Below are 206,252 nucleotides of genomic sequence, written 5' to 3'. Positions count from 1 at the left end.
CGGGGGCAGCTGAGTGAGGAACCCAGGCTCTGCTCAGTGGGGCTTCCCGCTGAGAAGAAGAAAAGAGCCGCTCGTATGACACCGTAGTATGTACGCATTTGGAGCCAAGAATTTGTAGTAGAATCATGCACCATTTCTACACTTCTTTTAACGCTTCCAGGCATGGCCTTAACCACTTTCCTGGGCAGCCTGTTCCAATGCCTGACCACGCTTATGGTAGAAGAATGTTTTGTAATATCCGGTATAAACTTCCCTTGGCATAGCCTGAGGTCAGTTCCTGTTACCTGGGAGAAGAGGCCGATCCCTACTTGAGTACACCCTCCTTTCAGGCAGCTGTAGAGAGTGATACCGTCACCCTTTCAGCCTCCTTTTCTCCAGGTGAAACAACCCCAGCTCCCTCAGTCACTCCTCATAAGACTTGTGCTCCAGACCCTTCACCAGTTCCACTGCCCTTCTCTGAACACACTCCGGTGCCTCAATGTCCTTGGTAGGGCCCAGAGCAGGACACAGAACTTGAGGTGTGGTCTTACCAGCGCCAAGTACAGGGGGACGATCCCTGGTCCTGCTGACCACACTGTTGCTGATACAGGCCAGGATGCCATCAGCCTTCTTGGCCACCTGGGCATGCTGCTGGATCATGTTCAGGCACTGTTCATGTTCAGCATTCCTAGGGCCTCTTCTACCACACAGCTTTCAGCCACTCTTCCCCCAGCCTGCAGCAACTGCATGGGGACCCAAGGGCAGGACCTGGCACTTGGCCTTACTGAACCTCTTACCACTGGTCTTGGCCCATCAATCCAGCATGTCCAGATTCTTCTGCAGAACCTCCCTACCCACAGCATGTCAACATTCCCACTCAACTTGGTGTCATCTGCACAGTGACTAAAGGGGCACTCAATCCCCTCATCCAGGTCATTGAAAAAAACTGATAATTATTATAAATATATGTAAGTACATATTACACAGGCCCCAATACTGAGCCCTGGGGAACACCACTAGTGACCAGTTGCCAAGTGGGTGTAGCACTATTCACCACCACTCTTTGGGCTCAGCCATCCAGACGGTTTTTTATCCAGCAAACAGCACATATATCCAAGCCATGAGCAGCCAGGTTCCCTAGGAGAATACTATGGGAGACAGAGTCAAAGGCTTTGCTCAGGTCCGCATAGACAACACCCACAGCCTTTCCCTCAAGCACTAAGGGGATCACTCTGTCATAGAAGGAGATCATGTTGGTCAATGAAGACCTGGCTTTCCTAACACCATGCTGGCTGGTCCTGATCCCCTGATCGTCCTGTACATACCGTGTGATCGCACTCAAGGTGATCAAAGTCCATAACCTTCCTGGGCACTGAGGTCCTGCTGACATGGCCTGTAGTTTCCTAGATCCTCTGTCATGTCCTTCTTGTAGTTGAGCATCACATTGGCTAACATTAGTCCCCTTTAAGGTATGCTTACTGGCCCAGCAGTTGTGTTTGAACATGGCCTAAACATATGAAGCAATACTCTGTTAATTTTTTTTTTGCCGAATCTTAACTCAGTAGCGGAATTATCTACTATTCTATCAATATAGTAGAATATCCAGGATTAGAAATAGTATCGCAATGACTTAAGCATAAAATGATCCTTTGACAGGCAGAATGAGAAAAAGGAGACCTTGTGACTAGAGAAGGAGTTTTGTTAGGCTTCCAAAAAAAACCCAGAAACTGACATGTGGGTGAGTTGTGAATCACACTGGGTTTTTTAGCTCTTGTCAGTTTAATGGCAAGTAGAATCATGGAATTGTTTCAGTTGGAAAAGACCTCTAAGATCATTGCATCCAACTATAACCCAGCACTGCCGAGTCCCCTGCTAAACCATGTCCCTAAGAGCCACATCTACATATCTTTTAAATACCTCCAAAGTTGATGACTCATCGGTAACATCACAATTTTCACATTTTATAATACCTAGTTAAAATACCGATTTACCATTTAAATGTACATTGCTATTATTTTTATTGTTCCATCTTGTTCTATCCAAATATTTCTGTGGTGTTCAAAGACGTGGCCATCAAAGAACTGTTTTGCAGGAGCACTGTCTAGAAGGAATTGTTATTTTGTGATTGACACGGGAATTGATAACAAGAAGTTTGTAGCAAATTCTTGTGTACCTTTGGAGCCATCAGTATCTCTGTTCCTCCGTTTTGCCATTTATAGAATTGACTTTTGTATCTCTCTTCCTCCGTTTTGCCATTTATAGAATTGACTTTTGTCCCAGTGTTTCTCTTTTGTGTCTGCCTGGGTATCAAAAGCATTAGGTCTGTGCCATAGATGTTATTTAGTCAGTCTGTTAAACAGACTAAATTCAATTTTTTAAAATAGTCTATTCATTTAGGACTTTTGCTTCATTTAGGACCTCAAAGTGTTGTCATGGAAATTTAATTCTACCTCCTACTTTTTTGCACATAGACTAAACATATTCAGCATGATTACCAGAAGAGAGTAATGAGTTAAAACACAGTGTCTGTCCCCAAATTTGTGGACTCTTAAAAAAAAAAATATTCTAGCCAAAAATGAAAAGCCTTGTGCAGCTGCAGAGAGGTGGTAATGGTAACTTCACAGTGATTAAAAAATGCTTGTCCTTCATTGGCTAGGGGAGCCTTTATGGAAAAGCTTGTAAAGACATACCAGCTGTAGCATAGGTAACTGGGATTTAGTGCAGGTATGTTACAATTGTAGAAATTATTTGAACAGATACCAGTGTTAGAAATAATCACCAGAATCTCTGCCTCTGGACCAATGAGATTAGTTACGTTTTTGGTAGGGATGCAGTCATAGCAGTAGCAGTAGTTGCCTGGCTCTCACTAGTTTTACTGTGCTTTGTCTGGTCAGTCACGCAAAGGAGAGGAAAACTTAAAATTTGATTCTGGCTTATTCATAATTATATGTGCTTTTATATTTATTTAGATTAGCATTTCATGAAGGAACTGAAATGAGACTTGCTGAATCTTAGTTCAGTAATACAGAAGTTGAACTTTAAGCATATGTTCATCTTTTGACTTGTGCTTTTTGGATACATTTCTGAAGCTGAATGTAATGGGCTCTAAGGCATGGTTACATCACAAGCTGCTAAAGAGCAAATCTGACTGCCCAAATTTACTGTTATTTTCCTTAAGAGATTTGAGTCTGCCCTTCTGCCCTAGCCAAGAGCTTCATCTGTATTTTCATTTCATTGCTAGAATGAAAATGACAGGTAAGAGTTTTTCAAGTATTGTCTGATACTGAGAAAGAGAGACAACAACAGAGAGAAAGCCCTAGAATGACACAAATGCCTTTAGTACTTGAGAAAATTGTAGGTTATGTCCAAACTGCTTCTATTCTGAGAAGAAAGCATTAATTGTATGGTAATATTTACCTTTTCTTTTCTCACCAGGTGCAACATCTTGACCTTATCCACCCATATTTAAAACCTTAAGGATTTTACAGAGTACAATATAATCTCTATCTTTTGTTTCATGTTAATGAGAAATACCTTTAAAATAGTATTAGATAAAATTCAGTACTTTTTGATATGTTTTTAAGTGTGAATTTTGAGATGGAATTTTTGAACAGGCTCAATTCTGAATGAAGTGCACAACTAAGAGGTAGTCAAAACTTGGCCTTGCCATTAATGAAATGGGAAGCAATGCGTTTTGCAAACTAAAAATTGAATATTGTTGCAGTCAGTCTGTTTGCCTTCTTCTTCTAATTGACAAACTTTGCTTTTTATCATTCTGCTGACTTCTCCTACCTACCAATAAATCTGCATCTATGTGTGCTTGGCAACCACTCTGAATTTTTAAAAATCCCATCCTGTGTGCTCAGCTTCCATATTCTTGGGGTTGTTTTTATTTGATTTTGGCTTTTTTGGTTGTTCTGGTGTAGCGGGTTGGTTTTGTAACCAGGCGGAAACACCAATTTAGTGTAGTGGTTTGGTCCAAAATACTCATTACTGTTTATCTTCTGTGAGATAAGAATTAGGAGAAATGCAAAGCAGGCACCAAACTTGAAAGAATATAAAGAAGTTTATTAACAGACCTAAAAGAAGGGGGAAAAAATCATACCATATCTTCAGAACTCTCCTCCTCCCCCCACCTTCCTCCCTTCTCCCACTGACAATGTAAAAAGACAACCCTTGAGATGTTCAGTCTGTTTACCACTTTCATAATAACCTTGTTCAGTCCATTTAGAAAGAGAAGTCTCTTCTTGCTTGTGCTATGAAAACATTATCACAACGAGCCAGTTTTTTGGGGTACAATTTTAAGGTTGAGCCGTTCAGAAACAAAACACAGAGGCCATTCTCCTTCCCTGGGAGCAAAGGGTCTTCCTCATCTTCATCATTAGGACTGTCTCTGGGAGCATCTCTAGGAACTGAGGTTTTCTCCTTTCCCATTTGGAGCAAAAGTCCTCATCTGGTCCATCTCTCCCTGTCCAAACTTCTCATGAAATTACAGCTGCGTCAGCATCTCAGCGCAGGTGCTTTTGCTCACAAGTTGAACACTCCACCCCCCGTATCTTCATGAAATTACAACGGGATACTCTGATATATCATAGCTTCACAACAGAATTTCAGCTTTAAGCATCTTCTCTTTCTCTTCCCTCAGGTTTTCAGCTCTTCACAGCAGTAAAAGGGTTAATCTCACCTCGGCCTTGCAGCTGTGTGTCTTATCGCTGTTGGTCACCTGGCCTCTGCCGGACAGCGGTGCCACTTTCGCTGAAATCTTGGCCGAAGTGGAGGTGGGGGGGTGGTTCTGAGCCGCTCTGGCTGCCCACAGCCCTGCTGGGGGGGTCATCCTGGAGCCGTGGCCCGGCCCGGCCTGGCCCGAGCAGGGGCCGGGACCGCTGGCCCCCACACGGGGCCCTGCAGCCACCTGTCCCAACGCCGGAAACGAGAGAGAGCTTGGAGGGGGAGTTTGCCTATTCTTAAGTGTGGATCACAGAGGCGGTCACAACTTTAAGTGGCTTAAAGAATTGTCCATATTCAGACTGCCCAGCTGATAGGTTCTATCAAGTCCCAGTGGAAGCTGTAAGCACCCCTTAGCAAGGTCATCCCTTCCGGGACTATGCTTGCTAACCTATGACATCTGGTTTTATGGGGTTTTGAATTTATTTAAATACAGAACCACATGTATTCGCTCCATAATGTGCCCAGTGAATGGACTTCATTTTCGTATACTCATGTATTGATGCAGTTTTAGGAGTGATTCTGCTATTTCAGCCAAATACTAATGGAAGAACATCCTGAGAAGGAATTGCAGCAAACACATGGCAAATAGGATGTCAGCCTGTCTCTATGAGCAATAAGGGAATAAAACCCACTGACCTGCTCAGACCCCTGTGGTCCTATATATCTCAGAACCCATGTGAAACAGATCATCTTTCTGAAAAGTTAAACCATGCCATTGTACATTTTTTAGTGCTGTGGAATGACAGCATAGAGGCTTGTGTCAAATCATACAGGACACCAATAACAAAGCAGAGAACTGAAACTGTATATTACAAACTCCAGCTTGTATACTAAAAATCCTGTCAGTTGTGATTTTTTGTCAGTCAAGGTAAAAACATTCAAGGCATCCTTCTTTGGAATTAGAATAGTAGGATTCTTGCAGACTTTTTCATTGCTGACTAAGAAAAGATGCACAGTGCTCAGTAAGTCTGAGTTCTCACCAGTTAAAGCTAGTATTTTCTTCTTGCTGCATGTCTGACCACAGAAGAACAGGTCAATTCAGTAAACCCTCTGAGAAAGTCAGAAAACCTAATGTGATCCTACTTTGTACTGCAATACATATATATATACATACAATGAGTCATATTAGGTCTGTTTCAATGTAAACACTGAAGACTCCAAGGAAAGAGAAAGAGTATAGAGCTTTTTGAATGAATCAGGAAGGTGAAATTTTCTTTCTCCAGTCCTAAATCAAAATTTTGGTCCATTATACTCTTAGAGACGTAACTTTCTGGTGAGAGGATAGAGGTGTACAGTAGAGATCCTGTCTGTAGAAGGCTATCAAAAATATTCAGGACTCATTAGAAGATTATAATTTTGGTGTGTTAAGAAAATGGCTTTCTAAGCATTTTGTTTAGGTACTGCTTTGTACCTAGGGTAGTACATTCATGCCATACTGAAAGTAAAATGGATATTCTTTGTATATTAAAGTGTGGGGGTTTGCCCTATTTAATACCTATTAGACTTCATTCTAATGTCAGATCACCTGTGCATGAAGAACTGTATGAATAGACCATTTCATGCAAGAGGAACACCTGTTGCACTTTTACATCGTTACCAGCCTGAGCCAGAATCACGCTAGCAATTTGCAGCTGAAATGTTCCATATCTGGTATCCAAGCCCCCCAAAAAATCCACTTTTCAGAAAATGTTCTTTAAAATACCTAGGATGGTGCTGTTGTGTGTGCATGGAGGTGGGGATGGGGTGTGCAATGATGGCACGGTAGCAATCAAAACAGAAGAATTTATTTCAGCCTTTTGAGAAAGTTCTGTGTTACCCAAAGGAGACATACAAAGCCAAGTACAAGCCTTCCTGTAGAGACTGTACCATCATAATACGTGATGAGCTATTACAATCTCGTGTCATTTCACTCCAGGAGAATTATGGCTCCCATAATGAGGATGTAAGACTACAGATGAAGGACTGCCTGCTACAAATCTCTTACAAGGCTGCTGCTGTAAATCTCTTGGAGAAAAGTCATTGCCTAAAAAAGCTAAGCGAGAGGGACCTGCCATTTGTTTTCTTAGGGAAGATAGGAAGAGGGGCTATAGAGGGAGGTACTGTTCCATTCTACACTCTTTAATGTTATGCAAGGAATCACTCATCAAGGAAGGTTCAGCTCTTTCTCATAGTAAGAGGAGAAAGGAGACATGGCTATATTCAAAGTGTTGTATTGCTCTGGCCTTCTGCATAGTATTCTGTGTGAGAGAGGAGTAGAATCATCCCTCTCCAGAGGCTGAATTTAATAGCGTGGTTGTAGTAATAGCCAGCTAATGATTGATAGATTGGCACAGGTCTGGACTATTGGTTATGCTGAATATTTGCAGTGGGCTCAAAAGTGGCATTCAATTCAGGTGCAGGCTTAAGACCAAGGACTGCTTTACCATGGACACAAACACATTCATATACTCAATGTAAGTGAATAGACACTGATGGAGCTCAAAATATTGTTCTGTATCCTGTGTGTGAGTCCTTGAAAGTAGTCTTTTGAAACTTTCAGGCTGAGTTAAATCAGAAAGGTAGATAGAGATATTGAACTGTCAGGGGGGTCAGCATAATTCAGCTCCGTACCACAGCTGACAGTATACATACAGCCAATACAGCTGGTAGTGACAGTTAACAAAAGAAGATAATAGGGCCTTCATGTTGAATTTCACTGGATTTTTTTCCTTCTGGGTTGGGTTCTAAAGGTCCCAGCTGCAATGCTTGGTTGTTCTTTGAGTCACTCATATTTACCTTCAAAATTAGGGTAATAAAAATTTGAAAAGCAATTTCTTTTAATACAATGGCCAGCACTCCAATTACAAAAAGAAGTACATAAATATGTATAAACAGGCATCAAGATCTATTTGAAACTGATGATCTCAGCCTGTTTGTTTCCTCCATATATAGACATGCTTATCTTTAAATTCATAACAAGTACTTTGCTTAGTGAAAGCCTGTAATTGATCGAAAGAATGTTTGAAAATCTGGTGTTATGTTACTTTTTCTGGCTTACAGAAAATATGAGGACTTTCAGAAGTTCTACACATCCATCAGCTCCTGTTAATATTGAGTTTCTGTTGGAATAAAAAAGCACACTGCTTATTTAAGAAAATAATTGCAAGTGGTAGAACTTGTGTGACCTTATTGGCCTAGTTGGAGGGTTTCCATCCTTGTTGGTCCTGGAGACCAGGATGGTACCGTCAATGGCTCTCCAGTGGATGTAGGTTTCATCTGCTTAGCAGTATCAGCTATCAGGCTGCCCATGTCCTTTGAACCAGGCATGTGTTAGTTGACACAATCTCATACTACTAGGTCTGGGGTCTAAGGCCACAAAAAGATTGGATGGAGGAAAAAAATACTTGCCCATCTGCAATAATCACTGTAGTATAAACACCAAAGAAAAAACACTGGCTGACAGTATTCTTGAGAAGAGCAGTTCTAATAACTTCTTCAAGCATTTTTTCTTGTCAGCACTTTATCTTTGATTAGCAGGTCTTTGATTATCTAGAGGCTATGGCTCACCTGGAGAATTTGCAGAGGTACAGTTGCTTCTGATTGTTCATTCAAACTCAAAAGTATTTTACAGGAACACAATCAGCCAATTTTTTTATTGTTTATTTTGTTTTGGCCACACTGTTTCATTTGACAAAATATTCCCCTAAATACTGGAATAATATCCACCAAGTAAGTTGTTTTGTAACATGTAGGATTTGTCAGCAGGAAATATATTTCTCTGCCTTTCCCAAAAATATTAATTCAGTAGTATTCCAGAATGTTCTTGTTGCTCTTCGCCTCTACCTGACACCATTCTAACTCCAGCCTCTAGTCACCTGCACCAGGTTTTCCTGTTATTAATGCTTCTGTTGACAGTTGGTGTAAGCTCCTAAGTGAAAGAATACCTCCAAAATATAAGCAGAAACACTCTGCTTGTAGAGATAATAGTCTGAAAAGCCAAACTTGTTGTTTCACTTGAAGATACATCACTCTTGAACAGGTGACATTGAGAAATAGCTCTTTTGCTGTGGCATCTTCACAGTTGTGGCAGACAAGCAAAAGTGTTTAACTTCTGCTGCAGGACTAATGAGCAAGTGATTAATAACACAGAACTCAGACATTGAGGTGAAGGGACACAGGCAACAGGCTCAAGAGATGGACGAATGTGGAAAGAGTGCTAGTAACTGACTCAAGAGGTTTTTGTTATTTGTCCTGTCACTGTCCCTGTTATCTCACTGACTGGTTCCAGAAACCTGACCAAAGCAGCTAGCTAGGCATAGACCACAGAGTCTCTGACAGACCCTGGGTACAAAAGTGCAGTTTTATCCATTTTCATGGCACACCGGAAAAATTCTGGGGCAGGATGCAGTGTGTGATATGGACACTTTTGTTCCTGGTAGGAGGGATTGCAGAAGACTGAGAAGTGTGTCGCTTTGAAATTCAAAAGATTTCATGAGACAGTTTTCAAGCTGAAAGATGGAAAAAATTTAAATGTGGAAAACCAGTTTTTAGCAGTGCTACGGGAACATGGTACATTTTAGAGAGGTGTCATCTATCCACCAAGTGTATTGACGTGGATGCTTGTGATAGCTCATTACCAGAAAGCCTCTTGTTTTAGAGGTAGTTGAGGACATCTTTCCCTTCTTGCTTCAGATCCTCAGTAGGTAGGGTCCAGCACACATCCACATTCCAGACGTTTACTTGGCTGAGTTAAGTTTAGCTGTCTGAGCCCAAGGTCAGCTACTTCCCTAGTAAGAACTGTTGTAGAGAAGGCCAGAGGTGAGGGCCTGCCCCTTGTCTCCCTTGGGAGCTACTCTGTTCAACCTGATCACTGTTTCTGTCCCTGATTCTGAGTAAAACTTGCCATTCTGCATCTCAGCTCCTTGTTGGTGAGGTCCTCACTCACAGGAGCCATAACAAAGCTCCTGGCTACAAGCCCACCTCCCTCACTGCTTCCTAATGTGCTGTGCATTTGAGAGAGCTGGAGGGTATGGCCAGTCTGTGCTTGCAAAACAGGAAAAGCAGATGAATGAAAACAGTGAAAGGCAGGAAGATTTATGAATAGAGAGAGAAAACACAGGTTCTCAGACAATTTACATTAGACATTGTACTTTGCAGAACAAAACCTCAACAGTGGTAAAGGTTGCCACACCACAAAGACAGATTTCAGTAGCTGTTTGTTTTGCAGCAGGAAAAAAGAATTCCCTATTTTTTCTTTTAAAAAGATAAACTCCCCTGCTTTTTTAGATAATAATCTAATTACTGAGATAATGCAAATGCTGTTGGACGTAGTGCACTGCTGTTCACTTGTTTTTCAAATTAGTGCCTCCCTCTGTGAACAGTTGGTTCTGTTTGGATTAATGACCAAGGACAGAGTCTGGTATAGATCAGACATTGTACTTCAGATATCAAAATTAATTTCTGACAGATTTAGGGAAAGATTTCTGCATTGCTAAGAAGTTTCAATTTCAAGGAACTTGCATTTTTCAATGAGAAACGATTTAGTCAAAATATTTCTTAAAACAAGAGAACTCAATTGCAATGAAAGTGATGGTAAACTAATAGTCTCAAATAGCTTCAGTTGGGATTGAGATACCTGTCCTCTTTTTCAGGTGTTATCCCATCACATTTTCCTCTGAGGTCAACCTCAGAGGCTTTCCTAAAATAAACGTCTTCCTACTGTAAAGCTTTTCTTTCATCAGAGACACCACTTCCACAAAATCTCCAAAGGACATATTCTGCTGCTTAGCACTGGTGGCAGGGTACAGGGAAGGTGGGGGACTTCTTCTACCTCTCTAATGAGTGGAGCTGCCTTTATCAGGGAGTTAGGCTAACTTACGGAAGAATTAGGAGAGCTGACTGCATTTCATCCTTCTTTAGAGCAAGCCTTCTGTGGGAGTAGATTTAGGACACTGTATTTTCCTGTGAAATTTCTTGGAGAAATAGATAATCTCCATCTCAGGTACTGAGCTTGCAGGAAGAATCATGTTTGGTTTATAGTGCAGACCCATTATGTTGTGAGGAGGGTTTGTTCTGTAAGTCATCATGGAAGTCATTAAGCAGGTGTCAAACAGTGTGTGTAACACACCGGTAAAGAAGAGGCAGATGAGCTACCCTCACTCTAAGTAGAGAGGATACTGGCTCCTGCTATATCTCACTGAATATCTCTTGCAGCATTTATTCCTCCCTGTGAGTTTCTAGATGTGCACTATTTCATTAGGATTATGGTTGTTTTGTATTGTTACCATGTCTGTGTCTGCCTGTTCTAGTGTGCCTCACTGCTCTGGAGTAGGAAAGTTGTACCCAGTCGTGAGTTGTGGCCTAGTGACTCTTACATGTGAGGGACTACAAATGTTTTAACTGTGGTACTGATGTACAGTCAAGTCATCAAATTGTCAAGTTGATTGTCTGTGTCAGGGACAAAGGGTTTTCAAGTCATTAGAACAAGGAAGACGGAGACAGCAAGCCTGGATTCTATTGCAGTCTGCCCTTGCCAAGGTTTTAATGATTAATAGCAGACTTTATTAATTAGTAACACATCCTTTAAGCAGCTTAGCTTTTTGCCTTTTTGTTATTTCAACTGTAGTTTTCTATGCATTTGCCACCCCCTTTACCCTGAAGGGCAGTTTTGCTGAAGGTAAGCACTGAGAAATGTGGCAGGTAGCAATGAGTTTATACCTATCTAGCTTAGGAATGCTTCCAGGGCAGATATGTAGAAGCTAATGTTTTTAACCCATGTGATTTTGCTCTGAAATCATGTTTCTAAACACCACACAATTTGCTGTTTCCCTTCGTAACAGCAGGCACAGCAACCTTTACCTAATGCTTTGTCTCCTCCTAGAACCTGTGCACAAGACAGAGGACAATGAAAATAATGTGAGGAGATTTTGGGCAGTGATGAGTACATGCATTTTCACTGGATGCAGGTGATGTCTTTTTTGTGTATGGCTCAGTTCAGAGCCATCTGACATTTTAGCAAATTGCAAAATTGTATCGACTCACTGTGTGGCTGACACACTTTAAAGATGGAGAATCCTGATTGCTGTCCAGTAAGCAAAAGGACTGTGAAAGAACATCAGTGTCTGCTGCCTTCCCCTCTTCCCATATTGTATTTCTGTGCAGCCAATAACTGAATCTGCTTATTGAGCTCCCTGAAGACAAGATCCAGAGGCAGCAGCAGTTCCAGTGTGTGCTGATGAATTAATTGGGTTTGTACATACTTGCTTGGTCATCCTTCTCATGCACTGCTGCGCTGCATACACTCATCTTCTTTTATGCTCTGAGCATGCAGGCAGAGTGCCTGGGTGAACCAAGGGTGCCAGTGGACTTTCAGCAGTGCCCACCCGCCAGCACTTGTGTGAGCCAGGCCTTTCTCAGCCTGTTCATAAACTGCAGGTTCATTTTCGCCGTCAGTAGGTGGCAGAATTTACGTTGTTAAACCATGCAGCATTCTCTTTTTTTTCAATGCTTACGAACTTCTTAAGCTCTGTTCCTGTAAATCAGTTTCTAAATCCTTATAGGGGGAGCTATGTGAAGGAACAAGCAGGACTCCCTCTCAGGGACATGCTCTGTCCTGCAGCTGATGGATCACTTGCGTTTATGCTGGATTCAAGACATGGGCAAATTTGACACATTCTCCTGTTAATGCAATCTTTCAGGCTTTGATTTGCCAGTCTCAACAGCGGTTTAAGCCTGATTCCAGGCGAGTTTTGTATTTGCTGAATAATATTGGCACGTTTTTATCAATAGGAATCTGCCTCTGAGACATGTCACCTAGGGTTTTTGGTTAACACTGGTGGAAATCAAAGCTCAGACTACATCACAAGGGATCATAAGGGACGTATTTTTTGAGCTAACCAAAAACTTTTGGAAAATTCAGGTTTGGTGAACTTTTTTAGTTGTAACCTCTTTCTGTCAAAGTGCTTCAGGTTGGTTTGAATATTTAGGTCACAAAAAACAAGAGAGAATGTTTGAATAATGTTTCTTATTCCAAGCACCCTTCTGATAAATGAAGAATGTCCAGGGAATATGTTAACATGACTATGATTTTACAGAGAGAATTTAAACTTAGAAAACTGCAGAAATATGAAACACCTCCAGATCAAATCAGTTTCTAGTTTGATAAATTAATGTTCAAGTTGCTGTATTTTCTGCACTTGACTATAGAATGGGTTAGTCAAAAGAAGGAGCAAATGGGGAGAACAAGGTCTCTGCAATAAGACTGCTGTTTCCTGTCTTGGTAGATCTGGAAATACTGAAATGTCTGAAGGATAGGGTAAATAACTTCTCTGCACCAGGGCTTTCATGCAGCATAGAGAAAAAATCATTCCTGCCACTTTCTTTAATCCTGTAATTGGCATATTTTGTTGTCCTACATACTTCGGAGACAGAGTCTTGCGTAATTCTCCACATAGAATGAAATAGGAAGGAGCACATTCACCCATTCACTGAAGGTTCTGCTTGTCCACAAAAAAGCATAACATTCCAATACATGGATCTGTATAACATTCCAGTATATGGATATGAAGGAATGTGTTTCCCCTTGCAATTTTTTTCCAAATATGCAGAGATCAAATTAGTAGAAGCATTTGAGGAGAACCTGCTAGTATGAAAACTCTTTTCAAGTGTTCTCAGAGGTGAGTGAGATTTCAAGACTTTGAAACAATATCTTTGGCTTCTGGAAGGGAATTCAACTGCAATAAAAAGTTATGGTATTACCTAGCTCTATTTTTCTTTTATTACACAGGCTTCATAATCTTCTGCTCCATGTTCCCAGATTTCAGTGTCTTCAGACTTGAAACCTGATTCCAACTCAGTGCCTTGAGCCCACAGAAAATTATTCTGCATGCACAATTCAATGCCCTTAACCTTTCTCAAGTCTATTCCCCCTATCTAAGAGTACTGAAGGCCCTGAAGGAAAATGATTTGCTCTGGTGATTAAAGTTATTTTATATTTGCTTCCTCCTTCCTTTGGGTGTTTGTACTCAAATGTGTTGTTACCATCCTTCTCTTAGTTTTTTTCTCATTTGTCATAGCAAAAAGAAAAGGGATTTCTTATATGTTAAAGTATATTATTGAGGTACTTAATGTCTTCATTGCTGCAGTCTTTAATACTAAGATCACTTATTCCTGGGGGTCACTTTCAATCATTTACCATCAGTTCTGGCTAACCTGGGAGGTCCCAGGTGACTGGAGGTTACCCAATGTGATGCCCGTCTACAAGAAGGGCAGGAAGAACAATCCAGGGAATCTCTGGCCTGTCTGACCTCAGTGCTGGGGATGATTATGGAGCAGTGACAGCACTCATCTTGAGATGGTAATCAATTTGTGTGCCACCATGTGACATGTACAGAACAAGCAGGTGATAAGGCCCAACCAGCAGAGGTTTAGGGAAGTCAGGTCCTGCTTGACCAACCTGATCATCTTCTCCAACAGGGTGACCCACTTAGTGGAGAAGAGAATGTGGATATTGTTTACTTGGTGTTAGTAAAGCCTTTGACACTGTCTGAATTCTCCTGGAGAAGCTGTCTGCTCATGGCTTGGATATGTGCACTCTTTTCTGGGCTGAAAACTGACTGGATGGCCAAGCCGTGATGGTGAATGCAGTTAAATGCAGTTGGTAGCCAGTCACAAGTAACAAGGAATATGATGAGAGGAAATTGCATCAGGTTGCACCAGGGGATGTTTAGATCTGATATTAGGAAAATTTTCTTCACAGAAGGGGTTGTGAAGCATTGGAACAGACTGCCCAGTACAGGAGTTGTGTCTCCATTCCCTGAGATATCTAAAAGGCATTTAGAATGGGGGGTTTAGGGACATAGTTTAGTGGTGGACTTAGCAGTGTTAGGTTTATGGTTGGACTTCATGACATTAAGGGTCTTTGTCAACTTAAATCCTCCTATCATTCATGAAAGTGTCATCTTTGATATATATTAAGAAAATTCACATGCAAACTCGACATTGTCCCTCCCTCAAATTCAAAACATACATAGCAAAAGGTGAAATCCAAACTCTAGTCACATCAGACACCAGCTTTTCTTGACTTCAATAGCCTGATGCTTGCATTGTGTCCCTACAGTCAGACTTCTGCTTGTTTTAATCAAGGAGCCCAAGGGAAAGCTTCTGTGTTATGTTCCTAGCTATCACTCAGGTTATTGAAGGTAGGCAGGTAGGCAGGCAGGAAGGCGGGAAGGCAGGAATCAGGAACAGCATCTCCCTCTACATTTGAAATGAGAGCAAGGCTTATTTTTGGCTGTGACATATATGGAAGCTGCTGGAGAGAATTTGACTGAAATACTGGAGAAGTAATTTGTTCCATTTCTGCTGGCTAGGCGAATAAGTGCCTTTTATAAGCATTGCTGCTTAATATGAGAGAATACTTTAAGTTTCATTTCACTGTTCAAATTTTATGATCCTTTTTTCCGCATTAAGATGGAAGGGTACCTTAAAACATTGTGATCAATGTATATACACAGGTTGTAAAAATATTATTTACCCTCATTCAGAATTTGCAATGGCATGGCCATCTTGCCATTTTGTACATTCAAAGACCTGATTTGCCACACAACTGCAGTAATAGTGTATCTAATTTAGTATAAAAGAGTAAGCTCACAACCCTGGGACTCTGCTTTTTTCCACTGTCTAGCCTTAGAAGTCAGACCTGTTCTGTGTTTGAAGAAGACAGCAGCTATTTATGCATACAAAATTCTGCTCTGGAATAAAGACAGAAAGTATTTTTAGTATCCAGTATTTGGATGTCAGCAGAAATGTTGCCAGCTACTGGACTAAAAATAGTTTTTCATGGCAAAGTTTTAACATCCCAATATTATGTCTGTTCTTGCAGGATAGGAGGCTTTTCAGCTTAGAATAGAGTGACACAAGATTTGGTTTGTTTGATTTATGGGTTTTGAAGACCATGCTTCAAAACTTTTGATGACTTCTCAGAGATGGTTGTCAAAAATTATTGCCCACAAGTTTTTGGGTTATTTTGCTCTCCTTAAGTTGTGACTTTATCTAGTAAGTAATGAAATAACTATAGGAGAAGGTCTCCCCACTATACATTCCTGCAGACCTGTCCTAGAAGGACAACTCAGTCTCAGATCTTGATGGATGGAAGGCTGTGATCTAGCAAAGCACTTTACACAGGCAGTTGATTTCAACCATGTGCTTGAATGCTTGGTTGAATGATGATGCACTTCAAGCACATGTATAATTCTTGGTACACTGTTAACCTGGTGCTTCAAGGGCCAGCAAAGAGGCCTGAGCTCTCACTTCAGGCTTCTGGGGCCACTGGTTGTTTTTTTGTTCCTATCAAATAGATAATCTCAGAATACATGAGTAGTGTGGATACCTTTTGGGACATTTTGAGTATCCGTGAAAAAGACAACTCAAGGCTCTCTTCTCTGAGGAGGGGATTTGCCTTTGGACGTTCTGTATTGCAGTACCACTGAACTCTGTCAGAACTCCTGCTTCCTGCTAGTTGCCATTATTTTATCTGAAAATAATGACAGGACTTGAAGAGCAGTTCAGTACATGCAGTTTTACTGCTCTGCAAATATTCAGTAGCATTGCATATTGGTGTAGCTCTCACAGACAGGACTGATGGCTCTGTCTTCTGTCCAGTCAGCAAAATGGCATTGCCTTTCCTCTCTTTCCTGTGTTTTGCAATGCTTTTGCAAGTCAGCACATAGAAAGCCTTTGCATGTGTTTAGTTAAGTGAGTAGTGCTTGATGGGCAAGCTCACATGAGGCTAGTAATGAAGAGAATCTTCTCCTCTCCAAGCACTCATCTGCAGTGGTGGCATTGCTGAGCTACAGACTGAAGGATATAAACAGATTATGGAGTGCTAAAGAAAGGAGACATGCCTGCAAGACATTAAGGCAGAAGGAAGCAGCTCTTCATACCCTTGTATGAATACATCAGTGTGTGCAAGCGGGTCAAGAAGTGGGTATTTTAAACCAGTAACAGGTCTGCCCTTTTCCAAAGATGGATCACAGCATTTCTCTCCTCCCTGCCTTATTCTGTAAGAACAGAAGAAGGGACGTATTTGGTCAGACCCTAGGTTTATGTTTTCAACAGAAGCCAAAACACAGGGTTTAAGGAGAACTTTAGGAACAAGCGAGGATGTACTAACCTTTAAATACTCCCCCAGATTCTACTGAGAGAAGTTGATGTGGCCACTAGGATTTTTCTCCTACAGATCTTTAACTACTCTGTGTTTTCTCTGTTGCCTAAGTTATTTCTGCTGCTAGACAGAGCCAGCGTACAGTTTTTGTTTCATCCCACCAGAGAGGAGAAAAAGATGAAGTTATGACTATCTATCTGTGTTTCAAGAAAAGACAGGAGACTACTGCTCTTGGGACTGAATACACCCCACATACACTCCTTCAAATTGGTACGTAGTCCCCGTAGGTGCTGAGAAAGGACTTCCTGGAGTGAATACCTTTGTTTTGGAAGTAAAAGTACTGACCCTAATTGGAGAACAAGAAAACACCTAAAAACTTAAAACTACAAGGCAGTAGTAGAACCAACATTTCAAACTGTCATAATATTTGAAGAAAATTAATTTTTCAATATTTGAAAATGGAAATACAGAGTATTTGTGAAGGCTTCCCATTATGTGACAAATACTGTAAAAGAAGTTCCTTAGAATATAATAGAGAAAGAGTAAACTCTTTGGCTTAAAACTTGCAACCCATTTCCTTTACTAAGATCTGTCTTTCTGTCTTGGAGCATAATTTGGTGTGGAAGTTTTTCCATTTGAAAGCAAATGTGTATACATTGAAAAAGCCTGAATAATATTCAAGCAGTAAGAGCTGGTGAAATGTAAAAGAAAGGTCATATTTCAAAGGAAAATCAACCTTTCAAGGATAAGTTTGCTAAATTTTTCCATTTATACAGACATACTCTTGAATTATTATAGGATAACAGATGAGATGCTGCCCATAAAAAATTGGCTGAATTATTGTCAACAGACAACACACAGTGATGAAGAAGTACGTTGTTAATTCACAACAAATTCTCCTTGTTTTTACTTTTGAGGTGGGACAAAGCCACTCTGGAAACAAGCTATCTCCACTGATGCCAGGAGATACTTGTGTAGAGAACTTGCAGATATTTTTTAGGCCAAATTCTCCTGTTTCACAATACATGTAACCTTTACCTCTTCCAGAAATGGTCAGATGTATTGAGGACAGACTGTGTAAAAAAGGGGAATCCCAAGATACCTCATTTTTCACTGTCTCCTTCTGCAGGAAATGCTTTGGGTAGGGTGTGCTCTTCTCAAAGCATCACTGCTTCTATGCAGAGCATAAATGCATACTTGCGGTGCTCCTGTTAGACTATGGCCGCAGGTCACCGAGGTTCCTGAAACAGAGGCTTGGGGGAATTCCTCTTCTCCCTCTTTTCATCACTTGTCCACCAATAGTGCAGGCCTTTGCTAGTGTATTCAGCTGGTACAGTTCCTATGCCAGTGAAAGCACTTGGTGATAGCTCCCAGCTCTGAAGTAGTGTTGGAAGGATTCCAAAAGAGGGAAAGGGTTCCCCATCTTCTTGATTAAATACTGGCTGCAAGCTGAAGAGTCTTGCAGCTTCTCAGAGGCCTACCTACAACCTGTCATCATGTGATAGGTCTTTCTCAGCACTAAGGAATTTATCCAGCACAACATTGCATTTAGTTTCTTATTTGGGGGATTTGTTTTGTGGATCAGAATGCAGGGACCGTTTGCATAGGAAAGATACAACTTAAATTGCCTAAGCTGACCCAATTGTAATAAATTCAATTGTGCTTTCTCTCAGTTTATTAGATGCAATTATTCATGGCAGGCTGTGTCAGAGATTATTTCATCAGTAGAAGCTGAGGACTGGGTATATGATTCTTTCAGCCAACATTCTGGCTTTTCATGTAGTGCTGTTCAGACTGAAGATGATCTGTTACCAGATTTTTTATCTCCCAATATTCTAACCACACAACAATCCACAAAGAAGACAATACTGCATAGTGTCTGTGAAGAAGATTGGGAGTTCAGAAATGTGTTCTTTCTCTGTTATTTTTTCTTTAATTTTGACTGTTAACTCTACAGTAAAGAATTTTTTTTTACATAATGCACTGAGAGCATCAGACAAGGTCTCCAGAGGCAGTTACAGTAGTAAGATACATATGTCAGCAGTTCTGACACTGAGATTTTTTGCATACATTAATCTCTTGTCTCCACTGATTAAAGTTGAGAGCTAAGATTAAACTCTGTAGGTCAAGTTTGACTTTGTTATTATTACACTGATTTCAAAGAGTCATCAATCAGTTTTACTAATTCAAAAGGTGACTGTGTAGAGTTACGAAAGATTTTCACATTCAACTGCTTTCCTTACAATTACATATGTGTTATTTCAATTAATGGTAAATGTTTTCTCTTTCTCTAAACAACTTTCCTTGAGTGCTTTGCTCAATATTTTTGTCTGTTTGATTCAGATGAAGAAGCACTGGTTTTCAGCATTATTAATATTAATGTTGGTTTTATTATTATTATGATCATCATCATTATCATCAAATAGTCCAGATTTTTTTCCTCTGTTTTCATAGCTACATGCATCCAACTCATCTCTACAGTGAGAAAAAAGATCTTAACAGCTCTCCTGCCTGGCAGTGAAATACTATTTGCATAATATTCACCCAAGATTAAATCTGTGTCATTCCAGAAAGATTTGCTCAGTATCAAACAATGTCTTTAGCTGCATAAATGCATTTCAGATCAAATCAAGGACCTCTCTAACAGTTGGCTTGATAAACAGTTTTAGTTGTTCACTGATAAACTAAGGAGCAAATAAAATACTGTTGAGAGGCCATTTCACGATAGGCAATGAAGAGCTCCAGTGAGAACAAAATAGCAATGTCTCTGTTAATTGTCACGATAGCTATTCTGACCCACTCTGTAATTTCTTGGAAGATGGTATTTTTATAGCTAGTCTATCGTAGCTAGCTGTCAGCATATAATAACAATGTAAAATGATCTGTTGCCCGCAACAGTGAAACTGATGAGGATTTAGTGGGATCATTGTATATACTGAATTCCTTGACCTTTTGCAAAGTGCTTTGTGGGCCCTAGATGAATAAAATCCCAAAAGTGTCAACAGTGCTTTTTTATTTGTGTAAACATGAGAAAGAATTAAGCAGAATGTTGAGTGCCAGATGACAGTGCCACTCAGGATCTTAACAGACCAGTATGTGAGCTACACCCTTGTTGGTAGGCCTCTGTATTCTCAACAGCACAAGTCACTGCTCTTTCTGTTTTGAAGCAGCAGAAAACTTCAAATAATATCAAAGCTGTATTGCCAAGCATAATAATATTTACTTTTCCATCCAGAATGAGTTCATTCATCAGTGTCATGAAAATAATGGTAGACTCATCCTCTACCCTGCTATAGATGCCTGAGTCAAAGGTCTTGATGAAGAGGAGAATGCAACAAAGACCTGAATGTGACAGCCTACTTTTAACTTTATTATCTCTGGGTGTTTTGGCTTCTTGTTCTCCTTCCTTGTTCACTTTGCTGGCATTTAGACCAAGACTGAACATTCACTTAATAGTAACTGAAGCATGTCCTGCTCACTGCACAGTCTCAAAAACAATGAGAGAGGAAGGCCAGTAAAGCATTCATAACTTTGTACTGAAAAGTCTGACATGAAATTGGCGGTGGAGAGCTGAACGAGGAAATTAACAAGAAAATATATAAAGAAAGAACTGCACTGCAAAAGAAAGAACTGTAAACTATTCACAGGGAGATAAGAGAGACATTTGCCTTGCCTTGGGATTGCAGTGTAAAACTAAAGTCAGGCTTGCTTTTGGGTGTATAATTCTGGCTTTTCATCTGCAACATGGAGGTAGCAATTACTCATGCCCTTTTTATACTTTTATATTTTTATATACTTCTATATATTTATATTTTTATATGCTTTTATACTTTTATACAAGGGACAGAGTATGAGCAACAAGCTAGTTTTGACTGGCCAATATCAAATGAGCACTGTGGAGAAAATGTGAATTGCTTCAGAGCTGTTGATCAGCTCTGTAAATTCAGATAGCAGGAAGAAAAGAACTGCAAAAAGAAGAAAAGTGACTTTTCCTTGAGTCATGGCTGACTGCTTTGCTCTTGTTCATAATCTCTTCATAGATTAATGTGGCATAACAAAGCTGAAGGCCTCCTGTGTTCTGCCCAGTGCCTTCATGAAAGTGAAGAAACCAGGTATACGGGTTCTTTTTTAAGTTTTGCATTAGATAATGGGTATCTAGGAACAGAAGGCACCCACTAGTGCCTTAGTGGTTTAGAGTGGATTAGAGCATCCATCTAGGCATTTAATTTTTAAAATCAACCACCTCCAGTTGCTTTCCCAAAGTGACATATGCTTGTCTGACTAATTACTTGATGGACATACTTACTGGCTGAGTATAGTGGGACAGCAACATTTCTTCCAAATGGCCAAAGAGGACATGTCCATCCCTGGGATGGCTGTGTCCATGTTTCTATTTTGCAGCTATTTGTATTTGTTTATACCTGTTTCTACCACAGTCTTTGACAGTACCAAGAATGTTACTATGAATTTAGTAGGAAAATCCATGAATAAAAGAATGGATAAAGAAAAGGATGTTAAAAACCTTAAACCTTAAAAAGAATTAATCTCATTGTTTGTACCTTATGATGCTCAAACACCTGGATTTTCGTATAATAGCATTACACTTTAACCTCTTCAAAAACCCTGAAAATGGCAGTTATTTCACATTCATTTATGCCCAGTCCTGGCTGTAGACATAAAACGCTACTTCATAACTAACTCTGATGAACACTTGCAAGCTTCTGCCAGTGCCAGTTTTGTCCACTTGCCCACTGAGTCAACATGCTCTTGCAGCAAATAGCTTCTCTTTTGAAGTATTTAAAGGTGGAATCCATTTGCTGAACTGTTGGTTGCTCTGAATCCCACTTTTTCTGCACTGCTTAATGGTAGCAGTGTTTGGGAAAAAAGGTTTGGCTTTCCAGCTATTAACTGGAATGCAGTCAAAGCAGAAGATCATTCTCAGAAGCTTCCTGTGCAAATTGACTAAGCAACATATCTTTGTAATGGCAGTTACCAGTTTATCATGCAAATACGTGTCTGCCACTGAATGCCTTACAGTTTGTCCGCCATTTCTTGCCAATCCCAGTCAGGGCAGTGTGAGTGCTCACCTGAATTTTTCATCCTCTCTCCCATGTGCATGTCTATGGGTTTCTGCCAAGCTGACTTACCAGTAATCAGTCCAATGTTATTTTGTGCAGAATATGCGTTAGTGTTTTTCTCTCATCCCACCTCGTCAGAAATGAACATGAACTTCTTTTCTTCAAATTCAAAATGTTGAGTTTTCATTAAATATTCAACTGGAGCAAATAATGTAGTACATTAAGTACTCTGAAATTTTGGAAGAATGAGCCTTTGAGAAACACACAGAGTAGAAATTAGCTCTATGTTCAGGACTAGAGCACCAAATTAAGAGAGGAAGACTGTAACAGAAACAACAACTGTCATCTCTTGCTATAGCAAACATAGAGGTTGGTTTAGCAGAGAAGGAGCAATGGGAACTGTCTCTTCTTTAAAGAATACAAAGGTGTTGGGTCATTACACCTCACTGCTTTTGTTTAGGTCATTAGTCTGAGAAATAACAGAAGAACAAGTTTAGTCTGAAGTTGGAGACTCAACTTATAGTCTTGTCCCATTCTTGTCTGTTTCTCTTAGGACCACAATGTTTCCTATAGTACCATGTTAACAGTCTCTACTCATTTCCCAAATAACTTTTTGTTCAAAATAATATACATTTTGAGACAAGGAGACAGCAAAAGAAAACCTCTTCAGATCTTACTGGGAAAAACAAAAGCATCCTTGACCTCTTTTCAGTTTTATTTTTAAGAAAGAACAACTCCTGATTATAGGAATTCTCTATAAAATAAATTCTTCTTAGACTACAGGGAGGATTGCCATTGACAGCCAGCAGTTTATCTGTTCAGGGGTCTTCTTGCACTGGACAAGATTCATACATGTAATGCTGGCTGGTACAGCATGACATCACCGTTCTAGAAGTTCTTGCCTCAACAGGAGCAGTTAAAAGGCCCAAAGCAAAGACACTTGCAGCTGAAGATCTCATTTACTCTTCTCCTTGTTTCCAACACACTGTTACAATGTCAATTTCATTAGATCAGAGAATTTAATGGGAGAGTGTTTCATACTTCACCTGTGTACAGAAAACCACTATATAGTGCTACTTGAAAGTTGGTCTACAATTCACAGGTATGATTTTTCTTCTCGTTGTTCTAGTGCTGATTCCTTTCCTAGTCATTCTCCTATTTATTTGGACACTGACCTTGATTATATGGGGCAAATCTAGACAAGCTCCATGGCAAAAGAGTAAGCAGTTTTGGGCTTCAATACCACAGGTTTTTGACTTACAATTTTGATTTTGCTGTCTTTGCCTGTTTCACATTCCACTCTTTTTTTTTTTTTCCATGAAAGAATAAAGCAACATCAATAAGGATGGCATGTGTGGTAAGTGCAGAATGAGTGATGAGATCTTTGCTGTCCATTAGAGAGGGAGATAACTTCCTAGTCTGTCTCACTGTGTCTGAGTCGTATGACCTTCTGCTCTGATGCTGTGTGTATTGCTTGAGAATGAAGGGACATATACCAGCATCTCAGAAACAGACAAAGAAATGAGAGACGTGATCAGTCAAAGCATGAAGGTGATACAAATGATTTTAAAGCTTCAAAATACCTGTGTTCCAAGAAAATTCTCAATTTCCAGAACCCATGCTCACATCCTAAGGAGTGGGATGGATGCATGTGTTCAAGTACAGTATCAAAAATAAGCAGATACCTTCTAGAGTTCTAGATTGAGGATTTTGTCACCCACTTCTCAAGGAACTTCTGATCTTGACTGAATAAAAGCCAATGGGACAAGCTATTTTTGGCTTTTCCAGGTGGGCTCTTGTTGCTCTAGAAAAAAGTTTGCAGTCAGAACGATACTCTCTCTGGGTATGCTTTGAAGAACACTTTCTACTCATCAATCACCTGCAGTGTTGCTTTGGCTTTGAATTAAGACTTGGCTTGCAACAGCTGAGGTCAGAAGCTGACAATGATCTGTGGAAAATTAAAATTCATTTAGAGTAAACTGAGGACACTTGTGAAGATGTGCAAAACACAGAGGGAGCTGAGAATAAACACTGAAAACTCCAAATTCACCTGAATGGAATGAGAGAGCATATTCTTTTGAAAGTATTGGCAAACTCTCACTCTCCAGCTCATAAACCTGCCTCATGCTGAGGTTTAGGAAAGCAAAGTCAGAGAGTGGATGTCAAGGTTACTCAGCTCTAGTAAGTGGATGCATTTTTTTAAGCATACAATAAGGTCATTAATTTCTGGTAGGTCATGTTGCTATACCCATTTAAGTGAAATGACAGTAGAACTAACTGAAGTCATTTTTATAGGAATAGAGTTCATATAAAGATGAGCAATATTCTGAGAGCTGCTTGCTATTTACAGCAGGAACTGGGAACATGGTTCAGTGTGTCTACCCTTCCTGTTCCATTCAAATTACCATTCATGTAGTTTTAGCTCAGTTCATCTACAGCTCTGGGGAAATCTTTAAGACCCAGGCATAAGTCACACACCAGGTTTTTAAATAAGGATCATTTTTTTTGTGTCCTACTTGAATTTTCAGTCTTTATAGGATCTCAGTAAACCTCATACATCAATAGGAGAAAATTCAGCAAAGAGTACACTTTTGTCTGCAATTATCTCACAGCAAAAATTAGGTTATTTCAAATGAGAATTCTAAAGATTTAGTATATATGTAATTGTTTTTTTTCTAGCCACAGAACAGCTATCATGAATTTACTCTAGGTATCAGCACAGGCTGGGGGATGATTGATAGCAGCCCTGCTGAGAAGCATTTAGGGGTGCTGATGGATAGGAAGTTGGACATGACCCAGCCATGGAAAGACTGATATAATTGGGATTATTCAGCCTGGAAAAGAGAAGGCTTTGGGGTGATCTAATTGCAGCCTTGCAGTAGGGGAAGGGCTGCTATAGCAGAGGGAGGTGGGAAACCTACTGGAAAGAGTGGGAGCCTACAAGAGACATGTAAAAATGCTATTTAAAATGATATGTAGTGACAGGACAAAGGGGAATGTATTTAAACTGGAAGAGCATAGGTTTAGATTAGATATTGGCACGAAATTCTTTGCTGTGAGCAGATTGTTTCTGTATGTGTGCATGTGCTTAGACGAGCAGTCCGATCTGGATACCTTGTTCTCCTCTGGGAGAATGTCCAAGGTAGATGGGACAGTCCTCTACATAATTCTACAGCTGCTCTACCTGTTTGTACTGACTGTGACACTATCCTACATGTTGCAGAAGCCTTCCTCTGTCACAGGTCATGTCTCTGATAATATGAAGATCAAAACCCTCATTTTATTTTGACCTGAAGACAGGGAAAAGAGCAAAGCCCTGAGTTGCTCTGTTCTTAGCCATCTGTGTTGCCTGAACAGATGGTCTGTTGTGTATAAAACCAGCTGTGACTGTTTCAAGGGGCATCTGTTCCGTACTGAGGCATAGCAGTTGATGGTATTTAGACTTGGCAGTCAAAGGTGCCAGGTCAGTCTAGCTTAGTCTGGATCTGACAGGATGGGTGTGGCTTCTTGCTAATCATCAAGGAACAGCCGTTTGAGTAAGGAAACACAAAAACCTGCACAACTGTCAGCCTTGAAACAAAGGGGAGAGCACATCATAGGAGCACCCTGCTATAGATAGGAAGAGGAAGGATTCAGTTAGTTAAGTATCAGCTTAATTGTGTGACTTCGGCAAATAATTTGTTTCTTGATATTTGATAGATCAACTGATAAATTGAGCTCAGTTTTTGGCCACTGTTCACTGGAAGAGGCAAACTGCATGAAGGAAAATGGTGAATGGTGAATTATTCAAAGTGCTTCCTTATGCAGTCTGCCTTAGTCTTCCCCAAGATTAGCCATCTGCTCTTTCAAGTTAGCTAGACTTTCAGAGATGGTAGATTTAGCTGCATAGGAGGCAGCATTGATGGGAGGAGGCTGCTGCCAGCTTATGAAAGTGACCAACACTTTCATAATCTGCTACTGTAATTGTAATGTAAATCATGAACAGGCTGAGTGGAGCTCACCAAAGTAGAACCTCAACATGGGAAGTTGAGGATCCCCATTCTTCATGAAATACCTACTTTTGTACTTTGGACTGCTTGTTTGTTGGGGAATTTTTTTCTTTTAATTTGTTTTAAAATTACTCTAATTTCTAGCAGCTACTGTTGGTGAGAATTTATTGAGTGGTTTAATCACTTCTGAATGACGATGTAAATAGCCGCTGTTTAATGACGTGATGGCTTCTCTGAGGGATTAGACAAGGAATTTCCTCTCTCTCTCTCAACATTTTGTACTATATAGCCAGTCTCCATACTACATGATTGTTTAAGTCTCACATGCTTACCCACTAAGTGTAGCTGAGTAGTATCTTAGGTTGTTTTACACAGCTGGCCTCACTAGAACTAGTAACCTGGTAAATCAATAGTCCCAGTCTTGTCTGGTTTAATTTCCATTTTGTAGATATGTCTTCTGCATGTCTACACAGCAGAGCATAGGAAGAACTATAAACTCACTCTCTAGCATGTCCCAGGTCTTTTGTTTCTCCTTAATGTTTTCAGAAAATAAAAGCCTCACTGGGAATTTAGGTGAAGCTGTCTTCTCTCTGTGGTTACAGCTTTGGACATCTAACCCCAACCTGATCCTTCACTGTGACAATAAAACAGAAACAACTTGAGATGACCCATGACACAAAACAGCATTACTCGCTATTCCAAATTATTCCCGGTGTTTGTAATACAGTAATTCCTGCACATCTAGATAAGTGTTCTGTTGTGTTTGGCATTGTAGAGACTAGTAATAAAAACTGATTGCCATCTCAAAGATCTTACAGTGGACTGGAAAGAATTGTTATTTCCCATTACAATGTCATAGACAGATTTGGTGACTTCCCATGAAAACAGAGGAAACTAGTGTCAAAGTTTGGGGCTGAAACCTTTCAATATGTGGGAACACCCAAATCCTAGTCATATACTGAATACCAAAGAGCACTGCTCCCAGTCTCTGAGACTCAGCTTCTGATACACAAGGCCTGCAGTAAGTAAAACAGCTGAGGTAGTGTTCATCTCTAGTGATCCGGTGCTGTGACCTGACATGATTGTGGGTCTCTTGAATGCATAAACATTAAAATTCATCATGTCCAAAAAACAGAAAAGTAAAGCAAAAAAAATGAGGTTGAAAAAAATGAGGTTGCTTGATTTGTGTGTGTACTCATTACAGTCACCTCAGAAACAGATATTGCAAGATAAATTGGAAATATGTAGGTCATTCAAAATGTGTTCTTCCCTAGTATGGAGGAGGTTGTTGGCTTTTTTTTTCTGCAGTTAGGAGATAGGGTAAAGACTGACAGAGTGGGAGTGGAAGTGACAGGTGATAAAAGAGAAAGAGAATGAAAGTGACTATACTAACAAAGCCTTTGAATTTACAACAGATGAGAAAACCTTGAACTAATTCAAGGCTAAAATATATGAGGATGTTTGTCTATAATAACACAAAAGCTATAGCACTATGGAATTAAAGCTGAACATTATTTCTACAGGCTGGACTGCTCATTTGTTTTGGAAAACAGGATGATAATGAAAGATGCACAGAAAGTATCCCAGGTCAAACCTGCTGCTTAAACAGTTTGTCTTCTGCAATACTGCAAGCTTCGTCTATGACATAATGAATTCACTTCTTTTCCTGAGTCCAGTCCACAGTACTAACAATACTTCTTAGAGAACTAGGCCCAAATTTGCGCTTGGATATCAAAGGCTAACAAATGAAAAAGGAGGACTTTTAATAGCTAAGAAATGAATCAGAAATAATCAGGGCAGCATAACTTTCTACACCTATCTTAACATCGTAAGGGCAACCTAACCAGATATAATAAAACCATAGAACTTTTACTAAATCAGGCTTACAAACAGAGGGTCAAAACCCAATACCTGAGCATGTTTCTAATTTGCATTTCCTAGCACTGTGCCATTTCAGCTTTCAGCAGACTGGTAGCAGCCCTAGCAGCAGCACCATGCTGCTGGTCCCTTCCAAGCACATTAGCTCATTGAAGGGCTGGCTCACTAGCCCTTCTACTTGTACCTTGTATTGTCCTTCACACCTGGGTGAATAGGGCATAAAATGCTTCCGTTTCATCTTCAAACAATAGCAAACCTACTTGTAATCTCTTTACACAATTGAGAATTGGTAGCAAAAGAAGGCAAAGAACAATAAAAATTTCTTAGCTGAATTTTTAATGGCAATTTTGTTTCAATTCAACAAAGCCAGAAACATTTAACCAATGATACAGGGAGAAAGACATGAAATGTTTGGGGGGTTAGGTGATGGAAGAACCTTTCTTTTAATTTTTTGACCTACAGAGGGTAGAAACAAACCCAGGGAGACTGTGAGGAATTACCATCCAAGCAGCCAAGGATCAGGTTAGGAGATCTAATCTGGCCAGGGATCTCAGAGGACTAGTGGAAAATCTTCTACAGGTACGTTGGTGATAAAAGGAAGACTAGGGAAAATGTGGGCCTTCTCTGGAAGAAAACAGGAGACCTGTTTATGTGGGATGTGGAAAAGGCTGAAATACTCAACAACTTTTTTTGCCTTGGTCTGCACTGGCAAGTGCTCCAGCCAGACCACCCAAGTCACAGAAGGCAAAGGCAGGGACTGGGGGAATGAAGAACCACCTGCTGTAAGAAAATGTCAGATTTGAGACAATGTCAGGAAAGGTGCACAAGTCCTGATGAGTTGCAGCTGTGAGTAATAAGGGAACGGGTGGATGAAGATCATACTTGAGAAGTTGTGGCAGCCTGGTGAAGGTTCCACTGACTGGAAAAGGGGAAACATGACCCCCATTTCTAAAAAGGAGAAAAAAGGAACACCCAGGGAACTGCAGGGTGGTCAGTCTCACCTCTGTGCCTGGCAGATCCTGCTGGAAACTGTGCTGAGGCATGTGGAAAACTGAGAGGTGATTTGTGACAACCAACATGGCTTCACTAAGGGCAAATTGTGCCTGACAAATTTGGTGGCCTTCTATGATGGTGTTACAGAGGTGGTGGGTGACTGACATTATTCTACCTGGAACTGTGCAAAAACTGAAGAGACAGATTTGATGGATGGACCACTCAATGGATGAGGAATTGGCTGAACGGTCACAGTCAAAGAGCTGTGGTCAACAGCTCAATGAACAAGTGGAGACCAGTGACAAGTGGTGTCCCTCAGGAGTCAGTACTGGGGCTGGTACTCTAGAATATCTTTGTTGATGTTAATGGATAGTGGGATCGAGGGCACCCTCAGCAAGTTCACTGACAACACCAAGCTGTATGGGGCAGTCAAGCTGAAAGGAAGGGATGCCATCCTGAGGGACCTGGACAGGCTTAAGAGGTGGGCCTGTGCAAACTTCATTAAGTTCAACAAGGCCAAATGCAAGGTCCTATACCTGGATCAGGGCAATCCCAAGCTCAAATACAGACTGGCAGAGAATGGATTGACAGCAGTGCTGAAGGGAAGGACTTATGAGTGTTGGTGTACTAGAAGGTCAACATGAGCTCACAAAGTGCACTTGCAGCCCAGAAAGCCAATGGAATCCTGGGCTACATCCAGAGCAGCATGAACAGAAGGTTAAAGGAGTGATTCTCCCCTCGTACTCTGCTTGAGTACTGCATCCAGCTCTGGGGCCAACAGCATGACAGAGAAGGCCACTAAGATGGTTATAGGGCCGAAGCATCTCTCCTATGAAGGGAGGCTGAGGGAGTTGGGGCTGTTCAGCCTGCAGAAGGGTCCAGGGAGACCTTAGAGCAGCCTTTCATACCTAAAGTGTTCTAAAAAACAGCTGGAGAGGGACTTTTACAAGGGCATGTAATGATAAGATAAGGGGAAGTGGATTTAAACTGCAAAATGGTAGGTTTAAATTGGAAATGAGGAACTCATTCTTTACTGTGAAGGTGGTGGGGCACTGGAACAGGTGCCCAGAGAAGCTGTGGATGCCTCATCCCTGGAAGTGTTCAGGGCCAGGTTGGATTGGGCTCAGAGCAAGCTTGTCTAGTGGAAGGTGTCCCCACCCATGGCACGGGGGTTGAACTGGGTGATCTTTATGGTCCCTTCCAACACAAACCGTTTTGTGAGTCTGTAGTCCTATGACTAAATACTCTTTGAGGTGTTATGCCATGCCATGCTGCAACATGTAATGTCAGGCAACCAAGATAAAACAGATCACTTCAACCTAGTCAGATACATGTAATTCCAGAAGGATTTTTTTCCAGATTTTTTTCCAGAAAATAATTTATTAATACTGCTGCTATTTGACAAGAAAAAAATTCTAAAATATCAGAATTTTCTGTACATGGTACTGCATTTCTGCATTTCAAGTGCTTTTAATGGTGTAGAATCTTGTATACTGAGACTTAGACTAGAATATCACAAATGCTACTAGACTGGTGCCAGCAAAAACCCAAGACAGTTTGACATCTGTGTTATATGGTTCTCTTCCCTTCTCAGGGGATATACCAATTCTGGTATTTTCTCTTCCCGTTTCCTATTTCCTGATTAATCCTTTCTTGTGCTGGCATAAATGTCTTACACAGATCGGAGATCTGGGCTGGGTAATAGTTAAGGAAAAATAAGGTATAAAAATCACATATACATACACATATTTCAAGAGATCATGAACATTTGTTAAATTATAAACATGTAAAATATGTTTATAATGATGGCTTATCATTCTTCATTTTCTAAATTATCTCAGGTTTCCAGAGAGCATAAATCTTGATTGAGGCTGTCTAAGCTACAGCCATCATTGCACATAAAGCAGAAGAAAACTAATAGCAAGTAAAAGCTAAATAACTGTACCAAGATAGCATCTTGTGGCTGAAGTATTAATAGCTTTTCCAGTACTCCTTGCTCTGTAAGACATGGGGTAGGTCTTATACCGCAAATGGAATGGTAAAGCCAGAAATTTTCTAAGAACTCTTAGTTACTACTCTTACTAGTGGTTGCCCTTAGCAGCATAGTGGGCACACATGGGTCCAAGTACCACTGTTGTTAGACTCATACAAGTAGAGGACAAGGTGATCTTTACTGCTGTAAGACCTTTTGGGGTGTCTGTTAAAACTGAGATTACTCCCCCTTTTGTAGAAACTTGCACCAATCCTTTGTAGTTATTGTTGCCATGCAGATTTACACCACTTGAAGGTTTTCCTCCTGTATTTATAGATACAACAAGGTGTCATAGCCTCCAAAAGTGGCTGAGGACAGTCTGTTCTTTTGCTAAGTTGTAGATCCTCTCTTTGCAACTCCAGCTGTTATCTGGAAGCTTGCTGGGCAGTTCCTTCACTGGGAGCTAGCTTTCCCATGTGCTCATGGTCTTCACACACAGTAAGACAGAAATTTTAATTCCCAAAAGCAGAAATGTTTAAATTTTTCCTCTTGTTACCCTGCATGTAAATCAGCATTGTACTGGTACAGCTTTCCAGCTATTGCTCTGTGGTTTGTTACTGTGCTCTCAGGCAAGACGCATTGCTTGGTTATTGAAAATTAAAACTGGGTGTCTGAAGGTATGCAGGTGGGCTGGTTGAGCCTTGGGCATGTAGTTCTGAGACTCTTGAAGAGACATTTCCATTTCAAGCTGGAATACTTGGACACTCTTAGAAGGTCAAGTCATCCATATATGACAAGTCCTGAAATGATACCACTCTTCTCCCACTGGTATATTGGTATGTTTCAGGTCCAGTGCAATTGTATGTGTGGCCTGAACTTTAGACTGCCTTCAAGCTCAGATTTAGTGGCTGTTCATTCCACTAAGTCCTTAGCTTGACTCCCAGCAGCTGCCTAGCTCTTCTGCAGGCTTTGCTTGATGGTACATGGCATTAACCCTGTCTACTTCCCTCTTTCCCTCACCTCTTGGCAGGTCATGTTTGAAACTTGCTGCTGTCATTTGTAGTCAAGCAAAGAAAGTCTCCCATGTAGTACTCTAGCTCCCAGCTCGTCAGTGGGCTCTCTTGTGTTCATCTAGAGCCAAGCCCCATTGTGGGGCTGGTGTCTAGTGAGCTCTGCTCAAGAGCCCAACACAGAAAGTTGTATGGTGAGAGTTAGGTGTGGGAGAAAGATACACACAGTTCATATGGCTCAGGCAGAGAGAAGGAATCCGTAGTGTAGTGCCAAAGAGATGATTTGAAATGCTGATGGCCTTTTTTTCTTGGTTCTATTTTGAAACAAAAAATCCTTTCAGACTGGAGGAAGAATACCAGCTCTGAGTTAGGCCTGGGGGCTTTTAGCTTTTGCCTAACTGTGAAGGGAAATACAGAAGCAGATTGTGGCTTTAGGTCATAGGTACTACGACAAGTTCTCTAAATACCCCAAATCTCAATTAAAAAAATATTTTAAGAATGCGACAAGCTTTGAATTAACAACCATGCAGAAAATGCCTCCCTGCAGAAAGTTTTAAGTATGTTTTCATCTACTTTCAGAGAAAGTATTTTTTGCAGATGTCAAATCTGCAGTCATGACAATCTCATGTCGTTATATCAGTAGGTAGACTACCCTGCTGGAGGATCATGTGCATTTTGTTTAACTTCGCTAGTTCGTCAAGTTATTTAACAAAAGCAGTTTAGAGAGACAGATATGTGATGTCATAAATGACTGCCAAATGGGAAGAGAACTGTACTGGTCAGCCTGCAAGCTCCATTCACCTAATTGCTTCATAGGCAGTGGGGTGAGTGATACCTGAAGCAGGTCAGATGGGTTATAGCTTGCATAAAGAAAAAAACAGTGAAGAGAAGTAAAGTAGGATTTAATAAAGAACAATTGACACTGCTCTATTTTACTTTAGTAACATCAGAAGCTATAAATTCTCTGCTTCTTTGGATACCACATGCTATGAAAGCAATATGAAAAACTTGAATTTTTGGTAAGTCTTGATAAACAAGCTAGCAACAGGAGAAGCAAAATAAGCATCTTTTGATGCCTGAAACATTGTTATTTTTTTCAGATAATAAACTGTGTGGAAGACTTGCTAGGCCTGAAAGTTGGTCAAGGGCACAATAGTCTCCCAGGCCAAATGCAGACCAGATGAAAAGAGGCATGTCAAGGTTGCCTGGCTGCAGTTTTTAGTTATCAGGCCCGCTCAGCTACATCTACCGGAACAAAGTTCCTTCTGTGTAGATGCTTCTTTGCCATATCATGCCCCTTCATGGTGCAATTTAGATGTGTTCTAAATCTGTGTAAGCATTAGTACTTACTGTAAGTCAGGGTTCATATAGATAAAAGGCTGAACTCTGTTGGTCTGTGTTCCCTCCTGTACCTATAAACTGCTTCTGCCTGACCTTAATCGTCAAAGTAGACTGTTTATTCTGTGAAAATTCCTGTATCAGGGGTGGGGGGGGGGGGGGGGGGGGGGGGAAGTGAAGAAAACTGGGCTATTTGTTTACCCCTTTGTTGGAGATAAGGGACATTCCTTTTTCTTATTTGTGTTCAATTATGTATGTTCATGCTTTCCTAAAAGTAACCATTTCCTACAACTTAGATTTCTATTTGCCACATAACAGCAAGACGATTAAGATGAAGAGAAGTTAAAAGGGTGTCATTCTTTTAGTGACTCAGGAGTCTTCTCTGCCTCTCCTGGCCAATTCCTCTTTTTAATGGTCAGTAATGAAAATACATACAGAGGTCCACACACAGAAGAATTAACAGGAGCTTAACCTTCTTTTGAGTCTAACTCCTGTTGGTTATAGTTTTTAATTTGATATATCTGCAACTCTGCTTGTTTGTCGAAGAGCTTTTGTTAAGCCCTTGTTGTCATAAATGTTTCATGAGTGTAAGCACCAGCTATACTAAAAATGTGGGGTTTTCTGTTCCTTTGTATTCCTCATAATCAGTAGTGATTACTGTTTATGACAACTGAGAAAAGAGCAGGGTGGCTAAAGTATATTATCTATATCTCTGTCATGACTTCATTAGGTTTAGCATCAACTTGGCTTTTCCCTTTTTATTCTCTATATACATATACATTTCTTGCATTTCTCACCAGATTAGTTTCACATATATCTTAAGGCCCTATAACTGTTTTATATTTTTTAGTTTTGGAGAGACAGAGTTTATAAGAGATGGCACAGGTTCATCACTTAAAGCAAGATTCTAATACTTTTCTCTAAATATTTTCTCTAAGCATTTTTTTCTTCCAGTACTGGTTTCCTCAAAAAGACCCCCAACATTTCACAACCCAAATCTAATCACAGTGGAACTGGAATACTTCAGCTGAAGCCAGAACTGTAATGCTCCTAAATAGTGTAATATTATGAACGGTTATGATTGAAATCTAAAATGAGTTGGAAGTAAAGCTAATAAAAAAAACGACTGCTTCCACTTTTTTTAAAGAGCTGAAGTTTTTCTGAGCCTGGATTCTGCTTGAAAGAGAACAATTTTGGGAAGTTTGAGCAGAAACAACTTGATGCAATGGAATTACTTTCTTTCTAGATTTCATATTTATAAACAAAGGTGTATTTTTTAATGTGTAGACTAAAACATCCCAAGATGAGGAACTGGAAACCTGAAACAGATATAATCCATTAGACCCAGTGGAAAAAAAATCCAGCTTGGTTTAGCCAAATCATACAGAATTAAATTGCATAGCTTGACTGTGTGTGTTTTAGCTGATACATTGCTAAGAATCCTGGGTCTCATTTGGTGTCCAGCAGATGGATTAGATGTTGAACTAATGAATGAGGAAAAGTTACACCAGGAGCAGTAGCACAACACTAATTGTAAGTCCTCCTTTTTCATTTGCTATGCAGAGAATGTGTGAATAAGTATTATTGTGTTGAAGACTGTATTGCAACTGTACCTCATTGGCATGAAGTGGCAGAGATAAGAGCTGGGGCAGTGGCCCTCTGCACTCCTCACTTTGCCGTCCTATTGTTCTGCCAGTAAATCTGAGCACTTGCCTATCAGCATTGTTTTGTCAGCTTTGCCAGCACTATGTCAGATTTACATCAGTGAATAATCCACCTAATAGCCTCATTAAGGATCAATACTGTGTGAAGCATCTTGTGTCATGCTTCTATTTAGCCCTTGTGCCTTACCTGTCCTGGGATGGGGTATTGCACCAGGGGCCAGTCTGAATTACTTGTATCTGTGAGAATCTTTACTTACTTTGATTTAGGAATTAATCAAGCCTTGCCATGATTAAGATAGACACTCAATCAAGCCTGTGTCTTAACTTGGAAGCATGTGAGTGATCCTGTTGAAGTGAGATTTTAACATGTACTTAAATAACTGCCTAGACAGGGGTTGTAATTAAAGATCTAGAACGGTATCATGGAGTGACTTCTGAGTTCATGACTGGTACTAGAATTGCATCAGATTGCAGATTCAGCTAGACTTAGAATGCAATTATGCACTGCCACACCCCCAGGAGAGCTCTTATTTTAAACCTGAATGTGATCCTTCCACTTCTTCCTTCCATTCTACAGAGAAATAAGAGCTGTTTAATGTAGCGCTCATTCAATCTCACTAAACAGTGTCACAAGTAGACTGCCTGTGCTCCTTCTAGCATGCTACATACTTTTTGACAGAACTGTTTGTCCTTGTAATGACTTTTTCACCTTTGATTTGTGCCAAAGAAGGAAAAATTATTGAAGATTATTTGCTCAAACAGAAGGAAAGCATCAAAAGGAGTTTGAGCCATTCTGTAGGGATGTTGGATTTGCCACATGATCTAAATGAATGCCTAATGTATATAAAACTTAATATTCTGAGTTCACTCTATTTTGGAGCAGCAGAAGCACATCATTAAAAAAATTTCTGACATGTCAGTGAGCAATGAATTACCATGCAGTGCAGTACTGTATCGACATAACAAGCAACTCCCTGCTGGTGTATGATGTGTGGCACATGGAAGATGATACATAGAATGAGACAAGAAATAGCTCCTTAGGGGATAGGATACTTCAAGCCTAATCCTGAGGTGGTGTAAGAGTCATAGATCTCCACTGAAAGAACTGGTGCTCAACTGATTGACAGCAGTTTGGGTGCCAGCTCTTTCTAAATTAGTGAACAGAGATTATGTTCTCTCTATTGTACCTTTTTCTCTCCAGCTTAATAAATTTACTTCATTTGCAATGTTAAGATTTCTTCACGGCTAGACATCTGGTCCTAAGGATCATCTTTCCAATTAAACTGGTGCTCTGCCATTCTGCTCCCCAGTCTTCTGTGCTGAAACTCAACAAGCCTTTAACTGGGAATGTATTTTCACAGTGTTTTCCAGCTGGTGGTCCTCAACAACTGTGAGAGGACTGCAGAAAATCACTACTTGTTCAGAAAGTTTAAATTTGCACTAGAGGGACCTGTACTTTCAATGGAAAAATAGAGATACTGCAAATTGATAAGGGTTTAATGCCAGAGTCCTAGTGATTGACATTTGCAACTTGAATGAGATGACAGAAATGCATGGCAGGAGGGTGGGAAACAAGCATGATCCGACATAGGAGCGGTCCAGATTGGTGTAATGAGAAGCTGTACCACCATGAACACAGCCAGCCAGTGGAGCAAACTGCTGAGAGAAGTTATGTCATCTCCATCCTTGAGAATTTCAGAATGTAACTGGACAACATGCTGAGCACCCTGGTCTGATCCCATGGAGACCCTGTATGAGTAGGAGTTTGGACTAGAAATCTCCTGTGGTCCATTCCAATCCAGATTATCCCATGTTCCCATGACCCTTACCAGGATTCCTTGCATGCTGTTTTTAATATTTTGATGATATTTCTATGTTCAAAAATGCAGTTAAGTAAACAGATACATAGATAGATATACATACGTATTTTATTAATTTCTGTTAACAAGGGCATGCTAGCACAGACCTTTCAGCTCCTTGGTGTGTTGGCTGCTCTGACCTCAACAGTAGATCTTACTGAACCATTTCTTATCGTATTTTTATTAATGTTGTGTTGCCTAACTGCTAGAGGCATTGGAGCTGAATCTGAGTTACACTGTTGGTGTGCCTGCTGCCTCTTATTGTGCCCAATTTGCATATTTGACCAAAAAAGATATAGACACTATTTAATGTAAATTTTATTTGAATAATTAAAAAAATTAAAACCCATAAATGGAAATCACTGATTTGATATGTCCCAAGACCCCCTACAGTAAATCAGCTGTTAGCAAGCATGAGATTAGTAGGTACAATTTTCAGTAGATGTTCTTTTTTTAACAAAGACTCCTACATTGCCTGTGCATGCATCTACAGTTATTGCTTAGCTGATGTGTTTACAACCAATGCAATGTTTGCAAAATCATAATTAAATGCAGAACATATGCTATTGTTGTGTATGTGCCTTCTCTGAGTTGTGTATGTGCCATTCTCTCAATGGGTGTTTTTGTCCCAGTCATGGGGTTATTCTAGTGCAATGGAAGACACCCAGATAAACAACTGTTTGCAAAATTGTGGCTCTAGGCAGTGCCAGCCCACAAGAGAATTTTTGAACCTGCCTGTATAGTCCATGACAAGGGAGTAGTGGCAGGCAGAAGGGTTACCAGAGTTCACCAAAGGCCTGCAGAAAGCATGGATTACTCAATTCTTACAGAGCTTTGACTGCCAAATGAACAGGAGCACATTGTAGGATAAATAGCTGTTATCTGCATTTAGGGAATGCCTTCCAAGTGAGATGGAAGGTGCTCTGCCTTAAAGGATTATCTGGCTGTTCATCCTGTCATGTGAAACAGCCATCCCCTGGTTGTTATAAAACATGGGCTGTCAACATAGGGGCCCAGGATGGTTCCATAAAGTCACAGGCACCATTTCTATGGTTTTATAGAAGGAGGCACAGGTCTTACTCAAAACATTTATTCATTTAGGTCAAATAGCATTTGGGTTCACAGATACAGGAGTTGTTTGGAAGAAATTAAAGGTTTCTGTTTCTAACCAAATCCAATTTGCAAGGGTGTACACAAAATTTCTGTTGCTCTCTACTCTGAAAATTTCTTGCTATTTATGGCTAGAATGATCACAGAGATTGAGATTCTGACATGGTTTCTCTCCACTTCTTGACCCTATCCTAATACAAACTATACATGGTGGGTGTTCCTGGGTATAAACAACACTAAATTGAACCTGATGGGAAGTAACAGTTTACCAAAGTTGATGACAAATATTTGACTTTTGGCTCAAATATTCAGTTAGTGTATACTTGAATAGCTTCTTTGGTTCTGCATGTTTTCATTACTAATTTTTGTGGGGGTGGAGCATGATGGATGGTAGCAGAGCAGATAATGATGAAACTATGGCATCCACAAAATGATCAACATGACTTACCTACATATCTTTATCTATAGTTATTATACATGTTTGTTGCTTTAGAACATACCTTCCTCAGCCTTTACTTTTATTCCCCATGTTGCCCTATCATATTGCTATTTTTGTAAACCTTTCTTTGAGACAAGTCTAGGAGAAAATAAGAATTTAGATGTCGTCTTGAGTTTAACTTTTCAGCTGGATGAAAAACATCTCACAGATGAGTTTTTAGGTAACTCCTGGCAGTTTGACTCTCTTCAGTGAATGCTTCTTACTGACTTAATCTGAGATAGGAAAGGCACAAACCTTCGCCACTTTCCTGTAATTTAGCACTTCAGTAACCAAAGCTCAGCAGATTTTACCTCTTCCTCTTTTACTGGGCCACCACATGTCTTTCCATAGGTCACACCATGCAACCCAGCAAGCTCTCTTGCTTTCCATCAAGCAAGATGGAATTGTTCTCCCATTTCCACTTCCTAATGCTTTCCACGTGTAACCCACTGCAAAAAGACTCTTGCTTCATACTCTTGTTGCAGCTAAAGAAAGCCCTCTGCCTAAGCACCCATTACTCCAGCATAACGTTTGTACTGCTGTTGATTTAAAAGGCAGATTAACTCTAGAGTGACTTGGGCCACTTTTCCTACTCATTCATTCTGGTGTTTTCTTGGTTGACCATGCTCTGAACAGGACATTTGACTCAAGAACTCCAGAGGTCCTTTCCAACATGAGTTATTCCATTATTCTATGATTAAGAGATGTCACTGAAAGATGTCATCACATTTCAACAGACAATCTTCTTTTTATGCTTCCACTGTGTAGTGGTATATAATCACTAACATAAGAAAAAGAGTGTGATGGCAAGCACAGAAAGCAGAATGCTTTGTCCTGAATAATAGTGTTATGGGTGGGTTGGCTGTTATTTTTTTTAATGTCGATTATTCTGTGTTTTCAATGATATTATGTCTACTGTGGAAAATCATTTCTTGGGGAAGTATTTAGGGGTTCCTGACAGTTCCAATTCTGATATCACTTGAGCTTAGAAGGTTGATAGGCTCTTACTGCCTTTGAAGATTTGCATTTGCCAAGGGAGAATATTTCTTTTTCTTCTACCTTTTGCTGATGGTGTAATCACAGGGAGCTGAAGCACATTTTATCTCATGGCACAGCTGGTTGTTATTTTTAGACATGAAATCACTTATTTGGAGTTATATTCCCCCTTAATTAAAGGCAATAATGACACAACTGACATTTTTAAAAGGGCAAGATCCCAAGTCTAATCAAGGGTGTTGGTGAGGATTTACATGAGATCACTAATGTCCTCTACAAGTGCCTTAACTCCCATTGTTTCTGCTACAAAGGGAAACCTAGGATCAATTTTATGCAAGTGATTAACCAGAAAGTCAAGAAAACGCTTTTCTCAAAGCTGTTCTCCTTTTGGTAATACTTATTTAAGATTAAAGTAATGCAAGTACCAAATCAAATTTATGTCAACAGGTTAACACCAGCACTGGCTGGGAATAAAAATTCTCTCCAGCATTAAGCTATTCCATGAACACAGCATATAAATCCCAGGAAGGAATTCAAGGAAGAATCTGGTGACTCCAAAATACTGACTACAGTATTTTACCAAAGGGAGTCAAATTACAGGGTCAAATAAGGAAACCAATATAAATTATGTGTCTGAACTGCTGCATTACAGTGGGTGTAAACTTCCTGGTAAGATGTCTGGTCTCCTACAAATTTCCTCACTAGTTTTTTCTGTAGGCCATCACTGATGCTCTGACAAATGAAGTTTGGCAGCTCTTAGATGGCAATTTATAGCTCAATGGTTTTTACGTTTTCAGAGCATGAGACTGTATGAGACTGTTTAGGGCTCTAGAGTTTCTCCTCTTTATGGATTTTTTATACTACTTAGATGTGCATAGAACAAGTTATATTTTTATACCTCTTATGTCTCCACTGGAAATTTAAAAACCAAAAGAGGTTGCGAAGGAAGTCACGCTCGAGATCCTCCATGGCAGCAGTTTGGTTCCAGTTATCATGAGGAGTTTTCAGTTTGTCTGTATCACCACCTCACCATAGAATAAAGCCCTCAATCCCTGCTCAGTCTGAATATAAAAAGTACAAAAGTTAGCTTTCTGATAAAGCTCTCTCCCTCTCCCCCTCTTCCAGCTTTCTGTGACTGCATCCTGCCTGACATGTTGTTGGCTTGGGGAAAGTTCACCCACAAACTGGCAAAAGTAGGAGGCAGCAAAGATCCAGCTGCTTGGCACTTTAGTTTCAAGATGCAAAAGCAGTATAAATATCTTATAGGCAGGTTGCACAACTCTCTTACAGAAAAGGAGTTGATTCTGCACTCGAGGGAGTCAGGAATTTGCTTAATATTACTTCTTGTCTGCAATCTCCCTATTCACTTTCCTCAGGTTTAAGAAGAGGCAGGCACATTTGTTTGTTGATGCTGCAGTTTCCAGTTTCTGAGGTAGTAAGTCTGAAGGTCTGGAAATGCCACTCAAGCCCTTGTCCTTGATCTTCAATATCTCTGCCCTGTGTACCTGTCCCATAACCCTCAGGCATCCTTCAGGCCTCCAGTGTAGCAGACTGGCTCATCACAAGCCATTTTCAACTTAGCAGAGTCAGCATGTGCACAACAAAAAAATCCACACCCTTCTCTCCTTCCTCACTGTGGATGTGTAAGTACTAAGTCAGTCTGCTTTTTTGAGAAAGCAGTGTGAACATATGGGCAGATGGCACTATTCTGCTTGCCGTCTAGACTACTTTACAGCCTTTATATTTAGGGACTTAGACCACAAATCAATCAGCTCATCTTTAGATATCCATCCCAGTAGAAATAAGCAGATGGGTAGCCAGTGGTTTAGTATTGGCTGGATTTTACTAGGAAATTAGATTTAAACTATGCAGAGTTTAATTAACAACTGCATTACTCTGCACATTTTTTTACCTCATGTCACACTACAGAGCTGTAGGATAGCAAAAACATCAGAGAAATAGGTGGAAATATATAGAAGTAGAAAAAATGTTTGTAAAATCACAAATCCCAGCCACTTCCTCTTTTTAACTGTCCCATAATAAACAGAAAACTGGCTAGTTCTATTTAGCCAAAGCACTCTGCGCTGGTATGGGGGAAACATTTGACTCACAGGGAGAATATCCTCCAAAAAGATTGAGCTGGTGGTACTGTAACCTTATCTGAGTCGTGTCATAACTTTGGACCATTGTAGAGACACAGGTAAGTAGTGTTCCTCCTTCCTGACTACCTCTGATGATCTGCATGGACACAGGGAATAAAATATCAGTGAAAGGCCTATGCAAAGGTTGAACAATTCCAACATAGTAATCTATAGGATTTGGGTTTCTTTTGACACAAAGAGGGTTTGAAAAATATTTTCTGGATTTGTTTTAACCTCCATTTATATATTTACAATACTGCACTAGGAAGAAATTTGTTTTAAAAATCTAACTCATTAAACATGTGAGATTTCAGAGATGGCCCTTCTTTCTCTCCATTTTGGGATTCAAACAGGGAAAAGCAGATCAAAACCAGAACAGACATCTCCTGAGTATACTTAATAAAACAAAAATGAAATTCAAGTAATAATAATGTGGAAAGTGAAAGATATAGTTGGGTTTTGCATTTGTAAGGTATAAAAGTACTAACAAATCAGAGAATCCATTGCAAGAGTGCATGTTGATTACCTGGATGGAGAATCCACATTCCAGATCATGATCTAGATCTTTTCGAAAACTTCTGGAAGTAATTGACATCCTACACAGTTCTGGCAGGAACCTAAAGATCAGTGGTACCACGGGAAATCCTCTTAGATGGGAAAGGAAATGGAAATGGAACTAGCAAGGCTGAACATATTGTCTCCTTAACTACTTTTTGAAAAGTTCATCAGAGACTCTGGAGTCCTGTTACATTCTTTAGATAACATTTTATCTGAGACCTTTCTTTTCCAAGACTCCATGCAAGGGGCACATTGTGGAGACCTTGTTGTGTTCATCTAAGTCTCAAACACTGTAAAAAATGCTCGTAGGTGTACTTGGGAAACCAAAAGATTTGAAAGTGCTGAAATCCAGGGCATTCCAGTAAATAATTTTTTTTAATTCTTGTGACTAAAAGTTGACCAAGACTGCCTGTGCTTGTTGAATTGAGTTGGTTTTCCAAACAGATATAAAATGCGATGCTGACCCCTTTAGAGTCTATTTCTTGAATCAAAATAATTAGTTCTAAAAGTAGCACAATTCATAAATCCTAATTTCTTGGGATTTATATCTTAAAATTGCTTGATTTTTTGTTATATCAAAGCTGTTTCGTCAACTCACTCCTTACTGGGCACCAGTAAACAGACTTCAGAGTGAGTTTTTCTAGTTAGTTAAGTACAGCTCTGACTAGAGCTCTCCAGAGGACAGGGAATCTCTGTCCCACGTGCATCTTTTGCTGGTATTTCGTGCAGCATTTTCATTAGTGAGCATGCTGATAACTCAGAGTCACTCTGCCAGCCATTCTCTTGTTTTCCTAAAACATGAAGCAAATCTCTATATTAATGATTTCATTCTTAGTCAAATTTGACTGTAACTGGACTATGGGTTCAGAAGTTTTTTAAAGAAAACACACACTTCTGCAGCAGAAGACTGTTGAAACTGTTTCCCATAGGACATCACCAGGATATATAAACAAATACAGACATACATGAGCAAAAGGGTTTTCTACTCTAAAGTGGGATACTTGGCACTTGGGCATACTTGCAGCTTCAGCCCAGGATTTCATTAACTTTCCAGGGCCTCCACGTCTATACCTTGATCTTGTAAACTCAGCAGTATGCTCTGGACTTGAGTGCTGTTAAAAATCACCTGTCCTGTCACTGCCACTTTTCACACCTGCCTGCAATCTCTTTGGTCAGAATTCTGCTCCTGCTTCCAAGAAGGGACACTCTTGGGAATTGTTGGTATCTGTGGGTATATAAAATATCTTCAAGCAGAACAGGCTCAGCAGACTCAGTCTGCAGGCAAGCCGCCTCATTAAGTTGTCATTGTGCTCACACAGCAGGTGTACTGTCAGAGATATTGCGCAAGAATACATGGGCAGGGAAGGGCATCTTGACAGTATTCAGTTGTAATGAGATTCCAGATAAATTTTAAGTGGATGATTCTTTTTAGCCCACATATGAATGAATATTTACACCCTCAAAAGGGTGTAAATTTGTTTCTCAGTTCAGGTGAAATAGATAATGTAAGCTGGGAGAAAGCCTATGTTGAGAGAAAAGCTAGTGGCCTCTTTTACAGTAGATGCGAGGAACTCCTCATCAGTATTTGTACAACTCACCATTCCTGTCTCCTGCTCCTCATAAACATGGATAATAATGGGTACAACACATATCTTATTGGAATTCTTATGGAGAGTAATTATAACTTTGAAGATGTAAATGTTTAACATTGTTTATAGTCTACTTGGAAACAGGAAATGCCAGAAATTACATAAGCTCTCTAGATATTAATAAATCCATGTAAGCATCTGCTTCTCTTCTTAATTGTTTGGCAGTACCTTGCACAGAGGTACTTATCAGAGCAGAAGGCTCTGATTCTGAGTGGTAATCAATGGGGACTGCCTGATTATAAATTACACTAAATGATAATCTGAACTGTTAGCATTTGTAGTGTAACCATTGCCAGGGCTGTAGCTCCCCATCTCCTTGGCATTTCTCTCATAGTATGGGAATAGGGAGGGGGACTTTTTCTCTGGACATTGTGTTTGTTATTTCCTTATTTTATCCTCTAAGGAAAAATAAATATAATCCAGAACAAGCATGCTTTTTCTATCAAGGGAGAACATCAAAAGGCAGCAGCAAAATGAGCATTTTGCTGTAGTTCTCACAACAAAGGAAAGGATATGCTGATGTTTGTCTGATGATGGGGCATTGTCATAGGGAGAAGTATTTAAAAAAATGTGAAACAAAAACTGTAGGAATTGGTGAATGCTTGTCGGGACTGGATGAAGTTTTCCTGGGAGTTCTTACAGAAACAGGGAATAAAATAGCTGTACTGCTAACAAAACTTGCGCTCTTTATTGTTCAGAACAGCGGCTTGGCTGGAGAGTCCCCCATGTTATACTGTTTTTCTGAGAAAAACTGTCTGAAGGAAATACTCTGAAGCAAACCATCACCACATAGCATTGTGATGTTAACAGTATAATAGGGGTTGAAATAGTCCTGCCTTTTTAAATCCTCTTGAAATTAAATTCTTAGGTAAACTAGTGGAACAGATTCTTGGCTGCTTTCTAACCAATATAAAAGAGCAGAGTCCCCTGACCTCAGTGGTGTGAGGCCAAGCTGCATAGACTAGAGGATGAAACAAACCATTCATGATAAAGAAGTTTTCTAAATATTTCTAAAATTTTAAGGACCTTGTTAGAAGCTATTAAGAAAGCCTGAAATCCACAAGCGGAGGAAGCTTTGAGAAAGATTAAAATTTGGTTACTAGTTAGAAAATAAAAGTCCCTTTCTCATTGAAGCAGCAAAACCTGCTAAAAACACATATTTAAGGTAACCTGTATTAGGGGAGACTAGGAAAAATCTAGGAAAGCTAGGATATGATATGGTATGATACAATATATGTAATATCATGTAATATATAAAATTGCTTCTCCTTCCTACTGCTGACTGCACACTCCTGCACTTTTATCTTCTGCTGTGCTGACACAAGCAGTGACACAGCCTTTATGAACTGACTTCGCTCATTATAAAAAGGGAAAACTACACCAGCAGCAAATCCTAAATATAAATGAAGCAGACAAGCTCTGACTAAGGCCAGAGGGAAAATGACCACATGCAGCAGAAAAGGCAACCTATGCATTACCACTAGCTTTGAGAAGAAATGGGATGGCTCTCAGAAGAAACTTGTGAAGGCACCTTTTGTTGGTACAAGGTGAGAGAGGAGTGATGTGGGGATTTTTCTTCAAGAGTCACATCTGCTGAGATTAATTATTTCACAAGATACCTGGCTGAGATCTACAAATCTGTAAAACATGGGTTAAGCTGTGGATGAGCACCAGAGGGGCCAATGGCCTCCAACCTTCTCCTTTGCTTTGAAAGAGCCTGGATTTCCCTGTTGGTTTGTATGTTCAAAGTTCAAGACTGCAGTTTATTATGTACCGTTTATTATGTACTTATGGGTTGTAGTATTAGCAATAATCAGAATATGGCCACAGTCAATTCCAACCAAATGGTAGGCCTATTTAACCATGGCAAGCAGGAACCATCACAGGTACACGTAGGGGGTTTGCACCCAGCATGCCAACAGAAAGGAGCCCGGAGGTCTAGGCTACAATCCCTCTGGAAGGCAGCACACACAGAAAGCAGGGGAAGAGCTCCTCACCCGAGGGAGCAATCTCCTCTGTCGCAGGTGTGAGGGAATGGAGGCGGAGAAGAAGAGAAGGGACCCTCCGTACGGATTCCACACTAAAACTTACTCACCAGAAGGGACAGGGAAAAAAGCCGAACTCTTGCCAGGGTCCAGGGATTTTATAGTGGGGATAGGGAAGGCAGGGAAAGGGATTATAGCCAATGAGATAAGGGCAGGTAGGCGGGGTTAGCAGTAAGGGAACCAATGGGAATAACACATAGGCGGGACTTGGGGAAGGAACCAATGGGGTGTCGCGTACTACAGAACTTTCTAAAACTTATATATAGTAACTAAGGGAAATGAATATACATAGACTTATACATAAAACAGGAAGGAGAAAACATGAACCCATCATAGGGAAACATGTAAATCATGGAACTGGGGGATTGTGGGTTCTCACCGTCACCACGGAGTGAGCTGCTTTAGACCTCGGTGCCTGACCACCACAGCTTGGTGTCGGGGATATTTGCAGTGGCTGGAGTGAGTGGAGCCACTTGCACCACCACAGTACACAGCTCTGATCATACACATTCCAAGTCTCATACACAACTAGCAAAAGTTATCACAGTTTAATTTTGAAAAAGCTTTCATAACACATATGTCCTGCAGGTCAACATGGAGCCCTGGACACTGGTTTTTGAACGTAAATTATTCAATGGCAAGTGGATGCTTATGATCAAAGTGAGGCTGACCCAGACCTGCTTGTTGATCAGCAGGCAGGCAAGAAAAAAATATCACTGCTGATCATTTTATTTCTGATGAGAATTTTGCAAGAGCTGAAAGAGTTACAGACAGTGCTGCCATTCTCCAAATACAACACTGGTAAAACCAGCAAATGTCACAGGTTGAAAGCTCCATCCTTTCCTAGGCACTAAAAATTAGCCCAGTAGCCAACAGAGATGTAGCACTGCCAGCTGCTATTGTGGCTCATGCCCTGAGTCATACTGTTTACAGCAAAATAATTAACCAACGGAAGAGATGCCTTCTTTCTGGTGTTGTCCTGTCCTTTCAGGATCACAAGCCAGTTCATTATAATGAATATGTTGTTCAAAATCTCAGTTCTCTCACCTTAAGTTCTTCCTGAGAACAGTGGGCACCTAACTTTTTGTGTTTTCCTGGAAAATTAAGAGTTGACAGCATTACTGAAGCTGAAGAAAAGGAAATGGACTCCATGCCCAATTAGAAATTACTTTAACTTTTAAATTAGTTTTAAAAAAACCTTGTGGGGATAGCTTAACCCTTTGATTTTTTTTTTTTTCTATTTCTTACCTTTATTATTCTGTGTTCATGATATATATAGAACAATGAGTAAAACTGTGGTGTCCAGGATCTGAACCTGAAAAAATTAACAAAAGCAGTCTGATTTCCAGATGTATGTACATTTCCAAAGGAGGCTAGTGACAGCTATATACAATCATCAGCTCTGGAAACCTGTCCTACTTACAGAGTTTTAAAAAAGGACTTTTTATTTTCACTGTATTTATGTCTTGATACTTAAACATACAAATGAGATATATTTATGCAATCTTCATTGTCTTTAAAAAGAATATTTTGATCATTAACTCCTCTCTGCCAACAAAGCATTGTCCAAATTTGCCAAGTTAGAAACATGAACAATTTGTTCAAAATGTTTGCTGGTTAAAATAAAATTATAATAATATATTAAAAAACCCCCAAACCCTAGCATTCAAAGACATTTAAAAGGTTTGAAAATTTGGTCAGTCATCTTATTTTATAACTGAGGTACAAAAAAGAGAGGGAAAGCATGGCAGCTGAGTTTGCTCTCCCTTTGCTTCTGTATTTTGTAAATTCAATGTGACTGGTATCAGCCACACCCTGGATTAAACAAGGAGTACAGATTAATCTTTTCTTCCAACATTTGCATAGCCCAAGGACAGGTGAGTGCTCCTGCTGTTGTAGATAGTGTTTCCCTGTCAAAGGACAGATTGCTGAAAGTTTGAAAGTGAATTTCTGAGCTGATAAGTATTTGTTTCTTCAAGGGTTTTGCCCTTTTGTTAGAAGCTGCATTGTAAAGAAATGGATTCAACACCAGAGATTACTAAGGCAGCATTCATATCAAAGTGCAGTGATAATTTCCTCCCAATTTAGCTGAGAAGATGACAGCTATTTTATGTTGGAACAAGGCTGGGGGAGAAGAAGCGTTCACAGCAAAGAGCTGTAGACACAGAACAGTAGCTTCCAACAACCCACAGGACAATACTCTTTCATTTCACTTCATGTGTTACTCAAAACATAGGTCACAAGGTAGCATTGTGTTGTGAGTTGTTCTGAAAACAAGAACAACCAGACAAGGCCCAGCTTTGGAACATTATCAGCAAAGTGGGTGATACCTTTATTTATAAAAGCGTGTCTTGTCCATTTTTACATGGGATTATAGCAGGATAAGCCCTTCTCCATTTTGTTCAACTAAGGTACTATGAAAAGGTTAAAAATTCACTGAAGCACAGTCCAAGATAAATAAAAAAGCTTATGAAAAATGAGGGAATAACCAAACCTTCAGGAACCATGACCTGAGAAGTAAGAACAAGAGAACACTAGAGATCAAACTACAAAGCCAAAGAAAGGAACTTTGTGTTAGCCTTAGTCACTAAATAACATAATACCCACCATATGATTGTCTCTTACTTGCCTAAGCCTCTTCCTTACAGAGCACATGCAATAAAATAAGTGTGCAGTGTACCTTTCAGCAGGGACTGCATGGAGAGACTGAAAGGAGAGAATGAAAGGTCAGTTACTATGGTTTCAGGTTGTTCTGCATATGGGAAATGCCAATGTTTCACTGTTTGAAGTGTATAAAACTGAAGGTGTGCCAGCTTTGTGGACTTACCACCCAGCACCCATCTTTGCACAGAGATGAAATAAATATCTTGGCTCTGTGTGTGGATCAGCTTCTAGCACACCATGTGAAAGAACCCACATTTGGGACAACACTATGAATATTTGGCAGTGCAGCATGTACACATGTCACGTGATGGTCATGCTGCATCACCCCTACATGCTGACAGCAATTTGTTTAAATTTCATTAGATGAATTAATGGAAGTCCATCATGGACTATTAAACACAAAGATGAGGATACAGGTTATTCAAACCACTGAAAGACAACATTATATCAGCAATAATTTTTTTATGAATGGCCTGGTTTTGCATTTTTTCTTTAAACCCATGTCTTTGGCTAGTGTCTGAGACAAGATTCTGAATTAATGGATATTGTCTGATATATTTGTAGCTGTACTTGAAAGTTAGTATATGACACAGTTGGATTGTCGTTGACATCTCACATTTTTTGTAGTGGTACAGTTTTGATTATGGTGTCTATAGACAACTTCTTTGAATACATTGTGCTCTTCTGCCACATTTCTTGTTCTTCTGCTCTTTCCAGAAAAGTTGCACATATGGAAGATCTAGTGCACTTTCTCTTTGTACCAAAGTATTTGAATATCTAGCAATTTTTACTGATTGTCCTTTGAAAGAGACAGAAGTTCAGGTTTCTCCTTTAGCATTTGTCTCTGTGATGTTATACTTTTACTGTGTTGGTGGCCAGGTAACACTCTGAACTGGAGCTCTCGCCTAGTGCTGGCAAAAATAATTATGGTCACCAAGTAGAAAATGGAAAACAGTTCCAAATCTGGGTTGAGTTTGAGGACATATTTTGGCTAGAATAACAACAGCAAATGTTGTAACGTGTACTTTGCATTTCAACATGAATTTGCTAACTTACCAACATGTCTTTTGCTTTGGATTGAACCAGTGTGATTATTTCCTCAGTTTTTGGTGTGATCCTTAAATAAAAAATTCACTACCTGTTTTCCCTGACTTGGAAGAGAGAGGTCTATCTTTACCAGTACTTTCAGTGTGACCTTGAACACTTCCTTCCATAGTCAAGCCTCTTTTTATAAAATGAAGGCAATGTTTACAGTCTCTTTTATAAAATGCTTTGAGATATGTGGATGAAGAACACGGTAGGAGATCTAGATTACATGTAGTCATCAAAGGGAGAACGGGATTCTTGTGAGTGGCAGTCAGTTTTCACTCATACTTTTTTTCTGAAGATATTTACAGCTCTTTTGATAGAGAAAGCTTTAGAGACCCATGAACCAAGTAGAATAGAAAATCACAGAAACCAAAAACACTGGTAAAGTGCACATCATTAGCTGCAGTCCTGCTGGGTATATCTCTGCTAGTATTGTTAATCACTACTTCATTAGTCATCCTTTAGAAAAGTAAAAATAAACCACAGAGTGATTGCAATTCTCTTTTTTTCTCTGATGTTTTGATGGAAATTCATTTTATGTAGAGTCAATAATGTGTTCTCCATTTCTCAGGGAATAACCCTGCACCTCAGATCAGGGTCTGTCTCTCTGCACTGACTCTTTCATTCAGACCAACTTCACACACCTTACTGCAGACCAACACATGAATTTGAGTCCTGGAAGGCAGCCATATATTAACCATCCTCCCACTCTGCAAAGAAGTTATCAGAGAGCTGATAAATGTGGCGATTTGTTTACCCATTGCTTTTCCTATCCCAGATTGCTCCCCCTTCCACCCCGTTCCTGGCGCTTCGCCCTGGCCACTCCCTCGGGCTCTCCCTATTGGTTCCTGTACCCCAACTCTGCCCATGTACTGCCCCTGCGATATGACAAAACCCCCCTGCGCCTGGATCACGAGGTCCCTCTGCCTCTGGGAGTCACTGGGATGAGATGTAACAATTAAAAGATCTTCTCAAACCCTCATGGGAGACCCTTCTCGCCTCCTTTGCCATCACTGTGTTGTAACGCTGACAGCTGCCAGAGCAAAAACTGCAGAGCCGTCCAAAATGGACTATGGGAGGGTGATAATGGTCGCACTGCCCTAAGCATCCCCGCTGAGCTCACAGGAAAGCTGCAGCTTGCTAAACTAAACCTAGCATTACAACAGATGAAGACCTTTTAATACAGCTCAGGTCTTTAGGTCAAACCAGGCCGGACATACTCTGTCACCTTCATGTACATAAGCTTTTTTTAACATTTTTTGTAACTCCACTGAAGGGCCAGCTTATTCTCCTTGATGTTACAGGTGTAGTCCATAAATCCCCACAATAAAACACTTCCTGTGTAAGGGCCATATATTGGTGGGAATTATTGCTGCAGTGTGTGCTGTCAGTAGTACAGGCCCAGGCAGTTTTCAAATTCAGCCATCAAGCCGGTGACGATCTTCTGGTTTTATGGTATTACCTTACAACCTTCTTTTTTGTTTCTTTTTTTTTTTTCTCCCCCAATCTTACAGAGACTCTGACATCCCTGAGTTTTAGGTCACTGGAGTCTGAGGGTTTATCCCAGGCAACTACCTCTGTATGCTTGCCCTCATTTTACATTTAATCTTGGGCCTGCCCTCCAGACACTGAGTGAGATGGAGCTCTGATCTTACTGGTGCCAACCATCTATATGTGCTTCTGTTAACACATAGACTTGTCTTATGTTGGAACATAAGTTCTGGTCTGAACTGACTGGCACAATGGCAAACTAAGAGTTACATTTTATTTACTTGTCACTGCAATAAACCATGTTCTGAACAGATGAATACACTATGTCATTCCACACTAAAGCTAAAGCTACCAGAACCAGGAGATTACAGACATCAAAACCTTGACAGTAGCAGCTGCAGTTTCACCTCAGTGTGTACCACCTCAATAAGTGCAGAAATACAATATCAAAAGAAAACTACTATTAAGAAATATGCTTTGAGTCTTACTGCTTCTACTTTGCTGCAGCAAACAAGTCCCAGAGTAAAACAGGAGACCAAGTTCCCTTTTTTTCCTGCAAAGAGTTGAGGTAAAACCTGATACTGTCTTATCCAGGATACATTTTAAACTCTGAGACTTCCGTTTCCTCTTCAAGCAGATTCTACAGCACAACACAAAGCTCAGGGTTCCACTGACTTTATTACAAAAATATTTGAGGTTATTGGTAAAGTTCAGTGGTAAGATAAGCTTGATGAAGTGTCCAGTCAGTTGATAATGGGAAGAGTTACTGGCGGTACATCCTCACTAGCTGCATCCAGCTCCTGGCCTTCAGTTCAAGTGGTGTGGAGTTATGTTCACAGTTGCTGAGGATTCTAGGCCAGGGGGGTTATATCCACACTGCACTGATGCAGTGCCCTGTGGGCATAAGGCAGATACTGCTTTCTGTGGTGGTCGATGTTTTTCCAGCCTGGCAGCATAGTATTTCCTTATGTGCCACTGAAATGGTATGTTGCATGCCTTAGGCTGTAGCACAAGTGCATGTACAGCTGTTTTGAATGTGCAAAATCTTCTCAGATGTAACAAAAAGATTACATGTGGCAGACCTGATGCTGCCTTATCCAGACTGGCTTTTGAACAGTGATCTACCTTCAAAGTTTCACTTAGGTCTTATATAAGAGGGAATTAATTTTCTGTCTTGAAGGGAAAAAAACCCAGAAATAAAAACCCAACAACAAAACCAAGCAATCAAAGGAAAAAACCCTGCACAAGACCAAAACAAAACAAATCCAAACCCCAAAGGATTACATAAATTTACATTTATTTAATTGTGATGTCAAGGAATCATGAAAAGGAACTGGCTGAGCAATTCAGCCTAAGTCTGTACCAACAGAGAATTATCTCAGATATCTTTCTGGAAAGAGGAAATAAGGGAACAGTTACTAGACGAATAGGCTTTTCCAGGGGATGATTTGTAAACAGAAAAATGTTGCAATCATTGACATTCATATAAGCTGAAAGCAAGGGGAACCCAGCCTCTTGGCAACATGCGGGACTTAACAGTTTTCTTGTGGTAGAGAAACAGAAGGAACACACCAGTAATCATGGAGGATCAAAGAGGCAGAGCTTTCCAGGGCTGTTCACAGGCAGAAGATAGTACTGATCACCAGCATCTGATTAGGCCATTATAGGTGGAGTTAGGATGGGTTAGCCTATGGATTAAATTCAAGGCAATTCAAAACTCACTGAAACACTTCTTGGCTCATTTCATGCATTGTGGGCCTGGATACCCAGCAGTCTCCACCTGTGCAATATATTACTATCTGTTGTGCAAGAACTGCACCTAGAATGCACAGTCTGTTCAAGGACTTAGGTAGGTCACCCCTTGCTTAAAGATTTTGTGGGTAGAGGGGACACAGGTTCTTTCCTTCTAATCAAGAAATCACAATAAAATCCACTCACCTTTTAAAATGGCATGTTTAGAAATGATTAAAATTACAGGCTTTATCAAAATGACCCTCTCAAGACAGACTTACCCTTTGAAAAGTTTGAGACAGGATAAAAGCTTGGATTTAATTGTAAAAGAGTAAGAAGACCCAATTAGAGTATGTCTTCAGAGGGAAGATTATTATTTTAATTTTTAATTCAGTAACCACTGTTATCTCATGGATGACTTGAAGAATGATTTATCTTTGACATGTAGACACAAAGTGAATATTCATCTGATCTTACTGTTCTCAGTCAAACAAATAAATAGGGTGATTAAAAATAATTGCTTGTTTCTGTTATTATATAATTGTCACTTAATAGAGGTGATCAAATAATTTAATGATAAGCTCTATGATGAAAAAATAGAATCAAAACAAAAAAATTCTCTCCAAATAGGTCAGCTTCTGTACTGTATTTTGTTTTTAAAAATCTCCATTTTTTTGTGGATAAATTCTTTATTCTCTCCACATGATATTATTTTTTACAAAACTGTGAGTTTACTATTTTTTGCAATTTTATTCAATACAAACTTTCAGTTTAGAGTTATAAAAGCAGTTTGAATATGCAGTACTTCTAAAACTGAAAAACTGAAATATTTGATAGGCACTATTACAGGCAAAGAATAAGGCAGTGTTTGCATTGATCTATGTCAAACAGAAGGCAGGTGTTAAAATTTTGGCATATGTTCAGACTAAATGTTTGCTTTTCAGAGACAGACCAAAATCTCCTTAGATCGTGAATTAAGGAATAAAAGTCATTATAGGAATATTAATGATTAACAGGTAAAAGACAAGGCTTAAAAGGAAAAAAAATTTCTAACTAAGCTTTGTCTCTATTTGTAACATGTTTTCCTCATATGAATCCATTTTATGAATCAAAAGAACCACCTCCAGTTTAGAACTTCACATAATACATCATGTCATGCATAATAATTCATGTAGGAATATTAATACTAAACCACCTTTATGGAAGATGCTGAATTTTGTGATGGTTGTGGTATTTTTTATTTCCTCTTTTTCCTAAAGAAGCTGTAAAAATCTTATCAACGTATATTGTTGCTTCAGAAATTCTGCAGAGCAGTATGACAAAGTGCTTACGTGCTGGGTGTTCATACCTTTAAAGTTTGGGGTTGAGTATGGCATGAAGCTGTGTCAGGAGAGCTTTAGGATGGGTATCAGGAAAAGGTTTTTCACTCAGAGTGTGGCCAGGCACTGGAACAGGCTCCCCATGGAAGTGGTCACAGCATCAGCCTGACAGAGTTCAAGAAGCATTTGGACAATGCTGTCAGGCACATGGTGTGACCCTTGAGGTGTCCTGTGCAGGGCCAGAAATTGGACTCCATGATCCTTGTAGGTGCCCTCCAACACAGGAGATTCTATGATCCTGTATGCTAGTCTCTCTTCAGCTTCGAGCATGGAATCCTGCACCAAAATTAGTGTAGAATCTCCTGGTATTTATGGTGTCAGCATGGGCTTCTAGTAATTTTGTTGTTGTAGTTCATCATTGTTACTCTGAAGTTTTCTTCTTCTGGGTTTCGCTATCAGTAGCACTATGAAATAGTTGTTCTGTGCTAGGCAAGATGTAACTTTAACACAGTGATGTCATATAGAGCAGTAACAGGCTGGCCTGGTATACGAGAAGAGGCCTTGTCACGGGGTTACATGGGATACAGTATGGAGGGGTATGGGCATGGAATGATAAGAGCTGAGACATAGGCTGGTTCTGAAGATCCCACCCCACCAATGATCAATTAAAGGAACAGAGACCTGGAGGCGGGCAAAGCTCTTTGCAGGAGTACAATAGTGAAAAAGTACAAGTATTTAATGCACATAAAACAAGTAAAGCATAGCAAATTCTGATTTAATATGGAGTTGTTGACCAGTGAGGAAAGAATGAAGTGTGAAAGCATTGTATAAAACATGTATGTGGGGGGAAAGAAAAAAGGAAGGGGATTAGGAAAGAGAAATCAAAATCAACATGGCAAAAGAATTTGAATGCTGATGGTTTACTCCCTCTGTTCTCCTCCAGGTAAGTGGAAACCATCTACATTAGGACACAGGGGAATGATAGAGAGCAAGTGTAATGCCAGGAAAAAGGATAGAAAGTAAGAACTGTATGTTCAACATTTTAAACTTTATTATTATGGAGAATTTTCTCCTTATTGCGTTCTTATTTTTCTTTTTTATGGTAATAATTAGACATGGATTGATAATAATTTTTTAATTAGCCTATTAAGATTTCATTTATACTATTGATAAATTCATATCTTTATGTATAAGGCATATTTACTTTTTTCATGTAAGATTTTGAGCGTAGCATGCGTTAGGCATGGCTGCTTAACAGAATTTCACACATTGTGCCTGGAGTTACTGGTTGGTAACCTCAACTACGTGGCAAGGAAAAGCTATGTTGAGACTCCCTGTGAACTCCTGGAGCTCCAAAATAAAGTCCTTAGATACAGGAAGAAGATCTTTAGTCTCTTGGTGGCTGACAAATGCAACTTTGCTTGCTGTGATAAAAAAGGAGGTAATTTTACATATGCTCAATGTTATAGCAATATCCTCTCATATGACTCTTCCTGATCTCTACTGCAGCTTTTTCTCCTATAAAGCATTATGAAGGAAGACTCCTTGGAACACATAAGATACAAATCAGAATGTAAATAGGTTATATGTATACTTCTCTTTGGTACTGGCTCTATCTCTCAGAGTTTCCTCAGTTTTCTATTTAGTTGCCAGTAAATTCTCTATTGTTTTCCAGGTACTGTGTTTGTACATGAGTTTTTTAAGCACTCTGCAGGGATCTAGTACTTCGATTTTCACTGATCAGTTTTGTGGCTAAAACACTGAATGAGAAATATCCCCAAAAATGAAAATATGTCTTCATCCTAAACATTCAGTTTATTAATTTTTCATAAAATGTTAGACACATACTCAGAAAAAGATTGAGTACCACTGCTTCTTTTATTATTTAGGGTTACTAGTAACACAGAGAGAAGCTTTTAATTCTTGTGGTCTATCTTAATGGCATCTGTTTCTGTGGAACATCAAAATAAAGTTAGTCTCTCTGGTATTTTCTGTCTGACACTGATCAAAACCAATAATAATACTGTTTCAACAGAATGTGGAAATAAATGTCTGTATGATTATATATATTCTCTGTATATAGGCCCATTAAATATGGCATATATAGAGAAGCCCATTAAATAAAACCCTCATGGTGCTAGCTGCTGTATAGAATAATAAGACAGCACCAATCCTGCTGAAAGGAGATAGGTTGGACAGCAAACACGTGTGAGGAAAGATAAGGAACTGAAGTGATATCCATGGAGCCTCTGGGTTCTCAAGACATGCAGTTCTGTGCTCTGTGTTTTGACTTACCTTAGAGAGCCCCTATGTTCCTAAATCTTTTCTCCTGAAACACCAGAGGTGAATTAATATCCAGGACAAAGGAGAAGTCCAGAAATGTATCTTCAGGGTCTAAGAAAAATTAATTTTTGACACATTCACAGCCTTTTTTTCCACACTTCCCAGAAACATTCCCACAGTTAGATTGTCATAATGTACGTACTTGGAAAATCTCTGGTTTGTTTATTCCTCACAATGGAAAATTAAAATCTTGATGATGCAAGTAATCTAACTGTTCTCACAGAATATTAGTGGGCCTGATTACTCCTGATAGACATGGATGAACTTACTTTAATGCCCTATATGTGTATAAAATCAGGAATCTGTTATAATATCTGTTACAATAAGCACGAAACTATGCTAGCCAAAAATCAGGTTTTCGACTCATGTAAGATCTGAGAAAAATGTTCTTGTTGCTTAATTGCAGAAGTTCTCCACTAGCACATGTGACTCCAATAGACATGCAAATACAAATTGCTTGTAAAACTAATCTATGGCATTCATGCCACTTGCTCCCTCAGCCTCACTCCCCTCACCCCTGCCCCCAGGTATTCTGGAGACTGTGAATAAAACTTTGAAAGATGAAAATGACTTCTGAGGGTTAAGGACAGAAAACGTGCAGAAGCTGAGCTCATGAGCCTATTATTTTTCACAGAATCAACACTGTTGGACTGCCAAAAGCGTCACGAGTTGTCCTCTAGTGCTCCCTCTTGCTGATGCCCCGAACTGTGGCTTCAGGGAAAGCACGTTTGCAACGGGAAGCGGAGGGATGACTGAAACTTACATGAAGTGAAGGGCAAAATGTGAAACATAATGAAACTTCCTGAAAAGCCTAAGGTGCTATTTTCCTCTGGAAAAAAATGATCCAAACGGGAGATGACATTCAAACCCGCTGAAGTAGAACTTGCTCCAGGATTAAACTTGACCACACCCACATGTCTTTCATGTATAATTAATGAACCATGATAGACATGCATCAGGTCAATGAGGCTGACACTAATGGAGCTTTTTCTAACAAACTCCCTGAATGTGATGTGCACATGGTAAGTGCTGCAGATATTATATTTCGATAAATGCAACCAGACATAAAAAGTGATAGGAATTTGCTTTAGGGGGCTGACTCATTTATTCAGGAGAAGAAAATAATTATAATCTATTCTTTTTATTTAGTATTCATAGACATTCCAAGAATTATATCTCTGTGTTGGGCAAACCTATATATGTGCTTGAGACTCGTGAAATAAGCTAAGCATATGGTGGGGAAGAAGAGAAAAAAAACACAAATCCATGGGAACTTGTTGCTCAAGGCAGCTCTGGAGTTTATGGTTAAGTGGCTCTTTTTCTGCCCACCTTGATATGTAGCTAGAGGCTCTGGCCCTGTCTTGGCATGCTTCTGTCCTGGCATCTGTGAAGGATTATTTTGAAGAAAGGAAGGTTATAGTGCATGCTGTAATCCCATAATGCATATATGTGAAATAGAAAAGTATCAAGGGACTGCAGCAAGGGCCAAACCTTCCCGTATCTCTGCTAGTAGTTACTTGGGTTTTGAATAAATTTGCTTTGTTTGGAATAAAGAAACTAACTACTTCTCTCAGCACCGGGACAGTATAAGAGATGTTTGCACCATTCTCCCTGTTCTGGCCTCCTGATTCTCTACTAGTGTTTCAAATACTTATTTAATTATAAAACCCAGCAGTAATGGTCAGATGTACCAAGGCAGCTCAGGCTGAAGGGTACAGGGGAGTCCTTCACAGCCAAGTTGCAACAGAATGCCATCACTACCCACCCCTGGTTGACAGGCACAGCTTTACAGCTATTTTCCACCATTCACCAGTGTGTAAAGGCACTCAGGGAAGCACTCAGATGTTTGGACTACTGGGTATTGTCCTTTCACTATTTAAACAAGGGGGTTTGGAACTCAAAGGAGAGTGTTTGGCTGAGGTGAAGGCAAGGATATAGGTCAAATGACTGTGGGATGCCACATATGAGTCCAGCAGGTTAAACCAGTCTCCTCTTCTGGAGACAGTGTGCCATGGTTGTTTGAATTCCACTCCTCTTTGCACTGTGATTTCAGAGTCTTTGAACTAAAGTTTAGCCTCAATCTCAAAGTAAGTAAGGCAATGCCTGTGATTGTTGCACTCTTGAACTTGCAGAAAACAACTTCTAGTTCCTAAGCAAGGATCAGGCAGCTGGCTGCAGGGTGCGTTCAGTCTTCAGAATCACTCTGCCCAGCAAAGCAACTGAGCTTTCTCTAAACAGTTCTCTCCACAAATCCTGTTTAGTTTTCAAAAGGCTGTCCTTCTAGTTTGTTTGCAAAATCACGCAGTGAGAAAAAAATCTCCAAAGGAAACAGCTGTTACTTTGATTTGGTAGGTCTCTGCCTTCATCAGATTGCTATTAGAAAATGCAGTCAGTACATTTAGGGCTAAAATTCTGCCTGAGGTGAGATTAGGTAAACATTCATATTTAAAAGCCCTTCTGTTTCTACCTGGTTTGTTGCTATTGCAAAGCAGGCACTTCAAAAGCCTTGGGCTCCTAAACTAGTTTTGGATTTCATTGTAGAGGAGAGCCTTTAAGATACATTTACAGGCAAATGAAAACCTACAAGCTGTTGTGTCAGTGAAGTCCTGTTGGTTCACTGACTGCAAAACTCCTGTCAAAATTTGCTGATAGCACTGTTAAGATGAGCATTATGAGATGATACTGCTAGTACACTAGGGAGAACTACAGAAACACATTTGCCAGAGTATCTCCATATCCAGGCTGGAGAAACATATGTGCCTCTGAGAGGAAGTACAGAGTGCTTAGGAGTCTGAAGAGGCCGATAAGCTCTTAGGGAGATTTTCCACAACATTGAAATAGCTTTTAAAATTTGGCTCTTCCATCCCTGGAAAATTCCTTACATTTGCATCTAACAACTAGATCATTAGTTCAAAAATGATGCCAGCATGTTTCAGAACCCAGCTGTCCCTTGCCCCCTCTAGCATGTATTACCTTACAAATCAGATGCCTTTTTTGGCTGCTTAATGCTGAAAATAGGATTTTGTATTTCCCTATTTTTGTGACACAAGGCAGGAAGATCTGGTTCTGCTGTGTGGCCTCTTCCAGCACTCATAATAATGAAAGAGTTCTCCATTGGGGTTACTTCAGTTCAGAGATATTACACAAATGCAGCATGCTGCTTTATCACCCAGCACGATTCAGCCACTTCTAGGCTGAAATGGAGGAAGTTCTTTAACAGCAGAGTACTGAGGATACGTAAGAGCAGAAGACAGCTGAGTTAAGAAAGAGAAATACCCTAAGTATGCATGAGAGCAGTGTGTGCCTTGTGCAACAACAGCCTGCCAACAGTGGCTATAGGCAGAACCAATAGAAGCTCAGTGTCTGTCTATGTAAAAGCAGCTAGTAGCTAGTACCTGGGAGTTTTGCTAAGGAAGGATGAGGAAAGGCTAAGGCCATTCAGTAAAAGCAAGCACTCTCAGTTGAAATGAGATCTCAGTCTTCTGGGAAGAACTTGGAAAGATCAGATATGTAAAACACAAGGACTGGTTCCAGCAGAGCAGATACTTGCATGCTAGATCAATGAGAAGCCTGAAAGTACAGCTGCTTCTAGTGCAGCAGGTATGCGAAGGTCAGGGAACTGAAGAATTCTGTGTGCAATGATCCTTTATACAACACATTTGGTGACTGATGACAGGACCCTCTGGTATAAACTGAAGATAATCTAACAGAGCAGCTGCAATTATGGTACAAATACTTCAGGGAAAAAGTAGAAACATGCTTCCTTGACTTGTTTCCTGAGTAATGCCAAAGTGAGCAGGCATCTGGAAGAAGCAAAGTCAGGGCAATAGAGACATTTTACTTAACACTGTCATCTCCTTTAGTTTGGTCACTTGCATTCCAGTCTCTTCCCTATCTAAAGTGTCATGGTAAATGTAGCCCATGTAGCTGCAGTACTAGGAACATCGTACATTAAAAAAAAAAAAAAAAAAAAAAAAAAGCAAAAAGCATATGCCTCCAAGAGGTATTTAGTAAATGGGTATAATAATCTCATTCTACACTGAACTCACTTGAGATGAGATGATACTCTCAGCAAGCACAGACTGGGGGTAGGCTGAAGAATATGAAGTGCATGTTCTCACCAGACTCCACCTATTTGTATCAGTCAGACTCCATCTATTCATAACAAACAACAAGATGACAGTTTTGCATCTCTCCAGAATGGAAGTACCTATCTTTCTTCTTTTATCAGCAAAGGGATCCCTTTCACTAGGGATATTCACCAATGATGGTGAAACTGATCCCCTGAGGTGACCAGGGTGTGGTTTTGGAATCTGGTTCTCATTTGTTGAAACTATAAAAGATAAGGAACCAATGTAAATCCTGGGATATGACATATGACCATTAAAGGAAAGAGATGGCTTGCTGAGCCACAGCAAACTTGTCACGATTTTGGAGATACAGCTCTCTAAACAAAAGGGAGCTGGGGTTAAGATAGCAGCAGTAGAGGGGAAAGTTATAGCTCCCCTAAGGTAAGATGGATGCTCAGTTTCATCTGTTAGTTCAATGGGGAGAAATGTTTGAAAGTAGATACTGCTACAGTAGTATTGTTATACACAAGCATGGTGTGAAAGCTTAGCCCCTTTCCTCATGTTTTTATATGTACAAGAGATACAGATCCACAAGAATTTAACCAAAACACATGTAGCAGATGCATGACTCACCCCTCTTTTGCTACAGAATTAGTTCTGCGCCTGTCATGTGTCAGCCTGTTCTGTGAAACCACTTCCTTAATTTACTTTGTCTCGATGTCACGGCTTAATCACTTGGTGTTGAAACCAATCTGGGGTTACAATAAGTCATTCACCTTATGTTTGAAAGCAGGCGGTGTGCTCAGAGCAAATTGGAGGCAAATTTTCAGCCTAGCATCCATATGACTTCATCAAGAATAATGTGCTGTGTTGCAGAATACATTTACATTATGTAGGACGGATTTTTTTAACAGCTCAGCACTAAAAAGCTCCAGAGAAATGAAATTGCCAGATATGCCATGCAGCTCAATCCCCACTGAGCAGTAGGCAGCTGCATGGTTGGGGGGATATGAAAAGAGCTGCACCCTCTCTTCTCATAATGCAATGAGCAGAGGTCAACAGGGCATGAGTTGGGCCTAAAATCTAGCACTTTTAAGTTGCCAGATGTGAACTGAGGCCTGTATTTCATTTCCATTCTGTGACTCTCTTGCACGCTTACCTTCCTTTCTCATGCTTTTCTAAATATTCTTCTGTGACTGCCTGGCTCAGCTGTCAACATAAAGGAGAGGCATGTGAGTAAATCACCCTTATGTTCCAGGGGCCTTCCAGAAGCCAAAACAGTGGGAAAAGCCATAGAAGGAAGAAGTAGGTTTGACAGAAGGCAAAATCAGCAGCACAACACTTAAGTAGCTGCAATGAGGCATGATCCATCTTAAGGTCAAGAAAACAAAGCTCTGCTTTAACTAAACACACTTAATGGAGGGTCTAATTTTAATGGGTGAGGTCAGGCCAAGCTTTTGCTGTGAAACAGTGCTAACAGGTCCTTAACAGTAAAGTCAGATTGCAACTTTACTGGTATCCAGCTTCAATTCCTAATAACTGAGATTTTCAGCAGTGAACTGGGCGAGATCAACTCCTCTCTCACTGGCTTTGGTAAAAATTTAACCATTCATTCAGGGAACAAAGCAAGCTGAACACTTGGAGAAGTTTTTTGTAAACCCAACTCTGAACCAGCATCCTGAAATGAAATGCTAAAATGTCTGCCATTTACCACTTTGAACTGAATTTAACATCACCTGCTCCAGTGTTAGAAAAATGGACTGTAAACACTTCAAGCCAGAACTTACTTTCAGATTGTCCTGTGAGGTATCTAGCACTTCTGAGGGTGCTGTAAAAGAGAACTGGTATGCTTTTAGGAATGTCATTGCCCAAATGCCTGGACAAACATGAAGGATTTTGAAATAATACATTTTTTCCTGAACAATTTGAAGCTTTATTTTTCTTCCTCTTCTGAAATATAATTGCAGCCCCTCTGTGCTGTCCTCTGGGGCAGCTGTGTTTTGTTTCAGCATGTTCAGGTTGCGGGAGAGCACTTTGTTCTGTGAGGTTAAACACATATAAATGTGTTTAGGACACATAGTGTTTAGGACTGGCATAGTACCTGGAACAATTGTTTCTGAGGCATCTGCAAAGAAGACTAGTAGACCCAGGAATGAGATAAGCCAAGTGTGCAGTGAATTTTCATTATAGAAGAAACATGGTCATGTCAGTCTTGGAAAAATGTAGATGATCTCTCTACACTTAAAACAAAAGATGGAAGAAATTCACATAGATGTAATTTATACACAGGTTTAGAAACCTACTGTATTGAGTAACGGCATAATGTTTTCTACATGTTGTTAGTGTCACCACACCTACTCAGTTTAAGACAGATAGTTAAATCAGGCAATGGCCTAATATGCAGTCAAATGCACATTTCGAGGTGAAATCTGCCCAACAGTCTCTTATACACTGTGTTTACAAACGGCAGAAGTGGTGATGTAGGATGACCCCACCAAGGTTTTCACTCATACAGCTTTACGCACAGCTGTAAAGCACCTGCAGAATTCCTGGCACTGTATTTTTGTTTGGTTATAATAATCACTATCTCCTATCTCTTGATTTTCTCAAAGCTCAAAAAATATTAAACACCAGGGCTCTATGTGCTCTGTGAACTATAGTACCATTTGAAGGTTGCAATAGCTGCAGTAAGTTATTCACAGTTTGTAGGAATTAAATTCCAGAGGAGGGAGAGGAGATGAAGACAGAGTGTGCGATGCTGCAAGCCTGTCTCTATTACAGCACCTGTGCCGTGCCATTATTGACAGTAGCAACTCTCCTCCTAATGTTTTACAAAACAAATGCCCCCTACAGCACTGCATGAAGGAAGAAAGCAAAAAAAGCTGGAGATTTATTAGCGTCCCTGTGGGATTTTAAGTTCCTTGTGTGGCTGTTTACAGAACAGGCAGCTGCCCAGCTGGAGCGCCCCGGCCCTGCCCCAGGCAGGATGCTTCGTAGCCCCAGTCACACCTCTGCTGGCTGGCCCTGCGACAGCACAGCAGCTGGCCGGGGACACCCCTCTCCCCAGCATGGTTTTCACTCCCTAACCACAGTCCACCGGGTACATGTTTAGGACTATGAAGTCTAGCACCTAAGATGCTAATTATATACATAATCATACATACACACACTATTATATGTATATGAGAGTTAATGACTGTTTTTCACACGCTGGAAACTAACATGGAGGTCAGAGCCTCTCTGGGTTAGCTGCAGCATGAACTACCCAAAGCTCCTCAAAGGAGATCATAAACAACTAAAAAATAAGTCTAAAGACACGCCGTTTGTCTTGTCTCTGTCACCTTAGAGATTAAAATCTGCTCAAATGCCAATAATTTATTAAAGATACTAAATACAGCCTTACAGCTAGTAATAAAGGTCTACACAGAGCGGCTCATAAAGCAAAGGCGGCCGCAGCTGCTGCCAGGTTCGGCGCAGTGCGCGGCCGCCCGGAGGCTGGGGCTGGGTTTGGGTTTGAGCGGCAGCAGCACATTGTGTCTGAGTGGGACACTTCTGCAGCCCGGACCAGCGGCAGGTCTCCCGAGAGGGGAGCGTTCGTTGGGAGTCGGTGGAAACAGACCACTGCTTCCTTTTGTCCGGAGGGCTCCCTTTGCACCCCTCACCCCCATCCCAGCAGCTCCGGGACGGCTCGGGGCAGGAAAGGGCAGGCACGGGCCTCCGGCCCGCCCATCTCCTTCTCCCCAGCAAACTCACGCACCAACCACTTTTTTTTTTCCCGTGAACGAGGCTTTTCGGGAGAGGAGGATCGGCAGAAGGCGGGGGCGCTGGCTCCTTTGTGCTACGATACCAGCACCCCCTGTTCCGTTGTTGCCCCATCCCCCGTCTCTACCGCTGTTCTGCCCCCCCGCATTTCCTGCCCCCACCCCGGGCAGCCCCCCCGTCCCCGCGGGCCAGGCGGGGCGGGGGAAGCGCTTCCCGCGGGCGATGACTCCGAGTAACTTTTCACCTACTTGGCGGCTGCGCGCCCCGCGGGGTTACTGCCGGTCAAGCTGCCCGAGTCCCGAGCACTGCCGCGCTCCCGCAGCCTGCTCCTCCGGCCACACACCCCGAGCCCATCTGCCACCCCAGTGCCCCCCAGGCCCTCAGCCTTTCCCCCGGGAAGCCACGCAGATGGCAGTGTCACTTAGCAGGGGCGCGGACTCTCCCGTGCAGCAGGAGCCCGTGCGTGTTACATTCGTCAGTTCGGCTCCCACGACCACCACCTATTTTGCAGCCGAAGGGTTATGTGCTCGCAGGACTCGCTCTGTGGATACCCTGGAGCTTGCTCATCCCAAGCGCTGGCAAGGGGAGCGCGTGCTTTTGCTGCTCGCCGAGGGCGGCTGAGAGCGGGGTTACTGCCGGTCAATGCCGCAGGGCGTGCGCCGCCTGCGCCGCTCGCTTTCCGCTCCTGCAGAGCGCCTCCGAGCCTGTAAGCCATACTTCTGCATTTCCTTTAAATGCTGCTAGCCAAATCGTAGCGCCAACCCGTCCTGCACCACAGTTACCTTGCAAAGTAATTTTCAGTAGTCCCAGCGGTAACGCTGCCTGAATGACTCTTCTGTTGGGCACAAAGCTTGCAGCAATACTGTATGGATTTTAGCATGAAAGGATTACTGCTACTGAGAATTTTGATCTTGGATCAACCATAAGTGCTCAAAAGAGACTTACAAAACCTCCAGGCCAACACCAAACCATTCTTTTCTGAGCTTGCAGTAAAAGATGGAGAAAACAGTAAAAAGAATACTTTTCTGAGGTTTTTCTATGAGCGAACTGAAATGTTTGCTCACTCTCTAAGAGCTGGATATCTCTACAGTGTTAAAACCACAGTGGTGAGCCATGCACCGCAATTTTTAAAAGAGCTAAAATAAGTACACTGTAATGTGTTTACTGAGACCAGACATGTGAATCCTGCAGCTGGGTTGCATTTTGTGCTTGAGGAGGCTTAAATACATGCTTCCTGTAGGTAAAATTTACCCAGTCTCAATTTGGCCTTTTGTATTAATTCCATAAATTTACCCTGTGCTCATTAGCCAGGAAAATCAGGTGAGGAGTTTGTTCTTTTTTATTGTATGTAGTTACAACATGGCTGTTCCTACCTATGTTTCAAGGACAATGCTGTAAAGAATGGTAAAGGTGACCCTAAGTGGCCTGTGAACTGAAGATAAGGATTATCCATGGGGACTTCTAGCTCAGTTTCAGGAGTGTTTGTAGATATTTCTGACACTGTAATTACTTTTTTCTTTTTGACTGTCTTAACAGAAGGATAAGCTCTCAAAGGACAACACAACAATTCTCCTTTGGTCTAGAAGAGACCAAATTGAAGGAAATTTAATGCTGTGAGTATTTGTAACATAATACATGTTCATGGTTTTTGTATAACGCTCCATAAAGGAAATGTAAGTACAGTTTGTCATTAAACACAAAATAAATGAACGAATATTTTTATCCTTTTATGAGGTACAGATTGCTCCTATTTAGCTATTTAAGCTGTGGCATACACTCACAGAAACCACTATATTGGACAGCAATGTAAAATTAAGCAATAAAGAGGAAGAATGTCTCCTCACTCTTAGAAGTGGCTTTGTGATTTGCTATAAACGCTTATGATGTTTTTCCCCCATTTTGTGGGGGGTTTTTATGTGTGTTTTTCACTGGAATCCCATCCATTGTCCCCTTACATACTTTCTTCTCTCCACTTCTAAAGCATTGATTGGCTTCTCTCTCTCTCCCTCTTTCTCTCTGTACTCTGTTGTTACCAGGTTGCTGATTAAGATGTTTACTGGTCATCCCTCTACTGCAAAAAGGCACAAATACAATGAGGAGAAATATTTTGATTTGCTATAGGAAGTGAAGGGAGGTGGTAGGAAAGTAACCATTCTATTAGGTTTATAGTCTTTGATGTTGTTTTCCCCTCCCCCTCCTCTTGCATTGCCCACAGCTGTTGATGTGGATTTTCCACCTGCATTTGTTTTCTTTCACTTCAGGGATATTTAAGGGAAACTGCACAATTGCTGTTTACTAAGTACTGAACTGTCTGGGGCCCGTTAAACATAAAAGTGAATCTTCTGACTTTCTAAAATACAAAGTTTACTAAAGCAGTAATTTTTGTGTCTCTAGCGGGATAATTAGATTGTCTGATTTACAATTATTCACACAATTTTATTGTCTCCTGAATTTTGTAGTAGCTGTGCACCAGCTTTGTAGATTTGTAGATTTGTGCACCAGTGACAAAACAGTTTTTATACCTTAAAAGAAGTGTCAGCATGGTTGGGAGGACAGAATTACAAGCTAAAATTGGTGTAGATAAAACAATCTTTTGAAGACTAGCATTCCAAAGCTAGTATTGCAGTCACTTTCAAAAGACCCTGCCTGTCATGGATTGTCTTCTGGGTCTGTGCTTGTGAGTGTTTGTATTTTCTGTGCTTCCTTTCCATTCTTTTCATCTGCCCTTACTCTTTGTCCCTCCTTGTGTCACTTCAGTGGTGACTCAGACTTGTAGCTAGCAATCCCAGACTGCAGCAGTGGAAAATGTTGTGCTTCAGGCAAGTGCATCTCCCAATCCGTCTCACAGTGATTGTGTTGAAAAGCAGGTAGATGCACAGCACTTTCAAACATCATTCCTGTCCTACTGTATTTTAAGATGGTTTTACATTTCTAATTTAGACAGCTTAAACTGCAAGAGAGCTGTTCTTCAGAAGGATGTTTTATACTGGATGGTAGAAAGCTGATGCCCCTATGATGTTTCTGACAAGACTGGACAGGTCTCTTCAGCTTGGAAACTAAGCCAGTTGAGCTGGAATTTTATTGTAAGCTGCATTGTCTTTAAAAATAGCACAGATTTCCAATTCAGTTTCCTTGCAAGTGTAATTGAAGTCCTGTTTAATGGAATATTCATTAGCTGGCCTACAAAGGCAAGAACTCCAATTATACCTCATGTCGAAGTCCTGTGCAGTAAACACAGCAGTTAGGCTCTTTAAGTGTTCATTTTCAGCTTCCTTTGGAGAATTAGGAATTTAGCGTTAGGAACTAGAATGACACATTCTTATCTCAAATGTGGGATTTTTTAGACAGATTTTTTTCCCCGTTAGCAAGAATATCGCCATTAGCCTCTCCAAGCTGAAATTAAGACTTCAGTCATGTAACTAGGATTTTATAAATAGATTTCTGAAATGATTTTATGAAATATATGAGGCTGGGTATGGAACTAAAGAGACTTAATTTTCTATAAAAGTTCACAGTCTGAAAATACAGTGCTTCAGGTATGTGAAAAATTCTTACATGCTGCAATAACTGTCTTCATATTTGGTGCTTACATGGTACATGACTACTAGCTGGAAGTCTTACGTGTTACTAAGTACAGACAATAAAATGTGTTGTGGCAACTATCACATGTAATAAATTAAATGATAATAAATGCTTTTGCATCAGAATGGAGGTAAAATAATAGAGCAAAATATGAAGAATTTGAAGTCAAAAACAAGATAAGTGGAAGTCAATTGTTGTAACATAAACTTTCCTCTCTCAGAAAAATGGAGTTCTCTGTTTCTTTGTTCTCAAATGGTTGTCCAATGTATGATTAAACTAAGTGGTGAACATTTCTCTGTAAGTGAGAGAAATCTGGGTACTTTTCTCAACTGAGCTCCCTTTAAATTTGCTTTAAATGCTCAGATATTCCCACAATGTGCACCCAGATGCTGTGGATTGAGAGACTGCAAGCACGCATGCACTTGCATTCAATTGCAAGAGCAGAGCGTTCAAAGAATGTCTTTTGGTCATGCCCATCTACTGTTTGGGGTTTGTCAGCACAATCATTGGCACTGTACAGGCCTGAAGTAGCAGTGAACTGCAGAAACTTGGCTGTGGATGTGTCTTACCTTGTAAATAATTCTTCTATTAATACTGTGCAGCTTTTCTTTTTTCATGCCAAAATAGTAACATACACTGATGAGCGCAATGAACAAGCTCATTTCTCTGGCACTAACTGTTCCTTACAACTTACAGATCTACACTGTCTAAACAGTCTTGTGCTCTGAACAAAAGCCCTCCTATTGGAGAAGTAACTCCTTTTGACTTCAAGAGCTGTGCTGAACTCAATAATCTCTTCCTGTTCTATGGCTGAGGAATTGAGAGGTTTAATACTGAAAGAAAACTAAACAAAACAAACCTCTGCAGCATAGCAATTTAAAAACACGTGGCTAGTTCAGTAGCAAAATGAATGTGGAGACAAGCCCTGTGCCTAGGGAAACAAGCACATTCATTTTTATTTCAGTAAGGGCAGGATTATTGCTTTACATCATATGTTCGTTATTTAACTTTCCCTTTGGAGCCTGTAGCATGCTCTGGGCACTATGTAAGTAACAATTCTTTCTGTGTAAAAGAAATGCTGTTCTCTTATTTTTTATATGGTTACCTGTTAGCAATAACTGAAAGCCTTTGCCTGGGTCTGGGACCAGCTTTACAATCCCAGCAGGTTGAGTAGTCTAAAGACAATAAATGCAGCTATCTAGGAGTTGGAAATGTGTGGGACATGCCTGGTAATTTTCTTTCTTCTGATTGCCATTAAAAAATATAAATTAGACATTTTAATGTTGAACTGAACAAAATTCTGAATCATATGTCTGAACCTCTTGTCTTTTAATTTATCCCAAAACCTGCAATGCAATACAGACCTTATCAAGCAGTTTCAAGCCTTCTTTTTGTTCCCCTGATTTCAGTGATCTTGACACTGGTGTGAAGCCATCACAGCTCATCATACCTTACCAGGAATTGTATTATTTCAGGTATTCCTAAAGGAAATACTGGATTGATTAAATGAAGGTAGAGTGCCCATGCCACCGAAACACCATTTGTAAGTTTAATGTATGCTCTTCCTTTTTCTATTCAATTGTTGTGGCAGGAGGGATACACATTGTTCCTGCCTTTACATTACCTCATTATATGACATAGGAATCTTAAATGTGGTGCTTGATATAGTTCAAATGCAGAACATGGGTAGGAGAATTGTCTTATGTGCTGATGTCAGTGGCATTAAAAGAAAGGTGAAGTATATACATTTTTCCAGGCTTGATATTAGTAACAAATATATGAATGCAAACAGATGCAAGAAGTCTGGATTTGACTGCTGAACTGCATACTGTGATCCTATTTAATAAACAATGTAGAGGTTCTCTATTCATGAGTGATTTTTGGCCTTCCTGTCTTGCTACTGAAGCAGTTCTCTGAATTGACCTCTAACATGCTAAGAAGAGTTACAGTAAAGTACACAAGCATCTTGTACAGCTGTGTCCCCCTTGGAGTCACCTGGAACTTTGCAGAATGTAGGGCAAAATCCACTTCCTGAAAAGAAAAGAAGGGAAGGGTTTTGTGGAGATGTTTTGGTACCAGTACAAATTGCCTCACCTGAACATGCCTGAAGGAAGAAACAGATGAAAGTTCCTCATGAGGGGAAGAGGAGGGGCAGATACTGATCTCTTCTCTCTGGTGCCCAGTGACAGAACCAGAGGGAACTGCCTGAAGTTGTGTCAGGGGAGGTTTAGGTCGGATATCAGGAAAAGGTTCTTCACCCAGAGCGTGGTTGGACACTGGAACAGGGAAGTGGTCACAGTACCAAGGCTGATGGAGCTTAAGAAATGCTTGGAAAATGCTCTCAGGCACATGGTGTGACTCTTGGGGATGATCCTGTGCAGGGCCAGGAGTTGCAATGATCCTTGAGGGTCCCTTCCAACTCTACTTATTCTGTTATTCTGTGAAGCTTTTTTCTGTCATTCCCGCATATAAAGAAGGATATTGACTTCTGGCTGAGGATATGGGTAATATTGATTACAAAGGTTGTCTGTCAGGATGATTCTTCACTGACAGAAAGCTACGTTTTTGTTGCAGTAGTAGCCATACACACTTTGTAAGAGAAGTTCTGTCCATTTCTAGGTCATAGGGCCATCTTAAATGGTGGCCAAACCTTTGGTGACAGTAATGTTTTGCATTTAACAGCATAACATTTTTTGTTTCATACATACACCAAACAGAAAAAATTAATTTGCTTTGCATGTCTTTGCCAATTCTAGGAAGCATTCAACATGTTTCTGCTCAGTCACTGTCAGAAAAACAACTAAAGAGGCTGTCAAAAATAATAAAAAAATCTCACCCAAGAACAGCAGCATTTTCAGCTTTGTCTGCTACAGTGGAGCCTTTGCTACCCTCTGAGTTCTGAAATGCATCGGTACCTGAAGTCCCTGTGAGAAGGGGAAAAAGACCTACAGTTCCAAACTCCAACTGCACCTCCTCTGCTTTTCAAAAACAGTGGCCTTGTCCAACGCTTTAAAGTGCATGTGCACTTTTGTTTTTTTAGAACAGAAGGGACATAATATCCTTTCATTTCTTCCGGTAAGTTATTTGGAACTTCCTCTTTGTATTATTTTTAAATTTCCCTTGTGTAGCCTGGGCAAAATGTTGGTTTTGGTTCTGGTTTCTTTTTATTTGTCAGGAGTAAGGTTGTAGGGGACTGAGGGTCTCTGTGAAGGATAGACCTAAACCCATCTTCTTTTACACACTGTTAAGGGATCTGCACTATGCCTAGGGCTCGCTTGTACCATGGCTTTCACAGCAGAAGAAATCAGATTATGTTCATTGTAATTTATATCAGACAGCTTCTTCTGTCTTTTTTGCGTCTAAATGTACATGCAAATCACAGAATCATAGGTGCTCTGTGTGGAACTCTAAGAATTTGTGCTAGTCACAGTCTAGTGTTGGCAAGAGAGCTCAAGCTTTATCTTTTATTACTTACAGATCACTCAGAAAGGCACCCCCATGTGCAAAGTGTTCATGAAATCTAAGTCTACATACTTTGAAGCTGTCAGACCATTACCCTCATGATTCCAGACCTCTATTTTAAAAAGCAATAATTAAGGCCCGTATCTATATGAAAATAAGATTATTCTAACTTGTTTTTTGTCTATTTCCTCAGCAGCTTAGCTAGGATTGGAACTAGACTTCACTTGTGATGCATATGCAATGACCAAAAAAGTGAAGTCAAAATTCATGCTAATTTAATGTTTCCATGTCTAAGTATTGTATGAGTTGCTCTGGGTAAGAATGAAAACTTCTCTGTAACTGATACAACTGGAAGAGAGGTATCTTCAGACCATGCTACCATGTCTTGAAATTATCCACTTCCCACTGAGTACTGGTCTTATTCTGTTATGTTTCAGGAAAGTTTAACTGCTTGCCTTAGTGCTAAGTCAGAAAGGATGGGACATCAAATTGGACAGAAAAGAGAAGAGCTGATGGGTAGAACAGTTAAGCTGAAAATAGAAGAGCCGGACCAGTAAGAAGAGTTCAGTTGACAAAGAAATCCTGAGGTAAGTTTTAGGAAAGGAATGGTAGAAGGCCAATGGATTTTGCAGCATAGCATGGAAAAGGAAATGAAGCACCAGGAAGGCTTCATTTTCCTTTGAAAATGTAACGGTTCTGTTAACAGCTGCCTGACTAACAGCAGAATGCACCTCGTATGTACCTGTGCACCTGTGATATAACAAGAGCCTTTGCCTAGGCTGCTTAGGAGTTACCTTTCAAGCAGTTAACCTGCCAACTGTTTGGCAAGCTGCAGAGGCATATCAAGAATAGATTACTATGGGTAACAAACATAACTTTGAAGGAATGCCATGGTTTTCTTCTAGCTTATTTCATCACTTTTTTAAAACTGCATATTTCAGTATGGTCAGCTGATTAGTCTTCACTAGGTCTCACAGGTCTGATCTACATTGAATTGGATAGTGTTCAGGGGTTGAATCCCGAGCAAATATTCACTTAAAGCTTGAATGAGCAGTAGCTTATTTCATGCACACTGAATGTGTCCACAGGAGAAGATTACCCAGCCGTAAATTAACTTTCGTCCTTACTAAGAAGTAACTTCCTTGTGTAGACAAGCTCTGAGTCAGTTTGTGTTTAAACCAGCAATATAATGGTCTATGGAGGTGGAGGAATGTCTTGCAGTAATTAAGACATATTTTCAGCCTGTCCCAGCAATTCAGTGATTTGCTGACTTCAAAAAGTAAACTCCCCGTGTATATAAGCCAGTCTTTCACACTGGTCTGGAATGATGTGATGTAGCTAAGGGCACACTGGTTTATCCTTTCACAGAGTCCAGCTTTATGTGCTTCTATTAACTGGTGAGGGATGTTTATACAAGCTGGGCATACGCAGAAAAGAAATTCATTTTGCGGGGAAGAAGGTAGGAGGAAAGTGTAAGGGAGGGTGAGGGCTGAACTGGCATAAACAATAAATCACATTAGTTATTCTCTCTCTGTTCACATGGAAGCTTGTTGATATTTGCTTTGGTACTACATTTTTCCTCAGGATAAATATTGATTTGATGGTTTAGAAACCAGTCTTGTCAAAGAGAAAAAACAGGGTGCTCCACATAATTTGAATAGTTGCAATAACACCAACAGATGAGGAGTCATCCATTTATTTAAAGCTCATTAAACATGTGAGTAATTAATTAAGCTCATGAAAAATTTAGAAGCACAAACTTTGCTATGAGAGATTAATTTTTAATCACAGCTAATATTGTCATGCAGCCATAGGCATGCAGGATTTGGACGCCATTTTTATGTGGCAGAAGGAAGTTTTTCACTTAGATTGGTTTGACAAATAGTTTTGAAAAGGTTTTTCCTTTAATATGCATGTGAGGCCCAGGTTCTCTAATGCAGATCCATATAAATCAGTAGTAATATTGGGGCAGATGAAACTGTTACTTCCAATTAGAAGAAAATACTGTCTTCTTGATGCATGAATATATGAAAGCCTGAAATGAAGTTCACCAGCAGTTTAGCAACTGAACTTAAACTTGGTTTTGTTGAAAGATAAAGGCTTATTTTTGTCCTCTCCTTTATTTTGTGTTTATATAGAGCTGAGCACAACTTGACTTTGTCTGTAGCTGGTGTCCACTGATATCACAGAATCACTTCTCTTCTCCAGAGCAGCAGGGAGGAACTTGACTCAGAGGTGAGTGACAGTGATGTGTGAAGTGTCAGAAGTGGGGTCATTTGTGTGTTGCTTTGCAGCCCCTCTCTCCTACACTGGTTGCATTCAGCCTCTGCCTCATGGCCATCCACAGCTCCAAGTCAGTCGGTGCATCTTAAAGAAAGGAGAAAAGCCTGCCATCTGCTCTGTACCACTGCTGCCAAAACGGCACAGAATACAAACAGCAAGTCAGAGCTTAGCTGCCGGCAGTTCACATCCTCCTTGGAGGTGCCAGGGACTGTAAGTGAAAAGATGCAAACACAAAAACTGGATGTCTGCAAATTAGTCCCAGGAACAAAAAGCTGGAAGAACCAGGGTTTTGAGATTCTTGTTAAAGTATAGGTAAAATAAGTGTATGCAGGATTTGTGATAACTCAGAGTGTAAGGGAACATGTCGTTTAGTGCAATGTATATTACTATTGATATTTGAAGACACAGGTTAAAAACTAGAGTTTACTTCACAGAAGATTCTGAGTTGGAAGTGAAGGGACCCAGAAGGATCATCAAGTCCAAGTCTTCTAAGTAAATGCCCCATATGAGGATTGGACTCACAAATCTTTTTGTTATTAGCACCATGCTCTAACAAACTGAACTAATCTTAGCGTGAGTTGCTGTTTTTTATAAAAACAGCCTTACTTTTTCTTCACCAGTTTTCCACAGCAAACAATTTAGGCATACAAGACCACATGTTCTCAAATCTTAGACACATGCCAGAAAATTGGTCAATGAGGATGTTCTCTAGAATTTTAAGTGGCCAAGAAATGCAGACTTGAAGTGACAAAGAGGTATGTTTAACTTCTATTACATGCTAATACCAAACAGATGAATTCCATATATCAAACTGGTTTTTTGTGCTGGTTAACTACCAAAACAGGGAGAGCACCTGCGTACAGCACTGTCTCCAGAATCAGTTCTAGTTGGTGGGGGAGCCAGTGACTCCTGTACTGCTGGAAAATCTTAACCTGAAATGCAGTGGCTTGCATAAAGCTTTGATAGCAGTGACAGCAAGCAGTAGATTTACTCTGACATTCCCAAGGTGGCAGATATGTGCAAAAGGAGGAGTGTTGCTGCCTGTTCTGAGCTTCCCCTCCCCCTCCCAAAGACACGTGCTCCTGCCCATGTGCTCTGAGCTCCTTTGTTCCAAGCGCTGGCAAAGCCAAATGTAACTCAGACTCTTCAGCAGTGTGTGACTGGCCGCTCACCAGGTCCGCCCCCAGTCCGCCCCTTTCCCCTTCTCCGAATAAAAGATGGTCGAGGGGAGGCTCCGCTCTCTCTCTCCGCTCAGCGACTTTCCTGTGAACATCTCTGGTTGTCTGTCTCATTTGAAAGCTTCTAACTGCAGGGAATTGAGCGAGCAGGGAGCTATATTTCTCCCTCTTTGCTTCTGCTGATGGTATTTGCTCTGCAGCTGATTCAGGTACCGATTTTAGAGCTACTAAAGTGCTAGATTGCCCTTGCTACCTCTCAAGGCTGCTCAAGGCTTTCTAAGGCATTGAAATACAAGCGCTAGCCGGTATAAAGCTGAAAAGATACCTTCCACAGAGGAGGTGACACAAAACTCCTGACTGCTGGTCCCCCTCCAAGTTACCACATGGTAGGATTTTTTTTACTGTATATTTTCCTGTGAGAACAGGGCATCCAGCCATCCAGTTGGCTTGACACCCCCTCCAGCTCCCTTGTGTGTGCAGCTGAGTGTGATGGTGATGTAGCAGTGTGCAGGTGTACTTAACAGTTATGCTCTGTTCCTTTGCAGGGATAGTAACATGGAAAGACAGAGTGGGAAGATCCCTTAAGAAGTAATTTTTTTCCACCATGTTTTTCCAAAGTAGGATCTACCAAACATAAACTTTTCCTAATAGCATAGTTAGCCAAATTTCCTCAGAGTACAGGGTGAAAAATTGCCATGGGTTGACACAGTGAGGGAATTAAAGATACACTAACATAAAGATAATAATCAAGATGGATTCCTGCTCTTACTGTCCTTCTGTGGTAGCTTGCAGTCCATTTCTAAGAGCAGCAGCCTATAGGAAGGGCTAGAATCCTGCTGTAGCCTTCAGGGACACACTTGCACTGGCGCAAAAGTAGCCAAGCTGCTCAACGCATAGAGGATGCTCACTTCTCCTTGAAAAATGCCCCAAAGAAACCCTTGGGGGGGAAAAAAAAAATCTTTTTTTTTTTCCCCTCTGGAAGGAGTTTGTTCTTGTGTAGGCAGGGTCACACTGCATCCACCAATCACTGCTGTTTCTATGTGTCCACAAGTAACAAGCTAACAAAGAACAAGCTAATTAGACAGAACTAATAAAAAACATTGGTAATTATTCTCTGAAAGCTCTGATCTGTGGCTGATGCAAAAATGAAGAATTTGTGCTTCTCAATGTGTTTCCCGTTTGCTGTCTCACATTCTTTCTAGCTCTACCTAGATTTTCTTATTTGTTTGTTTTAAATTCCATTGAAACCATGGCAGCAAGGGCAGTGGAAGGAAAGAACAAAGAAGGTGGAGAAGATGGAGTCCTTTTATACCTGAATTCAGGGTAAGACTTTTTTTTTTAATTCTGTAGACAGCAGATAATTTTTCATTCTTACTTTGCTGGAAAACCCATCTTCGATTTTTAGAGGCTAATTTGGGGGACAGCAAAACCTGACTGAATTTCCCAGTTATTTCTACAACCTTTGTTCTATCCACGCAGCCTGAGATTTCCCAGCTGTAGTACCCTACAACTCACATTGCTACATATGATCTTATATACAGGAATCTATTCAGGGCACAGTATTATCTATGCAGTGTTACATGTTTATATGTCTAAAGCATAATTGAACATGGAGGAATATTGCATAAGCTTTTTGCTATCAGAGATTTATTTATAATGCATACTGGAACATGTGTAAATAGATCATTAATATTGCCTTTAAACAGCATCCTAATCATTGTGTACAATGTGTGGAAGTAAAAGACAAAAGCAGGTGAGACATTGTGGCTCCAGACCTGTAACTCTAGAGTGTCCCAAAGAAATTCTAGTGATTGTTGGTAGCTTCAAAAGTACTCATCTGTGAGAGGGTTATAAAATCTTTAACTGGAACTGAAAACAACATAGGGAAATGGAACCCAAATGTCCAAACTCAACCATTTCCAAAGCAGTCTTGGAGATCAAGAGTGAAATTCTGAACCTTTAACTCTGAATGGATTTTTTGAAGTGGCAAAAATTGGGACAAGCACTTAATTGAGGACTAAATCACTCGGCAGCATTTAATATCCAGCCTTAGTTTACTTTTCAGAGTCAGTGAACTGCTTTACCTTTATGTGCTAAAGGGACTGCAGAGCATTCAGGTGAACTGCAGAGAATCTTTCTCTGTCCTGAGAGAAACACACTGAGCCCAATGAGTAGCGAGCAGGTTGAATCTGAAGAAGAGTCTGAACTTCTTCTGTAGAATAAGTTCGTGGATGATAAACACTTACTGCAAATGAGAACCCTTCTGTATTTTAACAGGAGTCCATGTCGTTTCTTGTCTTTTTCTGACCAAAAAGTGGTAATGGAATGGGGAAAAGAAAATGTATAATACCTAGATGGGCCTGGTTCAACATGAAAAATACTCTGTGAACAAACTCTGTATCTGAAGTTAAACTACTGAAGTAACACCCATTTAATCTGAACAGTGTATGCTTAGAGGGAATAGAATCCTGCAGGAATGGAAGAGACATACAAGTCCAACTAATTCATTTCTAAAAGCGATCACAACCATGTGTTAAATATGTGTGTGAACACTGAAGTTATATTGAGAGCTATACAAAGCTATATTAACTCCTACCTCTCTAAGATTGCCATAAGATATGACATAGAAAATATTAAGGACACTAATGGAAAAAGATGTTTTTACAGAAATGAGATAGTATAGGTTTCATATATAGTTTTCTTGATCATAGCTTCTTATGAGGTAACACTGTTACTGGCACTTGGATTCCAAAAATTTGTCAAGGTAATATTTAGTTGATTTTAATAAAGAAAGTAAAATATGCCAAACCCTAGAATGCATGTTTATCTTATGGCTAATCTTGGGAGAGCTTTATATGATAGCAGACAAATAAAAGTTGTCTTGCATCTTTCTGTATGGTCTGCATCCCCTCCTCTTAACACTATATATCCAGTTTCCTCGTGCCTTCCATTCCTTTATATATCTCTTTGGAAAACTGATTGCTAGGAATCATTTTCACTACAGATTTCTTCCTGGCAGGCTACAGTGACTCAGTAGATTACCCACTACTAAAGAGAAGTCCTGGAAATCTTAGTCAAAAAGGTTGTCCCTGATCATAACTGCTTTTAGAAAGATATAAATGTCAATACTGATGAGCAGTTTAGGGAGCAGCATGGACAGAGATCACAGAATACAGCAATTGTAATAAAATTCTTCCCTGAATATGCAATAAGAAAGTGAACAAGGTTTTACAGCTATCAAGAAAAACAAACAGGTATCTCATTGCTCTGTAATTCTGATGGGGCTGATGCTGAAGACATGGCTTTTCTCAAGAAGAAGAAAATATTTTACTGGCTGCCTGGGAAAGGCCTGATCTAGTAGATCCTGACTTGGAGGAAAAAATGACCAGAGTATTTTTTTTCCTTTTAAGGTAGTAGAGTCAGCAAAGATAGCTAAATCCTGTACAATTATGAGTGATACTCTGATGCTTACAAAATGGAGGAAATAGCTAATAGGAGAAATAAGAAGCCCCAGAATTACTATTTTTTATGGAAGGTCTGTCTAGCATGTCCAGCAGCATGTGCAACAGGAGAGAATGACTGTGTAAAGACATGAGGACAGAGAAATGGAGGTTGATTGTTTTGTCCTTCTCCAAACAGGGCCAGGTGGGAATATGCTGAAGCAGAAGCACCAAAGTGAGAAGAAGGTCTTCTAAGGTAGAGAGAAACAGAAAGAGCCTCTTTTGAGGGAGGGGCAGGATCTGGATACTGAAGTCAGTGAGTCTGGATGCTGGACAATCACAAGGCAATATTTCACTTGGGCATGTCATGGTGTAAAGAGGGAAACTGGCCAGGAATGAAAAGGGCATAGCTTAGGCACTGGAGCCTCTGTGGAAAGGCATGATAGATTGTTAGTCCATCAAATCCCCAGGAAGTTTGTTGATATCTTGACTAGGGGCTGCACAGACTCTGGCAACAACACTGGGGGCAGGTTAATGCAGCAACAGCATTAGGCTCTCCAACTACCTCATGAGATCCCACAGTAATGGATGGGAGGGTTGAAGGTGCACCAGGGAAGGTTAAATTTGACTTTGTCCTTTTGCTGCAGGTGCTAGAGTGACAATTAACAGACACAGAGAGAGATACGTGTTCTTCATATTATGACACAATGTGCAGAAGTAGGAATTGGCCCATCCTGAAGACAGGAACAGGATTGTGTCTGCAGAGCAAGCTGTCCGCACCCTAGATCCAGCCCCAGATGCCTGCAAGCAGCTAAAGAATGTAGAGGTCAAACTCTCTGCCTTGATAAAAGTGCTGGAAATAGTCAGAAAGTGCAGATATTTTAATGGGGCAAAATGTAACAGCTGTCAGAACTCAAAAGTTGCCTGATTGTTTAATGTGCAACAACAGCAAACCTCAATTTGAGCAATCAAGTGAGGGGAAAACAAGTTAGGCTCTACAGAGAAGACTGCAGGTCTCTAAGCATGGAAATCAACTGGCAGTTCTAAGCAGCTCTGGAAAGATTTGAGTTGGAATAGAAGTGCATCATTCTGCATTGAGTTTTTCTTGATGTCTGTGGAAAGGCAAGATTTGAAGAAGACACCTCTAAAGGCCACTTTCTGAATGTATTTCTGCAGATGTATAAAGAGAACAGAAGCAAAACCTGGTCTCAGTCCTTTCTCTGTGAGAAGGAAGTGTAAAAGAGGTGGTTCTTGCCTCCTGGAAAGCAGTCCCTTGCTTGTAAGCATGGACACAAAAAAGCTCAGTAATGCGGGGTACTCATGAGCTCAGTAGAGTCCAGGAGATGGGAGGAGGATATGGTTTTGACAACAGCAAAAAAGGGTGACTCTTCCTTTGAGGGCACTGTAATTTATGCTAGACAAGAGGACTTTATCCTCCCTTCTCATAAACATGGGCACAGGTTGCACAGAGAGGTTGCAGAGTCCTTTTGTGAAGGTATTCAGAAGTCATCTGGAGACATTTCTGAATGACATGCTCAAGGGGACCCTGCGGAGGGAAGGGATGGTGGACTAGATGACCTCCAGTGGTGCCTTCCAATCCAACCCATTCTGCAGTTGTATGGGATGCTGTCAGAAGGACTGAGGCACCCTTCCAGCTCCATGAGGGATACAGTGTGAGCTGGGGAAGCTGCTGGAGAGCCTGAAAACATAGCTTAGCTTGTGTGGAGGCCACAAGGCTCACTGACCTGTGTATTGCAGTGAGGCTAGGTAAATAAAACCTTCCAGGGCCTGAGGATAGCTTGCTCTGAGTGTCACTTTTAAGACTGGAGGTGAGGGACAGCACACTTTCCTCCACGGCCTCTGGTCATGCTGGCGCTGAAGCAAGCAGTACACTTACGGGCTAGTTCTGTCCTGTCTTTCCCTCTGGTTCACAGACTGGTTTTGAACACATGATGGTGCATTTTCTTCCTTTCTGGAATGTCATTATCTAGTGAAGGAAAAACATCACTTCCTAAAACTTATCCCCTTTGCCACTAATGTTGTTGTCTGCAGCTCCAAAGCTGTGGGTGAAAGAAGTTTTGTTAATCAGGGACTGACTTTATCTCCATTTAAATCTATAGCCAGCACATGCAGTCAAAATCCCAGGTGCATATCTCCACTGACTTAATTGGGCTGCTCAAATATACACTGTTTATATAAAAGGCTGAAGCTTTTGTAGTACAAACACAATGTAAGAGTCCTTATTCAGGAAAAAGTTGTATTGAGTTCCATGAGAATTGATTAAGGATCTTAAACAGGCAATTTTTGATCTTTAAAAAAAAAAAAAAGTTTAAGAAACTAAAGTAATGCAACTGATGTGGAATGACATTTGGCTGACCTCAAGGAAATTTGGGTAATTGACCATTTTAACTTATATCTCAAGGGCTTAATTTGGTGAAGTTTATAGCCTGGCTGATCCATGAAGATTCATCCATCAGTACTTAAACTGAGGTTGGATGAAAATATACTGCATCCTTTTATGGGGCTTTCTTTGCATTTGATCAGGATCTACATCTACTAGGCTTCATTTCTGTTTTGTGATGAATTTTTGCTTCCTTGTTCCATGCACTGGGGATATTATTAGCATATACATTTATAACAGGAGATGAAGTGCAGAATTTTTGAAGCAGTTCATATTGAACTTTAACATTCTGCATAGCTGTCCATCCAGTTCCATGGCTGGCACAGAAACCCTGGCTCATGCAGGCCAGCCTATCCCTGTATTCCTGTCTGGCAAGACACATGTAATGCTGTGCCGTTTTTTTTTTTCAACCCACTACAAATGCACACTGAAATATTTTCGCAGAATTTCTATTTTGGGCTAATTTTTAGAAGATAGACAATTGCACAGAGGAAGGGTGAAACATTAAAAAAACATTCCTGCTGCATGCCATTACAAAGTACACATCTGGGGAATCTGAGAAAAGAAAAACTTCATATCAAATTAAAATTGCTACCTTATATAAACTTCCAGTATTTTAATTGGCAACTCTACATATTTTCCTTGCTCTTCAAACTATAGGTTAGGTCCGTGGTTGGGAAAATCAGTTTATTTCTGTCAAAGTCAAAGAATTTTTAACACCTAAGTATTTGGCTGCATGTGTATTTTACATCTAAAAAATATTAATTTTGTTAACAATGAGCTTCACAGCACCCTAGTTTCTACAGCTAACTGCAGATGTAATTTTACTTACATTAATGTTAAGTGTTTGTGAGAAATTACAAGGCAATGCTTGTAGCGATGGTCTTTCTTCTTAAAACAATGTCAGTTATCTGGCAAATAACCCACATGAGAGATGGCTTTTAAATCACCCTTTTAAACACAAGATAACATTAAAAAGTGTCTCTCATAGCTGCTTAAACCGTAGCTTGCTCATATCTGAGCTACAGTATATTTTATTTAAAGGACATAGAACCACCTTATTAACGACTGCTGCCAGTTTGAAGACTATGTTTATGCTGAAAGATGGAGAGGATGAGCACAAGCTCTTTTGTCTTCGTCAGGCGCTGGGACAGGCCTGCAATATTCTTTGATTGGAAGGCAGAAACTTCCCAGATTCACTTCTTCTCATGGCACAGATAAGCACTTCAAAGCTTCCGCACTGCAGGGCTTAGTGGGGGATGTATTTAAACCTTCTGTTTCTTTGCAGGTGCAATAACTAAACAGCAACTCTATTACCTACTTTCTTCTGTAAATAGGATGGGAAGAAAAGTGTGTGTGGAAGGTTGCAGTAAACAGCATGATGTAGTCACTTGTACTCACTGGGCTGCAAACCAGGCTGGAGTGACTCACACTTCCATGTTAGGATGTTGAGTGAGAGCCTAGATTGCTATAAAGTAGTAACAATGCAATTGCTTCTTTCTAAAAGTTAGGAAGCTTTTTCTAAGAAGACCTTACAAAAGCTGTCACTATCCTCTGAATCAGGTATTTCAAATCAAAGGAAAGTAAACCAAGACAGAACAGATGCTTGAAATACAGAATAATCTTCAGTGTGTATCCCAAAGATAAGAGTGAGGAATCTCAAAGCTACGTTTCTGCAACAAGAATGCCAAGTAAAAAAAGAGGTGAGCCAAGTTCTCTGAAAAGTAGGGGTTTTTTAATGGAAGTATTGCTAACCTGCTGTCTTTCCTGCTTGAATTTAGTCCAAACTAGATCATCTAGGGCTAAAAAGGGCATGGATTTCCAGATGAAATCTCTTAAAAGCTGACAGCTAAAGGTGTATTAAACTGTGACTTTCTTTATTGCTGAAACATGTCATAGATACCTTTGGTTTATACCAAGACATTTCTTGGTGTGCTTGCCTAAGCCCACAGGATTCTGTAGTATCCTGACATTAGGAAACATCAACCTCATAGAATTAACAATGGTGTGTTTTGCCTTGTAGAAGCTACAAGTACAAAGAAACAACTTCCTCCTCACTTCCTCCTGTAAGAACACAGCGTGTTTTCCTATTTTCAGTTCCACCCCTTCATTCCACTACATAATGTCTTTTCCATGACCAGCAATTTACATGTCCTCTGACCTCTCAGTAATTGGTACAGCTAACCGTCCCTCTGTAGGTCTGTAGCCTTCCCTTCCACCCAGCCTTGGACCCTACTGTGGGCTGCTTGTTCAAAGTCAATGTAACGAGGGAATGGGTGGAAGGAGAAGACTGGCCTTTGGAAAAAGACAAAGGATCAGGTCTTATCTGAAAGTGCATGTCATGAAAACTGCATATTGGGCAGGTCTTTAGTATTGGAAGCTGCAAGGGAAGAGGGCATGAACTCCTTCCCCTGTGCCAGTTACGGCTGCTGTCAGCCAGTTTGAAAGAGATGAAAACAACCTACTGCATGCCAAAACCTCAGCTAGGTGAAAGCAGCACATGGCACTTCTGCTCAAACATATTTTAGAAAGAGCAGCCCCTAGGACAGGAGACACTGGAGAAAACATGAGGATATCTGTGAAATGGAGGAAGTGGAGGAGACAGATGGAAGGAAGGGAGACAGTCTTGGAAGGAGCCACTCCATGCCAAAGAAGGGACACCCTGTAGGAAACTGGCACATGGAGGACTCACTGTGAAGCAGTGGAATAGTAAGGCAAGAAGCAGTGGAGGAAAATGAGTAAGAAGTGAGGAAGAGCAGAAAGAACCATTACAAACTAACGCCAACTGTCCACATTGCCCAGTGCTTCACAGAATTGGGGCAAAGGGACTGATTGAAACAGCTATTGAAAGAAGGGGTAGGAGAGGTGCTTAACTGGAGCTTGGGAAGGAAGGAGAAAGGTCTTTCCCTAAGTGTTTGTTTATGTCTGCCTTTTTCCTCTCTGTATCTGAATCAGTAGCTGAAATTTTGTGTTAGTCATCAATAAATAAAATTAAGCAGGAAGTCCCATGTGAGACTGCTTTATCTGCAAAGATCTGTCATGCCTTCCACAGGACACATAAGCCAGCATATTTGCTGTGCATGAAGGAGTTGGGAGGCATAAATGTTTTTGAGAAATCCATAGGGTCTATCCTGAAATCTCAAACCACCCAAAAGTAAGAATAGTTATTCTTAGAAACTATTTGCAGTGTGGCTATTATCTTTGTGTTTGTACAGTCTACTCATTGGATCTAACTGTGCCCCCTTCCCCTGTCATCCTTCTTCTACCATTTGCCAGTGCTTGTCCCTCAGCGAGCTCACATCACTGCCATGCCACAAGGAGAAGCAAAACTGAAGAAATTATATCCCGTGGAGCACAAAGATTTCCCACCATCCTACAGGTATTTTAACAGAACAAACTCAATCAAATGCTCCATTCACTTCTTATGAACAGCTATATATTAGCTGTCTTGTTGGAAAATGTTGTTCAAATGTTTCAACTGTTGGCACCAATTTCCAGAATTTAAAAAATTCAGCCTTCTGATGATGTTGCAAAAGCTCACACTTTCCTTAGAGGAACCTAGGTTTAAATAGACATCAGTAACAGAGCAATTGTCAGCACTTAGGTATTGACATAGCTCTGTTTCCACTGAAGTTAGATCACTAATTCTTTTAAAAATTCCATCCAGTATAACCTCTCTTTCAAACTCCGTTTTATGCGGGATGAGGCATAACACTTTGTTGATTGTAAACTAAATGTGCTCTTTCTCCCTGTGTACTGACTAACCATGCAGAAATTCTTTGTTTTAGAATTTAAAATTACAATCCAGACTGTTTGGAAATGTGTAAAATGCAAAGCTCTAGCATATGGCGAAAAACACACAGCTGCATTTATACACTAAATAAAGATCTTGTTTTTACTTCAGTTTTACCACCAGACGCAGGTACAAACAGAATGAATCTGTTGAAGTCAGTGACATTATGTAGCAGTTACACTGGGGAATGGCCAGAATCAGGAGCTTTTTTATTTTGTCCAGCTCTTAGCCTGTTTGTGAGATGTTGAAACACAGGTACTAAGGGAAGGAGCTAGGATCACTGTGAAAATTAAAGTGTCATCTTTTATTCTGTGTGGAAGGGTCTGCATTATTAATTTGAATATTCACTGCTATCTGTGATACTCCAGTGCATTATTTTAGATCACAATCTGCCCGAGCTCTCTGGAATTTGCTTTCAGGTGTTTGTATTTCTGTGCCACTTGAAACAATACTATGGTGGTGGTGTGAGCATGGAAATAAAAGCCAGGAAACTCAAAGATAGGGTTCCCTCAGTAACTGTGTATCATCCAGATTGCTCACAATAAGGCAAAGCATTAACAGCATGAACGATAACATCAACTACTTCACTGCAGAAGGGAAATGGCAGTGCATTGTCTGTAGAAGGAACTACAATTTAGAGTTGCCTGCCTTTCGTGCATTACTTGTTTTCATTCATAGAGAATTTTATGCCTTGAAAATGCACTGCTATACTTTCAGAAATTGCACTGCATGATTTCACAGTACTCCTGACATGTAACAAGCAAAAAATTTGGAAGGCTTTGCATGATGCGTGGTTTCTAAGGGAGGACCCCACTTGGGAGGACACCTTCAGCCATCAGACAGTAATTGCTAGGACCAGGCCATTTCTCCAGTAGATAAAACACACTCCCATTTATGGATTTTGTATTTGAAGCAAATCAGCTTGCTGTGAACTATTAAAAATAAATTGAGATTTGTTTTCATAAAGTTTGTGACTAGTTGTAAATTTCTCCATAAACTGACACAACTGAATTCATCCTTATTTGAGGCTATGTATCCAAGTGTTACATTTCACAGTTCCTTGCCTTTTTATTGCCACAAGTGACATGGAGTACAGGACGTCTGGTCCTGTTGAAACTGTTATTGATTGATTTCTTTCAGGCCAACACTGTTGGTACACTCAGTACCTCAGCAGCTGTACAGCCGAGGACGGATCTGCGCCCAGTTTGTACCGGCTCAGCTCAGGAGATGCGAGGAGCGGTGCAGGCCTCGAGACGTGGGCGGCTGGAGCACAGTCACCTCGCAGGTAACTCCGTACCTGGGTTTCTGCTCTTCCTTCCCACAGTCTCCAGGAAGGGACGCCCGGGGGGTAGGGGCGGGAGGCAACGCGAGGGGCTGGGATGCTTCTCGACGCACCTGGGAGCGCGAAGTTTCATAAAAAGCAGCGACCGCGGGCAGCCCACAGAATGCCGTCCCGCCGTGCAAGGCCGGATCAAACATACCCATCCCCGCAGTTTGTTTTTGGCTGCACGGTGCACTCCCACATGCAAATCGCCGCACCCTCCCCCACCCCCAACAGCAGCCGCTGCCGAGGGAAAATAAAAAAAAAAAAGGGGCGCGGAGGACAGGAGAGGGGGGAAAAGAAGAAAGGAAAGAGCAAAGAGAAAAGGCGACAGAGCGAAGACCCCAGGGGGAGGGGAAAAGCAGTGTGGGGGGCGGCCCCGGCCGTGGAAGGGGCGGGCTGGCCCGCCAGGGGCAGCTCCGCGCCGCCCTATAAGAGGCGCTGCGGGGCGGGGGCGCCCGGTAGCGGCAGCGGGGCCGGCGTCGGGGCCGCGAGCGGAGCCGGACGGGATCGTGGCGCGGAGCCGGCGGCGGCTCCCCTCGGGACCGACGGCGGCTGCCGGCCGGGGAGGTAGGCGGGGGGACGCATCGCGGGCAGCTGTCGGGGAGGCTTCCCACTTGTCCCCGCTCCGCCTGGAACAGGCGGCACAAAGCGAGAGGAAAAACGCAAATGAGTGTGTGTGTGTGTGTGTGTTTCTGTTATTGTTTTGGTTTTTTAATTTGTTTGTTTTCTTACTGTTTTGGGGTTTTCGTCTTCCGGCGTGGTGCCACTCTCTCTCTGTGCCCAGCCTGGCGGGAGCGCGGCTCGGAGGATGGTTTACGGCGTAGCGGGGGATCGGAAAGGCGCTAAGAGTGTTTGTGTGTGTGGGAGGGGCGTGGTTGTGTGTGCTTATTTTTTAAAAATTTGTTTTTTTAATTTAGCTTAGCCTGAGCGAGGCGACTGTGACTTGGCAGCGCTCACGGAGGGTGGCTCACCTTACCGCTGCCTCTCCCAGCCCCGGTGGGTGCTAGAAGATAACGGGAGGGTTTTCGTCCCCTTCACTCCTACGTGACTCCTGTGAAGTCGCGGGCGTGGGATAAGGGGAGGGCCTTGGGATGGGGGGAGTGTAAAAATAAAAAATCGATCTGGCTGCCTTTGTGATGGGCAGGAGGCTCAGTTGCATGCAACAAACCATGCTGCTGCGTGCCAGACTGTTGTGAAGTCTGGAGTGCTACGCTGCAACCTATCATCAGGCTGTTACAAAAGACTGGAGCTGCACAGCAGCCCAGATGCTTAAAACGTGCCTGGAATGATACTCTGATTCTAAATTAAAAGTTGGTATTAAACCCTGTTTTTGCCTGGTTTTAACCAGAAGTGTCCCGTTTCCCCCAAGCTGTTTGCCTTGGAGATTTTAAAGTCTGTTCAAAAACATACTTAAAGGACCAAAGTTGATTTTAAGTGTGTTGGAATAGACCTCACTGAAGCCAGAGGGGTGTAAACATCTTCTAAATTAAATTTAAATGAGTTGAACTTTTTTGAAAATCACTGCAATGGGTTAATGCATTAAAATTTATTTTCACTTTTGGATATGAGTTGTACTGCAGAGAACAGCCATGTCTTGGGGATGTTCCATTAACAACAGATGGTCAAGCCTGCTGTCGAAAGGCTCTTGTAATGGAGCAGTCTTGCTCGGTTTTGAAAGGGGGTCATGGTAGTAAACATACAGTGCAAATGCTTTTTGTGCTTGGTGCTTGTGGCACAGCTTGATTCCCTAGCAAGTGGGAATGGCAACGTGTGCTGTCACTTTTCTGTCACTCAAATCAGTGTGTGATTCTGTGATGACACAGTAGGATATGAAGCTAAGTGGGTAGCACTTGGGACTTTGCAGTGTTTTACTGATATAACAGATAAAAATGGTGTTGGTGGGTCTTCATTGTGTGAATTTGAATTTTAATTTATGTAAGAGTTGTGTGATACAGTCCATATCTGGTATGGGCAGGAGTTTGATGCCTTCACTCATGACATGAAGCACCTTGTTTCCCATGATCATAATTTGGTAGGGCTGATTATGGTGTAAATTAAAAGTCAACCCTTAACAAAAAAGATGGGGATATAAGTTTGGTAGCATGGAACACAAGCATTGCATGGTAGAATTTAAGTTGAACCTGGTAAGTTGGGAATGCTTAGCATTAAATAATAAAAATCATGGGTTTTTTATGCTCATTATAGGTGTTCGGAGGGGGTTACGAGCTGGCCTCTGGGCCGAAGGAGATCTCAATTTGCTGTACTTTGACATTAGTGTAGGAATCCAGCAGCTAGCCCAAAACTGTTCACAGTAACTTTCCCCTGATAAGTTGTTTCTGAAGGACATGTAGCCATATGGTAGTTATGTGACATAAACACCTTGGGTGCAGCTATATGTAAGGTTTCCAGGAGTCATGGTAATCTTTTGGATATTAGTTCCAAATTTCCTCTGAATAGAGCTGCATAGCAGTGCAAGCAGGTATGTTGGAAGTTTCTTAATGGTCTCTTCATACAGTGATGTTGAGGCACATTTATAAATCAGTGTGCCACATGCAGCTGCTAGCAAACATTTTTGTAATACTAAATTTTTTTCAAACCCAGACATCACTCAGTGCTGTATTGGTGTGATCAGAGACTTGATCTGGCACCAGATTTGGTACATAACATCATTGTGTATAAAAAGAGTAGCTCCTGGTTAAATGCTGAACTACTGAAGATGAAATGCCATTAGCTTAAAAAAAGGTCAGTAAACTTACTTTGGCCTTTTTTCCAGGAGCGGCCTTTTCTGTAACACTCCTTAGGCTGAACTTCTCCCTCTCTATATGAGGGTAAACTAGTCTTCTGTGGATCAGGAGTAAGCCTTAGTGACTTAGAAGATCTGCTGTCACTTTGCTTATGCAGATTCTGGGTTGAAGCATTCTCACCTGTTAATCAAGTGTAATACACGTTTTAGAAGGCAAGTCTTCCCTTGCCTACATCTCTGCAAGCCTGTTCTCTCACCAGTGAGTTCACCTTGGCAGAGTTAGACTCACAAAGACAGAGCAGAAGGAGGATTTGTACTGAACTCATCCGTCTGTGGCCAAATATGATCAGCTCTGCTAGTGTTTTTTATGTGCATTGCGCTATGCAGGCACAGTATTTCTTAGGGTGTGGTTTCTCCAGAACTTTAATCCAGAGTAATTGAAGGTTGCTGGTAATGGACCTGCTTCATTTCCCCTGGTCTGCCTGTTTTTTTCTCTCCCTGTCTGTTTCATCCTTTGTGCTGGCACTGGAATTCACCAACCCAGGGTTAGTAATTGAGAGCAAAGTCTCTTCTTTTTGCCTGCTGTTTTTGTTTTTTCACCCCAGCATCCTGTGTTCAGAGTCTTCTCATGGCTTTGGGAGCACTGGTGCCGGCACAAAGATGATGACAGAAGGGAGCAGAGAGGGACCCAAATTACCGCTTTGTTTGAGTAACCTTGAAGCAGGCACCCTCAGTGTTTATATAGGTCTTCTAGGCTGGGCAACACACCAAATCCTGAAATAAGTCCAGGGGCTATGGTTAACCAAACATTGTTATGTTTCTCTTAGGCTGGTTATTCTTGATGACTCCTGTGAGAGGAGCTAGAGTCAGGGTTTACTATGTTTAGCAAAACACATTTTATACATAAGATATATTTTCCTTGATCATCTGAGGCTGCTGGGGACTCTGCCTGGCACAAATTCACTCTCTCTAAGATTATTTAATATTTATGACAGCTGAGGATTTGAATTCTGAATGCTTGAAACTTTTTTTTGTGTAGTTGATGAGCATGCACATCTGCAGTTACTGATAGTAAGAGTATAGATAAGAAATAACATGGCAAGACTCTGTTTATAGTGTTTAAAAGATGATCACCACAAAAAAAAGTTAAAATGTCTCATTCTCTAGCTACATGTCTTGCTTGTATTGACTGCACAAAGTCATACAGGTAATTCAGAAGAAATACCATGACTAAAACTACTGAATGGAGTACCTGAAGTACCCTGTTCCCTTTCTTTGAAATAGGTGGCAGCAAAGCTGGTCCTGTCTGTTTTAGCATTTGTGATGGGGAGAAAAAGTATTTTTGCTTGTTTCAAGGACTGAGAGAGACATAGAGTAGGATGGAAAACTGTTGATGCAGCTTTCCTGACACAAGAGGCTAACACTGTAGGAAAAATGGGAGCATTCAGATCGTTATTTGTTGGGTCATTAGCAAAAAAAGCCTGATCATACATAATAAAAATGGATGTCAGTTTGAATGGTATAAGTATCCACATACAAGCTGACCTTTTTTCTCTTCTGTTTTTTTTCTGGAGGAGTGTTGCTTAGCAGAGCTCTGTCTAAAGCAGTGAGCTTAGTTTGTGTTATGCTGACTTTGTTAGAGAACAATTGGAGTTGGACAGAAAAAGGAAAGCAAGAGAGCCTTTCCAAGACTGTTCTGGCTTGGGGTAGATAGCAAGGTTATTCTCTGTGAAGGAACAAAGTTAGAGCCTTTTACCACACAGTTCAGAGATCATTCTGGGGATCTGGTTTCCTTTTTAGCAAATAGCAGACAGGGCTGTGTGGAAAACAGAGGTGGCCAAAATCTGTTAGCGCTCTGCTTGCTTGACTCTCTGAAACAGTTTGCAGTTTCACTAGCTTGTTTCCAAATGAATGGTTGTTACTGGGAGCAAGCAAGCAAGCAAGCCATGCAGCTAATATTAATTAGCATAGTACTTGTTAGCCTAGTAAAGGTCAAAATTAGGCCATGTGGAAGGTCTTGGAGCAGCAGTTTTGGTGATGTAGGTAACAAGTGCAAGGTTAGGGACCAGGAAAACCTGGTTATCAACATGTCTGCCCTTCTTGTGGTGACTTGACTGTTTCCTCTCAGCTGCTTTCACCATTGTTATAATAATGGCATGACCAAAGTTTATATTCTTTATGGTAGAAGTCAAAGTATGTTTCTTCTCACATTCAGCAGGTAACACATCTTTTTTTAAAGACTTCAGGCTGTGTTGCTAGTGACAGCAACCTGGTTTTAAGTCCAATATTTTTAGAGATATGCCTGTTTTTACAGGTGAATTTTTGTGCCTTAAAAAGAAACAAGCAAGTTACCATAAATGTTCTTTTTCTCTGACAGCTGTATTCATGAGGAGTATATTGATATTCTGGGGATCTATTGGTGGCTTTTTTTCTCTTCCTATTATTTTAATTATACTCCTGCAACGAGAGTTTGGCTACGACTGCCAATAAAAACAGTTAGGACCAAACTTTAAGAAACTCCAGAACTTTCCTCATCCAAACAATAAAGCAGTACTGAGCTTTTCTGAGTGCAGATCCATGGACATTTCTTTCTGGTACTAGTACAGGAACCAAAGTTCAAAATCTACTCTTCCTCTGAATGCAGTATTCTTATTTAATAAACTGAATTAGTGGATCCTGCATTTGTATTTTTGTTCTGCCAATGGGAAAAGTGCTTTTTATTGAATTTTTTTGTTTTAAGGTATTTTAGATATTTTAATTATTCTTTACCCTATTAAATCAGAGTAGCAGTTCTTACTCCTTTGTTTCCATCTCTCTCAAACCTGTATTTAAATATTCATGCTAAAGTAAGCAATAGGAGTTTTTCTACTGTGTTTGGAGAGATCTGGACTTGCTTCTTTCTTCTAACAAACTGATGCAATCACCTGTACACCATCTGTTTTCAGATTTCTACAGATTTTATTTTTCCCAGATAATTTCTTTTTTTATTCTCCTGATTGCCAGCTGTGTCTCCCAGAGCTGCATTCCTTGTTCTTGTGACATACTCTTCTTATATTCACATCTCTACATCTATCCTCCCAATTATGTTCGTATATAAAACCAGACATAACTGCAAAATGGGGTTGTCTGTTGGAGTGTGCTTTGGCTTCAGTGGAACTTTCTCAGCACCATTAAGGATATTCTAAACTTAACATAAAAAAGGTATGTTTTGGATCCTATATCCGTAAAAAAAACTTGCAACATTTCTTTTTGCTGACCTTGCTCTCTTGTAAGCTTATTGCTTTTCCCATTTCATGCTACTTCTGCACTTGCCTGAAGTGTTTTCTGTTTGGAGTCATTTGGCTGAAATTCAGTCAAGCACAGCTCTTCAGTTCTGTGCTTGGTCCCTTGAAGCTTTAGGAGCAAACTGATGGAGCTCTGTCCTGAAAATACTTCTGCATTGTGAGATGTAGCTTAGGACTTGAACAATATCTTTCCTGGATATGTCTGTATATGATGTTGAATTAGGCATACATTAGCCTGCTTTGCATGGCTTTAACTGCCACACTCACCCTGAGGACTGAAGCTGCAGCAGCAGAGGTACAGCTGGAGCTGAAGAGTAGAATGTGTAACACCTGTTTGCTCTGTGGATCAGGCAAAATGGGAAGATTGGCACACACTTTCTGGCAGTGCTCCGAGCTAACTGCCCTGTGCCACACCTGACTCAGCAAGTATGCAGGCCACCTTATCCCATGTGCCAGCTATTTTCATATTCTTCTGTGAATAACTTTAGAGATGAAGTTATAACTTTAGGGATAAAGTGATTATTGAAGTCTCTATGGGTTGCCAAGACTGATCAGCAATTCATTCTTCTTCATAGCTGACACTCACTGATTTCGAAAGTATTTGGGTGTCTCTTTATCACTTTAGTGTATTACCATCTTCCGTATCAGCAGAGTTGGATGGTAGCCACATGGGAGCTGAGGTCTTGTAGCCGTATCTGTTGTTGGCTTTACAGACTCCACCTCTACTCAAGCTGACAATGGCTGCTAAATACTAACTTTGCCAGTTTGTTGCTTTCTTTCGTCAGTGTCATTTCCTTCCATTGTGCTAGAGGCTTTTTCTTGGCTGATGGTTTTCTGCATATTTCAGTGATATTTTTGTTTCATTTGCTGTTCCTTATAGCTGTGCCACAGATATCAGTGCAGTTGTGTAGATACCAAGCTTAACAGACAGCTTATTCTTTGTCTCTGAATCTCAAAGGCACCACTGTGAAATTTTCTACAGTGTAAGACATGTTGCGTTCTGCTCTGTTACTGGAAACATGCGCTGGTTTATGGCACGGTGTTCCCAAATGGCAAAGATGAAGAGGAAGATTACACTACAGTTTCTCTTGATGTTACAGGGCAGGCGTACATCTCAAACTGCAGTTTAATCTTGTTTTGGACACCATTGGTGTCCTCCTCTTGTTCCAAGATAAACAGCAAGTTACAAAAGCAAGATACAGAAGTCACTCCTTTCCAAAAAAGTCATTATGAATGTGATGACAAAGCTACAAGTCTTCATAACTTTGTGCAGTAGAAGATAGAAATATGCCAGTGATGCTTGAGTGGCTCTGCAGTAGGATCATGGAGCACCTGTCAGTGTTGCACTTTTAAAAACCAGTTACCTGGCTGATTAGTATAAATGATTCAGTGACCAGGATGTCCTGTGGAAGGGGTAGTGATTGAAAGTGTTTTGTGTCCTAACGCTGTATGAGCTTGTGGGTTTCTTCTGGGAAAAGCTGCTTTCTTGGAGGCTGTGTCTTCCTTCCCCCTGTTGTGGTTGCTGCCAAGCAGAAAGGTACCTTTTGCAATGTGAAATTCTTTCCCCTTTTTCCTAGTTGCAGATATATTGTCCTGAAACCGGATGTGTCAAAAGCTGGAAAAAGTGACTGGGGCTGTGTAGCACAGCTTTTTGCAGACTGTGTGCTGACAATACTATACTCGCTCAGAGATCAAAGCTTAATGGCATGAATTGAGCTCAGATGTCGCAATTATTATTTTAGCAGGATGTTCTATTATTTCTACATTCCTCTAGAAAAGGGCCATTCTTTGAGAGCCAAAAAACCAAAATCTGCTAATATGGACTATGGATTTTTGGACATTGGCCGTGATAAAGCAAATCACATTTTATGTTTGTTTTTGCTGAAGAATGGACTAGATTTTTGCCTTTTTTTTTTTTCTTCCATAGGGAAAGTAGGGGACACAGTGTAATGTTGAAAGTTGAAATGCTTCATGTATTTCACAACCTTCTAGTGGAAGCTATTTTTTTTGTAAAATAGATTACTGCATTTCATCTTGCGTATTAAACTTGACACTTAAGCAATCTTCTTGCCTAAGTGCATGCCACAGACCCTTGCATGTGCATTCTTTTGGGTCAGTCCAGCTATGGTGCATGCAAACTTGACATCTTGCATTGCATTGGAGTTGTGCTTGTTTTCATCAATGAGCCATGTAAGCACACTAAAGTCATGACAGACAGTTGTTGTGGTCGTTCTGGTAGGCAGATATTGCTGACTTGTGACAGGTTTTTCAAAATTACTTGGCATGTTGTATCACAAGGGAAGGTTGTAAAGCAGCAGCCATTTTTGAAAATGTGTGTCTGTGTATATGTTAAAAGGAGGCACTGAGGACTCTGAAAAATGTAGTCCAGTCTTTATTATGGAGTAGTTTGTAAGCTAGTGCTTTCCTCTGTGAGGAACTATCACATGTGGTTTATTTCTGCTTGGTAAGGGTAGGCCCACCAGCATCTCAGAAATACATCCTAGGAGTTTGGCTTTGACGGGAGAAGCAAGTTAGACACTCTGACGAGTTTAGGGCCAGGAATGTCAGTGCTCATGGTGTTAATTCTGGGCCGGGTCTTTCAAAATGATCTGCTCATCTGTTCACAGTGGAGCATTCAGAAGAGCTCTGCACATAATATTCTGACTTATGAAATATCCATTTGCTCAGTTCTCATGCCAAGGCTAAATAACTTTAGATGCCCCTTGCCATTTTGCCTAAAGAGTTGGGAAGCCAGATTTCCACTCCTAACATGACATGTTAAGCCTAAGTGTTGTCAGAGCAAGATCCAGGCTTGCTTCTCTGTGTAGTGCGTAGTGCAGCAAGCAGAACCTAGTATTTGGCTTGGGTTCTGTCTAGTTGTTTTCATAGCAGCAGTTTGAGCAGGTTGTGAATAAGTATTTTATTGTTGGCCTGTGCTGAAAGGAGTCCCTTTCCATTGGTTGTCTCTAGTCTTCTGTGAAGTTGGAGCCCCCTTACAAAATAATGTGAAATAATTTATTCTGTGTTTTGTAGCTGTGTGCATGCTGCCTTAAGGGTCCTGTGGATGAGTGAGAGGCTGCGTGTCTTGGACCAGAGGTGGCAGGTTGCTAGAGGTATTCCATGAGACTGTTTCCTCAGCTTCCTGATATTCTGGTATTATCCTTTAAATGGTGGTTTTTACCAAGTTTTACATGCTCCTCAAGGAGGAACAATGAGTTAAACTGCATGGCTGTGTTGAAAGCCATGTACTAGTTGCCTTCAGTATTAGTAAACACTGGAGAACAAGACCAGAACCTGTTTACTACCTAACTCTAGGCCAGGTACTCAGTGTGGGAAGTAAACCAGTAGGAGGATCTTTCCAATAACTGCCAGTAAAATATTGTTTGTCACCCTAATCAAATTCCTGCCTCTGACCCAGAAGCTCTCCAGTCACATTGCTAGGAACAAGGAGTCGACGTAAACTCTGTGACATGACCTGGGTGATTTTGAAGAGGAAAGCACTTCTCACTGAAGGACTCTTGAGAAGGAATAAGAAACTTTGTGTCCTGTATTCGTTTGGCTAAAAGGAAGAGAAATGTCCTCTGTGGGGAGGTTATGAAAGACCAGCTATTAGCGTCTGTGCACCTCCACTGATAACGATCCTGTGTCCCAGGCAGGAGCTGGTAGGTCCAAAGCTCACACCTCCACTGCTGATCCTGCACTGGTTGTGACTGCTACAGACTCTAGCAGGGCTTAAGCCAGGAGATAGACGTGTGGGATCTGATGGTTTCATTCTAATCTCTGCTTTTGCTTGCTTGTGGCCTTAGGTGAGTTGCCTGAACTCTGTCCTGTTAATGCTTTTTATGGCACCTTCTTGTAACCTATTTCAGGCTCTTTGGGTTAAAAGATTACTTCAAAAGTTCAGTACTGTTATTTATATGGAATTGTCATTGTTCGGGTGGCAGTTTCCCCTCTTTCCTAGAGCTCCAGCAGATGTCATGAGTCTTTTGACTGCTTGAAAGTTTTAGAGGTGAGAATGTCAGATTTGTTCCTTTGGGTTTTGAAAGCTCAGTGTGACTTTGTCACAGAATGGACATTACTTTTGGTTCTTTATGCACTGCCTGTTTCTGCTGGAGGTTTTATGTCCAATTAGATCTCTAGCAGCAGAACAAAAAAATTGCTTGTGTTTGCCCAAAGCTGCTCTTTATCTATCCTAATCTTAACATAATTGGGATCAATACTGTTTTTTTGTTCTGGTTACAGCTGCTCTGCTGGAAGAAGGGAAATCTTGGAGTTTGGCAGAGAAGTGGCCAAGGCACTAGACCTTGATTTAGGAGATGGGGATTTAGTTCTCAACTTTAGACTTAGTCTGTACCTCTGTTACACTAATGCCCATCCAGGCCACTAGTCCTCTGGTGGTTTGTCTTGTGTGGCTCAGAATGTCAGTTCATGAGTCAGGCACTTCTGTCCTGCCTTCATATGCACAATTGTTAGAGGGATCTGCTTTCCACTGATGGCATACCGATCGCTGGGGGACTCTAGATCTGGGCTTTGCAGAATTCACACGGCTCATGGTATTGTTTCCTTCGCAACATGCAGCTTGACACTACCTAACACAAGTTAAATGTCAAGATATTATCAGTGTTCATAAAGATGACTATATTTCTGCTGAAATCTGATATTTATGCTTTAGTTGCTCATTTTCTTCCAAAATGAGTCTCATTTGACTTGATACTTGTGTAGACAAGATCTATTGGAGTTAAGCAGATGTACAAATTTTTTGTCTAGGGCAGGAAGCATGAAGTGCTAGATCATGTCTGCTTGTGAGAAAGGAGAGTCTTGGCTCTTGTAGCTCATAACATGTAGCTGTTAGATTGGTGCTCTCCATCGCCACTTGATCTGTGGAGAGTTGCCAGTGGCGGTAACTCGCGTGATAAGGAAAATCTGACTGAGAGGACGGAGGCTGCTAGCTTATTTCATGGAGGCCACTGAGCCTTCCATCAACTGGTGAAAGCTTTTTTAGCTCTGCTGACAAGGACTTAGTTTAAATTGCCTATAGTGTCTTGCCATAGCCCTGAAGTGTTCCAGTTTCGTAAGGTTTGGTAAGTTCACTTTGTTCCCTCTTGAAATAGTGATTTAATTTTTTCTTCTCTAGGGGAAAGGTTTTTTTGCCTCCCAAAAAAAGCAAACAGCTGCATTGTTTGCAGAAAGCTGCTTTTGAAGGCTATTTTATGTTTACTTAGTACAGACACCAGGTGAGGGGGTGGGGAATGGATTTTATGCCACTTGAGCTTTTTATTCTCTAAATCTACAGCTGTAAAAATACATTTATTTAACAGGGATTAGGTCGGGAGACTGTTGGTATACCAGCTAATGGACTTTTCAACAGCCGTTCTAGTTTGAAATAGCGTCTAACACCCTCCTAGAAAGAAAGGGCTGGCCAAAGTATGTGTTTCATTGTCATCATTTTCAGAGGTTGCCCTGTAGCCTAACTTTCTCTTGAGTAATTTTCTGAATTGCAGAAAATGAGATGAAATTGCAGCCCTATTGGTCGGGAGGCTGTGCAGGATTTCTGCAGCAGGGCGAAATGTCATGTGCAAGGAGTCTTCTGCAAAGGCAGACCATGGGACAAGTGCGTGGAATCAGTGCTTTAATTGTGCAGGTGGGAGTTGTACTGTGGTACTTTATATCACAGGAAAACGAATGCTGTGGGGATGAATTCCTGAAGCTTTTCTTACTCTAGACAGAAAGCAGTATTACTGCTTCAGGGAGTTCTGGGTGAGTGTCAGGAGTGATCACTGATACCTGCTCTTGGCTCAATTTTACACAGGTGAGACGTAAAAGCCTGCATTGGAAACTTAACAGAGTTTTGGCACAGCAGTACTATAAATGTCAGGTTGTATTTCCCAGCTATGTTGAACTTACCAGACTGGTCCGAAGTGGTGATACAGTGGGACTTCAACTCTGAGCTAGAAGTGTTGGGTTGATCAGTTTTCTGCATCTCTGGCTTACAGTTCTTGCCTATTGTGAGCTGGAAGAACATCTGAAAGGATGCTAAGCTGTTTTCCTCTGATATTAGTTTGCTAAGTGCTTTCTGATGGATTAGTAATTCAAGTGAATTCAAGTAATTCAAGTTAACTTGTGTCAGCAGCAAACCAAATATGTCAGCCTCTGTGGATGAAAATCAGAGGTGACTACTAACAAACCTGTTCCACAGTCTGTAACAGATACTGGGGCATACAGTGTCATTGCAGCTGTCGCCCAGCATGGCTGGAAGAACTGGATACACTTCAGGCTCAGGTGTTGTGCTCTTGGGGATTAGTCCCCTGTTAGGCTCCATGCCCTACTTTGATGCAGGGACTTAGCTGGTGTGCCTGCATTTGGGTAGTCCTTAAAAGTTAGTATTTTTATGTATTTTGAAACTTTTGTTCAGGCAGAACAGGCCAGATAATTTGCTTTATTTCCAGTAAAGGTTAGCTAAACTCCAGAGAGCTAAAGTGCAAGCAGATGGCACAGCTGAGTCTTCCTGGCTGTGCATGCTTCTGCTGGTCAGCTGAGATGAGTTAAATGATAAAATATGGGCCCTTAGCTCACTACAGTTTGCTAATGTGATGTGAATGTTACAACTTCTATAAAGCAGTATTTCCATGTTCTGTATCCTGGGGACTGACTGCAGTTGCAAGGGATCAGTGTCTGAATTTTCACTGATGTGCGTTAAACCAGCTACCCTTTGATTTGCTCATTCCACAAACTGCTTGGACTTCTGTTTTGCATCTGTGCAGGGTATTAAGGTGCAGGAGTAGGGTCTAATTCCATTGATGAGAACACCAAAAGTCTCTTCAACTCTCCATGGGATCCTTTTTGTACTCTTCCTGTGGCACTTTATTCTTACAGATTTTGGTGTTTGGCTTTAATTGCTGGAAAGCACTGGAAATCAGTTTTTTTGAGAGTTAACAGTATTGGGGGCCTGAGCATGAGGTGTGGAGTGGGTACTCTGAACACCTGTCTGAAGATACAAACCACCTGTTGCATAACTACCAGTGACTGTAGAAGGCTATACAGTCCCTTCCAGTCCTCTACTTCTGTATGCCAAACTTGTACAGTGACTGCAGGATTAGACTTAGGCAGAAAATTTTCCGTTTTGTGGCATGGTGGACAGCGCAACAAATCAAATGGAGGTCTGTGACCTACAGAGCAGTACCAGTATCCTTGTGGAAAAATGCTTGAAAAGAGCAATTCTCTTAGTGTTCATCAAAAGATTTTTGTACCACAATTGTGGTCACTGAGTGCCTGTGTACTATTAAGTAGTAACTCTCTTCAGAGTGAATAAAAGTGTTGCCAAATCTCCCAAATCCTAAGCAGAAACTTCACAGCGGAGGTAGTACAGAGGAGACGTAACAATATTCCCTACCTAGTTTTGTTGCTAGGTTGATTGCAGCTTTAGGTATGTAACATTGACATGCAATGGAAGTGTTTCAAAGCCCATCCCCTCCCATATCCAAGCCTGTAAGCAGTGAGGTGCTTTGGGTCCATGAGCGTGGATGCAGTCATTAGCCAGGATTTGTCCTCTGACATTCCCCACAAAGGGCAGGTTTTTTCCCTACTGTGGATATGCCAATAGCCTGTCAACTGCCTTGCTCTAAGTACATCTGGGAATTCAGTCTACCAGCCAGATGTGCATGCATCTGGAATGTGTGAGTGTCAGGGTGCTCCAGCCAGTAGGATGCACTGGGCAGGGAAGGATGGCTCTCCTGTCAGACGAGTTGGGCGTTCCTCTGAGAAGGAGAATCTGTGGAGGTCCTGTCAGTGAGTTAGAGCAGCATCTGGCAGAAGTTAATGAGCCCACACTGACTGTATGCTCTGCTGCCCATGTGCTGGTATGAGGGTCAGTTTGTAAGGTTTCGTGGGCATCTATTACTGCTCTTTGGTTCTCTGTACTGGCATTAAGGAGCACTGTTGTCCTATTGTAATACTACAGTGTAATCACCTACAGAACTCAGTGTAATAGCTTTATTTTTGTTAGTCATGTTGGAGATTTTTTTTTGTAAAACAGATCTATATTATTAAGAGACAAGTTTTTAATCTGCAAGTCATTGCAATAATGGAATTTACTTTTGGTGAGACTTGAAGACCACAATTGTTCATCATCTCAAAGCTCACATCCAGAATTTTTCATTAGTCTTACTCCGGTGTAGGACTGGTCAGAGCATTTCCTGAGGAAGTCTTATGTTCCTAGCATGTTTGTGGATTTTTTGGAATCTTTTCAATGCAGTTTGCAATCAGACATGCAACTCTTAATCATAGGGCTAGGGTACTGTTATGTGGGACACCAGAATCAAAAGCGTGTGTGTTCCCAGTTTAACAGGTGTTGGAAAGAGTGGTTCTCTTGGTGTGTGTTTGAATCAACTGCTAGTTGTCTTCTTAATGCTGATTCTGCTAACAGAGTGTATTCAGGTACATAAATCAGAATCAATTTAATGTGGATTAACTAAGTTCCTGTGTGGACACTTATTCAGGATTTAAACTGCTCTTAATTTGAAGTGGCCTTAAAACTCAGAAGTAAATTAAGATATGCTGAATTAATTCTGGAAAATTAAATTTAACTAATGTAGTGTAAGCTCATCCTAGAGCTTAAAGATTGAGCTGTGCTGGAAGACTATGTGTACGAATCCTATACTATGCTCTTATTAATCGCCACCAAAGAGATTAATGTATTTTTTAATCCTTTAAGCTCTCATACTGTAGTGAGACGCACACTCAGTGCACCTAATTCACAACAGTGTTGGAGGCCAGGTGGTTGAAAGACCTGAGCACTGACTAAATAACAATTTTCCAGGTACTTCATCTAGATTTGAACAACTGTAGGGTCCTTCTTAGTCACTTACCTTCAAGGGAATGGACATTTCTCCCTTGCCTGTTAAATGCGCAGCACTTTCTCTTCCGAGTGGTTGTGTTGACTGGACTTCCGAACAAAGGCTTTCCTAATTTGGCAGCTGGCTTTTCACCATTATAAAAGTAAATATGGAAAGAGGCTTTAAGGAAAAGGATTGAATTTTACGGTTCAGTCTTATTCAGAGGGGTCTTTAAATCATTTTTCGAAGCCTGTTATTTTTTCTCATTTGGGGCTATCCTTGCTCTTGGAATTTCTGGGGCAGAAAATAGTGTTGTATTGCAAACCTCTTTTTGTGCTTTGGAGCTTTGAGGTAAGAAACAGTGAGCTGAATCTGAGTTTACTGAGACCCATGAGACTTGGCTGGAGTCCATGGGCTAAGAAAGAAGACGGTGGGGTGTTCCATGGGGGGGCTGCAAGGTCACAGAGTGCAGCCTCTTGTCTTTCCCTATCTTGTTGCCTTTTCTGTTTTGAATGACGCAACTTTTCCCTTCCAACTTTCTTCTTGTTTTTCTTTTCTTTCACTAGTTGATGCCTAGCCACAACATCTGTACTGTGTACTGCTGCTGCTACACAAAGAGAGCTTCTAGGCTTTGCTGAAGGAAGATGGCTTTCTGGACGCAGCTGGGGTTGCTGCTATGGAAGAACTTTACCTACAGAAGAAGACAGACTGTAAGTATTAGCCCAAGGGTGTTTTGGGATCTTAAGTTATAGTCTTGTAGCTTACTTTTCGAGAAAAACAGGGAAACATCCTCTATCTTACTTAGTGTTCCTCCTCTAGTGATTCCTGGCTGAGCAACTGGTCTGGCTTTGAAAAACCTGTTCAAATTGGAGAGAGTGGTGGGTGGACAGAAACCAGAGGGCTTGAAGGCACTCAAGACTTCTGTCCTGAATTCCAGTGTGAGAGTGTTGGAGTACTGAAACACTGATGTCAGATCAGGCAGAGAGGAGGGTGCATGACTGCTCTGTGCTGCAAGGAAGATGTGAAATGAAAACCTGTACTGAGACCTGCTCCACTCTGTGGGTGAGGCATTGCCAGGCTGCAGGGATGTGCCCGTGAGTCTAAAAGCTTTTGAATGCTGCAAGTTGCAACAACAGCAACAAAATCCTGCCATTTCCTAATGGCAGAAGTGGCAGAGGCAATAGCAGACATCTCCAGTCACTTAAATCATTGAGAGAATCCCAAACCTGCTATGTAACTTTACAGCAGAAGCTATAGATTAAATGGATGGCAGGAAGCATGTTCCTGTATCGGCATGAGGATAAACCCAGGCAACTGATGTTTTCCTGCCAAGGTGTCTTCTGAGTGGCTAAAATGCTGTCCTCACCATATGTTAACAGTGTGGAAATTTACCTGTTAAGAATACACAGTATGTAAGAAGAGTTTCTCCTTGTGATAACAAGGACACAAGAGTGTGGATCCAATGTGGTGTTCTTAAAATTCTTTTGCCTTTAGCTTAATGAGACCTCATAGGATGCTATAACTCTTGAAAACAGCTAAAAGCCTGAGAAAAGATGGTATTGGACCTCTAGAGATTTAGGAAATACCTGTGTTGGACAAGGCCATGATTTGTGCAACAGGCTTGTTCAGAGGATCTAGCCTGCTAGATCTGACCTTGAGGAGGTATCAGTAGGGAATGTGAAGGGAACACGGGTTACTGAAGTGGTGAGTGGAAAGTGGTCTCTGATAAGGTTTTTGAACCCTGCAAATGTCAGGATGCCTGCCAGCCAGCTGGGTTGTGTTGTTTTAGTAACTCAGTGTCACAAGGGAGGGGAGGCTGTCATATTCACCACTGGTAATGGTGACAGTCCCTGAAGTATTCACTCAGGTGTCTGAGGCTTGTTTTTATAAGACTTGGGTCCAGTGAATTCAGAACTGGAATTAGTCCATTCTTAAATAAAACAGGCAAAGGGGGCTTATGGCCTCTTTGACTTTTCCTGTATACATCTGTGGTTATAGAACTGCCAGTGATGACAAAGTTTTTGTTTTGTGTGTTTTTGCCTTTCATGAGTCTTGATCTCATGGACTGCCCACCAGAGAGGTCATGGACTGTGTCAACTGCAAGGAGTGAGGCTGTCTGCTCTCTGGATGTATGGGTCACATCCTGGCCTTGTGAACAGACTTATGGTTTAGAAAAATGTTACAAATGAAGCTGGGGAAGTAGTCTCAAGACTGGCTGTGGCTCCTTAAGATTGGCTCTTCTCAGCTATTGCCCGTGTAACCTAGGCTCTAAGAGCTAAAAGCACTCTTCCTACCTTGCTACTAGAGGTCTAACTTTTGCCTACTACCAAACTGCCTTTAGAAAGTAGGGCATTTCTAGGATGTTGTAGGATTTTCTGGAGTGATGTTAAACTGAGGAAACCAGGAGGGTGTTTCAGAGCAGCTGAATTTTATGCTGAGGATGATAGCTTGGTTTTCTTCAGTAGAATCTTCTGAAAATAATAGAATCATAGTCATTGTGGTTGGAAAAGACCTCCAAGATCATCAAATCCAGCCTTTGTCCAAACACCACCACACCAACTAAACTGTAGCACTAAGTGCCATATCCAGTCATTTTTTTGAACACTTCCAGGGACAGCAGCTCCACCTACTCCCTGGGCAGCCTGTTCCAATGCCTGACCACCCTTGCAGTGAAAAAACTGTTCCTGATGTCTGACCTGACCCCTGACACAGCTAGAGGCTATGTCCTCTGGTCCTGTCACTGTTTCCTGGGAGAAGAGAACAACCTCCCTCTTCCTACCACCTCCTTTCAGGTAGTTTTAGAGAGTGGATAAGGTCTCCCCTGAGCCTCTGTTTCTCCAGGCCAAACAACCCTAGTACTGCATCAGGTGTGGAGAGGTCTGAGTTTAGCAGACCTTGTGTCATGTCAAGGTAGCTGTGCTGGGTGCAGGGCTGTGACTGGGCAGCAGGGGTGCATTATATCCTTCGGTGGTGCCAGAGAAATGCAGCAGGCTAACCCTTTTGGATCTGCTCAGCTATTTCTTGGCGCCTTCTGGCAGTTTCTATACCGGTTTCCCATCAAGTACCCCAGAGGGCATGAAACTGCTCAGAATCTCTATTCCCCACTGACTGTTAGTCAGTTAATAATGAAAGCCTGAGACACGGCTTGTTTTTGTGGGGCTCCTCAATTGTGTAGGGGTTTTCTCATTAACAGTTCTCATTTGGGCTTTACCTGAAGATGTCAGGAGGGGAAGGCCACTTAACAGGAAATGGCAGAGAAGGAGCAGAACATCTCTTTTCACCATGCTGTTATCATGGCTGCACAGTTTTTCATCTCTTTGCTTTCCTGGTAGGAGATCATTGTCCTTGAGTTGGGTTGTGGTGATGAAGGCTCTCTCCCATTTGTACTTACTGAAGGTGTAGCCTAGAAATAGTTTGATCCTTACCCTTCTTCTCACGAGAAGTGTGGGCTAGCCTTGGCTTCCCACTGAACCCCCTTGTTGGCTGCTGCGAGTTTGGGCTGAATTGCGAAAGCTGGGTTCAAAGCTCGCCCTGACGTGTGCAGTTCAAGTGTTACTTTGTACTGGATAACTTCCAACAACACCGGAGTGGGGGGAAAGAGCTCACATGGGGAGAGAGGAAAGAAAAATCATGTTCAGGGGTCACTGTGTAAAAACATTTCTCTCCCTGCTTTCTTGCAAATGAGGAGACACCTCAAAGTTGCATGGAGAGACTGGTCAGCTGCTTGTAGCTCCCTGCACTGAAACTGGATCATAAAGGTGTGGAGGGGAGTTGACAGTGGGATGGGGTGATAGTCTTGCTCAATAGATTTCCTGTTGACACAATGTAGAGCTCAGTGTTTAATGGCATCCTGCATCGTGCAACTGGTGTAAATTTGGCATGCTTTAGGTATTAACCTTGGTAAAATTAGGACAAATTTGTTCTTAGCTGAACTCACCTGCTGTGTGCAAATGGGATGTTCCTACTTCAACTCCAGGTGGAGCAGGGATAGCTGAGGGGTTGGGTGCTTGAAGATTAATTTCATTATTTACCAGGCTGGTCTAGTAGTTGCAGCAGAAAAGTGGCTGAGAAGACTTGATCTTTCAGTATCCACTTAAAATGAAGCTCAGTGAGACGTGTTCCCTTTTTAGTATCTTTGTGTCCTTGTCTGGAAAGGCTGCAGTGGATGAAAAGTGCTGTCATGGCAGGGGAGGGAACCTGCTGGCCTTTAGGAGCAAAGGAAGGTAACTCAGTTTTTGTTGAGCAGCACAAGAGGCTTGCTGAGGAGTCTCTGCAGACATGCTGCTGACCCTCTGATCTTGTCCCTGTGTGAGCCGCTGGTGCAGCAGTTGCCAGCTGTCTCTCACTTGCAGCATTTTGCTGCCTGCTATGGTACCTGCCTTCAGCTGTAAAGGTGCAGCTTGGTCAGTATGAGCTGCCTCCCTCCTTTCTCTGTCCTCCCTGAGCTTGTCAATCTGCCAAGTTAGGTGTGTTGTGCATGTAGCCCACATGTGTTTACCTTAATGACAGTGTAGTTACCGGTAACTGGGTGTGCAGAAGAGGAGCTGTGTGTGCAAGTGGCCAGTTCCCCCTTCAGCAACAGGGCCGCTTGGGCACTGCTCTCCCCCCCAGTGTCATATGGCTGGGGCTGATATTTCTGTGAGCAAGCCAGGGCTTGAGCTCAAGGGCAGCATTTTCTCATTGGTTCTGTAGCAGTTGCAGGGCTGTGAGAGGCCATCTGTCCACACCGGTCCCCCCAGGAAGCCTCCACAAGCCTAGCTGACAGTGCTCTTCCCCAAACAGTGTAGCAGCAGTTGCTTGGGGTACATGCTGCTTGCCTACAGCCACAGTGGCAGAGGGCTGTGACATGTGCAAGAGCATGACCATTGACGCTGGAAGAGGGAATGGACTTGTCTTGGTTTCATAGCCACTTTTCTGTGAAGAGGAGGAAAAGTCCTGCTGTGTTATCCTGGCAGCCGCTATATGAGTATCCTGAAAACAGAAGGAGTAGACAAGTTGTCAGTGTCCTCGCTCTGAGCATCTTTGGTCTCTGGGAGCCATCTTTGATCTCTGGGAGCCAGAGCACTGTTTAATGCAGAAGGAAACAGGCTGTGAATGTTAATGGCTGAGTGTATGCTGCCACTACATTGTTTGTTGTAGTAAGAGACCAAAGATATGAGGCATCTTCCGGGCACCTTTGTTAGTGTGGTCTCAGTGGAGTTTCTTACCCGGTAATTGTACAGTGTGGGCATGAAAATAACAGATGACAGAATATTCTGAGTTGGAAGGGATCCATAAGGATCATCAAGCCCAACTCCTAAGTGAATGGCCCATACAGGGATTGAGTCAGCAACCCTGGTGTTATTAGCACCATAGCTGGTTCTAACCAGCTGAGCTAATCTCAGGATCCAATGGGTAACGATATCCCAAAATTATCTTGCAGAGACTGGCACTGTTACCAGGAGTGCCTGGGAGACTGATGCTCAATTTTTATGCCTTTTAGATAGAGCTCCTATTGGATGTTTAATGTCAGCTATTAAGGGTATCTGGGAAAAGCCATCCTGCATCATTTCCTCTGCTGGATCAAGTGACCTTTGTTTTAATGCCCTATTTTTACAGTGTGAGCTCATGTTGAGGTACCATAGTCACCTAGAAGTCTCTGACCTCAAAGTTTGCATGGAGTGCCTTGTGCTGAGTGTCAAGAGTCCAATTTTCGCTGTTAAGGATGGAACATGGAAAAACATGTTTGTGGGTGGGGATTCTGTCTCCCACTGGGTTGTAGGTCTTACACTTTGGATTTTAAGGAGAATGATGTAGACCTCTTATTAGAAAAGACTGAGTTTTTCAGGAAAGAAGTGGAAAAGATTTTTCTTCACTTGACCAGGGAAACACTCTGTTCTCTTACTCCTAATGGATGAAAAACATATGAAGTAGCAGCATAAAAAGCTTTCAGGTTTTCCTTGTCTCATAGCTCACTGAAAATAAATGTTTGGGCAGTCTTTCTGGAGTGGGAAAGTAGGGGTGTGGCTAGTGAAGCTCAAGTCTGGGAAGCTTCGCTTGTGTCTCAGAAGCTCTAGGCTGGAGAGCTGCTTTTCCCACGTGCTTCTGTGGGATGTGACACATCTCAGTGAATTTTTCTGCACTTCAATTCTCTGTCTAAGAAATGCTGTGTATTTAATAGCACGCTGTTTTTCTTCTTGTCTCATCCCTCTAAATAACAGAGTTCTTTCTTTATTTACCTGATACTCACTGCCTTTCTGTAGATGACCTGCACCAGTGGGTGCTGCCTACCTTCAGGAAAAAATATACGTTAGAACAGAAACTAGATATGAGCCTAATCTTAGTAGCTCTGCTTTCTAGATACCAATATATTTCTGCACCACTGAAAGAGTTGGCATAGCATGTATCAGCACAGTTTCCATGTCTGATGTGTTAGGGTAGACGCTTAATGGTCTACTGTGAGAATGGGATACATGTACCCCACTACTTGAAAAAATGGGATAAAAAATTCAGCTTATTGCTAGAAAGATTGATTGGGAGGTTTCTTTCAGTAAGGGGACAGAAAACTATAAAAAGAAGCCAAAAATAGCCCTTTAGCACATCCATTTTAGTTGAATAAGTGGCACATGTTAATGAGAAAAAACTAATTCTTTGCAGATTATCCTCTGAAGCTGGAGGAACAAACTTCTTGATCCTGGAATGCATAGGCAAAGCAAAGACAGTTCTAACCAGCAGAGACAGTGCTTACAAAACTGTTCTGGCTTACAAGTGGATTGTCCTAGAACTTCAATTCTGACCTTTATTTTGAATATAATGTCTTAATACTTTGTCTTTATTGTTTCCAGTTCCAGCTGCTGATTGAAGTTGCCTGGCCTCTGTTTATCTTCTTTATCCTGATCTCTGTAAGACTTTCATATCCGCCCTATGAGCAGCATGAATGTAAGTACCAAACACAGCAGCTGTACCCAGAATGCTTGTTGTTTCATGGTTAGAAGGTAATAATGCAGCTGGCAAGATGCAAAGAGCAGTGGTTCCATACTTCAGTCAGAAATCTGCAAGAGGATTTAATAACTCCTTTGCTTCCACCTCGGGAACTGCAGTTAACTGATGATGTTGCTCCAGGACTGTACATTGCTGCTCTTTTTCCTGCTGTTTCTCATTTTGTATTCATATTACCTGAGAATTTGCTGTACAGCTGTGACAAATCTATAAAACCTGCACAGAACCCGTATCTTATTTTTCATTTTTGATCTGTATGTGACTTAGCATAAAAGAATGCAGTGTTCTGATCGCTAAGAAAGCAATTTTGTTTCCAGGTAGTAAAGTGCATTAATGTATCACATTAAAGAGCACAAGAGCCATTCTGTTCCTTCTAGCCATTACAGTGTCAGCTCTGCCTTTAGTAGATTCAACAGTCATACATTGCTGAGAAAAAACAATTCTACTTTTCTCTTTGCACCCTAAATGGGCAAATTTCTGCTTTTCTTTCAAAGGAAGCTTGTTCTTTATAAATGGCTATAGGCCTCTTTGGTTGACATTTGATTTAGGAAGCATGACTTGTTTGTTAGCAACATGCTGTTGTTTTACTGTGTTTGGTGATAGCTTCATACTGCAATTAGCTGATTGTGGAAGAGCTCTTTGTTTATCTTTCCTTAGCCTGATTACTGCAAGGTACGGTTTAAGGGTCAGCAAAACATGTTTCTGAAGGGCCCTCTGAGGTGTTTCTTTCTTAAAATGAGGAAAGAACTTGCTTTTACAGCACTTATCCTGTCTTTGCAATGGCTGGGGCATTTTGTGCTGTTTGCTAGGTGTTCAAGCTGGTAAGTGTCTTTTAAAGCTGAGATGTCAGTGTTTGCAGTTTCCCGTTACACTTTGGACTCTGCTGGTCCTATGTGCTGCCTAACTTGCTTTTTTCAGCATTCAACAGCACACTTGAAGCTTCCTTAAATCTCATACTTTACATGGTATTTGAACTGCCTCTTCTGACTGAAAGTTACAGTGACATTAGGAGAGATACCTGTAATAAGACATGAAGCTGAAGAGAAGCAATAAGCACTCTACTCAGTTGTTATAAATAGCTAGCAGCCTCAATGGTAGTTTATTTCAGGTACGGCAGGGCTGCATATAAAATCAATCCTAGCAAGAGCTGTGATTTCATAAAACTACTTAGATTGATCTTGCTAGTCAGTAGCCTTCTCATAAAACATTTGCTCTGGCACCATGCTGTCATAAGCATGGTTTTGAGTCTTTTACCTGCAATCCTTTTTCCTTCCCATTTATGTTGACTGTTATTGCTTTGTCTTCCTTCTTACATTGTCCTCAGCAGTTATAGAGTGTAGGGCATCTGGTAATTTTTAATTCACATTTATGGCTAATTCCTCTTCATTTTTTGAAGAGTTTCTGCGAATAGGTTTCTAATTGTGTTGTCTGGATTGGTTTTACTGAACGTTCACTCATGCTGACAGATGTGGATGTGCTGTGAAGTGAAGCAGTTTTTGCTGCATTGTGAGCAGAGATAGAAAGGAAGAAGGCTTTTGGGTTCATGGCGAACTCTTTGGCAACCCTGTGGATGCCTTAAGGGAAGTAGGATTGCTCTCTGTAGTGGCAGTGTTCTATGCTGTTCTGAAATCACTTGTAGGTAATGCCTGGTGATAGCAGTAGCAGAGCTGTGTGCAAGTGCTTTGTAGCCTCCAGATAGCCTCAGTATTTTAGTGATAGTCTTTTTCAACAAAAAAGTAAAATTTTCAGTTTTCTTTCCCTGTTTGAGAAGAATCAAGAATTGGACTGTTGTCAGGGTTTCTTGTTTCTAATGGCTGGGCTTAGTGTGAGGAAGTTTCCTCCTAAAATATGGAGGAACAATTAACTTTGAAGTGATAGTTACGTGGCTTTCACCAGACCAGTCAGAGAAGATATCTTAGATTGCTATTGAGCTAGATTGTGTCTTGTAGAACTCTTCTTTTCTGTTCCTCTGACTCTTCAAGGTATTCAAAATGCACTTTATTGGGAGTGGGAGGGAGAGAATCTGACAAGAAGTGACTAATCTTTTCTGTTTTCTGTGTATCTCATCTGATTTACAACCAACAGATTCCCGCTTTACTCTTGGAGAAACTGCTGTTACATGCATCACTGTCTGTAAAAAGTTACTATAAACTCTTGTGTGCCATTCCTCTTTCTGTATTGGCTCTGAACATTTTCTTGGAGTTACTAACAATGTAAAATGAAAGGCATGGAGGACAGAGAAGGTGATTCTCTGGGAAATTTTACAAAAAGAATATGAAAGTCTTAGCATTTTTCTTCTTCCTCTACCCTCACCTCCTCCCCAAGCCTCTCAGCCAAGAAGGACAAAAAAAGGAAAATCAAACGAAAGTCAGACAGCTCAGGTAAAGAGCTCTTCTGTTTTAAACAGAGAACTAGGAACAAGGGTTCCCTGGGTACTGGAAACAATAAACCTTAGTTTCCTTCATCTTTCTCCTGCACAGAGTCCTTGGCTTTCTCCGGCTAATAAGATTCCCATCTTCCTTCAACCACGTACATTAACCATTCTTGCTGTAATTCAGCAGCTTTGATACCTCTTTCTTGGCCTTTGGTACTTCCTTTGGGGTAGTGGAGGAGCCAGCCCCCTGAGTGATAGCAGGCATGCTGGGAGGATGAGGTAGACACCAGAGGGAAGAGTGGGCATCTGATCCTCAAAGTCTTGAGCTTTGAGGTACCGAGGAGGGGACACAACCTTCTTCCAGGATTCCTTCCTAGTGCAGGGGTGAGGAAGTGAGCTCACTGCAAAAAGCAGCCTGACAGCTTATCTAACATGCAGGATTATACAAGGCAGGCCTTTCCTGCCCTGTCATTGGGGGTATGGGATTCAAAAGTACCCAAGTGGCATTACTGGTGGCTATCTGCCATGAGTAGTTTGTTACTGCTTTGTTCTTAAACAGGATGTAAACTCTCGCCTACAACTTCAGTAGTTCTTTAGCAGAAGGATTTAGACTTCAGCAAAAAGAGCAGTGTGGAGAGTCTAATATAAGCTCAGTCCTTCTTAGTGTTGGGTGTTCTGCTCTTTCGTGAGCACTTTGGGGCAATACCCAGTGCAGGGTTAGCAGTGCTCTTCAAATACAATGTTGTGTAGTAAAAGCTTGTATCATGTATTTGTCTCCTAACTCCTGTGTTTCTGTTCCAGGTCATTTTCCAAATAAAGCTATGCCTTCAGCAGGAACCTTGCCATGGATACAGGGGATCATCTGCAATGCCAACAACCCATGTTTCCGCTACCCAACTCCTGGGGAATCCCCTGGTATTGTTGGAAACTTCAATGCGTCCATGTGAGTCTGTCTGCTTTTGCCTCATCCCTATTCTGGGGAAAACGTGGGGAAATGGGGTATTTGGAAATCACCAGCTAGTTATGAAATCTTATGCTAGTGGGGGTTTGCAATTTCTACTACCTCTGAAGTACCAGATTCTTCAGTTACCAAGTTCATAGGGCCTAGCAGACAGGTGGTAGGTGTGCAGAATTCTCAAGTCCAAGCACCTGAAGCTCTTGGTGAATGAAAAGCGCTGCCTGGGTAAGGACTGAGTCCATTCTCTTACCTGAGCTCAGAATTTGACCCATAAAAAGGTAAGCCTTTTTAAGATGTTCTTTTTTCAGAGCATCTCTTTCCCTGTTTAATGAGCCTGTGAACAGTATAGAGTGTGAGGCAGTTGAACAGGTTTAGGGGATACTCTCTGACATTTATCATTTATTACTGGATAACATGATGCGGAAAGCACAGTTGATGGCCAGCTTTCCTATACCTTGCCTTACTTGCTACATTCATACTGTCAGGAAAGATAGGCTTAGTGCAGAGTATAATGTGTCTGCAACCTGGAGAAGCATTTGAAAGGAGCAAGGAGATTCTTAAATTATTGTTCTTCTAAGAAGCAGTAGATTATAGGCAGCAGTAAGCCCTCTCCATCCCAGTCCTAAAAATGCTTTCAAATGCATGATGTTCCCAATGTAACTTACATTGACCTTGCATTAGCAGATATCTTCTGTTGGGCTCCTTGGATTGTCCCAGGGTGTTCACTGAGCAAAGAGTTTTTTTGTGCTGGAGTGACATAACCAAAGGGGATTAAAGTTTGGAATTGGTATATAAAACTGTATCTGTGGATGTTGGCTCACAGAGCTGATGACTGCTAGTTGTTTTTCTGTTTTCCCCCAGTGTTTCCCGCCTGTTCTCGGATGCCAGGAGGTTACTGTTGTACAGCCAACAGGACACAAGTATAAAGGATGTCCAGAAGGTCCTGGGAAAACTACACAAGTTGGGAAATTCCTCTGCCTTAGGTAAGAGCCTAAAAGAAAGAGTCAGTATCTGGTATTTCTGGTCTGTTTAATTCCATGTGTGTGTGTAAATTTCAGGAATGTGCCATCATGTGAATATATGCAATTATAACTCAGAATTTATCGAACCTTTTCCAATCCTGCAGAAGTACCTTAAGCCTCTCCTGTGTCAGAGCTTTTTGTGCTCTTTGTTTGGTGGAAGAGAAGAGGGGTGGTGTGCAATGCCAAGAACAGCAGCTGTTTTGGATGTGAAACTATAATCCTGGGCGCACTGAAGTTAGTCAAAGTGCTCATTTTCTCAAAGGAGTCCAAGTAGTGTGTCTTTTTGGAGAGTGCTAGTTATTTTGGTGTTCTGTCAAGCAGTGAACACAATGTAGCTACAATTTAGTGTTCTAACGCCTGAGCTCCAGAGGGAAGTGTGCTGGAAGAACACAGATGGGGAAAAGCTGATGTTGGCCTCCAATTTACAGACTGAAAGCTGGTTATTATCTGACAATGAAGTATCCATTTCCCTTCTTGTGTTTGATTTTTGGAGGGTTTTTTTTGTTCCTATAAGACTGTTTGGTGTCGTGTACTTCACTCTCTGATACTGTCTGGCAGGATTTTGAATGGCAGGGTACGAAAGAAAACTGTCTAGGGGGCTTTCACAGCCTCATTTCCCATGAAAAATTAGAATCCTCCCATTTTTAGCTTGTGGGAAAAGATGATGTGCCTTCCTGTCCTGTGCAGATGAATGAGTGACTAGTGTGAGATCACATGGGAAGCTTGCAGCAAAGCTGGGACGTGAAAGAACTGTTCCGTCTCAGGAAATGTGGCAGATCTCTTGCTATTGCCAGGTCTCTCTGACATGATACCTTGTAAAAGGTTTTTGGGATATTCGTCCCAGAAAGATTATCTATCTTGGCTGCTGTTTTAGTGTGGCATGTGTCTAGTGGAAGTGATGGAAAGTAATGGTTTAGAAAGACATACAGCAGGGAAATAGGAAAGGGAGCACAGCCATTGAGGGTCTTCACCTGCCGCCTTTTGTGCAGCATGTGGAGCTCTTTGGACACAGGTGGTATTTTAGTGTTTTGTGAAAATTGTCCTTGGTTTCACAGCTGTAGTTCTTCTTAGCTCTCTTCATTTGAAGATGGCTCAGGCACACTGCAGGAAGAAAAATATCTGACCTGGTATGATGTGAATAGTGTCACATAGTGTCTGATGTGTGCTGAGCACACTTTAAGCAGAGATGGTGTTTTTACATTCTTTCCTGTGTTGCTCAGTACATTGCAAGTTGTCTTGGAATAATCTGTACTGTTAGTGACAGGTTGACAGGTATGTGCTGAATCCATGTTCAGACATGGACTGCGCAAGGTATTTGTCTTGAGTATTTAACCCTCCTCTCTCCCCTTCAGGGCTGCGCAGAATCCTGACGTGACCAGATCTGCACATAATACTGTGGTCTACTGACTCTGAGCATTAGTTGATACTTGTGTATAAAGGGCACCTCTCCTTGCTGAGGAGCTCAGTATCCATACCACCAGGCCTCCTCTCTTTTTACTCAGAGAACTGGTGAGCAGCAGCTTCAGAGGGGAGAGGATGCAGAGTGAACCCTTTGTGCAGAGATGGACGCATAAGGAACACAGCCAAAATGAGTTAAGATGACTATTTCCCAAGGAAAAGTTTAATATTGTTTTCTTGGATATCTTCAGTTGTTTGGTTTGATTTGCTGGGAACAAGCTCTCTCCATCAGAATGACAGATATTGTTGTTAATGGTTTTACACTTCTAGCTGTAGTATTTTACACTTTAGTAGTACTACTTTTACACTTATATTGGCAAGTTAACTCTTCCAAAGAGAGTAGATGCTGGTGTGATGTTTTTTGTTAGGACATGCAGTGAATGTCAGACATGGCCATTTATAAGAACACTATCCAAGCCATAAGCTGAAGCTCTTGCTGCTGGGAAGGTTTGAGGGGGAGGAGTGATTCCAAGAAGAGTTTTGCATATGGAGTACTGTACAAGTTGAAAGTCAGAAGGCTCATGTTTCTCTCCACTGTAAAGATTAGTGGACTGACTGCAAAAACAAGCCTCAGACCCAGTCATCAGACTATATTTCTACAATAAAATATTTCAAATGTGTAATCAAAAAATCAAGCCAATGTGTCATTAGAATGACAGAATGTCCATTGTTGGTAAGGCTTTTAGAGAACAAAGCCTGTTTGTCCTTCTTATGCTCATTTACAAAGCCTTCCAGCTTGATGGACCCTGCTGCCCACTTCTTGGCTGTGTGATTCATTCTCTGACAGCATGCATGGAACAGCATCCTCTAATCTTAGAAGTACTCATGTATTTATACTTAGCAGTGCTTAGATTCCTGTGCAAGGAAGGTCAACTCTCAGTTGCTGTTGACGATGAGGTGTGAGAGATGCAAATCCTCTTCACTCTGAGGCATTTCCTCTAGTGACTCTGGGAACCTAAGGAGACAGTAGGAGTGGACGCCAGATGTAAGTGCACCACCCAGCCTGAAAGCACTGTCTGTATATGTGTGTTTCCCCCAGTAGCAGGAAGGCTAATTATCAATAAGCTAATAATTGAAAGCATTATAATATTCTGTATGTTTTAACTCTGGCCTGGACCTGAATTTGTGTGAATTGGTGGTGCAGACAGGTGCAGCTTTGCAGCTTCCCCAGTGGGATGGACTGTATGCTCCCTGGTGTGTGACATGGGCTCTGTTGGAGTGTCTTCAGCTCCCTTCTCCCCTCACACATTCTTCCTGCTGCTGCCTGATGACTTTGAAACAGGCTTCCAGGAGTTGATCCCTCATTGCCAGCATACAAACTGGAGCTAATGCTAGTCACGCAGAGTATTCATGTCTGTATCTGGCTTCTGACACTGGAATCTGTTTAGAGACCATTTGCCAAAGTCCTTCTGCTTGAACCTTCTTTAAAACAACCCTCACAAACTAATGGTCAAGGTGTGACTCTTAGTCATCTGATCTGAAGTTACGCATGAGCTGAACCTTGGGGATGAGAGACCTACTTAAGATGGGAGGTTGCTTGAGGTGCTTGCACAGGTATGTGCAAGTCAGTGTCTTCGTTAAAGACAAGGTAGGACACTAAGGTTTTGTTCAGGCCATGCTATGCACTCATTCCAACAGGCTTTGTCTCTTAGGCACTTCTTGATGAGGTGGGAGATAATTCCTCATAACAGGCCTGTTTGTGCAGGAGTTTGAGAAGGAACAGCAGAGAAGAGCTCTCTGTTGGAGAGGAAGGTGTTACCAGTAAGGAACAGTCCAGTGCTGCTTCATGTAGCACCTTTTTTGGCCAGGATAAAGTGCTAACTGGTGGTGTGAGGGAGTTCAGCACATGCAGCTGTCACGTTCTATGGGCAGTGCTGTTGTGTGGCCGCTTCCAGCAAGCCCTGGGCAGTGAAATCTACGTGCAGGCGCACACATACCATAACATGATCAATTTTGCAGGCAGGTGCCAGGTGCCCTCTCTGTTCCACTTGTTACATGTCTGTCCAGCAATGTCACCAAGGTCTTTAACACTCATGATAAGGCAGAGTGCAAATCAGAACAGAGAGTCAAAGACCTTGGTGACGGCACTTTCAAGAACATGACAAGGTTGCTGGGATTGCCAGCTGCAGTAGGTTTGGATCGCTGCTTGCAGGCACTGAATTTGCAGCTGGCCTCAGTGTCATTTTATCAGGTTAAGTGTTTGCAAGAAATAAGCTTTTCTTCTGTTTTGAAAGATGGAGATACAGCTTGCTATTGACACTGAGGTACATTTCTTTATTTTTCCCTTCTGTTTTCAGGACTCCAAAATACTTTGTTCTGTAGTGCCACAGGGTAATAAATTATCAGGTATAATTAAAGCCGTCTTCTTTTGTTATCGCTGAAAGTTGCAGATATAAGCCAACCTGGCTGTATTTACTCCATTGCTCTTAGTTTTCAGTGATCCCAAAGGGCATGTTTCTGTTTTTCTTGAAGCCAACCCAACTAAACAAAAATGGAACAATGCAATAGGCAGAGGGAAACAAACATTGCCTAAGAAATTGTATCAGATCTCAGGCTATTACTCCACACGTGCCCTGCCTATCCCTGTTGTTTGCTGGATTAGTATTGCTCGTGGTAGGAGAGAAACATCAGCTGGGTGGCATTCTTTGCTGATGTTGCAGTCTGCTGCACAGAGATGTTGAGACTGAAGGAGTTTGCAGCCTGTCTGGTCAGTGCTGTTAGTGCTTCTTTTATTTAACAGGTAAAGGATTGTAGAAGGCTTGGGCTAAAGAACAGCCTTGGGAGGGGTTTTCTGGTGACTTGTGTATTACTGTATGATTACAGGCTGCTCAGGGAAACAGGATGTCATACATTACCTGCTAGGTGACATTAAGGTGATGGCTAACTCCCTCCTCAATGTCTTGTCCCTAACAAAATTGTCCCCACACCCTCAAGCTAAACATTCAGATTGATTCTTATACCCTAATTAAACTGTTTCCTCCCTGACTTCCTTTGGGAAGAATCCTAGCAAAAGCCAGCCAGGCTGGAATGAAGACTAGCAAACCATGCATCCAGGTGGCCTTCACCCCCAGAAACACCAACTGTGGCAGGGTGGCATTCCTGTTGCTGTGCATAAATATACACCTGGATTCTCTGGTAATGTGCTCCACAGTGACATTCAGGTCCTTGCCTTTCCTTTAGGTCGAGAAAAAGTGTTGCCAGAAATGTTGCCCTGTGGTATCAGTAGAGAGATCTTGATTTATTAGGGTAGGTAGGAAGGCTACTTTACCTTTTTCAGTACCAGTTACCTTGCACTAGCCCTCAGCAGAAATCCCTAGGATATTCCTGGCTGCTACTTCCTCCCAGACCAAAGCACCCCTCCAGGAAGGGGAGCCTGGGAAAATGTGGGGAACCACTGTGATTTCTGCTGCAGTCAGATGCAGCCTGTCACAATGAGCAAGTGGAAGAAGCGGCCAATACTGGGTGCTTGGATTGCGCAAAGATTGTGGTGTGCCATGTCAATTGGGTCGGGGATTCAGGTACACATGGCAGTTTTCCCACATTTGTCTAATTAATTTTTTCTTCAAATCTGTGTTGCTGAGCAGGCACAGATATGAATGTCCTTAGATTTTATTTTTTTAAGTAAATGGAAATTGTTTAGGCAACTGCGGATCTTCTGGAAAGACATTTCCAAAACATTCTTGGAAGGGCGCTTTAAGTCCCTTACTACAGGTAGTGAACAAAGTCTCTGTGTGAATCCAATGGGTCTGTTATTTCTTCTGTCCTAAACTGAAACTAGGAGGCTGACAGTCAAGAGATGTGCAAAGGTGGACAGACTCTTACGGCAACGTTTTTTATAGGGCAGTTAGTTATGTAGCTTTAATTAGTTAGGTGGCATGATATTTGCATTATTCAGAAAATAGCATCCTGTGACTACAATATAACTGCATATGGAATTACCACTTTCAATAGAGCCTGCTTTTGCTTTCCTTATTATTTGGTAGCCGAGGATGTGATTATCAAGATAATAAAATTATCTTGATAGAGGTCAAGGTACAAAGGTCTGCTGTACTTCTAAATCTGTTCCCAGGCAATCATACTTGTTTTCCATGGGGCTGTTCATGAGCAGTTGTTACTATGTGACTTTGCTTAGAGGTTGAGATGGGCAAACACATACAGCAAAATGTATATTGCTGTATTCTGATTCTGTAGAACTGGGCTTTAGTGTCTGCTTTTGGTCTAAACTTCGTTTCTACAGAGATGCTTTGGAACAGAGAAGTTTAGAATTATGTCAGCTTGGATTCTGGGTAGATATGTATGGATGTGAGAGAGTAAGGCTCAAATCTCTTAGAATGGGGAATTGAAAAAACGCATGCAGTGTTAAGTTAAATCTGGCCTTGCTGTAGTGTCTGCACTAAACTAGGCGACAGGAGCTTGAGAAAAACGTTTCTGAGAATCCTGTCGCAGAAGATGGTGTGAACCCTGTTGAAAACACATAAGGAGAATTGCAAGCTTGTCAGCATAAGGCTGTGCTGGCGGTATGGTTACTTTAGAACCAGCTAACCCAATAGTGCTGGTTAATGGTTTGACTGCCTGTAGGGGAGTCAGCAATGCCCATAGCTACAATTAGCAACAGAACTATTCAAATAGATACCAAATTGCCGTTTCTTGAGGGCACCACCTTTATCTTTCTTAACTTACCTAGATACAGACACAATGATAAAGAAAACAAGAGTTGCTTGCTGTGCTTGTCAGTAATTAATAACTAGTATGTGCCTCAGAAGCAGGAACATCTTAAAAAAGTTATGGGTGTTTTCTTTAGTCTTTACCCTCCTCTGTCAACACTGACTTTTATTTTAAATCAGCAAATAAAGTAGAGAGCGTTAAGTGAACAGTTAAACCTCTCACACTTAGCTATTGTCTCCCTCTTTGTATGCAGCCTTGTCAGTACAGCTTGCTAAATGTCAGAACTATGTTGCCAAAACTTACACTGTTTTAGCTTCAATTTGCATTTATTTTCTATGTTTTCCACTGTGGCAAATTCTGCATTTGTTTTCATTGACTTCTAATCTCAGAATCTTAATATAATTGCCTGATTTGTGGAAGACTGCATTCAGTTTATTTAAGCTACAGTCTGAGGTTGGTTGAGACAGCAGGATAGTGACTTTTCACATCGAGCTTAGTGTTAGTAGTCCCCTAGGAAATTTGTAACACTGTTATCTGATGAAAAGTTCAGCTTTCTCAGGGGATTTCCGTGTGCCTGAGCTCTCATGCGAGTGGAGATTATGAAATTGCCCCATTTGGAAAAAGCCCTGTGCACTTCTGTGTTTGATTGGTACTGAGGCCAGAGTGCCTAATTTGGGTCTGACCTCCCATATCTTTCAAGTTAATATTCAGCTTTGGAGCTATACCTAGTAATCATACATTTTATCTTCAGCATTCATTACAAACACTTATTACCTAATTTTTACAGCATTCCTGTGAGCTAAATAAATAAACAGCTGCCCTCATTCTGAAACACAGGAGGATGTGGCAGTTTTCAATGCAGTCAGGAGGCAATAAAAGCTGATGGCTTTTAAAAAATGTTGATGATGTGTCAAGTTCATTTTTACACAGGCAAGAAGATAGAGCATTGATTGACTGATTTTTTTGAAAATACGTGTCAGTTCAATTTTTGGGCAGTCTTTTATGTTCTAGTTAAATATTTTGGGTCATAAAATAAGTGAGTGTTAATACCAGGATCCTGACTAAAATCAAGCAAAATGTTCTGCCACCTGTTGCTGAATTTCTTTGCAGCTTCATTAAAATGCAACAGTCTCTACTTCCAGTCCTAGAGTTTTTTTGCGGTTTCTCTGTTTTATATAATAGCAGTTGTGAATTGTTTGAAATACACTTTTAATTCACTTTACAGGTCTTGTGCTTATATTTTCATATGTTTTGTTTTCAAAATTCTGGAAAAATCCATTGAATTAAATGCAACAGTTGCAGAATTTTTAAAAAATGCATCTGTTTATGTATTTACTAAGTGTCAATAATTGAGTTTGTTAAAACTGCATATTGCTTAGGCCTGTGTATCAGGAATCCTCAGCTGGTGAATTGGTGTAGCTCTGAAAATTTAGTGGAATGTACGTCATCTATTAGCTGAAGATCTTGCCCTAACTTTTTTTTTATGCTGACCTGGCAGCACTCTGTGTGCTGTATGTGGGGGAGATTCATGCTGTTCTGTGATACACATCCTCTGTAAACAGCCAGAGTTTCTTTCCCTTTCTAATTTAGCTTTAGTTTTAAGGATGGTGCAATAAGCGACCCTTTAAAAGGATTTAAAATAAGACTCCTTCCTGTGAGTTTTGGTGTTTTGTGGTGGTTTTTTTCCCCTCTCTGAACCTTTCTGTTCTTCTAAACATATATTTTTAGAGGCACATACTACCTGAGGTAATATTTAGATGTATTTTTGCTTGATGTTGTCAGAAGGTTTACATAACCACAGACAATCAGAACTCAATAAACATAAACTATTGTATCTCAGAACATCTTTTCCTTATAGTTCTCTATCTATTTTAACATGTGCAGCTGAAACATAACTGGACCATATCTGAAGCTGACTGAGCATAGATATATGCCAGAAGGAGATTTGCTTATGGGACAAAGACAGCTTACTGCAAAGATAGCAATATCTTAACTCTGAGTGCCTGTTCTGGCTCGTGCCAACCAACTCCTTAGGAAAGCAGCAGCTGCTGCCTACCCAACAAAATGTTACTTCAGAACAGTAGGGAGGAAAAAAAGAAAAGTGGTTTTGACACTTGATACATTATGTGAACTTGGAAGTCCCTTGTCCCAACAATTTCCATTGTAGCAGAGGCACAACTGTATGAGAACATGGTCAACAGCCATCACCTATGGTGTTACCCTGCTCTGTTCCACATGCTTGGTGCCTAGCAGGTGGGGAACAGTGTGCTGTCAAGCCAGAGAACACAAATCAAGACAATGAAGTAGCCCTTTAAGGCCTCAAGTGTCCTCACGTACCTGGTCTTTTTCATTGTTTTTCATGTTATCTCTGCTGCTACCTTAAGGAAGTGTAAGGAATTTTACCAGTGTATCCATAGAAATAATGCATAAGACCTCTCCAGCCGTACACATTCCATTTTCTTCAGGTAATTCCAGTGCTTTGTGACTCTGGTACATGGAATCAGGTTCCTAAAGTACTAGCGAGCACTGTTCTTCTCTGTGTCTAGAAGTAATCCAGCCCTCTGTGTAAAACAGTGTGGTGCAAATGCTCCAGGGTGTATTTTCAGCCAGCAAGTTCTGTCAGTACCAAAGGGAAGGAATGGTTAGTATATTGACAGTCCAATAGAAAACCAGCTGGAAGGATGAGCTTCTGAAACTACCAAGACAGGGTCTGTTGGGACCATCCTGATGTAGTGTAGTATAGTGTCATGCTCAGAATATGAGAGACATGGTTTCCAGTCAAAACTTCATGTGAATTTGGGCAATCCTTATCTTCTAACATCTGTTTTTCAGTCTTTCCCAAAGATTGAGAAAGTTCTTCAATTATTTTGAAGTGCTGTTGCTCATCAATCTTTTCTTTAGTGCTGAAGTTTGAGGGTTTTATTTCCATCCATTGGACTTGAGACTCAAAAGCAAACCCAAAGAACTATCCATAAGGGTAACTTTGCAATGACCAACTAAATTGAAATGTAGGGAGCAATCATGGGAGGTTGAAATAATTTAGATGTAGGTATGTTTTCAGTGGAAATAGACAGTGTTTCTCGTTAAACTAAGTGCAGTATAATGATTGGCTTTTTGTTGTTAATCTTTAGCATGTTAATCTTGGTTGCTTTTACTCTTTGTTCTGAAGGTGGCTTGTGCTGCAGTGTGCTAGATAAGGAGCATTAGGACTTGGCACTAAATTCAGAGCTGTCAGGTCTTCCTGAACATAGGAAAAGTAAGAGCTACTATGATCTGCTGACTGCAGACATGGTATCTTGCTAAACTATAGAATAAGTCATATGTCAGCCAGGTTCCCCGAATTTGTGACAAGAAAGAGGAACAGATATCTTCACACCCAAGGGAGGGGCAGCTTTTTCTCTTCTCATCAGCCTTTCTGTGTAAGAAAGAACAAATACAAGTGCAGGACAGTCGGAGTGCTTTGATCCTGGAAGGCTCTGCCTGCCATTTTGCTTACAGTTCCTCATTACCCATGCCAGTTTCATGGGAGAAGCTCTTCCAACTGGATAGGTGGTGCTGTGATAATTTTCAAGTTGGAGGGTACTACTGGATTCGTTCTACCTGCTTGTTTTGGGGATTCAGAATGATTCTCATATAAGTGTCTTCTAGTTGCATTTGAACCAGCAGTCTCACAGATGCATGCTTACATAGCTGGCTTATGAAAACACTTCATTACTATTAGTAATGGTCATTTGATTAAAATGTCCAGTCCTCCTTTTTCCTGTGATTTGAATTTCCACTAAATTTAAGGTCACTTGCTCAAGTACAAAGAATTCTGGACAGGGTCCTCCTTGGTCACAGCTTATTCTGTCAACTTCTGTTTAGCTCCATGCATTTTTAATAGCATAATGCCATTCCTTATAAGCTTGTTTGCCATTAGAATAGTGGTATGTGACTGGATGTGACCATGGCATTTGGTTTTCGGTTTCTCTATTGTTTGGGGTTTTTAATATATTTTACTTTCTGAGTTGATGTTTTGAAACATCTAAAACCTGCATATTATGTAGAGCATTATATTCCTCATGCAGTGAAAATCAAATCCTAACAGCAAACCCTTACTTTCTGCCTCTGTAGAAGAACCCATCCTGCCCTGAGCTGGGTTTGACCTTTGGAGGACCTTCTCCATAGTCTATACCATCCCTGAATGTGTTCCGTTTACCACTCCTGAAAATAATTTTGTTGTAATAATGAAATACATTTTATGGTCACATCTGTGGTCTGTTATCTCTGTAACTGACAAGCCTGTTCAGAGGCTAAGAAATTTGCAGTTTGTCCTTGTATTGTGAACATTAGCAGGAGAATTTTCGACCAGTTATAATGCCATGCAATTTGGAGCTCTGCTCAGGATCTGCTTCTTAAAGCAATACAGTGACTGTTCTTCTGTTTCCTTTAAGGTTGCTTTTTTATTTTTTTTCCACTGTTAGATGTATAATTTCTGCATAATTTCTTTCTGCTTTTTTCATTGGCAAGCTCTATTTCATGGTTGTCTGTGTTGATAACAGAATTTGCCTTGCAGTGGGGAAAGTAATGAGAATATCTGTTCTGTGGCATAATGCGAGGCTTAGGGAGGTGGTTGGGTGTGTCCCTCCGTAGGCAGGAGCTCTGCAGGCTGTGTTTGCCAGCAGGGCTGTGGTAACCAGACTGAGGTTTTTGACTCTGTGCCTTGTGTCTTGGCTTTCTGACGTAGAGTCTTTGTCTTGTCATGTGTGTCATACAGGAAGAGGGCTTGATGGCTTTTGGGACTTTACCAACTGCACAAAGGGATGTATTAGCCCCGTGTTTGCTGCTGGCTTCCCATGCAGGGTGGAGATGGGATCTCAGCTGGCTTAATGGGCTCTGTATGCCTGAAGTCAGTGTATCCCCAGTGAAGACTAACTGAGGACTGGTTTGTGTGTGTGCGTTAGTACATGCTGAGAGCTGTGCTTTCTGCCAGAGTAATTGTGCTGGACAATATTTAAAGCTCTTCTGAGCAAAAATAGTGACTTAGAGAGGAATGGAGGTGGTCCCAGTGTCACAGTCCCAAGATGAGAGGGAAGACCCGGGCCTGTTGCACAGCATTCCTTCTCAGGAGAGATGCTAGCAGCTGGAGATGAATGGCAGGCTGCTTCTTCTTGACTCACATCACCATTTGGCATGGCAGATATATGAAGATGATGGACCCTGGCTAAGGGGGTGTTCACTTTGGTATTATCTAGTGTCTGCAGAGGCAGCACTATTTGATGTGTGATGGCCTCAGAGCAGAGAGCTATAGCCTACTGTAAAACAGGTCAGGCCATGGCTGCAGAAGGAGCAGCACTTTGACTGTGAGCAAATTAGATTTGTATTTTCACACTAGTAAATCCTGCACAACAGGCCTGCTGAGCTGCTTGATTTCTTCTAAGCAAATCAGGGCATGGCTGTCCAACTTTTTCACAGGACAGTTCTAGCTCTTGCCAGCATTAATAGGTACACAAGCAGCTCTGAGAGCTATTCTCACCTCACAGGGGGAAAGCTGCCCTAGAGGAAAAGAGTAATTAAAACGTAGTAACTGCTTAAGAAACCAAGACCAAAAACCTTAAAAAATATTACTTTGTCATGCTTTTTGGATGCGTTGTCCAAGGTTAGGAGTATAATGAAGGCAGGTGAAAACTTGTTGCCTTGCCCAGCACTGTAAAAAGTTTGCTTTTCATATTGTCAGTCAGTGTCATTGGCTCAGTAGGGTAGCATGGTTCACCATTAGGAGATTGCTGTTTCCTCTGGGTGGTTGTCAGTTTGCTCTGGGTTATCGTCAGTTTGCAAGTTGTTCAGTCTTTGCTTTGTCTGTTGAAATTATTTGAGAGCCCATTTTTGTTTTTATAGGATGTAGCTTCAGACATCTTTTGTCATTAAATCACGGTGATAGGTAATGTGTGAAAATCACACTCATTGGGTTAAAGTGCACCTGTTCAAGAGGAATACTTCCCAGATAATGAAAAATTAATACAAAGTTCCAGTGTACAAGGTAGTTCTGTGGCAGCATTTGACTTGCCTGCCCTAATTGTCTCACCATGTGAGGGTTTCCTGAAAGACAGGTTTCTAGCCAGAGTAGTGTGTGTTACTAGGAAATGCCCTCAGCTGCTGGAGCTTCAGCTCTTGGTCTCAGCTTCAGCATCTCCATGGGCTTGTGTTATCCAAATCTCCTGTTGCTGGAAGTATGACCAGTGAAGAAACAGTGCCCTGGGTGAAGCAGGCCTGTGTGACCAGGGTGCCTTGCGACCTTGTTCTGCAGTCATGCCTGGGCACAGTTTTGCACAGACTTGATAGCCAGCTGTGCAATCTGGCTGGGCTTTGCCTTCCTGTAGAAGTGCAGTTTTACCTGAATGGGAAATTGTGAATCTGAAGTCTTTGTACAGGGAGAAGGAAATGCCTTGTTAGCTCGCTTGACATTCTTCCTTTCTTTGCTCCTTCTGTTAATTGGTAGAGATGGGTGCTGAGCTGGGAACCCACTTCTTTTTTTTTTCTCCTTTGGGCACTTGTGGAACCTTGCTGATTCTAAAGAATGAAGCTAAGGCATCTCATGCCTCATCCTATCTCACTGTTTCATCTCACTGTGATGCCTTAGTTGCTGTTACAAAAATGATTGGGTTGCCCTATGAGCAGTCTCTGTGGTAAGAAATAAGGGTCAGAATTTAATAACAGCTTCTGTGTTACAGTGATATTTGGCTGTGATGAATACAGGCTTAGCCAAAGGCTAGCAGGTCTCCCCGGCTGCAATGGATATAAAGAAAATAACATAATTGTTTTCAGTCTTGCGTGTTGAATCAGTAGAGAGTGAAATCCCCTGATGACAAAAAGCCGTGTCCGTAGATCAGACATATTGCCCTACTTTCCTCTTAGCTGCTGAACTAACTTAAGGCACAAAGCTCCTTCTCCCCTTTCCTTCATTTGTTTTTTGTAGGGAGTTAAGGTATGTGAAGCTGGGAAGTAGATCTGAATGTCACAGTGTTTTCACTGAGCTTGTTAGCTTTAAAGAGGCTGAAAACCTGCCATATTGTAGATTATGGGCACAAACCCTTTGGGCAGAAACTCCACAAATTAACATTAGACCTGGTGAGCTTTTTACTCTACAGGATTGAGATAATGTTGAATACCATTTGCATGCCTTTTATTTTTAGAAAGCAGTGTTCAGGATGTGAAAAACAGCCACAATCTCCATGGGGTTCTGTTTTCCCACCCTATTTAATTTGAAAAGACATTACTTTCTGGAGGAAGGTATGAGCCCTCTGCACTTCTCAGTGAAGGAAGAAAGAATGGGAAAGAAGTTTGAGAAGAGTCTTGTTCTGTAACCTGCCCCTAGAAGCTTTGTTTTCTTTTCCACTTGTCTGTAGATCTTCCCAGTATTGTTGGAAATTATCACTGCTTACTATGGGACGTGTTATGATCATACTTGTAGTAAGATCAGCAAATAAAACCGATTCCCCGCCGTGGCTTCTCTTGCACTTTGACCCAACTTTTGAGCTTGTGAAAGTAACTGGGGATGTGTTTCTGGAAAGAGGGAACTAAAAACCTGTGGCTTTTGGACCACAGATACTTCTTCACTACACAATCAGCGTTCAGTTGTGGTCTGCATTGAACAGAGACCCCATAGCACCGATTTGCTATTTTTTTATAATGCATGTTTTTATTTGGATGTTCATTTCAATCAGCAATATAGCAAGCATAGAGGTTGTTTTTCTTCACTAATTCATGTGACTGTCTTGAGCTCTTTGATTACATTTTGGGTTTTGGGGTTTTTTTCTGTTATCACACAGATTTGATTCTTAAGCAAGAACCAACTGGCCTACCACTGTGCCCAGACATGAAGGTGCTGGAAAACGTTAGGTTGTCAGTAAAATGCAAATCTTAACATGTAATACAGTGCTACAGTCCTGTAGGAGATGCTCTGCCGTACAAAAATCCAAGAGTTTCTGGTTTTGATGCCCAGAATGCAGTCCCCAAGGTTTGTTTGAACTGCATGGAAATGAAGGACAGCTGTGCCTTTTGTGAAGACAATATCTGTGGAATGCTGCCATGTGTGATTTTCTAATCCTGACTGGTGTCTTCAGAGAGGAAGGGAAGCTTTGTGGTTAAGGCACAAGACCTCCAGGTCTGGGAGTTCTCAGTTGTGCAGGAAGCTTCCTTATGTGACCATATGAAGGATCTTTCTCCCTGTCCCACATGGAATATGGACATCTCTTCTGCTTGTTTCATGTGGATGGGGATGGTCTCCTTGTTGCATTGCCATACTGTGCCCAAACTGGAGCTAATTACAACAAAGGCATTTCAGCCCTACTAGACCTGTTGGTTTTGGGGGTTATTTGCATGGTTTATAAGCAAAGACTCTGTTCTCTGCTGTTGCTCCCTTGGTGTCAGAACTGAAACTGTTAAAGTAGTCTGCCATGGGGAAAAGCTGTCTCAGTATTATTTATGCTGACTATCCCACCAGTGCATCAGCAAGGTGGTTCACATTAGATTTGACAGTCTTTGAGTGTGTTTGCTCAGTCTGACCTCAAGTTTATCTCCCCATTTGCGCCTCGGGCTTGGCTTGCTTGCTGGGGCCTATGGTTTTAGCCAGGAGGCCAAACCCAGGGGTGAGGGAGCATGCAGGCCTGCAGCTCCCTTGGTTTCCTGTGGAAGATGAAGAGGAGGGGAAAGGAGAGGCTACATGTCCATGTCGAAGTACATAGAGAGATTGGTCTCCAGTGTGTTGCCTGGTGTTGTTCTGTACCCACCAGCTTGCAGTAGCTGATTGTAACGATGCTCTTGGCCACTCTCAAGCAAGAGAGGAGACATGCAAGTTATATAATGTTTGAGCTGACATTTTGTCTCATGCTTTTTGAGTAACTTGATAGTGTGTCTAAATTTTTATGGCAGGAAAATACTACAGTGGTAAAAGGTGTTCTTCCACTCTGGGTGTTTGCATTATTAAGTAAGCTTGGTATTAGCCTTTGGAAGACTTGCCCGTTTCTTTTGTTTCCTGCTTTTGGAAGGTTGTTTTTTTTTAAATAATGTTCTTTTATTTCTTTAGGCCCAAGTGGGCAAGCAGTCATCTTGGATGGGAATGGCTGTTTTCAGGAGGAAATCTCTCTTAACTCTTGACTTTTTGAGGTATCCAGAGAGAGAATTTAGATGCATTGCAGTGTTCAGTGCTGTTCTGTGGTTTCATGTGTGAGCTGTTATGCATGCCTCCATGACTGAGAGGGATTGCATAAGACACTGACCCACAAGTCCTGGAAGTAGGACCAGATGGGGTGGGGGAGAAAATGCATGGTACAAAAGGCTGGCTTTGTGCTTAGGGTACTGCAGGCAGGACTGTGGTATTGGGATTCAGTCCCTTGGTCTCACAGAGCTTTCAAGTGTGGCCTTGGGTAGTGATCACAGGCTCATGATCAGCTGTCAGGAAGCCAAACACTACCCCACAGTTTTGGTAACCTTGTTCTATTTCCTTCATGGTTTACTCGATGAAAACTCCTTCAGATGTTTGTAGGAGCTCCTTGGAAGGCAGCATTGATTTTCAGCAAACTCTAGTGCTAAGCAAGTCTGAAAATGCTTGGCATGACAAAAAAGGCAGGAGATGAATGCTCTTCTAATGCTGGACTGGTTAATTACAGCTGTGGAAGATGGTGACTCTTTGTTACTCCCCCTCATGATTACAGGCAGGTCAGCAGGAATCTCAGTATAGTTCAGGTTGTGTTCTTGCAATTGCCCATAGAATATCTCCCTGACCAGGAAAATCATGCTTCTATATGCCAAAAATCCTCCAAGCCAAGCCCAGACAAAATAGACTAGCAAAACCCAAAAGCAACAGAACAATGAGGAAACAGAAAAGCGGAAGAATTATTGTTTGGCTACCTTTTTTTTTTTTTTTTTTTTTTTTCCCCCAAAAGGCATGTGGTCCTTTAAGAGAAGCTTGAAAAATATCTTAAATGGGGACAGATTCAATGAAAAAGCTTGCAAACATCTGATCTCTGCATGCCAGTGTGCCTTCAGGCAGCCATCCCTTTGTCCATCTGACTTTCTGAACAGTCGATGATCTCACCAAAAAATAAACAAGCTGCAGAAGTGTTTAGGGAGTTTGGCACATTTAGGAAGTAACCAAGGAATCGGGGTGGGGGAAGTTTTTCCTCCAGTTGCAGTGAAGCAGAGTGCTTTAGCCTCTGCTGGAAAGAAAAGGACGGCTTTATGTTTTTGCAGGAGCCAGATCTTTTCCTAGGCTTTCCCCGGGTGGGGAGTGGGGTTGATGGTCGATTTTCAGTAACGGGGTTTGGTGGAGCGTTTGCACGGCGTGCTCACAACCAGCATATTCATGAGTGGTCCTGCTGCGTGGGAGAGAGGAGGGCGAGGGAGAAACTTTTGCCCCGGAGTAACCTCCGCGTTGCCTCAGCAGAGGCGGGTGATTTACTTTTTCGTGTGGAACAAAAAGGCAACGGGGAATTTGTAACTGGATATGTAGATGAGGGAGCAATGACCGTCAGTAACCCCGTGTACTTGCTGCCTCAAGAGCAGAGCGCCTGGTTCCTTCCCTTTGCCGGCTCCTCCGCAGGATCGGGCTGGGAAGCAGAAGTGGCACCCGACCCGCCCGTCTCCCTTGTCACCTCCGGTGGTACCCTGAGTGCCGACCATGCTTTTTCCTGAGGGGGCCCATTCTTGACAGTATCACCTGCCCAAGTTAAGCCAAACCCACCCCCTAAGAAACCAAAACCAACCAACCAAAAAGAAAAAGAAAACAAACCCAAAAGCAACCAAACAAAAAAAGAACAACCAAAAGACCCCTCCTGCAAAAGAGGTGTGAGAAAAGGTTGTTACAGCCATCCCCTATAAGAGGGGGGAAGGTACAAGCCCCTGGTTCTTCCATGTCATTACTTTCTCTTTAGAGGTCATGGTTTTCCACTCTTTGCTCTGGGTTGTGGCATCGTGTCTCCTAGAGTAGAAAATAGAGCATGACACCTAGCTAGTTGTCTTACCTCGGCCTGGAAATCTTCACTGTGGTAAATCCTATAGGACCTGGTCTCTCACCTCCTCCTGGCATAGCTGCTTTACGCATCACTGCTTGTTTAAGCAATGTGGAGATAGAATTGGCCTCTCTCTCTTAAATAAAACAGCAACAACAAAAAACAAGCTAAAACTAAACACCGCTCCCCCCCTCAAAAAAAACCTCAACCAAACCTCAAAACAAAAAACCAAAAGAACCCACACACAAAACCCAAGAAAACAACCCAGAACAGTGTGAGAGTCAGCTTCTTAAGATCCAGTTTTGTGGACTTTAATAGTTTGCTTGGATTATAATTTCCAGATGGTTCCCCTCTGCTGTGATGAAGGTACAAATTGGTTTTAAAGCCAAGAGCTGAAACACCAATGACTTGAGAAGGTGAAGCATTTGGGAAAGGAAATGGAAACAATGCTTGCAAATGTATTTTTTAATTCCAAGTAGCTAAGATTGTTTCCTAGACCTGCGTGCTATTCTGTATCATACCTGTGTGTCTGCATATGTCAGACTTTGAAATTTATGGTAGTGTACATCAGCTATTAACATAATTAACCAAAGGCTAGTAAATCCCTCAGTGGCCCATGCACCTGCTCAGTCCCATGCTCAGTAACAATACAGGGATTAAGTGCTAATGCTGTAGTGGGTTTCAGATCAGGGGAGCAGCTTAATGTGCCTTGCTTCTGTGTACGTATGAACAAATTGAGCTGAAGTAATGATGTTAATGGGAGTTGTTTTTGAAGGTTGATTTCTTTTCTTCTTGTTGGTTTGGGGTTTTTTTGAGACCAAGGCACCATGGATTGAGATTTCTGAAGCCTGCCAAGTTTCAGAGCAGCTCCTCTTTTCCCTTTGTGCTATGGTTTGTGTAATTCCCTCTCCCCCATTTGTCAGCTTGACTTTTCCTGTTCAGAGATCTCACACGAGTTTCCTTTTGGCTTTGCTGTGACCAGAATGTTGCTTGTTTTGTCACTTTCCAGACCTGAAACTTCGGGATTTCCTGATTGACAATGAGACATTCTCTGACTTCCTCCATCATAATGTGTCCATGCCATCATCTGCAGTAGAGGAGCTGCTGGATGCAGGGGTCAACCTCCAGCAGGTAAAGAGTACTTTCAACTCCTAACGTAACGCTTCTCTGTTGTTTGTTTAGCTGTAGTGCCAAGATCCACAGTGCTGGACCCCACCTATGCCAGGTGCTGTAGATACACAGAGGAAAATGTATTCCCTGCTTCTTTCCTCTTTTTCTCAATTTACTGTGTTATTTGATTTTAAGCTGTAAAATGGCGCTGGGAACCCATGAGCAAACGTTTCAACCTACAGAAGAAAATAGTACCCTCAGGCTAAACTGAATTTCTTCCTTCTGCATTTTTTTTTTAATGGAAGTAAAACATTAATTAAGCTGCTAGCACTGTTCTGACTGCTTTCGGTCACTCAGCTTGGACTAGAGCAGGGTTTCTGGGTCTTGCTCTGCCTTACATTCCTGTGCAGCAGAAGGAGCTATACTTTCAGGTTTGTGGCCAATGCGTCAAGACAGACACATTGTACATTACGTAGTACAAGAGTCCTGATATCCTGAGTGTACCATGATTGCAGTCATAAACATAGCCAGTGGTGACAGTGAGCTAGAGCCTTGTCTTGCAATGGCTGTCTGCCATTGTCAAGGTTGTAACATGTTTTTTGCTAGGCTTGATTGATTAGTTGACCAGCATCCTTTCTAATGCAGAAGCCAGAACAGACTTCAAAGGAAGACCCAGGGTTCTCTTGGAAGAGTGCAAAAGATGGTATGCAAAAGGAGGAGGAAATCCATTTTGCTCCTCAACTCCAGATCAGATCTTTTCATTGAAGTGGAATGGATTAATAGTCCTTTTAGTCTTTGTTTTCCTGTAGTTACAGGTGCTGTCCTGCAACTGCACATCTGTTTTAGCACAGTTAGATAAGTTATCCTACAAATTAAGGATACATTCTACTAAAAAATGTAAAGCGGAGAAAAAATTCTTATCCATTTTAGGCTGCATGCTTTGTTTTACTTGAATCCAATTTGCCTGAAATTCAAGCTAGATTAAGACAGAATCATGCTACAGATGATTCTAGAAGGGTAACTGGAAGACTGCAGCAAGAGCATTCTAGTCATTCTCCCAAAGTTAGTGGAGAGGCAGAAAGATTTCCAAACGGGCGAAAAACCTGACCTTATATTGTATGACTGCCATACTGTATTGGTTGTATAATGGAAGGACAAAAAAAGCTTAGCTTTTATCTACATAGTGTGTCGGAAGGGTGGTGAAAGGCTGGTCAGTCAGCTAGTTCTTCCTTGAATGCTTCAAGCTGTATTCTTGTTTATGTAATTCTTAAGTTGATTCTGCTAGAGCACTGGGAATGATGCTGCTAAGTAATAATAGCATTTTGTGCTCAGGGATGGCAGGAAGAGCTAATCTGAGCAACAGGACACTAAGCTGCAGATAAGTGGCCCACTGAATTTTTTCTGAGCACTTTCCTAATACAGATGGGTAACTAGAGATTCAGACCTCTCCCTTCCTGCAGAATGACTTTATCTGACTCACAAAATGGATGTCTTTGATTTTGCTGGAGATCTGGTTTGGAGAACTGTTGCTGCCTGCTCTGAGCTTCCCCTCCCCCTCCCAAAGACACGTGCTCCTGCCCATGTGCTCTGAGCTCCTTTGTTCCAAGCGCTGGCAAAGCCAAATGTAACTCAGACTCTTCAGCAGTGTGTGACTGGCCGGTCACCCCGGGTCCGCCCCCAGTCCTCCCCTTTCCCCTTCTCCGAATAAAAGATGGTCGAGGGGAGGCTCCGCTCTCTCTCTCCGCTCAGCGACTTTCCTGTGAACATCTCTGGTTGTCTGTCTCATTTGAAAGCTTCTAACTGCAGGGAATTGAGTGAGCAGGGAGCTATATTTCTCCCTCTTTGCTTCTGCTGATGGTATTTGCTCTGCAGCTGATTCAGGTACCGATTTTAGAGCTACTAAAGTGCTAGATCGCCCTTGCTACCTCTCAAGGCTGCTCGAGGCTTTCTAAGGCATTGAAATACAAGCGCTAGCCGGTATAAAGCTGAAAAGATACCTTCCACATAGAACTGACCTCTCTGCTGAGCTGACTAGTGACTTCAGTGTTAATAAGGCATTATTTGTTAGGTCTCTAAATGAGTGGGTCATAGCTTCATTCAGAAGTCATACAGTAGAAGGGCCTATCCAGACTATGCTAACCTTTCACAGCAAATACAGCCCTCTTCTGCAGTCTGTTGGTGTCCTGGGGTTGTTCAACAGGGCCAGAACTTATGATACACAAGTAAGGACCTGAAGTCACCAAGGAGATGGGACAGTTCAGTGGCGCTGCTGTAATGACAGCACTCCAGCATGTCCAGCAGGGTTGTGTATCCGACATACTGAAATTAGTGCAGACAGTTAAAAGCAACCAAAGCCTTGTCTTGATGGGTATGTTGCTTCCTGGGGCAGAGTGGCTCAGCCTTCTGTTTTTCCAGTCGTGGCAGGTGTGCTCAGAAGGGTGTGGGATTTGGAAGGTGCCTGGGTCAGCAGTGGGCAGGCAGCTATGTAATCAAGTCTGGTATGCTGCTGTTGTCCAGGTGTGGCCAGACAGCTCTTGTGTGGCTTGGAGGCAGGAGTAGGTCCTGTCCCTCTGAAAAGTTGAAGGCACAATGAGGTCCTGAGCCAGTGCTGCAGCATGATGCACTGAATAGCAGTGAGGAGTAAATAGTAATGGGCAGTGCATATTCTGCTTGGAACAAATCTCTGTTTCATGAAGCAGAAAAAGTCCCAAGGAGAGAATGATATGACTTGTAAGGACAAAACAATTACGTATGACTACTTTCAGGCATGAGCCTGGCATCTTGAGAGTCCTTAGGGGATTTAACCTGTCATTTAGGATGTATTTTTGTCTGCTGAAGACACCATGGGTTCAGGTGACTGCAAGTGGATACAGAACTTGCTGACTTGGTGAGACTGGGTGCTTTAGTTTGGGGTGGATAGGCAGAGTGTTTTTCCTAAGGTCTCATGCTGTGGAGCTCAGTGCTTGAAATGGGCAGCTTCTCTCCAAAAGAGTTTAAAATCTGGGTGAAAAAGGTGGACATTTTCAGAATGGTGAAAGGTTGGTCACCTTCACTTTTTGTGAGTGAACACTGAGGCACTGGGAGACACTGTTTTTTCTGTAAGTCCACCCAGGGAAGCTTGTTTAGACTCATTCTGGGAGTGTTATTTCAGTGCCCCACAAATACCTCCTTTTCAGCATGGCTATAACACTGGTAGTAGTATTTCTGCTGGCAAAAGAAAAAGGCACCCCAAATTTTTCAAAAGGCCAGCCTTTTTGATGTGAGAGCTAGGTGTATGGCATTGAAAGATCATATTTTTGGCATATGGATACAGACCAAAGTTAAAGGTTTGCATGAGTATTGCATTAAAAACCTCTTTTCTCTCCTGTCAGCTCCATTTGCTTGTTTTCTGAATGTAATGCACTTTCCCCCCCAGATTGTGCATACCCCTTTGATTTTGAAAGACAACAAATTTCAGACTTACCAGCCTGGTTCATGAGCTGCTAACTCTTCTGCAATGTAGATCAATCCTCCTTAGCTGTTGTTGTAAGTTGGGCAATGCACACCGAGTCTTACGAAATGACAGAAAGAAGACATTAAGTGTACAGCTGCTGTTACCTGTGCATTTACAGTAAAATTGTTGCATCTGTCTAGCCCCAAGGCAAACAAAAATTTCTTTCTAATAGTAGACTCTGGATTTTTTCATTGTTTATCACCTTCAAGAAGTATGCAGCTTTTTGACATGCACTTTGTTGTTCAGCAAACATGAAGTCGGTAAATGACCTTATTAAAAGAATTTGGTTATCAGGCCTGAAAGGGTTTGGTGATAACTCAGAGGGATTTTATCAATTTTGTTAATGAGGTGATTGCTTGTGGATTAGGAAACATTATTGACAAGCAAACCATTACCTTAAGAAAAATATGCCTGTGAAGGAAGACTCTAGGATCTTATCTCAATTGTTGCAGCCAGTAAGATAACTTTTTTTTGCTGATACATTATCTGCTCAAAAACACTGCAAAATGTTTGTCTCAGCAGTTAGTGAGTAGATACTTCAGAGTTAAGAGTGATGATTCTGATTCAGAACTGCATAGAAAATGTGGCTGGCAGATACATCTGAGTAGTTTGGGACATAGGTCTTTTGCCCTTCACATAGATTTGCCAGACTTGTGTCTGGTCACAAGCCTTGTTTTTGTCTCGATGGCTCAGTTCCCAGAAGACTGAACATTAGGCAATGCATGTACCCTTGGCTGGAGGAAATGGCTGCTGTGGAGGACAGGATCACTGCTGCTTTGTGCGTATTTGCGGGGATGTTAAGAGAGACCTGTCTCCCCCAGGACTTCTCTCCCATGTTCTCAGCAGGGAAGGGTTTTTCTTGGAACTGAGTTGCATATGAATCAGGACAGCTCAACCTGTAGAGAAGAATGCCCCCTCACCTCTATCTGGAAATGTTATGAATGGTTTGCTTTGTCTAGGCAATAACCAGTTTTTTGGTTGGAGCCTTAGATGAAGGGAGACTTACATGCTTTCCCCACTTTTTTAGGTCATTGTGTCTGGTTATCGAATGCGACTGCAAGATCTCTGCAAAAACTCAACATTGTCTGAATTTCTCACCATCCAAAATCAGACGGCAGCCACAGACTCTGAAGCCTTCATTTGCACCTTGTCAAAGGAAAAACTCCATGCAGCTGAGCAAGCCTTCCGTGCTAACCTTAATCCTTTGAAGCCTCTTCAGGTGAGTTCGCTGGCCCCACCTGTAAGAGTGTCATTGACACAGTGACATTTTCCAGGGCTTTCAGTCTAGGAACTCATCCCTGCATTTGCAGAACTGCTCAGAGGCAGTTAGAAAGAAGAAAGATGGTCGGTCTTTGTCACGGGAGCATGAACAACATTGCTTCTTCCTGTCATTCTTACCCTTCCTGTTCAGTCTGCTGCTTGCAGAGCATAAATGTGTGTGGTCCACAGTTCCATTTTAAAAGGAAAGTCTTTGCTGTGTTGTAACAGAAAGGCTCTTGGTTGTCCCTTTGTTTTAGTCAAATGTTGTATCTTGGCTGGAACAAGCCTAGATATAAGACTGGCTTGTGCTGAGCACTAAAACCATCGCACTCTGCCCTTAGCATGGCGCCACTGAGTGCGGAAGTTTCTAGCCACTGACAGGACACAACCTTTAAGCAGGTTTAAATCATACGAAGTAGAGTCAAGTTTTAAAGTCCTGTTTCAAAAATTAACCAACTGAATGGGTATTGGGGGAAGAATTCATTGAACTTCAAGAACATACATTATTTACAGGATGACTGGAGACTAGAGCAGACTTGGATCTGGGACAATCCAGTGATGTTTGCTACAGATCAGCAATATCTGTTAAAATATAGAAGTTTGAGGAATTCAGTGCTGGAAATAACAGTAGAGTGAAGAAAGGACCACAGAATCCACTCTGTTACCCACTAAAACAAATATTCTATTGTTTGCTGTGTGAGTTTTCAGATTTGATGAGCCTTTCAGTACTGAAAGTCATGTACCACTTGCTTGGCTTTGTCCCCAGTCAAAGAGGGTCATTATCAAGTACTGGAATCATATTACTCTGCTGCAGAGTACGTAGCGGTCAGTGACTTCTCTCCACAGCTTGTCTTCTGTTTTTCACATGTCCTCTGTCTGCACTTTCTTTACTGCTGGAAGAGCAAGACAACCCATAAGCATTAAGAGATGTGGTAGCAACACTAGAATTGTGACAAAGATGGGCTGTTCAGAGAGGAATGGCTATAATTAGTTTCCTGTCTTCAGTTGTATGTATATGTGCACATATATACATATTTTACTTTAAACCATTCAAAGGTGCTAGAATTTTGGGGTCTTAAAGGGAAGAAAATAGCCAGCTATTGTACCGCTCAGAATTGGTTTTCTGGGCTCTGTGGAGACTCAGTCTTATTTTTCTTATTTACAGAAGCTTCTGCAGTGTAGCTGACAGAAGCAGGTATTGAGTGTGTCTGTGTCATTAGGTCTGTATTGTTGGTCAGTGAAAGGAAACAGTCATAAGTCACTCTGTGCCTCTTGGCAGCAGCAGTATCGATTTAAGACATTATGTGCAATTTTGGGGGGGGGCTTCTGAGAGGCTGGGTCATGATCTTGTCTTCAAGGGGAAAAAAGCTGGAGTCCAGAAGCCAGCAGTTCTAAACCTGCTGTGCATTGTCGTCTGGTAAAGGTCCACAGTTTTCCTCAGAAGTGTGTCACAGTGTACCCTCTAGTTAAGCTGCTGTAATGCATCAGTGAATGAAACAGAAACTAACTCGCTTCAATGTGGCCAGGCAAAATGGATAAATGAACTGTAGGATCACAACCAACGCATTTGAAACTTAGTGTCTTTAGAGGCTAGAAAGCACCCTGACCTGCAGTAACATCTTTGTTCAAAGAGAGAACTTTCTGCTCATGAACAAAGGAGGCTTTTGACGCAACTTATTGAAGGCACTGTGTGTCAAATCGTGGACATGCACACTGAAGATAGCATGCTCTGTTATCTACTACAGAGTCTGTAAACCAATGCCAACAATTTGTCCAGGGATTAATTTTTATTTTTTTCGCTTCATCTCTTTGATGTACTTCATTGCAAGGCATTTCAGTAAGCAAAGTAAGGGCCAAGTCAAATGGAGATGCAACAGTGATTTAGAGACAGGTTTTTAGCTTGTGTAATTGGACATGAGCTTCACTGGTTGCACTGTTTTGCGATTTATGGAGAGGCAGCATCTTAGTACAAGAAGGTTAATACAAGGGCTTGCAACTGTGTGGAAGAACTTTGTAAATTCAACACCAAGGGCTTGAAGTGTAAACTGGAAATTTGTGCCTCTCTGATAGCCGGGCAGTGAAGTGGCTATGGTTTCTTGAAATGTCTTAATACGTACGACTTAGCCTGGCATGCACCTGCTTGTTTTTGTCCCTGTGCATTCCTGTTTGTTACTCCCTCTGCAAGGTGATGCAGTAAATTTCATCATGGAATTGATCCGGATTAAAAGTCTCTGACCTGATTGTATGTTTATACAAATATTTATGCTGAAACTTGAAGGGGAGGGTGCAGGATTGAGAGCCCTATGATCGAGGAGTGAGTGCGTGGGTTGAGACCCTGATGATAACACTAACTTCTGCTGGCTTAAAGTGTGTGTGCGTTTGTAGCCTTGGGGAAACTCTTAAGTGTTCTAAGTAGCTCGCAAAAACGCAGTAATTGCTAGCAAATTATGGACAGATGAAGGTTTTAAAAAAGAAATTAAAGTGCTTGCATAATGAAATGCATGAGCTTGAAATGTCACAGCACTGTAAGTTTTTTTAAAAAGAAAGGTAAGGAATAAACGCTTTACATACGTGCTCCTCAGTTTTATCCAGAACACCTAGAGTGTAGCCCAAAGGGCAGTGGTACAGTTAAGACAAGAACTTCTAATTAAAATTTCACACTAGGATTCTAGCTCTGTCACTGATCTTTTGTATTACTTCAATTTAGCCTGTTCTGTAATATGAGAAAACTGAGCCAAGTTCATTGGAGGTATGGTAGGGAGGTTAAAGTGTGTCTCCTTACTCTTTTTTATGTAAGAACCTATTTGAGGCAGACTGTTTGGATCAAAACCCAGCAGAAAATCTGGGTGTGATCACAGGGCACCAAGGTGGAGGATCAACTTTCCTTATTCTGAGTCTTCACTCCACTAGAAGACAAAAGTGTTTCAAAAAGTCAGATTCCCTTTTCCATCATCTGTGTCTTAGCCTGCGTCCCTTCTCTGAAGCCTTTTGACCAACAATACTACAGGACACAGAATAGGTTGTACAAGCTCGTTGTGTGGACACATCGCCTCTTCTTGAGGCTTGCCTTGCACTGGGTGAGTGAGACTGAGGCAGGAGAACCTGGTTTGAGAACAGCAGTGAAGCAGTGCATCTGACTGCATGCATGCAAATTTCCTTCCTGGCCTTCTCCCAGTGGTAGGCCAGCAGTTGTCCCATGGAGGAGCTACCCAGTTTGGGAAAGACTAACAAGAGCAATGACAGTAAGTTCCCAGCCATCACAATGCAGTCCAGTGGGACATTTCTGACTGTCTTATATTACAGAAGTACCTGTTTGTATTTCCGTCTGCAAATCTGCCCAGTTTTGAATGTGATTTGGTGGGGGGGAAGGTTAAATGACAATTCAGATTGTTCATGTGGGGTTTCATCTCTTGGACAGCACTGCCTAAGAAGGGCTTTGCCATACTCACTTCCAGTGGTATGGTTCTGTAATAAGCCATAAATATTCTGTGTTGTGTAGTGCAGTGGTCCTTGAAAGAGTGTGGTTGAGCACATGAAAATCCAGTTGTTTTTTCTCCCTCTGTAATACGGGTGGTATTTTGTCAAATGGTTAGCATGAACTAAGCATTAAATAATAAATGCATTGCAGTTGAAAAATGGCTTTTAGTAAATGTCTCCTAATGTAAATATGTGCTGCAACTGAACTCATAGCTTTCCTTGGTCTTTTGAGAGCATTTTCAGTCAAGCACAATGATATCATCCTTCTAAGCAGCAGTGGCTTGAGACTTCCACTCTCAGGAAACAAAAGCAGAAGCTTAAAGCACATGATTTTTCTGCAGAGGCCAGTGGAAAGTTTCTGCTAAGATCAGTATAGAGTTGTAATAACTATTTCAAAGCAAAAGTGGCAGAATGGTCTTTATTAAGCAGAAACAGTTAGCTGTAGGATGCAGACTGAATTTTGGCTTAATTTTTTGACTTCCCAACACTTTAAACCCATGCATTCTCATGTATGTTAAAGAATCAGATTGTCCATGCCCTGTAAGTCTCACCTGAATTTATTCAAGGCTTGTCTGTCAACTCCAGCCATCTCAAGTATTCGTCACTAGAGTAAATCTTGTAGCATGCACCTACAAGCACAGAGTCCCCCCCCAGTGCACTCAGTATATAATCTGAGTATACTCAAGAGTGTTATAATGTTGGCTGTCCCAAAAGACAAATTTAGTGACTTGCTAGCCACTGCGACAGTAATCTTAGAGGGCAGTTGTGTTCAAAACCTGTTAGAGGTCTGTCTTTCCACAGTGTGCCTAGAACAGACAGGTGATGTTTTTGCAGCACATTACCAGTAAATGAGTCATTGCTCTCCCCAGTCCCAAGATGTAGTGCAGATACCTGCTAAAGACAGTCTCACAGCAGGAACAATCTTCCTGGATCTATCCTGAATCTAGAGGTTTCTTATTATGTAATTAACTATGTAGTGAGTCACTACAAAGATGTATATTACAGGGGAATTAATGACATGCTCATCTCTTCAAAGAAGAGTGGCCCTTGTGACTGACTTTTTTTGTTGTTGTCTCTGGAGATGACTTGTGAGAGACTTCCTGACTGGGCTTTGAGGTTCAAGAAGTGGTAGAGGGAGTAAAATTTCCTCCATATCAATGATACTATTGCAAGTTCTGGTGACAAATGACCTTGAAGTGATATGAATTTGTTAGAGAAGAAAGGTCAGGGTGTTGTGTATGAAAGGATAGATGGGTACTCCTCACATTTCAGCATAAGGTTTGCAAGCTCCTTGAATCACCTAAGACTTACTTAGGAGGTAAGGAAAAAGTCCTGTTAAGCTCAATGTCCTTGACTGATAGTCCAGCAGTGGCCCGTAATGGATGCCTTTGAAAGGGTGCAGCCACTGTGCGCTATGGAACAACATTTCCTCAGTGTCATGTTCTTCAGTAGTTTGCAACCCAGACTTTCTCAGCTACTCCTGGGATCTTGTTGTTTAATAGAATTTGGTAAGACTTTTACGTTCAATGAATTCTTTTAAGTCTTTCTCAAACTCAACATTTTCAACATTGCATAGAGTCTACTGATTTTTTCCATTTTGACTAACTCATATATGCAGAAGCTCATTTGGTTTTGTTTTAAATTGATTATTTCACTGGAAGTTCTCTAGCCCTATATGATGAGGCACAGTGGGCAATCATCACATTTCCATTCCCCATCCCACTTGTAAGTCTACAGACCTTTGTCATAACCTCTGTTTGTCCTTGCAAGTCCCATTGGAAGAACTGTGGTCTATTGTTCTTCCCTCAAAAACCATTCTTACCTTGAATCATGGCCTTTCTCTGTACTTGAGTTTCTTCAGAGATGGAGAACCCAAAATTGCACATAGTACTTGAGAACCAGGAGTGCATTGTAGATTTATATTGATGTTGATCTGTTTTATCACTATATTTCTAAGATCTTTTTTTTTGAGTGGCAGTAGCTAATTCAGAGCCACACAAGAGGTATCTTAAGGTAGCACTGTCTTTTCTCCATGTATTTTACTTTGCAGTGCTGAATTTTGTCTGGCACTTTGTAGCAGTGTGTCAGTAGGAGGCTGTTCACTAATCCTTTGCAACTGGATTTTGACTTTTCACTGTTCAAAACCAATTAGTATCCTCAGAAAACTTTTCCTCATCTACCTTGTCCCTGAATGACCTCTGAGTGCAGTGAACACAAATCTGTGTAGAGATTGATGAAGTATGTGGAACTGAATAAGCACATCTCTTCTTGTGCATGAATCTAGAACTTTCTACCTCATCTTATTGCTAAAGTAGTAGTGGTAGAGCAGATACGTGGTTTTGATGTTTGGTGGCTAAATTTCTTTAAATATGTCTTGAAGGTGTAAGCCTGTGGGGATTTTTAACTGCTTTTCTTCTAGATAATGTTTTTATTTATCTAAACCTTGAGGACTGCATTTAGTAGAAATCCATAGAGGTTAGAGAGATCCTCCCTGAATTTGCAACTGGCTGTGGAGCAAAGACTAACTGTGCACTCAGAAAAGTTAGCTGAATTTTAAACGTCCCAGCAGATCAGCAGAACAGTGCCCGCTTACACCAGCTGGCACTGACCAGGTCTTACTGTTCTCCAGCAGATTAAGTACAAAAAAAAATTGTCCCAGGAAAGACGTGAAAAGGAAGAGATTCAGCTCAAAAGATACGTGCTAAATTCAAGGGCCTTGGCTGTTCATCTGTGTGTTGCAATGCTCTAACTTTAGTATGCTTTCAAATGCTGTAACATGGAGCTACTAATGTGAAATTGTAGGAATTTATTTTAATCTTCATTCCCCTGAAAAAAGGATTGTGCCCAAATGTTTTCCATGCAAGATAATCCAGATATGTGAACAGAACAGGAAAAGAACCCCACAAACTGAACTCCAGGCCACCAGTTACACGTAGAGCAATTGGAAACAAGGAGTTGTCTTCCGTGTGACTTCCTGCTAGGGCAAATAGTTCCCTGAAAGCTGTGCCTTCCATTTCTGGATGCCTGTCAGTCTCGCTCTTTGGTGACAGTGCATACCAGCTATTGGAAGCTGTTTGTTTTAAAATACTCCCTTGATTTAGATAAACATCAAGGCCTGATGGGAGGACTTGAGTGATGATGATGTACACTGCACTAGGGAGTTCTTTATGCCTGAGCTGGTATCTGTGTACTCTCACTGAAAACTTGTGCCCACCATATTGTCTTTCCCTCCACTGTACTGACTTTACATCCCCTTCTTGGCATTGGCTTGCAGGATTTCAAGACTGTCCATATGCTGTCCCTTATACTGTGCTTGTTTTGTGACCTGGGATGCAAGTCATCCTTTGCATTGTAATTGTATGTGCATGCATTTAACATTTTGTTGGTATGGTTCCGGTTATGGCATCTTTGTACTTAACCTGTGAAAAGAGAAAGGGGTGATCCTATCACATTGCAAGGTACAGAAGCCCATGGTATTTTAAGTTCAAGGTTACACAGATAGCCAGCTCTGTCTTCCCCACCAAGCACTTTGCCATATAAACAGTCCTTACTGTTCTATACGAGAGTGTTTACAAGAATTTAATTTCTTTGCTTGTGCTTTGCAGTAACTTGTAGTTTCCTTTTCTGTCTTCCTGCAGAGACGGCTTTCTTTCAATTCCTCCTTGTGGGATCTCTCAGAAACTGTGGAAACTTTGAGAGAGAGCATTGGGAAGCTTGTTAAAGAGGTAAGAAGAGCCTTTGTGTCAGGAGAACATATCACTGTGGTTGCTATCTTAACCTGTGATCAAGTACAAGAGGCAACTCAAAGGCAAATCCCTGGCTTGTTTTGAAACTTTTCCCCATCCTACAGCTATTTTCCCTGTGTCAGTACAGGCAGCATGCACTTTGCAGCTGCTTGGCACTTCAAGTTAAATACCACAACAGGAATTAGGACGTTTTCTATAGTGTTTTGCCTCCTCAGCAGTGGCACAACTGTTGGGCTTGCAGTACATCTGCTGCCAGGTAGTGCCTTGCAAACTGCATGTTGAGGCTTTCCTTTTTATTTTTTTCCATTCAGTTACCAACCCATGTCAGGGTTAGTACTTGTTTGTAACTACTGGGTTTCATGTGCAGTGAGGGTATGGCATGTGGAAAAGATACTGTGGCTGTAATAATTTAAATTAGTAGCTATAGGCTACTATTTCCTCTTTATCTATCTTGCTTTTTGGGCCAGAGATTGTTTTCCAGTCTTGTGGGGCACTCAGCACAATGACATTACAACACTAAACATAAACAGTGATTTGCACAGTCAAATTGACATTCTAGAGACTGCAAGTATTTGTTTTTGCAGGTGAAATGATGGATTAGGGAAAAAAAAACCTCTGTGTACCTCAGTATGAGTCAGAAGTCCAAATCTGGGAGGTAGTGGGTGGGTGTTGAGCCAGAAACTTATCCTAGTTTTTTTGTCTGGCTCTGACTTTGAAGTGCTGTTATTAGTCAAAAACATTCTCTCCCTAGAGCAGAAATCACAACCATCTAAGCTAAACAGTGCCCCCGCCTCCATCTAAGCTAAACAATGCCGCCGCCTCCTCCTCCTCCCTTCGCTAGTCTTCAGTCTTTGCATCAGAGCGAGAGCTCCTCGCCCGTGAACGGCAGTAACCTCTGGGAGCATGCACAAGAGCGGGTCACTCCAGGTTAGCGTGCGCCTCACTCCCACGGAGGGGCAGCTGCCGGGAGCCTGCGCCGTGCCAGCCAACAATTCCTGGCACACACCCCTCCCCGAGTGCTGCAACTTGCCATGCAGTCCCCTCCACATTGAAATTAAGACGATTCCAGGATCAGCTTCAGTTAGGACCATCGCAGAGCTTTTGTTGCTAGCAGGGAAGCTGCCCTTCAGAGTTTGACTACAGCTGTTTCCTGTTACGTCATTTAAGCTTGCCTTTTTTCTTGTCTGGGATAAAAATAATTGAAACCACGTGATACTGAGTTTGCTGATGTGACCGAAAACGTCCCAGGGTAACGTGCCTTTTGCTTGGCAGCTGTTTTGGGTAGGACTACCTTTTATTCTGCCCTGCTGTGCAAACAAAGGCAGCTTTTTGCTCTGTGTACAGCATGAGCTGCTCCAGATGGCGTGACCGAAAGTTACTTCTTATTGTCTGTTAGGCGGATTTCTGTGTGAAAAGGAGGGACTTGCTCCCTTGTTTCAAATGGCAGCAGCTAGAGGGGGTGGAGAGAACTATTGTTTGTGCCGTGTCTAGGAGCCTTTCTAGCAGGGAATTTTAATTAGAAAATAGTCTGAACAAAATATTTGTCCTGGAGTATGGGGATTGATGGGATCTGTGTCCTTGGACTCTTTAAATCAACTTTTAGGAGGGCAGATTAAACACCAAGAGCAAGGATGACTATTTAGAAACACTTAGGGAGCCAGGTCTGATGTATGGGAGAAGAAATAGCTTAGTAACCCTTCATGTTTGACATACTTGCTTCCAGAGGTGTAAAAAGATCAGCTGTGCATGTAAGTTGTAAAGTTGCTGGTGCCAAAGATGAAACAAAGTTCCTTGCTCAAGCCGTTTCAAATAATATATAGAAATGTATTTGCCAATGCAATCCTTCTTCAAGATGATTAACACTTCATATGTTCATGGGAATTAGCTGTACTTCCTATTTGAGTACCTTTGCTCATCATGTTAGGGAGTTTATAGTACTTTAGCTAAAGTAGCTGCCTTTTTGCTGAGGAAAAATGAGCTGTTTTACCTAAGATACCAAAAACTCCCCAGGGGATCCCTTTGAATTGCGTACTCAAACTGTCACACCTGAAATGCAGCCTTGGCCATTTAGGTGAGGAATCATCAAATCCAAAAACTACGTGAGCATATGTAACAACCAAAAGGTGTTGTGTGACACTTTTCATTCATGTCCCATGATGCTGGTGTCCTGTATGTCACCCTGAACCTGTGGAGCCAGGTCGAGTGGCACCAGGCTGCAGGCAAAGACAGCAGTGAGTAGCGAGGAAATGAAAGTACACTTGAATCAGTCACTCTGGACATAGGCACTCAGGCTTTTGCTGTTCTCACGGCTGTGTTCCATTATATCAGCGTGCCGCGTGCTTTTAGCATCTGAAAATAGAGGCTCCTTATGTAGGTGACACATAGTAGCTGTTTTTTAGCATCAAGAATTTTTCTCCAGATGTTGGCACATCTAAAACGTGGCAGTGCTACATGCACAAAGGGATGAGCACAAAGGGTCAGGTTTACCTCCCACTGTAAGGCCAAAGAGTCTTGAGTGTGTTTTCCTTGGGTGAACTTGGATTGAATTGTTCAGCACACTGCTGCTTTCAGCATTGTTGCTGGCTGGCTTTGCCAGCTGTCTTAGACTTAGTTATCTGCATTTTATTTAAACAAAAGTGACAGACCGATACACAGTGAGCAAAAGTGGCAGATGGTCTTTGACTCTGTTATTGTCTCTGAAAACAGGGCAGTTGGACCATAGCATCTGAAGTTGTTTCTGAGATGCAGTTGATGAGAAGTTACAAATAGGTGTCTCAGCAGTTCTGCTTGCCCTGTTTACTGCATGTGCCTGTTCTGGGCAGCCCAGTAAGAAAACATCCAAGTTAATGTCACCTGATATTTCAGTATCAGTCAGGGGATTGGATAAAATTCAGGAAAACGCTTTAAAAGGGATGGAGAACCAGCTGTAGCATTTTACCATGATACTATATAAAACCCTTTGATACAGAACATAGATCTAGGCTCTCATTCTCTGAAAACGGATAACAGAAGGGGAATAAAGTTCAGAGAAGGCCAGTTAGGACACTTGGAAGTAGAATGACTTTCACAAAAGGAACAAGGGAATAGGCTGAGACTGTTCAGCTTGGAAAAGAGATGAGTTGGGGATATGATGGAGACCTGTAGTGGCACATGAAGAGATAGGGTTTGAATGTTTACTGTCTCTTGCAGTAAAAACAAAAAACAAAGCCACATGACACCAAATGGAGCTAACTGTAGCCAAATTAAGGAGAGAGAAGAGGTTCTTTCCTGTGATGTTGTCTGTTAAATACTTGCGGATGTTCTAAATTCTAGGAGTTTACCATGGAAGAAATTAGTGGAGGATTAGGAAATAGTAGTTTTCTGAGCTGAAAATAAATAGAAACTGGAAGGTTACTTAGAGGAAGTATCCTAGATTCTTGCCTTTATCTTATGTTTTCATAATATCCACTTATTGTTGCCATCGAAGAGGTGATGTTCCGACATCTCCAGACAGGAGTCTGAGAGCAACACTCCAGTGCAGCATGAAATCAGTTCTCATGCAGGTGGGTTGCTTTTCTTCTTGTGGTGAGCTTGGCCATGCCCGAGTATGGCAGCATTAATACAGTGAGTGTCTCAGGCTGAAGGCAGGGTGCTTTTGTTCATGACACATTGCAGGCATATTGTCTGGCTTATGGCACTCAAAGGTGTCTGGAGGTACTAATGGTTCTGGCTGGTTGCATGCTGTCACCTCAGGCCTGGTGTCAGGTCAGCTGGGCAGGAGAAGGCTCCTCGCTGTGACTGGCTGCGTGCATTATGCTGTGATTCAGGCTCCTGGCTGCAGCAGGGCTTGTTTTCAAGGATTTTCTGGGAATGCTGTTCACAACGGGGCAAGGAGTTTCTGGGGCAGGGATAAGCCATGCCAGTCTGGGAGGTCAAACTGGCTGCCTGGTGTAAATCAGCGGAGGCTTGGTGGAATTGTGCCAGGTGACACTGCTGTGGCCTGTAGCTCATCCCATGAGTTTGTGATCCATGAGCTGCAGTCACTTGGTGGTGTTCCTTTAATTCCTGTTCTGACTCAGTGTACCCCACCCCACCTGTCCTTGTGAGGGTACTCCACTGGAATGTAAGCCATTGTGCAACCAGGAGGAGAAGCAGCTTCCATGTTGGAGGGCAGGGAGGCCAGGAACCACCCACAGCATTGGACAAGAAAACTCAAGAGTAAAAAACTTGGCAAGGATACAGTCCAAGTACTTGCACAGAAGAGACTTCCTTCTACAATCTCCCACTGTGTTGGTGGGGAAATGTTTTCCCTGGTTCTTACCCTTGATGTTGTGTTCAAGGGGATTCTCATCTGTTTAGAAATCTGTTCTGTGATTTGAAGGCGCATGGAAAGAACTCCTTTTATTAATGCTGTTTGATAACTTGCTTCCATTCTTTTCTCTGCCCTTCCCAAACAGCTGCTGAGCATGAAGAGCTGGAGTGACATGAGGCAAGAGGTGATGTTCCTGACCAATGTGAATGCCTCAAACTCCTCTACGCAGATCTATCAGGCTGTGTCACGCATCGTGTGCGGCCATCCTGAGGGTGGAGGGCTCAAAATTAAATCCCTCAACTGGTATGAGGATAACAATTACAAAGCACTGTTTGGAGGCAACAGCACTGAAGATGATGTGATTAACTTCTATGATAACTCCACAAGTAAGTGTAACAGTGGCATGGTCTGATGTCCTATCTACTTCAAGATTGTCATCACTAGTGTTTTCCAAACTTCCAGAGATGAAAGCGTGTGGTCGTGAGGAACATGTTCACTGCTGTTTCAGAAAGGCATGCACATATTGTCCTGCATGTGCCCTTAAGACCAGTAAGTTATCAACTTGCAGAGTCTCCCAAGGACCGTCTGTAGAGTCCACAGAAAGCTGTGCAGTGGACCTACTTCAGTGGGAGAGGGAGCACAGTCATGTGGAGCCTCTGGAAATCTGACGTTTTCTGGACAAATTTTGTTTGTGCCGTGCATCAGGGTTGTGGGAGCGTTGCAGGACCAGTAGTGTGGCTCTTAGTGTTGGAAGCTACCTGGTCTCTCCATGTTCACTGGGCAGACTGTGCAGCCTTGGGCTAAAAGGGGCTATTTGTGGAGCTTTGCAGTAAAGGAGGGGTTTTGTGTCTGAAAAATGCTTTGCTTTCAGCTTTGATGGTTCTTGAAGCTCTATGCCTTCTGCACTTGTCACTGTGCTGTTCAGCTACTCACTTTTGTGCTCTTCCTCAGCACCCTACTGCAATGAGATAATGAAGAACCTGGAATCCAGCCCGCTTTCCAGGATTATCTGGAGGGCTTTGAAACCCTTGCTGATTGGGAAGATCTTGTACACTCCAGATACGCCAGCTGTAAGGAAGGTCATGTCTGAGGTAACTCTAGCCCTGTCCTCTGATATGTAGCATGAACTATGTCCTCTGGCTGTGCAGCTGATCCTTGCTAGTTAAATTGGACCCAAACACAAGCCTAGAAAGGATTGCCTGCAAAAGCACAGCCTCCCTAGTCTCTCACCTCCCATGCGCTTACTGTTAAAGGCTCAATGCACCCTTTCAGCCCATTATGGGTCTCTGCCAGCTTTTGGAAATAACCTTCCTCTCCTTTTTGTGACAGGTGAACAGGACATTCCAGGAGCTGGGTGTGTTTCGTGACCTCGGGGGAATGTGGGAGGAGATAAGCCCAAAGATTTGGACATTTATGGAAAGTAGTCAGGAAATGGATCTCATTCGGGTCAGTATGGTGTCCTTGCCAGAACCACCACTGTTGTTTTTTGCAATAAGTGATGAAATATTTGTTTTAGATGGTGCTTCATGGTGCTTCAGTGCTGAATTGGGCAGATAAATATTATGGATGGGACCCCTTCTTGAAAGAGACTTTGATTGTACAGATCTTGCATTATGCTTGTCATTCCTTCCTTCATGGAACAATCCCCTGCAAACAGGAGCAGTGCACATGTAACACTCGTTTCTAATCTGCCTCTGTTGGAAAATGTACTGTTTTGTCTGCAGTGTTGCCCTAATGTGTTATGAGAGAATCACCATGGTTCCTCAGGTGCAGCTCTGAGGGGTGGATCTTTGGACCCTGTCTGATGTCTTTGGAAGCACTGTGATGTGAAACTGGGATCGAGAAACAGAGGGACGACTGTAGAGTAGTTTTTCCAGCTGTCTTTGCAACACAGCTGGTTGGGTATCATAGTGCACCTTCTTGTGTATAGTGACCTCCCTAGGTCTTATAAACCTTAAAATTAATTCATTTTTTACCCCGCTGTAATGGGGGTAAATGCTCTGTAATGCTCTGCTGAATAATCTGTGACCTGCCCTGTTGTACTTCTCCATTAACATGACATACTGGAGTGCCAGAGACAGTTGAACAGATTGTTGCAAAGTTCTGCAGAAAGGAAGGTCCAAAGCATTGATTTGCAGTGATGTCCTCTGAAAAGTGAATGTTGATCCTATTTTTTTTTTTTTTTTAAATTTTAGTGAGCCTTGGGCTTTTCTGGTTTTATATTTTATGTTGCCTGTTAACACTATTGCCTCTGGTAGTTAATTATTGATCTTCCCAGCAATCTGGTCTTCTCTGTACCAATGTAGTAACGGGGGTCCCTTTGTTGTCACCTGTTGACGTTCACACAAATAGGAGTCCTTCATTGTCAGTGCCTTGGCAGCTCCCAGAGAGCATCCCATTCAGTTGCCATGCTGCTGGGTTGACAGCCAACACCTCTCAACTTTCTGGGTTGTACAGTCTGTTTGGCATATTTCTTCCTGCTGAAGGAGAGGAAAGTGCTTTGCTTGCCCATCCCTGCCACTTCTAGCTTGATGCTAATGTGCCTGTGAACTTCAGGAAGGGTGACATGTGTCCCTGGGGTTAAGGAGCTTTAATGATGGAACTGAATAAGATGAGGTTGAGCTATTTCCCTGCAGGCATGATGTCCTTTCTGCTGGGGATGGTGGCAGAAGTTAACCTTGAAGACCAAATGAGAAGAGAGCACAGCACAGCACATCCAATTCTTGTTTGCTTGGATTTCCTTTTTGTATGTTTTCCTTTGCTAGCTTGGTCTGTTCTGTTTTTCCAGTTTACTAAACTGTTCTTATGACTGAGTGACACACTACTTTCTGGTTTGCTGGCAACAGCAGAGTATGGGGAAGCTCTTTACCTCTCTTTAATTTTTGTTGTGGCAAAAAGTCCATTTCCTGTTCTTAATCATAAGGATTTTTGCAGTTTTCTCTCTTGTGCATGTTTTTCTTTTTATCTCCCTGACTTCAGTTCACCTATATCCTTTACAATTACTGCTCCCTTCTGCCTGGCCTTATATTGTCTGCCCAGTCGACTGGTTTCTGCTTCAGTGATGGGTGCTTCTGCCTGGCACTGAACCTGTGCTAGGCATTCTGCGTACAATAGCCTGTCCTCAGAAAGCTAGCAGTTAATCCGGGTGAAGAAAGCACTGTCCCTGACAGGAGGACAAAGGCAGGACATCGTGGCCGTATAGGGCTGCTTCAGCCAACTCTGGTGGCACAAAAGCAAAATATGAGAATCCCCTGGCCTCTGGTCAGCACAGTGACCGTTGAGCCTTCGGCCATGCCTCAATCCCTCTCCATCCCAGCTGGGAGCGGAGATTTGTCTGGGAGAAGTGAGGAGATCTTGGCAACCAGCATTAGCCAAATGCATTTCTGCTGAGCAAGCATCTCCCTCTTCCCTGGTTTTCGTGTGTGGGGGGGTGCAGAGCAGTGCATGGCTCTCTGCTGCCCTCTCCTTGGGAGAGGGGTGGCAGGACATGGAGGCTGACAGCCTGCAAAGCGCACCAATATGGTTTAGCTATACCGAGGGAGGCATATCCTTCTCAACGGGAAGGTGAGAGGAAGGACCCCACTGCGGTGATCCTCTCAGTATTGCAGAGGGCCTCTCCCTGCACCTTTTTAACAGGTGTTTTCCCTGGTAGTGCTTGTTTTCGTTACGAGAGAGGAGATCTAACATTAATTCTCACAACTATTTCTCCTTTGAAAACAAAATATCTGCAGACATTGCTGAAAGGCAAAGCCCTCTGGGACCTGCATTTGCCAGCTTCCAACTGGACAGTGGAAGATGTTGCTCGTTTCCTGTCAAACAATCCAGAGGACTTTGAGACAGAAAATGGCTCTCTGTATACCTGGGTGGATGCCTTCAATGAGACAGACCGGGCTATCCAGACCATCTCCCGCTTCATGGAGGTGAGATCCTGTTAGTGTGGGCAAGGAGCTGGGGGAGGGCGGCAACTTGGTCTCCACTCATGCAGTTTGTTGTTCTGGAAAGGGAAGATAGATGTTCCTCTGTCCATTTTCTGGACACAGCCAGCCATTAGTAGGGCTGAGTAGCATGTGAGAAAACTATCATTTATTCAGATGCCTGAGTATAGATATCAGAACCTAACTGTAGGCCTTGTTTTTGAAGTTTTTGCTTTTGTCACTGTGTGTGGTTTCCTGCCCTGCTGTTACTGGGTGACTGACAGCTGCTGCTGTTTCCAGCAGTGTGGCAGCTCATACTTCAGTCTGGGGTTTAGCTGGGGACTGTGGTGAAGCTGCTTTAAACTGAGGGAACAAAATTAGTTTTTAATTGTTACCTCATCATATTGGGAGGTAAGTGCAAACAGAAACAGGCCATGGCCTGTTAAGGGCCTGGTCCAAAGCCTTCAGATCTCTCTACTGATGTTTAGAGGCTTTTAATCAGACTTGGTTTATTGGTAACAGAAGTAAGACTATATATGGAAATTGATACTTGGATAAGATCCCGTAGGCACTACCAAACCTCTTGCACAGAAAATCCCTTTGCTGGGGTATTTCTCAGTGATATATATTTGACTGGTAGGTGACTGTCAAGCAGTCAGCAATGACAGCTCTTGCAGCTTGCTGGGCTACAGCAAACCATTGCAAGATAGTCGGATGCAGTTGTCTTTTTCTTGGGCATGGCATTACCACTGGAGAGTTCTTTTCCTCTACCCCACGTCTAAACAAAGTACATTATGCTTTGGCAGTGTATCCCATAAATGCTTCCAATTGTGTCCCTGTCTAGTGTGTCAACTTGGACAAACTGGAGCCTGTGCCCACAGAAGTCCAGCTCATAAACAAGTCCTTGGAGCTTCTGGATGAAAGGAGGTTCTGGGCCGGCATAGTCTTCACTGAAATAGCTCCTGACAGCACAGACCTTCCTCAGCATGTGAAATACAAGATACGCATGGACATTGATAATGTGGAGAGGACCAACAAGATCAAGGATGGGTGAGCCCTGGCATCCTGCCTTATGAACAAATTCTTCCAAAGGATGTGGTGAGGAGGATTTCTAATGGAAAGGTCTTATTCCCTTGGTGCAGGTACTGGGATCCTGGTCCCCGTGCTGACCCCTTTGAGGACATGCGCTATGTCTGGGGAGGCTTTGTCTACCTGCAGGATGTGGTAGAACAGGCCATCATCAGAGTTCAGACAGGCACGGAGAAGAAGACAGGAGTTTATGTGCAGCAGATGCCCTACCCATGTTACGTGGATGACGTGTATGTATGCAGGCTGCTTCAAAAGCTCCCAGGAGGAGGAGCTTGGGAGGCATGGGCTTTTGTCACTCCTCAGACATGGTTTATGTTCCTGTTATCAGTGAGGAGGCAATCTCCATAGTGTTCCTAATCCCTGGAACTAGGGCACCCACATGGAGGATTTAGAATACATGATGCCCTGCAGAGTCCTGCCCAGGAGAGGGACTGTCAGTAATAGACTTGAACATACAAAGTACCTTCCTGAGGTGTGACTATATGCCCACACCTGATGCAAGCAAAAATAGCACTGGGGAAGAAAGCAGACAGATAAGCACAGGAGAAGGGGAAGAGAGCAATTGAGAGCAATCTCCAGGCAAGGCAGCTCTTTGCATCCACTCTTCTACTGAGTGACAATTGCAGCTCCAGCTCTCATTCCTAACTGGTGATGTGCTCTAAACCCATCCGCCTCACCTCATGGTGAGACACGGATCTTGTGTCAGGCTTTGCACATCAGTTGCTTTGTGCAGTGAAGGCTTAGCTGTCACCATGCTCTGACAGCCCTTGAAGTGGTACCTGGAGTTGCAGTGAAGTTTCTCACTCAGTTCTTCTGGCCCCTTCCCTTCATTTTCTCAGATTTCTGCGTGTCATGAGCCGCTCCATGCCTCTCTTCATGACTCTAGCTTGGATCTACTCAGTGGCTGTGATAATTAAGGGCATTGTGTATGAGAAGGAAGCCCGCCTGAAAGAAACAATGAGGATTATGGGACTTGACAATGGCATCCTTTGGTTAAGTTGGTTCATTAGCAGCCTTGTCCCTCTCCTGATGAGTGCAGGATTGCTGGTGCTGATCCTGAAGGTGAGTAGCCTGGTTTGGCCTGTGGCAGCAGACTCTAGAGTCTTTAGAGCCTGCTAAGCAGTGGTCTGCACTGACACACTGGGGAGGAGTTTGTGGGTGTGTGTTGACCAGTCACTTTTTGGGAACAGGATTTTGAAACAACAGGACTATGTGGCTGAAAACAACAGGAGGCAATGTTGTAGATTCAGTTTTCTTGAAAAGAAGCCTCTAGTACTGCTTCACTTCTGGGAAGGCTGTTGTGCAAATTGCAGGAAGCTCCACTTCCCCTGAGCAGCAGCTCTGCAGAGCTGGCTGTAACAGAGGTACCTTGAAGAGCCCTTTCAAAGCCTGATGCACTTGTTGTTCTCCTGCCAGATGGGGAATCTGCTGCCCTACAGCGACCCTAGTGTGGTGTTCATTTTCCTCTCAATCTTCGGTGTTGTGACCATCCTCCAGTGCTTCCTCATCAGCACCGTGTTCTCCAGGGCCAACCTGGCAGCTGCCTGTGGGGGCATTGTCTACTTCACGCTGTACCTACCTTATGTGCTGTGTGTTGCCTGGCAGGACCATATCAGCTTCTCACTCAAGATTTTTGCGGTGAGTCTTGATAAAACTCTTCTGGGCACTGGGTCTCCACCGCTATGGCACTCAGCAGCTCTCTAGCTGGACGCTTTCTTACCTGTCTGGAGAGGGTGACTGTTAGCAACCTGTTCCCTTGCAGGAAAATCCAAAGAATAAGGGAAAGGAAACAGGGAAACTTACAATTCTGGATGGAGGCGCAGCAGAGATTTCAGGCCTTATTGAATCCTAGACCAAATCTGCCACTCCATACCTCTAAATACAATGATGGTCCTTGGAACTTTGACTTTTCATATGGTCAATGTCCCTTAGCTTTGTGCTACAACTGAGATGACTAGTTGGAGAGTAGATGTAAAAACACTCAGTGCATGTTCATGCCTTCCGTTTTCAGAGCCTGCTGTCTCCAGTAGCCTTCGGTTTCGGTTGCGAGTACTTCGCACTGTTCGAGGAGCAGGGAGTTGGTGTTCAGTGGGACAACTTCTTTGAGAGCCCATTGGAAGAAGATGGCTTTAGCATCACCACATCGGCTGTCATGATGCTGTTTGATACTTTTCTGTATGGAGTCATGACCTGGTACATTGAATCTGTCTTCCCAGGTGAGGTCTGCTTCTGAGGAATAATCATGTCTTAAGGCTTTTTAATAAATCCTTTCACTCTTCTCACTTGCGAAGGTGCAAATTTGGCCCATTTCCAAGTAGAGATGTAGAAAGGTCATGGAACAAAACCAGCATCAGAGCAAGGTTGTTGCTTGCTGACAGCAGTGAGTGTTGCCCAGCACAGAAGCATGACCCCATGGTGGCCATAGCTGATCTGGCCCCAGAAGCTTTGCTGTACTTCACTTGTTCCCTCCTCAAAAGTTCACAGACTGTGCTGCAAGGGAGGGGTTAAGAGTATCAGTACCTCGTGTGCTGCTTAGCACCTTCCAGCAGAGGGTTTTTAACCCTAAAGTGAAGTTAGATGTCTCTTACCCAGAGTCTGTCAGTGTCTTCATACAGAAAGATTTCTTCTTAGTCTTGCCTCACCTGGAGGCTTACTGGGGGTGGAGTACTTCCCTTCTTGTCCTGAAAGCTAAAAGACGAAAAGGGACAGATGCAGTCAGGCTCATGTAATGCTTTTCTTTTTAGGCCAGTATGGGATTCCCAGACCCTGGTACTTTCCTTTTACAAAGTCCTATTGGTTTGGGGAGGAACCACAGGACAGGCAGCATCCCCATCCTGACCAGAAGGGGTCTTCAGAAGGTAAGTGCTGGACACAGAGCCTTTCTGAAGTGAAGTGTTAAGGTCTTTCTTCTTCTGAAATGAGAGTCTAAGGACAGCATGAGCAGGACTGGCATGGATAGGTGAAATTGGTCATCCTTTTGTTATCACAGTTTGGATATGCTGATCAGGTGGGTGTATCCAGATGAACCCAAGGTACTTTGCCCACCTGAGCGCAGCTGGGCTCATGGAGTTGAGAAGCCCTTGTATTTTTGCTGAGCCTGGTAACACTGGAGATCTCCAGCTCCCAGATGAGCCCAGGAGAGAGAAAATAGCTAAATGACAATTTCTGTGAAAGATTCCTGTCTCTGAGGAAGAAACATGGTCAGTTCTTCATATAGCTCATTTCTCCACTGGCCTGGGGGAATGTGATGTCTGTTAAAACTCCATGCAATTTCTGTTAAAACCTGTCATATCTCTGTTTTCCTGCTTTCTTCCAGTCTGCAAGGAAGAAGAGCCGGTGCATCTGAGTCTTGGTGTTTCCATCCAGAACCTGGTCAAAGTTTACCGTGATGGGAAGAAGGTTGCTGTAGATGGTCTCACACTTAACTTCTATGAAGGACAAATCACCTCCTTTCTGGGACATAATGGAGCAGGGAAAACCACTACCATGTAAGAACAAAATAATGATTTAAGACAGTGGGAAGTGACTGAATACTGCAACTCCTATCCGTATAGTAGAGGTAGCTGTAGGACTGCAGTGTGCAACCTGGTGCAGACTAGAGTGCCTCTGCTGATTTAGTCTAGTTGTGCTGCTGCCTCACAGACAGAGGGGACTGGAACTGAAGGGAGTTCAGGTTAAGGCTGGGTCAAATGAATCTGTAGGCAGTGTTTTGGAGTAATGCCATTTGTGATTCTGACTTACCAGTGAAAGAAAGCAAGTGGGTACTGAAAGAACAAGAAGCTTTTAGAGGAAAAAAATCTTTCCTTCAAGCAGCCATGTGGGTGTTCTTCAATCACCGCTGGAGCTGGTTTGTGTTTTCGTTTTTTTTAATTCCATTAGTGAGATGTTTCTCAGGCTACTTTCTTGATATGGGATTTCCCCAGGGTTTCCACCTACTCTTAATTCAGCCATCCTGGCATGCACAGCAGCTGTTTCCTAGTGGTGGAACCTACCTGCTTACCTATTCTGTTTTTCTTCCAGGTCGATTTTGACTGGCTTGTTCCCCCCAACTTCGGGTACAGCCTTCATCCTGGGCAAAGATATCCGGTCTGAGCTGAGCACCATCAGGCAGAACCTGGGAGTATGTCCACAACACAATGTGCTGTTTGACTTGTGAGTATCATGTGGGAGACACAGGACTGGTGCTATCCAACAGATGTTTGGGTTCTCTAGGATATAGCAGTGGGCTTTTGGCTTTGACAGTCCTTTTTTTTGTGTGTGTGTGGTGCGAGACAATGGGGTGGTGTGGGACTGGTGCAGGAACATTTTGTTTATTAGCACATTCCTAAGTGCCCGGGGAATGATCAGCAAGAGCCTATACTTTAGTCTTTCATGTCTGTTAATAATCTACTCCACTTAGCTAGGTCAAGTGTTTCTTCAGTGCCTAGTGATTTGGGTTGTTTGTGGTACTGTCAAGCACCCTTAAAGAAGGATTATTTACATAATAATTTACATAATTCAGAGTGCTGATTAGAGCCACACCCTGAAGTCAGGCCCAAGCTGAGCGCACCCAGTCTGTAGCTCCTTCCTGAAACCTCAGCCTTAAAATATGTTTTTCTGAGCAAACAGAAATGCCTGCAGTAGTGCTAATATAAGAGACGAATCCCGGCATGGTGCGTTCAACTGTGCCCTGAGGCTGCATTTGTTCCCTAGGCTGACTGTAGAGGAGCACATCTGGTTCTATGCTCGGCTCAAAGGGCTGCCAGAAAAGAAGGTGAAAGAGGAGATGGAGCAGATGGCAACAGATGTTGGTTTGCCTCACAAACTGAAAGCTAGGACAAGCAGACTCTCAGGTAGGTTCAGATCTTTTGTGTTTCTCAGCCTCAGAAACACTCCATTGGCTTTTGCCGAGGCTGCATTAGGGACCTGGATGGGATCCTGCAATTATATATAGACTACTATGTTATTAAGCATTTAAGGAAGTCAGTTAGTTATTAAGTACCTAATCAGTATATCATAGTAAACGTCACAATCTTGCACTATCACAAGCTATCTAATGGCCATAACAAGTCACTCACTTTCTCTGAGTATTTTGTATTTGTTTCCATCATGACGTAGTTCAGCTGCATTTACTGTGTGTTCTCCAAAGCTACTAATATATTTCAGGTTTATGAGTTTAGGTGAGAGTGACTTGGACCTTGCTGTTTGTGAACCATACATGCATTCCTTATGCTGACTTCTGCCCCTTCAGTTGGTGACCTGGAGTGTCCTCCTTTTTCAGGAGGGGCAGAATTCCTGTATCAGTCTGTACCAGATACTTGAGGGACTGAGATGCCTTTGTCTTACTCAAGTATCAGTACAGACTGCACATTTGACTTTAGGGAGGAAGAGCAGACGACCACGGTTGGCTTTAGTATTGAGGAGTGCAATATAATTCCTTGCTCTTGCCTCTGGAACACTTCCAGAGGGAAGAAAGGGGAGTGTCATGGCAACTTATTTCTGCAGGTCAAGCTCTGGAGACCTGTGTTCCAGATCCTCAAATATGGTTAGGCCTCCAAGCTGGTGGCTTGCTACCCCTGGTGCTGAGATAATATAATTCACTTAAGGGAGGGCATGCAAGGTGTGGTTCCTTGCAGTAGGAGACGACTCAGACTCCATTGAGGAAAGCCTATCCAGATGAATTATCCATTGTCCAAAAAGTGGTGGGACCCTGAAGGCCTGAAACAGCAGCAGTACTTGTTCTCCTCAGTCTGCTTTCTTTCAGAGAGCTCATTATCCACCATTCTGCAAGTATTGCTATTCCACTTGTCTCTGCATCAGCCTGAACACCTCTTTCTTCTTGTGCCTGACAGGTGGCATGCAGAGGAAGCTCTCTGTTGCCTTAGCATTTGTCGGTGGCTCCAAGGTTGTCATTCTGGATGAGCCTACAGCTGGGGTAGATCCTTATTCTCGCAGAGGGATATGGGAACTGCTTCTGAAGTATCGGCAAGGTATGTGGTCTTTTTCTCCACTCTTAATGCATGTATTGTGGAAGGCAAAAGAAAATCCATCTGATTCATGACTGTTCTCAAAATAGCAATGTGTCTTTGTAAATCTATCGTTGCCTGCACCAAGTAATGAACAAAGACAGTGCAGGACAAGGATGCTCAGATCTCTCATCTGTATTCCTTTCTCCTCCTGTTCATGTCAGAATTCATGAACGAACTTTGTTACTGGGTTATGAGGGCAGCTGAAGTCAGAAAATCACCCTTGGTGTTCAGCAATGTCCTGTTCTGCTCCATGCAACCAACCTCGCAGACATGAAATTAAACCTGCATTTGCTGAGCACAAGAGCCAGCAGACAGTGGGAGGAATAAACCCCTGATAGCAGTTGTGAATCTTCTCCATACTCCTAGTCTTGTTAAAAGGAGCCAAACTTGCAGCATCACCCTTCCATCCAACTTCATGGCAAGATCCAGATAATTGTGGCTTTAGCATGGGAACACACGTTTGTTTGACTTACCAGCAGTGTCTTCCTTGCTCTCTTCCAGGTCGCACTATCATTCTCTCCACACACCACATGGATGAGGCAGACATTCTGGGGGACCGGATTGCCATCATTTCTCATGGCAAGCTCTGCTGTGTTGGCTCTTCTCTCTTCCTGAAGAACCAGCTGGGAACAGGCTATTATTTGACCCTGGTCAAAAAGGATGTGGATTCCTCTCTAAGCTCCTGCCGAAACAGCAGCAGCACAGTTTCCTATCTGAAAAAGGTACAGCTGGCCTTTTCTGCCCGTGTTTATTCTTTCTTCATGAAATCTTAGGCTTTTTGGAAGCAGCAGCTTTTACGTGGTAGAATGTCTCAAAGGACAATCCCTTGTTCTTTGAAAGAAGTGTTACTTGTTTGGTGGGTACTGTGCCAGACCATGTCTGGTTAAACTATTGCATGGGACATACATCTCCATTATAGTTTTTTTGTCCCAGTGGTCCAAAGCTAATCAGAGAAACACAAAATAGGTGAAGTACACTTTTGTAACACTCACTTCTATATCCGTGACCCCTTACTTCTATTTCAGCCCTTTGCAGTGCTGTGTCACCATTTGCAGCTTCTGATTGGACTTATTTAGAGTGTAGCATCTGGTGGGGCCCATTTTGAATAAACAGCAGGAAATAATGCTTGTCTTCTCTTTTGTGACCAGGATGACAGTGTCTCTCAGAGCAGCTCTGATGCTGGCCTTGGCAGTGACCATGAAAGTGACACACTGACAATAGGTGAGGCTTGACAAAGAATTTAAGATTGAATCCCAGTTGACATTGCTTTGTAGTTCACCTTAGACAGCTGCCTTAGCCTTGTTGCCGCTATGTAGCTACAGTCTTGGACAATTACTAACTTCACAGCAATGGTATTTTAAAATCAGTAGATATTGGAATGCTTTTCTTGAGTAAGCCGTTTTGAATTCGAGCTGTCCTGAGAATTAGTAAGTAGAGATTATGTAGTTGCTTGGCCTGTTAGTCATATGTAATGCTGGTGAACGCTACATCAATGCTTTGCAGATCTTCCAGTAGCATGTCAAAACTCTCTCAAGTTCTGCACAAAAAAAATATAGCCAGGCTTGAGTCCAGGCTTGTATTAAGTTAAAAAGAAATTAGACTTTTTCATGGAAATGAGCTTCTTTCCAGAGATGTCCCATTTGTCCTCCTTTTCTTCTGGCAAGATTTTTCAGGCTGAGCCTTTTTTCCACATAATGAGCAGTAACCAGAACAAAACTATCTTCTACATTTGGTTTTTCTAGATGTCTCTGCAATTTCAAATCTCATTACGAAGCATGTTCCTGAGGCAAGACTAGTAGAGGACATAGGCCATGAATTAACCTATGTCTTGCCATACAAAGCTGCTAAAGAGGGAGCTTTTGTAGAGCTGTTCCATGAAATTGATGACCGTCTTTCCGATCTTGGCATTTCCAGCTATGGCATCTCCGAAACTACTCTGGAGGAGGTTAGTGAGCTGGTGATTCTTTTGTCTTAAACTAGGTGAAATAAATCATGGCAGAATTAAGAACGAGATGAAGCCTTATCGCTTCCTGTAAAAATTTATGGAGCAGGCAGCTTTGCATTCCTCTCCAAAATGGATTGTCTTCTGCCCTGTGTAAGTGTGTGCTCATAGAGGGGTGCATTAAAAACTGAAATGTGGTACAGACAAGCACGGACAGGTCCTGTGTACTCAGTTGCACTTTGCTGAGATGTCGTGTGTAGGTTGGCCCCTGATTTGGCTTCTACTCTCTGTTATTTTTAGGGATGCTTCGTGTTGCACTTAACTGAAAACATACATTTCTGTACTGGACACCACAGGTTACATAAAAAATTTAGACATATGTCCTTGTCAGGGACGTTCTTGTGGTTTCAGGGTTTGTTCCATGTGACTGTGTTCCAGCTGCCAAGTCTCCCTTTTTTATCATGGAAGTATCATGCGCTTTATCTCTATGTGGAATGTCTTTATTTGTTTATTTTTGAAGGATGACAAGGGAAACTGAAACAGTGGTGTTGTCATTTACTGACATTGCCCTCCAGGTCCTTCACAGCTGTGAAGACCTTGGTTATTATCTGCAATTTGAAAATGGGTTATTTCTAGTTTAGGAGAGCCCATGGGTCAAGCTCCATGAAGGTGCCTATTCAAGCAAGAGTTAGCACTGTTAGACATGGGGAAATAAGAGACTCTCCATGTTTGGTTAATAGGTCTGTTTCTGAGACATGGGAAAGAGCTCATGTTTGAGGTGCTCCAAGAACTGACACTGGAAAGGGGCAACAGCTGGTAACAGGCTGGCTCCTGGAAACTGGAGAGTAGCCACAAAGTCTGTATCTCCATCATGCAGATGATGAGCTCAGTATCCTCTGTTCTCTTGTTGCACCTGTCAGTCTTCTGTTCTCTTGCGGCATTTTCTGAAGCAGTACCCACAATATCTCTCCTCTTTTGATTTTCATGGAGACTTACCATTCCTTTTCAGATCTTCCTGAAAGTGGCTGATGATAGTGGTGTGGATGCAGAAACCTCAGGTGGGTATAGTTGTCCCCTACAGAAGTGACACATGCCAAGGTGTGACAGACGCTGTTTGAGGCTGAATTGAAGCTCTTCTATCATAGTATTTTGAATGACCTGAAGTAGCTGGGTTTAATGCATGCTTTTTAGTGTATTTAATGCATGCTTTTATGTGCTGTACACATCAATTGACTCAGTGGTAGTGTGTTTATTTTGTAATAGTGAAGAGTTTCTAGTGTTTGAGTATATTGCAAATTACTTGATTGACACTGTTGTCTGCTCTGAAGAGCTCCTGACGCATCAGACCACAGGAGGGTCTAAATTACTTTCTGAGAGAGGATCACTGCACTAAGTGCTCATAACAGCAAATTACACTTGTCATATGGCTACATATGACCCTTCATATCTCAAGTGAGAGTTTTCTTAAAATGAGAGAAGCCTGCTGTTCCCCTGGGGGAAAAAAAGGTGTCATGTGCACTACAAGTTTCTGGGACATCACACAAAGTATGGTGCAGAAAACATGAAGCACTGCAGAATGACTGTCTTGGTTTTGCTTTTAGCTGCACTGAAGTCACTCCAGGTCAGCTCTTCAGTTTGCAAATGGAAGATATGTAAAATGAAAATGCTATTGCTTTGGTTTTTCTGGGACTAACTGGAGATTAACTGAAGCAGTTCAGATAACCTTAACTGCATTATTTTCAGATGGGACGTTGCCAGCCAGAAGGAACAGACGTGTGTTTGGAGACAGACAGAGCTGCCTTCGTCCATTTACAGAAGACGATGCATTTGATCCTAATGACTCAGACATAGATCCAGGTATTGTTCAAACCTGTTTTCTTCTTGTTGATGCTCTTTCATATTTTAAGTACTGCATATCTGAAGGTTGAGAGTGCCAGAGGATTGGTGACATATTTGCCTTTAGGAATAGTGGACAGTGCAGGATGCACAGCCTGCTCAATTCTCCCATTCAAGGCTTGGAGATAAGGGAGAAAATACATTCATGTACATTTCTGTTGTTATTGCTGCTCGCTGTGCTTTTTTTTTTTGATGAGTGAGAGTGGCTACTCCAGCCATCACCTTGTGTCTTCAGCACAGAGAGCATCTCTGAACTTTTGAATGAGGGTCATTTCTTCTTGCTAGCAGAATCCAGAGAGACAGACCTTCTCAGTGGCATGGATGGGAAAGGCTCCTACCAGATGAAGGGCTGGAAGCTCACCCAGCAGCAGTTCGTGGCTCTGTTGTGGAAGAGGATGCTCATTGCCAAGAGAAGCCGGAAGGGCTTCTTTGCCCAGGTGAGAGCATCCAACATGAGCAGAGTCCCTCAGCAGGGACAGCTCAGTATTGTAGTCTGAGTTGATGGCGGGCTGAAAACCTCAAGGGAATGCAGATAACCAAAATCAGCCTTCACTACACATGTAGGCAGAAGGAGGCCTGTGCAAGTGAAAGGAGTTGCATGATAAACCAGGTGGTTACAGTATTCTTGCACAGCAGAATGTAATTTTGCCCTTGAGAACAGCATTTTCAGGCTAAATCCTCTGCATCTGAAGTGAATTCCCTGATTGAATCCCAAGATAGATCTTGGTGTCTAGCACTGTTTTGGTGTAAACAGCAGAGTTATTCCTGGGAAACTTTGGAAAATTTTTGATCCAATAAGTGATTCATATGTAACTCCTGATGCCTCTGGAAACACTTGCTTTAAAAAGGACTTGCTCTTTCTTGCAATTTCAGATTGTGCTTCCAGCTGTCTTTGTGTGTATTGCTCTCATGTTCAGCCTGATTGTTCCTCCTTTTGGAAAGTATCCCAGCCTGGAATTACAACCCTGGATGTATGATGAGCAGTACACTTTCGTTAGGTATGTTTTGTGTGGCCTATAATTTCTCCTTCTTGCAAACTTGAGTTACTGAGTTCCTTAACAGGTTGGTTTGAGTTTTGTGCTTATCTTAGAAGCATGTTTTAAAAGAGAGTCCAGGTGTTTTCTTCTTTGACCTTTAAATGCCAGCTCTAAGTACAGGCAAGGCCATATCCATTTCTGAATGGTGCTATGACTCTCCTAATTCCATGTACAAAGATCAGGAATGTGTGTGTGCTCTTAGGCCAAGCATTCTTCAAGGGAAAATCCCCCCCATATCCTTTCACTGTGCACTTGGCCTTACTCTGTTGCTGCTTTTTCTGTGTGCTTGTTATCACACTGGTAGTGTTTTTCTGCTGTTCCCATAGCAACGATGCTCCAGAAGATGCAGGCACTCACAAGCTGTTGGACGCCCTTCTTGATAAGCCTGGGTTTGGGACACGCTGTATGCAGGGACATTCCATCCCGTAAGTAGAACTCTGGTCTGGGAACAGGAAGTGGATTCCTGGTAGTTCTAGCTGGCTTTAGGAAATGATAGTAATGCATGGCCAGAGAAGGATTAAGCTAAAAGAGATGTAATTACGTTCAGTTTTTCTGCTCAGACCCTTTTTAAACGTTGCCAGTCCTCAGTCTGGTGAGGGAGTGAGGTTTGAGTGCACATCCTTGCTGATGGGGATGGAAAGGAGAGAGCAAATGACTCAAATTATTGTTTGGTCCTGAACATGGTAAAGGACCTATTGATGTTGCTGTATGTTGTTGACTGTAGCTATTCCCACTCCATAATTCTTTGTTTCCAGCTGCATTAGAAACCTAAGTTAGCACCCCACAAACACCAGCAGAAGGAGTGGAGAGCCAGACAGCATTTGTGTTGTTTCCTAGCTCTGCCACCTGGCTTGGTGCATGGCCTTGGGCAAGTCACTTGAGATCTAGTCTGTGAGTGCAGAAGAGGTATACACTCCAAGAGTCCAGGATGGTGTGTCCAGAAGAACTGCAGCTCATGTTCACAGGATGATGGGGAGGGAGGCAAGGTGTCTGATACACTGGCCATTGTGGAAAGTAATCTGCATCTTTCAGAACAGGCATGAAAGCCGAGTTATTCCACCAATGGGCCATGGGGAAAAAGCTGCCCATTGCTGCCTTGGGGAAGAGCAGTGTTTTGGTGCCCCAAAGGCAGAAATATTAGCCAAGGAGTTATCCAAGAAGACTGTCTGCTGTGTTCTTAGAATCATAGAATATCTCAAGTTGGAAGAGACCCATGAGAATCACAGAGTCCATCTATCTGCTCCTCGCAGGACTACTTGAAACAAAACGACGTGACTAAGACCATTCTCCAGATGCTCCCTGAACTCTGGACACTGTGCCCGCTGGGACTGGCTGTAACAAAGCATTTAACTACAATGCAAAGAGGGGAGTGTCTGGCACTACTCAGTGTTGGCCAGCCTCAGTTTCTTTGGAAGTGGGGTCTGTTAAAAGCTGCAGAGTCTGATCTGTTGCTCTGAGCTGTTTGTTTCGGTGAGGTCAAGCTCCTTTGAGCAACACACTTCTTCTTCAGGGGACTGTGGAGTTTGATCTTTAAATGCCTTGTAAGCAAAGACCATCATATTTGTCTTAAAAACTACTTTTGTCTTGCCTCTTTTCAAACACAGAGACACTCCTTGTACTGTGGGGCAGAAGGAATGGACCACTGCTTCAGTCCCAGAGTCAGTCCTGGATACCTTCTTGAAAGGCAACTGGAGCATGGAGAACCCTTCCCCATCTTGCGAGTGCAGCAGTGAGAAGATCAAGAAGATGCTGCCTGTGTGCCCCCCTGGTGCAGGCGGGCTGCCACCCCCACAGGTAGGAGGGAGCTCAGTGGGACTGCAGTGAGGAATGCTCATGAGGAGCAGAGTGGCTAGGTGTGATTCTTGCATGCAGCATTGCACAAGATTTATTTCACTCAGCATCTGTGTTTTCTGATGAGCATATATCTGTGTTTTCACTGGTGACACCAGCGTGAGCAAGACACAGCTGACATCCTCCAGAATCTGACAGGCCGCAATATATCAGACTACCTAGTGAAGACCTATGCACAGATCATTGGGAAAAGGTAGCTGTTGAACACTCTCTCTTCTCTCTCCACCAAATGCTGCTTGCTCTGTGGGGGATGCACAGATCAGGGGAATAAGCCTGAGCAGCCCAAACTCTTCAGTAGTGTGCCAAATCCACTCAGGTCCTCAGATAGCCCTGATCCTCATCTCAAGTGATGCTTCTGCTTTGTTAGTGATGCTGTGTCCTGACCCTCACAGGCAGATTAAGGGGAAAGTCTGGGCACCAACCCTAGGGATTACACTGAAGAGGAATGGTGGGACCAGTATCAGATGTGAGAGGCCATTGCAGTCTTTTCCCTGGCCATGTGCCTGCAGCTTTGTTAGGTCTGTCTCTCCTCTGGTTCCATGTATTACCCATCAATTCTTCTTTCTCTCTGCAGCTTAAAGAATAAAGTCTGGGTGAATGAGTTCAGGTGAGTTACTGCCTTTTCTTTAGCTTGTATGTGTCCACTAAACCTTGAGCACAGTATTAAGCAGGACACATCTACCCTGCTTTGCAGTTTGTGTTATATGACTCTTAACTGCCAGATGTTGTGAGGAAGATGTTTAAGGATAAACTGGGATGACCCTAGAGCATTGGACAGCATGTCCGCTTTATGCAGAGAGCAGTCTTGAAGATTTGCATGACCAGTGTGCTGGTGCTCTATCCTGGGAAGTGCTGTTCTTCCAAGCAAGGGCAGCAGGGACATGTCCTGCTTTGTCTTCAGCAGAGAATAGCTGCCTTTATTAAATGGACAGCATGCTGAGGAATTGTGATACTTAACTCCAGAAACAAAGAGTAGAAGACTTCATGGCTAAGCAACCATGTAGGAAAATAAAAGTCATCCCTTCATGTAAGAGTGGAGACAGTAGCCTTGGGTGTATGCAGGAAGAGGAGACATATGGACAGGGATGAGGAGTGGCATTTTCTGGAGATGAGCGAATAGTCATGTGTTAGCATCACTTTCTATCTGAACTTTCAGGTATGGTGGCTTTTCCTTGGGAGCCAGCAGTTCCCTCGTGCTTCCTCCAAGCCATGAAGTCACTGATGCCATTAAGCAGGTGAAGAAAATCTTGGAGCTGGCACAGGTGAGCAGTTGTCCCCCATAAGCCCAGGACGCATTAATACTGAGTCTTGTTACTTGGGAGATGACTTGGAAGCCATAAAATGAAGAGCATGTGTGTGTTAGCTGTGTCCAGTGACTTCTCCCCACTACATCTGAGCTGGGATCTCCCAGGCTGCTGTCTGGGAGTAGCAGAAGGCTTGAAGACATGCTCAGCTGAAGCTTACCCAGGCCATGTTGCTGGTGTGGATTCTGCCCAGCACTAGTTGCAAGCTGGTGGGGATTGCAGACATCTGAATGTTTTGTTCCAGGACAGGGTGGGTTGTCTTGGGGAATTAACAAGTGGTTACTGCCATCTTCAAAACCTCAGTTGAACCTTCCTGTACTGAGTCTGCCTTGGCTCAGAAGAGAATTTTTGCCACTGTTTTCATCTGAGACTGCCAGCCTGTGGGCCGCAATATCTCTGAAGATTGCGTGCAACTTTGGTTAATACATTTTGCTGAGAAAAAAGTAGGTGTAAGACTGACCTCTCTTACTGGTGAGACTACAGAAAGGAAAGGGTGGAGGGAGGATGCAGTTATTCAGCCTTCCTACCACCTCCACTTTGGTGGGTAGAGGCTGTTGAATTGGAAGAAAAATGTCAGAGCTGTGAAAAACATTGTGTAGTCTCTGCTAGACCCCAGGGCATGAATTAAGGTATTCTTAGAGGGGAAGTTAACTGTCTCCTTGCTGTTTGCAGGGGAGTTCTGGAGATCGATTTCTCAACAGCTTATCAAGTTTCATGAAGGGCCTGGATACAAAGAATAACGTGAAGGTAAATTAAGAAATCCTTACTTCTGTGCCTGCTATTTGAAGCTCTGGTGACTGGGAGTCACAGCAGTTTGTCTTGGAAAACTGTGTAGACCAGAATTCTCTGAATTTACTAGTGAAGTAAATGTAGCTTGTAGTTTTCTGTGGGTTTTCTCAAAATCTGTTTCTCCAGTGGAGTCTGGGCCTAAGTGCCAAAAGGAGTTCAGTGCTGGATCAGTGGTAGCTTCCAGCAGCCTCTTGTGCTTATTGATTAAACTGTGTGTTCTGCCCCTCAGCGAGTTAGCTGGAAGGATGTGGAAAGAAATTATGTGCCCTCAATAGAGGAAGGGGTGTTCTGCAGGGCTTAGGAAGTTTTTGGGTAGCTGATGTACCTGGTGCCTTTCTGATGCTGATGCGGTGTTGGGGAAGATGAAACAGGAAAGCCTTATAAATATGATTGCCTGACAAAAGATTTTGGGAATATGAAAACTACAGGCAACATCGAAATGAAAGCCACTTTTGAAATACCAAGTCTTAGTTACTGAACAACTGGAAAACAATGGTATAGCCGACTGAAGTAATCCCCTCTTGATGGAACAATACCCTCTGCTTGCAAACAGGTCCAAGGGTCAGAGCAGACCCTACTAGCTCAGCAGAAGGGGTCCAAAGAGTAGTTTTTAGAAGTTAAGATGTAACACTCTATGGTAATATAAGAACTCTTATAGGCTGTATGTAAATGCTATAGGATTTGTATCTTGTATTAGATTGGTTAGTGACAATTAGAATATTCAGTGCAGAAGATGATTTATTGTATTGTAACCAGGACTTCAGACATTCTCACTTCCATTCCTTTCCTTACTCCTGCTCTTACTTCCACTCTCGCTCTTACACCCTCTCTCTCTCTCACCCACTTACTCTCTTGCTCTCTTGGGCCTGCTCAGAGCTGAGTCTACCAGCTCTGAGCAGTGCCCCAATACCCACGCCCTTTACAATAAACCGACTGTGTCCCAAGACCTGCCTATAGAGATCTCTCGTCTCCATCCGTCACCGTCTACGTCCGGCCGTCCCGACTGGACCCAGAACCCTAAATCTACAATGCGGTGTCTTGTAGGTGTGGTTTAACAACAAGGGCTGGCATGCCATTGCATCCTTCGTGAATGTGATCAACAATGCCATCCTTCGGGCCAGCCTCCAGCAGGGTGAAAACCCCAGTGCTTATGGGATCACTGCCTTCAATCACCCACTCAACCTCACCAAGCAGCAGCTCTCTGAAGTAGCCCTGTAAGTTGTGACATGAATATGGATGGATTTGGGCTCATTGCTGATGACAGGAAACAGGTTATATGGGAGGTTTTGGCCTCACTGGTGGACAGTCGGTGGCCTCTGCCATTTAAGCTCTAACGTGCAGGCCTTATTTTCTCTAGCCTGGGCAGGTGGCAACCTGTGCTGCTGAAAACTTGCTGTTCAGCAGCACTTTTGTACAAACTTTCTCTGTCTTTGAGTCCCTGGAAGCTGCAGTTTCTAGGAACCAGACCTTTCTAGGAATCAGACCTTCTGCCACTTTAGGAAATTCTTCAGAAAGGTGTTTTGCTTTGAATATGGTCATTCCTTTCCCCCCACCATATGACTAGGAACCACTAATAGGTGCTGTTCAGTTTTTCCCACTCTCTCAAGCTGGGGGACACAGTAATGCACAGGGTTTACTGCACTGAGGCATTGACTAGTCCACTCCCACTACAGTCAGAGTCAGGACTCATAATCTGTGTGCATATACAACCTTCAGTCCATAAAACAGTGGCATATGATGGGCAGAAACCTCTGAACTTTGAAACAACTCCAAAAAAAGACAAACCCCCAAAAACCCCGGGAAATGTGGGAAACAAAGTGGTGGTGATAAGGAAAGCAGAAAGCAGTCTATTATGCTGAAGTTATTAACCACTCTCTAGGTTGTGATGCTGTTCTTGAGATGCCAGCAGACTGTGTATGTTTCCTTTGCTATGTGGCTGGAGAAGAACAGTGCAGTTAAAGAGAGTCTTTCATGGCAATCCTTTACTCAGGATTCTGAGTATAAGTGAAAAATAAGAACAAAAGATGAACTAGTTTCTGCCCCTACCCTCATGAGCTACCTCATTTCATCTCAAAGAGGCCAGCACCAGCAGGCAAACAATTTGCTTTCTTCCCTTTTTTTGTCCAGGATGACCACCTCTGTAGATGTCCTCGTCTCCATCTGTGTGATCTTTGCCATGTCCTTTGTTCCTGCCAGCTTTGTGGTTTTCCTTATTCAGGAACGTGTCAGCAAGGCTAAACACTTGCAGTTCATCAGTGGTGTGAAGCCTGTGATCTACTGGCTGGCCAATTTTGTATGGGATATGGTAAGGACTTAGGCTGGGCTAAACTTTCCTCCATTCTGTTTTTCTAGGGTGTCTTGAAGTGCAAAGTGCAGTTTGGGCCAGTGGGCACCACATTATTTCAGTGAATAATAACTGTGACATTGACTTTTTTGTTTACTGTCATGGGCAGTGGTTCATCTCAGTGGGTCAAGGAATACAACAGAGGATGGGAGGATAACCATAAGCTCAATCATTAGCATTTATTATGTCACTCTGAAATACTTGCCCAGAAATGTTTGTTTGTGTAGCCCTTTGTTCTGCTCTGTCCAAAGAAGGTTTTTTCAACCTGTGATGTCCAGATCCTTTGAGAGTCTACTGACTACTTCCAGAGGGACCAAGAAATGTACATTCATGTGTACTGTATTATGGTTCACGCATATGGCACTTTTAAGAGTCTCCCATTGAAAACAGCTTTGGGAACACTGAAGAGTTTTGAAAGCTATTGGATTAGAGCAGAAAAACATCCTTCCTTTTTTTTATGTCATCTGGAAAGAAATCTGAAGTCATGTTTTTCACCTTCCAGTGCAACTACATTGTTCCAGCTACACTAGTTGTCATCATCTTCATCTGCTTCCAACAGAAGTCCTATGTATCCTCCTCCAACTTGCCTGTGCTGGCTCTCCTTCTGTTTCTCTATGGGTAAGGGATTTCTCATCAGAGGATGACTGGGAAGGCTCTTAGACTTGGAAGGTTCTCACCTGATGTTGCCGCCTTTTTTCTTGCCAGGTGGTCCATCACCCCTCTCATGTATCCAGCCTCCTTCGTGTTCAAAATCCCCAGCACGGCATATGTTGTGCTGACCAGTGTGAATCTTTTCATTGGCATCAATGGGAGTGTGGCCACCTTTGTCCTGGAGCTCTTCACCAACAATGTATGTTTTTCCAGAGGCTCCTCCCTGTCTTGTGCTGCTACAATGTAGTTTCATGTTGGTTCCATGTTGCCTTTAGCAGCCAGCTCTCCAGAAAAGCTATGTCCTGGCCTGTACCCATTAGCTTCAGCAGCAGTTTAAACACAGGTTCTGGTGGAAATGGGTTAAAGGCCCCTTTAGAAATGCTTACAGAGTAGTTAAGGTGGGGAAAGGACCTCCTGAGATTGTCTAGTCCAACCTCTGAGCAGGATCAGCTACAGCAGTGTATTGGGTTTGCATGGCCTGGTTTTTGGTAGTGGGGGACCAATGTCAAAGCGCTACAAGCAGGTTCCTCAGGCCCATCAGATTTTAACATTTCCAGTAGGAGACTCCACAGTCTCTCTAGAAAACCTTTTCCACTTCTCAGTCATTCTTAGGGTCAAAAAAAAACCAACAAAAAAAATAATTTTCTAATGTTCAAATGGAATTTCTTGTATGTTCTTAATGAAGGGCATTTTCCATCTACTAAGGCCATTTAATCACTCAACCATTTAGTTGCCCTCAAATTTGCCTCCTGTTGTAGATACCTCTCTAGCTATGTTGGGGAGCTTACACACTTCAGTTTTTCAACACCAGATGCTTCCTAGGAAAGGTACAAATTCCTCTCATGCTTGTATACAACACAAGATGTCTTAGCAAGCACTGTTTGACCCACACTGGTGTGAAGTGTTCCTTGTGGGAGGAGGCTCAGGAGACACCATGGGAGTTACTTGTTGATTGTACCTATTCCTGTGGGCATAAGGACACAGTCCTTGGTGATGGTTCCTTTTGTTACAAAGCCAGTTCTAGTTCAGTAAAAATGAGTACATGCTCAAAGATGAGTACCTGGCAGAACAGGAACTCAGGCTTCTATCAGTTTAATCCATGGGCTAAGCCATCTGGAAGACAAAGCAAAAGTATTAGAGCTTCCAATATGGGATAGGGAGGAGCTCCCTACAGCCACTGACATAATCAGACTGAGCAAGCTCAACTTCCCTGTGTCCTCAGCCTGTAGCCTTTTTGCATTTCATTGTTTGCAGACGCTGCCTTTTAGACTGTGAGCATTTGGAAAAAAACTTCTGTTGCGGTTTGCTTGTGTTAATAGCATCGTGAGCAGCACAACAACACTGACTATCCAGAGGAGCCAGGGCCCTGGCTTTTGGGGGAACATTTCTAATCCTTGAATTTTTGTGGGGTTGAAGTGTTGGGGAAGGGACGGTGAGGTCAATGACAACATGGATCACCCTTGGGCAGTGGTGGCTGCTTTCAGCTCAGCTGGCTCACGGGCACTTGATTTTTTCTTAACAGAAGCTGAAGGACATCAATGACATCCTGAAGTCTGTCTTCCTCATCTTCCCCCACTTCTGCCTGGGGCGGGGACTCATTGACATGGTGAAAAACCAGGCTATGGCTGATGCTCTGGAGAGATTTGGTAAGTGAAATTGTGTATCACAGAGACAATGGCCTGAGGAACAGAGAAATCTCTAGTCTGCTCCAGATGAGCTCCTCTAACCTTTCAGGAACTGAAAGTGCACAATTTGCAGCACAGATCTGATCAAACATGGCAAGTCTTCATAGCCTTCCACTTTAAGTTATTAAGAGAAACTGGTAGATAGATCCAAAGAGTGTTAAGAGCAATAAATAAATATGCATAAAGGCAATTGTGTGGTGATCATTAGGCCTAGTGTAAGGAGTGGCTGAGGTTCTGGAAAGATGGATATTTTTTTTTCTGGCGTGCAGATGCCAGGTCTGAGTCATAGTCTTTCTGTGCTTCACTAACCTTTTGGAAAGGTGGACTAGCTCTTTGGCAGACTGATGTCTCTGGGCCTGAGTCCCAGCTTTGCTACAGTAAGAAATGTGCCTGCAGTTACAGCTGGCCCCTTGTGTGGTCTAACCCTTCCCTCCTGCAACTGGCTGATCACCAGTTGTCCCAGTGCCCAACTTGGTGAGCTTTGCTGGAAGAAATGTTAGCCTGCTGCCCTTGCTCTGGAAAAGTGATTGTGCCTTTAATCTCATTTTGGCAGGAGAGGATCGTTTTGTGTCCCCTCTGTCATGGGACCTGGTGGGAAGGAATCTCTTTGCCATGGCAGTAGAGGGCGTTGTCTTTTTTCTCATCACAGTGCTCATCCAGTACAGGTTCTTCATCAAACCCAGGTAGGTTGTCCTCTCTGCACTGCTATAGGCAGGTGAAGTTTTCATTGGTGTCACATGTCACCTATGAAATGGGGAGAATATTACCTGTGAAGGCCCTGTCATCTTCTGCTAAGGCTTTTATCATGTTGCTTTTTTCAGGCCTGTCTATGCCAAGCTGCCTCCTGTGAATGATGAAGATGAGGATGTAACCAGAGAGAGGCAGAGGATAATTAGTGGAGGAGGACAGAGTGACATTTTGGAAATCAAGGAGCTAACCAAGGTGACAGAACTTCTGCATTTGTACTTCTTAACACAAAACTATGCAGTTCACTGTGCCTTATCAGAGGAATTCAGTGGGGTCAAAACTGGATTGAGTTGGGAGCATTGAATATGTACGGCTCTAATTAGAATTCTTTGACATCGTCCTTCTCATTCTTTTTTCTTACGGTTTCAGATTTACAGAATGAAGAGAAAACCAGCAGTTGATAGGATCTGTGTTGGAATCCCCCCTGGAGAGGTAAGCGTATTTGTCTAATGCATTGTTTTGCTATTACTGCAGTATTTAAGAGCCACAAGACAGCACAGGGTAGAGTAAGATCAAAACCAGATGAATGTTCAAATTACACCAGAGGAAATTAGAAGCTGAAGCAGTTTCTGATTCTGTGTGTGTCTGCCTTTGAAGAAGATATTTAACTCAAGTGTCTGGGCCTAGAGACCAAACTCCAGCATGCAAGGTTTGGCACACATAAACTGTGGTGACAGTGTACCAAGGCAACACCACAGTTCTTTCATCTTCCCAGCCTAAGGGTTTATACTTAAAATAAAAGCCCAGAATTTTTTTTTTCCCTGAAAATGGACTTGAGTCCCTCTAGATGTCCCGAGGGTCAAGTTTGCTTCTTCCCGTCTTGTCAGTGCTGAAAATGATGCAGCTGGATCCTGTTCTCAAATACACTGTGCTCATTTATATCCCCAGTGCTTTGGACTCCTGGGAGTAAATGGTGCTGGCAAGTCATCCACTTTTAAGATGCTAACTGGAGATACAGATGTGACAGGAGGAGAAGCTTTCCTCAAAGGAAACAGGTGAAAGACAATGCATCTTTTCTCTGCTTTCTCCTCCAGTTTTAACAGCTTTTTTCCCACATCAAAACTCTCTTCCACTTTTCTTGTTACCACTCCTGGCATCTGTTTCAGCCCTTGTTCAACTCTGGTAAAGTAATTTGGTGGCTTAGGAAAGCTGATTTAGTCTGTTAGTCATTTCTGAGTAACAGCTCTTCCACATTTAAATGTCCCTTTTTTAAAAAAAGAAGGGGAAAAGGGAGAGCGATAAGAACTTGATCAAGATGGACTTAGGATCCTGTATTTTTGCTAGATCAGTGATTCCAGAAACACAGTTTCACACTGTTTTAACATCTAAAATAACAGCATGTGCTCATTAAATCCTAGCAAAGGTTTTTTCTTTTACAGTATCTTGTCCAACATCCAAGAAGTCCATCAGAACATGGGCTACTGCCCACAGTTTGATGCTGTTAATGAACTGCTGACAGGGCGAGAGCACCTGGAGTTCTTTGCACTCCTGAGAGGTGTTCCAGAGAAAGAAGTCTGCAAGGTAAATGAAATACCATGGGACCCACCCCAGGGACCAACTCAAAAGTTCTTGCTTGCATGCACCCTCCCTGCAACTCATGTAATGCCATGATGTGAGGCTGTTGAAGATACTGTATGGTGAAATCTGCCCTCCTTTCCTTCAGGGCAACCCAAAAGCTGCCATGTTTTTTCAGTGTTGCCTGGAAAAGTGTACTAAATGGAAGGGCAGATAATTTAGGTCCTATGTTCTCATAGTGAATGCTCTTCTCCACTAAACAACTTTATTCCTTTAAGAATTTAAGGGCTGTAGGTTATCCAGAACCTCACCTGGTGCCAAGTGTTAACATGAGGTTACAATGATAGTCTTTAGGCAATTGATGACAGCTGCCAGTACCATGCAGCACCCTTCTCAGTTCTGTTTCCTGGAATTAACAGTTTTTACTGAATGACACCCGGGTGCTGCAGGTAGATGATATCTAGGGTATGTCCAAGGAGCTTGTATCCTTCTGTGAGGGTAGACATGATGGATGAAACCTGCAAGCTCCTCTAAGATAGCTGCCAAGTTCTTCCACATGATGTTCTCACCAGCTCCATATAAAAAGGGGACCTGTTTCTGGGTGTGATTTAAGTAGTAGCTGAATCTCTTCCCCACCATAACACATTTTAGTCTGCAAGGCAACAATGCCTGCCTGTTGGCACCATTAGGGATACTACTGAGTAACAAACCAGATTCCACCTATCCAAAGGGCTAAGATGCACCACAGTGTGATTGCTGTGTGTCAGTAGTATCCATGTCCCTGCTGTAAGCCCGCAGGAATAGGAAAGCTCGCAGAAGCTGGTGCTGCTGACAGCATTAGACTGTTGGGTAATGTGGCTCAGCTGATGTTGAGCTCATGCCCACTGGCTGATAAGCAGCAGCCATTTGGTTTTTCAGGCCTCCCTTCTCAGGGGACAGGGTTATGTATATCCTGATCAAGAGGTGCACAGGGTGTTTCACAACCCATATCCATGCCACATTAGATCCTCAGATGAATGGCCCTTCTGAAAGCTGCTTTTGAAGCCAAAGCTTGTAAGAAAAATCTCTCCGTGTAGACGTTGCTATGCTTGACTCAAGGTGGTGGTGTGCTGTCTGTCATAGGTTGGCGAGTGGGCAATTCGGAAACTGGGCCTTGTGAAATATGGAGAAAAATATGCTGGGAATTACAGTGGAGGGAACAGACGCAAGCTTTCCACAGCCATTGCCCTCATTGGAGGGCCACCTGTGGTGTTCCTGGTGAGTCTGCAACCTTTGCTCATCAATGTTTTTCTTGTAAAACAGAAAAACAAGTTCAAATGAAGACTAATTTAAAATCTGGAGCATAAATTATTTTCTCATTTTAGAAAATGAGTCAAACGTGCTTCTTTTCAATGCTTCCATAATCAGAATGGACAGGTAATTTCAAAGATGAGGTATTTGCCAGTAGAATGTAGCAGTGTCATCGATTTTTTGTGTACATTTTGCAGGATGAGCCAACAACAGGGATGGATCCCAAAGCACGTCGTTTCTTGTGGAACTGTGCTCTGAGTGTAATCAAGGAGGGAAGATCGGTGGTGCTCACATCTCACAGGTAAGTAGCAGCCCACTTGTGTCATACATGGCTTTGACATCTGCCAGGGCTGGATGCTAAGCTTAGCCTTTCTGCTCTGCCCTTCAATGCTGTTTGCAGTACTAATGAAGTTATTTCTACCTGCAGCATGGAAGAATGTGAAGCCCTGTGCACTCGAATGGCAATAATGGTCAATGGGCGATTTAGGTGCCTGGGCAGTGTCCAGCATCTAAAGAACAGGTAGGTGTTTCCTTTTCACTTACACCAGAGAGTTGCTTGCATTTTTATGGAGATGTAGTTAGGCTTAGTTCCTCATGCCGCATTTCCATTGCTATTCTGACTATGGGAAATGCTGCTTGATTTTTAGCCTCACTTGTATTTCAGAAGCACTTAACTCTTGTGCTGACATTTTTGTTTGCAGGTTTGGAGATGGTTACACCATAGTGGTGAGAATTGCAGGGGCAAACCCAGACCTGAAGCCTGTTGAGGAGTTCTTTGGGCATGCCTTCCCTGGAAGCGTCCTGAAGGAAAAACATCGGAATATGCTGCAGTACCAGCTTCCCTCTTCACCATCCTCCCTGGCCAAAATATTCAGTATTCTCTCCCAGAACAAAAAGAGACTCCACATAGAAGACTACTCCGTTTCTCAGACCACACTTGACCAAGTAAGTTTGTAGTAGCCTGGATGCCAAAAGCTCCTTTTGCAGATGTAGGAGTAAATCCACCAATTTAATTGACCTGTCTTAAAAGGGCATTTATAAAAAGGAGAGTACTGAATCGCAGGACTATTTCAGGATACCCAGTGCTTAAAATGCCATGAATTAATGAAATACTATGGTGGTATGTGACATGGCCTTTTTTCTTGCAGGTTTTTGTAAATTTTGCTAAGGACCAAAGTGATGACGACCATACTAAGGACCTGTCACTGCATAAAAACCAGACTGTGGTAGACATTGCAATCCTTAACTCCTTCCTGCAAGATGAGAAGGTAAAAGAAAGTTGTGTGTGAGCCAATTTCTTCAAAGAAATGATGAGCAGAATGCAAACTTCCTTTTCCATGGGATAGGATACTCCCAAAGAAGCTAGAGAAAAAGCAACTGGACACTCTACTGGTAACCATTCAATGCAATGCAATTCAATGCAATGAAAACAATTCCTTTACAGGGGCAGTGCCTCATGGAGTCGTCTTGTACTGTTCTCAAGTGAAAGACTTGAACTTAGCTCATTACAGTATAACTCTGAAGCTGTGGTAGAGCACCTACGAGATGCTGTGGGCTTTCAACCATACTGTATCTTGTTCTGTACAGTATGTTTGTATTAGGGTTGCTAAAATAATTCATTGAGGAATCATGGCCAGTGATTATTTACAGATATTTTAGACATGCATGTTTTAGTCTTTAGAACATTCATGTCAGGAGTGGAAATGTGCTGGTGCTATATCCATTGCTGGCAATGAATGCACCAAAACAGTCAGTGGCAAGAAAGTCACCACCAGTGTTGTAGCCCTAGGTTGTGAAAACTTACCTGACCAGCTGGTTTTCTCTAGACTGGTGTAGGTTGGTGGTGACAGATCTGAGGCCACAAAGCAGTACTGTGCAGGTGGGATGGCAAGACAGGCCATCATAACCATAAATCAGCAAGTGGTGATACGCAGAACTGTGAACCCTCCAAATGCATGATTGTCCCACCAGCATCACAATCAACAACATATTCTGACTAGGTGTTTGTGCAGTTAAGTACTTTCCTGCTCCTTTGAGGTACTGTTGCAGCTGCATGAATGTCTAGTAGGAAGAGGTGGGTGAGAAGCAGACCTAGGGTTTGGACCACAGCAGCAAACTCAGTAGTTGTACAAGCTGCTAATGCTAAGAGCAAATTCTAAATCATGAGCTGTCACTCAGATTTGTAATATCTGCTCTTTAACCCCTGCTTTGCACCAGAAAGGTACCCATCATCTGGAATTACTGCTTAGCACAAGCATGTTGCTGTTCCTGGCTTTGCCAGATAAAACTAGAAACGAGATGTAGATTTTTTTTTTTTTAAACAGTATTATTTATGACTTTAAATAGGTAGGTAGCATAATTAGGGATTGAAAATGCTTTCAGTTGATCTTTGTAGCCACGGTATTTCTTTATATTATGCCTGTAATACTATGCTCTCTTTCTATCCATGTGGTGGATAGCTGCATTCATGATCTGACCATGTTCCAGATTCTAGCAATCAGCTGCTATCTGCAAACAACTCCAAGTTGTTCACCTAAAATTTTCCTGTCTGGAAACTGGTGTAACATTAATGTGTAAGTTTCTGCTTCTGTTGTGCAGTGTAGTTTCAGTCATTAGGTGATCCCTAATTGGAGAATAACACCCTTATTATACATGTGACAAACAACTGTTTCAGTAAAAATCCCCCTGAAAAAAAAAGAGTTCAAAATAATAGTGCTACAGTTCATCAGTCAATTTTTCAAGTCTTACGAAGCCAGACTCATACTAGAGGGGAAATTATATAGTAAGAACAACCCATTCTTGTTCACATTGTGCAACAGTCATGGGACAGTGTGCTTTTAGGGCCCCTCTGTGTTGCTTTTGCATTTGGAAATTGGTTCAGTAATGTGGTTTGAACACAAGTGCAGTTCCTGAGCTGTTCCTGTATGTCATGCCTCTGCCTTAAATACTCACACAGGTTCTGCACTAGTTTTGATGCTACTCCATGAATCAATCATGGACCATTTTCTTCTGTGAATGACCCTAGTAGCCCAGCAAACACTGAAAAGGCTGGCATGAGCCTGAAGAAGATTGATTACATATTTCCAAGTATACTTGGTAACACTGACCAACTCAACATTTTTAAAACACAGTTAAAAGAAGTTCCTTGTCCCTCTGTGTCCTGCCTTGAGGTAAAGTAAGAGCTTACTACAGGCTCTGCTGAAGTGCCTTTTTCATACTTTTTTTTTATCTGTATAATTCATTGCTTAGGGGATTGAGAAAAGGAGTGTAAAGGGGATTGGTATACCTCACTTAAAACATGCTTTGTTATTACCTTTATGGCATCGTCACTCTATGGGGATGAGTTACAGGGTGATGAGTACACCAGAGTTCCAGGTGCAGAAACAGCAGACCTACAGCCGTGACTACTCCAGAATAGGCTGCCACAAGTATGTTGCGGTATCACTGAAACAAGTAGCATGTACTGGAGGCTTCCCACCACTAAAAGTCACTATTACAAATCAGCATTAAATAACTGAAATGAAGGGCTAAAATTTTGCACTGCACCAAACTAGTGCATGTAGAGCTAGAACGAGTTCTAGGAGGATTCAGGTTTGGTCCTGAAAGGGCTGTGGTTTGCTCTTGGTAACTGCTCATTTAAATTACTTGTGTATCAGGAAACAACAGTTACATGGTCATATGCTTTCCTTAGCCCACCAAAAAGATTCTCGACTTCTATTGCCCCATGACTGTCATGCTTACAGGGCCTGCTATCTGTGACAAAATGTTGCAGTAAATGTGGATATTAACCAAACTACTACACAGCTCTGATCTGCATTGGTTGTACTGAACAGACAACATAATGCAACACTGGCATGAAGATTTGTCATGGAATTTGTTCAGACAGCCACTAAGTTTTACTCATTCAAGTATGTGTTGGGGAAAAATCACTCTAGAGTGACACATTATATGAACCACTCTTGATAATGAAACTGCACTGAGGTGTTAACTTATTTTAAATTTCAGTACTATTGACATGTTGCATCCCTCTTTGTAGTACATTTGTATTTCAGTAAGGAGTTATATTTTCCCCATGGTTAAACAACCACTTTGTGCTTATCTTTCCCTCCTGAATTATAGTTGGTCCTTTGTTCCAAGCACTTTATGCTATCTGTAATGGGATCTATTTTTGCACTGGAATATCTGTTAACTTTGCAAAAATCTAGAAAGATTTCACAACTGAAATTTCTAAGTTAAATCCTTAAATGGACATTTTCATTAAAAGCAAAAAAAAAAGTATATATATTTGTATTTGCTAATATCTGTTATGTGAAGTATTAAAAGGCACTCTAATTGCCTTGTATTAAGTAAAAAATAAAGCTGTTGTAGCACCATGGGTCTTCACAAGTGTAATTTTTGCATTTTTTATTTTGAGGAGTGCTGCTAGAAACTTTTGTTTTGACTGGTTTTATTTTGTTGGGAACTTTGCATAAGATTTCAGTAGCTCTGAAAATTAGCATGGAGTAGATATACTATTTTCAGGTAAATGAGGAGGTGCAAGTTAAAAAGGTAAGTGCTAGGTTAAACTTCTGAAGTTAGTAAATAAAAAGGTCTCTAGCAAGTGATTGGTTAACTGTCATATCCAACTGCAAAGCAACAAACTTCTCTGGATGTTTAAATCCCAACTCAAGTACCTGCCTCTGAATTTTTATTACAGAGATGTAAGTTGCTGATTGCTCCTCCTTGATAAAAACACCCTATACACTCAGTTGATTTTGAACAGCAGTTTACAAATGAAAGCAGAATAATGATGTGATTGCTCAAGGAAAAACTGATACTAAAATGTTGTCTACTACTGCCTTATAATATCACTATCAACCAAGTTCCAGTATCCAACCAATTCTTGAAGTTACACTCATCAGGAAAATTCATCCTGAGGTAAGAAGCCAATTAAAATTTCACAGAATCACAGAATATGCTGAGTTGGAAGGGAGCCTAAAGGATCATCAGGTCCAATTCCTGGCCCTGCACATCATCATTCCCAACAGTCACACCATGTGGCTGAGAGCATTGTCCAAACACTTCTTGAACTCTGTCAGGCTGGTGCTGTGACCCCTTCCCTGGGGAGCCTGTTCCAGTGTCCAACCACCCTCTGGGTGAAGATCCTTTTTGTAATATCCAACCTAAACCTCCCCTGACACAAATTCATGCCATTCCCTCAGGTTCTGTTACTTGGGTGCCAGAGAGAAGAGGTCAGTGTCTGCCCCTCCTCTTCCTCTCACGAGGAACTGCAATGAGGTCTCCCTTCAGTCTCCTCCAGGCTGAACAAACCAAGGGACCTCAGATGCGCCTCATTTAGCTTCCCTTCAGGGCCCTTCATCATCTTTGTTGACCCTCTCTAATGACTTTGTATCTTTTTAATATTGTGGCACCCAAAACTGCCCCCAGCACTGCAGGTGAGGCTTCCCCAGTGCAGAGCAGAGTGGGACAATCCCCTCCCTTGCCTGGCTGGTGATGCTGTGCCTGATGCATCCCAGGACAGGGTTGGCCCTCCTGGCTGCCAGGGCACTGCTGACTCATGTTCAACTTGCCACTGACCAGGACCCCCAGGGCCCTTTCATGCTGCTTTCTAACATCTTGCTCCCCAGCCTGTCTGCGCACCCACGGTTGCCCTACCCCAGGTGCAGCATCCAGAACTTTCCCTTGTTGAACTTCATGTGGTTGATGATTGCCCAGCCCTCTTAATTTCCTGGGTTTTCTGTTTTGATCTAGTGTCTAGCTGGCATCTCAGGATAAAGCACACCTCTAACATCTTGAATGTTCTTTACTTTCAATGCTGGTGTTAAGGAAAATAGTTTTAATTAAAAAAAAGTAAAACAACCAAACAAAAAATCCCAGTAAAACAATTCTTGCATTTAAATGAAAAAAAAGTCTTCGTAACTCTCTCTCCCCATTTTTCAGCTCATTTTTTGTTATTAAAAAAAGTCTTCCTTTGAGAGAACTGTTGTAAGGCAATGTTCTGAATGATAGGCTGGTTCATCAGCTCTTTGTACCTTAAAAAGTTGATTTGTAAAAGGTAAGACAGGGTCTCTGAAGACGTGTTTGTTCTACCCTGAGAATGCTAAAAACATGGCTTTGGAGGGAGCAGTGTATGAAGACATGGGTATAGCAGCTGGGACCTGTCACACTCCCTTAACTGCAGCAGCCACATCCCATCCACCCACCTTGGATACAGGCATAAGGGCCTAGAGCTGGTTTTAGTGCTTTCTGTGAGATCTTAATGTGCTTTAAAGAAGCAATAATCATTAGGCAAACAGCACAAAGATACTTCAATACTCCATTGCTCATTGCAGGTCCATGATTAACATGTAGAAAAGCCTCCCAAGCACTCTGCAATTTACAGTCAATACCTATAAATTGCAGTAGAGGGTGCTCTGTACCACTGTACAAAAAATAGAAGTTTCACTTCTCAAGCCCATGTGTCCTCTGCCCTACTGCTGTTCACTGTAGCTTACTGGTTCTAAAGCAATGTGGTGTTGACCAAAAGGCAAGACCTGCAAAATGAGTACTGTACTTGGAGAATGGGATTTATAATTTCATAGTTTAAAAAGAGTAAGAGCTTGAGCCACAAACACTAAAAATTAATGCTTTATGCTGATTTATTTAGCTTTTAACAGTCTAACAAAGCGTGCTTCAAAGAATGCCAGCACATGTACATCAGTTGAGTCCAATGACACAATTGAACAAGAAGAGCTAATCAGCTTTAGCACCCTAAACAAATATTAAAATACCCAAGACAAAGCTTGTGTAGGTAACTCACAGTTTTGAGGCAGTGTTTAATGGACAAAAAAAGGAAAAAGCTGAAGTCAACCATAACAAGTTACCAAGTAAAAAGGTTCATGGCAGAGCTCATTAGGTTACACTACCTAATCAGCCCCACTGTTGCACTTAAGTGCAATTCCAGCAGCACTGATGTTTTACATTGCTCAGAATTAATATAAAGCATCCCAATGAGAAGTCTGATTAAAACATAATTGGGTAAGATACACATGAAAGCTTTCCTTCTTAAACTGTATGGAATAACTAAGATATGATAAGAGGCATCAAAGTATGTTATAAAAATGATGCCATCCCTGGCTGGAATGCTGGACAAGAGCACTTAACTTACTCGGTTTAATAATGATCCAGCTGTGCAAAAAAGTATGAAGAATTTAGGGATTAAAACAAAAGATTGGTGAAGCATGGTTTATGGCATGATATGGCTTAAGTTTTTTTCTTGGAGATGTAGGAACATCACCACAAACTTCTGGTTAACAATTGGTATCAGAGTGCTGATTTACACTGCTAGTGGATCAGCATTTTGCATCCATTTTTTGTTGACTGAAGAACAGCGCAGCTCATGAGGGTATGGGGATCCATGCCACTTGCTGACAGCACTTGCATCTTGTCTCTTCTGCTGTCAGTTACATCCTATAGAAGGTTACTTCAGCGGTGAGCATTGCATAGGAATCAGAAGCACATTTTGCTGGGACTCCAAGAATCTGACGCTGTCGCGCACTAAAATGAAATGCATGTTAATTAAGACAGTATTCCAGTGAAAAGTAATACTTTTCTCAGTGTGCACGCAGGTATCGCAGGTTGAGTTCTCTGGATCCATCATGTCTTACCAGCTGCTACGACTCTGGCATCTTCATGGGCACTGTGTCTGCCTGCTGCCCGGTGATCTGGGCTCTCGTTCCACCATAACACATGGACTGAGAAAGTAAAAATGAAGTCAGCTGAGCACTATTACGCTGCAATACAACATGTTCTAGTCCTAGCAATCTGGATTTATCTGTTACATGCCTTGCAGTTAGCAGAAACAATTCTCCAGGCATGCCAGTGGTGGGATGATCTTTTACTGAGCCAGTACACGGTTTGACTTTAACGTCAGATCTGAGAGTGTTTTAAGATTGTGGCAACTGGCTTAAGCCTATAACCCAATACACAAAGCTGGGTTCGAGGACTGTTTACAGGACTTTGGTGATCCACACCAACATTTTCAGCAAGCTGGCAAATCCTGATCCAGGATGGGGGCTTGCCCCTCTGCCCCTTCCCATGCCAAAGTCTGTATCAGAAATTGGTGAGTACCTGTGTTAAGTAATCCATATTCTGTATGGAAAACACCGATCAGCCTGGTATATCCTGTGTTGATGTGAGCGTTGATTGCAGCTTGAAATGCTTCACCCCACAATGCTGGCCCACCAGGCTTCATCTGGAAAGTAACCCATTCATATACCCCTAGAAGAAAAGGCAAACACTACCACAAGGAAGGAAATACGAATTAATATACCAGATCTTAAACAGTATGTCATGGCCACAATGTATTTGCTGTGAAACCAGTATGATGTTTCCCTGCCATCTGGGGACAGCAGGAAACAGCCCCTTCCTCCTAATATGCACAAGAACTCACAGCTTCCAGAGGCTCACCAGAGCACAGGCTCACTAAGTGCAGTTAGTTCAAGTGTAAATGTAAGTACTAGGGCCATGAAGAACAGAAGGCTTCACACAAAGCCCAACTTAGCAATTGTCAATGTTGCATGGAAACTTCGGGAGATTCAGACTACTTTGCATATATCACAAGTGTTCATACTTGTTTGAGGGATTCGGGTGGCTGCTTGAGAAATGCTGGGTGTCTTTTCTAAGACTGGTGATGTTTTCTGGCATTGAAGTGGTTTATGACATTACAAACCCCTTTGACTCCTAGCAGTTGGTCACAGTAAGATCTGACAGCATAACCAACACAGCAGGACTAGTTTAGCATCTCTGCTGTGCCAAGCAATCTCCCTTATTTGTAGAGAAAAGGCATAATTTGGTAAAAAACTCCAGTCCTGCTAAAAGTTACTTGTCTTCTTTCCGTTCAGGTAGTTACTTCAGATGACAGTTGCTGACATAGTACTAGGAAGCCAGACACTTGCTACTTGGCAGTGTCTGGTGTCACTCTCCAGCAATGGGCTGGAGACAAACTACAACAGTGTTTGAAAGTCACCTCTCCAGATTTTAGAGAAAACTGGACTGCTTTCAAATTCAACAGTAGCAGCATAAAATTCCGAATCCTGAGAAAATAAAGAACAAAGGTTACTGTATCTATACATGTGCTGAGGGCTGAAGCAAGGTCTGTTCCCTGTCACTTCATGCAACAAAGTCTGCCAGTGTTCATAAATTGGGGAACGATCAATACTATTAACATCAAATTTGCTACAGAGAGAATTAAAATACATAGGGACATCACTTCTACACCTAACCTATGATTGTTACAAAGTATGTTGGACTTTAATGTATCTTTAAAGAAGTAGGGAATCTTTTAAACTATTATGTGAAGAAGCAGTAACATCAAAGCAAACTGGTAAGAGAAAATCTCTGTGAAAGAGAACAACAATTCAGGAAATACCCTCCCACTGATGGATAGACAAAGGAAGTCCGGGATGACTGCTCTGACCGATACTACGGTATTGCCATTTTGCATGTTCATTTAGCAAGTCACAATCCCGACCATTAACAACCTTAATGATCAGGACTCTAGTCAATTATTCATGTATGTTAGTGTAAAATCCTTCTTAAAAACTCTGTCCCTTATCTGTCTTATGTCACCTTTTCCACATGGGTGAATGTACATGCATTTGTTACATAAAGGATCATAAAACTATGCAATACCTGGTTTAAACTTTAAGCCATTTTTTGTTAGTGTTGCTAACTTTTATCAGCAAAAGTAATGATAAGCTCACCCCCTTCTTTTGGAGGCTTCCCAAGTTGACACCAGGGTACCAGATAAGCAACCTCATTGTGCTGCTTCTCAATCATGGGGCGAACCACAGAGATGAATTTTCCCTGCCAGTCTTTGTCATTGGCTAGTGCATGCCGGACTGCTGTTCTGTGGGCAAAATTATCTGTAAGAAAGGAAAAAAAAAAACATGAAAAAATGCATTTAATGCCACATCAGACTCAATCAAAATGTGTAATTACAAGAAGGCAAACTGCACTTATCTAATTTTGGAACTGGTATTTTTAGACATCATATTAGCTCGTAGCAGATGTGGTAAGTTTCCTTTAAATTCTGCAAAACTTCCTTTAAAATCTGCTTTAGCTCTCTGATTAAAATGGATTCAAGCCAAATGAAATTTTCCAAGAAAGTTTACAAAAGAGTTAAAATAGATTAAGAAATTTTACTGTTAAAAAAGATGACAACAGTTACAGAGGAAAAGATTTGGAGAAAGCACAGTGGATACAGAAGTGAAGTAGAAAAAAATTCAGGAGAAGTAATAGCCTACCAAGAAAAAAACTAATAAATGTGGTTTGGCTTATATAAAGTGACATTAAAAGTGTAGAAGTAATGTTTGTGTGTTCAGTTACATAAAAGGTGTTAAATACCCAAAAGCTAAACCTTTTCTTCTTTTTTTTTTCTTAATGAAAAACAAATCCACTTAATTAAGAGTGTCTGAATTTCAACTCCTTAGGCTGCAGTGGCATCTTAAGCAATATATTTATGCAGCCATCTCCCAATATTACAAAAGAAAAATCAGTATCCTGGGATTAAGAGGTAAATATAGCAATTATGTAAGCAGGGGTCTGATGAATCAAGGAGGAAGGATGTTGTAAAGTTTGTTCATTTCTCAGATCACAGTGTGGTCTCGGGGAGGGGGGGGGGAGGAGGGAGATAAACCGCCACAATTAGACATGTCAAACACTGTTAGGAAAAAAAAGGTATAGGTTTTCCCTTGCTTTTGCATTTTAGAAGTTTCCCATAGATTATTAATTTCTTTTTAATTTAGAGATAGTAGCAATAGCTAAGACTAAAATGTTCTGAGAAGCGGGACAATTTATAAATTACAAGTGAACTCAAAATAATGACAGATGAATAGCCCTCTCTTGAAGGAAAAGGAAGACATGGCTGCCCAGGTGATGAAAAATGCTGAGATACTCAAGTGTCCTTTTCTGCCTTGGTCTGCACTGGCAAGTGCTCCAGCCAGACCACACAAGTCACAGAAGGCAAAGGCAGGGACTGGGAGAATGAAGAACCACCTGCTGTAGGAAAAAAGTCAGGTTTGAGACCATCTAAAGAACATGAAGGTGCACAAGTCCATGTGACTCGATGAGATGCTTTCATGCATTCTGAGGAAACTGGCAGAGGAAGTGGTTAAGAGACATTTCATAATATTTGAGAAGTTATGGCAGCTCCTTTTTAAAAAGGGACATAAGGAAGAACTGCAGAACTAGAGCTTGGTCAGTCTCAGCGGTGTGTCTGGCACAATCAAGGAGCAGATCCTTCTGGAAACTATGAGAAGGCTCATAGAAGATCATGAGGTGATTGGTGAGAGCCAACATGGCTTCACTAAGGGCAAACAGTGCCTGACAAATTTGGTGGCCTCCTGTGATGGGGTTACAGCTTTGGTGGAAGAGGGAAGAGTGACTGACACTCTTCCACCAGAGAGGAGGCCACAAAGATGATCCAAGTGCTCAAGCACCTCTGCTGTGAAGACAGGCTGAAAGAGTTTGGGCTATTCAGTCTGAAGAAGAAAAGACTCCAGAGAGACCTTACAGCAGCACTCCAGTACCTAAAAGGAGCCTATAAGAGAGCTGGAGAGGGACTTTTTACAAGGGCATGTAGTGATGGAACAAGAGGGAATGGCTTTAAACTGACAGAGAATAGATATAGAATCATGGAATGGTTTGGCTTGGAAGGGACCTCTAAACATCACCTAATTTCAACCCCCTGGTCATGTGCAGGGACACCTTCCACTAGACCAGGTTGCTCAGAGCTCCATCTAGCCTGGCCTTAAATACTTTCTGGGATGGAGCAATATTTAGATTAGATATAATGAAGAAATTCTTCACTGTGAGAATGTTGAGCCACTGCAGCAGATTGCTCAGAGAAGCTGTGGAGGCCCAAAACCTGGAAGTGTTTGAAGCCAGGCTGGATGGGGCCCTGAGCAACATGGTTGAGAGGAACCAAACCATCCTCTCAGTCTGTGATTCCATGATTCACCCCTCCAAAACAAAAGGGGCGATCCTTTAATCTAAACAGGTACTGTGAACACCCTGGACTTTAATGAGCACATTGGCTCAACATGAAGATATACCTGGACTGCAGCAGGTGTTCAAGGGGAATTATACCAGTGTGCCTTCCCACTCCTCTATAACCCAAGTATCAACTTCCCTTGGGCTCCACAAAAACCACAGCCACTACACCTAGTTTTTGGTGTAATTGTAGCTTTTTTTGGCTCACCTGCACCTTCCATGTCAGCACCAACTCCAACAACTTAAAAAGTTGATTATACTGCAAAAATCCTATTGCTAGCAAGGCTAAAGCTGCAACAAAATCACTCTGCTCACTTGAGAGGTCAGATGTGGTGGAGTGGTGTTGAGAAATGGTTAAAGGATCAGGGGCATGGATCATTGGAAAAGCTGTGGGAAACAGAACTTTAAAAGAGCTGTACAAGCAAATGCCTACATGAGAAAAAGCCTGCGTGAGAAACAGGCCTGAGAACAAAAAAGGAGTTTTAAGGATGTAGTACTGTGCTTACAAGATGTACTGACCATGAGGTAGGAGGTAGAACTCCGATTTCTCAAGCTGTAACATTAATGTATCTAATATAGGCAGAAGCTTGCCAATGTAGTCTTGTATCTAACACCAATCAAGCAGAAACAAGAAAGTGTTCTCATAATTGTAAGCCAATCAAGAACTGACAAGCATATATACTAATACTATATAAAGTGCCTCTAGATTACCAATAAACGAAGCTTGCATTATCAATCACATTGATTGTTTGCATGTCTTCCCTCGCCTAACTCAGCGACAGAGTGGGCTCCTACCTCAGTACAGGCCCACTGCAGAAGGAGTTTAAGCATGCAAACTGCATGCTCGTGACTGGTACTCTGAGCTAAAATACAAGAACAATTATACATACATATAAACACACACAGACTGCATATGTGTGCGTATTTCCTTTTTTCCATTCTTTTTGAAAGTTTCAAGACATTTGTGGAACTGGCCCTAAGTTAAAAATATTTACCACGAAGGAAACAGTCTGCCACAATTCCTCTATTATACCTGTTAGGAGCAGAGACTGCTGTTCAAGAACATTTGTAACTTTCTCATCCCAACACATCAAAGTTGTCCTGACAAGCTCTGAAGTGTTCTTGGAGCACCTCCTTACAACAAGAGCAACAAATAAAAGCCAGGTAAGCATTCCCCTCATCTTCTTGCCTAGGAAACAGGGAACACACAGAGAGCAGAGCAGCGCAAAGGGATGCTGACCATACCGTACTTCCAAATGTGAAGCACCTTATTCAGTGCTCCCAGGTCCGTGTACCAGAATCCTACCAGCTCCGAGCGAGCTGGGCAAAAGTGAAAGTGCTCGTTGGCCAATTCCAAAAACTCCTTCATCTTCGCTGGCTTAATATCATATGTGCGAATTTCATAGAAAATTCCATTATTTTGTCTGGGCCCTGTAGCAAGGCGTATCTGAAAGAAAATAGAAAGAAAAATTAGTAAAAATAATTCTCAAGCCAGAAAGTTGTATTCTGACTGATATTTTTTAAATTAATGCAATACTATAGAAGGATCTTTTACTGCAGGCTGGGAGAGGGGTACTTATTTCATGATGTCCACTACAAAAAAAGTACCTTTTGACACTGTTCTTTGAAAATAGTTCCCATGTGCATTATTTGCTGCCACTCCTTTTTGCAGTGCAACAGACTTTGATGTGTCTTTTATTTGATGCACTCATCTGTTTAATTATTAGCTCATAACAAAGCAGGATTTTCCTTTTCTCAACCCCTTCCTCAGGAAGTCAGCAGCAAGATGTGTCGGGGTCTCCTCCCCCTGCCATGTAGCCCTGGGAGAGGGCCCCTGGGGGACAGACACGGGGTTTCCCTGCCCCTGCTCAGCCTCGTTCCCCATGGGTTGGTTTGTGTTCCCCTGCGCAGGCAAGGACCCTCCACCGGGACTGTGGGAGTTCCTCGGCGGAGCCCCGGCCATGCGGCTGGAGAAATAAACATCTCTGAAACATCTACCAAGAATCTGTCCTTATATACTTCTTTCTACGGGCCTCCTGGTTTGATACATCGTGTTACAGAATCCCCGCTGTAACAAATGGTGGAGAATTGTGGGCAAGACACCAATCCCTAAGGACAGAAAATTCATGAGTAAAAACCACTCTAGATCTCTCTCTTCTCACCTTGGTTTGGATATTCTCTCCGGACTATGGAAGAATCGTGGGAAATGTGGCTCTCTGAGCCACAGAAAGAAATGTATTTAGAAGTTAAAGGAATCCTTGAACAGAAAAACAAGAAAGTGTTTGTTCTGGGAGATCTAGAACATTTTTTTAACTGGCTTTTCAAAAATTTCTTCTATATTTCTCAAGACATACTTTTTCATATTGAACCTCCTGGAACTAGTCATGGGTGTTTTTGGTATGAGATCTGGGATAAGATAAGGGATCAAACAAAACATGGACTAGCGACAGAAGCTCTCCGAGGACTAATTGTAATCAGTGAAGCTCTTGAGGAGCATTTGTATGGTCCCATTACCCCTAAAGCAGAGGATCATACTAATCCCGTGGCTGTGCGGTGGCCATCCCGGGAGCACATGACTGCAGCCGTGCCAGTGGAGGTGCCTGCGCTGGGTGTGCCTGGCCCCCTCGGGAGCGCGTGCCTTATCGCGGACCCCATCCTTGTCTCGGGGTCCCCTGCCATGCGACCATGATCGAGGGAACAATGCCGCAGGCGCCGTGAGCCACGTGCAACAGAGAGGTGGCCCCCACGAGCAGCCAGGAACCGGGCATCGGCGTGGCAGGCCACTCTGAGCACACGGCTCGGAGAGCCCTGCAGAGGGAGAAGCGGCGGTTTCCACAGCGACACGAGAAGCCGCGCAGCGCCGAGCCGGAACGGGGCCGCTCTCAAAGCAGCGTGGAGTTGGCGGAGCAGAACCGCTCGCAGGGCGTGGGGCCGGCGGCGATGGCAACGCGGGGCCGCGCAGAGCCCAGACACACGCCGGAGCAGCGCCGCTCGGAGGGCGCGGAGCAGCCGCAACGCGGGGGCCCGGCCGAGACGTCGGAGTCGGCGAGGCAGCAACCACGCAGGACCAGCAGCCACGACAAATACACAAGCACGTGATAGGAGAAGTTATAGCAACGAAAGTCACAGGAACTGTGAAATGGAACCATGTAAAAAACAACTATGGATTTGTAACATGAGATGATACAGGGGAAGATTTATTCATCCATAGAACTGCCATTAAAAGGAATAACCCTAAAAATTACCTGCAAAGTGTAGGAGATGGGGAAGTTGTACAGTTTGATATAGTGCAAGGAAAGAAGGGTTTTCAAGCAGCGAATGTTACTGGGCCTGGGGGTATTCCAGTCAAAGGCAGCCGTTATGCACAAAATTATAAACGATATCCATCCCAGCAACTTCCCTACCCACAGCCTACTTTCCCCTTTTACCTTATACCCAATATGTACCCCTTCCTGACTTTACCCCATCCCCAGTTTATTCCTAATCTGTTTTTCACCCCATGGCTTCCCTATACAATTCCCTTTCCCTACAATTCCTCTCCGATGCTGAGAGGGGGATGAAAAGGGGGAGGGAAGAAATTAAACCCTCTCCTGCCTCAGTTTCCCCACAAAGCATGCTCAGAGAGTTCTGTCTCCCTTCTGTCATCCTTAAGATGTTCCAGAGAATCTGTCTGGACATTTAAAGGCTCAGGAGGGTGGGTTGTATTATTTTAAAACTGTTCTTGTTATGTTTATCCAGTTGTTTTCATTCTCCTTTTATTAAAATAAAACGGGTGAAATGTTGGGGTCCCTCCCCTGCCGTGTAGCCCTGGGAGAGGGGCCCTGAGGGCACAGACACGGGGTTTCCTGCCCCTGCTCAGCCTCGTTCCCATTGGTTGGTTTGTGTTCCCTGCGCGGGCAGAAGGACCCTTGGTCCCGTGACTGGAACAGTTCCTCGGCAGAGCTCCGGCCATGCGGCTGGGGAAATAAACATCTCTGAAACAGCTATCAAGAATCTGTCCTTATATACTTCTTTCTACGGGCCTCCTGGTTTGATACATTGTGTTACAGAATCCCCGCTGTAACAAAGATGCATTTGGCTAAACACATAATTCAAAAGCACGGCTGTTGAGGTGCCACCAAAGAGGAAGCAATGTCAACATCTGCCTGTGTTGTGCTTACCCAACCAGCTCACACTACTGCATTGTGTTTTCTACTTAAAATCTTATATCACTATTAGCAAATCACATATTATTGGCAAAAAAAGAAAAAGATACCAACACTTGGGAAAAGAGTGATTCATTCCAACACAAGATTGCTTAAGTCCGCATCCTAGCCCTTTATTGGCTGCTTCCCAAGGGCTGATCAAGAACTGTTTTTCTATTCATATTAGATAAAACCCTTTGGGAGTCCCAAACTTAGTGTACTTTTGTGACTGCCTCAATAGCTACTCACCTCTTAAATAAAACATGAAAAATTAAGGCCAAAACACATCTTTGGCCTTAGCCCATATTTGCACAGAGGCAGCTGCAGGATGGATTTTGGACATGTCTTATTTCACAAGAATCTGCAGGCACGGGCACCATGCAGCTCAAGCCACAGAACAGAATTGTTTAAGTTTATAAAGTACTTTAGGATCATGCTATCCACCACTAACCCAGGTGTGCCATGTCCACCACGAAACCATATCCTCAAGTGACATATCTACCTGTTTTTCGAACACTTCCAGGGATGGTGACTCCACCACTTCCCTAGGCAGCTTGTTTCAATGCTCCACAACCTTTTCCCTTAATAAATTTTTTCTAATATCAAATCTAAACCTCTCCTGGTTTAGACAGCTTCAGGCCACTTCATCTCATTCTGTCACTTGTTACCTGGGAGAAGAGCTCAACCCCCCAACTGGCTGCACTCTCAGGTTGTTGAATACAGAAGGTGAAGACCAAAGGCCTTGTTTCTCAATGGCCCTTTGCAGCATGACACATCTAAAACTGGCTGCCATGAGTCACAGCTCCTTGAGGCTGTTGTAAAGCCCCGCAGGATCCCAATGGAGTCGTGAGCCTGCAGTAGCAACCCATTGCACTCCGAATTTTTGTGGGGAAAGAAAGGCCCTGAAATTTTCAGGCGCTTAGGCAGATACTGGGACACTGCAGGACCACTTCTGTTCCAGAGAAGGGCAACGGAGCTGGTGAAGGGTCTGGAATACAAATCTTATGAGGAGCTGAGGAAACTGGGGGTGTTTAGCCTGGAGAAAAGGAGGCTCAGGGGTGACCCTATCACTCTCTGCAACTGCCTGAAAGGAGGGTGCAGCCAGGTGGGGATCGGCTCTTCTCACACGCCGAGGACACTGGCAGGATAAGAGGCCATAGTCTCAAGCTGCACCGGGAAAAGTTCAGACTGGATATCAGGAAGAAATTCTTGAAAGAAGTGCTGTCCAGGGTGGTGGTGGAGCCGCCGTCCCTCGAGGTGTTTAAGCAAAGACTGGACGTGACACTTGGAACCACGGTCTGGTTCACAGGGTGGTGTACGGGCATGGGTTGGAGTGGCTAATCTCAGCAGTCTTTCCCAACCGAATCTATCCCATGATCCGGGGTCGGGTCCCAAAGGATCCTACAGGATTCTGGGCAGGGCCCGGGGCCGGAGCTCGGCGCGCTCGTGCCCGCGCCCAGCCTCGTGACAGACGTGTCGCGACAGCGACAGCGACAGCCCCGCCCGGAGGTCTCGCCCCCCCCCGCCCCGCGCCTGCGCCCCCCGCTACCTGTGGGCCGGCGCGCGGCAGGGCCAGGCGGGCGGCGGCGGCGAGCGGCCGGCGGAGCAGCGCCGGCGGAAGCATGGCGGGCGCGGCCCGGCCACGGCCACGGCCACGGCCACAGACACAGACACAGACACAGACACAGACACAGACACAGCCCCGCCGCCGCCGGCCTGCGATGGGGGCGGTGCGGGGGGCGGCGCGGGGGGCGGCGCGGGGGGCGGTGCGGCGGCGAACCCTCCCTCCCGCGGGCGGGCCGGCCGCTGGCACCGCCTCTGCAGCCCGCCCCGCCGCCTGCGTGCCGAGCCGCGGCTGGACGGACGGGGGGGGCGGACGAGGAAGGGTGAAGGCACAGCTGTTGTGGTTTTAAGCTCAGCTAGCTATGAAGCAGCCGCTCGCTCAACTTCCCGTGGCTCCTCCCTTTCTTATCCCCTCACATCGGTGGAATGGGGAGGAGAATCGAATTAAAACTTGTATGCTGACATAAGAACAGTTAAATAATTGAAAATAAAGTAAAATACAATAATTATAGTAACAGCAACAACAACAAGCGATGCACAATGCAATTGCTCACCACCCACTGACTGAGCCAGACCTCCCCTTCCTGAAACCAGATCCTCCGCCCTTCCAGGTAACTCCCCCCAGTTCATATACCGGGCATGACGTTCGGTGGTGCGGAACATCCCTTTGGCCAGTTCGGGTCACCTGTCCCGGCCATGCTCCCTCCCAGTTTCCTTTGCACACCGCCTCCCTGGCAGAGCATGAGACAAGGGGAAAAAGAAAAAAAGTCCTTGACTTAGGGTAAACACGACTTGACAAAATACCAAAACATCCGTGTGTTATCAACACCATTCTTATTCCAAATCCAAAACACAGCCCTGTAATAGCTACTGAGAAGAAATTAACTCTACCTTATCTGTGACCAGGGGCAACAGCTGAGAATTGCTCGTTTAAATTACTAGGCATCAGTGCCTGAAATGTGATATCTCTGTCTCTGCCCATGCACCTGAATACAATAAAAAGTATCCTAACTGCTTGAGGAGACCTGGGACCCTGTTCGTCACAGGCTGCCCTGGGGCAAATCACTCAGTGAAATCACCCACACCCTAGGATCAAACTTCAGATTGTTCCAACTGAACTGAACTTTGCAGGATCAAAATTCAAATTGTGCAGATACAAATCCTTCATCTGCAGTTGTCCTCCATAAGAAAGTTGCATGGCATTCTTCTGTGGTGTTCTTTAGGGTGAAACCAGAGGTCCCAGTGGTGCACAGCACCAGGACTCTCACCCTATTACAGCTCTGGGCCCAACTGCATACTTCTTCCAACCACACAGTTACCAAGGGATGGGATCTTGTGGTGGCTGAGACTGTATCTTCGCAGGGTCAAATGTTGGCTAAGATGAATATAAAGATAACATTTCTTCTGGTATCAGTGTAATCTAGAATTTTACCTTGGGAGACAAATCAGGTCCTAGCAAAGGATGCTTTATGGAAGACTACCTAAATTTACAAGGCATCTTTTATGATTCCCCTTAATAAGGGGAGCACATTCCTTCCTCTACACCAAATAACTGCCTGGAATTAAATGTGATAAAAGCAATTATGAATTCATGTGTACGGAGCTTTCATGCTTTTTCTACAGTAAACAAATTTTCATTTTGTTAAAGACAAATTCAGGAAGAAAGATTGTCTAAATTAAAATAAGATAGAAAAAGTTGTTCTAACAAACACATTAAAAGAATATTGTGGAAAGAATGAAGCGTCTACATTGTGTATGTGTATATATGTTCTTTTCCAAGTGGTTGCATTTGTTACAGATTTTTTGCAATATGGCATGAAGTCAGTCTCAGAGTTACTACAAGAGAATCACATAATCACAAAATGACATGAAGTGTGATTACTGACGCAGTTGCTGCCAGTTTAAAATTGGTTTAACATGGAGGGTTTTTTTCACTTATGAACAAATTGTGTTTCAGCTGAAGGCAAGAAATGAGATGGCAAATTCCAAAATATTTAAACTTCTCCACTGCTTATCTCATTGTTTTGTTGAAGTAATGCTCTTCATAACCATGTCATAGTGGAATATTCTTTTTTAAGAATATAATATTATATATTAATAATATTATTTTTAAAAAATATTTTATTTTCATTGTTTGTACATTCTCTGTGTTTGCTTTCTCATCACTAAAGTTCACACAAGCCAGGATTTGAAGTGAGTAGTCCTAAAAAGCAGGTTTTGTTTTTGCTTACCTGAACAGCCAAGAAGAAGCTTTGATTTTATATTTATTTTTGTGTAGTCAGGGAATACCAAAGTGAACATGGTTTTCATAATTCAGTATAACTTTTCAAAACAGTGCAGAGTTAAAATGTACAAAACTGCTCTGGAACTCAGTGAAGGCCTGAAATGATTCCCTGAAACAAGAGTCAGCAAATGATTTTACACAGCAAGTAAATTTGAGAAAACTGTAAGTCAAGGAAGTGACTAAGATAAAATTTGTTGAGAAGACTGTTCTTTCAGCCCTGAAATTTTGCCTGGAATTTGGGTTTGCTATTCTTCCTGGTATTTTCTCATTCATATTCTTCTAGAAGTCCATGGATATCTCTGTACTTCTATGTGGATGTGGCAGAGACAGTGGTGAAGAGAGAGGATTGTAGCTCCAACTCCTGTCTGCCACTCGAAAGTCTGTCTACCAATACACAGAATGGTGAACAGGAGCTGTGCTTCATAGACAGCTCACAGATGGCACTGAACATCTGGGGATGACAGTGCTGATCTTGTGGAAGAACTCATACTAAATAGGATTTGGGTTTTGATGGGAAGTTTTTTGTTTGGTACTGAATTGATGAATCATGTGCAATGTTCAATTTGTGCAACTGTGACTGGCAGAGCTGCCCAAGTACAAGAGGTTTATTAAAAAGTTTTCTTTCTATTGGAAGCCAAAGCTCCATGGAGGCAAAATGTAAGGTGGTGATTTGTGCACGTTGTACTCCCTGCATGAAACATTTTCATCCATTCTCATTTTCTCATGGAACAGGAAACACTTTTAATCTCATCTGTATGTGTCTTTTGAATGTGGGCAAGGTCTGGGTAGGGGTTTTTTATTTGCTTTATACTCCATGTGAGATGGTGGCAATAGAAGAAAGGTAACCATCTGTACCAAAAGGTTTAATGCTTTCAAAAGCAGCTTAAACTTCCTTTGTGATGTTTGCTTAAACACAGAGAAAGTAACTCAGAGTTTTGGAAAAGGAGAAAGCACAATACCCTGCTCCTTAGCGAGGGGGATGTTTCCATTTGCAAATCACAGCTTCCAGTTTCCTATTGCATGGATGATAAAACAGGACATTTCCTTCTATTTTTCTATTTCTCTATAAATCTTTCAGCCTTTCTTTCTCAGAAAGGCGGTTTTCAAAAGTACAGGAGGGTATAACCCACCACGCATTTTCTTTCAGTGGCAGTAGGGTTTCCATTACATAGTGCTGTGCTGCTTGTAGGCTTGAGAAAGGTGTGCAACAGGCTTGTTTAGTGTGTTAGACATAGGCTTTCTGCTATTAGGTTTTCACAAATCTCTCATACTGAGTGTTTCCCTTCTTCTCTCTCAATCTGCTGCTGTGTGAGCAAGCAACAAGTGGTTTCCTGCTAAGCACACAAGGCAACATTCCTGAATGTAATGCAGCCTCTTGGTATGTTCCCAGTAGGCCAGAACATGTAAATATCCTCTAGTTTCCATTCTCTCAGCTGTTCCATATGAAAATCTGGATAACAACTTAGCAAACTTGGTACTTTCTTCCCTGTTTTTTCTAGCCAGTATGCATTCCTCATCTCATTAAAACAATCTGTATTGTGTATAAATATTTATTGTGTAGAACTGATTAGAATGCCTAAAAGAATCAATGTCATCTTTGTGTTTAACAGGGGTGAGATCACGTTAGTGTCCTTTGTACCTAGGACCTGGGGACATGGTTGAACGAGAGTCATACGCAGGTGCCCTAGTGAATGAGCACAGAGAAAATTGGTTCCATGTTTTTGTTTTGCTGGGGAAGGCAGCAGGAGAACAATGCAGCACTTTTTCTCTCTGAGAAGCAGGGTCTGTGTTGTTCCCTCTGGATTTATTCACTCCACACCCAAATATGTGCTGAGGTTTGACACATCCCCTGACCACACCAGAATGGAGCCCATCAGCTGTCTTGGCCTGGCTGAGAGACTGTCTTCCAGAGCTGCACGGTTGGAAGAAAAAGGGCAAGCAGTCGCTTATGGCTATGTGGAAGGGAATTCATACTGTTTGTGTTTTTTTAAACACTTTAGTCTGATGTTTGTCATCATGACACTTTGTGTCAATGCTTATATCAAATCTCGGAGGAGATAAATTCTTCTGTATCAAAATGCTCTCTGCTCATCTTTCAAGTAGCTGTAGCACTGTCATAGGTTAGCAAGCATAGTCCCGGAAGGGATGTCCTTGCTAAGGGGTGCTTACAGTTTCCTCTGGGAATTGATAGAACCTAGCAGCTGGCCAGTTTGAATATGGACAATTCTCTAAGCCACTTAAAGTTGTGACCACCTCTGTGATCCACATTTAAGAATAGACAAACTCCCCCCCAAGCTCTCTCTCGTTTCCGGCACTGGGACAGGTGGCTGCAGGGCCCGAGCAGGGCCCAGTGGGCCCGGCCAGGCCCTGCTTGGGCCAGGCCGGGCCGGGCCACGGCCATCCTGGAGCCATGGACCTGTTCCAGCCGTGGAACCCCCCCACTGCCTTGCCGTGGGCAGCCGGAGCGGCTCGGCTCTCCCCCCTCTCCACTGCGATAAGAAAGATTCAACATTCCAGCTGCAAAGCTGCAAGGCCGAGGTGAGATTAACCCTTTTACTGCTGTGAAGAGCTGAAAACCTGAGGGAAGAGAAAGAGGAGATGCTTCAAGCTGAAATTCTGTTGTGAAGCTATGATATATCAGAGTATCCCGTTGTAATTTCATGAAGATATGGGGGGTGGAGTGTTCAACTCGTGAGCAAAAGCACCTGCGCTGAGATAGGCAGATGCTGACACAGGTGTAATTTCATGAGAAGTTTGAACAGGGAGAGATGGAAGCGATGAGGACTTTTGCTCCAAACGGGAAAGGAGAAAACCTCAGTCCCTAGAGATGAACCTGATGAGGACTTTTGCTCCAAATGGGAAAGGAGAAACCTCAGTTCCTAGAGATGCTCCCAGAGATAGTCCTAACGATGAAGATGATGAAGACCCTTTGCTCCCAGGGAAGGAGAAGGGCCTCTGTTTTTGTTTCTGAACGGCTCAACCTTAAAATTGTACCCCAAAACACTTCAAGAGTGGACCCTCGAAAGCAGTTGCGGGAAAAGCTGCAAGTCGGGGGAAGGGACTCACATGTGAGCAGAGAGACTCCTCTTCCTAAATGGACTGAACAGTATTTGGAAGCGGGCAGCTGTCTCGTAATACTGTTTTCATTCATAGCATGAGCAAGAAGAGACTTCTCTTTCTAAATGGACTGAACAAGGTTATTATGGCAGTGGTAAACAGACTGAACATCTTAAGGGTTGTCTTTTTACATTGTCAGTGGGAGAAGGGAGGAAGGTGGGGGGAGGAGGAGAGTTCTGAAGGTGGTATAATTTTTTTTTCCCTCTTTTAGGTCTGTTAATAAACTTCTTTATATTCTTGCAAGTTTGGTGCCTGCTTTGCATTTCTCCTAATTCTTATCTCACAGAAGATAAACAGTAATGAGTATTTTGGACCAAACCACTACAAGCACAAACCTGGTAGCAGGCCACTATGTCCATTAGAATTAAGCTCAAAAGAAAACATTCACATATGTTCCCGATTCTTTTTTTAGAAGGTCTGTTTCTTACACACTTCATTAATGGATTTTTCCTTTCTTTTTATTTCCTGGGAAATCTGTAAAAGTTTAATGATTCCAGAAGAAGGACATATTAAAGACAACATGCACACTGAAATCCTCCATTTGTTTTTGTACAAATAGTTTTATTCAAAACTTCTGAATTATATATATTAAAAAAGCTCTTCCCTGTCAACAGGCCAAAAATATTACAATATTTTAAAACTATTAATTGTTTATGCCTATTACTTGACCACTCTAATTGCAGTCGTTTCTCTCAGAATATCTACTTGGGCTTTGCAGATTATATTTTTAAAAGTTGAGAGTGAAATATTCCTTTTAGTAAATCCATTTTTAGTTAATTGGGAAAAAAATGAATGCTCTGTTTGCATGTCTTCACAGATGGGGTGACATAAGGTAGCTTCTGACGCTGTAGATATTTAAAGCACAATGCAGCTGAGAACTAGAAGGTCTTTACTACAAAGAGCACTAAAAGGATTCAACATGAGATGGAGGCTTACACAAGGAAGACCTAGCTGGGTTGACTTTTTACTTCACAGGTACTAACTAGCTCAATTAACATTTTCTCTAATAAAATTGAGGCCTTAAAGGATGCTGATAAATCACCCAGATCCTCTCTCCTTAGTTAAAACTCTCTACAGGCTTATTTGCGTCTCCTTTTTGTGTATGACAGGCTCTCTTCTGGAAGTGGAGAGTGAGATTTTTCTCTAGGATTTAGTCAAGTTGCACTTGTATTCTTCTTATCTTGAATGCAGCACCGATTTACACACTGAGACAAGGTATTTCTGTTTCTTTATTCTAGTTTGTGCAAAGTATGAGCTAGGTGGTAACCCACAAAAGGCTGGCTCCCCAGTCATCAAAATTTTACACCATGTATACATTTTAGCAAACAAAGAAATCACGGTTCATTGGCTACAAATTACACAGTTGCCTTATTAATTAGCATTATACCTTCTACTGGTTAAATTATTATCTCATTTGTCATAATAATTAGTCCACATGTGCAGATTTTCTCTTCTTTTGAGTTGGTGGGTTTCTTTAGTTGGTGGGCTGTGAGTCAGTGATCCCAGTCTCCCTCTGCCAGAATTAAGTTTTACCCAGCTGGAGCTGGGCTCAGCACAGTTGCTGTGTTTGCTTTACTAGTTTCTTCCTTATCTTAGGAGTTCTGCCAAAAGTCCTTGTGGCACATAAATTCTGCTTTGTTTTTGTCCACTATCAGCAGTACATCCTTCTCCCCAAGCTTTGTCAACCTCCCACTAGCTCTGAGATCACTGAAGCATGTCAAGCCTTAAACCTTAACAAGGCAGTTATACCAACAAGTAGTTTGTCTTTCCTACACCTGGGCATCATTCTGAAACCATGTTTTCTTGAAGAGAAGTGAGTGTAAGATGGGAGATAAATATTGCTTTATACCAGGCTCTAACATCTCTTGTATGAAAGCAGGTAAAGCCAGGTAGCAGAGATCATTATTTTAGGGCATTCCTTGGGCCTGTGTTTTCTGTCTTCTACACAGAGGCCTGGCCATATCTAACCTGGAGAAATCCTGCGTGGTTTCAGCTGAGGAACAATATTGTGCCCCCTAACCTCCTAATCTTTCTGAGGCCTTATGTGATAGAGGAGACAAGCAAAAATACCCATTGCATCAGATTTTTAGAAAGGAAGAGAGAGTCCAGTGTAAGGCAACTGACTGGAGAAAACCCTTTCTTAACTTGCAGTGTCATGCCAGGCCCAGCCCCATAGGTGGAGAAAAGACACAGTCCTCTACAGGCATGACAAGTGTGTGCGGGCGTGTGACTGACCCTTGCACTGCCCCAAGCCTAAAGACAGCACTGCTGATTTACTGCGGAGACTCATCCACCTGGGTGGAGATCCACCAATGCTGCCACACAGTAAGCATCTAATTTCTAGGTATTTTGTTCTTTGTCTCTTTATCTGTGACCTGCTGTAATACCAGTAATAATACTTACGATACTGTCCCAATGCCTGTGTTAATGAAAGGAACTCCCTGATGGCTGTAGTTGGCCTCCTTAGGGTTAGAGGCAGCAAGCCGTGTTACTCTTTTGTTGTGAGCAAGCTACTCTGCCCTAATTCAGCTCCTGAGTTTGGGCTAAAGTCCGAGAAGATTTTTCAAAAATGAAAAGCCAAAAATAACAAGTGAGATCTCTAAGCAAGGCTTAATAACTGCAGAAGCTCACCTCTTCTAATTATTGATACATTGCTTAAGTAAATATACCTATCTTGTAGAAAAACAGCCTTGTCCCCCTTGCTTGGAAAAGTTAATCCTTCTTCCACTCTCTGTAAATAACCTCTTTCAAGGCTTCCTTTGCCTGAAGTTGCATTGAAATGAGCACTAATAATAGGAGTCTGTTTCTGCCTTGGTTGCTCTTCCCTCAAGCCTTAAAAAACTTGCTTTTCTTGGTATTACAAGATGAGAGGTTCCCTGTTATACAATGTCTCCTGCCAAAATTCAGGAGGCTGATCGTTAGGGTAATGAGCTCCAGGTTGGTGCCAATCACACAGGGCAAATTTGCAGCAGTACTTGTCAGCTACCTCAGCATCTATCCAGCATGGTGCCAGCCCTGTCCTTCTGATCTGGATCCTTATGCAATGGGCAGAGCTGAAGGCTGAACTACTTCATCTACCTGTGAGTGAGCTATGGTTAACACAGGTTTAAACATGCTGAGCTGGGTATAGCTCAGTTAAATAAATCAATAGGCTAAGAGGATGGAGACTGGGAGCAGAACAGACAAGTTCTGCCACCATGCTCCTCAAAGCAATCCCTAGAGTGTATTAGGCAGAGGAGCTGTGAGATTACACCTCAGCACTCCTGCTATCACACAGGAGTGGCTGTAGTGCAATAAGTGGCCGTGCAATGTGAAGAATGTTTGCAAGTGGGCTTGGCTCACCTGGGCATTGTTAACTTACATCAGTGCCCACTCCCTTTCACAAAAAAATACAGACCTCTTTTTGCTTGCTTACATCTACCCATGTGGGACACATTCTTTCAATAAAGAGTTAAACCACATTGGTGTCCTTTAATATGCCCGCACTATTTCAGAAAATGCTCTGAAATGGTGCTCTCTGTGAATGCTCTGAAATGGTGCTTCTGCAGAGAGATCTCTCAGAATTTAATGTATTAAACCCAGAACAAATAAAATCCTTCTTGTTGTAAGTTAGGAAACGTGTATGAAGCTTTGATACAGAGTCTCTCAGCTAGCACTACTAAGGGAAGATGATTTTATGGGAAGTTCCAGTCTGGAGAAAAAGTCTCATCAGTAAGTGTTTTTAGTGATTCCATGTAGATCTCTCCTACAGTGAAATAAAAATCCAACAGCCTACACTGGAAAGGATTCTGTTACTTGTAATCAACTGGTAGGAAGGAGGAACTTGTAGGAAGGAATACACCTACTATAGAGAGAATCCTCCTAGTAGGCTTGGATGACTTGACATTGGGAAACACATGGGTCACAGCAATGTTAGGCAAATTGGTTTAATCATTCACTTGGAGAGCTTCAAATATCAATACTTACCATGGGGGTTCCTGGTATTCTGAAGTCCTGAACTTCCCCAGGTTTACTTGGAAGCTACTGATACCCTAACAGTTTGATGTAGTCCTCTAGAAGAACTTTGATTTTTAAAAACACCTGGAATATTTTAGAAAAAAAAAATTAAAATAACTTCTAAGAGAGGACACCTGTCTACCTGGAAGACTGTCAAAATGGTGAGCTCTTCCACCACAAGTTACAACATCTGCACAATCTCCAGCTTTATATTACTTTGGCCATCCTTTGCTAAGTAAAGCAAGTTGTTATTTCTAGACCTGTCAAGTGAAGGAGCTGTGAACTGGGATTCAATTTGCCCAGGGTCAGACAGACTGGCAGCAGCAGAACCTGAGCTTGAATCTGGGTATTTCTAGCTCCATGTCCCAAAAAATTTATAGTCTACAAGCCCAGAACATTTTTTTCACACTTGGTGACAGGTAGCTTCAGTAATCACTGCTCAGGTCTAATGAGAAGGTAGACTGTTGCATTTATGCTTTATCTGGCTGCTAGGCCTGTCTCCATATAAACAAGTTACACAGGCAGCAGGACTTACAAGGAATGCTGAACAAAAGCCAGGGTTGTTTTAATTTAAAGAAGAGGTAACTTGGGGGTCATACGATCCTTGTTCATGTAATTACAGGAGTGCTTCAGGAGAGAAAGGTATTATCTGTTCTCTCTGCTGGATAAGATAAATGCAGCTGGCTGAAATTACAGGAAGGGAAATTTAGATTAGATGTTTTCCACTTGTTAAGATAGTGACACATTTGAAAAGATTACATGGGAGAAAGAAGGATATTCAGGCCGAAAAATAATAGGGATGGTTAATATGGTGTTCATGCATTCACACAGCTGGTATGGGCTAGATTAGCATCTTTAGCCTATGAAATATGGACTAGAGTAACACTCCATGAGATGTACAAGGCCCATGCAGCTTGCAAGGGCAATGGGAAAACAATCTTAAGATACCCCTCAGTCTGCACCTAGCCCCCTACCTCTGCCCCTTACTCTGAGGCATTATTTGACATTTCGGGGGGAAAAATACCATTTTGTAAAACCTTGGTCACCACTTTGACCAAATGCTGAGTAATTTACACATGTATTACCATCCCTGCTAATCACCCTCATATTCTGTAATGCTTACTGTCTTGTAGCCTTTTCTTTCCTGACTAAAGAAGGTTGTGACATTTTTCAACTACTTGACTTTCTAGGTTCCCCCCATACATCTTGTCTAAGATAACGTGAATGTCTGTGAGAAAGTAACTTGTATTTATACCTAAAGATTTTTACAGTGGTTTGATAACAGGCAACTACTGCCAAGAGCAGTAGTCCTTTTTCACTGAGCCTTCTACATCTTGAGTGACTACCAAATCAATCAAAGATGCCTTAAGATTAAACATTGCAATGCAGCTCTGCCCCCTGTATGCCATGCAGAATTTCTTTCTGGGATCGTTGCACACTTGGGGAAGGATGAACAATGGTGAATGCTGTGCCATAACTTGGCTCTGCTGATCTTTTCATTATTCCTTCCCTGTCTGTGATGTTGGGGCAGCAACTCAGGTGTTCACCAAAGAGCTGCCCTTTGGTAACCAGGAGCTCTTCCCGCTGCTAGCAAAGAGAATGAAGGAATCCTCTAGTTAGAGCGGGCAGGATTTGAAAGGGACAAATTGTGTTGTTAGTGTTGAATCACCAAACTATGGCCTTGTTTGCCTGCTGGCAGGGCACAAGTATCACAGGGAACTTCTGCCAATGGTAACAATGAGTACAACATTTTGTGAAGTCTCTCTTCCTGCGGATTCACTCTTTTGGGCATATATCATGCACTACTGTTAGTATTTCCCATCTCCCATTTGTGTCCTGGTAGATACCTTTGGCAGGGAAAAAAAGTGCCTAGATGAGTGAATTACTGGCCAATGCTGAGTGCTGCCCAAAGAGATGTACTTCTCCCTATATTTGTCTTGGAACGAGCATAAATAAAGTTCCATTAAATTAATTTTCCCTGAGACCTCTGTCCTACATTTGTTTGAAATTAGCTAACCAGTTCAAAAGATGCTATGGGAAGCAGACAGATGAACAAACAGATAACAGGTACCATAACCCCATAAGCTTTTGTTTTCTTAGAAAACTCAGCTAAAATAAGAACTGTTTAATCAAATTGTTGCTGCCTGTGTGTTGGTCAAGTTAGGCACTCAAGAGAAAGCCTGCACCTAAAAACCATGGGTGACAAATCCAGCAGACTCCTTGGGTCACACTATAGAAATATGTTTATATTTTAATATTTATAGTATTTGTATTTATATCTTTGATGAATATAAATTCCCTGTCCAGGCTGATGTGATTGTGATTCAGTGTTCAGCACTGCTCTCAGTACAGCTTCAGCAGACTGTGGGTAAAGGAGATGAAGACACCCTTGTGGCTCAAGGGCAGGACTGAGTACAGAAAGACTGGGACTGGTCCCATCTGTGATGTTGCCTTCTTTTGGGACTAGAGAGAGGAGCTAAGGCAATGGGTCTCAGGATATGACAAGAGGGGAACCACAGAACCTCAGTACAAAGTATTTCCTTCCAGGGCACCTTTATTAGCTTCCTTGCCACATGATTCATTGACATGTTAGAAGTCGAACATCGACTTCTAAAAAAATATTGCTTAGATTGAACTGTGAACTTTTTGGTTCACTTTGGTCTTACTACTTTGCTAGTAAGCGTTCTCCACATTTTGATTTCTCATGGGGTACACAGTACTTACATTAACAGTTTTGGGTGGTCTGTACTGTACCTCATTTACTGCAATATGCTCTAGTCTTTGAAAGCATTCCATTGTGTTCATTTTCAGGGTGGCTTTCATCCTCCAGTCCACTCCAAGCATATGAGTTTTCCATAGTTGTCCAGTCTATCACTGCAATCTGATTTGAAATACATAGTGCCATATCCTAAGGATTATTCCAGTACCTAAAGGGAGTTTTTGACTAGTGATTTGTCTTGTCTTAGAGAAGATCTTGGGGGCTTGAGACCCATTAGTTGTAGGCAGAGTTGTGTGGTGTGAATACTATAATCTGCCAGATCTTCTATGGGCTCTGATCTGTAGGAAAACCCATGATTTTAATGGCTGTTGAGACGGATTGTGTCCCTCTGTTCACTTCCACTACCTTCCTCTGCTAGATCTCCAGCTACACACTTTAGCTGGATTAAAATGCTGGAGTCTAACTCTTGCGAAGTCTTGTTAAGTATTCCTTGGATCCCAGAGATCTTCTGGCTTTATTAATTTCAAACACGGCTTCCTGAAGAGTATAAAAGACCTTTGACAATTTCTTTTTGCCAGGTTACCTCAGTGCACATAGCATAATGAGTCTTTCCATGTATTTGAATATTTCATATCCAGAAGAGACCCTGGGTGAGGTATTTGCAAATCCTCAGGCTGCATCAAGTGCAGCTGTATGGCTTGAGGTCCATAGCCTCAATACAAACATTACCTTTGTGATATACATGTTCCATTCAAAAAATGCATTCCCTGCAGGAAATGCAGGGAGAATGCAGGAAATGCAAAAAGGATTCCTGTCATGCCACCAGATGATTTGGTAGTTGTTTGTCATCAAAAGCCTGCAGTATTTGTTTTCTTTAGAGATCAAAGCCATTACTTAAGCAAGTTACTTTAGCAATAATCACATTCCCATAATGGGAAGTAGAAGGATTTTCCATTGTACTCTGCTTTTGCTAACATCCAGTGCAAATCTGTTTGCCTTTCATAGGTGTGTCTAAAGAACTGCCGGATGAGTTCTTTGGAAAAGCTGAGCCTTTATATTTTACCTACAGAAAACAGTGATCTTCTCGTGGTATCAAGAGGGCCACTAACACATTTACAAATACTCACTTGCAAAGAGACACAACAATCTTCCATCCAATTGAGAAAATCCTTTCAAACTCAAATCCAAGGTGTGAGTCAGGTTTATTAATCTGAGCTCACTGATTGAAAGACTTTCCCCATTCCAGCAGGGGGATGGAGGGACAAACCTGAGTGCCTCAGGAATACCATTCTCTTCTTTTTCCATCCAGTTCCAACAAGCCCAGGCAACCTGCGGAAATTCAGGCCTTCCTTGATGTCTCATTCCACACAGCTCACTCCTGAGGCAGCTAGGCTGGCTGGCTATTTTGTGGCCACTTCAAATGTAGTAGATGCATTCAACACATTTCTTGACCAGCTAAAAAGATGAATGTGAATCTGACATCTTTGGGTCCTGGATTTATAAAGTAGTGGTGTGTCTGTCTAATTTCATGTATATGACTACCTGCAGTGGGACTGAACCGTATGTCTAGTAGAGACTGAGAGGCGGCCGAGAGACATTTGGTTTATTGCCATGCAAAGAGCAGCCTTTTCATATTGAGTGTAACACTCACTTGCATCTGTGATTTGATCAGGTCATTTAACTTCTCTGCCTTGGTTGTTTCATCTGAGAAGTCAGATTGCTAGGGCTTGCATTTTTGACAAGTGGTGTAGGAGGATTAATTCATGAGCGTGCACCCTGGACTTCAGACAAGTCTACCAGTATGAAAAACTATAATTAGGAATTGCTTGTCCTGCCCTTGAAAACACTAGCTTTATCCTGAGCACAGATGACTGTTTGTCACTAGTACTTAAGGCAGTGAAGGCTGAATGTGCTCAGTAGGATCAGAATCAGACTAAAAATTTACTTTTAAGACAGCCATTGAAAATCTGAAGTTTGGGAAGAACCAAGAGAGACTCCAAAGGCTGAGGCAGGCAGTGATAGCTTTCCATTGTTTCCAGCAGGCTTTGAACAAAGCTTGTATCTCCCACAACTGTCT

General features: G+C 42.3%; 2 protein-coding genes and 1 long non-coding RNA gene across 6 annotated transcripts; 2 read left to right on the top strand and 1 right to left on the bottom strand.

The window, feature by feature from the left end:
* The first annotated feature begins 65,693 nt into the window (after window positions 1-65,693).
* On the top strand, window positions 65,694-84,067 carry LOC125319693. Its single transcript, XR_007200863.1, has 9 exons — window positions 65,694-65,749; window positions 69,134-69,201; window positions 70,415-70,733; window positions 71,558-71,707; window positions 73,259-73,355; window positions 75,838-75,904; window positions 78,221-78,277; window positions 81,986-82,125; window positions 83,699-84,067. It is a non-coding gene; the product is annotated as an uncharacterized LOC125319693 (long non-coding RNA).
* A 1,946-nt stretch (window positions 84,068-86,013) lies between these two features.
* Window positions 86,014-178,652, top strand: ABCA1 (ATP binding cassette subfamily A member 1). 3 transcript variants are annotated; one of them, XM_048291136.1, is made up of 50 exons: window positions 86,014-86,106; window positions 100,964-101,107; window positions 107,222-107,315; window positions 110,551-110,692; window positions 111,569-111,690; window positions 129,850-129,971; window positions 134,471-134,662; window positions 141,819-141,905; window positions 146,363-146,603; window positions 147,169-147,308; window positions 147,547-147,663; window positions 149,949-150,137; window positions 150,976-151,181; window positions 151,274-151,450; window positions 152,060-152,282; window positions 152,637-152,858; window positions 153,232-153,436; window positions 153,965-154,078; window positions 154,537-154,708; window positions 155,241-155,372; window positions 155,913-156,052; window positions 157,052-157,189; window positions 157,730-157,950; window positions 158,377-158,449; window positions 158,971-159,173; window positions 160,180-160,228; window positions 160,914-161,027; window positions 161,355-161,503; window positions 161,940-162,064; window positions 162,430-162,528; window positions 163,708-163,897; window positions 164,053-164,147; window positions 164,529-164,561; window positions 165,111-165,216; window positions 165,931-166,005; window positions 167,092-167,261; window positions 168,175-168,352; window positions 168,894-169,009; window positions 169,097-169,241; window positions 170,565-170,688; window positions 171,281-171,410; window positions 171,549-171,669; window positions 171,844-171,906; window positions 172,363-172,469; window positions 172,854-172,995; window positions 174,112-174,246; window positions 174,477-174,580; window positions 174,707-174,799; window positions 174,981-175,224; window positions 175,428-178,652. In XM_048291136.1, exons 2-50 carry the CDS (start codon window positions 101,042-101,044, stop codon window positions 175,566-175,568), a joined length of 6,786 nt encoding a protein of 2,261 aa, XP_048147093.1. In that variant the 5' UTR covers window positions 86,014-86,106; window positions 100,964-101,041; the 3' UTR covers window positions 175,569-178,652. The 3 variants fall into 3 exon arrangements, with proteins under 3 accessions (XP_048147093.1, XP_048147091.1, XP_048147092.1); XM_048291134.1 differs by having other exon boundaries at window positions 161,352-161,503; XM_048291135.1 differs by lacking the exon at window positions 86,014-86,106 and adding an exon at window positions 95,307-95,372 and having other exon boundaries at window positions 161,352-161,503.
* Window positions 178,653-180,899: 2,247 nt separating this feature from the next.
* On the bottom strand, window positions 180,900-192,632 carry NIPSNAP3A (nipsnap homolog 3A). 2 transcript variants are annotated; one of them, XM_048291701.1, is made up of 6 exons: window positions 192,614-192,632; window positions 187,558-187,759; window positions 184,023-184,184; window positions 182,389-182,538; window positions 181,926-182,012; window positions 180,900-181,815 (listed from the first exon to the last, which is right to left on the bottom strand). In XM_048291701.1, exons 2-6 carry the CDS (start codon window positions 187,679-187,681, stop codon window positions 181,739-181,741), a joined length of 600 nt encoding a protein of 199 aa, XP_048147658.1. In that variant the 5' UTR covers window positions 187,682-187,759; window positions 192,614-192,632; the 3' UTR covers window positions 180,900-181,738. The 2 variants fall into 2 exon arrangements, with proteins under 2 accessions (XP_048147658.1, XP_048147657.1); XM_048291700.1 differs by lacking the exon at window positions 192,614-192,632 and adding an exon at window positions 192,046-192,209.
* Window positions 192,633-206,252: the final 13,620 nt, after the last annotated feature.

Source organism: Corvus hawaiiensis, chromosome Z (genome assembly GCF_020740725.1).
Source record: "Corvus hawaiiensis isolate bCorHaw1 chromosome Z, bCorHaw1.pri.cur, whole genome shotgun sequence".
Lineage (NCBI taxonomy): Eukaryota > Metazoa > Chordata > Aves > Passeriformes > Corvidae > Corvus > Corvus hawaiiensis.
This window is presented reverse-complemented; position numbering and strand designations above follow the sequence as displayed.

Excerpts from the sequence above, each read along its gene's own strand:
- ABCA1 (XM_048291134.1), top strand. The coding sequence starts at position 101,042 with ATGGCTTTCTGGACGCAGCTGGGGTTGCTGCTATGGAAGAACTTTACC. Across the intron at positions 162,529-163,707 it reads ATGCAGGGACATTCCATCCC|AGACACTCCTTGTACTGTGG; the intron begins GTAAGTAGAACT and ends TTTCAAACACAG. Across the intron at positions 167,262-168,174 it reads CAGCTCTCTGAAGTAGCCCT|GATGACCACCTCTGTAGATG; the intron begins GTAAGTTGTGAC and ends TTTTTTGTCCAG.
- NIPSNAP3A (XM_048291700.1), bottom strand. The coding sequence starts at position 192,120 with ATGCTTCCGCCGGCGCTGCTCCGCCGGCCGCTCGCCGCCGCCGCCCGC. Across the intron at positions 187,760-192,045 it reads TGCCGCGCGCCGGCCCACAG|ATACGCCTTGCTACAGGGCC; the intron begins GTAGCGGGGGGC and ends ATTTTCTTTCAG. Across the intron at positions 184,185-187,557 it reads GCTTCACATTTGGAAGTACG|ATAATTTTGCCCACAGAACA; the intron begins GTATGGTCAGCA and ends CCTTTCTTACAG.